At 48.9% G+C, this 240,953-nt stretch overlaps 3 protein-coding genes and 2 long non-coding RNA genes across 5 annotated transcripts; all 5 read left to right on the forward strand.

The window, feature by feature from the left end:
* Positions 1-11,752: 11,752 nt before the first annotated feature.
* FRAS1 (Fraser extracellular matrix complex subunit 1) lies at positions 11,753-174,102 on the forward strand (the record flags this gene model as incomplete). The annotated part of the gene is made up of 74 exons (XM_082482436.1): positions 11,753-11,761; positions 12,622-12,724; positions 16,462-16,493; positions 69,965-70,072; positions 73,184-73,276; positions 75,141-75,300; positions 75,879-76,012; positions 78,988-79,071; positions 79,701-79,802; positions 79,896-80,087; positions 83,991-84,080; positions 85,660-85,807; positions 88,118-88,261; positions 88,564-88,698; positions 96,414-96,557; positions 98,296-98,436; positions 99,308-99,448; positions 100,336-100,509; positions 103,815-103,955; positions 105,996-106,139; positions 113,477-113,629; positions 116,482-116,628; positions 120,161-120,307; positions 121,837-121,977; positions 122,196-122,336; positions 122,955-123,098; positions 123,722-123,992; positions 125,505-125,589; positions 128,510-128,836; positions 133,543-133,696; positions 137,342-137,520; positions 139,826-139,942; positions 143,063-143,183; positions 143,644-143,781; positions 144,596-144,628; positions 145,361-145,492; positions 145,938-146,063; positions 146,455-146,702; positions 148,149-148,297; positions 148,736-148,898; positions 149,654-149,789; positions 149,959-150,155; positions 150,562-150,715; positions 151,299-151,562; positions 151,678-151,866; positions 152,282-152,401; positions 152,843-153,022; positions 155,060-155,184; positions 155,894-156,034; positions 156,979-157,206; positions 157,490-157,603; positions 158,620-158,770; positions 159,259-159,418; positions 159,880-160,042; positions 160,381-160,627; positions 161,142-161,486; positions 161,808-161,968; positions 162,355-162,502; positions 162,819-163,024; positions 163,497-163,653; positions 164,100-164,300; positions 165,312-165,499; positions 165,686-165,961; positions 166,257-166,489; positions 166,594-166,754; positions 167,543-167,757; positions 168,704-168,854; positions 169,534-169,641; positions 169,819-169,978; positions 170,378-170,494; positions 170,829-170,995; positions 171,326-171,531; positions 173,182-173,328; positions 173,524-174,102. 74 exons carry the CDS (start codon positions 11,753-11,755, stop codon positions 174,100-174,102), a joined length of 12,030 nt encoding a protein of 4,009 aa, XP_082338562.1.
* Positions 174,103-175,244: 1,142 nt separating this feature from the next.
* LOC309671855 lies at positions 175,245-176,742 on the forward strand. The gene is made up of 4 exons (XR_014269198.1): positions 175,245-175,321; positions 175,670-175,747; positions 176,102-176,208; positions 176,619-176,742. It is a non-coding gene; the product is annotated as an uncharacterized lncRNA (long non-coding RNA).
* A 5,462-nt stretch (positions 176,743-182,204) lies between these two features.
* On the forward strand, positions 182,205-186,846 carry LOC309671233 (uncharacterized protein). The gene is made up of 8 exons (XM_082482438.1): positions 182,205-182,238; positions 183,181-183,327; positions 183,523-184,097; positions 184,604-184,980; positions 185,156-185,321; positions 185,675-185,752; positions 186,118-186,224; positions 186,623-186,846. The coding sequence occupies exons 2-8, from the start codon at positions 183,280-183,282 to the stop codon at positions 186,736-186,738; spliced, it is 1,467 nt and encodes a 488-aa protein (XP_082338564.1). The 5' UTR covers positions 182,205-182,238; positions 183,181-183,279; the 3' UTR covers positions 186,739-186,846.
* A 6,154-nt stretch (positions 186,847-193,000) lies between these two features.
* On the forward strand, positions 193,001-193,956 carry LOC309671234 (extracellular matrix organizing protein FRAS1-like; the record flags this gene model as incomplete). The annotated part of the gene is made up of 2 exons (XM_082482439.1): positions 193,001-193,183; positions 193,378-193,956. Exons 1-2 carry the CDS (start codon positions 193,136-193,138, stop codon positions 193,954-193,956), a joined length of 627 nt encoding a protein of 208 aa, XP_082338565.1. The 5' UTR covers positions 193,001-193,135.
* Positions 193,957-226,624: 32,668 nt separating this feature from the next.
* On the forward strand, positions 226,625-227,793 carry LOC309671442. The gene is made up of 3 exons (XR_014269140.1): positions 226,625-226,847; positions 227,135-227,308; positions 227,761-227,793. It is a non-coding gene; the product is annotated as an uncharacterized lncRNA (long non-coding RNA).
* Positions 227,794-240,953: the final 13,160 nt, after the last annotated feature.

Genomic DNA, 240,953 nt, shown 5'->3' on the forward strand with positions numbered 1-240,953 from the left:
TGAACTCTTGTTGGGGTTTGAGCTCCTATAAACATGTCAAAGTTCAACTTGGCAATGGTTGCATTTTTTGCACAGTTAGCTTTTTGTTCTTTGGGGGTGGTTGGTGTGGGTCAAACATACAAACCAAAACACCTACACTTTCTCTCAGTGGCCAGTCTTGAGTGTGCTTGTACTGTGATATTAGCATTCTGTCTGATTTAATTCAGTCTCTGGCAATTGCTATGACTTCTGATTTTGCTTACCTTGTTTTCCTTCAGCATACTGCTTAAATATAAACTGGAGACCAGCATAAATATCCATGCATCTTTTAACTGACTGGTTAAAAATAGGTGGATTTGCTTTGCTGCAGAATTGCTTTCCCAGTTTTTTCCACGTTGTTTCCAGCAGGTGGCATTCTTGTTCCCTTCTGTAGAGGTGTTGGGAAAGGAGTTTCTCTGCGGGGTTGGTTTTTTTTTTTTTTAGACTTTGTTGCTAAACATATGTAAGTAAAACTGCACCCTAAAATGTAAGCTGTTTCCAAAAAAGACTGGCTATTTACAAAAGGGATCAGCTTCTCCAAATCTGGAAGGGTGGTTTGTGTTTCTGGCTTTAAGTTATTCCTATTATTGGAGGTAGGTCTCATTTTCCAAGACATCACCCGTATCTGATTGCATAGAAATTCTTGTACCTCCCATGTGAAGCATTTGGCAGCTGTCAGTCAGGGTGCTTGACAGATGACTGTCAGGCCACGCTGCTGGTTTTTTGATTGTGAGGTGCTCTGCTCAGAGTTTCATCAGAAAATTCTCTTTGGGGTAAAGGAAGGCTTCACGCTGACTTTAGTAGACTTACTGGGTAGTATGTGGAAAAAGCAATGCCAGTGCCCTTGAATAGCCATCTAAAGGCGCTTTTTTTTTTTTTTTTTTTTTTACACTAAGGGCTGTGCTCATATGCCTAGTCGAAAGAAGAAAATTAAATCTGTTGCTTTTCAAAGTGAAGAGTTGATGTGACTGGCAAAAATAGTCAAATGTGTTCACTGATGTTAACTGCCCTAAACATCCCTTTTGGTCCAAATCTTGCATCAGGAATTGGTGATGAGGAGGCTGGTAGTGGTAGTCATCTGCAAGTATGTTTAGAATGGAAAAAGTCTTCTCTCCCCCCCCTTCCTCTGTTCTGTAGAAGTTAAAGTTGTAAAGTTTTTTCAGCTCCCTAATACTGATGTCTTTTAATTTCTAGTCTGGAGCACCAGGCAAATTTCAGAAGATAGGTGAGAGTAGGGTTTTTTTTAATGTGTTATAAATTTGTGTTTTTTTTCCCATCCATCCTGTGTCTTAAGTAATTGATTTTACTGATTACAGATGTTTATGTACGGGCAAGTCTAGTCTATGCCAAAATGGAGTGGGATAGCAACTCAATCAAGTCTGCAGCAGAAGGCTTGATTACTTATGACAAGTTTTACCTAGATGTTTTTTTTTTCTAATGGGGGGAAAAAAAAATAATCATGTTGCATAAGCTCCTTATCTGCATGCAATGTGTCTAGCTTCATTAGCCCAAGCACAGCCTCCTCTGCAAGTACATCACTTAGGCTGTAACCTTTTTCTACTTGGAGTTTGTGCTGAGGATGCATGCTTGCGTGAATGGAAAAGATCAAGCCATGGGGGTGTGCTTTGTTTTGAGGACCTGGCTCTTAACTTACGTGACTCTCAAATGGATCATGAGCAGTTGATTAACACTCCGAGTTTTAGCAAAAGGTAGGATATTGTTTAACAGGAACATTGCTTCACCCTGCAAATAACGTTTTGTACCTGTGTGTAAGCAAAAAGTGATTTATTACTAATGAATTACATATACAAGGAATATTATGAGATATTAAAGTAGTTTTGTGTTGCGACTCAAAAGGAACAATGTAAAGGTAAGTTACCTGTTGGTTTAGAAAAGCAGGCTTGTGATTTCGTTTGCACAGCTTTCTTGGTCTCTCCTCCATTTTTTTTTCTTGGCTTATTTCAAAGACTTTAGTATCCATTATGGAAAAAAGTAGACCTGCCCTTTTGAAGATGAGTGGCTTTTAAAAAAAGTGATGCTTAAGCATAAAGGTACAGCTGAACTTAAATCATAAGCTCTCAGATGGCTGAGTGTACTTCCAGAGGAAAAAAGTGTGGAATAATAAACATTCCTGCAGAAGTCTATACTTTGAAAATTTGAACACTATGGCAATACTGTGAATCTGAGCCTCTAGAAGCCAGGTGAGAAAGCAGCTCGTGAACTTAGCAAATTTTCAGCTACGTTTTTTCAGGTGTAATCCTGTGGTTCTGAGTACGTGTTGTTATGCTACTAACAGGTAAAGTAATATTGCCCCTGGTCTGTGTAATACTGAAATAACGTTATACAAGTTGTTGAGTATATTGTGAGTTTTATCCTGAAATGCTTGATTGACACGCAGGAGAGATGAAAGAGAGGAAGACAACACGAGATTGTTCCCCTTTAATAAGCTTAGTCCCAAAACATGCGCAATAGGAATTATACATGTGGTTCCTGTGCCAATGTGCCTTAGAAACCAGTTTAAATGTTACAGTAGGCATAAGTAAAATGGCATCACTGGCTTCTAGAAATTAATCCTAGTGTACTCGTTGCAAAGCGTAGCATTGTAATGCTTTAGTGGTTTCTGATTAGTTAGAGCAGTATATAAATAGGTTATCTGTCCTGAACTTAAAGTTCTTCTAAGTCCTGTATAATAAGAGGCGCACCCACCCTTTTTACCAGGATTTCTGTTAATGAGTACTTACTACTCCTTTGGTAGGTAATTAGAGCACAGATCTTCTATCAAAAGCAAAATGGCAGTAACTCAGGACCTGGTTACCCAAATATGCGGTGACGTGAGAAAGGACGTGTTAGAAGGCATTAACCAGACTATGTTACCTGCAGTAAGTAGAAACTTATTTCAAGTAAGTTACTCCATAGTGAAAGGTACTGTAGGCAAACACGTTGCGCATACTTGGGCATGACAGCACATTCTCTTGGTTCCTGCAGAGCAGCTGACAAGTTACTAAATGCGATCTCCTCTTAACAAGCCATACCTTGCTGTGCCCGCTTGGCCCTCAGAAAGAAGGGGGAGATGCCTGGGAGAGTGGCTGGAAGGATGAGACCATCTTCCCATATACCACAAAAGTGACAGAAGGCTGATCGCTGTGCCCTACTTCTCTCCCAGAGGGCTTTGTGTTTTTCAGCACGTTTACCCTTCTTTTTCTCCTGTCTAATTCTTAGCAGCACAATCCAAGCTATGCCGAATTTGCTTGGCAGCTTAATTTCAACTAAAAATATTTAGTGGGGAAATATCGGGTTACACCATTTGAGGTCACAGCCATTATGCCTCTCAGAGTGTGTTCTTAGTGATGGTAAGAAAGGAGGAGTTGATGTATGGGGCTTGGAATCTCCACTATTTATGAATATTGAAAAACTTCACCGAGGTTCCTTGTGGAAAAAAGGGAGTGCTGCAATACATTTAGTAACGCAGATGATGTATGATTGCTTTTAAAATTGTCTTGTATGAAACTGCTGTTAGTTTAACTAAGGAGAAGCAGGCGATGAACTCGAATTCACAGTTAGTGCCTACAGAAACGTTTGCCCAAACAAGGAAGAAATTGCCATAGAGGCATGCATGCAGTTGTGGGGAATGAAGGGTTTAGGCTGACGCTCAACCTAAACCTAGACTTGTATGGGAATTACTTGCACTCAAAAAAAACCTTTGAATCTGTATAGGTCAAACTGAGTTCACAGCACTTTTGCTGTAAATTATGGCGTGGAGGTAAAGTTAGGAGAGCAGGACAGGGATGTTACCAATGCCACATTGAAAACTGACGCGGGAAAGATTGGCCTCTCCATACTCCCTGGGGGTTTTCCAGGGTGCTATCGGTTAGAATTAGCACTAACCCCGCGGTTGCTGTTCTGCTGTGCTGTAGCTGAGCATATTCTTGGAAAGGTCAAGTAAAGGCAGCCTTGTACACCTGAATTTAACTTGCTGGGTATAGACATGGATTTTAATTTTCCCAGGGACAGAGCTGCCAAGTTGTGCTGTGTTTCTGTCGCTGCTCTGCAAGTTAGGCTGGTCTAAGATGTCGAACTGAGTGCTTCATTCAAAGTATACAAAAATGCTTGGCTAAGCACAAAGCCCATCCAGAGGACGTCACTGGTGAAGTTTGTTTAAAAATCTAATTGTGCCTACAAAGGGTAAGATGTTTCTAAACGTTGAGGCAGGCGTTATGAATGATTACATTCGTATTCTACAGTACCGTTGGTATTGTCAGCCTCCCAACTTTGGGTGAAGCTAATACCGTAACCTAAATCCTGTCCGTATGGTAGAACTTGCATTGACTTGAATAGGACAGAGGAAAAAAGTGGTCGTTCCTATCTGTACCTCAGCTTGCAGGTGACAAAAGGCTTCATCCCACAACTACATGAAGGGGGAGTTGTTAGAGTGAATTCTGGACATTGTACCCTGTAAGGCTGATGATCAGTGCATGTGCAAGTGGTTTTAATGTTGGAGGGAAGTGCTATGACATTCAGGTGGAAAGCTGGTTTGGGAGGAGAGCAGTGTCCTTACTTCCTAGCACTGTTCTTAGGAAATAGGATTTTTATGCCATGAGGATAAGCATCGTAGGAATCAGTCCATAAGGGATTAGCATCCTACTGAGAGGGAGAATTGATTTGGGTCTGCTTGTTGACTTTTAAGGTTTAGTACTGTCTTACATCAGTGGCCTTCAATATAAGCTGTTTGGTTTTAGGGTTACCTTTACCCCTAGTGGGTAGTGTTCTACCCCTTAGTGAAGGCAAGCGCTCTTTTGTGAAGGTTTTGAGAACAAAGATCAGGCTTTCTGCTAGAACTGCCTGTGAAAAATGTGAAAGTCATGGGAAGAGTACTGAATTTCTTAGAGTCAAATCCTGTTAAGTTAAACATGAAGTTCTTTAGCTCCAAGAGTACTTGGAAAACAAAGGGGAAAACCCAGTTACTGCACATGGCGACTGTGCATTACCACGTTGTTTTGGTCACTGGCGGAGCTAGACGAGTTTATGTCAGGGGCTGTGGCACTTGGAAGCTTTGGTGTGATCCTCAGTGGGGTTGCAGGTCTTTTCGTGAGCCTGTATGTTCTAGTGGGCATTTTCATATTAGAAACCTGTCCTGATGGTGTTTATTTGCAACTGGAATTGGAAAGGTCTGTACATTGTTGAAGTGGAGAAACACTTGGGTGACGGTTCTCTCAGCTTAGAGAAAGTATTAAAAAAACCGCAAACCCTAAAGTGTAAATGTTTTCAGTAAAAAGGGTGGTGATTAAAAGCACTTTGTTCTTTCCTGAAAGCTTCGTCTTGCCAGCAGGAGGAGTCCTGCGATTATGTTGCTAGCAGCAGCACTGACCCACTGGGCGGACCTGAAAGAGAAGTAAGGCAAAACTTTTTTTTTTTTTTTTTTTTTTTTTTTTTTTAAGATGCCCCCTGTACAGAGTCCGGTAAACTTCATTTCCCATCATTAGTAAAATTCATTACAAGAAGACAAATCTGGAAGTGACCTGTGTGCAGGCTAGCTACTATCTTTAGCTTTTTTTTTTTATAGCTTTTAGAAAAGATGGCATGCTAAAAAGGTAGAGGGTGACCTTATGCTAGAGGTGCCCTGTGAAAAATAAAGCTTTATTTGAGGGACTCGGAACCACTGTACGCGTTTCTTGTATCAGGGCTTTACCAAGCACACTTGCTTTTGGCTCCCAAGGTTTGATTGGGATGGGGATGGATTTTGGGGACTTGGACAGTGAGATCTAAGAACATCATAAGACGTTTACTATTTCTGAGGTTTCTGGAAACGCCAGCTAGATTTACTACCAGCGTGCTGCCTGGTAGCCTTAGTATTTTGATTGCAGTTCTGCTGGAAAGCTGCGCTGATTGAGTGTGGTCAATCTTATGCTTCCCCAAAACTGAAGACCCGGTCTGTGTGTGCTGCGTAGCACGCGTAAGTGCACATCTGCATTGGCTACACCAAGCTGCAGTGCAGGCACCCCTGCATAAAGAAAAGTGAAGTAATTTCGTGCTGGGCGCTCAGTTTGCAGAAGAGTCACTTTTCTGCTTCACAAGGGCTTTCCAACAGGATTGCAAGTAGAGGAGAAGGTAGCAAAAGTGCAAGTTGTTCATATTTCAAGAAAACTAGTTTTAATATGTTGTGGGTTCTTGGTTTTTTCTTGTTTTTGTTTTTGTTTTTTTTTTCAAAATCCTTATAAGCATCCGTTGTTAATAGATAGTGGCATGAAAAAGATAAATTTTTTTAATGGGTTAATCTCATTGTGTTTTAAAAACGCTTATTAAACGCTTATTATGGTCATTTCCTTTCCAAAGCCTTTGTAAAAAAAAAAAAAAAAAAAAAAAAAAAAAAAAAAGGTGTTGTAAGGGCTACCTAGCAAGTTGGAGACCTTGGAACTCAAATAAAAGACAGGCGTTGTATCCTAGTGTGTGCCTATTGAGCTACAGTCACTTAGGTATTTTAAAAGTATATTTTAATGTTTCTGAGGGAGATTGACCAAGTGGGGAGAAGGTCAAATTAATAATCTTGGAAGAGGCATCGTGTTAAAAAAAAAAAAAAAATCTGTCCTCTCCAAAGACATGTATTGGTTAATAAAGCCATTTTGCTTACCTCTGTCAAAAGACTGACCGAAATACAATTCATAGTAGTCAAAGATGGCTAGGCTGTATCAGGCTTCACGCTGCATGAGAAAGAATTTAATCTCCTAGCCTTATCACAGCATCAGAATATTACGAAAGGAAGTTGTTTTCTCTTTAGCCAGATAAAACCCCTTCAGTTCTTGATCTCACGCTTGGATTAGAAAAAATCCTTTCTTTTTAAAATTAAAGAAATAAATCCTTCATCCTTCCGGGTAATACAATACCATCTGTAAACAACCACGAACACATTAAAGTCACGCCAAGCTTCTAGTCAATGACAGTGTCTTGACACGTTAGGGAATGAGTGTTAAGTCCTCTCCCGAAAAGCTTGTGCCACTTCATATGGCGTTTGTTTACTTTTCATATAAGAACTGTGAATTACTTATTGCACAGTTGCAGCCTCTGGCACGCTATTGTTCTGTGCCAAGCAAAACATCCACCGGTAGAGATTTTCATTCAACTTTGACAGGGTTTGCTGCTTGAAATTCAGCAGAGCACTGTTATCAAAGATGAATTTGTTTTGCTCTTTAATATTGATAAGGAGACTTGCACCTGGTGTGCACTTTTTAACTCTGGGGAAGGGAAGAAGGTACAGCGTAATTTTATTGTTTGTGGATTGTTTGTACCTGTAGCTATTTCTTCCTTTATTCTCAATTTTATCTATGGAGAAAGCCACCGACTTTTTTTTTCCTCCCAGAGTTGCTAAAAGCTCTGGTTAGTGTCACCGCAGCACTGATACTCACTGAAGAAAGTCAGTTTGTTATACCACTCTCTGGACTTCACCAGATAAGCTTATTCTTAAAGAAGATGGAGCAGAAATAGACCAAGATGCCAAAAAAAAATCAGCTATGGTGAAATTGGGCTCACAGGACAGGCTGGAAATCTTAACGATAGAAGAAGGAAGAGCTGTGCTGTGCAGAAGGTAGATTCTGGCCTTTTCTTTACATTTTTCAAGAAGAGCAATGACCAGAAGTTAGAAGTCAAAGTGATTAAATGTAGTTAATATGTATAAAAATGATTTACATAACTCATTTCTGTAATGTAGCAGCCTTAAAGAAAGGAATGTGTATTTAGATCAGGTAAAATTTGGGAGAATTTTAAACTGTGAGAACTGAAGCGCGAGAGATTCTGGAAGTGAGGAATTCACAGAAGAATCTATTTCATAATTGTCTACTTGTCACGTTTTTTTTATTTGTCCCAGAAAACAGCTGGCTTGATACAAGTAGAAGACTACATCTGAGTCTTCTTCTATCTAACAAGTTCCTATGTGAAAATCACAATCTTTGGAAAGCTTAACCCACAAATTTTCAAGTATGGACCACGTGGGCTAAATTCCAAGAAATTCACAAGATCCTGAGAGGAGACCTCAGCCAGCAGAGCTGGAATGAGACAGATCCTTTTCAGAGACGTGTTTCTTCAGCTATTCTGTGTAAGTCTGTGCCAGCACATGTCCGGGTTTCAACGAACATAAGTTATGTCTGGCTCAAATCACTCGAACCAGTGATTTGCATGCCAAGCTGAGAAAGAGATCCTTAACACCAATGTGCAGGAAATTGACCTCTGCCTGGAGATTTGATAAAAGGATGATTAAAAGCAGTTTATTCCTGCAACCTCAGTGACTTTTTGTGCCGCTAGTTCCAAGATCTGTGGCTGCAGTTGACAGTTGGGTCGTTGCTTTGCAAGATCCACCCTTCAAGCTTTCAACCTTAGAAAAATTTCATATTTCTTTACAATCTGAAGCTTATTCTCTAATCTTGTCTGTGGTTAACTTGTAAATAGACTCAAAACAGAAATTCTGATTTTTGTATTGAATTAGGCGTTTTAAACACAAAAAGCACGTGAAGGACACAACTTTACGAAACTCTGAATTTCTGAAACAGTGTGGGAGGCCTTGGTGCAAAACTGGAAGAGTGGGGTTTTTTTAGTACGTATTTTCTTTTCCAGAGGGGAAAGCTCTTCATTCATATTGTGGAATGGGTAAATTTCCAGAACTATGTAAATTGTGGATCTTCAGTTCTTCTGACTTTAACAGCTCCTTTGGAAAAGTGTTAACATTAATGTAAGTCACTTCTAGGGTCATCTCAAATGATTTAAAGCCTGTAACACTATCTGCCCTGACAGATAGTGGCGAAATACCCGTTCTCTCCATGTGATAGTGGCGAAATACCCGTTCTCTCCATGTGATAGAAAAATCTTCTTTTTCAGCCCTGGTGAGACCAGAATGGTGTGAATTCTGACAAAAAAAAAAACGTGTTTTGCTGCTCTGTGTGGGTACATTGCTGAGGCAGGAAGGTATTGACTTCAACCTTTGCTGTTCTCTTGTGTTATACCAGGACTTGTGTTATGGTCTAAAATAACTTTATGTAGGAATGGATTTCCTCATGGATTGCATACCTTCTGTTGCTCCGCTTGGACCTTTCTTTTCTTCCCTGCTGGCTATTAACACACGCCTTAAGGAGCTGTCTTGGTTGGCTTTGAGGTCTCCTGAACTTCCTTCTTAAATCCCTCAGTTTCTTAAAGGGCTTTAGGGTTAGTAGTGTGTAGTAGTAGGGCCCAGCAGGACATAGCACGGAGGGAAATGCATCACAGCAGAAGGGCTGGAGCTGGTGGGCGTAGGCAAGAGCTGGAATATAGAGTATTAATGAGGGGGTGACTCTGGTAGCAGATAGACCTTGCTGAATGGGTATGAATGTTGATATGATTAGTAAAAAAACCACACGGAGCGTGAGGAAGCATAGCAGGTCTGAACTTCCTCAACCTGATTTCATTTGTTCAGACGGTTTGAGGGTGGAAAACAGCATTCTTACCAAAGGAGTTGGATGCTGGCAGTATGTCTGCTCTCTGCTCCCAGAAAGCAAAACTTTGTTGCTTTATGGCTGTGTTGGGTGTCAGCAGTCATGAACTATGCAGCAGGACCTGTTGGAAGAAAGCTGGAGAAATGATGAAGGCAAACTGGTGGCATGGGAATGAGGCAGGCTGGCACTCCAGAGATGGGGAGAAAAGGAAGAGGGAAGGAGAATCAAGTGCAGAACAGCAGAAAGGAAGGCAGGAGAAATAGAGAGGCGGAAGCTGCAGCTGAACAAGGGAAACAAACTGTAAAAGCATAGAGAATAGTAGCAGACAGATGGACAGCAGCATAAATTAGTCAAAAAACGTGCAGGTAAGCAATTTGCTTTGTGACTTCCTTCTGTATGTGCATCTTCGTCCTGAAGAAAAGGGTGGAGGGAAAATGAAACAGACTGGCATGCAACTGAGCACAGCAAGGAAAAGGCTAAGGAAACTGACCTCCCAAGTACCCTTTCCATTTGGTAATAATTGCTTATTTCTGTCTCTTTCTATCTTATGTAGTAGGGGAGGACCTATCTTGCTTCTGTTAATGCATTGGTAAGAATCAAAATCTCACCGAGAGCATGAGAGAGTGATGAATTTTTGTTTCAGCTGTTATGTGGAGTGGTGTCAATCAAAAATACCTTATCTTACTGGATTATGCTGCCTCTTGGAGCTTTTCTTCTGCACTGCCTGAAACGCTCAGATGTCAGAGGCTGTGTTTCTGCATCTCTTCAGATGATCCAAAGCTAAAAGCCAGGCTGCTCTGCAGCAGTAATTTGAAAGGAGCTGTGTGTTTTGGCAAGGTGGTTACATGGCAAGAAAATATTGGCAGCGTTGTCTTGGGTTTACCGGTAGTTAACGGAAAGTGAGGACAGGAGGCAACCAGAGCTGTTCCACTGAGGTGCTGCTTTGTTGAACGTGTACTTGGTGTAAGAGTGTCTCTACATGGCTGGCATCTCTTGGACTTTCTGGTGAGATCCCACCTGGAGTACTGCGTCCAGCTCTGGAGCCCCCAACATAGGAAAGACGTGGACCTGTTGGAGCAGGTCCAGAGGAGGGCCACGAAGATGCTCCGAGGGCTGGAGCACCTCTGCTGCGAGGACAGGCTGAGAGAGTTGGGGTGCTTCAGCCTGGAGAAGTTGCGGCCTTCCACTACTTGAAGGGGCTACAGGAGAGCTGGGGAGGGACTTTTACAAGGGCTTGTAGTGTTAGGACGAGGGAGAGTGGCTTTAAACTGGAAGAGGGCAGGTTTTTCACTATAAGGGTGGTGAGGCACTGGAACAGGTTGCCCAGAGAAGCTGTGGCTGCTCCATCCCTGGAGGCGTCCAAGGCCAGGTTGGACAGGGCTTTGAGCAACCTGGGCTGGGGGGAGGTGTCCCTGCCCAGGGCAGGGGGTAGAACTGAATGATCTTCAAAGTCCCTTCCAACCTAAACCATTCTATGATTCAGTGACTTCATACATCTGTTAAGTTAATGAACCCTCTATGTGCTTGGCTCTTCTTACTATGAAATATTTGAATTACATGAAATATTTAGTTTGGTTAGTGTTTTGTGTTTGCAGTGATAGTTATTATGTCTCTCTCCTCCTATTTTTATAAAAAGTACCTCCTGCTAATAGCTCAGTAGAGCACTGAGGAACTCATCATGCAAATTGCTGTTTGAGTCTTGGATCGGCGCCACGCTGTACATTTCGCTTCTCACATTTGTTGCTGGAACTGCAGTACTGTAATTAATGGCATACAAGCCTGGAGAAAAAAAAAAATGACCTCCAACTCAGGAGTTCAAGATGGTAGTGTTCATTAGAAAGTGAATCAAAATTGAACAGATTGAATTACTATGAGGAATTACTATTAAATTTAGCTGGCATTGCTGCATTTAATCAGATAGGCTTTGTTTAAAACAGGCGGGGGGAAAAAGGCTGCAGCAGTCCAGTCTTGTACAACTGACTGGCTGCTCCATGATAACTGGGATGCTGCTACGAAGCAGGTACATGGAAATGAGCTGAAAAAGATGATTACGTTCATAGACTGGTAAAACTAGAATCGCTTTTCTGGTTCATTTCAGCTTTGGGCTTTTGCGCGTAGCAGTGGCTGTGACTTCAAAACTTGTGGTTGGTTTTCTTTATCCTGTGATTTAAGAGGAACCCAACTTTCGTACCGCAGGTGATGGTGGAGAAGTTGGCTCCACTATCTCGAGCTGGAATATAATGGGTGAAATAGCACGTTTTTAACCACTGGCCCGCAGCTGGCAAATGCCTGAGGTACTGGGGAAGTGCCTCAAGGAAGAAAATGTTAAAACGGGAAGAGTCAAGCTTGGGCTTTGGTTGTTTTTTTCTTAGTTTGAGTGCTCGATTAGTGACTGCTGATGTTTGGGTCTTCCTTGAGAGGGCCAATGGCTGAAAAACGGAGGGACTGAAATTGAAGGGAGAAATTGAAAGATTCTTTCAAGGTGGACCAACATGAGGAGAAAACAGTCTTTTTTATAAACACACCGTCCCCCTTTGTTTGTGTTTTTTTTTCTTTAATCCAGCAAACGAAAGTGAGATCCAAACACGACTAATGAAAAGCTTTGCAACCCTGAAAGATGCTGACTTCTCCGTTCCAGCCCCTCCATTTGTGACCGGGATCGAGCCCCTCCACAGCTCCCTCTCCTTCCAAACGCTCTCGGCCTCCATCCCCGCGACCCTTTATAACGCCTTTGCTTTCCCAAACCCCCTCCCGCCGCCGGGACGGGTTGCGCGTTTACCGGGGGCTGCTGCTTCACCGGGGGGAGGAGTAGAAGGAGGGGGAGAGGATCGACTCCCCGCGCAGCCACACGAGGGGCGCAGCCGGGGCCGGGCACCGCCGCTCGGCTTCGCCCCCCGCCGCGAAAGGTGCCGGAGGAGGAGGAGAAAGAAGGGGGGGGAAAGTGCTGCCCGAGGCGGGGCCGGGCGGGGCGGAGGGGAAGAGAGGGGAAGGGCCGGGCGGGTTACGGCGCATTTCTTGTGGGAGCCGCTGCCTCCACCGCCGCCCGCTTTGTCTGCGGGGAAAGTTTGGCGGCGGGGCGAGGCGCTGCCCCGGCACCTGCCGAAGGGGCCGGCGGGGCCATCCCTTCCTTCTCTTTCCCTCTCGTTCCCCGCAGCCGGCGGAGGGGCAGCGCGGCGGGGCCATGGGCGCCCCGGCCGCCGCCTGGGCGACGTTGTGCCTCCTCAGCGCGGCGCTGGCCACCGCTGCCGCCGCCTCAGGTGAGTCGTCGCGCCGGGCCCCCTCGCTCCGTCCCGGTTGGTGCCCTGAGCTCCCCACGCTGAGGAGAAGTCCCCCTTTCCCGGGGGTTTTGGGGGTATCTTTCCCTCCCTTCTCCCCGGCCCGGGCGGGGGTCCGCCTCCCGTTCCCCCCCCCCCGCCATTTTGGCGGCCTCTCCACAGGCGGGGCGGGGGGCTGGGGCGAAGCCGTGCCCGGTCCCTTCCCGGTTCTTCCCGCTCGGTGGTGGTGGGGTTGCCCACAAGGCGGCTGGGGATGGAGGAGCGTGTCCCGCTTCGAGCATACGGGGGGCGGGAGGGTGGCCCGGTCGGGTTGGGGCTGCGGGGCTTCCCCTCAGGCTCGGCGGGTTTTCCTCAGGGCGAGGAGGCAGCCCAGGACTCTGCTGACTTGAGGGTGGGGTTACCTAAAAACAACAAAAAATGTGGGGTTTTTTTGGGGGGGGGTTTAGTTATGCAAACCCAGAGAAACCTCCCGGTTGCCCGCCTGTGAGGTGGGCTGAGGTGGGTCAGTCAGCGGCAGAGCTCAGGGCAGAACCAGCCCTCGCACTGTCCCGGCCACGCTCCACCGGTGTCTGTGGCGGTGGTGAGGGCTCAGCTGCTTGCCCACGGGGCTCGGAAATGCTGTGGTCTTTGCTGGTCATCTGCCCGCCTGGGCAGCGGTGACAGGAGCTGCGGGGAGTGGGCAGCAGTCGCCCACCGCTCATGTTTTAGGAGAAGAGGGGCCGAGTTCCACTTGGTGTGTGCGGATGTGCCACTCTAAGAGTGCCCTAGCGGGTGTCGAGCGTTGGTTTCTTCTATCATTAAAAAAGCCATCAGGACAGGCTGATAAAAAGTGCAAGGTTATAATCTGGCAGTAAAGTTACTGATGCTTTAAGTCTGGGAGTGCAGTGTGGCTGTATTTGTGCTTTTAGGTTGTTGTCCAGGCCATGCCTTTTGGCCATGCAGGTGTAGGTTGTTGGTTTCCAAAGCGGCGGATTCCCCAGATGCGGCTCCCACTAACACTGTGATTCCCATTTGATAGAGTTGTCTTGGTGAATAACAGTAGTTAAAAATAGCTATGTGTGTGTGTGAGCTGAGGAGGCGTTAGATTTGAATTTGGAATATTAACTTTTGAGGCAGTACTCTGAGAGACAACTTCCACAAAAAAAACAAAACAAACAAAAAAAAAAAAACAAACCAAAAAAAAGAACCGCAAAAGCCCCCAAACCAGGAAACTACCCTACTTATCTCCGGCATCCAAGATGCCCAATGCAAAAACACCAAGGCAAAAAGTTTGGAGATTTCTTCCCAAGCTTCTTCACTATGTGAAAGGCAATACCATGGCTTGAGGAAACCCTTTCAGGTGAGCTTTGCAAACAGTCGTTAATTACACTGGTGACTTGGAGCTGCATGCAAAGCCAGGGCGCTATAACAAAGAGCCATGTTGCTTAACCTGCGTGTGATGTCTTGGGCTCACTCAGAATTGGGAATAAAAAAATAGCTAAAAGGTATTTGTAACTAAGGATTTTCGAAGTCCTGTAAAGATGGGTTCTATCCTGGTATCCCACTTGGTAACTTGTGAGGGAGTGAAATACATCTTGGCTTTAACTGAGAGGAAGAATCGGACTTTCTGTGTTTGTTTTCTAGTCCCACGTGGGCTGGGGTGAGCTTGTCTCTCCAGAGTGCGACGGAGGGAGTAGGCTGCGGAGCCGAGAGAGAAATTTTTGAAGGTCTGTCTCATTCCTGCCATTGCCTGCCTGGGCTATTTGAGGCAGCTGCTCTTGCCCAGCTGCCTTGGTCCTTAGTCTGTGCTCTGGCCCCATAGGTGATGAGCTCTTTGGCACATGACTACACTTTCACGATACGCGTTTATAGTGCCTGGCACAAAGGACCCTAGATGTAATTACAGCCTCTTGAAGCAAAAGTAGGAAGTGATGATTTTTTTTTTTTTTTTTTTTTTATATTTTCCCTCTGTCTCTTTACGGTTTTCAAATCTTCAGTGGGGATTCTGAGACCACGTTTCCTGTTTTAGGGTGTCAAACCATTGTTACTTTTACTTTGATACTTTTAAGGAACTATAGCTGTTAGTGAGGAAAAAAAAAAAAGGGCAGTGAGCCCTTCTTTAAGGGTAAAACGGTCAGTTGTGCTGGTCTTAACTAACTGGTATTAAATTTATTTATTTTTTTTCCCACATGCCTTCCACAGTATGTGACCTTGTGTTTTGCACTGAGTTTTGAGGTGCAGCTGGATGATGAACATTGAAATCATCCTTTCTTGACAAAAGAAGATTTTGGGAGAGAGATGTGGGGGGCAGGAAGATAATTGCTATTTGAAAATCAGTGCAGTAACATGAAGTCAAGGTGTGGTCAAGTGTTTGGTTTTTTTGTGGTTTTTTATTTTTCTGTAAATGCAAATTGCCATGAAAGTCAAGTAAATAAATGAACAGTTAATTGCTGAGACTCTGAGTCTTAGTTGCATTCCAGTAACTTGGCACCCCCATGAGCGTGCAGAGCTCACTTGTCCAATGCAAAGCGGCTAACCCCATGGGGTTTGTGGGGTGGTGTGTGGGGGACTAGGCAGATGTGGGAGCGAAACCGGGTGTTTCAGCATGTTAGTCTGCTTTGGCGCTCAGTCTGTGCGTGTGATGGGTAGGGCTCGATTTGTTTACTGTCAATATGAGTAGAAAGGTGTCTGCTGAATTTCAGAGAAACACGATTGGGCTCTTGTGGCGCATCTTGGCAAGGGAAAATAATTCCTGATGGTGCCTCTGCAGCCTCTTGTAGATGAGCTGAAAACTGCCTTGAAGGAGGAGCTTTTGATTCGAAGCAGTGTAGCTCCAAGGTTTTCTGTACAAATTTGTCTAATCTGCATGTATGGGAAATACCACTCTTCGAGGAGGAAATTCTTAGTTCCCTGGGTGGTCCCTTGAGGCAGCTTTTCCCGCGTTCTCTTTTCTTTTAATCTTTGAGTTTCTTGGGTTGCTTTTGATCTCACATTCTTGTCACGTTTTCAGTAGACAGATATGTGTAGTTGTCCGAGAATGGCTGTTTCCCAGAAAAATCAATGGAAGAACTGCCTTTCAACTTAGTCATGGTTTTATTTTCTAACTTCTTATTTGCTTTATTGAAGTAGAATATATAAAATATGCTTGAATGGGTGTATATCACTTGCTTGGAGAACCTTCCTCTCAGCTGGCAGTGTCAGTGGTGAGAACTAGGAAGGCTGAAGCAGGAGGAATGCCGTGAGCCGGTCATTAGGTGAAATGTGACCCATTGTCCATGGAGGAGTGATTTAGGAGAGGGAATTCACGCCCGCTCTTCTCGCCATGATTGTGTTTTTATGTGTACATTCATGTGCTTATTTGTTTCTCCTATAGATGGTAAAAGGATTTGTAGGAGCACAGAGAAGAGACTGCTCTTCAGCATGCAGTTTAAATGCTGTGTTACCTTGCACTTTTAAGGGCCATATTTTGCCTTTGAATAGCTGTGGCCTGCCTTTATTTCAGTGAGAGCTCAAGCAATTATTCGAAGTTGAAATGTAGTTCTGAGCTTCATCTTACATGTATATTGTGAGGATTACCATCTTATCACAAATTATGTGTTTATTTTGTTGCTGACAAGTGCATGGCTAGAGCTGGCAGCTCAGTGCTGCTCGTACCTTTATATAGCAGGTCCACTGGAGAGTGCGCTGATGTGTTACTTGCTTCTAATCTATTTTAATTTTTTTTTTTTTTTGTCTTGCAGGTGCCTGTATCTACCAAGGCTTGTTGTTTGAGGTAGGTAAGCTTGAGTGTGTTATTCTGGGGAAGCGTTTGAGAAGGTGCTGTTGAACTTGACCCTAGTTCTTGATTTTTGTCACCCCTGCAAGTGGGGTAGCTGATCTTGCAGCAGATCACAGAACTGTGAGCCTTCAGCCTGTTGGAAAACAGCAGCAAAATAAATATTGTCCTTGGAGAGGTTAGAAATTCTTCCTGGGCCTTTGAACCCAAACACTCTTCTCCTCAGCACAACTCTACCTTCTTCCTTTGTCCAGTGTGAGGTGAAACTTCAGGTGTGAGAAATTTTGGTTCTTGGAAGCCATGTGAGTCACAAATTTGCGGTCCCAGACAGGATAGAGGTTATGTTTTGTAAAATGTGTTAATTTTGTAAAATGTGTTAATTTCCCTGAATTAATAAGGTATTAATGACAACAATGTAACACCTTTTCCTCTCAGCTGATTAAAGTGAGTACAGTGTACGCTGACTCTTCTTTATAAACCCAAAATATTTTCTTTTATAGTCGTCTTCTTTGCATGTACATTATCCATGAAAAACTCTGAACAAGAATCACAGTTTTTAACAATTTACAAACAGTGTTTTGCTCTGTAACGCTTGTCTGCCTTGGTTCACTACTCTGGGCTTAAAGGAAATGCCTGAGCAACTTCGTGTTTCTAGAGTGCTTCTGTACCCGCCTCCAGTCCCACAGCAGATTTGCTCAGGGATTTGTTACTGTAGGCTGGGAGGCAGCATGCAGCAGCTGTTGGGGAAAGCCTGGGGTTTTATTTCCCTTAGAGCTCTCTAGCAAAGCTGGATAAGTCTCTGTGTGTGTGAAACGTGACCACTGGCTATCTTGGAAATAACTGGTGGCAGCTGGTTGCTTTGGACTTCCAATATGGACTTGAGATATTAGAATTTTTTCTGCTCCAAGAAGGGAATGTAGGGGGAATTGCTAGAGGCACGTGTTTTAGGTGGGTGGCTCGGGAGGAAGCTGAAGCAGGCTAAATGGGTTTGTTCCTCTTAATAATGCACTGTGGAGCGTCAGTGTGTTAACAGCAGTTGGAAAGTTTGTCTAGGTTCCAGCTGCCGTGAACTGCATGGCAGGTCGCTTTCTGCTGAACGCTGCAGCTTGGTCAGGGCAGTATCAGAGCTGAAGGGTTAGCAAGTGAGGGGTTTCATCTGTCGCTGGTTACTACTGGCATGTCAGTTACAGATTCTATTTTTAATTTTTTTTTTTTTGCCTTTTGTGGTTTCTTGGTGTTCTGATGTTGGTTTGTTTGGGTTTTTTTCTCTGCTTTTTCTTTCACTGCTGCTGTGTGTTTGAAATGCTAGCGCGAGTCTCGATAATCTCTTGCCCATAGCATTTGTACATAAAGCCTACAAGATACTTAAGGTTAGATGCTTCCTGTTTAAAGCGCTTGCTCACAGTATCCTTCATTTTGTCTTTATCTCGGTATTTAGTAAGATGGTTGGATTTTTATCAATAAATTACTTCTGTCACTGTAGTAGTTTTCATTAGCTGTACAGGAGGGTTGCTCTGTGGTAAAACTCGAAGCAGACACAAAACTGATGCAAGTATACAGCTGGCATTTATGATCAACTTGAACGACTCAAGCTTGTCATTCTTGGAACAAGGACCTGTCCTGTCTTTTGTTCATTGCCATGTCTGAAGATGTGCCCGCTTTCCTGTCTGAGTGATGTTTGCTGTGCAAACAGGCCTTCACTTGCTTTTCGACAAGTATTTCGGTGGTACTTCCATTTTGTATGCACGAAGGCAACAACTTTTGATGACTCTTTGGAATTGAGTATAGATCAAAGGACAGCTTTCTGTGGCTTCAGCTGGCAGTCTCAGAACAGGTACTACATCTTCTTCATTTCTCACTCAGAGGGGGAAAATGTCACATGCAATACACCAAACGCGGTCTAGATGAGTCTTCCTCTGTGATGCTGCTTCACGGGTTTCTTTGGGTGACTGTTTTCCCTGAAAAAGTAGGAACTGCACAGATAACCATAGAAATTACAGATGGAAAAGAACCCTTTAATAGGACTTGTTTCATGCTCTGGTTTGTGCCCCTCCCAACAGCAGTATTGGAGGTGGCTTGGTTAAGCGTGGTAGAAATCCAACACTAAAAGTAGAATATGAGTGATTTCAAGGCAGTTGGTACCTGCGGATTGGTGGCACATAGCTGTGATAGGGCTGCAGAGCTTGTGTTATCTTTGCAGGAAGCCACTGTCTCGGAAAGGTCAGTTTTGAAGTGGAAGATGAAAAGAAAAGCAATCCTGCCACTGCCATCATCTCGGTTCCTGCGGTTTTCCTGGCTTCAGAATGAACATTGTTTTCAAAAAATATGACATCTGAACTCCCATATGTGAGACACTTGCTCTGTTTGTTAAACTTAGCGCTTGTTAAAGCATTGATGCAGCTGTCTGATGGATGAAGATTGGAAGCTATTGCCTCATGGCTTTGCTGGTACAATTGTGTTTATTGGAGCTGGGGAGGAGGGGCTTTCTGAATCACCAGTTTGGGATTCTGCAGGTGCAAGTTGAAATGTCATATCTGTTATACTGTGTCTTAATGAACGCTTTTTTTTTTTCTACTTTATCCCAGATCATGAGAAAAGTAAAAAGCATATTCTCCCTGTAATCTGTGTCTGTGTGTTGCTGTTTAATCTCTCTGGTAAGACTGGTGGGAGCTGTGTTCACTGGCATTTTTGTCAGGGCTGGTGAGTGTTGTGTGGAGTTGGTGATGTGCTTGGGATGGTGGTACAAGGCAGTTCTGCTGGCGCTTGCAGCTTTGGAAAGTTGCACGTAAAAGAGCATGTTCAGTGAAGAAATCTCAGTGACAGGACAAACGTGCAAGCTTAGGATGTCATCTCTTTTTGAATCTGTTCCGGGGAAGGAATGTGCCTTCTGGGCGTGTTTGCTTGCAAACCATTTACATCACTGAAAAGATGGCTTTTCTGAATGACAAGAAGGCATGGGGCCAAACACTGCAACCTCGCCTGATAGCTGTCACCTGGAGTGGCAGCTTCACAGCATACCTGTGGCACTAATAGAGCTGTTGACAACCTCCAACAGAAATCCCTATAAATGTTTTTGTGTTTTAAACTATAATTAGAAACACTGTTTCCTTTCAGTGTCTCCTGTTATTCAGGGTTTTTCTCAGTGTTTCATGTGCCTGTAGTTGTAGGTGAGCTGTTACTGGGTTATTGTAGGAATGCTATTTGCTGCAAGTCTCGCTTTACGGCATTTGGCTGTCTCGCTCGCTTCTGCTGCAAACCCAAACTCTGAAGTCACTTGATAAAGACACAGACCTGTTGGAGAGGGGCCAGAGGAGGCCACGAAGATGCTCTGAGGGCTACAGCCCCGCTGCTGTGAGGACAGGCTGAAAGAGTTGGGGTGGTTCGGCCTGGAGAAGAGAAGGCTCTGGGGAGACCTTAGAGACTCTTCCAGTCCATAAAGGGGAAAGCTGGGGAGGGACTCTTGATCAGGGATTGGAGCCATAGCACGAGGGGAAATGGTTTTAAACTAAAAGAGGTAAAATTTAGAATAGATATAGGGAAGACATTTTTTTACAGTGATGGTGGTGAGACACTGGCCCAGGTTTCCCAGAGAGGTGGTCCATCCCCCATCCCTGGAAACATTCCAGGTCAGTTTGGACAGGGCTCTGAGCAATCTGCTGTAGTTGAAGATGTCCCTTCTCGTGGCAGGGGGATTGGACTAGATGACCTTTAAAGGTCCCTTCCAACCCAAACTATTCTACGGTTATATGAGAAATCCTTGATGCATAAATCAAACATTTAAGTGTAGTGAATGCAAGCTCTGCAGAGCTGCTTGAATTGTTAATGCCGCAAAAGTTCTGCATCTTGCTTGACTGACTTAGCTGCTTGTATATCAAGGGTCAGCTTGTGTTCATGTGTTTCCTCTGTGGAAAAGCACATCTCTGTGTTTGATTTCCAGCTGTGCTGAGGAGGTTTGCATTCTTCCCTCTGTCTTCAACTTTGAGGGAGCTTTCAGGTCCACACAATCAGTGCAGCCATTTCATTTTCTTAGCAAGGAAGTAAATACACATTACTATTTTTTTCTTAGCTGGAGGTAGCGTAGGTGGGGATGAGGAGGCATGTGTGTGGGAGGTATTGATCAAGTCCATGTCTGCATCTTTCTGCCAGCTGGCTTGTGCCAAGAAGAGTTTTCAGCCCTGGGAGAAGGAGAGGGGAAGCACGGGGCTGTGAATTAAGGTGGGAGTTAGTTTAAATGGAAAGTGTGACTTGATAAATGATGCTTCATGTCTGGTTGACACTGCAATAAGGAAGCCCAAGTCCAGCTCAGCAATCTCCAGTAAATTTTTATTTTGTCTGTGTTAAAACATGGATGTTGCCTGTTGCAACAGCTCCTGGTAATGCATGTAAGGATGAATTTCTGGACTGGCAGACTCCTTGGAAGTTTCAGGAGACACATACAGGGCTTCTTTAACACTATAAAGCACCAAACAAGACCAGCAGCTTTTCTTGAGAGGAAATATGGAGTTTGAATGAAAATGATGAACATAATAAAAAGCCCTAACTTCATCCACATTAAATGGTACTGTACTTGTGCTTCTACCAAAAATTTTGCTTCCCTTTTTCCTCTTGAAACTGCCTGAACAAAGATTCAAGTTAATTGAAATGCTTAGTTGACTTGAACATCTTAAAAGTAGAGACTTTGCGTTTAGCAGTCAGTCAAAAGAGCAACATGCCTTTTCCAGAAAAAGAAAAAAAATAATTGTTGTAGTTCTTCAGATATTTCAGCTTTTCATCTTCTTAATGCTGCTATGCAATCAGTCATGGTAGAGGTCAAAAAATAATAATTAAAAAAATTGCATGTTGACAGATACCTGTTGTATAAATACAACTTCTATCAGCTCTGTTATAAATCAGATCATCAACTTTATGCATTAACTGTAACTTTTTATAAACACTTGCAAGGAGCTGGACTGATGGGGCAAACACTGGCAAAAGATAAGGAGATAAAATGGTGGAGGCTGCGTTACACTGGAGGTAGCTGCTTGCTCAGCTCGAGAGATGTTTTTTACATAATTACATTGAGCTCATTTCTGTGGCAAGTGTAATCAGCGGAGAAACAAAGTGCTAGTTTCAAGTTCCGTGTCTGAAGAAAAAAGTGCATGAAAATGTTGATGCTAAAAGTTTGAAGATTGTGACAATAAAACAATTTCAAGTATCTGATGTGACTGACTGCCTATAACGTGTTCTTGCTCAATAAAAAAGTATTCCTTTAAATCTTCTGGTTAACTTCATAACGTCTTGCCATTACCTCTGTACATTTTGTTGTCGGAAGTTGAGAAAAGCCTGATTTTACGCTTTTTAAATCAGATTTCTGGTTTCATCTGTAGTTTGCCCAGAAATGGAAGGGGAAATAAAATAAATAGAAAATGCTTGGGGGTTTTTTGGTTTCTTTTTGTTTTTTTCAAAACTTTAAATCTCACTGTAGACAGCTTCTATTCTGAATAAATTTAGTGACTATGTAGAATAAATTGTAGCAGGTGCAGAGCACTTCTCTTTAGGGAATGCTTCAAATTAGCAATGGAAAATTAGCTTCACTAAATTCTTTAGAAGGATAACAAGTAACTACTGAAAAATGTGATCAGAATTGAAGATTTCAGTTGAAAGCTTTGCTTGATAACTTTTACAGTGGTCAAAATGTTTTTGTTTCTGTTTGGTTGTTGGTTTTGGGGGGTTTTTTGTTTGTTTGGGTTTTTTTTTGTTTTTTTAATAATGTGATTTAAATACCACTCCTTACTCCGGGGGTATATCCTTGGCTTCACCAGGGAACAAAGCTATAAATTTCTCTTTATAACACGTGTAACACTTGGTAGCTATAAACTCTCATTTACAGTGGCATGAATCTCCCTTCTGTATAACGTTCATTTGAGCATTTTACAGAACACTGCGATATTATCCATTTTGCAGTGGGGGTTCCTCTTCGTCAGCCTGCAGTCTGCACTCTTGATTTGCTCTTCTGCAGTCTCCCATGTTGAGAAGAGTAGTAGGAAGGTAATGAGTTATTTGTGTTGGAGGCTCACAAGATCAAGGTCGCTTTTTCCTGCTATTGCAGGGTGGATGTATTCTTGTAGATATGAGTTGACTAATATCCTATATATGATGATTTTTTATTTATTGAACAGATACAATTAGATGCTGTGATTCTCCCAGGACTTCAAAGAGTAGTGATGGAAAGACTGGGGGCTTGGTGCAGCAGGGGCCTGATTCTGCAGTGCTGTTGTGCAGTCTTCTAAGCCTGTTTAGAGCAAGTGCATAACACTAAATAATTGTTTTATGCCATGTGCAGGGCTTAATATCCAACTTATCCTTTCTTAGTGTGGCTATGAGTGGAAGTGCAAGGTGATGGGAAATAGACCTCTCAATTTACATGAATGGTATGCAGTTAAGGCTTATTAGTATAATAATGAGATGCTTTTTATGTAGGAAATTCCTTCCGCTTGTGGGTTTTGGAAAGCTAAGATCAACTGAAGATGAAAAATAAAGACAAAAGTGTGTTTCAAATAAAGCCTGTGCTGCTTGTGTGTTCCCTGTTTGTGTTCTGTGGAAATAACAGTGTAATACAGAGGAATGGGGATAGGCTCTTTATTTCATGATACCAGGTAGAAGAAGCTTAGATGCAAAATGAAGATTCTCCTGAGGCTGGAATGAATTCTTTTTTCTTAATCAGTAGACTTTTTTTTGGTGGACCATGGCACACATTTTTAATACGTAAAAATTCTTCTTTTATATGTTGGTGGTTTTCATACAGAAGATTTATAAATGTCATTTTTTTTGGTCTGAGAAAATGAATTCTCATTTTATAAGGAAACACAACACTCTTATCAGAGATTTGGTATGTTTTAGAATCATCAAATTTATTTTGTTTTGTAGCAACTTGAAACTTGTTGTGAATACCAAATAACACATAGCAAGAACTGGAGAACTTATTCATGTGAGTTGTATATCTCAGTATAAGGGGTTTGACATAGTACATACAGTCAGTACAGTTTGCATATCAGTGGGGGTTTTTTAGTTCCTTTTTCATTTTTACCTCTGAAAATAAGTCCTGTGGAGCTCTAACATCTTTTCACAATTATTGGCTGTATTAAAAACTTCTGTAATGAGAAAGTACTGAGAGTTGGGTGTTAACATTTCTTAAAAAGCCAGATGGCTCTGCTTAAAATATACTCCTACCTTACCGTAATCAGAGGGGAATTCTGCTTTAGTTGGAAAACTATGGCCCTGATCCAGAGCACTTTTAAAGCTCTCTGAGCTGTTGTCTTTCCTGGGTTTTCACATTTCAGGAGTGCTGTGAGGGTATTCACACACCAGAAATGAACTGTGGCGTCGCCTGTGGATGGGTAAATGCTGCCCTTCTTACCTGCTGCATCAGTGTTTCAGTGAAGAAAGCAGCAACTGTGACAAGTTGCAACTGACTGGCTGTTCATAATATGAAAGATAAATTCTTACAACACAAACTGTATTCAACAGCTGCCTGTACACTGACCTGTAACGGATGCAGGAGAAGATAAACACAGGGGAAGGGGTGGAGGGTGGCTGGTTGGCCCTGTCTCTGGAGCCAGGCACTTTTCTCCTACAGCGTGGCCTTGGTGGTCTCACTGAAGCCGCATCTTTCAGTTTTCCCTGTGCTCAGAGCTGCACAGGAGTTTAATCCCCACCACCCATGTGTCTGGGAGCAGCAAGTTGCATCTACAGAACACCCTCTTGGTTTCTCCAGATGCTGCTCTCCGAGAGTAGCCATCTCCCTTTTCATGAAATATCTAAGCAGTGGTGAGACAGACTTTTCTACATTGAGCACTGTGCCTTAGCATTTAACCTGATGCAGTTGAAGCACAAAGCTGGTGTCTTTGCTTATCCTGAGAGGATTTATCTGCTGTACTTACCTGAGATAGGTGTTTCACAGCTCTCTCCACAGTGGCCTGCAAATACACTAAATTTGTCATCCAGTTCCCTCCTCTTCAAGTCCTCTGTGTGTGTGTACACGTCTGTCTTTTTTTCCTGGTGCGCTTGCTGGTCAGAAATTGTTCTTTTTCCCTCTGTGTAAACAGGATCTCATATTTTAGCAGTCCTGGACTCAGCAGTGAAGTCACGGTCCTCCTCAGTTGTCTTTCCATGTTTAAGAACAGCCTTTGGCCCTGGGTTTGAACCTGTGGGGTGCTCTTTCTACACATTCAGGCACATGCAGTGTTGGTGGCAAAAAGATATTTTGAAACCACTCTACTTTAGATAGCAGAAAAGCAAGGTGGACGAATTAATAAACTAAAAGAGGCGATTCTACAGGTCGTGGGGCTTTTGAGCTTTAATCAGAGACTCTGGGCTGTCCACAGTGACTTTCTGCAGCCTGTGTTGTTTTTTTTTTCCTTGAAGGTGTGAGTGTCTGCTGTAATATTTTGCTTCGGGGGTCTTTCCTCTCTGTCCTGGCATGTGCTTTAATCTCCGCTGTGTTGTGGGAGGTGATCTGGCATCAGTCTTATTTAGAGATCAGAGTCTTTACAGGAGCTGCCCTGTTCCACATTTTCCATTTCAGTGGTCTTCCTGGATGGTAACTGTTCATCTGCAAACACCAACTTAAGTAGATGATTAACATTTAATAACACAGTTACAGGAGCTATATGCCAGAGCCTTGACAGGAGATGTTGGATTTCTCATGGATTCATTCATCGGGACAACAATTTAACAATTACCCAGCATTTATAAATTTCACAAGTCATTGTGCCTTCTATCTTTCTAGATACATTTGAAAGAGCCTTGTTTAGGAAACACTGTCTTGTAAGTTGTCATTTACATTTCCTTTTCAAATGCCCAGCAAGAAAAATTCCTTTTCCTTTTGCTAGCTCACTTCCTCATTCCTTCCCTCTCCTCACCCCTATCAAAACCTTCACCAGGTTTCCTATTTGCATTTTCTCTTTAGAGCAGGGGTTGCGATGTCGAGTTAATTGGTAAGAGAAATAGTAAAAATCAGGTTGGGCCAGTGGAAAAAGCCTATAATGCATTAAAAGTTAAGACTCGTGGAGAGTGCAAAGTAACGTAGCTGTAGAAAGTTGACAACTTACATCACCTGGGGACCTGCCTCAAATGTAGTTTCTCACTGGGCTGAAATTGGCAAAAAAACATTGCCATACTGGTGTGTGTGCCTAACCTGGGCCTTGCATTGAAAACTTTCCTGTTCTTGGTCTGGGAGTGCAAGTGCCAGCTTTGGAGTTGAAAGCAGTCTCCCACAGCTGATGAAAACATTGGGAGAAAATAAAATAGCTGTCTTCATAGTGGGTTGTATGATAAAAGCGGTAAAGGAAAATGGTACTCATCAAATCTGTAGATTTATTCTGTTCCAGTGGTGCTTATGAAAGCATAAGCCAATGCTGTTCTCTGGGGAGCAGGGAAGTGTGTCTGCAGTTTAGGTGAGGAGCAGTTTTGCTCAATAGGGTTAGCAGGGGTAGGTTTATGTGCACCCACACATATATGAGACTTGGCCCGTTTATGTCTGAGAGGCTTTTTGTTGTGCCGGGCAGCGGCAGATCTGTGTGCCGCAAGCAGAAGAGGCAGGAGGGTGTTTGGGTTGGAAGTCATAGCCTGCTTTTCCAGAAGGGATTTCATCATATCTTTCTGTGTCAAACATGACTTTGGTTTAGCACTATCAGCCCTTGCTTTTCTTTTCCTCTTTCTTGTGTGAGTCGTCAATGACAGCTCACTTGAAAAGTGATTTTCTCTCTCTTCAGCACAATAATTCAGAGCTGCAGGAGTTACTTGGTGGGGTACAATTGTGGAGACGGTCATCTTACCATTTTTATGGGCTCCTCAAAAATCTGTAATCATATTCTGGGGACTCTTAATGTTAATCAGATGACTTTTAATGGTCTTGAACTGATCAAGAAAGTCAATATAGTTTTAATTATCCCCAGACAGCGTTTTACAGAAGTGTTGTTTACACTCTGAATATACCTGTACATCAGTAGCTTTAGGAGAGAGAAAATGAAGACAGAAGGCTGGAGCAGAAAAGCTAGGTGAATTCATAGTTTCTTTTTTGTGTTAGAAAAGAAACAAAAAGATCTTGTATTGGAAAGAAATTTGAAAGCACGCTGTCATGAAAGGAGCCCACTGAAGGTGATTTAAGCTCATGTGCTTGTAGCTGAAAGAGGGAGAGGGATATAACCTCCGGCTAGAGGTATAAGAGCAAGTCTGTTTTCAGTCTCACTTTCTGCTGGCACCCACCGACACATACACACTTGCCAGTCCCCTTGAGGCAGCAGTTTCTTTGCATATGTCTTTCTCCTTGGCATATGGGGTGCAGGATTGTGGCGTTACTGGGACTGCAGCATACACTGCGATGACACGTAGTATGTCCTGCATCCAGCAGATGGTAGGGAGAGGTTTAGTGCTCCCTGAAGGGAGAAAGGAGTTTTGTCTGACATTTTTTGTGCTCTGAGAACAGATCACTAGCAAAAGAACTTGAGCTGTTTGCTTTCTTTATTTGCTGTGGCTCACTGGAGCAAGCAATTGCCCTAACGTGTGTGTCTGAGATGTTCATTCAACTTCCTAAATACACATAGATTCTCTCTAGGTATCACTTTGTACAGGTGTGAGCAAGTCCCGTTGAAGGCTCTTGTGATCTGGGAACTTGGGCTGCATGCTTCTAATGTTGGTTTTCTCCTGGAGGGGGGTTGCCAGATGGCGCATCTGAAAAACATACTGTAAACACCAATGAGGTTTTCAGGGAGGTTTTGCCACCTGGTGTCTTCTAGTGGAGAAGCAAACTTGGTTTAGACTGTTTCATTTGGTCTAAAAGGTAAAACCAGAAATAATGCAAAAAGGAAAATAACCCTAATGCCCTTTCTGTGGGAGACAAGGCTGTCTTCTAATGCGATGACAGTAATGTCACATCTGCTGCTGCTGTCACCTGAGTGCTTAGCAAGCGTGTTACTTAACTTCTGCTGGACACTGAAATTCCACTCTAACGTTGCTTGCTGCAGGGCACCTTAGAAGATAAATGTGGAATTTCTCTGCATCCTAAGAATGCCTCTTTTCCTGGCAGCTCTGGATTCTGTCAGTGCTCTAGTGAGGGCATAGGAAAATCCTAGTCTTAATTTTTAGATAGAAACGTTGAAGCTACTAGTGTGTATCAGCAAGAGCCTTTTTCCCTCTGTTGAGAAAAATACACGTAAACCAAGCTGGTTTTGTTTAGAAATGGAAGATAAACTGTTAGTAGAGACTCAATTTCTTCTGTCCTTCCCGTATAAACATCTTTCTGTCTTGTGGCAGTACAGTATCAGTTGACACGAAAATGAGTCAGGACAGATGAAACAGCCTGGTTTAGGTGGATGTGTATAACACAAAATGACACCAAATATATAAAAGGTAGTTTGGATGTGATCTTTTCAACTGACTCTCAAAATACTGCACAAGTCTATTAAAGTTGAGCTTTGCATCTGGGTAGCTGAATAGTCCTGTAGGCAGCAAAAAAGGGCCTTTAGTATCGAAAAGCAGGACTTGGCGCTCTCTGTTTCAGGGGTCAAAGCAGAACTACTTGGACTGGCAAAACCTAGAAATGTTTGTCCTATGCCCTGTTCCTTTAGGTGCACTTTCAGGGAGACAGCGGGGACAAATAGCAAAAGCTATGGAGGAAGGCTCCCAGTAGGGGAATTTGTGGGAGTTCTGTCTGCTCCTATGTGCCAGAGAGCTCATTCGAGAAGCAGCTTTGCTCTATACCAGTACCAGGCTACACTTGCATGTTTGCCAGCCCAGGATGTGTTTGAGACCTTGTTCTTCATCCTCAAAACATCTTGGGCGAAGAAGTTACGAGGAACTGGTGAATGTCTGCTCAGTCTTTTGCAGTAGATTACTAGTGCTTTAATCATTCATAAACCTTAGGCAAAATTGTACTACTTTGTCTGTATAATAGTCCCATATGGAATTTCTTATCTTCCAGGTTGTTTTCATGTATTTCTTTTTCTTTTTTTTTTTTTTCCCCCCTTTAATAACTCGTGTCCCCATCAGAAATGCCAGTATGAACCCCCCTCACCCTTACAGTTGTTGCACAGGCTTGTTAAATTAATTGATTCAAAGTTGTCCAGGATAAATAATTCATTCTCTGAGCCTTTTCAGTAAACATTAGCTCTCCAGTTGTTGCTATTGTAACGCTGAATTTCACAAGGAGCCTGAGATATTCCTTGGTGTTTTCAGGAAGATGGAAATAGACAGAAAAAATCCCAAATATGAAGCTCTTCCAGATGTGTGCATTGATTTTGTATCACTGCTCAGATCTGTCAGCCTTGAAAGTGGCCATAAAGAGAGCCACGTGATGCTGTGATGCTCTGAAGTTTATGATGCTAGGATGTCTGTATTTCTGCCATGCATATTAAATAGCTTCTAGTGGGAATACATACGACAGACTTCCACTCAAAGACCACTGTAATTCTACTGCCGTGATTTATTGTTGAGACGTAGATTAAGGAGACCAGTTAGGATAAAATACTCGGTGCTTACTCAATTTTGTAATCATTATAGCTACTTCAGAATCATTCAGTAATGAATCTTCTAAATAACTCCATGTGCTCGGCATCAGAAATATCTTTGTATTACCAGATGGAGTACTATGGCTAAGGGAAAGTCCTCGGCATTTTCAGACACCCTTAACTCTGTTTCTAAGGATCAGTGAGGGGAAAAAAGCTCTCCCTCCTCCCCCAAATGATAAATCCTGAACATGATTTCTTCCTGTAATAATTTGAAGGATTTTAAGCCAGATGTTTCATGACTCAAAAAAATTAAGTTTCAAACACTGCTTCCTGTGTGTTTTATGGAGATCAAAATTAAACTTTTTGCAGGCTCAGAATCGGGAAATTTTAATTTACGTTTCCTAGTGAGCATAAATTTTCAGTGACATCCGCAGAAGCTGAAAGTTAGGGTCTTGCAGCGAAATGACAAAGATGAGAAATTTTTGACCTTGCAGCTATATACATACCCTTTTATTTATCTCAGTTATCAAACTAGAAATCTTATTTCTAATGGGAACGTAGTCTCCCTGAAAATTTTAACCTTTTCATTTCCCAGGAATTCATCTGTTGTCCTACATTAATGGATTTGGTCATAGTCATATGGGAATAAATTACTTTTGGGTGCTTAGCCAGCACAAGACCAATATGCTGTAAGTCAAGTCTGCCTTTGTGATTCATGCATATTCTTATTTTCAGAGGAAGTACGGGGCCGCTTGTTTAGTTATGACCTTGAAAACCTGTGGTAATTTAGACAAAGTTGTCATTACTGACGCACTAATAGCCAGTTCTGAGTTAGTGGATGCAGTAAATCCTTTTGTGCATTAAGCCTGGTAGAGTGGTTTCAGGTGAAAACATGAGCAAACTTGTTAGCAATTTCTTTCCCACATTTTTTTGTAGTTTTATAGATTCTTCTATATATGTAAAAAGCCTGATTTTCTTGAGTATTGAAGGATTTAATTTATAGTTAAGTTTTCAATATTACAGAGTACAGGTAACTTGCTACATTTTTATTCCAGTGGAGGGTTTTTTTTTAGTTTTAAAGAATCAGAATTTTACAAGTGTTCCATTTTGAAAACCTAGGTTCACTTTTAATTGGAGGCACTTAAAAATTGCATCTACTCTTTTCTGTCTTAATTTCTCAGTGAAACTGGGGGATCATCATGCTTATGGAAAGGGAACCTAAAAGTACCTCAATCTACTGCTGTGGGGAAACCTTCCAAAACAAAAGTGAATTATGTGCTTCTATTGAGTGACCGAAGGAGTAATTCTTAAGTCTCTCTTCTGTGTTTTATTTAAAACAAAAATTCCCAGAATGAAACAATAAACTTAATAAAAATCTGTTTAAAATTTCATTAAATCCTTAGGATGAACCAAAGTCTAATCTGTTGCTTTCAAAGACAGCTGGAGACATATTAGATAAAATGGAACTAATTGAGATACAGTCAACTATAAATTGAACAGAATTTGTCCCAGAATTTAACTTTGCGTTTCCTTGACAAATAAAGTGAAATCTCTTTAGGTGTTTATTACAAAGCTTGGCAACAGACCAGAGAAAAACTGAGCTGCAGTGTTACAGGGCAGGAGAGACTTCAGTAGTCCATCCTGTTCTCCCTCTGCCCATGAGCACTTTGTATGGGTGTTCACCGCGTGTGACTCGTCTGTCATCACAAACAGGACCATGTTTGCGTTAGGGAAACTCTGGTGCTGTCAGACTGATTTAGTGAGGAATCTTGCATTACAGACTTACTTTTGAGAGCGTAAACATTATCAGGAACGTCTTGGCTTTTCTGCTAGAAATTACAGGCAAAGCATTGAAAGGAATAGTAAGGCGTTGTGCTGGAAGGGCGGTTAAAGCGTGCTGTAGCACAAGGAGCTGTGTTTTGCCTCGGCAGGTTTTTAAATGGGAAGGCAATGCCGCTTCCTATAAGAGGGAAAATGCAAGCGTGGTATGTTGGAGAGCTGCAGACCTTTGTCTCTTCTATGTTCATGCTACACTTCATCAATGGCGTGTTCCATGCTTGTGTGCCATGTCCCGGGACAGGTCTGTACCTTTCCTGGTTCGAGCAGAATGCTGTCAATCGTAGTCCCGTTAATATTGGGCAAGTTGAAGGTGTCACTGTGATATAATGTGGAGGTTTCCTGTCAAGACCCTGTTCTAGCCAAAAATGAACGTAGCCGTAAGCCCTGTTACCTAACAGTAGTACATCTTGCAACTGCAGAAGTTTGGGCATGACTGCAGTGTAGTGTTTTTCCGTCTCTTTTTTTAAATGTTGTAATTTTACTTTCTAAGAGGTTTTTGTATGCTTGAGTGTAGTCCAGTGAGAGATCCTATGTATGTGATGTGTGATTGACAAGGTAAAATGAGGGCATATCGATGATGACACAGGATAGCTGAGACACATTGGCATGGTAAAAAATAGAACTCAGTTTAAAATTATTTACCTCTGGTCCATTAATACTTTGACTCTTCCGAGCAGACTTAATTAAGACAACACTGATCCTGCTGTTTCTTTTGGAAGATGATATAGCTTAACAACCCTGTGTCTGTCCTGCTTTGGTAATGTGCAGCTAAGGGTTTCTCTTAGTCCTTTTAGCAACAGCCTGGCCCCCTAAGGTCACGGGATCCTTTCCAGTGAGTTTCAGAAGGATTTGCTGGATGTACAAGAGTGGTGAGACCTCTGGATCTGCTCATGCTTTCGAGAGGAGTGTGCTGCAGTTGCCACAGATACTTCCATCACCTCTGACCAGCCCTTATTGCAATGCATAAATATCTTTTTGTGGGGGAAGATCTAAGTTCATGAGATGTAAGAGTGTCAGTTCTCCTTCTTGCCTCAGGCAGATCACTGTGAGATCAGAGGCAAGCCTCTCGAAATGCCTATCATTTCAAGATATCGATGATATTTTGCATCCTAGGAGTGGGTTGTGCGGTTAAGCTCCTTTTCTTGCAATGATGAGCATCCTGCGTGTTGTCCAGTTATCCACTTGGCATGGCGTTGCTGTCTAGTAATAGTTGGATGTGTCATGATGTATGTACCTGTCCATGCTGTCAGAAGCATTGATTTGTAATATGAAGCCCTCTCATCAACATATTTTCATTGTTATTGTGATGTTGATTTCACTAATAAAAAAGGGAAGTATTAGTATCAAAAATTTGGGAATGATACTTTCTGAGCAGAATATGTTTGCTGGGCTTCCACTGCTTATCAGCAAGGTATCAGCAAGGAGCGCTTGGTGCTTTTGAGTGTCTGGCTTTGTTAAGAATATGCAAGGTGCAGGCAGCTCTGATTTAGAACGTGGACTCAGCCTATCTGTTGTTAGGCTTGTTTCAATTTAGAAGTTTAACAATACTTTGCTAGGTGAAGTGTGGTTTATTAGATCCTTCTCTGATATTAAAGTCTACCACAATGGACCACAGCAGTTTAATATATGATCATTTTCCTTTTCGTCTTGCATGCGGATACATATTTTATTTTGCAGGTACCAGCAAGGGGGCTGATCTGATCTTCAAGGTCATATCTTTTACTCAGTGTTGTGTTTACACAGATGCCTTCTTTGGCCTCTACAAATAGCTGATAAATCCACATGTTCAGAATGAGGAGATGAGTATTTCTCATATGGCAGCTTCAATAAGTAACCTCCTTGTTAAAATCAGCAGTAGCGCTGTCTACGTAAGAGCTGCAATGAGGTCTCTGTACTTAATATTTTCAGTGCATTCTGTATGATGCCAGCATGTTTTTAACCTTACTGAAGTCATTTCATGCTTCTGTAATTCATTGGCTTTTTAGTGTATTTATAGAAGCTATTTTTTCAAGCACTGCAGTAGAAATGATGAGAGCATCTGGTTAAATCCATCACATCTTGTAGAACAACCTCTTAATAGTTATTCTCGGTGAGATGAAATAGGAAAAAAAAAACCTTGGTAATTGAGCCTTTCCCCCTTTAGATGGTTACACCAATATTTGAAAGGCTTTAGATATTTAATATAATTAGAGTGCCATAAGTGTCACCACTGTGCTTTTCTGCAATGGAAACAGCATAAGTTAGCTATGAGAGCTGTGAAAACAGAGACGCGTTTCAGCTTACACTTAGTTCCAGGAGGCTCTGCTTATAACCTCTTCTTTTACTGTAACATAATATAGAACGCATCTGGGAGCTTTAATTTTTCTAAAGGAAGTTTTCTTTCTCTTCTGGAGTCGTCTAGTTTCTGTGGCGTTCGGGACCAGTCTGTGCAAGCAACTCCACAAGTGGACTGAATTCAGCACCTCAGTCCAAATACATGACAGGATATAGAGGAAAGGAAAGCAGGTTTGTATAGGAAGGCAGTGACCTACCTGGGTTTAGGTTAAAGCCACATAAGGGCCCTATACTAAGCTGAGAGTTGGGTAAGGATTTCGTTCCCTCCTGGCTACAGCCTGTCCTTTCCCTCTCCTGCTGCAGCTAAGAACATGTTGATGCAGATGTTGTTTTCACATTGCAGAACTTGCTTTCTCCCAGGGAAATCCCTGAGTTGAGTGGTGGCTGATTCACTGGGAATGTGGCCATCCGTGTTATCCCCGATCGGGAGTTCCCAAATACTCACGTTGTAGCTCGGCTGTTTTTTTACGGCCATTGGAGTGACCGATGCTGGCACTGCATCGCAGACCAGAGAGAGGAGGACATCTGAGGGAGCACGGTCCTTTCCTAATGTTGCTGCACCTGCAACAGGAAGCCTGTGGTGGGGCAGTGCTACCTTGTAAGGGTGCAATTTGTAAGGGTCTAATTTGTGTAATATCTGTAAAGATATAACTCGTCTGGTGCAGATTTGAGTGCCAAACAACTTTGTAGTGTTGTGTGGAGGGGATGCTTTCCGGTATTCACTCTCCCAGCAGTACGGAAGTGGTCTATTTTACAGGCTTACCTTGGCCCTTGGCTGGAAGATGATGTGGAAGCGAGAAAGCTATGATTTTTTGACATACATATTTGGAAATCTCCCTGAGATGGTGTTGACAGTGGCATCTGTCTGGAGTGACAGAGTGGGGTTGTGTGAGGATTGCTGGGCAGGTCAGAAAGCTGAGAAATACCCGCCCCATGCTGGCATGGAGAGTTGATCTGTTTCTAATCTTTCAGTCTCTGGAAAGTGATGCCGGAGCGATTTAGAAGGTGACTGTAGACTTGCCAGTTTGCAGTGTTGCCGAGAGACTGGAGGTGAGGCAGGAGTCACTTATGGAAATGTGATCAGCATATTTCTATTTGGGGAGGCCACATTCCCGTACTCTTCAGCTTTAGAAGGCTAGGTCCTTAGCTACTGTAAATGGCTGTAGCTGCTTTGATGTCAGCGGAGCTGGGCATTTTACCAGCTGAGCGTTTGACCCTAACACCGGCAGTTAGCCTTCAAGCCAGTGAGCTTATTTAATACACGAAGCAAGGCTGCAAAATGGCAAGTGGTTTACCAGTTGGTGTTTTCCAAAGAGAGCATGGGTTTACCTTTTAAAGTTACTTGCAAGAGATTTTCAGTAAGCCCAACTCTGTAGCCCAGGCTGGAGTAGGGGAGCTCTTGAAGCAAAGGTGTTGGGTGGTTTCACAGGTCCTCCCTTCACCCACTCCTGTGTCCCCAGCATGGATACAGTCTATGTCCTGCTGGGGTTCTTGTGACTGTGTAAATTTGACAGAAAGGGCTATATTTTGTGCTCTGCGCATATTTCTGCAGTAGTTTCTGTGAGGTTACTCTTACTCTAATCAAACATGATTATCCTCGCCTTCCCAGGCACTTCAAGTGTTGGAAATCCATCCGCGCTTTGCCTCGGGCTTCCCTGGGAACAGCTCCTGGCTCTGCTTTGTGTTCGTGTCTGTTTCCTGGCAAGGCAGTTGCTGTGACTGCTGAGAAGTCAAATGAGGTCTTTTATTGTGGTTTATTTTTTCTTGGCACACTCAGTTTGGTTGCTAGGAAGGTGATGATCCCCATGTATCTGAAAGAATTGAAAGACGGTGTTTTAGGAATCCAAAGAAAACTGCATTTCTCTCTCCCCTCCCTTTCTTTTCCCCTTTCTCTTAACCATCATTTTATATAGACTTCCAGAGGATTTTCTAATGAGCTTTTGGCCTCCATGTGGTCCAATTGATAGTTTATTGACTACATTGTCCATATGGCGACCTTGAATTGAAAGCAACGCAGCGTAACTGGTGTGCTGGAGTCTTTTGCTATCCTTAACACAGAAAAGAAAGTAAAAATTTATCAGTGACAAGGCTTTTTCATGGGGTAGTTCCTGGGATCCTTCCCTTGTCCCATGCTTTTTCTCCTACTGTTTTCCCTGGCTTTTTAATATGAACATGTATATGAATAAATAAAAGTTCCTGCAGGCATCGTACTTTTTTGCACAATACTTTTAAAGAGCTACACTTAGGGGAGCCTGTTCGCAATTTTACCAGATTTTGTTATAGACTTGGGGAAGGAAGGAGCATCTCCACTGTTACCTGCGGACTTTACGCACTCAGTGGAGGCCAGAGTTTAGATCCTGTAGAAGACAGATCAACAAAAGGGCATTGTAGTAGTACTTGTTCTGAATTCCTCTAAGAAGGGTACCCGTGTCAGGAGGAGTTCATTTGCAGAGTCACGGGTATTTTCTGTGCATCGATGCTGAAATGCCATCTCAGTGAGCTGACTGGCAATTGTTTTTCAAACTTCCATTACACGATTGAAAAAAACACCATCAAGCTGAATTGCCCACCAACCAGAACTGTGCAATGTGGTTGTTGTTGGGAGGTGCTGGCACACCTGGGAGTTCAAAAGTACAAAAGCTGATTTTTATTCCCAGAGCCCTTCGTTGCTGTGCAGAATTAATTCTGAGATAAGCCCCATCGGAGGGACGGAGACGTGATACTCAGCTTTGCGTAAGCTTTTTGACAGGACATCATTTGCAAAAACTACTGCCGTGTCTGGAATCCATCAAACTGTTAGCAGGGGACCCTGAACATCCTGAAGACCAACTGTCTAGGTACTGGATCTAATCCAGCTTTTATTCGGTGGTTCTGGGGAGTATTTTGACTACATAAAGCTGTTCTGCAGCACTTCATTGAGGCCTGCCTGTCACTTAGGTCCTGAACCCCATTCTGCAGATGTGAAGGAGACCGCAAGGTTTCTCATGCTCAGGGCTCCTGGCGTGGCTCCCAACTGGGTGGGTGTGCTATGAACAAAAGTCAGGGCTCAGGGATATCCACAACAGGTGGCTTGCTTAGGGGAAAGCATGTACCCCGAACCTTTGAAGTGTTAAAAGCCAGTATGCGCATCACGTGCCAGGGTTTTGAGAAAGGTGTATGTACCCTTTAAAAAAAAAAAAAAAACAACAAGTTGGAAGCTGATCAAAAAGGTGGTTGATTATATTTTTGCGCCCTTAGGTTTAATGGAGATTTGTTTTCTGCCAGATGTTTTGCTGAGCTTATTTTCTGTGCACAAAATCTGAAACGTGTTTGTTGGTAAAAGCAGTATTTTGGGTAGTTCCTTGGCATAACATTAAAACAAAAAAACAAAAACAAACCCTACAGAATTTTTTAGTCCAAACAAAAGAGATTGTGCCTAAAGGTTTTTTGTTTGTTTTCAAAATGTTTTTTATTTGAAATTTTTTGGTTCCGTTTTTAGACCAGCTCTGCTAAACATGTCACCTTTGCTGGGGCTGTAGATGAAGGTACTCCGGAGATAAGCAAACACTTCTGCTCTCGCCTTGGCTCTGTCATTGACACCCCCCCAGCAGCTGAGCAAAGTCCCTGCTCCTCTCCCAGCTGAAGTGGCCTTCTTTCTCTCAGCTTTAGGTTATCTCTGCCGCAGTCATGTGAACTGGCGCTTGCTGTTTGTGCAGAGCACTTAGGCTGAGGGGACCCTGAGCTTGCTTGGGTCTCCTAAACTCTGTAACACTCATGAGAGTTCGTAGTAAAAGTTGCTGAGGGCATGGTTGTGAGCAGAGATGCCTAATTTTGTTATTCTCACTGTGAAAGTTTTATCAGAGCTGCGGTCGTCTTGCACATTTCTTTTTACCTCTGTCTTAGTTTCTTCAGACTGGGAAACATGGGTTTTTTTTCCCCCTTTGCATCTTTTTTCTTCTCCTGTCCCTCTGTGACAGGAAAGACCAAGGTACTGATCTGGCAAAGCCCCTTACTCAGATGTTTGTCAGTGTTTAAGCATCTTGCAGTGCGTTCGAAGGTCAGGAATTGTCCCTCTCAAATGGGTGTGGAGGGAGGTCTTCTCCTCTGTTTAGAAATGACTGTGTAAATGAAAGCAGCTTGTCTCTGAACCTCCACGTGTCATTCGCATTAAGCATTTATCCAGCGTGGGATCATTTGCCAGCCCCAAGGAGAGGAAATGTAATTTGTTCAAGCCGACAAACTACAGAGAGGTTCAAAAGCTTAGGGCTTGCTCCTCATTGTTCGTCTCAACCAAATTTGTGAACTAGAAATGCAAAGCTGGATTTGCTTTGGAAAGCAGTGATTTATTGTGCGGAGGCAATAAACATGTTTGCACAACTCCTTTGAGCATGCGTAATAGTTTATCTTGGAAACCTACCACAAAAGCATTCATTTCTTCTTATCTTGCACCAGAGGCCAGGGCCAGTTGCACATTTTTGATTCTGTTGCCAAAGAACTGGCTGCAGGCAGAGATGAATTAGAGGAGAACTTTTAGGGGTCTTCAGGTATTCAGCGTTTGACCTGTTTCCTACCTGGTCACGCTTCCCTTTTCTCAAAGAACAAACTCCTCCGGCTTTTTTCCTTTATTTATTCCCTGGTGAAAGAAAGTAACACACTTCAGGGACACTTTCATTTTCACTTTTTTTAATGTTTAAGGAGTTCAAGTGTGCTGCTAAAGAAAAGTGTCTGTGAACATGATGGCCTTGATAAATTTGGCCGTAAGACATGGGAGAAGGCAGATTTGAGAAATCCAGTTTTTGCCTGCTTTCTTGTTTAAGGTGGCTTTGGATGACCTGTTTAAGAAACCAGGCTGACATAAAATTAGCATGGTTTTTGATGGACAGATCAAAATCTAGTGGGATGGTCTAAAAGAACGGTTCCTTTGCCTGAACGGTTCATTTCATCTGCCTAGTGAGTCCCACAGAGCTTAGTGGGGGGGATGTTCGGGGTGCACAAGGATGGAGGGGATCTGGAGGAGAGGCACGATTCCTCGTAACAAAAGGCTTGACCTCAGTCTGAATCGTTTCTTAAAGGGAAGGTTAAGGGGTAATTTGTGGAAGGCTACAAAGGGAACAGAAATTCTTACAAATAAAACTCCTTTGTCCATAAGAAAATGGAGCAGCCAGAAAATGAAAGCGAGATAAATTCAGCTTAGGAATTAGGTAGATTTTTACTGCGAAGACAGGGAATTATTGAAACCATTTCCTGAGATGTGCTATGAATTATTCTGTATCAGTAGGAATCTTTAAATCATGGTTGGCTTTTTTTCCCTTAATGTTATGCTATGTTTAAATTGCAGCTTTTGGACCAGGATCAGGAGTTTGTTTATTTGGTCAACTAGCACAAGTCTCCTCGTGTTAAAAACCGGGCAAGTTCCTTTTCAGTATGAAATCTGTGAAAGTACAGTAGCAGACAGACAGTGTCATGGAAAAGGTGTAGTATTCATCTCACCTACTTTTTACTGTCACACCGGAGGGGAGGCTGAAGTCTTGACTGCACATAACTCTCTTTGAAGAAGCTGTGTGAAAAAATATACAGAAATGGTCTGCAAACATGGATGGTCACATCATTTGTGTGCTTCTTAATTTCTTGCTCTGGAAAAAGGACAGGAAAGAGGGAAAGGACTCCTTCCTGTCTGCCATTACTGGTAACATCCAGCTTGTTTACAGCCTTTTCCTGTGCGTTATGTTCTCCACTGGCTGGTGTGACTGGACAAATGAATGCAGAAGAAGATGGCATAAAAATGATGCAAGATCAGAATTATGGAGGTTATAAGCTTGTACCACATTAGAAACACAGCTTGCGGTAACAAGCTGTGCAGCGTTCTAGCTCCTGAGAGGATTAATTACAGATGGTAACTGTGACAGCTAAATCAAGTACCTATAACGTTGTGTAAACTTCATTAAACAAACTCGGTAGCAGTGCTGTAATCTATGAGAAATGGGATAGGATGATGCGGGTAAAAAAGGAAAATACTCTGCAGGAAGTTTAAAAAAAAATCTTCAGTGTCTAAATCCAGTGAAGCAATTTCTCCTAGCTCTTACGCTGTAATCGTAGAATTTTAAACCACAAGCTTTTAAACTTCTTATCTGGTACAGCCTTGGTAGCCTGAATTAAAAACAACTTTCTGCTAATGTCTGCTGAGTTCCTCTTAGTCAGCAAGTCCTGTTTTATCTGATATGCTAAATCCTTTCTGATATTCTGCAACCACCTGTATTTGATCAATTCTTTCTCAGCTTGAGGAAATTTGAGAGGAAAAAGCACGAGATCAACTTCATCATTGCTGCTATGGTTGATTATGGTACAGGGTTTGTGGGAGGCTTTGATTCTAACTTTGGCTGCAAGTTTATGTTTTGATATAAATTTAAGCATTTCTGAGTTTTGATATCATCAGCGATATTTTCTAATTCAAAGAAAAGTCCAACAAATGCAAGTTCACCGTGTGCCAGCTGTCACCAGTAACATGAGGGTGTCATTTAATATTGCACCGAATCGTAGGTAACCATGTGCCGCTGCAGAAAGGGCTGGTCACGTTTTCCTCTGCCTCCCCCAGAGGAAGAAGCCTGAATCAGGGAAAAGTGAGTAATTCTCTGCTGATTTAGCAAGTTCAGGTCCCATGAACGGCAGCGCTGGGGCTGGGAAGCGGGGCACGAAGGAGGACGGGTCGGGGAGGGAATTCAAGATAGAGGCCACAGTTGGATTAGTCCGTCTGTAACTCATAATTTCACCCTTAGCAACTCAGTTATTGCAGCAGTGAGGAACTGAAAGGCAAATTAACTTAACTGAGCTTTTACTTTCCAGACAGGGAGAATTAACCGAGGAGGAAAAGCCAAGCTTCTACTTTAAAGCACTTCTGCTTTTAATATGCTGTGTCTTGGTGGCCAGCACAAAAAGTTTGTGTGCTTGTTTACTTCAGTTGTTTGGCATTGAAAAGTTGAGATTGTATTAGACATTTGTGACTATATACACTCGCAGCTGTGCCCCTTTGCCTGGTTGAAAAATAAAGCAGATAGTAGTTTGTACTTAAAGAAATTACAGTATATCTAATACCCAAGGGAGTATTTCTTTTAATTTTCCCTCAAAATAACCCTACCATCTCTCCCATCAATCCTTTTCTATGGACAGTTCCTGTAATGGTGATTCCTGTAGCTCTTTCAAGATCAGGAGGCTAGAGCTAGGCTGTGGATTTTGGGATCGTGATTTTGTTTTGATTCTTTTCTCTGCTATTTTAGCTGTACAGTGGCTCCCCTTGACTTGCGAAGGGTCAGCTGAATACAGTATTTTTGGAGAATAACACTGAACACTTTGATGCATAAATTTAGGCTTGAGAGCTTGACTTTACTCACCTATTTTGGAAAATGTTGACTTCTAAAAATGTATCTTTCTCTTGGAATTTGGGAGGGCTTAAAAGAGAAACCAGTCTTGCCTAGTGTTTCTTCTCAATGTAGGAAGCAAGTAAAAAAGTTGTATCTTTTAAATAAAAATAAATTTCAGGCAATGAAATTATTTCAGCTTTCATATCGGCATTAAATCAGTTTATTTTAAATGCATTTTTGTCTCTAAAGTCTTCTTTAAGGAACCTGGGAGTGGAAGGTTGACCCTGTACTACCCTGTAGGTAAGTGCTCATAGGAATTGCTTATAGTTCCCCACAGTTAAGACGCAGCTGAATAGACATTTTGGCCTTTGGGCCTCATCAGATAACATGATATAGTCTCTGTCTCAGGCTGGTGAAACACAGGTTTTTAGGGGAAGTGTTGGAATTTTTATAATTTGTCATAAAATGCTGCAAAATTCCTTTTTTGTTTCCTCTCAAAGCTATTCCGCTGAAGGGAATCCTCAGTCCTCCGCTAAAAATGCTTTGTATCTGGTTATGCAGGCTTCTTTCAGTAGCCAACAGAACACAACCGCCAAATGCTGCCTGTTCCTTCCCTCCCTTGCTCTTTTCTCCTCGGGCACGGCCCAGGAAGCCCGCGTGTGTTCTGTGCCCTGTGTATGATTAAACTTGAGTAGTTTTACAAAGCTGATGAGTGGAGTATCAATGGGATCTCTGTTAGCTCGTTTTTCAGCAGGAAAGGACATGGCTTTCCTAAGACCGTGAGTTAGGCAAGCGGCCAATCAAACCGAGTACCAAAAATAATAAAATCATGCAAGTCCAAAGCAAGCTGAATTGTGAACGACTTTGAGTGATCAACTGATTTTTGAGTGATCGAGCTGAATTGTGAACGACTTTGAGCTTTAGCCAAAGTGAAGATGGATTATTATTTTTTCCAGGTTTTTATCACTTTTTCCCACCATGGCCTACTGCTGTGACACACATTATTGTCTGCAGACCCTTTTTCAGGACAGGTTTTGTGTATTCAAACTTTACAGTAAGAATTGTCTGTTGGATTAGTCAGGCAGACACATAATGCGTTTTTGCAGATGGGAAGGTAGTGCACACTTGCCCTTCCTATAGGATCACGTATCCCTGTGGTCTGTATTCAGTTTGCCGCCATGGTAGAGGTGGCATTCATCCTGTTTTACAGATGACGTGCCGAGATGCTAAACCGTTTGTCCAAAGCCACTTTGCAGTCCGTGGCGGAGCTGAGAACCTCTCTTTTCTAACTTCTGCACCGTTCTGCGGCCTTCACACCTGTTTCCTTGAACTATTCCGCTCAGATTTTTTATGGCCGTGTCATTTCTGTGCATGCGTGCATGAAATGATAAACTGTTATGTGGCTCTTTTCCCAAAGGGATGAGGGATTTTACCTTTCTCCTGGCTCTCTTGCGGTTTCGTAGGTTTACAAAGCCTTCTATTTGTTTTTATAGCACATGGCAGTGTGGTGTTCTGCAGTATTAGCGCGTGCTCTCCAGGCACGACCGTAGGACAGACTGCCCTTAAACAAGGCTCTTGCCTAGCGGAGATTGTCCATTTGTAATCATTACTTCTTCTAAAGCTGACATAAAATGATACATTTCTGAGGTTAACAAACAATAAAATCGTTTTTGCAAGTGCAAGAGGTAATAATGGTTTGAACTACTGTCTTTTCCCTTATAAACACTTGAAGTACTTGACTTCAATAAGCATCAAGGGCAGAGGCTGTTTTATGTGAGAAAAATAATTTTGAATGGCCCTAAAATCGCAAATTACAGGAGTTTGATAGTTTTCAGAGCAAGACTCCTGCTGCAGTAAATACCTTTTAAACTCTGGGTCTTGTTTCTGCATGGTCTGAGTGTTGGGTGGCTTAATCAACAACATTGCTTTCAAATTCTAATCTGTTTCTACAGAGGCAATAAGAATGGAAAGGTCTTTATTCCATTTTTTAAAAAAGAAATATGACTTTCTGTTCACGACAGGTATGGTATGTCGTTTGATGAAGTTTCAGCAAAGAAATCACCCTTTGTATTGCAGTAGCACGAGACATAATTGCCCAAGAAAGACGGGTCCCCAGGCAGGGCTCTATTGGCATGTTAAAAATGGCTTTGCTAATTCTTTTCTGTTACAGTCTGCAGTTCACGTTGCATCTTGTTGCTGCTGCCTTCTGCTCCGAGTCCAACGCGTAGCTGAATCATGTGAGTGGGCAGTGGGATGGACAAGTGCTACATGGGTGCTCTCTGTAGGTCACCTCAGAACGGTTTTTGAACAGGGAGAAATTCTTGTACAAAGTAGGGACGTCAATCGATAGGAAAAAGACGAGAAATCCGACTTTTCACATGTTATTTACAAATTTGGGGATTATAAAATGCATGTGTTCTCGGCTGCTTTTCCCTTGAGCGTATTGGCAGATCCCAGCGATGTAATTGCAAAGCTGAAGTCAATTAAAACATATTTAAAGCCATTATGAGGAAAAAAACATTGCATTTTATATCCATGGAGGCAACTAAATAGCTCTCCAGACTTGATCAAGTTATTTGTAGTTTTAAGTTGAGTTTTAGGAGTTTGGGGAAACCTCCATGTAAAAAACTGAGCTGATGAAAGGTGGAGAGATAAAACAACAGGAAGGATCCGATTCTGATGGTTGAAAGTCCACAAGGACAGAAAGGAAAGACTGATAGATTAGTACATGCAAACATTTAGTCTCCTGCATTTCTTTTTTTGAGTGTTTTATACCTAAAATGAGAAAAGGACTATAAGGATTAGGGGGAAATAGGAATTAAAAGCTAGTTTAGACAATGCTAGGAAGTCTGGTGGGAATGGATGGCTAATACCAGAATCTTTTTTGGCAAATGTTAGCAGTTGGGCCACAGGGGACCTAAACTGAAAGCCAGCTTCTTACATATCCAGCATGGCTGAATAACCCCCATCGGATGAAGGTGTGGTATCGCAGGGAGCATTGACGCGTGGTACATGAGGCTTTGTGACTGACCTGCTCACTGAACACCATCACTAAGAGTACCATCCCTATTCATGATTGTTGTATAGCTGATAAGTGATTTTCAGCGAGCCTGGAAGTGTTCCATTTGCCTCCCGTCTGGTGTCAGCTCAGCGAATTTTACATCCAGCATGCATTTTCTGAAAACATGCTTGCATCTTAGATCTGTTACATCATTTATTTTGTGACTTGAGAAATTTCTGTCCGTATCTGTGGCTTATGGAGAAAAAGGCTTTTCGCTTTCGTGGCTGAAAATACTTCAACGCCTGGTAGCTGTAACAATTAGCAAAAACAGTACAACATCAAACTGAAATCAAAAGACATGACCTCTGACGGGCTAATGTGATATTCAGGACTTCATAGCACCTTGCCTCCTACCAGATCCAGAAACTAGCTGTGCATTTGGCCTTTTTTCCTGTTTTTAAACTTCCTGCTGTTAGGAATTGTGAACATATTCCAAGAGGTTTTTATATTAACTATACGTGCATAAATGGGCACAATGCAAACTTTTTTACGATACGCAAAGGAATAATTGTACCTACAGCATTATTGTGTACAGTTACATTTTCTTGTGCTAAATGCTGCAAAGATCTAACTTGTATCACTATCCCTATATATCTTATCATACCTTATTCATTAAGGTAAGGAATGTGTAAGTCTGCAGGATCAAAAACTTCTTGTGACCAGAGCTGTTCATGCTTAGGGCTGTCCGTCTCAGGGTGCATCGTGTCATAACACCAGTGCATTCCCATTTGCCAAGGTATTTATTTTGCATGTGAAGTCTCTGTCAAGCCCAGTAAATACATTTCTGCAGATGCCCTGAAAAGGAACATTCCTGGAGAAATCTGAGGTTTGTCATCATCTAGTTAACACCTTTTCCTTCCTGTTACTTGGAGTTACCTGTATCATTGCAAATAGTGCTTGCTCAGGAAATGTATTTTCCAAGAAGAGCATTTTCTTGTACTGAAGTTAATTATTCACAAGAATTGCAGAGCTCATTCTGTCTTTTTGTTCTCATACTAACTGCCTCATCTCAAGGGTATTCATGGTAATAGAAAAATCTTGCATAGACCTCGCTTAGTTTTTGCCCGTTGCTAAATACGGTCTTTTTCCTCGAAGTGGGAAATAGCTGCGTCTTGTGAAATACGAGCGGACCATTTGTTGTGTGTTGAGAACTGATTCTTTGATTAGGAAACAGGAACGGCACCAAGTGATTTTTTGGAGACTCCTCTTTGTGCAGAGCCATTGTGCCTAATAAATTCTGCTTGTTGCTTGCACTTTGTGAAGGTACTTTGTGTGTAAAATGTCTAGCGCAATTAACAGATGACAGAATAAAATGAAGTGTGTAGGGTCAGCTTACAAATATTGGCATCTCTTCAGTGGAAATATGAGACATAAATCACCACCTGGGTCAGACTGCAGCCTGCTCTAATTAAGAGCCGTGAATGGGATCACAGGTAAAGCTCTCGCATCCGGGCAAACATACCAAAAAGGGCAGACTGCCATGCTGAGCTGATTTTGGTGAGGCATATAGGGAGAGCTTGCCTTATCTTTTTCAATCATGGCTTACCACATTTCTGTGCGAAAGATAACCCTGTTAGAATTAAAAGAAAACCTAGCTAAAAGCATGGATTTTCCTGATTGTGAAGTGCAGAATCTAATATTCTTCTTTTTATCATAAAGGAAACATTTATTTTAGGTGACTGAGTAGTCAGACTTACTGAAACTGATATAATCCTTTTGCATTGAATCAAATTATGCTGTCTTGTGTTTTGAGACTGCTCCTGGGTAGGGGTAAGATTTGGAAACCTTTGCCTCCTTTTTAGCTATTACTGGGCATAAAGCAAGAAAGCGTCTGAGAGAGCTTCTGTATTTCGTGACCATCATTTTTAAGGATAAGCTGTATAAACTCTAGGAGACCTTGATTCATTCTGCCCATTGGGCATGCTTTTTCTTTATTTGGGTCCTACTGTAGACCTTTTTCTTTGGCAAATCTCAGTCTGAAAGGTCATCTAGGTATTAGCAGTTGGTAATAATGAGCTCTACCTTTGTTGTCATTCATCTTTGTTCCCCAGCTTGTTGTTTTGTTAGTAGATCCAACCTATGCTTCTCGTGAGGCACCTTTTAAATTGGAATTTTAAAAATGTATTTTAAATTTGTTTCTTCCTGAAGTTCTGTTAAATATCTTCTGGGGGGGTTGTTATTTTTATTTATTTTTTGAGTCTTTTTAGAGCAGACAGTCTTCCTGTTGTGCATTGCTGGGAACTGTGTTTCTCCCTGGAATTCCTTTGGATTCTCAATGGAGGAGTGAGACTGTGCACATCCAGACTGCCAACCCAAATACCCAATTCAGCTTCTATTGTAGAAGCAGTGCTGCTAAAGGGGTGGTATAAGATGAGAACAGGCTGTTAGGAGTGGGATGGGAGGTGATGCAGGCTGGAATGTGCAGGGTTAGATTTCAGCAGGAGAAGAGGTTTCCCCCCTTGCTTCTTTTTGGCTCCTCTTTGTCTGGAAAAGGAATTTGTGTGAGGGGAGAGGGTTCTGTAGCAAGAGATAGATGTTAGCAGAGGTTATGTTTGACAACCAGCTGTGACTTGAATGTCTCTGTATCTGTGTCTAGGGTTTCCACTTCATATTTTCCTGCAGATATTCTTGTTTTGGGACAGTTTCTTCCACAGAATAGCTGTTGGTACCACGCACAGGCAGATACTGCATAGTACTGAAATCTCCTAGATGTAAAAGCGTCCTATACTTGCATGGTGCTTTTCAAATGGATGAGTGCCAAAGAACCTTCAGGTCTATAATCCTACCAGGAACAGGTCTGTGAAGACCATACCTCTGACTTCAGCAATGTTCAGTGGTTCTGTCTGTTAAAAACATCCTGGGAGTCCTTGCCAGAGGGAAGCCTGCTGTCAGACTGAAGGTCTTGCCTTATATTTTGATCGCAGAGAATATAGATCGAATGGGACCTGGTGTTGCATGTGTTATCTGTGAGCACCAGTTTTTGTTTTCTTCTCCGTCTGAGCAATCCTGCTGAACTTTGAAGAGAGGACAGCAGTGAATGTAGATCATCGTTTCATAGACACAGAGAAGGGCAGCGTGCAACTGGGCACACTTCTATATTTTGGTTAGGGAGGCAGGTGCTGGGAAAATTCACGCCTGAAATTGAGATCCCAGCCAGGACAAAATGCTCCCCACCTCACTGTCCCTGGAAAACTTTAAAACATGGATTCCTTGGGAGGGTTTCCAAAAAAGTCTCTTGTCAGGACAGTTTGGTACTTTGGAGTCAGTTCTTTTTTTCTTACTTTAAGAAGTCTAAACTAACTAGGTTTTCTGGCCTTCTGGGTAAACCTTGTCTTAATTTGCATCCCTCTTACCTGCCTTTGACTATGGGAAGCTTCAAAATGTCTCTAATTAGGGGAAACATTTAAATGAAAAGCAATTAAAAAAGGGTTGTTTCTGATGAGGTTTTGACACTAGTGCTCGTGCTGGGAGTGCGAACGTAAAGGAGGAGGGTACTGTGTGTGTGCTCTATGGGCTGAATAACTGGAGGGGTTTGATGGATCTGGTTAGCCACTGGAACACATTTTGCGTCTTTGGGCAACGGTGAAATTACTGTTGGTGCTGTCTTATTTTTTCACAGCACTGCGTGGCGGGAGGTAACAAGTCATATCTGCTGCACACGAACAGAGAGAAAAGCAGCCTCAGAGTCCCGGGAGCTGCTTTTTGGCTTAGAATAAAGCACTGGCTGCAGAGCAAGCCACTTGTCTGGAGGCCTGCTTTAGATAACTCCTTATCAATAAGCACAGGATTTGTCGGGACAAGGGGAACCGGGTTATTCTGGAGACTTTGCAGGCAGCATAGAAAGCTGTTGTGGGGAGAAGTTGGGTGTAACTGTTCAGTAGTCTTCAATCAATAGGAGATGGTGTTGCAAAGAGTCTAATTGATTTCTTTGACCAGCCTCAAATCAAATTGACCTGTGCCTTTCTTTAGAATAAATTGCTGAGCACTTACTCAAATGAAATTATGAGTGCCTGTTCCAGCTTTGACAAACAAGTATGATAATGAATGTTACAACTCATACAACTGTGGTTGATGTGATGCATTTAATTGCAAGCTCCTGCAAGTAAATGACTTTTAGATATCATGTAAAGGAATTAAATCCTAATGGCCTGACCATATGATACAAAGCCCTGTGACAATTGGATGGTTGATAATGGTTCCCTATAGTCCTGGAGATGTAAACGGCCACTTTGCAGAACATTTTCCTTGCAACTGTGCTTTAACTCCGCTTGCAATTAAAGGATTAGTTATCCTGAATTTAACTAGATATGAAGAGGGAACGAGAGAAAAAGAAGAGAGGAAGCCTATACTTGCTCATGTGTCTGTAAAATGCTGAACACACAAAGATCAAGTAATTGAGACAAGCCAAATGTTTATACAAGGGCATTTCTAGTGCCCCCATCCTTAGCAGGACTGAAGTTCAGTTTGCCTGGGGGATAGGATGAAATGAGGTGATTGTAGACCAGAGACTTCTTTTATTTTGTTTATCTGCGGGAGAATCAAAGCAGGGCAAGGTACAGCTTTGATGGAGGGTCAGACGTGGGTTTTGTTAAGTGCAGCTTTTGTTTTTGATTCATTATCTGGAAGTAGAGGTAGGAGAGTTTGCCTGGATGAACACTAGCAGGAATAATTGTTTTGCTTGGAGAAGAAAATCTAACAGTGCAGTAAAGGGTGCATGTCTACTTTGTTGGACTCTGGTATTTAAGAAGTGAGGAACTACAGCTTTATTTCTGGATTGCTCATTGACAGATGCTAAAATGGCTGTCAGAAGGGCAGCCGCCTGCCATGAGCTGGTCCCTTTTAAAGAATTTCTTGTGGAGCATCTTTTCTTGTCCCTCTCAAAGTTTTTTTTCTGAACGGGCAGAATGGAGATCCCCTTATGAGGAAGGTGGTTTTGCTCACTATTATAAATTACCTTCTGTCTGTTAGCACTGATGTGTTTCAGAGTGGCACCCTGTTTGTGATTAGGTGTACTGAACAGCCAGTGTTCTCCTTGAGTGCCAGCAAAGATACCTGCCTCCTAGAGAGAGAGTTTAGAGGTTATGAGAGATCAAGCAAGTTGTGTAACAGTACACTAGTAAATTATCGATGCCTACTGCTTTTGTTTTAAAAAATACTAATAAGGGGCATATTGCGGCCAAAACTTCCATAGATAGCTTAGTTTTGGCTGCTCCTGTCTGTTCTGATGGAAGTGATTAAAGATCAGTTCATCCTCTTAAGATTTCATTTGGTTTTATCTATTTTGCTGACATTGTCATTTAAGGGGACACTTATTTCCAAATGTGATTTAGACATGTGGTCGTGTAGGAATAAAGCTGACGCTACCAGCTCATTTTATGAAGGCCACCAAACAGGAATGACCATCATTCGTTACCAGCTCACTGAAACAAAAGTGGAAAGCTCTTCTCTTCTGCCAGTTTCCTAAGAGGAATGGTTCCCTGCTGTCTCCTTCCTTTGAATTTGTGCAATTTGCTATTACATTGCAGCAATGGACTAAGTACGAGTATTGTATGTGACAGGCTGCTCCTCCTAGGACTTCCATCTTGCATAAATCACTTTTCTTATGCCTCTCTATAAAATTTAAATGACATCTGGAAGGAAGGGATTTGCCAGACCCATCCATCTGAAATATTAAAGTTGTTTTACATTACATTGGCATTGCTCAAATCAAAATCCCAGCTCTTGGGATGGGACATGTGACCAGCTAAAAATTAGGGTACAGCATCCATGGGAGACATTTTGGATAGAAAAGGTAATATTATTTTTTACCTTAAGCATCTTTTGAGCTTTAGATTTTCTTGTAGCGTTACACTGGCTGCTGTGACTCTTCACTGAGAGCAATGACTGCTTGCAGTCCTTGGGTTTTGGGTCGGCAAAACTGACAGGCTTGGGTCCGCCTTAACTTTCTGGTCCATTAAGAAAGAGTCCCTGGCTGCCAGCTTTGACAGATAGCGTAGTAGTAATGATTACCTTCAGGCTGCTTGCATTTTTTTCTTGTGCTGTTTGAATGAATAATTGGCTGCACCAAAATTATGGAATGATTTCAGTCTGGGAACTGAGGGTTTTACCACTGCGTTATTGTTAGGTATTAACGAAATTGCATACAACACTGTCCAAAATGATTTTCCTTTGAACAGTTAGTTTTTGGAAACAAATGTTTTGATGAGACAAGATGGTTCACTGGAATACTGCACTGAGTTTTTCCTCAGAGGTATTTCAAAACATCACTAAAATGTCAACTCCTTTCAGACTGTTTTTACATTCTGGGAATGTTTAAAAACTTAAAAGATTCAGAGATTTTGTAACCTGAAAATTTTGAAGACATTTGAATAATGAGATGGCACCAAGATGGCAAAATTTGGATTTCCCTTTTGTCGCTATGTGACTTTCCATAGCCAGTAAAGTTTTGAGAAGTTACTGAAAGTAGCAGAGCTGACCAACAAAACAAAGCGAGTGGAGGGGCAAGTGGGAAAGGGTAGATAAAGTAAAATAGCCTGAATATTAAGAATATAAGACCTGATGGCAATAAGAGATGGAAAAATAGCAGGGAGATGCAAAATGATGAAAAATAGCAGCATCATGCAAAATGATGGGAAAGAAGGACATTATAGGAAGATGTGGAAAATGCTTCCCTCCCCCAGCGTCAAAGCATTTGAAATAACATTTGACATTATGGATTTTCTGAAGATACTCTGCCTTCTTCCAAACCAGCACCTTGCCAGCCATCTGAGTTTCAGTTCAGTTCCTCGAGTGTGCGTAGCAGGGCTTATTGGGGTCACAGCGTAAGGCTGGATTAACATTCTTAACAGTCTCACATTTTTGGATAGTCTGTGTGATCTTTTCTTATCCCCTGCTGTGTGGTGGGAACCGTGTGCTGATGATTCCTAGCTGGTGATGTAGCTGGAGGGGATTATCGGAAGTGCCAGTCCTTTTTCTTTACCCTGGCCATGTCTTGGAGAGCGAGCAGGGAGCCTGGGGGCCTGTCTGCTGTCCTTCTGCCCCGGATTTTCTTTCTTTTTGCTCTTGGAGCCAGATATGTTCACTTTAGCATGGCAACATGAGTAAAACCCCATGCTTTCCTGGCATCCTGGACGAGATATTTTCATTGTGCTTGCAGGTGCAATGTGTAAATGCAGTAAATTTAATGATGTATGGATGACTCTGCTATAATAGTTATACTGGGGTTGCTAATCCTCTTCCTAGAGAAGAAACTCTCTTATTTTATAAAACTCTATTTTCACAGTGCAGATTGTGGGGTGGGATGGACGCGATATGACTTGTGCACATAGCTCATGGGCACTTTACTCTTGGTATACTGTGTCTTAAGACATGGGAATGGTACCCAGATTATTCATACAGGTAAGAGTAGTAAAAAAAATCAGCATGTTGGCTTGCTTCCAAGCCAAGTATGCTCTGCGCTCTGAAATCCTATATTTCTCTGTTCCTCTTCAGGGGATGGGAAAACTCTGCGGATTAATAATGGGATAAGAAGTAATATTTTATCCCTCAGTAGATCCCTGTTACCAAGCACAGTGTGGTTTGGCTGTCTTAACGTCTCAGCCCCGTGGGGGTTGGTATGGGATGGGGAATTTGGGATTTCCCTTGAGCAATCTGCTTTTGCAGGGAGAGCCGAGGCTTTCATCAAGCATCTTTCATCAGCCAAAAGAAGTGGTGCTGCATGCAGGCGTCCTCCCTCAGCTACACACCAGGCTTCAAAAAGACGGACGTTCCTTTGAAGGTGGGGGGAAGCTGAAGAATTGTTAGTGTGCTGTGTTGAGAAGAGTTGCGGGTTTGCTTTCGGTAACCCTCTGTGGTTTTAGAAATCTGTTCTCTATTTGGAGCTGCCGTGTGCGTGTTTTCAAGGGAAGGATGCTAGATGGCTGCGTTCAGGCTTCACAGGTGCAATTCCCGCTTGGTTTGGCTGCTATTTTAACACGTTTGTCCTGGAAGGTGATAATGTAACCGCTTCCCACTCATCTGTCACTGCACTACCTCTGTTTAACATTTCAGTGCTTGTGCAAGGATGGTTATTTATTCCTACAGATATGAGACAACCATAAAATGAATCTGGTGAGTCAACACTGCCAGATGTGCGTGTTACAGCCTTTTGTCCTACTAATGCCAAACTGTGCTGTGTCATCACAGGGGATTCTAAACTTGTGTGGAGGCACAGAAACTTAATATTAAGTCCAACTCTAGGATATTACATGGTGATCTTTAGGTTTTTTGGCTGGAGAGAGGGGATTGCTTGAACTCTCTGGCAAAGGAATGACACTGCCCTGCACAAAAATATTCTTGTTTAGGCAGTTGAGGGCTACGTTTACGATAGCTTCTTTCAGGCTTCCTCAGCTTGCAGAATAAACCCATAAACCTGTACTTCAGGTCCTAGAACTTGAAGGTAAGATTAATAGCAGGAATTAAACACCTCTTGGATGGATTTAAAGTGCAATATTTACTGCAATATAGAAGAGAGTGCTGAAATACTTAATGTTCCCAAACCACTGAAAAACAGGGTGTCTCACCACAACTGTACATTATGGCAGTTTCTTTCCAGAGCCTTAAATAACATTTCTCATGCTGCTGTGTAGGAAGCATTAGGCCTAAGTTCAAGGCTGTGATTTGGGCTGTGCCTCCCACTGTTACTTCATTTACTCTGGGCAGCTCGTTGAGAAGCAAAGTTTCTTGGATTCAGGCAAAATATGGCCATCTGGAGAATGGCACTTGGAGATGACAACAGCCCACTGTTCCTGAGGACAGCTAATACCGCCATAGCTGTCTCCTCCTCCAACTGAACGGTGGGGTGGACCAGCTCTGATGTTATGGTAAGGTGGGAGGCATCTGATTTGTGTTGGTGCAGTCCAAGAGCTGTGCCGCATCCAGGCAGTATTGAACCAGAGAGTCACAGTTGTTCCCTACAGGCAGGAAAAGGGTAAGCCTGACTGCGAGCTTCTCTCCGCTGACCCACATTGCTTTCCTTTTTTCATTTTAAGATAAAACTAAAGTTGCAGGGAAGAACGTGGCCTCTGGAGATCAAAATCAAATGATGGATGCAGGCGTTTGGAAAATCCGTCACGCTGTTGTGCAAAGACCTCTTGAAAGTGTGGCAGTGCAGAGGAGTGAAAGAGCAGTGCTGGAGATGGTAGTTTGCCTGCTTGCTTGTCTCTGGTGGTGGCCTTAAAATAGAGTTATTTCTCTTGAGCTAACCCTATCATCATTAATATAGTATGGATTCCTCCCTGGAGTCATATCATCTATTCCTTTCACAGTACTTGAACAACGTTGCATTTGCACATGCCCTGCATCGTCTCTGCAGCGTGTCACCTGTTTTAATTACAGTCCGTGGCAGATTCTTCCAGGTGTCTCATGATAGTGGAGATGGTTGATTATAAGTTTCTTTCCTTCTCAAATTCCTTGCATTCTCAACTGTAATTGGTTACGCTGTCTTTACAATGCACTTTGGTGAAACTTGGAGTATGTTTTGTTTTAACAGCATTCAGGCTAACAGGCTTGTGAATCTGTGATGTCTTTGAGTTCAAATCAACATTTGTGTGTTGAGGTTTTATTTCTCTCTTTCCAGATTATCAGGTGGCCATAGGTAAATATCCTACAGAAAAGAAAGCGAATTCAGTAGTCTCGTGTCTCCCAGTTCAGTTTTATTTCTTTGCCGGGGGAGAAAAGAGGGAAGAAGAGGAAGGAAAAATATAATAGAATATTTTTCTAAATCCCTTACCCTTTTTTATTGTCAGATTGGGCTTTATTTAAATGCTGCTGATTTGAAAAGTATGGGAAGTAACATGTAGACAGACACGTGAAAGTATTAGAAGCACCAAGGCCTTAGCGGTGGGAATTCCCATCACCAAGGTCTTCGGGAGAGATGTTTGCACTGAAACAAGACTTGTGATTCAAGTTGCTGAAAGTACTTGACAGGTCTTGTAGTTCTGGGATTGTTCCTTTGTGCTTCGCTGCGGTGTTCTTAGAAATAGGTCTTGTGCAGCAAAGGATCAACTTTCTTTTCTTTTGGAGGTCTTCTTCCTGATAACTAAGTTCATCCATGCAATCAGATAGGTCACATTCATACCTTCTGTGGAATTCCTGTAGCTCTAGGAAGTCTCCGGGCTGCCAACTACATCAGCTGCGTTTACGGCACTGTGTGAATCGGGCACGATGAAGGTGAGGAAATGAGAGTATTTTTGAAGCTGACCATGTGGTGGGATTCAGATCAGAAAGGAGTCAGATATTTTATGTGGCTCATGAGCTGTTGCAGCTAGTGCTGATTAAACTTCTGAAAAGCTGTGAAATCTCGTACCTGTGGTCTTAATGCCACCTTGGGCTACTGGACACCCAAGTGGGCTTTCGTGATTATGTTGGAGGACTAAGGCTTCTTAAAAACTTGCTGTTTTCCAGACCACGTTGCACACATCAGCCAGCCAAGCTCCTTCGCCTGTTTGGTGAGGAGAGTATTTTTTCCCTCCTGACAGTTGCTTGACAGTGTGCAGAGGAATAGATGATGCATGCCCTGTCGTAGTGTTACTGCTTGGCTGCTCTGCACTAATCAGAGTTAGCATAAACTTGGATCAGGAAGAAACTGGCCTATACTTAAAAAGAGAGAGACAAAAAAAATGCAAATAGATATTTTTTTTTCTTTAATGTGTATTGAGGTGATGTTTCCGGGTTTCTTATTCTGAGTATCTGAGTCACGGCAAGGTGAACAAAATGCTGGGGCAGTCATCTGTGTAGCAAGCAGGTAAGCCTCGTATTATCCTGACTCTTGAAATGGAGCTATCCATCCGTGCACTTGGAAAAGATGACCATGAAGTATCCACCCACCATAACCTTTTTTCAGCAAATTGTCATGTTTGGCAGTGTGTGTGTGTTTACCTGCAGGATCGTACCTTTCCCCACACCGAGAAGAGGATGAGTGTGATAGCTCTTCTGCTTTGTGACCCTCGCACAGCCTGTGGTTGGCTGTGATAAAGGTACAAGGTGGATTTAGTGCCCTGCGCTCCCTAGGGCTCTCCTCATTGTGACTCCGGACTGTACTCCTCCCTGTGAGCAGGTGGACAGGTGAGAGAGGAATGGGAAATGCACTCTCCATGGTGTGATTTTCATTCTTAACCCATTCGGTAGAGAGGACAGTTTCCTAAAGAGGGTTTCTTGTGTTACTTTTCCTAAATCTCTTCATTCTTCATGGAATCTGTGCATCATTCAGGGTATAGGCAGACATCAGGCGTGGGGATTCTTCCCAGACTTTCTCAAAGAAGACACAGATGAAGGAAAACTAAAAAACTTATCAGGATCCTGCAGGACCTGAAGTTAAAAGCATTGTGGAGGTGTTTCCTAAGCTCTGTAAAAACTACCTGAGCAAAATCTTGAAAAATGGTATTTCCTTCTTTAAGGGAAAAAAATGAATTAAAAATGTCTGGGCTCTGTAGCAGTTAATCTGTTTCATATCTTCTTTAAGAAGGAAAAACCAAACCAAACAAAAAAGAAACCAACAAAAAAACCTACCAAAACAAAAAAAAACCCCAACCAACGCCCCCCCCCCCCCCAAAAAAAAAACTAAAGAGAAGAAAATTGCAGAGAGTTAGACCATATCACAGTGTCATTATTACATTTGTAATGAGGCAGCAATTATTTCTAGCCAGGCGTGAAGTAGCACGACAAGAATTATCTCACACCATGTCAGTGAGCAATCTTCAGGCTGGCAAATATCCATGGCAGCACCGAGAGTGATGTGATGAAAGCTCTCTGTTAGTCTCATGTCTCTGAATATGTATGGACATCGATGCCTGAGGCTTTATATATCCAGGAGATGCGCTTTGAAAAACACATTAGGAAGCATTCATTTAAGCTTATTAAGGAAACAGAATTAAAATGGTTAATAAAAGCAAATTCTCAGGTATTACTTTCAATAATATTCAGCCCATTCTTGCGTGCCTGAGGATGGAGGGAAAATGCATTTTGTTCTTCAGCCTCAACTTAAGGGATGCATATGTTTTGCCTCTGCTAAATATTTCATAGAGCAGCTTCTGTAGATTAAGACAGCACTACAGCGAAGGAATAAAGTGCTTTGATATAAAACTGTCTCTTTTATAAACGAGGAGTGTTGGAGAGATTTAAGGACCACCTGGTCTGTTTTCAAGAGTCCAAATAAGTGCTTATGCATGTGCTCTTTCTTACCCTTACTGCTCTGGTCACCATTATGGGTTTGCCATATAAATTGTTCCCAAGCTTTTACCACAGATTTATTCTGAGCAAGACGTTAAGTACTGAGAAGGGGTGAGAGGAAAATTCATGTGCATGAGCCATAGACGTTATGGCAATCCCTTAGCTTGCTTCTATTCTGGACATTCAAGTTTTGTAAAATTGGTTTTTCTGTAGAGAAAAACTGTAGTAAAGGGAGCAAATTGGAGATGTGCAAAGTAAGGATTGTATTTATTTTCAGAGCAACTCCTGACATCTCCCTGGCGTTACATAGGGCGAGCAATTCATAGAATCATGGTGTTACACGTTCTTATGCATCGAAAAAATAAGTATGCTTTAGATAGGATTATTAGGGCTTTAATTTTAAATAAATATTTTTTTTTTTGCCATGACCTTTTATGCAGTGCTTCTGAATAATGAAAGCAAAATGAGCTGTTCCAGCACGAGCCCAAAGACATCTGCAATTTATTTCCTGTCGAATACTGCCACTTACCAATGGATAATATGATTTATTCCTGGCTGATAGCCAGTCGTGCTAATTAACACAACAGTACTTCTGCTGAGACCGACCGTGCCCTGCTTTTTGCTGTTCTCTTATCTGTCTCACCAGAGGGGAGTTTAAATGCCTTACGCAACTGTTTCTTATCCCTGCCTCCCCAAAAAGCAATGGCTCATGATTCATCTGACCACCCTTTCCAGCCCTGTAATTGTTTCTTGCCTCCGCTTTGCTCCTGCTCCCTCAGCCTGCTCACTCCTCTTGAACCTTTGTCGCGTTTTCTGATGGTGCCAACCTGCAGTTGAGGGTGTAGACCAGATCTGGCCGATCTTGTCAGCATTTTCAGTACTGTGAGTCAGTCTCTCTTGATTTATTTTAGGGAAAATACTGATGGATGGCAATTTGGGCATTGCATAGCTTACAGGTTTGTTAAAAAAAGGATTCTTGGCACTGGATGTGGATGGGTTCATAACCTTAAAAAAGAACAACACTGGGCTTGCTGTCAGTAGCCTGGCGGACTGGAGTACAGCAGTGCTGAGTGCCCAGATGAGGTACGGAAAGGTGGTTCTTGTCCTGTATCGTCATTTTGGGGTGAAAATGCGGCAAAGTGGACATATTCTGTACTTCCCTGCATCACAGCAAATTTGCATGTTTCTCTCTAAGAATCCCTGCCACAGTTGGTGACCAGTAGCTTACAGAAGCAATTGCCCTTGGTTCTTCAAGGGTGTATTTGTCCCCATCCCCCTTTTTCTGCCTTCACTGTTGCCCATTTGCAGATGTTTCTCATGGACTTCTGAGCCTCTCATGTACTGTTGTAGAGCGATGCCATTGTGCACTCTGCTGCTGAATATGCCCTTCATCAAAAAGAGGTATTTGACTTTCGATTTAGTATTACCTTGAATGAAAGATTTCGTTGCAGATGCTTGGCAGAGGCTTTTCTCAGGGCAAGTGACATCTTGCTCGTTAGTGGGGATGTCACTGAGTAAGGCAGTGTACCAGCTGGTGTTCACCGTTCTCTCTAGCTCCAGCTAGCCGTGTCTGCAGGCCTGTGCTCTTGGTATTTAATGGTGCAATAAAGAAAGAAGCAGAGCAAGAGATAATTAGCTGTAATTCTCCTCAGCTTGTTTTGTATGGGGTACACTTTGTTGTCACTGAAAAAAAATCATCATTTTTAGAGCATGTGTGACCCAGTGAATAGTTGTTTAACTCAACTGCTTCTTCTCTCCGTCCTCCCATGCTGTCACTCTTGATCTGTCCTGATAATCAATCGCCATCCCAGTGCACGTCTTGGAAACAGTTTGAACTACAATTATAGGCATATGTCACTTTTTCTTTAGGTAGTGAGTGTGCCAGAGGAGATTATTGCTCGCACTGTGGTGTACATGGATGGAGGGATGAACACTGGAAAGTCTTCCCTTGTGTCTTCCCTACTTATCCAGCAGTAATCTTGCTGGGAGTTACAATCTGACATTACAGTGGGAGGTTTTGGTTTTTTGAAAATATTTGTCATTACCTGGGTTTTTTGTTGCTGGTGGTTTTGTTTGTTTGTTTTTTAAGTCAGCCAGGAAAGAAAGCCAGTTGTGGCATATTTCAAGGTGAAATGATTGTGGTTAATGTTTTTCTGCATACCATCCAGACAGTCAAATGTGCTGATAATACAGATAATGACTGGACAGATGTAATCCCTAAATCAAACGGTAATAAGAAAAAAAGTACTGCTGGAGGAGTTGCTGTTTTTCGGGTGTGATACGAGCCTGTCACACGGTAGTACCCCCATTCACCCTGATATTTCCTTCCAGTACCTCGTCCTTTTCCCTCCTAATCACTTAATAGAGGAACTTCTTTCATTGTAGGACGCTTAGACTGACCATTTGGGAAAACCATGTCTCCATTGCCAGCACCCTGAGATCTGTTCTGCTGCTATACCTGCTGCTGCAGCCTCCTGCTGATGCTACCCTTCAGTGCAAATACTGTTGAGCTGACTGTGTGATTGAAATTTCCCCGTTCTTGCCAGATACTCTCATTGTGTTGAAGCATCCGTCCTGATCACTTCTGCAAATTAACTTTTTCCACCCATCGTTTAGGAGCTGGGCAGTTGTATTAAATAGCTCGGTGTGTGTGTTCTTTGCACGCACTATCTCTTGCTATTGTGAATCCAGTTATTACTGTGTTTTGGTTCGTCAAAGGTGAGTTCGTCAAGATAGTCCCTCCCTCTGTGGGGCAGAGAGGAAGAAATGCTTTTTCGTGTTACCTGATTAACACATGGGGAGGAGGAATGCTATACACTGCTATAAAATAAAGAAGAAATAAGGCAAAAGATGGATGGTATGACGCATTTTAAAAACACTGTCTTTTATTACATCTTACCTATCAAAAGCGGTCAGACACCTCTTTCCCTAAAGGAAGCACACAGATACATATATCATCTTTGCCCTTTTCAGGATATTTTAAGCCTAATTTTGTTTTCAAGCCTGTAGTTTCTGTGTGCCACATTCAATTAATTTAATCATTTGTAACAGAAGGCAACACGGAGCCTCTGTGTTGGAGTAAAATACTAAGCTCTTACATACCTTTTGCTGCCATTAATTTCAATTTGTTTGGTCATAAAATTACCACCTTGTTAAATCTTGACAGCTACCAGTGAATCAGAGGCTCTTGAAACAATACTAGAGGACATGAGGACAGCCTGCGAAATCCCTTTTCCTACAGGCCTTTCCTAATCATTTTTCTTCAGTAATGAAGTCTTTGTTCGCAAAGATTAATGACTCTGCAGGACTTTTGCAGGGGTCCCTTTCCCCCTTTGAAGGAAAGAGAGAACCAGTTTATTAATCTGCTGCACAGGGAGCCGAGATTGAAGATAAGGACATAAAGGGTTGTATTTTCTGGGAGCGGTATGAGACATTACTGTGCTTGGATCCACAGTAACAATAGTAGGATTCGAGGTGTGTAATTCCTTGCTTTGCACTTTGAAAGGATACCTCCTAAATACCCAGCTAGGAATTGCAGCTACCTATATATTTGCTGAAGTGGCTTGCAAAATTGCTCTAGAGTGTATTGTTGCCTTCAAGAAGTAGAAATAGAGTTATGTTTCACCCGGTACAGTACTTCCGAAGGGCCTGCTGCAAATGACTTTTACTGAAGGATATTTTCGTTCTTTGCTGAATCAGCTGGCTGAGTGGCAATGATTTTCACGCCCTGATGTGGGTTTTTTTGTTAGAAATGGGATAAAAGGCTTAGCTTGTCTTGTTCATTCTGCCCTGGCTAAATACAGTTAACATTGAAGCATTTGGCCCGACATAGCCTGCATTTCAGCAGCACGACAAGATGAATTTGAAATTATACATCCTGCTGGCAGTATTACTTCATCATTTGACATATCTGTGTTGGGACTGCAGAGGATATTCCCTCCTCCTTTTGAAAATGTAAAAAAAAAAAAGCTCAAAAGGCCAGCAGTGTTTCCTAGAGGGTATAGTCAGGCTGTGCTCTGCAGGGAATCCCTTGTAATATATGCACTTGATTACGTTGGTTTAATGGCCAATTTCGAATCTGTGATTATTTTTTGTCAGGCTGTGGTTCTGTGCAGGCTAGTTGACAGTGGTTGCCTGCAGTTCTACAGCCTTCAGTGTTGGATGTTGACTGCTGAAGTCCTGGCAGCTTTCACGGGTTCAATTCTCAAACAAGCAGCATCGTTTCGAGGAGGCAGAACATAACCTCCTTGGTGCTCTTGGACAGGTAAAGAGCTGCGCTTTGCCTTAGGTACACCTGCATGCTTTGCACATACGCCAGAGCATCCCACAGTGCAGGCTGCGACTCTTGCTGCTCCAGAGATAGCTGTTATATGGTAATAAATGCTATAATTAAAGCCGTGATCAAATTTAGGTTAAATTAATCCCTTACCTCCCTTCTTTTCAACAGCTGTTCAATCAAACACTTTGGGTTTGATATCCATTCAGAAGTCATTTTTGGGGAGTATGTTTGAAATTTGCCAGTTGGCAGGTTAGGAACTGTTTGAGTAAAGAGGAAAAAAACCAGCAGGAGAACCCCAAATGTCTTTCTGGATGCTATGGAGAATTGCTGGTGTGTGCGGTTCATCAAACTTAAAACACAATTTGGCAGAGAAAAAATTCACAGCAAAAGAAAATGAAAGAAAAAAACCACCCTTTCTCATTTAATGACTATCTCCCCCGTGTGCCCTTTCCAAGCTTATTGCAGCAAAGTCATGTGTGCGAGGGGGTTTGTTCACGGCCCGGTGGCATCAGCGGGGTCAGGCATGGATCAGCAGCACTGCCGTTTCTTGGCTGGCTCAGTTGAGCCACCGCGGACGGCATTGTCTCCTTTGCGGGCCTTAAGATCAGAGCACATGACGCCAAATGCTGGAGAAGGGTGTAAGAAAGACTGGTCCCAATGCCAGGAAATTTGCAGTCCGGACAGACACAGGATGGGAAGGGCAGTGCAAGCACAGAGAAGAGAAACATCGTGCCTGAGATCTCAGTAATCATCTGCAGAAACAAGAACTGAGCGTAGTAGGTTTTTCTCTTCCTTGTCTTTTTTTGCTCCCCTCCTACCCTAAGCTGCCAACCGGGTAAAATCCGTGTTCTCTGCAAGGATCCAGTGTGTGTCATCATACCATTTAGTTGCCTAACCCACCAGTTTTGTCCCTTTTTCATAACAGTATGGCGCAGGCTTTAGTTCTCCACAAGGGAGATGCTTTTTTTTGCTCCATGTATGATAAAGGGCTAAAAGCTCGCTGTAACATGTCAATGCTTAAAGTTTACATGAGTTCAAGGGGAGACTGGAGAAATTCACAGAGGAGAAAGCCCTGAGAATTATTAAATGCAGAAACGTGACTTCTGACGTGGGAAGTCACCAAACTGTAAACTGCATGGGGGATGTTTTTTGGAAGAAGTATCATTTTCTGTATTTGTATTCTCAGCTGTCTGATTTTGGCTGGTGTCAAAAGCAAGCTCCCGGGCGAGATGGATCTTTGCTCACACTGTGTGCAGGGGTGTTAAAATTGCAACCCCTTCCCTTCTAGCGATTGTTTCCGCTATTAGTTGGTCGCCACATCCTTTTATAGATACACCTAACACATAAAGAAGGTTTGCAAAGAAGCTGCAAGCTGGTTTGGGCGAGGTTTTCCAGCTCCTGCCATATTGTTGCCTCTTAAGAAAATGTCTTTAAAACAAGCCGAGTTGAGGAAGAACAGAGCTGTGCGAAAACGCCTCACCGTAAGCGTTCACACCTTTCATTTCTTAGTCCGTGTAATGCTGTTTTAAGAGCAGGCTGTGTTGTCCATGGTTAGGTGGGCAGAGCCTGGGTGTACTTTCCTCCAGCGGTGCTGGGTTTGGGTGTGGGCTTTCTTACCTGGGCTTCATGGTATCAAAGTGTGAAACAACTGGGTATTGCCAGATACCGATATTTTCTGGAAGGCCTCTTGTGTTTGATTAGGTAAGAGGTGCTTTATTGTTAATGTCCTGAAAAGAGGAAATTATTATTTCAGTTCAAAAGAAAAGAAGAAGAAATGGAAACCAAGTTCCTGCTTTTGGTGACTGTAAAAGCTTAAAAATGGAATCAACTTTGTACCCTTCAGGCTTCAGGAGAAAGCCAATCTTGTAGTTTGGAGGACGTACATAAAATTGTGGGATTTAATTCTTTTTTTTTTTTTTTTTCTTTCAAAATTCTCTATTGGTTTACAGAGGCATGTTGAATACAAGTTATACTTTCATTCAAGAGGGAAAGAGGGCTCATGGCAGGAAGTATAGTCTTTAGGCTCTGTCTGTTTTCAAGTTGTGTATGTTCCCAGATAATAAAACTGAACGTGGCGCTGAGAGAGAAACTCAGAACTTTTTTTCCTCCCCACTCCTTTCTCCTCCACTTCTTCTGGTGCTGATTTTCCTGAGTTCCTGGCTTTTACAAAATAACCATAAACATAATTTCAAATTAATGCTCCCACGGAAGAGATGAAATACAAAATATGATAGCTGGAAAAGTTAAGTCCTTGGATGTTGCTTAGGTTTTGGACAGAAATGCAGAAGAGGGGAATGTGTGTGTGAGAGGGAGAGAGAGCAAGTGTTAGTGTGATCTTCCAAGTATCCATTATTTATTGGTGCTAGTATGGAATACATGCTTAACATACTGCCTGACGTTTTGAAGCTTGTGACATGTATCTGCATATATAACTGTAAAAGGAATTTAAAACAGAATTGGAGCAGAAAACTCATAAATTAAAAGATGCGACATTGGAATAGTTTTCTTTATTTAAATCCAATTTGTTTTGGAAAAAAATGCATTTGAATTTTTGACAACCGATAGGAAGCCTTAAGCGTATTGTAATTTTTAAAAAATCATGTACGTTAATGAGGAAACCCAAGCAGGATGTATTTGCAATCGTTTTTTAAAAGTCAATCTGTTGAGCTTCTGGATTTTTTCAATAAACGTATGGGATGACTGCAGCACTAAATCTATCTCTGGCAATTACAGCCCGCTATGCAGGGACCAAGGAGATAATTATTAATTTCAATGTATTCAAGCAGTTTATCCTTGTTCCTTTAAAGCTTTTTAAAAAAAAAAAAAAAAAGAAAAAGTTTTTTTATAAAGCTTTTCCAAGCTTTAAAAAGCATGGGGAAAATCCCTTTCTTTCAATGATAAAAACTGGGCTGTGATCTACTAGGTCTAAAAACTTGGTGGGATGCAACTATGTTACCTTTAATTATTACTGCTAAATGCAAAATGTTGTCCTAAAATACTCATCAGAGAGGAAGTTATTTAACTAATAAAGAACACTTTAGAGATAGTACTGCTGTTAATTTTTCATTAAAGAAGTGCTGATATGAATTGATTAGAAAGGGGGAGGAATGTGTAAGAATCGGAATAGAAATGTGGTAAACTACAGTCCCTTAAGTGATTGTAGGTAGCAGTGTTTCTTCCAGTCAGGGAAAAAACAAAGTGCAGTGTTTAATATAAAGGATGTATTTGACTACAAATGATTCTACTTTAACACTGACCAACCAAAAGGCATTAACCTCTATAGAGGAGCACTGCTGCAGAAAGGCAATTAGCCTGTTGGTCTAAATAAAGATTTCTGTATGCTGATTTAAATCGTGATTAGAACTAATGATTTTTAAAAGTGGTTTTAATGCATCTACCCTGTTTGCTCTGTGCATCTGGTGCATTTGAGCCCTTTCCTAGTGACTGCTTTTGTGTCTAAATGAAAAGTAGGACAAAGTTTACAACAGCATCTGAGTAATATAAGCATATCTTAGAGTTTCGTAGTCTTCCCATCCCTGAAATAGCTCAGGACCACTGGGAGATTTTATTTGTAGACTCTTGATTTTTACAAGGCTGATACAACTGGTGAAAGACTGCGCAGTTAGAAAGTATAGAAAAGCATCAGACTAATGAACCATGAAAACAGTACCTTGTTTTAATTTGCGTAACTTCTTAATTCCCTAGTTGGAAGAAGGAGGAAAGTAGTTCCCCATTCCTGAAACGGTGTGTTCATCTTAATGTGTTGTTAATCAAGCTGTACGCTTTGCCTTAATGGCTCTGTTCTCTCCTAGAAGCGTAGGGCTAAAACTGTTTCCACTGAGATGAGCTGAATTTTGATTTGGTTTTGGAGACTGAGCCGTTCCGATGTTGTTCTGCTTGTGGGCGTGCTGGAATAAGCCCATTAAAAGCCCATTTTCAAGGGGGTTTTATTATATGTGAGCACATACCAGATTTGAAAACATACTCCACAGCGGCAACTGCTCCCTCTCGCAAAAGATAAAACATAAAGTCTAAACCCAAATGGACACTAGGAATCCTTTATGTGTCTCTGAATTACTTTCATCTCTTCATCGCTCCATTAATGGATATCCCCGCAGACCACGTAGCGCTCTCTCAGCTTCCCTTACTTTTGGGTTTATTCAGCCAATTGCCTGGTATTGTCAACTAATTGGAGTGGAAATGATAAATGCAAGCAATGTTAGTGAGCTGCCAAGTCTCCTCGCTTGGCAGCCGGTGGGTGATGCTGGTAATTGTTACCAAAAGTGTAATTGCTCTGGATTTCAACAAAGCAGCCTGGTATTCCTCCTCCGAGACAACTGATACCTGCCTTTCCTCAGTTGTCTCCGGCAGAGGACGACTTGTGAAGTAAATCCAAGCCAGTGCCCGTCGGGGAGCTCTCGGGCTGGGGGCCCGTTGGCGCATCGCTCCCAGTGGAGCGGCAGCCCCTCTCCCCGGGCTCCCCAAAGCAAGAGTGGCACCCTCGCATGCGTCTGGTGGCCTGAGGGCAGAGGAGCCCCTTGGAAAGCTAATTGCATGAGTTTTGCTCATTTCTCATAAAAGCAGGAAAGGTAATTAGTAGGGTACATGATAAGCAATAACCACCACCTTGTTTTCATCACGACAGTAAAAATTTCTGGCTTAATTACTGGCTAGCATTAAGGCTTCAGCTGTAGATTGCTGTTTTTACCCTGCTTAGTAATTGCAGCAATACCACCAACCAGATGACCGGCTTTACAAGTCTGGCGTGCTACAGAGGACAATCCAGCATCCAGTGACATTTTATGGATTGACTGAATATTTTCATGAAGCCATAAGAAATGGGAAGAGGGCTGGGGGGAGGACACAAACCAGCTGTTGTATGCTTCTGATTTCCACAGTCACTGCACAAGAATAGAGCAGGGATTGTTATCTAGTGTGATGATATGCCATGTTAAGCGGCATCTGATCAAATTACTGAGGCTTTTTACGTGTTAATAGTGGACTCAGATTATTTTTGATTTGTTGGGCAATTTTTTTTTCTGAGGTATAAGAGGAACAGGTGCAGCCATATGAAGTTATGGTATCCAGTCGAAAAAGCCATGGTCGAAGAGGTTGAGGTCTTTCTGTGCTGCGGTTAATGTGACAGTATGGCAACAGCAAACCATGAGAGCTCACAGCTGCTCTGGGATCCCGCTTCCGTGCCATGTCTGCTCTTTGTCTCTTTTGCTTATTCTTTGCTTCAAATCTCCTTTGCTCTTACTGCTCGTTGCTTTCTTGCCTCCTTCTCTTGTTATCTTTTTCTTAATGTGCAGCTCTTCCACTCTCTCTCCTGCCTTTTCCTAAATCCTCATCAGTATTCTCCAAACCCACTACGTGCTTGCACTGTGCTCCTGTGTCTTATTTTATTTCATCTTGTGTCTGAGTGCCTGCAAGCTCTAAAGCTTTGTGAGCATATCTTGCCTTTTTTGGCCCCTCTTCCTCAAACCGACCAAGTAATATAGATATCTCTTCTTGCAGCGTGGCATTTTAAAATTCAGTTGAATTAAGTATCATTTCTTCTTTTGATGTAGGGAAATCCAAAGAATTAATAAATCATAGTGGCACTGCTTGGCGCTTAAGGAGTGCTTTCCGTCTTCAAAGTGCTCTGTGCACAGTATTTCATTATTTATACTGTTAATTATATTAGTACTTGTAAGGAAAAAGCCTCTTAAATTGCCGTTGATAAAAGTACACTCTTAACAGGATAGGAATTCACTGCTTAAATTGTAGCAGATAATTTGTCCACTGAGGTACGGTGCCTTGGAGAAGACATAAGGTGGATTTACAGGAGTTCTTTAAGTGTCTACCAAAAAGTCTTGCTTTATGTTTAAAGCAGTAATACCTGGGAGCTCTAAAGTGTCCTTTTAAGTGCTGGATGAATGCTAACAAAGCCTTAAAGCATGCAGGACAAGTAGGTGGGATCCTCATTTTGCAGCTAAGTGATTAGTATCTCAGTTCCCATCTGCAGAGTGACTTTTGAGCCTTTCGTATAATACTGGGGCTCTGTGTCACTTGAACGTTACCCTAACTTGAGTGGAACTGGGATTTCACAATTAGCTAGGGGCAAAACTGGGAAGAACATTCTTAAACTGTTGGCCCATATTTGGTTGCACATTTGAAATGAAAGAAACAAAAAGAATAATTAAAATACTAGTAGTCTGCATTCTCCAGGTCATAAGAGCTCTAAATATGCACCAGTAAATCTTTTTATTAGCAGCCAACAGCTACACACTTCCATGTAAACGGGGAACAAATTAAAATTAGTTTGAAATGTGATCCTAAAATAGTCAGCACCCAGGAATACCACCAGAGTAATCGTTGCAATAACCTCCCCGTTCTTTTATGTATTTCCACTATGTGCATGAAGTAGACGTACTGCTTTTCTCTCCCATCTCAAAGGAATTAAATGGCCTTGCACTTCAAATGGCTCATAGCCAGAGCATTGCGTTTTGTTCAATTTACTGTGACTGTAACGTTCAGATGTTTGGTAGCATTACAGAGAATAAAACCCCCACTTTCCTGTAGAGAAATCAGTAAACTTAACTGTTGCCGGACTTCTCAAATTTGAGGTTAGGTCTGTTGCTCCGTAGCCAGGAATCTTAAGCTAAATGTTGAACTGTCAAAAGAGCTGAACACCGAGACCCGTGAGCTGTCTGGTAGACGCTCATATCTGAAAAACCAGGTAGTAGTTTCCTGACTATTAACTAGATTCTGAATTCTTAAAACCTCTGCAGAGATGTGCCAGTTTTGATCTGATACCTGGGAAATGGAAATCACTGATGCGTGTGGATGCTTCCAGGTGTCTACCGGGTGGACTTAGAAGAAGCTGATTTGAGATAGATAGAAGCCAGCCTGCTTAGCCTATAACAGAAAACAGGGGAGGGAGAAGACCAAAGAGGGTTTTCTTATCAGAAACTTGAGCATTTAAGTCTCAAAATGTAAGTATGGCTCTGTGCTGACATCATGCCATGTCCTTTGGTCATTATTCCACTATGCAAATATTTTATTTTATTTTATTTTTGATAAAGGAGAGAGGCCACGGGGTGAAGTTTTAGGAGAGCCAAGTGATGAGGCACTACATCTGTTCTCTCCCTTTCCTCTCCCAGTGCTCACCCCGCGGCTGGCTTCTGAGACAGCACTGAGACACCCTGCGGGGAGCTGCCAGTTTTGAAGTGCAGGCTGCTTTGCGCTGTTGACATCGTTCTCGCACAGAGTTTCTCCTTTGCCACCCACTCCTTCGGGATTCTCCTTCTGGCTGGAAACAAACAAGGGAAGGAATGAATCAATACATATATCAAATGGTTTTGTCAAACAGATTAAATGACACTTTTTGGCAATGGAAAGATATTAGGTGTTTTGGGTATTACCGTGGTTTTAGGACTCTTAGGATGGATCTGAGTAGGATAAAGCTTTGTTAAAGAGAGCAGAATGAGTTAACTCCAAAGTGTGTGTTAGCCAAAGCTTGGCACCCATGTAGGTTAACCTGAATTTATTTTGTAACTGCACCATAAACCTGCTGGCAGAGATGAAGTCAAGGTTTCTGTTGTACAGCCACAGCCGTGTGTATGCCAGAGGAGAACCAGCTGTGTTACCAGAGCAGAAATTACCACCTCTCTGTGTCCTGTTGATATCTTGCTCCACGGGGTGGTACACTTATCGCCACCTCTTGCTGTTACTAAGGTTAGTGTTGCCACCGTGAGCACATTGACAGAGAATCTCCCTAAATTTCTGATGCTGCCGGAGTGGACATTACCTGTGCGTGAACCTTGCCACAAGAGAAGAGCACAGTTTGATGTGAATGAAGTGCTTTAGTAAAGCAGCGAAGAGACACCAGGATTTGTTAGCAGTATTTCTGGTTATCCCGCTGTTTGCAGGTTTGAGCTCCTGATCCAGCGTCATAGCGTAAGCTGTTCTGTTTTGACCAAAAGAGGTCATCCTCAGAGAGGAGGCAACCGGCCTTTTCTACTCGGCAGTCAGCCCTGGCTGCAGGATGGATCAAAGAGGAGAGAACCTCTACCAGTGCCCTCCTCCAGTCACGCAGGTGTGGCAAAACCTTGTCAGGCACCTATGAATCGCCTGTCCCCGTGGCTTGCGCAGGCTGCTTTGTAGCACATCACATTTATGTTTTCAGAAGAGCGCAGCAGCAGGCAGCTTCTGCGTAAATGCCTGAGCAAGTGGCCAGATTTTTCAAGATTTTTTTGCTGTTATTAAGCAGTCTAATGGGCCTTTAAGGCACATTTCAGCGTTTTGTAATGATGCTTAACAGTTTTAGTAGTTAGCCCTAAACGTGTTCTTAGTAGTAAACTGTTAATCATCTTTTCATATCTTAATTTGCCTAAGTCGTACTTTACACTGTGAGTAAATTCACTTATTGGAGTAAATCACTATATCATGTAAATGAGTAGCAAAGTGTGGTCTCCTTTCAAGTCAATTAAAAATGAGGCTTAATGGCTTGGATAATGGCACGGCTGTCTGTATGACACAGGAAAATTTCCTGTATGGCGTAAATTTAGACTGGTGTACACACAGCAGTCGTCTGATGGAAAAGAATTGTTAACATGAGAAACTGACTTCCGTCTTTCCATTTTCTTTTGGTGGATTTAACTGAAGGCTTATAAAAACAGATAATTAAATGCAAGCGTAGCAATCGTATCATTCAGATTACCTCCGTACAGTTACTGGTTGTTTTTTTTAAACAGCCGGAGAAAGGATCCTTGGCATGGCGGAAGGGACACTGCAGAGGAGCTGAGTGCAGGCGAGACATTTTCATAGGAATGGGGGTGGCAGTCAGACTTGGCTGCTTCTCCAGGGTCCTGCTGATGCTGTTTGGTATCAGGATGGCTGGAAGTCAGTGTTCAGGAGTAAAGAGAAAGAAGGCTTTGTTTTCCAAGCATCCTACCGAAAGTAATAAGTCCCAAGTGGCTGCTCAGACCTTGGAGAAACTGGCGGGAGAGAAGGAGAAGTCTGGCAAGTGTCCAAGCAACGGGCTGAGGGCCTGAGCTGCCTTAGGAAAGCATGGTGGCGGCGTGGGATCATGACCTCGGCGCGGAGGGAATGGGAAAGGGGTCAAGCAGGGGTGGTGAAAACCCTTGCGAATTAGCTGTGGGTGTTCCAGTTGGGTGCACTGATTGAGTGGTGGCGACAGCTATTTCCAAATCTGTTGGACTGTATGCTTGGTCAGAGTCGTGATGTTTTGGAATAAATGTGACCAGGTAGAGCCTGTTCATACCTGACCATGCATTCAGCATTTTTTACTAGATCAGTTTAATTGTATCTTAGGCTCTTTAGACCTTTCCTTCCGTGTTACAGCCTAACGTAATAAGCACAGTTTACATCATGGTTTTGACACGAGAATTTTTATTTCCGTGATCCTGCAGACTGAAAAATTTGAATGTTCTGTTCAACAGCTCATTGGGATTCGGGCACGTCACTATTTACCTGCATTCCCTATCAACTCATGGGGTGCTGTATGGTGCCGCAGCTGTCTGTCCAGGAGTGGGTCAGCCTCAAGGCTGGCTCAGGTGCCTCCGCACAAGCCGCGATCGGAGCAGTAGCTGCAGTTTGGACAGTCTAAACTTCATTAGAGAGAAGTTTCCCAGAGAGGCCATAATCGCCTTGAGGTTATTGGAGGTTAAATCCTATTGATTGTCTTGCCATTGGAGTGGATTATTTGCCATGCATGGCCTTGTCTTTCAACTGTGTGTTTGAAGTTATGGAATGAGTAGTACCAAAGTTGCGCCTGATAAGTGTGTGGGAGGGAGGGGCGGTCTGTTCCAGAGATTACTCTTCCACTCTGTCTGTATTGAGCTATTTGAACCACTTGCTGTTGCGTAAAATAGCACACCCCTCGGACTGTATGGGTCTTACTTAAAACTTATGTTTATTTGCAGAATAACACAATTTGGAAGCCAGATTCTTGCCAAGACTGCCGTTGCCATAGCAGTATTGTCACCTGTGAACCTACTGTCTGCAAACACCCTCAGTGTGACTTTCAGAAGGTAAGGGGCTGCAACTGTCCAAATGCCAGCTGACCTGTCCTGCGTGGCGGGAGAAATGTCAGGTCACTCTGGAGTTCCCAGCCTTCCCCTGCTTTAAACCCCTGGAATAGTTATATCTCAAAATGCTTGTTTGGGTCCGCCGCACTGTGTTACGTGTAAAGGAATGGTGGGAGCAGTTGGGGTAATTGTTCCTGCAGTCCCTGTGGAAGCAAGCTGCTTTTGTATTAAGGGGGACACAAAAAGGATGCAGCGTGAGGTGTTTCCCAGGAGAGGTGAGCTGGTTGCTTATCTTTGTACACCATGCTGACAGCTGCATATCAACCTTCTGGGCTCAGCTCTCTTTGAACCCGAGTGTCTGATTCACAACAGGATTTGAGGGAAACAAGAGGGAGCAGTGAAATCCCGTTTCGCCTCCCAGGGTGCGCGTGACTGCCCAGGATCAGGCAGAGTCTCTGTGCCCTTTCACTTCTCATTGATGCAAACCTGTGCAAAGAAACACATAGGCAAAACCCAGCGTGTGAAGCCTTTGTCTCCTTCGCCATACTACAGCCACAGGGTTGGTGTTGGAAGAGCTTGCGGGCCGCCTGTGCTCCAAGGGCGGGTCTGGTCCCCAAAGAAAGCCCCTGAGCTGGGTTTGGACCTCCCAGCATGAGCCCAGCTTCCAGTCACCCTTCATTTGAAGGTTGACCTGGGTCCCCCTCAAACATGCAGATGGACGCTTTCCACTCTGATGAATAACAACAGAACTGAGATTGTCTGTCTTTCGGTTTCCTCTGCCTTGTGATGGTTGTTGAGCTTTCATTGTCTCCTGTTTACCTTTCTCTGTCTGCACCTTCATTAATGGTTACAGCTAATTGGCCATGGAATTGGTCTTGCATTAGCATCTGGATGACTGGGGTACTACGCGTGAATGACAATGAAAATTAGTGTTTTAAAGAGGCACTGCCAATATAATTATAGGGCTTTATGAAGCAGGTTAAAATGTTTTCCAAAGTGACAGCATTAACAAGGAAATAATTTTGATTCTTACTGGTTTTCCCTGATATTATCACCGTGTATTGATTAAAGCAAGACTGAAATACGTGGAATTTTTTATACTAAAGAGGAGAGAAATAAAAAGAGTGCTGTTGTGGCACACCTAACAATGAGTGGGCTAGATAAGATGTTGTTGTTCATTTTAAAAAATTGGATGAATGAAAAGGTGGCAACTCTAAAGCTTATAAAGGGAAATAGATTTATAGCGTGAAATGAATCTGTGTGACTCCTGGACATGGGTAATACTCAAGACAAAGAGTTTAAGTGTTCCATAAAGGTCTGGCCATTTAAATGTTGAAAAGGATCCTCAAGGATCCCAGGAGAAAAAAATCTGATCATCCTTCAAGTATAAACATGCCACTGATGAACAAGGTCAGAAATCGCCATTCGTCTCCATGGTTTATTTCTTGTTTGCTTATTATGAGTTTTATGCTAATATTGCTGATCTTGTTTACAGCGACAAGGCGTAAACAAAACCAGGCAGTCTTTGCAAAAAGCATACCCAGTGGTGTGCTAAACATTTGTATGTAAAGCCTACTGCTGTGCATACGGAATGCTTTGAGTAGGTGGAAAATCAGCAAACATTATTTCTTTTGTGTGAACCAAACCAAACCAACAACCAAGAACAGTTTCTCCACAGCAGGATCACAGTTGAATAGAGTTTAATGGTTTAAGCTAAATGAAATACTTAATTTTGTTTCCCACCTCCTAAAAAACACGGCATTGAAGGAAACCTTGAAGTGAGAAACTTTTTTTGGTTTGAAAAATCAAAATGTTTCTTTTAGAAAACAGAGAAAGGAAATTGTGACATTTCAAATTATTCTAGTTGCTTTTATCATACAAATAGAGAAGTGAAAGGTAAGACAATTTTTTGCCATCGCAGTGTCTTCATGAGTCCCTTCTGAGCAGGAATCCCTTACACGTTGGCTGGGCCCTTTCAAAGTGGAAAGGATGGAGTATGTCTCCTGAGAAACACCTTTGCAGTATTTTGAAGAAGGTGGCCTCATGGATAAAACTCCTCTACACTTCACTTCCCGAACCTGACATGTTCTTGTCTGGTTTTGGTTTTCTGTTTTCTCCCTCTCCAGCTCCCATGCTCACATCAGTAAAATTGTTTGGTCCTTTTTTTTTTTGTTATTAGCTGTGGGAGGAAAATGCTGAGATCTGTGGTACCTCAGGTGGTGCCAGAGGCCCTCATGTGCAGTTGCCATCAGTGACAGACACACTTGCAAAATAAGAACCTCCAGCTGTCCTGTCTGTGGGACGCTGTGCCAGGCCTGGGGTGTTCAACATGCAGCGAGGAGGAACATGAAAGCATTGCTTTGGAGGGTCCATGGAGACGTTTTCAATGACAGTAGTCCAGGTTCCTTCCCAGCATTGGTCTATGTCTTTACTGATGCGTTTTGCCCTTTGTCTGATGAGCTGCTTCCATCAGCGTCATCTTTTCCCTGCTGCCGAAGAGGACGTAGCAAGTGGTCAGCTTGCTAAGCCCCTGGAATGTGCAAGGCAAAGTAGTAGTAGCATCACCAGACTATGCTGTGGTTGGACGTGGTCAGTAGTTTTCAGTTAATTTTAAAGTAGCGTTACTAAAAAAAAGGTGGTGATCATTAAGCCAAAGAAGTACAGTTAATGGATGCACATTCATTCTGCCTGCCAGCTGCGCTGACGGTGTGGTGAAACGTTAGACTGAGATCCATCCTGTACATGTAGAAAACTGTCTATTGAAAAAGTTACATCTATACCACATTTCTCAGGGGTCCTTCAGTGAATAATCTTGGGTTTTGTCTTGAATAAGTGCTTTCTATTCTTCATTCTGGTATGAGAACTAATTCAGCTGGGGGCTTCCTAATTGTACTGTTAGGGGTGTAAATTCTTCTGCTGTTGTTTTGATGGTAAAACGTCAAATACAGCAGACTGATGTGCCACCTCTCACAAAGGGACCCGGTGTAGCAGCATTGTATATTTCACTTAATAGGTTTCCTCGCTAAACTGAGAGCACTGGGTCCAGCAGGGCACCATGTCTTTACCTTCATGTATTTCATGTGAACGGCTTATTGGATTCTTCTGTCTTTTTAGGGAGAAGTTCTTCAAATAGCCCCCAACAAGTGCTGCCCTGAGTGTGCCTCCCGACCTGAAGGATTTTGCCAGCATGAAGGACAGATCCACAGGGTGAGTGCTGTCATGTTCCTTGGCAGGGGCAAACCTTTCCAGTTTTTAGGTCTCTTGTCTGGTTCACATCAATGAAGGATGCTTAGCTGACATGCAAGAGAAGGATAGTTAATTTGGCTTATATTCTGTCACTGTCAGGTAATGTAATATAATGGGAATTTGGTCGGCAGCGTTTGCAAAAAGGGAATGTCGCTGAGCAATAGGGTGTCCTGCTTGGCTAAAGGGGAGAAAGTTTCCCACTCATTTATTCACTCTGCTGTTTCTGTGGATGATTGAGGCAATATAGTAATGTTAGGAGGGGAGCAAAACGCATTGAACTTGACATATTAGCTGTCCTGAAAGAAGGCTTTTTTCTCAGCAGCCATCTAATGCTGGGTAGAGATTGATTGCTGTTGTGCATTTTGTAATCCTGAATTATTCAAGAAGCAGGTTCCAGGATGTGGTTTCACCTAGGGGGGCTGAAAGGCCAAAACAATAAGAATAAGTGTCTACAGATAAGAAAAAATTAAAGATTCATGGGTAGTAGTTAATGAATCATGTCAAACAATAGGCGAATGTAGAAAAATGGTTTAACAGTCAACCCAAGTCCTATGTCTGGTCTCTTAAAGACTTTTCTGTTTGACAAGAGGCAAGTCAGGTCCAAATCTTAAGAAATGTGCTAAAATGCCCAGATACATTTGAATATCTGGACCTTACACTCTACACCTGAGATGGATGTTGTAACCCTCTGTTTCAGCGTGAGGCATGACCAGCATGAATCTGCTACGAACGAGACAAAGACTGGAACAGGAGGGATAGCACATCCATCCTCTTCTCCTATTTCTTTGTGCCTGTGATTTGAGCGATACTATATTATAGCATATGACATTATATTTCTTCTTGTCGTTGCTGCATTTTGCTGTGTTGTAGTCTTCGTGCAGCTTTTGGCTCTCTGTAAGCCTGTTCTTTGGGATGCAAGTCAGGTGTATGAGTAGGCATCCCCACAGGGATTATAGGCATATTTGTACCTGTAGTCATATGTCACACCCCAATTCCACCGTGAGGTAGTCATTAAACAATTTTTTTGTCAGTGCAAAGTCTCATCCTGATGGCTGGCACAGATTTCCTAGAGGAAGAAGTTTTCTGTTTTGTCAGTAAGCCACTGTAATGCTTGACATTCGTTCTACAGGTATCTAGCTCGCAACGCTGGCCCTAGTGGTAGTTCCATCAAAGAAAATCTGTATCTGCTATCTGGCAAGAGCCTTTTTACTCCCTGCCTAATTCAATATTGCATGTTTTATACAAATTAACATTCTGTATTTGTTGGAGAATGTTGCAATACACCAACATGTTTCTTCTTGGGGCCAGTTTTTCCTCACCGTGCCACAGAGTAGAGATATTTGTTTCTGCATTAATGAATAACTAAATCTAATGAGTTTTTACTCATAGTGAAGCATGTTAAGTATGTGGGGTGGGCGGTGTTCACCTGACCACTTTGTGGTCTGGTGTATGTTGGGGTCCATGTTAAATATTTCTCTAAAGAAAACATGTCTCTCAATTTAGAGTTTGCCCTGCAGAAACTGTAGTGGAGAGGGGGTGTATCCAATAGCCTGGGTCTTTTGCAGTGGGTTGTTGTTGGATGCCACTCTGCAACAGGAAGGAAAATCAGGATGATCTCCAGGTTTGCTACTTTACCAGTATTAAATTACTTTTTGCCCCAACAGTGCAGCCAGGAGTAAGGGCAAAGATTGTCTGGGCCTGCAAAAGAGTAAAGTTAACACAAGCAGAGGGGGGCTTAAAAGGGAGAATATATATTTATAGGTCTCATTGGCAGCTGGGTTCATCCTTGTGGTTTCTGTGCCTTTGGTTGTGTCGTGCACTGCAGCATGGCACGCAGTGGACCAGCTCTGGATGTGTGCGGTGCTCCTGTGCCCACGGGAAGGTGAACTGCAGCCCCACGGCCTGCCCAGCCCTCACGTGTGGACGAGGGGAGCTGCAATACGCTGCTCAGGGATCCTGCTGTCCCAAATGTGTGGGCCTTGGCGGTGAGTATTGCATGTGAATGGGGGCACTGTCTGGCTTCAGTGATCCAAGCAGTAGGTCAGTGGAAATCTCCTTTTGGTCCCAAATCTGGAAAGCTTTTCTTTCCTTGTTCAGTTCTTTTGGGAAGACACTGACGTTCTCCTTCTGTCCTGCTACCATATTTACATTTTTAACAGCTTCACCCGTAAGCGAAGAGGAATTAATCAGCTTTAAGCAGTGAGCAGAAGTGCGTAATATGAGCTTATTTTGCAGACTAAAATCTGGAAAAAAAAGATGCACGTATTTCCTATGTACTGAGGGCAGCTTTGGCACTTGCAGAGTAGGACTGCAAGTTCCAAAAATGCCTGAGCTATGGTATACCATTTCTCATAGAAGTCTAGTGGGAGAAGTGCATTCAGAGCTCTTAATTCACAAGTCTAAAGCCCATGAAAACTGGTAGAATTGTTAGCGTCATACCTGCTTTGACAGACCAGAATTTTGAATTTTGAGATGCACAACATCTGCGTTTTGATTATGGGTGACAGAAAGGGATTAAAGGGCATTGGAAAAGAAAATTACCCATTGATTTCATATCTTTTAGAGCCTTGCTCCTTTGACGGACGCATGTTCCAGGATGGGGAGGACTGGCGCCTTGGTCGGTGCTCCAAATGCGTCTGCAGGGACGGCGCGACTCAGTGCTTCACAGCTTCCTGCCAGCCGCTGCTGTGCAACCAGGTCAGGACCCATCGGCCTTCTGGGGACGTTAGTCATGACTGTTGTCCTTCCCTTGGCAAGGGCCATTTCTCATGCAGATGTAGAAATTAGCAGGCAAACCTTCTGTGTGACAAGTGGGCGATTTGGAAAAGGGAGTTTTGATGTGTGGAAATGATGTGGAGTGCCGGTTAAGTCTGTCAGTATACACGTGCTGTCTGTCTCTTCCCTGATACCTCCTTTCCCCACCATTTTACTCTTATCATGTCTTTGCTGGCTAATTAAGCATAAATACTGTCTAAAGAAACTGCTTTTTGTTTTATACTAAAAAAATTACATAGGGTTGATCAGGAAATGTTTTTATTTCTGTGAGGGAAGGAATGAAAACACAATATTTTTAATGGGGGGTTATCTTCACAAATCATAGAATCATAGAATGGTTTAGGTTGGAAAGGACCTTGAAGATCGTCACGTTCCTGCCCTCCTGCCACCTCCCACTAGACCAGGTTGCCCAAGGCCACGTCCAGCCTGGCCTTGAACACCTCCAGGGATGGGGCCTCAACAACCTCTCTGGGGAACCTGTTCCAGTGCCTTACCACCCTCAAAGTGAAAAACTTCTTCCTAATGTTCAAGAAATTTCAGTGTTTGGTTTGCAGCTAAAAACTTTGGGTTTGCAGGTCTTGTTTACTTGTGTTTTTTTTCTCACAAGAACTCTAGAAATACAGTTGAAATTGTTCAAACAGGGATGAAATTCCCCTTTTGACTTAGAGTTTAGAAATGCAGGACAAATTCAGCTGAAAGAAAAGTCTCAGAGCACTATTTCTTACGTGTGCTTGTGTTTAGAAATAACAAAACCAGTAAGATAAGTTAGGCAAGCTCAAGTAGTGACTCACGGTTTTAGTCCAGTTGACGGAACGGGGACATTTTTGTCTCCAAGGTCTTTGCTGTGGACTAATTATGAGTTCTTGGCACTTACTCAGTGTGTGTAAACCAAACCAAAACACCACAAGATTATACACAGTCTTAACACAGGGGTTAGTAAAGGCAGCGAACCACACATAGTACTCCACAGTCTGTACAAGTGACTCAATTTTTTTGAATTCTTGTTTTTATATTGGAAGTGCTTAAGAGTGTGACTCTGCTCTTTGGATTTCTTTTCATTGGTCCCACTGTACCGGTGTTCTTGGGCACTTTGCTGTGCTCCTTTGCAACAGCATGCCAAGCTAAGGAAATGCAGGAACTAGCTCCTAGAAACCGCTCTTTCTGACCTTGACTTTATGTTTTAGGGGCTGCCGTTTCCCAGGTATTTCTTAATCTATTACCATGTTCTAACGATGAATCCAGAAGCTCCCTTGAAATGGGTGTTCTGGCTGAGCACACTTCCCTGTAGCACTGAGAAAAACAAAAGCAGTAGTCATAAACTTTTTTTTCCTGTTGATGCTTACCCAGCTTTCTATTACTGGACCAGATGTTTGTGCAATTAACACATTTTTTTTAATAGAGGGAAAACCCACCTGTTTCTATGCGTACTAATTGTGTTTTGCTTTGTCCTGAGATACTCAATTAGTATTCCTTGACTAAGTACTGTGCATTAAAACAAATTTATGCCTGCTTTAGATTCCTCCTTTCACACTCCAAATGGACTGATGGTCCCTGCTGCCTGATTGCACTAATGTTTAATCAACTAATCATTAGGATTTAATTTGTGGAAACAGAAGCGACTGTGTTGTTGCTTGATGTATCTGAGAATAATTGGCTGAGAGCATCCAAGTTAATGCAGCAGAAAGCCAATTCTGATGGTGTTCCAGATATTTCCTACCAAGGTGCCTGGTGGAAGGGACATTAGCGGGATGTGCAAGGACCCTGTTCTGCTCTCAGTCATGCCCAATATTTTCTGGCATGTGCCTTTATCTCTGTCACTTTTTTCATTCTCCACTCCCTGTCAATAGCAAATACATACATTCTCCCAGTATTAAACTCTTGACTTCCATCTTTCAGATAACTGTGCCCTTCTCTGGGTGCTGAGGGAGAGGAACTTAAAAAATGCTTGCTGCATGCACCAAAAAAAAAATGCTTGCTGCATCCACCAAAATCCAGGAAAGAGTTCTTTTAACTCTGCTGGGAAATCTAGCATTGATCACTTTTATACAAAGTCTTCCACTCTTTCTTTGAAAGCTAGTGATTTGACTAACAAAGCCAATGAGATAATGGTGCTTGGCATTTCTACACTACTTTCAGTCCACAAGTCTTCCGGTCATCCTGAGGTGGCTGGAGGGAGATGCTGGTGAACAATACTATTCCAAACCATTGGATGTATGTGAAATTGTAGCAGAGGAATTACAAAGATGTTTTAGATGGATGGAGTTGAGGCATGCGGGAACCGTTACGTTGATGTGAAGTGCCAACCTATTCCAGTGTGATTTAAATCAGTCATGAAAAAAGTTTAAATTAGGGTAATCCGACTTTAAGCATAATTTAACACCTGTACAGACAGTTATGCTGTATGGATTTAACTAAAGCAGTGCAAATGCCTGAGAGATGGCAAGTGTAAATCACACGTTCAAAGCCTCAAAATGTGCCAGTACCAGGAAAAAAAACTCCTCTCTTCCATCTCATGCTTCACTCTGTAAAGCTATGCTCTACATAGCTTTATATATACTTTTTCTTTCTCTGTATATCTGTGTACCTGAATATATGTACTTTATCTCGTTTGTGTGTGGGACCTTATCAGCATCTATATACCTGTCCATTTATTTGGACGTCAGTTGCCATCCAAAGAAGCCCAAAAAATGAGACAAAGGAAATATCTTTCTGTCTAGCTTTCTGCACTGATCTCACGCTGTGAAGTCTGTGCCCAGATATTGGAGCCAAAATGAAGCCTTGAGTGACTGTGGGTTATCACACAGATACTAAATGCCTGGAATTCCAGGCGCTGATGCTGAGCCCCATGTTAACTGTTCATGCTCTCATTTTACTTGTCTCTCCTGCTTTCTGTTTAGGATGAAGTTATGGTTACGCGTCCTGGAAAGTGCTGCCCAGAATGCGTGCCAAAGCCCTGCTCGGTGTCAGGAAGAGTGTACCAGGTAGCCTTTGATGAACCACACCAAAAAGCAGTTGTTCACAAGTTCTGGCACAGCGCTCTCTCCCTTCTCCGTGACATCTGACTTTCTGCCAGCGCTGATAGCTTAGCACACCCGTTGCTTTTTTTCTTCCTAGAAAGCCTGAAGAGTTGAAAGAAATTAGGACTAGATAAGAATTTGCTGGCAAGCAGAAAGGAAGTTTGCAGAGTGAAGCAGATTAGGCACTTTCTTTTCACACTTTTTTGAAGGAGGAAAGCAGAAAGCACTGGTGAAAGTCAAAGTGTTTATAACGTTGTATCGTCTGGAATTAATTTAATGTGGTATTTAATGAGTGTATATATATGGGATTTTCTGTTAATGATTATTTTTCACTAATAACAGTAGTTAAGGCCTCACCAATGTCACTAGCTTGCAATTAATGAGAAACACACGCCACAGTGTCATCTATACCTCATACCTCTTCTTCCTGTTTGCTGATTGTGTAGAGATAAGCATTTTTTAAGAAAAGTTTATTGTCAGATACAGACATGCAGAAGGAGCCATCCTATGCCATAAGCAGCACAGATTTCTGGAAAAACTGTGGTTATTTACGAAGAGTGCTGAGCAGTTGCATACATGTTCTTTTTGAACAGCATGGCGAACAGTGGGAAAAAAATGCCTGCACCACATGTGCTTGTAACGGAGGGGAAGTCAGATGTCTGAGAGAGGCCTGTCACTCTATTAACTGTGAGAAGGTAATTAAAAATCATCCACCTGGCTGCACATATCACTGTGCCCGTGCCAACGGGTTCAGACAGTCCTGCTCAATGGTTGCTGATGTTTTGTAGGGGGAGAACAAAGTGCAGCGTCCTGGGAAGTGCTGTGAGGAGTGTGTGTCTTCCAAGGGAAGCTGCTTGTATGATGGTGCTATCAGGTACCACAGTGAGATGTGGAATAGTACTCACTGTGAATTCTGCCTGTGTGATGAAGGGCGAGTCACTTGCCAGAAAGCAGAGTGTGCCAGAGTGGAGTGTGCCAAGGTAAGAAAGATTTTCTTCTTTCAAGACGTATCTGTCAAGTCTTATGATTTTTCTTTCCCCTCTTCTTTCTTTTTCTTCGACTGACATCTTGAGACACTGAAACAACCTGCCCTTCTCTTGGGGCTTGTTTTGTGCAATTACCTTGAAAACCCTTCGTAGGAAAGGAGGGTAAAGTTTGAATTTTCCATGCAAGGTTGACTGCTCAGTAGGCTTGTATTGTGAAGCAAGCCAATGTGAATCGGTGACTAATTTAACTTGGATTCCCTCCCACGCTGTTGTCTGCCTGCTATAATGGAGGTTCCGACACCCAGAGGTTTTGGTGACCACTGGCTTTACCAGGAGCTGAACGTGGGGAGAGATGTCAGAGATGGTTAAAAGCTTAAGGAATGTTCCTTTTATTTTCATTCTGTATGCTACAGGGGACTTCAGTAGGGTGCTTTAATATGGAAGTCAGTGTTCCACCTTTCTTCTCTTTTTCATGCCATTCTTGGCATGGAAGTGAAGCTGGTAAGGTATTTTATTCCTGGTGCTGTTTACTCCAAAACTAAATCTCTCTCCCTCCCCCCTCCCCCCCCCCAGATTATGTTATATTTGCTCTATAGTGGATGTGCAAAATGCATTAGATAAGGTTGAGTACTACACACAGATACGTTTTGAATTGCCGTTTTGCAGTGGGATAAGACATCTATGGTGTTTGTCACTGCATCTGTTTTAATTGGGGGGCTAATACCTGCTTTATAGCTGCTACTCCACAGTGGCAGTGAAGAACAGGGAAGGAATTGTAGCCTTCTGAGTTTTCTCTCTCTGTGGCAATGCTTTTCTGGTGACTGCCTGCGTGCTAAATCTTGAGTAACAGCACCCTTGTGTTGTGTCTGAAATCCAGCCAAAATCTGGACAGAATGGATTCACTGAATTAGATTGTTTTAATGAGTGTTCAAAAAAAGTGAGAATCCACGCGCAGCGTCCCACATGATGATCGTGCAGAGAGGATGTATCTAGGAATAAAAGCATTTGCTTGTTCATCTGAGATTGTGCCTTGTAAATAGCAAAAACCCATTAAGCATGGGACCCAAACTCTTGTCACTGGTGGAGTACTGCTGACGATCATCTGCATGGAGGGATTTTGCTGGGTAGAAGGTCGTGGTTATCATAAAATCTTGCTCACTTGCATCTGTTTCAGTCAGCTTCCTGCGTGCTTATGGCTGTAAATTGGATCATTTACACTAATGATGATGGCATGCTGTCATGGCTCAGTAGGGAGAATTATTTAATATTCATGCTCATATCTTGGGTACTGACAAAGAATCCATTATTCAGAAAAGCCAGGGATATTTTACAGAACAATAGCTGAAGATGTTAATGTGTAGGGTTCAAAACCGGGGAGTTCAAAAGTGTGGAGCATTATCGTTCCCGCAGCAATTTTTCAAACTCAGGCTCTCACAGGTAACCACCCATCTAAAAGCAATATTATTTGTCAGAGTATGAACCGCTGCAATTTTGAATTGAATGAAATGTGATTGCTAGGAGAAAAGAAGGAGGAAGACAGTGTCCTTTGTTGTAGACAAGAGTTATGGTCCCACTTGATAAAAGGTATTTGCCCAAGGATTTATTATTCTGCATGGCTTCCCTTAAGATAAACTAGCTTCCTCAAGTCATGTTCAGTCATAGTTTGCCTCAATAGTACAAGGTGTGCATTAATTAACGACAATAATATATTTACTCAAAAAGAAAAATATTTCCTTTTTCCTTTGCTTTCTCCTTTTTGAGTTGCAGGTCTGTATTTTAGGCACCTGCATCAATAAATCAGAGCTGATGTGAAGCTAGGAGCATTTGGCTTCATCTCTTCATTAAGACATTATTAATTTTCTGGTCACATCGTCCTATTTAAAGTCTAATGAGGCCACAGATACGAACTGCAAATCCTAGATAGCTCAACATAGTATAGCAGCATTACGTGAGGGTAGGGTAGAGGTTTAGCTCATAAACCCTTTCAAGTAAACCTCTCCAGCAACTGTCAAATGAAAGCGCCTGTGGTGATTCTGACCTAATCTTCAAAAAGCCATTTTCAGCAGGTTGCTGATGAGCGAGGAATACAAGTTATGTGGCAGGCTGGGATAGCTATGGATGTGGATACGCTCAGCCAAAACCACTCAGACTGTCAAAGCATCAAATAATCCTGCTGGAGCACTTGCCAGCACCCCAGCTAAGTAAGCACACTCGTGGTGGCGTTCAGAGGATGGGTGACGGGTGCTATCAGGGAACGCTGCAGCCTAGCAGAGTAGGCTGGCGATGGAGTATTTGTGCTAGCAGCCCTGCCAGCCCTCGAAACTCCAGCATTGGTAAGAGAGAGCTTGCAGGGCGCTGCGGCATGATTACTGTATGGTCAGCAAACAGAGAGAGATTGCATAAAACGTTTTTTTTCTCTTTTCTGCCTCCCAGCCCATCACTGCCTTTCAGTGCTGTCAACCTGGAATATGATGAATCTCTTCAGCAAAGCCACAACTCATCTCGCATAGCCTCTCTCTTTTCTGAGCCTTGACAGAGCAACATGGATGCATTTTTTTTTTTGGCTAGGCAAGCCATGTTCCATGCCTAGCTGTTCTCAGTTTTCCCGTAGCGTGTGTTTATGTGTGTGGCTGGGGATGTGGGCACGGAGAGTTTACAGTACATAGTAGTGACATGAGATCCAAACACTGCATTTGGAAGTAATGATTTAAGAGCAAAGATGTATAGAAACAGCAGAGAGAAGTTTAGGCTGTGTGTGGTCATCGATGACTAAGAACCGTACCATTTCTCCTCTCTTGCGCATTCTGTATGAGGGTTGCCAGAGCGTGGCCTGGCTTAGTTGTTTTACCTCCGTGCTCTTATTGCCCTATCTATGTCTAAAGTAATTCACATACACAAATCGGTGAGCGTGCCAGTGTGGCACAGTGAAAAATATCCTGGAGTGACTGCTGGCACAGATGCCCGGTTGGTGTAAATCAGCAAAGTTATTTGGTAAACTTGGTGCTCAGCTGAATTTCGTGAGCCACTGAGATTTTGGATGGGCATCAACACTGACATTTATGGGTTAAACAAGTGCTCAAGTACAGATCAGCACCAAATCTAATTTAGTCATTCATTTGTAACTTTTTAATTGTAGTGGTTTTGTAGATGTATGTCTGTTTTCTGACTAGTATGTATTACTTTGTCTATGTTTACAGTGCATGAGAATTAGGTCCAGAAAAGCTACTCAGGTCAGGAAATCAAAGCTGTTTCTTTTAAGCTGTGTCCTGGTTCCCTAGGACAGAGCCTCCCTCTTTTCTTAATATTCAACTTCCACTTGGGCACAAAAAGTTGTGATGAATTAGGACACTTTATTCCCTTCTCCTGCTGTGAAATTCTTATCTTCAAACTGAAGTTATTTAAGTGGATTCTGTGGAGTTGTACAGTTGTAACAAAGAACAGGCTTTTTCCATCTGGGATAAATAGAGCATGTGCTTTGAAATTCTCTTGGGGAAAAAAAGTAGAACATTCAAAATGAAGGTAAGCTTCTATGCATTGAAATCTTGACAGCGGTCCAGTAAAATCCTAGTGATCCACAGTAAAAATATGGCATTCCTATTCTTTGTATTTGCAGTGGATTATATTGGGGGAGTCTTTCTCTGCGGGGTTTAGGGATGAAGTAATGGCCTTTATCGCTGAATTCTGTTGCCTTTTCTAAGGTTTGTTCTGCACCTGCAGTATTCACTGAGCATGTTTTTCAAACTGTAACTACATAGATAAAGTAGGATAGAGAGAAGATAAGGTGAAATTAGATATTGAAGATTGCATTCCAGGGCAAGAGCTGTTCTGCCTCTGCATTCCACAGTATTTTTGGTGATGATGTTTCCATTTGAATTGCTGCAACCTTTCTCTTCACAGGGTGAAGAATTAATTCACTTAGATGGGAAGTGCTGTCCTGAATGTATTTCGAGTAATAGTCACTGTGTTTACAAAGAACATACCAAAGCTGTGAGTATCCTGGTACTTTGGAGCACGTAATCGTGAGTTCTGCTCGTAAAGGTTTGGAGGAATTGGCTCTCCCACTTGAGTTCTGAGAAGGATATTATTTGCAAGTGTAGCAGAAAAATAATCCATTAATATTGTCTGCAGATTGCTTTTACAATTTACAGAACGCGCTTGTTTATAATGTGTGCGTCTGCTGCAGTTTTAAGTATGCCTTGCTTTCCTTTGTGCCATATAACCAATCATTTTCTTTTAATATTTAATCTACATACTCAGGTTTCCTGCACATCTCATGGAGTTAAAGATGCCTGACTTTAATCCTACGAAGTAGAGGCTACAGAGCTGGGGCGACGTATAGCGCTCTGCTTATGGATCCCACTGATTAGAATTTTTACTGCAACAGGAGTCCATGATTTTATAAATATTTTCAAGGAACTTTCCTTCTGCAGTTAAATAGAAAGGAAATGTTAAGTGTCTTGATTTAAATACACCGATATAATGGACTTTTCATTGCTCTAATAAACAAGGACTGGAGCTCATCGCTGCTGTTTGCCAGCAGATGTGAGAAATGGGAAGTTTCATGCTGTTTTGTGGGGGTTTTTTAACGCCAGTACTTCCCTTTCCTTCCTCGGATCTCTCTCGCTGACCTAAGTGAGGCAAAACATATTAAGGTGTTAGGTTTATTCCTGTTTGTGCTTTATCCCTTTTAAGAGAGGAACTGGCACAAAAGCTTCCTGGGCATTTAAAATCCTTGCTCCTGCTTTTCTGCCTCTTGACTTCCTCACGTGGTGCCAGCAGAGCCCCAGCCGCTGCGGGCAGCTTCGGTGGCCTTCTGAGCAGACCCAGGGATGCAGATCACAGGAGGGGAGCAGTGGGGACAAGATCTCTCCCCTCTATTGAGCAGTAAAAGTAGACAGTGTCAGGTGCGACGGGTAGTTTTGAAGAAAGCCAGTGATACCTCTTCATCTCTGTGGTGTTTCGGCCAGTCCTCAGCGTTGGAAAACAAGGCAATAGAAGAGCAGAGGAGAGGAAATAAAATGCTGTAAAGGTTAGAAAGAGATTTAAAGTGTAACAAAAAGGTCATTATGCAAAGACATAGATTGAGACAGAGGACAGGTTACGGGTATCCATCTGTTCAGATAGAGAGCAGATTCAAGCACTTATTACTGGGCTGTGAAAAAGAGCTTGACAAGTGAGGCAGCAAAATTGGGAGACAGGAGAAAATGCTTTGAGTCAGAGGAAAAGAAGGGAGGTGAGGAAGTAAAAAGGACTTACTGCTAACTGAAAAAACCCTGCTTTGGAGGGAGTGCTGAGAGGGAATGTGTTCAGGTGTTCATGGGCCATGGACTCTTCTTGGTAGGCACTTTGAAGGCTGCCTTGTTCTGGAAAGGACAAGAGGGCAAGAAGGTTAATGGTACAGAGGCACGCAGCCCTCCGTGCTGAAACAATCCCAGAAATATTTCATCTACCACTAGCACCGATGTAGCCTTGCAATTTACCCAGATATTTCCATGCATGGCAAAATCACTTTGCGCAAAGGCTCTCCTTTGCTACTGATGCTGGCTGTTTGCTGTTTCTTGTGCAGAATGGAGAGAAATGGGAAGAAGGACCGTGTGGAGAATGCGAATGCCGGGATGCGGAGGTCACCTGCTTCCAGCGTTCCTGCCCGCCCTGTCCGCTGGGCAGCCTGGCTGTCGAGGCACAGGGTGACTGCTGCCCGCGCTGCGAGCCAGGTACGGACCTGGGGTCAGTCGTTTCATACTATCTCTCGTGTGGGGTGGGAGCATGTGCGTCACTTGCACCTCTGGCACAGGGGTTGTTCTAGCATCCATGCAGCCCTCGATCCCCAGTACCTGTTTGATACCTGCGTTGAGTTTTATTTTGTCTTTCTTTTGTAGTTGCTAATTAACTGGTTTCCATATAATTTAATTAAGGTTCTTAGAGAGGTTTAGGGCTCCATCCAAAGGCTCCCACTGACTTTCCCTGGTTTAAACGATAGCTTTTCTTTTGTCAAAAAAGCTTTTCCTTGAGGTTGGTGTTTTGGAAATGTTGTGGTTTTTTCTTTTTTCTTCAACATGAGTTTTATAAGGCAGGGGACTGCTGCTTTCTGAATCCTCACAGGGGTTTTGGAGTTTATGGGCTCCTGATTATTTCTTGGGAGTGAAAAGAAGAAAGAAACTGCTTACACTGTTACACCACAAGCTCACCTGGGGCTGAATGGCTGCCGGTTAATAATTGTTTGGAAAGATTAGGATAGCCTTAGCTTATATGTTAATTTTGCGTATAAATTAATTTTTCTCCAGGATATTGTAATTCTCCTTGATTTACATTTCATACTCGGTAGGCTTTAGCTGTGTTTTGCTAATTTTTCATATTGGTAGCTCTTCTTGTTGCGTTCATAGAACTTTGGGTTTATCAGAGTGCTTCAGTTAATGTTTTATCTCAGTAAAAAGAAAATAACTTCACAGTTTAATTATGCTGTCATTTGCAAGAGTGCCTTGGCACATTTGCCATATTAATGTTTTAAAGCTTGTTATTTACTGCATGCTAATAAAAATGCAAAGCACTCCAAATTGAAAAGTGAGGAAAATAGGTTTTGGACAGTTCGGATAAAATCGTCCTGGATTTTCAAAAGGGAACATCATCCTAATGAGGGGATAAATAATAAAGTGCTCTCAGCCCTTTTCTTCTTATTGAGATATGCCACTGTGTGTTGGTTACCCTTGAAAATCTGACCTCTTCCGTAATGGTAGCATTTGGGAAAATAGAGGCTTTGAAGTCATGGTAGTGGACTTACAGGATAAAACTTGCATTTTTGTGTCTAAAAGGTAAATGGAAATTTCATTTACTGAAGCCTGCAGTTTTCCTTCTGACCTTTTCTGTGTTGCCTTGGATGGAGTGAGAAACAAATGCACAGTCCAGCCTGCAGTAGTTCAATCTGTGAGCCCGGAGCATCAGTCCCTAACACATCTGCTTCGTTAAAGCCAGTAAAAATTTATTGCTGCTTCTCGCAGATGTGCTGGGGGAAACAGGCAGAGAGAACCTATTCATTCTCAGCCAGTGTAAAGCATATAGCCCTAAGCATAGCTCTGTTTATGTGAAAACCAGCAAATACGATCTCTGACTGAGAACATTTGGGTTAGAGCAGAGGGAATTTTTTTGTACCTAGAGAAAAATTGTCCATTCTGTACCTTTCCGCATAGTCAGTTCATTGTCAGACTGGAAGGATGTGGTTGCATATACCTTTGGAAAGTTATTGCAAAGAAATGAATAGAGACAGAGCCTCCTGGTCATTCCTCCTGTTTATCACTGTGGATTCATTTTTATCTTCAACTGTATGTCTTCTGTAGCTTTTGATTCCTGATTCTTTCCTTAGATACATCTCTCTGGAAACTTGCAGGTTATTTAGTGTAAATGAAGGAGAGTTTTCAGCATTTGGATCCTTTTTGCTGACTTGTCAGGAAGGAACCAACAGCTTTTCTTCCAGCAAGCAGAAGTAGCTCAGTAGTAATGCGAAAGTAGTCCTTCTCTTGGCCTCAGCAGGCAGAGAGAGCAACCGTGCCATTTCAGATAATACCTGCGGTCAGAAAACGCTCACTACGGTGCTGTGACACAAAGCTTTTGACTGGAGGGGGAGTGGTCTGCCACCGGTCCTCTGACGTGGCATGGAAACAGCGTTGACTTATTGCAGGGTTTGACTGAAGGAAACGCAAACTCAGGTTGTTTCAGACCATTAATTCCTGATGACTTAAATTTTTTATTGCTGGGAAACCATGTGGACAGTGAATATCCTTTTTACCAATAGTGTAGAAAATCTGAGACTGTGCAATAACTTCTCACGTACTAGAACACAGCAATGCAATATTTAGCCCCTTTCATGTAGTCTTGGGGAAAAAAACCCACTCCAAACCTAACACACCTTGAACCACCAACAGAAATAAGTCATGAATTTCACTTTCGTTTTGGCGTATGCATTGTTTTGTGCCTTCCTGATTGAAAACACTGCTGATGGGTTTTACCTTCGTATCTTTTCTGTGTGCCAGTTGAGTGTCACCCAGACTGTTTGACCTGCTCCCAGTCCTTTGACCACTGTACCGCCTGCCGCGACACAAGGAGGCAGCTGCAGAATGGGCGCTGCGTGGAGATGTGTGAATTGGGTTTCTACCAGGATGGGGGTACTTGCTTAGGTAATTTCTGCAAGGGGTTATATACCCTGTCAGATGACTGTCTTCTCTGTTGCATGCTGTGTTTTTGTTTGTAGGATCCCGCAGGCTTATTATAAAGACATTGCCAGGCTTTGTCTGGAAAATAGTACTGAATAGCAACCAGACTTCAGACTTCAGGAGGTCTGCCCCTGAAAAATGCAGATTCTTAAACTCTTGTGCCAAAATGAGGCAAAAATGTCTCCTTTTATCAGAGCAGGGGAATCTTGCTGCATCAAGGCATTTGGGATTAATACGTCTTTCTTCTCTGTTCTTTCTCTCGGAAGCCTGCAATGAAACATGCTCTACCTGTACCAACGGGTTTGAGTGCTCCTCATGCCAGCCATCCCTGCTAATGAAGAACGGGCAGTGTGTGGCTTCATGTGGGAAGGGATACTTTCAGGATCAGCTCCTCTGCACAGGTAACTCAAAGCACAAAATAGACTGCAATACTTTGTGATAGCAAAAGAGCAGACAAAAGCTGTACCTGCGCTATTAGATGTACTCTCTGTTGAGGGATCTGCTGTTGACATAGGTGTTAATGTTCACCCTAGAGTAAAGGAAGGAGTGAACACAGGAACTAAGTCATACAGTGTAAAATTGATTACTGGTTGGGGAAATATGCATTACGGTTCCTCAGCGGATCAGTTCTGTTGGTCTAAAACTCTCTGCTTTTGAACACCGCGGTTTTTTACCACTGTCTCCTTTCAATTCAGAATTCTCTTTTGGAAATGTGACTGCGTTTTTTGTGGCGTTAATGGTACAGAACAGGATGCATGCACTAATTTTACTAAGGATATAACACCCTGAGCCGTGACTGGCAATCTGATCCGTGGGGATTTTCTTTGAGTTCAGTGCAGACTAGCTGCAGCTGCCAATGCCAAACCTTTCAGGAGAAGGTACTTTGAGGAGTGTAGAAAATCGCTTGGAGGGACGGGGGATTCGGAAAAGCTCCCAGAAAATACTTTCTGGAAAAGTTTTTTGTTTTGTTTTGTCATTTGTTTCATACGGTGCAGTTTTCTTCCTGAAAGTTGATTGGACTAACTGTTCTCAGGAACCATATCTACAAAGTAAATTAGTAATTCTCTCAAACGCTGAGATATGTCTAAATCCTATATCATTGCAATTGGAAAGACTGAGAATAAGATTGGGAAGTTATCGTTTTCTCTTTGATGGAACTTTGATAGTGCTTTTATGAGCTTCCCCTGCTCCTTTGAAATACTTGTACTTTTCCCAAACTGTAAGGCAGCTGCTTTTTCATCGTGACAGTTTAATTGTTTTCTCTAAAGTTAACACATTTCTTCTCTTGATGTTGGCCTTTTTAGAAGGCTTCTAATTATTTCTGCAGTTCTAATTCAGCAAAGGGGTGGAGCGCGTGCTTAACTTCTTGAGCCATCGCTTCAATTTCTTCAGAACTAGCCCTCCTGCTTCAAGTTAAATACAGGTTTAAAGCTTTTGGCCGATTTCAGAGGAAAGCACTTCAGATTTTAAAGTCCGGCTTCCTTTTCTGAAGTGGTTTTCCTCGAAGAGCTGACGATTCATTTCAGGTTTTGAAAGTCTGAAAAACCTCTGTCCTCCAGCAGTGACTAGACACTAGGGCCCCATTGTGCAAGTATAAATAGAAAAAAGAGACCCAGTCCAAAAGAATTTATAACTTAAGTATCAAATGATCTTCTACTTCGTTTGGTTTTATTTTACCTTTTCCTTTCCACCTGCTCCTAGTGTTTTAATTGGCAGTGCCCAAGTACTGCTGAAGCGGTAGGGAAAAGCTAATGTTTCATTTTATTGCTGGTCTGTAGGTTACTGATTGTACGTTCCATCCAAATTTGCAGTCACGCATGCCTGTAGCTGAAAGTTGCTGGGAAAATTTGTTCCTATTTCCTCAAGGGAATTAAACCAATTTGCTTTAGTTCTGCCTGGCTGCATTTTCTGCATAAAGTCAAACCAGTGGAGAAAGTCTTAAATTTCAGATACGGTCTATAATTCATTGCCATTCACTCTTTCTTTGTATCCTCTTTATTTTTACAAATCTCTAATCTGATTGTCCAGACAGCCTTAGACTGTTCAGAAATATTTTTTCTCATAATAGTTTTAACATCTACAATAAGCGTGTTCCAAAATCACAAAAAGGATGAAGTAGACTGTGTTAATTGCTATAGTCCCAGTAAACTCCCTCTTGAGGAATTAGTTCTGGAGATGAAAAAGACCTCTAAGACCAGGTTTCTTCCTCCATCCTATTGTTGAAACACTGTTGTCTGCGTTGTAACAAAATACAATGAATTAGTCTTTCCTTTTGTTCATGTTTTCTAACATCTGGTCTAATTGAATCTATTTTGAATTTTGGAATACAGTTGTTTGATCTCTTCCCTGTTTTAATCTTACACCAGGGTTGTTTCCTGTCCCCATCTCTCCACCTGCTTCTGTACAGTATTAATACCATTAAGAGAAAGTAAAGTTAAGACTAAAAGGTAATAGGCTCAGTTATGTTGCAGTGTATTTAAAGATCGTGGGTGAGTTTGTATCAGGCTTAGAGCAGAGTGGTAAATGAAGCTTTCCTTGTCAGAAATAGGCTGTGGAAACAGTTAAGAAACCCACCACCAAAGGCAAAGCAAAGGGAAGCAAAAATAAAAGATGTCTGCCTGGTAGAACAGAAGGGCTCAAAGGACTGACAGTGTTCAGTGCTCTCACTGCATTTTTCTAACTTAATTATTTATGTTTTCAAGGTTATGCAAAAGCCTAGGCAGAACTCAAGTGTTCCTGCTTTGATCTCCCAAAATGTGAACGATGAGATGTGTAACTTGACGCTAACAGACCCAGCTCACTCTGTAGCAAAGCACTTCCATTTTTATTCACGACCTGTTGTTTTTCTCTGCCATATCTGGCTGCGGAGGCTCACCTTGAGGGTAAATGACTGAACACAAGTAAGCTGAGCTTGCCCAGCTCACGGTGAGGGCAGGTTAGAGGTGGGTAACGGTACTGTGCGGCACAGAGCAGTTCGACCCCATCTGTGCTTTCCCAAAACCAAGCAGTGACTTCTTACTGCGTTCTTGCTGGGATGCCGTTTGCGTTAGCCCTCCTGCTGGCGTCAAACCTGGGAATGTTATACCTGCACTGATGCAGATGAGAGACAGTTTGGTGAGTGGATCTTTAATTGATTCTGTGGCTTCCGGTCAATCATGAAAGAACAGAAACATCACTTTACAGGACCTCTCGTCTTCTAAAAGCCTGGGCTTGTGTCACTTCTTTGTGACTCCTACATTACACCCCTGCAGCTCCTGAGTAACAGCAGAGAAAAAGACCCATTGGCTCAGGAGCCACTGGGGTGCTTTTACTTTAACCAAGAAGGGAGACCCTGGAAGTTTCGTCTGTTTAACATTGATTTCCTGGAAAGACATGTTACTGCAGCTTAATGAATACCATCGTGTCAGCTGAGGCGGAGTAATTGCACACCCTATTGCAACTGGAAGGTCAACTATACTCTTTTGAACATCTTCCCTTCAGCAGCAGTGTCTGGTTAAGCTGCAGGGTCTTGCATTTAAGTCCAGTATCCGCACTGAAGGGAGGAGGCAATGCAAAACGGCCCCTACAAATCTGAACTGAAAATAGCCAGGAAGGGTGAAAACAGTTTCCCGGCGATGCAGTCACTTCTGTTGATTTATTTTCACACAGCCGCTTAGTTGCTGTAGGCAAAGATGTTTTAGCTGACAGTGGCTCATTGAATGCTTCCATTTTTTTCCCCTGCTTTTTCAGTGGAGTTGGTGACTTGGCTGTTTGGGCAAGGAGCAGCTGCTGAGTCTGGCAGTTATCCAGCGTGGAAAGAGCCAAAGCTTCTGCAGGCAGGGTGTGCGTGAGTGTGTAAAAACACAGGGCAGGAATGGGTTGGGGCCGCTGTTCCAACTGCGTGAACCCAAGTCTGACAGGTTGGGGGTCCGCTGCTTACAACTCCAGCTGCAGTTGTACCATCTGATGGCAAACAGAGTGGAGATATTGGCCGGGATTTAGTAACCACTGGACTTGTGACAAAAATGTCCTCAAGACGTGAAAATAAATTTCCTGGTGCCTGTCGCTGCAAGCAGGAGAACTGAAGAATTGTATCTGTAGGAGCATGAATCAGGCTGTGCGTGTTTGTCATCTGGAGACTGGCAGCTGATAACTCCTGGAGGCGCTTGCCACCTCGCATACAGAAACAGCTGTGTCGGAGGAGTCCGTGCAGCCTGTTCCCGGGGAGGGCTTGCAGAGCAGAAGTAGTGATGGGAGCAGCGCATCAGAGCTGAGTCCCTTGCTGCAAGCATTTGGGGTTTTTTGTTGGCCCACCCGTTGTTACCAGTCCTGTACTTTGAGTCATTTGCACTGCTTCCACATGCTAAATATGGCTGTCCTGCTAAAAATCAGGTTGCATTTTTTCTCCTTTCCTTCCTTTCTTCCAAACTCTGCCACTTAAATCCTCTCCCTTTCTGTCCCTTTCTGTCTCAGAGAAGCCATTTGGGCCCGCTCTCTAGTACCTTGGGGTCCAGAGGATCTGTTTCATAGCAGTTTGCCAAATTCACCTCAGCTTCTCAGAAGGTCTGATGACCTCTAGGAGCTTGTACATCATCTTTACGTCTCTCACTGTAGCATTCCCATAGCTGAGATACCACAGGAGTCATCCCCCATCTAGAAAGACATGCAATTTTATCACAACAGCTGCTTCACTAGAAGACTTGAAAGCTGCTGTGATACCCAGGAGTTCATTTGCAGGTTCTTTGCCAAGGGCCGGTGAGAGCCTACTGAGAACTGGAGAGAGGGAGTGAAGATCTTAAACTCTTCCAGCCTGCAGACTGTGCTGGTTTGTATCGTTACCAGGCTTGAGTCTAGACATTACAGGTTTCCCCACTAGAAGTACAGCACTGGGAGTGCTCTTAGCCCATCTTGTCTAAAACACCCTTCCTTCTTGTCTCACTCCCTTTCTTGGTGGCTGTGTTTAAAGTAACATTTGTGAGTTTTCTTTTGGCATGGGAGAATGGTGGAGCAGACTGGGCTGCCCTGACTTCTGCTCTATTAGCCCTATGGCCATGTGTCCATAGACAGGCTTAAGAGAGCCAGAGCCAGAAGGGAAGGCGAGCTGGGAGGGAGGGTTGTTTGCACTGCAAATAGCTGTGGGCAAGGACAGCCGTGGTGGTGACAAAAGCCCAGCAGAATGGCCCCGTGCAGACGATGGCAGAGAGGCAATACTGCTGGGCACCACCTCCAGAGAAGAGCCTGAGACCTTTCCAGTCTGTCTATTGTTTATGGTAGATTTACATCCGGCAAAATGTGTGGCACTGGTGGGAGGTGAAGACATTGTTTTGACCTACACAGAGGGACAGATTGAGGCAGCTGCTTGAGAGAAGAGACTGAGGTGAGGATGTGCTCGGGAGCACTTGGTCTAGTGCAGGCAGCAAATGGTGCACGGTGGGAGCCAAAGCACATTTGCCCAGCTGACCTGGCTTTCATCAAAAGTGCATTTTTAATACACCTGTATGCAAGGCAGCCTGTTTAAAAACGAGAGTCTGGAGGCCAGGCTGCCAGGAGAGAAAATCATCTCTTGGAAAAGAGCAGCATCTCCGGAGAGGACTTGAGAACTTTGCAAATAACTTGGTATGTTCAGATGTGTCAACATATTGAGGCAGGTTAACAGCGAGGGGGTCAAGCTGTGCAGTGGGAAGTCTGTAATTAGAGGATCTGAGTTCTGGTGCCCGCTTTTTCCGAAAGATATTGAAAGTTAGAGCGAGTTCAGAGAGGAGCAAAACACTCACGTCTGGAAGGTGAAGTGAGGACATTTCAGTACTTAGGAATTTACAGGATGAACTCATACTCTGCAGTTAGCTTTCGAGCGTAGACGTGCCCTGAGAATCATCCAAGCTGCAATGAGATGCAGCTTTTTATCAGCAGGGGAAATTATAGACTGGAGCAGAAAAGTGTGCACAATCTTTACCTCGGGATGGGATGTTTGGTATTCCTTGTGCTGTGATTCAGCCACAACTAGATGCACTTGATAGTGGTGGCGGCACTTGCTGTAGGAGTCGGGGGGAAGATCCTTTCGGGTACAGGATGCCCAGCGTCCTTATGAGACACTCCTCACATAGGAGTGAACTAGAAGAGCCACAGCATTCAGGAGAGATGAGGAATAAAGGAGGGGGAAGATGCAGGAAGGTGAGAAGGGGAAAAACAAACAGCTAGTTATAAGGCAATAGAAGAAGATGAGAAAAGGGAAAATAAACAAAGGTGGAAGTGTGGAGAAGGAACATCCAGAATGTTAAAGGACCATGTGCTGGCCATGAACTCAAACATCCCGGGTTTTGGCCCCATAAACACTCCCTGTTCTAACCCCAGGCATGTCACATCACATCTCTGAGTTTCAGTTCCCTGCGTATGAGATGGAGATGATAACAATTCCCTGCCTTGAGGAGCGGTGAGATCCACCAAGATGGGATGTTTATCTTATGCTGTGCAGTGTGACTCATATATAAGCACAAACATAGTTTCTCTATCTCATTAATTAACAAACCCAAGAGCAGCTATGGCCTCAAGCAGACAGAAGGAGCATAGAAACCATGCAGAACAGGAGTGAGATGGGAGCCGTGGTGATGACTGGTTTGCTGTGAACTCACGTCTGTCTGGATTGCGAACACTTCCACTCTCGCCTATTACTGGGGAGAGGATGAATTCTCTCTCACTTCGGGGATTTATTTTGGCAGGAAGTGTTTTCTTTTGTCACTGTTCCGTATGTAAATGTGCTCTTAGCTATGTGGATGAGCTGCTGCTGTGTCTGCTGGTTCCTGCGTTACACTGAGAGCACTCACAGATGAGTTTTTCTTGGGTGGCTGCAACTTCAGACGTGTTTGCGGATACAGGGCAAATGTCAAAAAGTTCTGTTTTCTCCCAGCTGCTGTGGTCTGGGAGCACAAGCATGTACCTGCCTTATTGTGAAATAATAATTTTAGAGAACATCTTTGGAACATATCTGGGTGTAATCGAGAAAAAAAATCTGATAGCTAAAAGTACTGTAATTTGCACAGTTCCTGCAAGCACTGGTAGCACAGGATTTAACATGAGTCTACATCACAGATTCCATAAACGGTAACTACTGTGGGCTGAATTTCCCTCTCAGCTGAACTTGTACAGTTTCAAATAAGGTGGCTCATTCAACAGCTATTTTGAGAGGCCAAATTCAGCCCCATACAGTTCTTAGTTTAATTTTAAGATGTCATCATGCTCGAGGATCGCTCTGTTTTGCCTATGTGTTCCTGTTCCCAGATGCCACGGAGAAGGCATTTATACTGCCAGCATTGCAGGAATGTGATATACTTCAGGAATATCTGAAACATTACTGTGTCCCAGCCATGATACGTGGCTCACCCACAGAGCAAAGTAGCTGGTATCTTAACTCGGGGAAGGAATGCCCGTCCCTTTTGCTGGCAATGACAAGGAAATGACACACAGCACCTGCTGTACTGGACCTGGGACCCACTTCCCACCTTTCCCCAGGAATTACTCAGTCTGAGCACGTGAGGATTTCTGACCTGCTCGACCAGATCACCCCACAGCCAGAAGTCAGTTCCTTCTGCACCAGTTCAGAGTGCTGGAAGGGCAGAAGGAGTTGTTTCTAGAAGCAGGCTGTCTTGTTTTTAATTTTGCAGGATGTTGATTGCAGCCCTGCAGCCTAATTCTGTGTTTGTAGATGAGGCTGGGTTAATGTCAGTAGTCACTGCAAGGACCTCATTGCGGGTCTGGTTTTTAAGTAACGTGTGATGGGATCTCTTCCCGTTTCCCTTTGTGTTTGTACAGCCCCTAGCACCAGGATGAACAGGATTTAACAGCATTACCAACTCTCCTACTAGTCTGATTACAGCTACGGAAACTGCTCTAATGTATACTGCATGTCGTATTGCAACTACAAAACGAAGCTGTAAATTGTACCCCTGAGATGGCTTGGATGAAAAATACGAACATAACAAGAGCAGTGGTTTTTTATTTTCTTCTCCTTTTCTGAATGCCTGTGAATTTAAGGAACAAAACTGAAAAAAAAAAAAAAAAGTGAATTACTGCAAACTCTTCATTTTAAAGAGATGATTGGAAGTTGAATGTTTGTTAATCCTGCACCTTTCTTTTCCTGCAGCTTGTCACGAGTCCTGTTCCTCCTGCTGGGGTGCTGCTGAGAACAATTGCTTGTCCTGCAAAGACACATCACGCGTGCTGAAAGCAGGGCTCTGCGTGGCCAGCTGTGGACAGGGATTTTATACAAAGGATGGAATCTGCAGCGGTAAATACCTGGGTTTTTTTCTCCAATTGCAAAAAGTTTGAGAAATGCTCTGCAAAAAAAGAATCAATATTTCATTTAGCCGTGCAGCAGCTGTGATTTTATTCATGTCTAAGCTGCCAGATGCACCTTGTGCGTAAATATCGGATGGGGAAAGCTGCTGTTTGTTTGCAAGATTATTAATTCATTTAAGCTAATCAGATGCTGAAAGGTTTAAGGTTTTTTCCCTCGCTGAACAGCTTGAAAGCCTAACTGAGTTGTTTCTGAGGGCTTGACAAATCCATTTGTCTGCGGAAATAAAAATGGCCTTTGCCAGCAGGTTTCTGTACATTTGATTATAATTCAGCATCACAGTAACTAATACCCGCACAACAGATGAGACTTGGGAGCTGGGAAGGTTTGCTGAGAAAAGGGGAGAAGATGGCTGGAGGGAATTAAAAGACCTGAGTCGAACAGATTATGAAGGGGAAAAAAATATCAAATAAGGAATCTAAGATTTGCCACAACCATTCAGGTCAAGTCTGGGTTTCTGCTGGCAGCCACCTCCAGCTGCTTTGAAGGACTGTCCAGCATAGCCAGGAGAAATGACACAGGCATTGTCTGTCTTCATGCAGGTCTGTCTGAGCCACAGCTAGCTAGAGGAGGCTTAAACCCTGGAGCGTGTTGACAAAATTGTCGCTATTCTGGCCACATCTGGATGAATTTCACTTTGACCCCATTCCCCTTCAGTTCGGTTGATGTCTATGCCAGTAATTGTTACTCACCTGTGTTTTGAAGTGTGCAGGCTTGAAATCTTACATCTGTAGCCGAAAATCCTTTAAGTTCAAAAGGAAATTTAACTTAGATGCAGCTTGGCCGTAATTTTGATTTTTATTGCCAGTGATTTCTCAAAACTGCATAGCTGTTCCTCACAACCTCCAATATTCAGGCCTTTGATCTTCTACCAAAACCATGCATTTTGATACCCAACTGGAGAGCTGTAAGCTGTCTTAAAGGGACACTTTCTGTTTGAAAAGAAAGAAAAATTGGTTAAGTGAAGTGCTTGGCCCTCCTGCGTATACAGCAGCAGCAGTGCTACTGACTTAGGGAGGCCGGAGTTTCATAGTGCTCTTAGGCAACAGGTCAGTCAACTTCAGAACTGGCTGCCTGGGAGAATATAGACCACAGGAATTGGTAAGAAAAGTTAATCATGCTTGATTTTAGATGCATTTTCACACTTAAAACTTTGACTTGAAGAAAAGGGTGCGGATTACAATTTTTTTTTTATGAACTTTTCCCTCGTCTCTTACTTCCTGAACAGTCTGATAGCTGATTCTTGTTGTACAAAGGTATGTAAAGATTTATGAGATGGCTTTCATACGTGAAATTGTGCAGAATGGTGCTCCCTGTTCACAGACTGTTGGTGAACAGGGAAAACATACTACATTAGCTGGAGGAGGTTGCGTCAGCAGTGGAAGGAGTGCTGGTGTAGACCCATTTCTGGTATTTGTACTTACGGGATACAGGTCAGTAAATACCTGTCTGCACTCACACGTCTACCTCCGTGAATGTCACTACTTGTTCCAGGGAAGTGTGAAAGGTTACTTGTGCTGGAGAGGAATGTTTAAAGATGCCTTTCTGGCAAAGAAAGGACAAGGCACGGTTTGGTTTATTATTTTTTTTATCTATGTGGCCAGGTCAATGGCTCTGTTGTTCTTTGCTTATTGAGTGCATTTCATTAATGAGCTGTCCTTTTTGGCAGCTTGTGACCAGTTCTGTGAAACATGCTATTCAGACCAACCCAGGTGTTTGACCTGTGCTTCAGAGAAGTTGTTACATGATGGGAAGTGCATTTCAGAGTGCCCGGGCGGCTATTTCCCAGGTGTCAATGGAAGATGCAGAGGTAAGAGGCATATTTGCATGACCTTTTCTAAGGCTCTCAAGACACCCTCCACATATTGTTGTCTTTTCCCCAGTTGTTTACCTGGCGGGAGGGAATGTTAAGAGTACAGAAGGGCCACCAAGACGATCAAAGGACTGGGAAGCCTGCCGTATGAGGAAAGTCTGAGAGAACTGGGTTTGTTCAGCCTTGAGAAGAAAAGGCTTAGGGGAGACCTTGTTACCATGTCCCAATATTTAAAGGGTGGCTACAAAGAAGATGGAGACTCCCTTTTACAAGGAGTCACACAGAAAAGGTGAAGGGCAATGTGTACAAGTTACTCCTGGGGAGATTCCAGTTGCACACAAGAGGAAAATTTTTCCCAATGAGAACAATCAGCCATTGGAATAATCTCCGCAGGGAAGTGGCGGATTTCCCAACATTGGACACTTTTAAGATTCGGCTGGACAGGGTGCTGGGCCATCTTGTCTAGACTGTGCTTTTGGCAAGAAAGGTTGGACCAGATGATCCTTGAGGTCCCTTCCAACCTGGTGTTCTATCATTCTCTGATTCTATGAAGTGCGAGTGGGGACAGGGAGTTCGACCTCTTGTTTTCTTTGGTTCACTTGTGATAGATTGTTTTAAATCACCTCTTTGCCTTGCAAAGCATATTAAGACATGCTGAGATATATATTCAAAACAGTGTCTGAGTGAGGGTTATTACTGTTAGTACTTATCAGTACATGTGCGCTTCCGCTCTCATTAGTTCACAGAGCTGAGTATCATGCCAGCTGGGGGTTTTCATTGTTGGCTAAAGGAGGCCGTAGTCAGCAATACCACTCTCAAGGAGAAAAGAAGCAATATTTCAGTTCTGTGTGCTCTGTTTCTTTATCAGCTTGTCATGATTCATGCTCCACGTGTGAGGGACCTCTGGCCACTCACTGCACCTCCTGCTCCTTTCCTCTGGCATTGCACCGGGGCCAGTGCCTGCAGGGCTGTGGAGAGGGTTTTTACCAGGATCACAACGTCTGCAAGGGTAAGCTGCGTACTTAGATAAGTTTTCCAACTGCTGTAAAGCAGTGTATCTGTATTGGCTTTTGTCGGGCTGCGGTCAGAGTACACAGCTACGATGCCGGTCCTTTATCCTGTGCTGAACTGGTCAATGAGTAATTCCTGTGTTTGCCTCCTGATTGTTTTCTACTTTGAAAAAAAGCAAATTTTCTCAAACACTTTCTTCTTTCACGCCGTTTAGTGATCTTGGGGACATATTTTTTTTTTTCTCTATGCTGTTGAAATAAATGTGCATTGCTTCCAAGCTTTTCTTAAGACGTGGATGAAATTCTACACACCTAGTAGATTTGCTAACTCTGAGGTCATTTTCGCAGCAATGGTAAACCTGAAAATTTGGAAGATGAATTTGTGCTTCCCATGAGCGCTTCAGACTGTCATTTCTTGCTATCTCTTCTCATGGGATTGTGTTCACCGTTGCGGTTCCAGAAATTAAAGGAAAATTGACTGCCTGTGGCATAGTACCGCAGTTTTTCCCCAACGTTATTTGTTCATCAGGAAAAGAGCTGTTATTTGGGGGTGGGAGGGAAAGATGTCAAAGTATTTTTCCAAAATCTCTGTTCCATTATAGAAAATACAGCACCCCATCTGTTTATGGAACATATTTCTTAGCTTGTGAGTTGCTGCAAAGTGTATGCTCTTTGCTAGCTCTTTGAGCATCAGACTGTCTACAGCGATACAAAACTGGAAAGAGAGATGAACTAGAGGGACCCAAACCAGTTGTGTTCTCCCCTTTCTGTCTCACGTTCACGTCCAGATGCCCAGTTTTGCTGGGTTCTTGGGCCTTGTCCGTCTCTTTGAGACAGCTGTCCCCAGAGCCGTGGCTCTGACTTCTCTCTCGACCTCTGTGCACAGGTTGCCACCCATCCTGCCGCACTTGTGTCGGCCCGGAGGCCACTCATTGCCTGCAGTGCCGGACACCAGAGGACGTACTGCAGCCTCACCAGCCCGTGGAAGGAGCTGTACGTGGCCTTTGCCTCTCTCACTGCCAAGCCCGGTTTTACGTGGATAGCACAGGAGTCTGCAAACGTGAGTAGAGGATGGGAACAGCTCTTCAAAGCCTTCAGCATAGGGCCGGAATGGATTTTTAGGTATTCAGGGTGGTCTTGTACGATGTTTGATTCTTATGTGCTTTGAGCTCCTGTGTTTGCCTTGTGACAGTCATGAATGTTTAAACTCAGTAACTTTCAGAATGGCGTATACTAGTACTTTTGAGGGAAAATATACGTATAATTTGTAACTAAAGAATTCAGGTACTTTTTTTAAAAATGACTGTGTTTAAGTCTGCAGAGCTTAGCCTAGCTTTCTTTTCATTGAAGTTGAGAATGTGATTTTTACCACTGACTTATTTTGAAGGAGGATCAATCCTTAAATCCTTTTCAGAAAAGACTGAGCTGTCTCCTTATTAGCCTTTGGAGCAGGTCAAGACATCCCACAGCAGTCTTTTCTTTTGAGGAGGCTCTTCTGATAGATGCCCTGCAGCGCACGTGCCATCACTGCTCCTGAAATACCAAGTGGGAAGCATTTCCATGAAGACTAGAGTTTGGAAAAGAGACTAACGTGGTGTACGTTTGGGATATGTGTGGTTTTGTACCACTTTGAGAGAAAACTGTTGTGGACTTCAGTGAAGTATGTTTACTGAGTGGATTAGCAACCCAGTCTGTCTGGCTATACAGAGCTTGTGGCAGCTGGTGTGAATGGATGTCTGTACAACAAACCTCTTGCAATATCTGGCAAATAACGCAGACAGAAGCAGGCTGAGAGATTAGACGGAACGTCTTGTGCCAACACAGCCCACCCTAAGCCTAAGAGGAAATGATGCTTTCGGAAATGGCAGTGATTTCCCTGTGTGGAAAGACCAGTCGTAGAAACAGTGACTCTACAGCACTTAAGGAAAGTAATAGTAATAACAGTAGCAACAGTGCTACTGGTGGCTCTTTCTTCCTGTTGAAAAAAACTTTTTTTACAAGTGAATGTAATTGAAAATCCATTTATTTTGATTTTATCTCTTCATCTCAACTTGATGGAAAGAATCTGTCCAACTCATTTTTTGGCCTTAGGGGATCTTAAAAAAGGAAGAAGTGGCATTTCTTTTGGTGGAATGTTTCTGTCGTTAACTGTGACCTGCACAGACCAGAAGGTATCTAGTGCTTTGGATTGGTTCCTGAAGGCAGTAGTGTAGAGCCTCCAATCCACGCAGTGGCCATTCCTTGGCAGGTAATGGGTTTTCTCGGCTTGAGTCCAGGTTATGGTATAGAAACTGAGTGAAGAAATCCATATACCACTGCCTCAGATGGGTGAACAGACCTGTACAAACAGGCCCGAGCAGAGTTCGGTGACAGTGCTGAATTATGTCACTGGGCAAGAATGCCGGCACAGCCCCACATGTTATTAGCTCTGCCCTATTAGTAGTGGCATTAGAATAGTGATTTGATTTATTGCAGAAGGGTGTGAGGATTCAAGATGTCAAGCTTTGAGCTACCCCTGTAAAATACTCACACAAAGTTTGTAGATGCACCTTTTGGAAAAAAGTGAACCCACAACAGATGTGTACCATGCCTACGTTATCTGTGCAGAACGGAAGCCCATTCATACTTAGGCTAAAATGTTGGTTTTGAAGGTTTTACCTGTGTGGTTGTGAATTTCTCACCAAACCGCAGAAACATCTCTATATTTTTCTAATGCTTGAGATTTCCTTGATGAAACTGTAAGAAATTTCTCTCTGATATGATGTGAGTCCCTTGAGCCAAAGATAGTCCTGGACACACTGCATTTGTGATGAGGATCCCTGACTTCTCTCCCTGACTCTCTGGCAGACAGCTAAGTGTACTTGTAGAAATCATTTGATTTCATTTCTTCTCTCCAGCCCTGTGTCCCTCTTGTCTCCTGTCGTGGTTTAGGCTAAATCCACCACTGGGGACCCGAGGGACCCCAGATGGGACCGACAGATGCTCCCCTCTACACCTCTTCAAAGAGAGAGACAGAGGAGGAAAAAGAGACTTATGAGTTTAGAAGGAACTAAACTACTTTAATGAAATATTAATAATAAAATAAAAAGAAATAATGAAATATATACAAAACCGTATCAAGCTCCCAAGATGGCAATCACGTCACCGGCTGGCACTGGGGCAGTCCCAGGCTGGGCTCAGTGATGGACGGGAACTGGATTCCGGATCTGCATTCAGGATCGGGATCACAGGCAGACGAACAGAGTCCTCCTCAGACGTCGGCCATTGAAGGAAGAGCCCGTGACCCTTTGATCCCTCAGCTTTTATACTGAGCATGAGGCAGATGGGATGGAATACCCTGTTGGTCAGTTTTGGGTCACCTGTCCTGTCCACTCCTCCCTGCAGGTGGGACCCCACTATGCTTTTCCGCTTCCGACCCTCCAACGTGGGAAGTAACAAAGTTGGTTGGCCTTGGGGGTTATGGCAATAAGTATAAGCAAGAGCCTCTCTGCATACCATGCCCGGGCATCAGCTATAAACTCTGCAAGAGTGAACATTGTCTGCAAAATATGCAGTTAATTCCAGTAGTTAGAAGAGGCCCAGCTAAGAGCGAAGTTGCTGAACAGAATTGGTTCTGTTTCACCTCAAACCAGGACATCTCCCTAGAGGGCAGGAAGTCTCTCTTTGTGCTCAACCATGACTCTCACAGCGGAATCTGTGGCCTCGAGTCACTGCTCTGATAAGTACTAGGTTTTTAACTGATGAGTTTATATATTTATTTAATCAGATTACTTAGTTTAAGATGGCTTGGTTTAGGGTCAATACCAGTAAAGGTGAAGTCTGACTTTTTGACTGCACTCTTTTCCTTCTTGCTGAATGATCCTTCTAATGAGCGTTCACTTCACTAGCTGTAAAGTCAGGTGGGCAGCCCACCTCTATGTATATTTACTTTTACTGCTCCAGAATGGCTGATGATAACCATGCAGTGATGCTGGATAAAAAATCCTTCCCGGAGTAACTGTAGGGTGATAGTGAAAGATGATTTCACAATCTGGTAAGACTGCAGAAGCCCAAAGCTCTTATAGGGAGGAGAATAGTATTACATGGCATTGTGCCTCTTAGTTTTCTGTTTCAGTAATGAATTGTGTGGGTGCAAAAGAAGATTAAATATGCAGCTGTCTGTGGCTGCTCCTTATCTTCAAGAAATGTGCTATACAGCCTGCTCTTTCGACCTTTCACAAGCAGAGAATCCTGTAAAGGAAATACTTTCCTGTTGTCATTGAGGAGCTTTATCCCAATCCAGGTGGACTCTAGGGCAGTAACAAGTCAGATAAGCTAAAACTAATTTGGCGTGGTCTGTCTTCTTGTTTTTTCCCTTCCTTGCAGGGTGCCACTCCTCCTGCGCAGGCTGCGTGGGGAACACTTCTCAGAACTGTACGGCTTGTCTGTCTTCCCACGTCCTGCTTGAAGGCAGGTGCCTCTCCGAATGCCCAGAGGGGCTGTTCAGCCACGAAGATCACTGCTACCGTGAGTGCATAGTGCAGGCACCTGCAGCTCATACTGCTGAATTTCATTGCATACCCGTTTTGTAATGCATTTCTCAATATAATTAGAGATGCTGTCAGATTTATAGGAGGCTATTTAAGTATTTTCAGGGGAGAATAGGATAGTCCAATTTCAGGAAATGGAATCTCCTCCTAATGGGAGAGAGGCGTACACATTGAATTGTAAATTATAATCAGTTTTGCTTCTCTGGACCGTTTCCCTGAAGATATTTTGCGTTTCATTTCAGTAGGCTTGGATGATGTTCTTAGCCAGCGCGCTGTGGCAAAAGAGGTCTTTACTGGACCACACTGAAAAATGATCTGCTTTTATTAGGCTAGATAAGCATATTGTCCATTGAATTAGCTTTATTTTTAATCTGCTTCTAGCTGTAGGGCTGGGTTTAGAAGGAAGGAATTCTGCAGATACAGGAGCAAAGCCATTACACTTGTGAACATCCCTGATCAGTAGTGGGGACAGTGTTTTTTATTTGTGTCTCAGCCTTGCCCACCAGTCAGCAAGTGGCCTTCATTCAGCTTGTTTGATCTCATCTAAGCAGATGACTGTGACTCCTGACCTTCTAAGTGACTGCAACGATTAAATCCTGTTTGCCACTTGCAGAAAACGGTGGCCTTTGGGGTATGCCGTTCATTACAAGCTGCTAAGTACAGTGGGTGAGGAAACGCGGGCGTTTGAAACCTGATTAGTCCCTTCAAGGTCATCTGAAAGTTTTCTGCAGTTTTATAATAGATTCACTGGGTCAGGTGTCCATATATCTGTTCTGGCAGTAGGAGAAATTTACTGGTCGCTTCCCCGGGAGGCCTCAAGTTTAGAGAGAAAAACCTCTCCTGAAGTCCATTGCTCTATTTATTCAATTTATTCACCCAAGGAACAACTCTATAAATACATTTATTTGGCAGGCCGTTGTAAAGATTCATCACTTTTGAGGTTGTGCGCTGTCACCTTAGAGCTGAGGTAACTGCTGAACGCTGCATTATGCAGTTTCAGGCTTATGTAAATGTCTTAGAAACAAAATTTCAGTGTCAGGAAAGTGGCATCTTTCTGTATGCTGCCAGCTTAGATCTCCTGCTGTTTTTGAAACAGCGAAGCTCAATTAATGTAGGTGTGTCTCGAAAAGGGATTCTTCCTTTTGAACACTGAATTCATGATTGCTGAGAGGTGGTGGGACGGGACGTGTTAGGTCTTAAAACACTGGAGCCTTGTGCTGTGGCAGCTGCGAAATGCTGGGCTTCCATGTGGGGAGCGAGCAATTGTATGTAGCCTGGGGGAGTCCGGAGGTGGGAGATTTTTGAAGCTGTGTGCTTTTATTCATAGAAGAGCTTTAAAAGTAGTTTTTAAGGGTTTTTTATAGATCATTAGCCGCAGTATTCCTGTCTCCCTCAGATGTGTAGCGTGGAAATCCTGGAAATGAGGCATCTGTCTTTAAAGGTAGAAGGATACAAAAGCAGCCTGGGTGAAATATTTTTGAGCAATCTTAACCACTTTCTCTGCAATCTTTTTGTTGAGCTTTTAGCAGACAGAATAGCTAATGAGCTGGCACGGCATTCAGGTCTTATAGGTTTCAGTTTGGGAGGGCTTTGTGCAGAAATCATTCCTGGATTTTCCACTTGTTAATATCAAACTCATGCCACTATGAGTTCATACAATCCCAAGATGTTTAGTTTATCTCCCCTGTGCATCCCACCCTCTTATGTGCACAAACATGTGCTGGAGGGAGGAATCAAAGGGCCAATCTCTTTATATTTTATATAGATCTATACCTTGATTAATGCAGAGAGCAAATAATTTTTAAATTGACAACTCATTTCTCATCTTTTTTATTCAAAATGACAATGTAAGAGCCTTCTAAACCACAACTCTGCAGTCACCGGTGCTATTAGATCATTTTATGTCTATGTTTTATGGGAGTAAATGATTATTATAGGGGCTGGATTTCTGGGGAGGGGAAAGTGTAAGGTGGATTATAGCAAGAGCATAACAACAAGTGTTGATTTTCTTCTCTAGCCTGTCATCCATCCTGCAAGACATGCCGTGGCCCTTCTGATTTGGAGTGCTTAACCTGCCATCCCCATGCGACTCTAGCTAGTGGGAAGTGCAGGACTAGCTGCAAGGAAGAGCAGTATCTCAACCTGGTGGGATATTGTGTGGGTAAGTAAGAGGAGATGGCGTGGGTCATGCAGTGTGATGATCTTTCTGTGGCATTAACCGGGTACTTGAGCACACACCATGAAGAAATCAAAATGCCTGTTATGAGCAGAGTGTCACACAGATGAAAATAACCATGAGGAAACTCTCCAGTGACCGCAGCGTATCGCGAAGCCACTTGCCACTGCTGCTATACATATCTTCACTAGAGCTGCGTGAAGTCAATTGCAAATTGTGTAAGGCAGGTGGTAGTGAGAGGGAGACAAGGCTGTCCTTTGCGAGGCTTACTGCTGCACCTTTCGGTGTGAAGTCTTGAGATCGTACGTATGGACCAGTATGTCTGGGAACCATCAGAGCATTCATATACTTATTAACATCATAATGAGCATACTCTTAACAATACAGTGGGCTGCAGTTCCACTCTTTTGAGTGGCAATGTGCTTGCCTTTGCCAGGCCAAGCGCTTATCTGTGTCTCACTCCAGTCTGAGCTTTACCTGTCACCGTAGAGCCAAGCTTGGGGGACCCAGAGCCAGGAAAGCTGCTTAGGTCCTGCACACAGCTTCAGTCAAGTGAGTTAAGGATCACCTGTGATTCAGAGAAGCAGTTTATGGGGTCCTAAAGAAAAATTGGCACAGCTAGCATTACTGTGTGCATTTTGGGGAGGTAACAGGATTTCTATATAGGGGTTGTACTTTGTGGGTGCTCGGTGCCTGCACTTAAGCCTATCATCAGAAGCCACTGATTATATTTATCTGTTTAAAAAGAAAAATCACTTTTAATCCATCACACTTTTAATCCATCATCCGTGCATAAGCATATCCTGGGAACTGCTCCCACAGTCTCTGAGCTTTATCAAGTCATTTTTTTTCTTTATCAAAAAAAGATGCGATGTGTGAGGCTTAATGTAGGCTGAATAGTTCTAAATAAGATAAGGGATCCTAAGAAGAGGATACATTAGATGTAATAAACGTATCCATTGAGATGCCATTGTTCTAAATTTAATATAGATGATTTGCCTTCACAGAGAGTTCTTTTTGTTTACATATGTGTGTTGGATTTTTTTTAATCAAAGACTTGTTTCTTTGCTCCCCACAGACTAATTTTATGAACCATTTTTTCATCTTCCTTTTAAATAACAGTTATTTTTATATCTGCAGAGACAGAGAGACGGGAAACAAAGTATCTGAGGAGTAGGAAAATGTCCTATAAGTATTGTACAGCTCCTTAGGTATACAAGAAATCAGTTTGAGGAATCAAGATGTTTCATACAGTCAAGTAATTACAATGTGGAAATAATTCAGCATTTCAGTGTAAAGAGCTGTCTCTACCCTGTAAAATTTCTGGGGCTCCAACAATACTTATCAATGTCCTGTCACATCATAGCTGTATGCACTTTATTTCTTCCACCTTATTTTCCCATTACTTTGCTTTATGCTTCCTATGAAAAAAGGCCTGTGGAAATGTGGTTTTCCAGCTGTAAATTTCTTTGGAAAAACTTAGTAACATTTATTATAAACCAGGATTCTTTCTGAGGAGGGTTTACTGTGCTGCTTGCTGCATGCTATGTGCTTTAATTATCCCTTTTAGACTGCTGTTAACTGTTAAGTTTGGCGAGGTGTCATGGAGCAGTAAGTATGCTCTCCAAATCCCGGGTGATTAGGTGGACATCACAGTGCCCAGCAATAATGAGGAGCAGAAATTGGAAACAATGGGCTCACTCAGGCAATGTGGAGGGCAAGGTTTGACCTCCAGACGCGCTACACTGACAGTGATGAATCATCGGCGAAGAACCTTCTCTGACTTTCTGGGCTCCAAAGCGATTGCAGTCTGGTGATGCATCCTTCCCTTGCAAACGAACAAGCTTCATTTCGAAGCCCTGTAGGTCACGAACATGGTCCACTGTTTGGAGACTTGTCTTCTCAAAGGAGAAACATGTTTTCAAGGCTTGGTTCACAACGCCTGGCATCGTTGAGTGTCAGTAGTGTTTGGATCTGTGCCCCCAAAACAGGAGAGAAGGCTTTCCAGGTGCAATATAGTAAGAGCGTAAGGAGACTCCTTTCCTCCTCCCAGCTCTGACCTTAGTTTTGCTGCATGACTCCCTTGTGCCAGTCCTGCCTTCCAGAAGCCACTACAGATAGTCCTTATAGCATAGGAAACCTTAACATTCAGGTGGTCTTGCACATAGATGCATCGATGTTTCTTTGTCTATCTGAAGTTTTGAACATTCTGGTGGAGGAACAAGGTTACTTGTTGCCTTTAAAAAAAAAAAGTTGTGCTTTGGTCTGGGATCTGCAGCCTGTGCCAAATTTATGTCTGATGTTTAAGCAAGGGATGCTTGTTGCCAGTTCTGCTAGAGATAAAGAGCTCCACATCCAGGTTGTTAAATTTCACTCGTTCTTCTCGTTCAGCACTGATTGAAATGCTAAATTTGCCCTTGCAGTTATTAATTACCAGTTAAAGAGCAGCTGTCCCATAAAAGAGACCATTAAAATCCCTGACACTTGCATAATGTATGATTTTCATCAGAATCTAACAAAGCTTTTTCCTTTGCTTCCCAAAGCAATATTTTTTTCCAATTATCTTCACATTTATCTCTAATTCCCGACCCTCCAGGCAGAACTGTCTTACAGCTTATGGGGACTGCTGTGCATTATAGCCGCCTGTCATACTTTATGGACCTGCAGGGAAAGATCTTTCATACAGAATGGAGAAAACCAGCTGTCACTTGAAACCATTGCCTGTGAATTAATGTTGGTTTTGTACATGTTACCTGAATGAAGATTGAAACATTTGCCTTGTTAATAGAAAAAAAGATCTTGTTTTCAGCAGTTTATCAAATAAGCATTTCAAATGTAAGCAGAAGAAAGACAAAATGGCCTCAAGTTTCAAAAGATTAATGAGTTTCTAAGGTCTGGTTTGGGCACGCTGAATCTGTGCCAGTCTTCTTTGAGAGTACTCAATTGATTAATTTTATTTTATAGCTAAAGTGTATGTACAGGAATGTGTTTGTGGCTTTAGCAATCGCCTGTTGAGTCTCAGCACTTTTGTGGTTTTTGTTTTCCCAGTTTGAAAACACTCTTTGTTTTCCCTCTCCCTCTTATCCAAGACAACTTCAACGTTGCAATCGCCAATCTAAAAAAATAGCACCGTCACTAAAACCGTTGTCCTGCTCATAAAACCCTGCCCTTTTCTGATTTGGATAAATCATATGCCTGCCTTGAGGTTTCCTCGTTGATCTTGAGGCTTCCTCATTGATCTTTTCCTGACTTTTCCTTCCTGGTGGCAGGGCGATTAGAAAAATGCAGAGGGACTGTTCAGTGGCCGAAGCAAGGAGTTGGCAGTCTGAGCTCTACTGGGTGCTCAGCTAAGGTGTCAAAGGATGCGAAGGACATCCTACCAGAATTAGTAGCGAGGGCAGCTGGCGTGAAATGAAACTCAAAACACTCGCTGATACAGTATCCCCCGAGGTCCTGTCTAAACTTCCAGCTGCATCTTCCTTGAAGGGGAACTCCCAATCCCCGTGTTCAGCTGCTCTGGCCCTTGCTTTCTGTGAAAGTTGTGCCGTTGTGAAAATGTTCAAAGATAAACCCGACGAGCTCGCTCAGGAGGATGCCTCTAACAAGCCTTTCTGCCTCGCTCTTAAAAATCCAGAAGGGACACTCTGACAACAAGAAATACATTCAGCTCCTTGTAAAATTAATGAGCTGTTGCCGTACTCTTAGAGAGACATTGATATCATCACACAGAGCTGGAGTTTCGCTGAGCAGAGCAAGAGGGAAATTGGCGGCTTAGCTCCACTTAGTCACTGGCGTGCAACCTCCTGCGGACATTAACAGCTGAGCTGCCAGAGGAGGAAAATGGAAGATCATTTCTCTACTTTGGTCTGGGCTCGTTGGTGCCAGGCACCATCCCCCTGGATTTCCCACCTTACGCTGCCCCGAGAAGCTCCCACCCTTTGCAGAGAAGATGCAGGCAGGTCCGCACAAACGTGGTTGCACTTTGCCAGAAGTTCACCTTGCTTGTTTGTGTGACAAATTGCCTTTCAGGTCTTTTAAAGGAAAGGCAAAAAACCTCTTCCAACAACCAGATCAATCAAAAAATCCTGGTCAGTGCTAGGCATCCTTCTGAATCAACCATACGGATTTTCTTTCTGGATTTACTTTTAAGGTGCTAGAGAATATTTGTGTGCTGACATGCCTGTAAGTTGCATGGTGCTGTAAGTACTGATTTAAAGGAGCGCTCTGTTGTAAACCTCATACTTTACCTTAGAGTATAGTACAAAACGTGCATCAGGAAATTTTTTTCTAAGGAACCTTTAAGTGAGGAGGTGTATTTAAACAATACAAGTGGTTGATTGCTTAGCAAATGGTGGAACTGAGGGGTAGAAATGCCTCTGGTTTCCTTTATGAGCATTCACAAGCACTTTAGAGATAATTTTGTCTCCCCAAACAGCCTTCTCTGTCTTGACAGGCAAGGGAACAGTGTATAATAGATACTTTCCATAGAGGAAGGGCACTATTTTCTTTGTTTTCTCTGCTTGCTAAGAGAAAGCTAAAGAGGGTGTGGAAGTAAAGTAACTCTGGAAATGGAAATCTGTGTAAGCAATTATGTTATACTTTACAATGAAAGTTGCTTTATAGGAAGATCAGTGATAGGTAAGGTGAGGGTTTCGGGGTTTTTTTTGCATAGAGGTGAATTGTCAAGGAGGAAATTAGAGCCAGCTGAAAGGGTAGGAGGAAAAAGCTTTGTTTGGACAGTGGGAGGCAAGTCAGTAGTCTCAAAAAGATGAGTAGGGAGGCACTGGTGGCACTACGAACAAGGTGGTGACATGCCGCCCTGAATAATCCAGTTTGGATACTGGAAGAAGTCTAAGTTATGTGTTGTACTGACCTGCAACAAACACAGGATGTGAAGCCTCCAAAAACCCAAAGCCCGCAGGCAGTAACTTGCCTGCTGGCTGAGCTGGAGTGAGGATTGACAGGGAGAAAGCAGAAGGAGGAAACAAATACGGCTGTGCAGTATTTTAGAGAAGCATAAAGCAAACGCTCCACTTCTTTTAGTCCTCGCTTCAAAGGGAGCCTGCTGTGAAAAATTTAAATAATCTTTCCCAAAACAAAGCACTTCAGTTCTTCCTTTACTCTCTCACTAGTTCCCCAATGTCCCTCAAATTCACCATGAGCGTCAGTTCTGTTTTTTTATTTGGTGTTGTGTGCTCTTTGATCACCAGGCTTGCAAAGGAACAAGAGAGCGATGGGGCTGATTTATCCTAAAACAGTAGCTGAGAAAAAGAACTCTTTCAATACACAGGAGCAAACATAGAGGCTATAAAGAGAAAACTACTGCAAGAGCACCTAGTTTTTTAGATACTTAGCTTTTTAAATGTTAGTTTGGGAGAGTCTAGTTATTTACAGCAGATATTGGCTATTTGAACACCCTAAGTTTTCTCTGTCTCCTTTTTATGCTCTGTTTATGGAATTTATTGGCCGTACACAGTGAGTTTGGTTACTTATTATATGTAGCCAAAGCTGTTTATTAGAGACCAGTGGCTCCGGCAAGAGAATAAACGGGAGGAGTATTATTTTAACAGTAAGGGGAGTAGACATACTACCAGGTAAATGTGGAAGCATGAGAAACTAATTGGATTTGTGTTAATTTTATTGAATATAAGTGCATAAAACTCTTCACCCCACCTCCAGCCTTATGCATACAAATTCCATACGGTGCTCAGGGTCTTTTGGATGATATCTTAGTCCTTGCTGTCTACGGTGATCCTTCAGTGAGGCTACAGATAGATGGCAGGTCTTTCCACTCTGATGTCAGTGCAGGGTTGGGATCTTTGGCTGTGAAGATTTATGGAGTGATGCCTTGGGTATTGAGTTCTCCTCCTGTGCAGTCAGAAGCTGCAGTACAATAACCCCGTTAAGCTGTAACCTTTCTAAGAAGGTTTGAGTTTTGTCACTGAGTTTGGAAGCATGACCCCATGTGCAGCTTTGCTTTTCTTACCACTGTCCTGACAGTGAGGGATTGAAAATCTAAGCATAATGTTTCTTCTCGCATGCCTTTACCTCCCCTCTGGCTGTTAATTTCCCATCTGCAAGGTTGAGAGTGTGAGGCAGAAACTAGATAGATTGTATACCCTGTAAAGTCAGGAGGTGGAGGAGGCAGCTGCTTTAAGGACCTTGAGTCCCTGCACGCAGTCAGAATTGCAGTCAGTTCTGAGCTGCATCTGTACTTTTCCACCAGTGTTTGGTAATAATCATCTATGTGTAATGCACAGAAGTCAGACTAGGGATAGACTCCAGTCACTATTACGTTCTTGCAGGTATGGATGCAGAATTCCTGCGGACTCCAATGTGAGCCTGTCTTCAGCTTGTAAAATTAGATTGCCTGACAATCTGTAGTAATGCTGTCACGAGAGACAAAAGACAGAAAGTTGAACCTTCAGTAGAGATCTGACAAGAGGCCAGGTACTCACATCAAGCCTCATTATTACATTTCTTTCAAGACAGTCGTCATTTCCTTTATAATTTTCTGAATTACCATAATGAGGATTAATTTGGCTTCCAGGTTGCCTTACACTGTACTGTTGTGCATACAAAAGGCTTGTTGTAAAAGCTTTTGAAGCACCTAAGTTCAGGCAGAGGTCAGGAGACACAAGCTTGTATGCTGCTGGGGAAAAAAGGAAAAGATTTGGAGGCACTCTCCTGCAACTCTAAATGCCTCTCTTGGCTTGGCTTTGAGGTCTGCAGTGGCCTTTTCAGGGTATGGATGTCTCGTTTGTGTGGGAAAATCTGAACAGTAAGAACTATGGGAGAACAGGTTGTGCTCTTTATTTTTCAACAGTGGGAGCAGAGGGAGGTGAATGCCTACAGCTGCCAGTGTAGTTTGTTAAAGATAAACCTGTAGGCAAAAGCACCTAAAATCAGAGAAAGGTTTGGGGAAAGCGAAGAGCTTTGAACTGGCGTCGTACAAAGTTTTCCCAAGCTCACTTAAGGATGGGAAAGAGGATGCTTGAATGGGGCAGGAGGGATGCGGAGAATGTGGTTGCGGAGGAAAAGTGAAAACGTTGTGATGGTCAGGAAGAGCTCAAGATGGGGTTGAGGGCAACAGGAAAGGAATGCACCTTGAATGCAGTAATTTCTGGTCATCTCTCTTACAGGCATCTGGAAGTGCAGTGCGTAGCACCTGATCCCAGCCCTTGTGCCCCAGATAGCACAAAGGGGCTCTGAAAGTTTACGTCCCTAATATCTTCCTTAAGTTCTCAGCAATGTGTTTCCCATTGGCAGTTCTGGTTGGTCCCTCTGTGATCACAGTGTCCCTTGTTCCCTGCTTCCTTTAGACTGCCACCCTTTGTGCCGTCAGTGTGTGGCCAACCTGCGGGACACCGGCAGCATCTGTCTGAAGTGCCAGAACGCCCGTCACTTGCTCCTGGGGGATCACTGCATTCCTGACTGTCCGATGGGATACTATGCGGAGAATGGTGCCTGCAAAAGTGAGTAGTCCCTACAAATGCCTCAAGGAGCTGCAAGGGACCGCCTGGATCCTTGCGAGATGTTCGGTGAAATGGTTCCTATTTAGTGAAGAAGCTTTGTCTAGCTGGCAGGACACTGCACTGGGAGCTAGAGGTATAATTTCTGGCTAATAACTCTGCCAGGTGGCTCAGAGCACTTTCTCCTTGCTCCCTGTAACCTGTGAGTTCTTTGAGGCAGACAGTGCTGAATTGTCCTGAGCACATGCTGAGGCTACTGGGACCTAAACCGCTGTGACAATACAATCAATAAGTGTAATGAGTACCAGACAGCAGTATACTTGAGAGGAGGAGGTGAAGGTGAGCTTTTCTCTTTCTCTCTGGTAAATCCCATCTCTCAAAGGCGGTGGCACAGAGAATAGGATGACGGTACACTATGTTCTGTGTAGGGTAGCTGCCCTCAGATCACTCCTGGAAAGAGCTGGGCTGTTAAAGGACAAGAAAGGATACCTTCAAACAGAGGCTTTTCGTGTGTGCCCATCACCAAGTCTTCCATCTGTGTGGTACCAGTACAGCGCTGGGATACTAACACTTGAAAATACTTTCCAGCTATTTGCTTTAAAGGGCTGTGCAACTTCTGCTCACAGAAGGCAGAACTCCAGCTGGTAGCAAGTTCTCAGGAAGTTTGCAACCTGAGATGGAACATCATCCTAGCTAAGGTCTCTCATGGAGACGTGTCTTGCTACAGTAATGGTCTGAAAGGTGATCCTTCGTAGCAGCTTCTAAAACAAAAAAGCCAATTTCATTCAGCATTTTAGGCTGGCATGAGAGATGCAGTGTTCCAGCTGCATGGGTGAAGCTGCACTGATAGCACATTTTATCCTCTAGCCTTCTGTACCTTCACCTTTCCCTGGATCTCCTCCAGGTTTTGTTGTTGATGTGGTTTCATACTGTGATCAATGTCTGAGCTGCTTTATATTTCTCTGACTTTTAAAAGAATAGGTTGCATTTCTTCTTACGTGGCCAATAGAGACACGTTAAAGCCCAGTGTTTTAACCCCACTGAGCAAAGGGTAGTGCAGTTTATTTTAAGAGAAAGAAAGCAAGACAGAAATTACACATATTAGAATCAAGATGTAGATGCTCCTTTTGCAGGAAGTGGCATTTCCTAATCCAGTCTGACAACTGACGGTTCATGTTTCAGAGCTTCTCTCCAGCACTCCAGGAGCGGTGTGTTTATTTACCTGTTTTTGACAAATGAAATCTCAGTCATGCATGAAATACACTCTGTGTCATTTAATTGGAAAGACCCCTGAAAGAGATATTTTGCCTTCCTGGAAATTTAAGCCTAGGGATAACATTTCTTTCCTTTGGTATAAAAGTTTCATTTAAAAGAAGTTTTGCATTATTCAAACTGTGTCAAAGCTCGCATTACGTTTTGTGCTGGCTTTGAAGATCTCCAGCACAGCGTAATGCAGTCGCTTCTCTGATTTCTTTGCACACTTTCACTCATGATTAATTTGGCCTGATAGGTGTAGTGATGGCATCAATCTTTAGGTAAAGGCCTATCAAGAAATAAAACAGACAAATAATTTTGTGAGTATGTACCCCCTTTGGAGAAATTAATAGGATACATTTGCCTCATCCACTGTGGTATTTTAAATCTCTTCAGTCAGACTAAGAAGAGCAAGACGTGGGAGACAAAGGGATGGAAAGTAAAGAGGGAAAGAAGACAAGAGAGGTGGCATAAAAATATCTTTTCAAAAATGCAGGGAAAGAAAAAGATAGTAATGTGCTTCCTTACTCGAGGCAGTCGATGGAATTGCTGGCGATGAAGAATTGCAGAAGGATGTTGTACGACTGAGTGTCTGGGCAGTAAAGCAAGAGGTGTTAAGTTTGGTATAGGCAGATGTAATGATGCACACGGGGATTCCCGCTTCTAACCTCACACACAGAACGTTGGCATCCTTGCCGTGATCTCGAAGTCATGGTCAATCACCCCGTGAAAATGGCATCCCAGTGTTCAGCAGCATTGAAAAGGTAAGTCAAATGTTAGGTCCGAGTACAAAAGGAAAGAGGAAGAAGAGTTTGTTCTGCCTGCCCTTGTCTAAAGGAGCCGCGTGCTCTGAGCAGTTCTGCTTATCCGAGAAGGGAAGGGCAGCAGGACTGAACGTGGGGGATGAAGGGCTTCCGTACAGCGAACAACTGAGTCGACCACAGCGCTTCAACCTGAAAACCAGGAGACCTTAGGAGGGGAGAAATATGACAGAGACCTACAAAGTAATGAGTGAAATGAAGAGAGGGCACACAGAGATTCACTGTTCTCTCTGTGTTGCTTTTTCCAATAGTTAGCAGCTGCACAACTCCGGCCGAAGTAGTGGATGTAATTCTTCCGGGAAGTGTGGAGCTGTCAGAAAAGCACTAGATGGTTCCTAAATAGGCAAAGCATATCATGCTTAGGAGGATCTGACCTGAAACTAGTTGAGAGAAAGCATGAGAGGGAGGTACTGATACACTCTTGCCCTTTTTTTACTCTTTTCTGATAGACAGGTCTTGGCCAGATCCTGTAGGGTTGTTCTAAAGGAGAAGGGAAGGTTGAAGAGAAGAGGAATGGGTAAAAACAGAGAGAAAGGAGAAGAGGGAAGAGAGCTAGTGTGCATGTCACACAGAGCACAAATAAACCCATTTAATCCATCTGTCACAAGCTGGGTTGGCTGTGCTTCTGCTCCTGTGCACTGGGCTTAGACTTAGTGGAAACTTTTGGTGCTCAATGTCATCATGCTCAGTCTCTGAGAGCGCTTCCACTGAACCTTGAGAAACTTGCTCGAAGATCTACTTTCCCTTGAACAGAAACACTTGCTTTTGCTGTCCCCGCAGGGTGTCACCCCTCATGTAAAACCTGCACCGGCAAGGGTCCTCTTTCCTGCTCTTCCTGCAACACCAGCCTGGTTCTCTCCCACACCAGCACCTGTGTGCCAGTCTGTTCCCCAGGATACTACAGGGATGACAGGCAGACCTGCAAACGTGAGTCTCTCTCTCCAAGCCGTCTCTCCTTTCCACAATGTATTCACCGACATGTCTTTTCTTGTTCCTTCACTTACTCTTCCTCTTGCCAGGAGAAGAAAGATTTCAAGTGCCTAAAAATTCGATGTGAGTTGACAGAGGTGATTAGCTGCCTTAGAAACAGAGCCTGCAGCATGGTTTAAATTTGAACACAGTTGCAGTTTTGTTATCGACTTCAAAGGCGAGAGGCTTTGGGTCCCCTAGTTAAAATCTGCAGGAGAGTTTGCATAGGCTTCCTTGTTGTCTAAGGTGGTACATAGAGAAGAGGCTAAAAGTACCAGTGGATTCTAGGCTTCGTGAAAACTTGACAAGTTTAGACCAGTTTGAATCAATTCTTACTAAGGCAAACCCCCTCCCCCTGTACAACCTGCCGGTACCTGCCACAGAAACTGTTTTAAGACTGTAGCATTTCTGCTACATTTCTTCCACGTGTGAAACCTCAGTAGAAACAAGGTACAGCTTGGTAGGCACAGTCCAGACTGACTTGAGCTGCGATATTTTTACCTCCTAATGAACCGATGCAATTGATCTGGTGTTAAGTCCAGTAATGTTTTATCCTACTCCTGCTGTCCCTTGTGAACCTCTCAGGGCTCCTCTTTTCCTTTATGTTCACTCTGGCCCTGATATCAGTTGGATTATTCCTCACATAATTATTGGGCTCGATGTTCCAAAATGCAAAATCATATGGCCCAGAGACATAAAAAATATTTTTAAAACCCTGCTTGAATTGACCCACTGTAATACACACACCTAAAAACGAGTGCTTAAGAGGTTTGGTTGCTGTGAACCTGAACGCTCAGATTTGTTAAGTCCTGCTTTACCCTGATTTAAATTATCCTGATTTATGATAAAACAGCTCTGTTGCACTGCACGAAGTATAGGTATCATTGTCATCCTATCTTGACCCAATTTCTTTATTGATGAGGTCCTATAGGAGGAAGCTGATATGGTTGTCAGCTTTACCTGCCTTTTGTTGAAATATATGGTTCTCCTGAAACTATTATTTCCATCTTTTCAGCAGAAATTGAGACACCTTGCATAAGTTCAAGGAAATAGGTGGAAGACTTTGTACCATTCTTCCGTTGACAGAAAAAAAAAAAAAGGGCTATTCAATAATAATGGGAAAAGGAAGGTAATAAAAAACATTAATAAATAAAAAAAAAAGAATCATGGGATTCTCACTGTCGTGGCTAGTTTTGTACAAGCTGTACGAGATATTCACTGTTCTCTCCTGCAGTATGGATTCTCTTATTGCTCACTACACCAGAATACCTCCCTTCCTAATGAAAAAGCCTTTTTCTAATGAAAATGTTCCTATTGATAACTTCTCCCTTAGGACGTCATGGTAGAAGTGGAATGTTCCTGAGGACTGTACCCTTCCTGAATTTGGTTCAGTAGCTCAAATGCAAATAGATTTTTGCAAGCAAATTCAACTACTTTAATCTCCCTATTGCAAATGGCTTTTTAAGAAGTGTATGTAATCCTTGTGGCAGGAGGCTTAAGGCAAAGTGTGTTGGTGCATTGGATTTTTGTCATTCCAAGTGTCACTTATGCCTTTTCAAGTGAAGTACTGCTGATAAGCCGTGTAGGTATAAACTGTCCCGGGCTGCTGGAAAACTACCACTTAGAGGTAATGAAAATTGTTTAAACGGAGGTTGGCTGTTAGGCTGAGAAAATTTGGTCTCTCTTCAATATTTTATTTTAGTCGCATTGCACTTTTGAGGAACTCAGGTTTGGAATGAAGTTCAGAGAGATGCTGAGTGCGTGTATGGACTCTTGGAGATGTTTTTAAACTCAATGACATACTGGCCGAGGAACAGTGCAAAGCTTCACAAGTTCTTCATGAGTTTAAAAATGCAGATATGGATTCATGTTGATAAAACAAGCAGACAGGATTGCTTTCAAATACAGTTTTTGCTTGCTGGAGTGCCTCCGCGGGTAACCCAATTTCTATAGATTTAGACCACATGTGGAGTGTTTTATCATACTTTTAATAGTTGGCTTTTCACAGTGCTTGCAAATAGTACTTTTTCCGTGTAGTATTCTTAAGTTAATTGAAATCAGACTTGCACCAGAGCACGTAAAACCAGCTACTAGGTTCTTTAGGTAAACATTTTGTTAAAAATCATTTGTAACTCAGTAAAATACAGACCTTCTGTGACATTTTTTAGATAAGCTAAAACAAGTAACTATTTTGAAGGACACTGGGCTCAGGCTTCAATGAGAGCAATGTGGGTGTTCTCGTATTTACTTCAGTATTTTGAGGCTTTGTGGATATAAAATTCTATCTTGAATTAAAAGCAAATTGAAGTGGATTTCCACAATTGGCATAACACCAAATTAGCGTTCCACAATTAGCGTGTCACCAACATACTACATCAAATAATGTCAGTATTTAGCACCTGAACTGTAGTTGCGCTAAATCCTATGAGATTTTTTGTTTGTTTTTACCATTAAAAATGGCCAGCTATGCTTTATTCTTTAGTTTAATCACTTGGGCCTGTGTTTTCAGAGCTTTTTCTGATTTGTCATAAGTAGGGAATTGAGCTTGGCCAAAGATTCTGACTCTGTATGGATTTAGCGACGCTCAGGGGTAGTTGGCCAGGAATTTAGAAGTCCCTTTTGCATACACCATCATTGTGCTTGCTTGCAGGGCAGTTACCGTTATTTGCATCAATTAGACATGTGGACCTCCGTGAGTTTCCTGCATATTATTTTTATAAAATTTCATCTCACCAGAATCAGAGCGAGCTTTTCAGTGCATAAGCAAAGGGAAATCTTTTTTGGTCTTTCATAGCACATTGCTATTAAATCTTCTGCTGTGAATTAGCTAAGAGCTCTGACATCAGCACTGAGTACGCTTGGCTGTTAGTACAGCCTCCTGAGCAGTTCAGACCCCGGACACCAAAGAGGTGAGTTGAAATATTCTGAACCTCTGGACTTTGATCCCTAGATTCAGTAAATCCCTGAATTATTTTTCCCTGGCGTCTTTATTTGCTCCCTGCAGCTCCAAAATCTCACACTGTGTGCAAATGAGAAGGTGCAAACATTATGTGAAGTTAAACGGGCCTTTGGTCCCACCAAGGTTTGCTCACTGATTGCAGCAGTCTACAATGGTCTCCAAATTTGTGCATTTATAAGTCTGGAATCACATGAAATGCAGGTTACTTAAAGAAAGTTAGCAAAACAGAGGCAGAGAAAGCTCTTAGTTGGGGATTTGAATTCAAGGTCAGTGCTTTACCCCAACCTGTCCGGAGGAGTGTAAGAAGCAGTGTGAGGAGACATAACAGTCTATTCCAAATGGAAGGAGGCTTTTTACATTTTGGAGGCTGCCAAAAGGAGCGTAAGAAGCAAAAACTCTGAAGTCTCCACAGGTGTCTCTCAAAGAGGACAAGAGGAGTAGCGAGGCTACGGGATAACACCATTTTTACTTGTGGGGTTGGCTGGTGCATCGGTTATTACAGTCATTTTCTTTGTCTTTGTCTTTCCGCAGCTTGCAACAGGCAGTGCCTGAGCTGTGAATCAGCTGCCGGCTGTACGTCTTGCAGAGATCCAGCTAAGGTCCTGTTGTTTGGAGAATGCCAGTACGAGAGCTGCGCTCAGCAATATTATCTGGATTTTTCCAGCAAGACTTGCAGAGGTGAAAAATACATTGTTGGCTTAGGGAGAAAAGGAAGGAAAAAAAAAAAATTGCAAGTGCCTTGGCTAAGAATCCGTTACGTTGTAGCATGATCCATGCAGATGGCCTGTTTTAAAAAGTGGGTGTGAAGGAGGGAGTTGTTGGGTGACAGACTACTTGCGAGGCTTTTACAGTTTTTTCTCGTTTTCGGCAGTTTGCTGTCACATACTTCAGCCTTCCAGTGAAACAAGATTATTGCAAATCCTTCTCTTGTAAATGATTTAGTAAGTGAGGCAGCAAACTTTTCAAGGGTCAGGTCCAGCAATTCATTTAGTCATGGGTCAGCTGAATAACGAGCGAGCTTACCAGGCTAAATCTTTTTTAGCGTGCTTATAGGGCCTTGTGTACTTACCTGCTTCTCTCTGTCTTATTAAATACTGCATCACTGGATGGCTGCAGAAACAACAGTTAGGAGTGATTTAAAAGACACATGGCTTGAAAGATATCCAGAACTCCCAAGGAGAGTGTTCCATAATGGAAATAAGTGAGGATAACTTGGCTTTATTGCAGCTAACACCACTAAGACCAGGATATAATACAAATTACTTGTTGTTGTTGTTGTTGTTCAGTGTTCATTTCTAGCTGGCTCTCTTAGTGAACCTAACTTCACTGAGTAGCGTCTGTCCTCTTAACATTGCGGTTCTTCAGAGAGGTGACGTTGTCTGGCGTTTAGGGTGTTGCAGTGAGGCAGGACTCTTGTCTCGGCTTCGTCTGGGACGTGCTGCATGGACTGGAGTAGTTCAGCTGACTTCATTGAGTCTTTGTTTTCCCCCCTTCTTGCTCTTGCCTGTTTGTCTGTCTCATCAACCAAACGTGTCTGTCATTAATTGCTGATACAGACCCTTTAAGTGCCACCAAGGAACAAACAGTAGTGTTGGCAGCCTGAATAGTCCTTGGGCACATGTGCGTGGTTGAGACTCTGCTGAAGACTGGAGAGGAGACAGTACATGGGCATGTGAAGGCAGATCTGGTCCCAGCTGGATCCAGTGTGTTTCTGGCCAGTGGACTTTCCAGAGGGGCATTTGGACTGTGAGGAACAAGGATTTCATTTTCTTTTGGTCAGAGTCGTTTGAAAGCATGAGATTGATGAAGCAGGGTGGATAATTGCTAACGAGCAACAAACTCGGTGTTGGCAGAAAAGGAGCATTGCTACTTATGGGATAAAGTCAGGCTTTATGGGCAACAAAACTGTGGCAGTGTTAGCAGGTCTGAATGCCGAACAAGATCCAAGCCTGCTCAAATTTGACATAGTTAGAACATGTTAAGTCCAAGAGGGGAAAAAAAAAAACACCCGTATCTTGAGTTGTAATAAGACACTCGGTACAAATCATGCTTTCTTCTTTTTTTTAGTCTGTCTTTTAACATTTTTTTACTGTTCTCTATGCTCGTAGGGCTTATAGTCCCATAGCTTGTAGACCCCAAGTGCTCAGCACTTTTATAGGGTGAGCACCCCACAAAGGGCTGCCCTGCATTGACTTTTTGTCTTCCAGAGTGTGACTGGAGCTGTAACGCTTGTAAAGGTCCCCAGAGGACCGACTGCCTGCAGTGTATGGAGGGCTACGTTCTCCATGAAGGAGCTTGTGTGGAACAGTGCCCTGCAGCTTTCTACAAGGAATCAGACACTTGCCAGCGTGAGTTCTTCTTGAGCGTTACTTCTAATGACTGCTGCCAACATGCTCCTCCAGTTTGTGCACGTCTTGCATTCAGAAGGCATGCTCTAGCTTCAGATCTCTCGCTGCCCTCCAGCACGCACACGCAGTAGAGCTGCGGTTCCTGCGGGGCGTTAGAGCAGGGGGCAGGAAGGAGCTGAAAGCGGTATTGAGCTGAACTCTTTATGCATGACTTTTAGGATGTGATCAACACTGCCTTCAATGTCGCCAACCAGATGAGTGCAGCCTTTGCGAAGCCCCGTTTTTCCTCTTGGAGGCTTATTGTGTTCACAAATGTGGGAAGCGATATTATGCAGACCATGCACAGCGAAAGTGCTCAGGTAAGCAAAGTGAGCGTGATGTGGTGGAGAGGGACCAGGGTTGTGGTCTGTGTTCTCTATACAACTGCTTTTTCTCTGCAAGGCTGAGGTGAAGAGGAAGCGCTGGGATGCTGTGCTAAACTTGCTGTTGAGGCGATGCAGTCACCTGAGAATTAGATAAGAGGCTGTATCTGCATTTAGACGTGCCTAATTCAGGAGGAATGAGATTCAGTGTAGATGGCGCTGGTGTGTGTGTGTGTGTGTACACGCTGTATATAGAAAAACAGGTATTAAAACCACATTTTTAGAAAGGTTCCAGTTGTATTTGTGGGTTAGCAAGCTGTGTAGTACTTGAATGTGTTTGGAGTATTTTCAAATTGGTGTAACAGTTACTTCCATTTGGAAGATCATCTGAGGTTCTCTGTAGTCAATGGGAAACAGTGGTCAAATGAGGAAGGAACTTCTGAACAACTCCTTTATCTCAACTCATTGCCCCTTCTTTTTGATTGTTTTTGTCAGATAGGTAAGACACAAATAGCAGTGGTGTTTCTGTTCCGACCGCGGGGCACAGCCCTGTGCACCAGCGGCTGCTTTGTTTTTGCAGTGTCTCAATGGGGTTGTGCTTTCCATCCGATTCAGCTTGTCCTCCTGGATGCCTGGAGTGTGACAGTGACAGCCTGTGCCACCTCTGTGACAGCACCACGTTTCTGAAGGATAAGATTTGTGTTTCTGCCTGTGGCCAGGGTTTCTATGGCAATACGTGGACGAGGGAGTGTGAAGAAGGTGAGTGTCTCTCATGATAAAGCAACAGAGCTGGCAGACTTGCAGCAGATTTTATGGCCAGAAGTAGTGATCGTTCAGTGGCATTTTTGGAATTCGGTTTTGTGGAGTTTTGTGTTGACTGTTAAAAGTTGCCAGCTGTTTTTCTCCAACTTTTTTTTTCGTAAAATGTGCATGTACATGGTTTTCTAAGTGAAGTTACCTAGTTAGGTATAGAGGCACGGTTTTCCAATCACAGCATCATTTGTCATCAGTGTAAAACAAATGAAAAAATATGTTGAGGGAAATCCCTTACTGAACCAATGGTAGTACTTACTTATCTTTTCTTTGTTCTAAATGAAGATTTACTAGTCCATCTGCAGGGCAGGCCAGTGTATATTGGCTTTGAGTTTTGTGATGTGGAACTCAAGATGGGAAGTGACTTTCCCAAGCCTCTCAAAATCATAGTGGGGATTGGGATGGATTGCATTTCTTCTTGAGATGGTGGTTGTCCACCTAGGTCAGTAACGAACAGGGCATTATAAGGGTCTGGTCTGTTAACCAAAAGATGGTAGTGATGGGCAGGATGCTAACACAGCCCACGGCTGTAATTCATTCAGTAATGGTTTTCGCTTCTTTCCTTTTAGCCAGCAGGCATACCTCGAGCTTCCATGTGAACAGTACATTCACAGTAGGAATTGGTGGGGTAAAGCCCCTAGACCTCTCTTTACTGGGTGTGCGTGATCTGGATGGTGACACAGGACAGCTCTTGTTCCGTATCGACAGCACTCCCTCCAACGGTAGGCTAGTGATGGTGGTGAAGGGGAAAGAGGAGCTGCTGAGCAAAGGCGACCACTTCAGCTGCAGGGATGTGAAGGAGAAGAGAGTCCGCTTTGTGCACAGCAAAGAGAAATCCAGGTGACTGTGTTGAAACTTTTCTCAGAGCTCTGGCCTTAAAAAAATCCATAGAATTGTTTAGATTGGAAAAGACCTTTAAGATCATCAGATCTAACCACTGACCTAACGCTGCCAAGCCCACCACTAAACTATGTCCCTCAGCACGTCTAGAAGGCTTTTAAATACCTCCAGGGATGGTGACTCAAGCACTTCCCTGGGCAGCCCATTCTAATGCTTGACAACCCTTTCAGTGAAGAAATTTTTCCTAATAGCCAATCTAAACCTCCCCTGGCATAACTTGAGGCCATTTCCTCTTGTCCTATCACTTTTTACTTGTGAGGAGAGACGCCCACCTCGACACCCACCTCGCTACAACCTCCTTTCAGGTTCCTGTAGAGAACACGTATTTCCTTGTTCCTTGGAAAGAGAGTGAAGCACACTCCTCGCTGCTGTTAAATAAATTACCAATGTACTTATACTGTGCCGTAGTATAAATGATGGTGCAGAACTTCTCTGTTTGTGGTATAAGAGGTCACTGTGATCCGGCTACCAAATGTGTTGTGCTTTGGGGATGCAGGAGTCTGTCTCATCTTTAGGATCTTTAGGATACTCTGCTGCGAATTTAAAACTGGCATATTACTCTGGTTCTTACAGCAATTTCTTGATACTGTCAGGAAGATGCTTTGCGGCATAATCTGCATCCAGCCATTACTTCTGTGTCTGCAATATGAGCTCTGTTAGTGTCCTGGGATAATTAGCAGTGATTAGTAGCTGGCAATGCTCACGCTGCAAGCGTGTCACAAGAAAGCAGATTTTTTCTGCTGCCAGGCAATAAGCCAGTCATCCTGCCAAATTCCACACTCGATTTACATCACCATGAAGCCTTGGGACTCGAATGATATCAGTGGAATTGTTCTAAATTTCTGCCTGTGTATATTAGGGTGTTCTTTGATCCGTTGTTCTCAGTGAGACTTTCAGGGTATCCTTCTGATACCAAGGGTTAGCTCATGTTCACTAGGCTTAAGGAATGCATTTCTGGATCATGCTCTTTTTTTTTGCCTGCCTGGTAGTCACAGAGAAATGTCAGGATCTTGTCTTGAGGAAACACAGCTACTTTATGTTCAAGGTTATTGTGTGGCATTACTGAAAAGTAAATGGGAAGCAAAAAAGCTGAAAAGTGAGAGCTGCTGTTCCAAAGCCAGATAGGTGACATTTTTCTTTAGCAGGAAATAGCTGACATTTAGAATCGCTGCTTTATGTTGGAGGTGCCATCCTATGTGGGTAACATTAGTTAAAGGGAAATGAGGGTATAGTATTACATAGTTAAAGGTATTTTATTACGTGTTGTGGCTGTTGTGAATCTTCAGAAAAAATACTATAAAAAACATAATTGAAAAAACTTGAGCTAAAGCTTCTGTCACTAAGCTAGTCATTTTTACTGAATGTATAATATTGTTATCATTATCGAATCCTGCAAGAGCACTTTATTAATTTATATTATCCTATATTTTGGCTTGTTGGGGACTTGTTTAGGAAAGGACAATTTTCCTTGAAGGTCAGCGATCAACAGTTCTTCTCCCATCCTGAGGTGGTCAACATACAAGCGTTTTCAACACAGGTAATGTAACCAACCTTGGAAACAACCACAAATTTTGTACCGTTTGGAGCCCTGGTTTCTTACAGTGATAACAAAGGAGCTGGGCAGAACTTGAGCTGGAGTTTAGGTCAGGCAAATTAGACTCAACTCTCACTTGTTGAAAGACAGCCAAGAATCGTATGGAAGAACTGGACTTGGAGTAAGTGACTGAAGAAGCTGGCCCATGTAATTTTACTTGTGTGGAGAGTGGTAGCTGTGCAATCATAGAGCAATTATCAGCGAGGGCTAAGGAGTCCCTGCTGTTTAGAATATTCTTGGGCTCCACGAATGGTCTAGTTCAGTCTCTTACTGCCGGGCAATTGAACAATGATTGATCCCTATGGTAGGGATGCTTTGACAGTCAAGAGCATTTACTTAAATGCTCTGTTCCAGGGCAGTTGGGAATTAAATCAGCATGAGCTATTTAAAGTGTGTCTCTTAAAGCGCTCACCGCTTCTAGGCAAGTTGACAGTACTGTCAAGTGTCCGTGTCTCTTGTATTATTGTTATTTAAAGACTGTAGCGTGATATCGTGGAGGGGCCTCACCCAAGGGATGGTGTACAGGCAGTAGGTCTGTGCCTCCTTTTCTGAGGGCAGGCTCTCTAAACGGCAGGGTATGAAGATGTACATTAAGGGAGAGGGCACAGCATTACAGAAAAGAGTCGTTCAAGCCCAGCCTGGCTGCGTGTGCCAAGCTCAGCCTCTCAGCAGGTCATATCGTCACATCCGTCCGAACAGGCAGTGATTCCCACTCGAGCTTCAGGTGTTACTCTGATGCTGATGCGAGGGTGCTGGATGCGCTGGAGCTGCCCGGACCAGCTTCCCGCTTGCTGCTGGTCCTGCTGGCAGCAAGTTCACTATGGGCTCACTTGAATGGGGTCCAGGTTTCCAAGGAGGCTTTGCAGCTTGCACTGAGCTTTTTCCGTAGTCAAACTGTCTAGTTGAAAGCTCGATCAGACAGCTTTGCTTGAAGGGAAGTTGTTGTGGCTACTTGGTATATTCTAGCAATGTAAAGAGACTTTAAAGTGCAAATGAGAGTCTGCTGCTCTTAAGGCCCATTTACATCCTCCAAGGGGCATTATATGGCTTGATAAAACTGTAACTGGAAATCTGGCTATCATCCTTTCTCTTTTAGTGCTGACTCCTTCCCGCCTACAAGCCTGACTCCGCGCCCATCCTCACAATGAGTAATTTAAGAAATGAATTTCTTTTAATCATTGCGGTTGTGGACGGGTTTGTGTCTGAAAGTGCTGGTGCTATTCTGTGCTTCATGCTGAGTCTAGTAGGAGTGTAGTCAGCAGCTCAAAAACATGGTGAGCTGCTGACTTGCTCACTGCAATACCATACTGGGGGCCTGCGGGGGGGGGCCCAATTTAATATATCTAGTGTTCCTTGTAGGAAACAACTCCCCCTGAGGTGCATAATTTCTGTGGTTCTCTCACAATCTTGAGACTGCACTGCTTGGGTTTTTTCCGGTTCGGGGTCCTAGAGATGTGGAAGCTTCAGGGGTAGGAATTATAATTTTTCTTAATTGCGCTTTGTTGCTTTTAATGATTGCATTCCGTATTAGTCATGCCATAACTTCTGGGAATTAGAAGTGTTCTAGTTTGTCCTTCAGTGTAAGCAAAACTGTGGATTTTGATCCTGTTGTGTGTCTATTGATTCTGGCTGGTGCTGAAATCTTTGCTTAGTGTAATCTCTTGTTTACCTCGGTAGGACGTTCACCTAAGTAAGAGCTGCAGTCACTGCTGCAGAATACATAAGTGAGGTTTAATAATAGGAATTTTGCCTGCCAATGCTTAATAACCCTGATAAGTTGTACACAGGTGAGATGGCAGCAGTTCGTGCCTGCTGAATGTTCCCAGGGCTTTGACTTCGTCTCTGTGGGATCACCCCCCTCCCGAGGCAGGGTATTACTGATGCCAAATGATGTTTATTGGGATCGATAGAGACTGCAGCTTTAAACTTTCGTGACGACGATGAACTAGGGAACTAATTTAAACCAGCAGAAATGTGGACTCTAGCTGATCTTCGTTCTAGGATGAACAGGGCTGTGTGGAGTCTTTGAAAATATGCTGATGGCACCCAGTTTTGCTGTCTTTGAGGTGGACTTTATCAGTTCCAGACAAACAAAGGCACATCTTTCAGTGTTAGTTGAAGGACTCATTTCTACTTAGAAGCATTAATTCAAGCTTCTGCCTCTCAGTTTGGCTCACTACTATTAGTATCCTGTGCAGTTTATTCTCCCTCTCCTGGTGTTCTTCCTTGCTTCCTTTTTTTTCCCCTCTCTGCAACTCATTTTAAACAGATAACCTGGGCACGCAGGTTGTCTGGGGTCTTATTCTCAAGTGTCATCACTCTGAGAGATGTCTTAAGTTATCAAAGCTGTAGGTTATACACAGGGAGAATGTGGTGCGTCTCTGTCCCCAACCCACCCTGCACTGATTATTCACAGACATAAATTTTCAGCATCTGAGGTGCCTGCGGACATGCCTGTAACGTGTAGACCTCCCAAAATAGTTTGGGTCTGTGTTTCCATTTGAATTTCCATGGCTGGTAAGAAGGCAAAGTTGTATCCCTTGTCTCTTATCCATGAAGACAGCAAAGGGAATACAGGCTCCTTTCCTAAGCTTGGTGTGGTATGAGAATCTTATTTTGATGTAACTAAATCGGTCTAAATTGCTAGATAGTCTTAGATCTGCCTGCTGGGGGGGGAAATGGGGAGAGTGATTCTCTGCTGCTTAGAAATAGGAGGTTTCCAGGGATGAAGTGAGCTAATTTCCTTGGTTTCCAGGGATGAAGTGAGCTAATTTCCTTAACCCCACATTTTTCATTCCAGACTGTGATCATGATCAAATTGCTAAGGTTTAGCAAACACCTGAGGGCTGCTTTTGTGTTTCAGGCGCCATACGTGTTCAGAAATGAGGCCCTCCTTGTCCACAAAGGGAAAATTGGAACTATAACAGAACTGTTGCTTGGTGTGAGAGACAGTGACAATCCTCAGGATGTTGTGCTGATGGTTTTAGAGCCTCCACGTCACGGGCGGCTGATCAAAACTCCTGGGAACTCAGCTTCTGCAGTCCACATATTCCAGCTGGATGACCTTGCCAACGGACTGCTGCGTTATGCTCACGATGGCTCTGACACTCTGGATGATGCAGTTCTTCTGCAAGTGAACGATGGGTACCACTTCCAGAACATCCTGTTCCACATTAAGATTGCTCCCAAGGTACGTGCTGTGGCATAAACCCTCGCAGGCAAATTAGAAGTCTGGGAAAGTATCACTGTGTCCCTGAGGTGTCACTAATCCTGTATTACCAACAGGCTGTGGTGAGAGACAGGAGAAAACAGTGGGTTGATTGAGTTTTGGAGGTCACCTGAATATTTAGTTTGCAACAGGAATGGCTCAGCTCAAATTGTGCAGCTTTGACAATTCTAAGTCCATCGTTATTTGATAAAAAGTTATTCTGAAGTTGCAGGTGAGAGTTTTGCACTGGCAAGGGCGATAAATTAGAGGAGCAGATGGTGGAGAGAGGGCTGATGAGATAGGCAAAGCAGTCACTGGGCTGATGGGAGACACAAAAGGACCACACACGAACCAAACAACTTGCCCAATAAGGTGTATCACTGGTACTGCGGTGGTGGTGGTGTCTCCTGCTGTTTACTCAGCGTTGCTCCACTGAAGTCTTTCACTTGATACATCTTTCTCTTTGACAGCTTCCCAAATGACAGGCTGCAGATACCCAAATTCAGAAATTATTAAGAGGTGTTTTCATTTTTGTTTCTTGCTTTTATTGTAGTTCATAATTAAGTAATGGTCATTTGTTCCTTCTGCATTTGGACATGAAGTGGCACTTCATATTAAATTTTATAGAGATTACAGCAGTAAAATTAGAAACAGTGGTGCTTTTCCATTTGTTTATGAAATAAACCCCGGGCAAACAAGGCCCGAAATACGTACGGTATGTGTTGTGGAACCTTGAAAAAAATTGAGTTGCTGAAGTGCTTGCAAGCATTTCAGTTATGGTATTGTGGTATTGTAATAAAACAGAAGGAAAAAAAAAAAAGCTGAATATTCCTCATCCCTTAGTTAATGCGAAAGAGGAATGAAAAATAGAGCTGTCAGAGAAGTAGTCCACTGTTTGCAGTCTTTTTGTGTACGGATCTGAGAATTACACAATCTCTGAGTGCTTCCACTCTGTGAAATGGAGTTAGGAGCAGATGATATTATCCCTCTTTTGTCCTCGTCTCTGCTGTATTAGATGCCTTTCACAGCAAGTTGGGCATGAAAATTTTAAGTAAGGTTTACAAGCGCTACGTGCGTCTGTGTAGTTAGCACAAGGAGGGACTGATCCCATCGGGACCCTGCGGGTGCTCCTAAAGCTGCGGTAGTAATTAATGATAATTAGCAGCATGACTCACATCAGTCTGGGAATGAAAAAAGGGGTTGCTTTCAAGGCTGGTGCTGAGTTATTAGACTCCTGGAATAAAAGCAGCCCTGCCTGTGGTTTCTTTACCCAGATCACTTACGTGGCCCTAAGGAGCCTGTATAACATCAGAAGGACTGTAGAAATGCTTGGACACCACTCTGAGTTGTTTGTAACACTTTTTTTTTTTTTTTTTTTTTGCTATTGATTAAGCAGGTTCTTGTAAATGCCACTGAGGGTGAATTGCTGAGAACAGTTTCCTTTATTGGCCAATTTTGCGCTCCCTGGTCTCTCGTTATCTTTCCAAGTGTCTCTGTGCAGCACTTGGCTACAGAGAAGAATGAAGGTGGTGACAGAGGTGAGAGCGGAGTGGCTTTTAGTGTGAGGGTAAAGCTGGCAGATACCCAGCTCCTGCCTCATCCTAATTACTGTCTTTGTGGAGTAGCCTTGGGAGCTGAAATGCGTGCAGGGTTTGCCTCTGAAAGGGTGCTGTTGAGACACACGCCCAAAGACACTTGGGTTTTTTGCCTTGGTGTGCATCCAAAGATGGCTAAAGAGCCTGGTAGGAGCCTGGCTGGAGGTGTGGGAGTTCAAGGTGTGTTTTTGTAACCACGTTACTTATCTGAGTACACAGAGCTTATTATAACGTGCTGCTGGATGGTTTTATATAGAAAGTCCTGGTGTGAAAGGCCGTTTCTAGGTTTGCTGTTCAATGGGCTCAGACAGAATAATTCTCAGACATTAATCCGTAGGAGCGCTGGGTGAAAACATAAATGAAGGACAACATAACCTTCCAAATATTATGAATTAGAGGGTTTTATTTCTTCACAACAGGTATGCCTCCTTTGCTGCCACGTGCTTTTTTTAGTCCCTTTGGTTGCTAACAGCCTGCTTTTCCCTCTTTGCCTCCATCCAAACACTTTGGTTGACCTACTGCAGTCTGAACAGCTGGCCTCTATTTTGAGAGCTCTTAATAACGATTTGGGCTGCTGAATATTTTTGTTGACGTTCTCTAACAATTATAGCTTCTGAGAAGTTAATTGGAGACCTGCCGTTGCTTCATCTTTGGCAGAGCACCACCACTGGTGCTCCAATGGGGAATAAGGAGCCCATGCCCTAGAAAACAGGATCGCAGGCTATGTACTGTAAGTCAGAGGAGGTCAGACCTACCCACATGTGATGTGCCCATCGCTGACGGGATATGGAGGCCTTTCTTACCTGAGAGGCATGGGGGAAATGTAGGAAAAAGACAAAAGATGTTTATTTTAAGGGTGCGTTGGAGCTCTAGAGGAGATCCAGCTAAGGGAGGTCTCCAAGATATTTGCAAGGCAGTGCCCTACCTGGGAGCAGGTAGCTGAAGCATGGACCAGGGAGCATGTTAGCCTCCCCGGGCCCTCTGAAAACACTTTTCCTGTGCTGTGAGTTCATTCCCACAGTTTGCTAACTGTGTGCTCAGCTATCAGTAACAAAAAAGAAAAAAACGACTGTGATTCTAGCTGGTTTGCTGAACACAGGGTGAGCACTCAGCTCAGACGATAGCTTGTCGCTAAATATATTTTTTTAAAGATGACCAAGCAAAATGGGTGTTCTTATTAACAAGCAGGATGGCAGCATCAAAGCCAGGTGGAAATGATATTACAAAATGCCGGACTGGTTTAATGTGGCCAGTGAAGGAACATTCAATCATTTAGTTACCAAAAAACCGAAGGGTTCCATGTTTATAGCAGAACCGCAACCTTGTGTTTCATTAGCATTCACTTAGAAAGATTTTATTTTCAAATACTGCATTTTGCCTGTTATTCTTTGAAGTGTGGCTGGTCTCTCTTTTCTCTCCTTACACAATAAATCCAGGGACCTTTTTGACCTTTTGAGTTTGTTTCCTGGTCGAGAGTTATACTTTGCTAGGCCTATATGTGTCATGATGCGGTCAAATCAGTAAGGTCAGAGGTGAGTTACCATATATATTGGCAGGGTTCTCTTGGCTGGCACAGGGTCTGCTTTTCTTCTTTACTGTTCTTCAAAAAAATGAAGCAACCATTGTGCTGGGAAACTCTTGACCTGACACGGTCTAAAATCATGCGGCATTTAAAAATTAACACTGTGCAAAATAAGTGCTGTACAAATTAAAGGAGTGAAAGTTGCTCAGCAGACGTGTCAAAATGGAGGTGGGAAATCGTCCTTTAATGTGATTCTTTTTCATAAACATCTTTTTAGCTCTCTCTACTGTCTCTGTTCAGAAGAACACAAGTCATTTATCAGTTTTGGGGGGACACATGATAATGTGGAGTAGTAAATGAGAAGGAAGATGACCACTTATATGGAGCAGTCAGGATTCTGACTGATAACGCAGTTCACCACAGCCAGTTTCAAAGTGAATCTGCAGAAATCAAGGAGAGAAGTCACATTTACAGCAACTGAGTTTATAAGAAAAAACATGGCACAGAAGAGGTCACAGATATTTTAGTGGCCTGTCCAGTAGAGCATGAGCTAACAAGTAATTTAGAGCCCAAAAGGGCTAATATAATCCTTGAATGCCAGAGTAGGGTTACTGAAGTATATGAAAATAGTAGTGAAACCATTACTGCATCCAGTCCTGAAATCCACATTTCAAGAAGCTTGAATGACTATTGGATAAATATTCATTTGGGAAAAAAGCCACAGGAATAATTTGAAGGTCTGGAGACCCACCAAAGTAGCAAAAGACTTTGGATGCTCAAGCAGACTTCAGTTTTACAAAAGTGGTTAAGAGATGACTTGACGATGGGTGTAAGTCCCGTGGATGTTAAACTGCTTCTGTTCAAGCAAAGGATGGAAAACTGCCATAGTTTATGTTTCTGCCAAAATTCATCATTAGTATTTGCGAATCCTTATGTTCAATTTTCCCCCAACTTGTAGGAAAGCATGAGGTTGGTCTTGAACCTGGGTTTGCTCATGAAGAGGTGAGAACAGTTACAGGTCTGTGTAAAGATAGCGCAGGTGCCGCGTAGTTTTGAATGGGTAAGAAGCTGTTGTTCTGCAAGTACCCTTGAATAGTGTGTATTTTTAGAATGAAAATTAAGAGACGTGAGAGAAAATGTGGATCCGATCAAACTAGTGTAGTAGACTGGATACTTTTTTTCAGATGTTGATAGCAGTGAATTTTCCACTGTGCCGTGGAGATCAATTCTATCAAGACATGTCAAAAGTCAAATGGAGAGAGAATGAGTATGGTGGTAAAAGACAAAATTATGGAGGGAGAATGAGGTCAAGAAGGTTTCGGGTCAGCAATAGGAAATTAGAAACATTGGAGGACAAGGTCAGTTCTACAGGGTGAGAAGTGCGTCCGAGGGATATAGGATCACAAGGATCAAGGATGCACAACCATTTCTTGAAGCAGACGACCAGCGTTGAATGCATAAGAAATTCCAAAATACTCTGCGTGATCCGTTTCACTTGAAAATCTTGTTTTCATCAGTGCAGCGTTGCTGATATTCAGTTAAGCCTTTTTCTGCTGTCCCCCTGCATGCAGAATGACCTAAGCCCTCAGCTGGTGACAAATTCCCTGGTCTGGGTGCCCCAGGGAGGCATGCTACAGATCTCCAAGACAATTTTGCACGCTGAGCTGCCCGATGTCCGTGACTCTGAGATAACCTACACCATCATCAAGGACCAGCCAAGACACGGTAAATATCTTTGGATATTTTGTTGTCAAAAAACAGCAGTAAGGCATTGCTTTTCACCCCACATGCCCCATGGTGTCCATCCGTTAAATAAAAGTGCGAGGTTCTGATAACTTCTCGTGAAAAGGGTGTTGTTCACAGACCTTCTGGGTATATGATTCTTCCATGGTATTTCGCCCACAACAAACAGCATTTGAAGGAATATTTTCCTTATAATACTGTGCGGAGTAAGTGCTGCTCACCTCGTCTTTTTCCAGTTCGAATGGGCATGCAAAGTAATGAAGCACTGTTGTCCTGCCTAGTAATCTGAACTTCTGCAACTGTGTTTCCTTAGTAGTAGCTAAATTCTGGTGCCAAAAGATAATATTCTACAATGAATGTCTGGTTTAAGAGCGGCATAGAGTAATATCTACCTCTAGAAACTGCTGAGCAACAGTTTACCATGCGGAATTGGAGAACTCCCTAAATTCCATGACATTTGATTTAATTTCTACTAATGGAAGGCGTTATTGACTCTAACAGGAATTGGTGACATTTGCATCCATATGTAATTCTTGTCTCCAAATTCCTTTTGAGAGGCTCTGATCTCATCTCTCAGAGTAACGGCTTTCACAAGCAACCCATGCGTAGGACTGCAGGACCCAGGCCAAGGAAGAGTGTGGAAGGTACTGGGATTTGTGGCTGAGGTACAAACAGAGAAGCTGGATGGAAAAGAGAGGATGTCGTATGGGGATGGAAAGGAAAGATGGACAGAAAAGACATAGGTTATTTTCCCGCATCACCTTTTTTTTCACTAGAACCATGTCTTTAAATAATTTTGCACTTCTGTGAAATTATATCATTCCTTTCAATTGTCTGAGCCGGAGCAAATTAGAGGATCCCTTTAGCAACATCAGTGCTGGTTTTTTGCCTTTTGCTGTAAGGATAGGCTGGTTTCCATAACAGCTGCCAAAACCTGATGGAAACATAGATTATGTTATTTTTGCAATTTAGAAGAGAAGTAATTAATTTGTATTCCCCCTTTAGTTTTCTGCAAATGAAGGAGTGTCTTCTCATTTTTAATAAGCATTTACATGAAAACAAGAATTTTTCCCTGAAGAGCTTGTCTCCTGCTGCCTAACCCTAACTGAAATTTATAATCCTGTATTTGTATCCCCGTAATTATCTCTACTGTAATTAATTGCAGTAACACAAATGGCTTTGTAGCTGCAGGTGAGGAATAAGCAGTAGAAATCAATGAACTTCCAACATTTTATCTAAAATACTATTTCACAGAAAGGGAGGAGAAGAATAAGACAGAGAAATGTAGAAAATGTGTCTTAAATCAAAGCGGGCTTATCTGCCTATCTTAGTATTTGAGTAATGGAAAAGCTATTCATACCTGTAGAAAATAGATCATTTGATTTTTAGAAAGTAAAGAAAACCACTTTAGAATTATCTACTGCATTTCTGTAGCATAAGTGCATGAACCAAGAAGGCTTCTTGCTCGTGTTTCATGACTCTGAAACCAAACAAAAGGGATGTAATTCGGGAAGGAGGATCTCTGTCCAGATCCCCTCCTTTTGCAGGGCTTGATTTGGTTCTGTGCGATTGGGCACTGGAGTGCAGTTCATCTTTCTAAGGACCTCTTTATGCTGGACCTCCTGTTTTGTCTCTAGAAATAGGACCGATCTTTTACCTGACTCTCCTCCCGGCCTCAACTCAGCTCTGTTATGTGGCGAAAATACTCGCTTCTAAACAAGTAGGGTATTTTTATGCCCTAAGCTGCTCCATGGGACATAGATTCTTAGAGGATGAAATTTCTAAAGGCAATGAAAAGCAATGCAAGTGTCCACTCTTCTTAAAATGAATCCTTTGGACAGCTCTGGAAATTGCAGCTGTATAGCCTCCATATATTTCACTAAATTGCCTGAGCATGAACAAGTTGTACATTCATGTGTGTAACTGATCAACAGGTGCTTTTCTGTTTTTAAAAAATATGTTTCAAGTGAAGGGGTAATCATAAACTATGTAAGTAAACATCACAGAGTTCTTCCTTCTGATCATGTTAAATATTAATTTATAAGAAGACACATAGACATGCATCTTGCTTAAAGCAGCTGTACATTCTAATTGTTTCTTCGCTTACTTTGGGAGGGATAAGCAACTTGCAGGTCCTAACTCCTTTGGGTATGTGATTAGCATCTTTAGAAATCACACGGAAGATTAAGGTGGGGAACTGCCATGAGCAAAAGCATAAGATTAGGAATGTAATTAGGGCACTGATAAGAGAATATTAGCACAGAGTTCGATGATAAAATGGAAGTGTGATATTTCAGCTTGCTGAATTATTTTTTTATTACTCCAACTGTTTGAGGGTGGTTTTGGGAAATGAACTGGGAGAGCTTCTGATGGGTATTTTGCATAACAGAATGATTAATGCTGTAAGGAGAGCTGAAGTGATTTATAAAATCTGTGGCTTCTGAATTGGTAGCCATGAGGGATACTTACAAAGACTAATAGAGAAGCACAATGTACAATGAACAAGTTCTTTAAAGAGCAGCTGAATTATATATAGTCAAGAATAGTAAAGATAGGGGAAAGGTATAATTTTTTCACAGATTATGTGTTAACTCCAAAACATTGTAAAATAGAAAAATATGCTATGTATTTCAATACTATAGTTCTTTGTCAGGTTTTAATTTCGTTTATGTGTGTGGTTAGGAAAAATGTTCACATCAATGAAATTGCTGACCAACGTTTTGATACCCTTCTCTTGGTGGGTAGCACTTGGCTCTGAGTAATTTCGTTAGAATGATTAAAGTGGGTTGAACGTGAGTAGTGACATCAAAATCCAACCCTTGCAGGCGTCTGTGGGGAAAGCTGATCACCAGTGGGACGTGTCCCCATCCTGCTCATCTCTCTCATATCTGCAATGAAGGCTGAGAATGTATTTCTAACACAAAAATCAGAAATAAGCTGTATGTTAGAGATAGAAAAGCTACAAACCAGACCTTCTATACAGCCTATGATACAGAGGTCCTTTACTGTATCAGTTCAAGAGCTCTTTTTCAGTTGAAGATTTTTGTTCAGAGAAGTCGGCTGAGTATACTTTTTGGCATAATAAGTACCCAAAAGAGCTAGAAAAGAGTTGACCTTGAAAAAATTAGCATGCTGTATTCTGATACTTAAGTTGTACCCTTGAGGGGAAGATGGATAGTCTGCTGCAATGCTTTTTAACCCTGATTGTGTCGCTTCTCTCTTGTCCTTCGCAGGAGCTCTAGAAAGTGAGACATGTCCTTTACATCTTTTTTTCTGCTCACTTTATAAAACGGGCACTTTTCAAGGTTGCAACGGGCTGGTCAGCAGGCAGAACGACCTTTTGGGAGTTTAAAGTTGCAGATCCTGTTCTTTGCTTGACCGTGTATTTCTTCTGTGTACTTGCACCAGTTAGTTGATCTGCCGTTTGCCAAAACAGGAGATAAAAATGTTGTGAGGTCCATTAGTGGTTTTTAGGAGCTCTACTGCTATTTCTGTCACACTAGATGGAAAAAAACCTAAGACTGGATGGACATCTGTCTTGGATGTTTATTAGTTGGTGAAAAGGCATCTATTCCTCCTTGTTTTCTCACAAGTTGTGCCCTGGCTGTTCATCTTTGCTTTTCCCAGGTGAAGTGGTGCTTCTGGTCCCAATGCCGGCAGATGGCCCAGCAGACTCATGGCAGCTTTTGCCTGATGGAAGAGCAGCCTCACCTACAACCTCTTTTACGCAGCAGGACATCAACGAAGGCATTGTGTGGTACAGGCACTCTGGATCTGAAGTAGAGAGCGACTCCTTCCAATTCCAGGTAGTCCTCGTCATATTCATGAGGATCACACAGCAGTTCTGCTGGCATTTTTATCTGAGATTACTCAATCTGCTGCTCCCTGTATCTTATGACCCAAAGTTTTAATAGATACATATACATGAATACATGCATGCATACAGAAATATGTGTGTAAATATATATTTGTATTTACATACAGACTTATGTGTATATAGGCGCGTGTTGCATGCCTGTAGATGGATATGCACGTGCTTATGTGTCAGGGCGGATGCAACCCACCGTTGTATTCGTGGGAGACTCGTACTCATGCACAAGAGAGCTTCTGCTGCATGTGGATCCCCAGGTTTTAATCTGTGGCGGTGGAGCCAGCCAGCTACCCACAGAGTTGAGCCGCATGCGATGACATTAACCTTCTGGATGTCAAATCACAGGCCATATTGCAAATCTGGAGAAAATTGTCTTTCAAACAGCATCTAACATTTAAGCTATTAAACTAAGAGCTTGCCTGATTTTCTGCAGAACGATTCCATCTCAGGGAGGAAGGGCTTTTCTAGAAAAGCAATGATTGTCGTAGTCCCTGCTAGCTTGTCTAAGCAGGAAAGCTCTCTGAGATTGAGTCCCCAGAGTGAATGGGCAGACAGATCTTCACTTATAACTCCACGGGATGAAACTAGCAGGCTTGTAACATCCCATCGGCGTGACACAGTGTGTCCAGAGACTGATTCTTGCTCTGACAGTGATCCCTTCTCCACTGGCCTCTTGCCTGTGGGTTAAGATTGTCCACCGGGGACACCCTACTGATGTGCTTGGGGTTGCTTTTGGGGAAGAAATAGGAACAGGAAATGGGGTTTTTTGCCTGGCAGTCCTTAGAAGACATAACAGATCAGGTAAGAGAGAGAGTAACTCACACCCTTCTTGTAATCTGCTGCCTCCTTTCCCCCACCCTTCTTTGAGATGGGGCTGGTCCCAGGGGCCGAGGGAAAAGTGGGGCGGTGGGTGCAGATAGCCACGCGTTTGGCTGCGCTGGAGATCCTCCGGCTGAATCTGCATGAGGAGACCCGTACAGAGATCCTCTGGCCCACACTTCCCTAAGGCATCCCTGCGATCCAGACCTCTGTGAAAGGACTTCCCTGTGCCAGGTGTGGCACTGCAGCTCATAGCCTGGCCATTTTGGTGCCCTGTTTGCAGTTCAGACAGCAGGTTTGACCCCGTGCATGTTTTGCATGGCAAACACATTGCCCTTTCCTAAAACCTGTAATATTTACTCCAAGTGCAAAGTGTTCTGAGTGCTTTTTTTTTAAATTGTTTGTTTTGCAAGTCCCCAAAGCAAGCGACCCTCCTACTTTCTGCAGTCCTGAAGCTAATAATTTAATTTTGTGCTGTAGAGTACTTCTCGCAAACGGGCAAAAAGGTACAAATACTCCCCAGCAGATGCAATACTCAAATAAATCCCACCTCCCCACAGGTTTAACGGCCATAAAATCCCTCAGACAGGTCCTTGCTGTTTGCTTGGAAGGTTTAACAGCCTCCCATAATAGTAAGCCTACGTGAACACTTGCAGGCAGTATTTGTTACATCTGGTTTACAAGTCAGAAGCTATTACTGTAGCACTGGAGAGGCAATTAAGGTAATTTCTAAAGTAATTAACAGAAGCGATAATGAGGAATTTGTGAGCATCAATGTTGAACAAGCTAATCTTTAGCTTAATTGCTACATTCCTCTTATAGAGTATGCATTTTGCATGAGTTAAATGTGTGGTTTTAGTGTCTTGGAGTGGTAGCGATAATTGTATGGAGAGCCCTATTGAGAAAGGAAGCCGTGATTGCCTGGGTCACATCAGGAGACCGTGACACATCTGTCTGAGTCTGGAACTGTGGACTGGGGCATCTCAGAAAGGGCCAACATGTTGTTTTCATCAGTATTTGGGCAGTCGCTACTCAGATGATAGCTACTCAGAACAGGTCCAGCAAATGGCTAAAATAATTTCATTCATTTCAGCAGACCATGCGTTTTTATGCCTTTTCCTGAAATGAAGCTTCTGCTGAAGTTCGTTCTTGCTCAAAGTGCTCTATTGAGTTCAAGTGCAGACTCCCATCCTTACTGACAGATAAAGCCGTAACTGAGTCTAACAAGGACGGGGACTGTGTTTCTTTGGGTGCTTGCCATATCTCAGGACTGCTGTGAACATTTGCAGGCTTATCTTGAGGGCATGGGTTTGGTCCTTTGAATTTTTACAATTTTTGCATCCAGGGAAACGATGACACTGGTCTAGAGATGCAGTGATGTCCTCTGTCAGGTATCCATTCCTATGGTCTTTCCTTCCCAGGTGTCCAGCTCTGCCAGTCCACAAACCAGCTTGGAAACCCACGTGTTCAACGTTGCTGTTCTCCCACAGGCGCCCGGAGCACCTCAGCTTTCCCTCGGCTCCTCTTTGCACATGGCTGTAAGTGTGAACTGATGCAGCCAACTGATGATTTCTGTATTCCCACTCTCCTTGCAGCACTGCACAGCGACCGGAGCCTCGCACGGAGCAGTAACCACTGAGTGTTGATTCCTGTACTTGCTATTGTCCGTGCTGGTGTGCTTGATTCAAAGATTGAACTAAATCTGCAGAACAGGGTGTATCCACCAGATAGATAACGAGTAGAAATGGGGAAAAAAGGATACCCAGGTTAGAAGAGTGAGTTTTGGGAGGGGAGAAAAAAAACATTAAGAGTTGAAAAACTCAGTATTAAAAGCGATGACTGCATAGACTGGAACACAGAGGGAGAGAGAAAAGAAAAAAACCCAAACGTTTAACATCTTTTTACCATTAAAATTCTTAGCGTTTTGAAAACACCTTTTCCTGGGAAGCCATTGGGAATGGCAAGAGTGAAAAGCGGCAGGTTAGAGAGACTCTAATGAATAGATCTTGCCAGTGATTCCACTGTAAACTTTATTTATCAGAACTGCAGCCCACCCACCTGAGAAAGTTTTCATCCATCATTCTGACATCAGGAACACAGACTAATGCATGTAGAAAACATTCAGACAAGCCGATTATATCTGCATCCGTGGAACTGAGTCACCTTTTCTTGCAGCATCAATGCTGGGAGTGACCATTTTGATAGAGCGGTCTCTCTAACGTAGTTATTTCCCTGCCTGTTAATTGAAAAGATGACCTGGAAGTGTAAAGCTGGTTTTGGGAGCTCTCCGACTTTGGTACATGCCTTCTCCATGTGTCCCCATCGCATATGTGGGTGAAGTCCAGTTTTCCCCTCTACTTCTCCTGCTGTGTCCTGCTCTTTGGTTCTGTGGGGAGGGATCCTGAGTGCATGAGCTAGAGGAGACCTTCAGGACTTGGCACCCAGGTCACCCGTTGGGACGCACGGGGAGCCAGGACCCTAGAGGCAGGGAGTTTGATTTAGACATCACCTTGGCCTCATAGCTTTGTTGCGGTGTGTGGGGCTTTTAGAGGAGAGGATCAGGATCATCGTCCGGTGAGCAGCAGTCCTGAGCTGAGTGAGACAGGTCAGGCTGTGATGAGAAAGCAGAGCTGAGGCCAATCCTTCAGGCAGGAGCTGCCCACAGGGAAGGGGAGAGCTGGGTCCACCAACTTGAATGGAGTGTGCGGTCATCTTTGGCGTTATTCATTCCTGATGATTTATTTAGTCAGTGTGAGGTGCCAGCAGTATGCTGAGCCTTATCAAACAGCAACCCTGTGCCCTTGGGCGCTCTCTGACAGACAAAAGCACACTGAGAGGCCTGTGCGGTGCAGGAGAGCAGATGTGCCAGAGCTCCCAGGGACAGTGGGTCCCCAGGAGGAGCATCCTCAGGGAAGGCGAAGGACTTCTATGCCAGCACAGCCTGCCAGGTGTGGGACCAGAAAAGGCCGAAGGAAGCCGTGGGAGAGGGATTAGTGAAAAGCCCATGACACAACAGCCTTGCCAGGGTTTAAAATAGTGGTGACCTTTCATGGGGAATAATAAACCACGCTCAGACTGCTACTTGGAGCAATAGCCAGTGATGTATCTTTCTGCTCTTGACTTTTTGTTGTTGTCATTATTGACAAAATTGATGGGATAGATGTCTGGCTGAGCCATGCAGTGCTGGATTTTATAGCTAATTACACACTGCAAAATTCAATAGTGCCATCAAATCCATTTTACTGAGGGCCGCCTTGCAACCTGCAAGTCCTCCCTTTGGGAGAGACAAATAGGCCTTGGAGGCAACTGTGAAGCAACCATAACTTTAAATCTTTTCATCATGAAATTGCACTTCCATGCATCAACGTGATTGAGTTCTGTTCATCCGTCTTCAAACTCCTTCAGAATTAGACTGGCTTCTGGACTGAAGAGCAAGCACAAAATCTGAAGTCTTCCCATACCTCTAGCCTTGTCTTTGAGTGTCCTACTGAGAAAGGTCAGAGAAAGTTTGGCGTCAATTTGGCGGTTAAACTGGACATAACATCTGTACTGTTTTTTCTTCAATCACGTTACCCGTTTCCCCCATATTGGTAAAAGGAGCCTGAGCTTCGCTCCAGGTGAATGCAAACTGTGGTTGGGTTTGTGAAGGAGAGAGAATTTTGCAAGCATATAGAGGTGCTCCTCCCTTCCCTTCCCTTCCCTTTCCTTCCCTTCCCTTTCCTTCCCTTTCCTTCCCTTCCCTTCCCTTCCCTTCCCTTCCCTTCCCTTCCCTTCCCTTCCCTTCCCTTCCCTTCCCTTCCCTTCCCTTCCCTTCCCTTCCCTTCCCTTCCCTTCCCTTCCCTTCCCTTCCCTTCCCTTCCCTTCCCTTCCCTTCCCTTCCCTTCCCTTCCCTTCCCGGCTGTATGAGAGGGACACCAACTGTTAATTTTAAGCCTGCCCTTTTCATACAGACCTGTATATAGCAGTGCTGATAACACAAACTATGTGGCTTTTGGTTCCAGTTCGATATGTGACCCCTTCACATCTAAGAAGCACTGACAAGGTTTTATGTACTGCTTCGCAACAGTCAGTCATAGGCGGTGGTTTTTCCTTGGATGTGTTTGGGTGAAAAGCAACTGGAGAGAGGTGAACTGGGGGTTCGGTGGCATTTGTGGTGTACTGAGCTGTTGTCGGGAAACCTCGCCTTGCCAGTGTCCAGGCCAACGTCCAGTCTGTGACCCAAGGGCAGCAGAATGAGACACAGGTTTGACACGGTGGCCTTACAGATGTGTAACCAGCGTGATTCAGTGGGCTGCACTTGGTGTGGCCGGTGGAAACCTGTAACGTGTTCCTTAACCTGATTGTTTCAGGTTTGGTTCACAGATGAGCTGAAAGTGAGCTTAAGTGGGCCGTAAGACTGTAGCAGTTTTGACTCATGATCAGGCTTCAGCGTCCTCTGTAATCTCCTCCCAAACAGTCCCCATTCTGTACAAGTTTGAGAGTTGGTAAAGGTTCAGCCCCTTCATCCCTTGTCAGTTTTAGGTCTAAGAACTAGGCCTTTAAATGCAAAGTCTTTCTTCTATTTACCTATAGCAAAACAAATTATCTTTCAGTGTGTTTTGGGGTGAATCTGGCCATGTCTCTGGCCTTGATGCTCATGGTCTAATGTGTTCCTTGAGGTGCCGGAGGACCGTGTGACAGTGATTGAGCCCCATCACCTCTCCTTTGTAGACCCGGAGATTCCCAGTGAGAAAATCCTGTTCAACGTGACTGTCCCTCTCCTTCCTGGCCAAGGCAAGTGTACCTATTCAGAATACGGCAGCTTGCTGCTGAATTGTTTGCCATGCTTTCTAAGCACGTCTAATTTTTCACTCAGAGTATCATTCTGTGGAGGCATCTGTTAATCTGTTGGGTCTCCTTCATTAGCCTTCAAACACCTTGTTTCTTAACCTGATTTCTTTGCTTTGTTTGGGAGTAAGCCACAGAGCTCAGACAGTTTTCTTACTATTGTCTGGAATGTATTGAACGTTGTACCCCATGGCTTTCTGTTTTCCACCTCTCTAGTGAGAGGTATTTGAAGAAAGGACTAAGTGCAGAAGATCTGCTTAATTTCTCATGTCCCAAGAACCCATCCTTGATGCAGTTACAGCCACCTGACTCCTACAGGAACCCCTGAAGATGTAAAAAGAAGTACCTGAGGAGAGAATAAGAAGCAGTGGCCTTTGGTATCTTGTTAATACCGAGCTCTCTCCCTTTGTAGGTATGGTGGAACACAGAGACAGGCCTCTCTCCCCAGTCAGGTATTTCACCCAAGCAGATATAAACCATGGCAAGATTGCTTATCGTCCGCCGACTGCAGCTCCTCACTTGAGAGAAATCATCGCCTTCTCCTTTGCGGGTAAGGAACTGAATGTTCTTTGTAGTGCCGTGTCAGACTGGTAGAGGTAGCTGGACTGCTGGTCTTCCTTCAGTCCTGGAATGCCTTCATGGTTATGTCCGTACTCGCAAGGGCACGAGGCTTGAATGAGACAAAGGAAGTAGGAATCTGCCTTGGAGGAGCGTACCAAGAGTTCGCCCATTTCTTAGGATTTCGACAAGATTTTCCCCTGTGGTTTGGTATAACAACATTTGGTGAGTTATGGGGATGTGGCAGTGTTCGCTGCAGCATTGAGCGTTGCCAATGCTGGATGCTGTGCTGGCCAAACCTCTACTGAGCTGCTGTGTGGTTGGAAGCCGTTGTCCCTCCTGTGCTTGAGATCTTGGATGCACTGGGGGTTTAGTCCTTGAGGTTGAGACTAGAATTGATGAACGAAATCACTTTAGCCAGGGTATTAGAAGATTGCTACCATCAGAGAAGAAACAGTCTGGAGCGAGAGGTGGAGGGACAGAAATAGGACAAACTTGAAGGGTGTTTGGCCAGTTGATGCGCAGGATTGTGTGATGAAGTGACAGTACATGGTAGATGCTGTTCTATGCATCACCATGCCCTCCACTGACATCAAGAGGGGTTTCAGAATTCAGAGGAGGGGGTAGTATGTTATCTCTCATTAGCTGAAGCGAAGGCAAGGAAAGAGTGCTTTCCTTGCTGAGGAAAGACTCCAGTCTGGTTGAATGTCAGTGCTTGCTTTCTCCAAAAGTCGTTCAAATCTATATCAGCGTGTGCTTTCCTGTCTGGACCACAGTTAACTCTGTGCTTGTGTTTGTCCCGTCAGGTCTCCCCGAGTCAGTGAACTTCCGATTCACAGGTATGTGAACCATTTGCTCTTTCCTGGCCAAAGCAGTTTTTACCCTTGGGCCCTTCACGTTGCCTGTAACTCCTTGGTCTGTCTTCTGCTACAGGCACACCTATGGGCGCTCAGTAGAATTTCTGGAAGTGCATGTGCCCGGAGAATAATAATTCATCCATGTTGCAACTGTGTTTTATAGAAGCTAAGCTGCGGCTAAGTAGAGACACCTTTTTCCAGTAGCTGCCTGGAATCTGTCCTAAAAGATTGATTCATTCCTGTTTTTCCCCAATGTGAACAAGGACATCAGAGTTTTCCGCTGTTTTTTTTTTTTTTTTTTTAATATAGCATGGAAACATTTCCATAATTAAATTGCTACTGATAAGCTGCTGGCTTGTTTAACTCACCTTTGCCTTTCCATGTACTTTCTAGCACAGGTATGCCAAGTGACCCACCAGTAAGGAGAAGTTCACGTCCTGATAGATAGATGCATGGAAGACAGTATGTACGCACGCACACAGAGAGACTTTTAGAAGTTACATTTGTCTTGCTAGGAGTTGAGTCAGGGGCAAAGATAAATACTCTTGGCAGGTGTCAATTGTGTGTGTATGTCCACAGACAAAGGTGTAGATTGACAAGGTTGGAGAGGAGTCAGTGATGTGAGGTGGTGATTTTGTACAGAAAGGCGAATTTCCCAGGTGAGTCCCTGAAAACACATCCCTACATTCAGGTGTGGTTTTTGTCTGTGTCTAGTGTCTGATGGAGAACACACAACCCCGGAGATGGTGTTTGTCATTCATTTGCTCTCTGCGGATCAGCAGCCTCCAGTCTTCCAGATCACAGCTCCGCTCCTGGAGGTCAGCCAGGGGGGCAAAGCCACCATTGGTGAGTAGGGTGCAGGGGATGGGGTGCAGAGCTCAACCTGCAGCACGGTGTTGATTGCCAGGAAGCCACATGGATGGAGCAGCACAGAGTTTGGTCTCACTCACCTCCATCCATTTAGCTGAGGAGCTGTGCTTGTGCGGGTGTAGCAGCGACCACTGAGCAAACTGTGCAGCGGTGCCCCAGAAAAGTGCTGGGGGTGAGGGCAGTACTCCTCCAGTGTATGGCAGGTCCATTCGTTGGCTGAGGCAGGGGAGAGCAGGGTCAATTATTGCCATAAAACCAGCAAGCCCTTGGGCAGGGCAGCTCAAGAATTATTTTATTTTTCACGTACTGACTGAATTACCATTTTTTGACTCTATTCACAAGAGCGCATGACAGAACCTAAAGGATATTTGCAGTGTAGTGTCTGAGGATGATGAAGCCGTGCTCTCCTTCCCCGGCACAGGGATCCAGTTAGCTGTGAGCGACACAGACACAGCTCCCGAGGGACTTTTCTTTGAGCTGGTGAAACCTCCTCGTCATGGCATTGTGCTCAAGTACAGCGCAGGCGTGCAGGAGCGCCTAAGAGCAGGTGAGTTGAGCAGAAGTCTTCCTCAGCACAGAAGAGGGGTCAGTGGGTGCTTTAGTTGACCAGGAGGAGACCGATGCCTCTGGCAGATAGGGCTGCATCCACAAGCGTGTGAATTTTCTCCCTGGAAGTATGTGTTACTACAGGAGAGAGCGCATGAAAGACATTTTCCCACTTGTTGTTTAGTTCAGCTAAGTTACAGCTTTTCCTCTGCCCTGCATATACACTAGCTCCTTAGTAAATGTCTTCATAGCTCACATCCCTGTCACGATGCTATTAACCGCCGGTTTAGTACCTGATGAAGTCTTTTGCTAAATTGGGGCCTTAGGTCGTTTGAATTGAATTGGTGCCCTGAACAGAGTCTTTCTGACTTGTGCGTTTTCTTTTTGGGAAGGTGACACCTTCACCTACGAGGACGTCACTCGAAATGCTCTGCAGTACGTGCACGGCGGTTCAGCAGCAGCAGAGGACAGCATGGAAATCTCTGTCACCGACGGTGTCACCACAGTGCCCACAGTGCTGAGGGTGGAAGTGTCCCTGCTGGATGACAAGGGTCCGCAGCTGGCCCCGGGCTGCTTGTTGGCAATCAGCGTGGCTAGTAAAAGCTCTGTGACTCTCTCTCGATTGCACCTCGCTTATATTGTAAGCTTTCATCTCTTTCTAAACTCGGGGAACGCCGCCAGCCTCCCTTTCCCGATCCCCCCCCAGACCCTTCACCATACCCCCCTCTCTGAGGTCAGTGTGGGTTCTTGATAGAGAGCTCGAGTTTTGACTGTGTCCTGACTCCTGCTGCCAACAAGGGGATAACAGACTCTTTCATCCAGCAGGGTTTTAAGGCTCTCCCTGTTTGACTCTAACAGAGGCGAACTGCCACGCTAAACATGAGAACCGAGTTAATCCTCGATTTTAGTATCAAACAGACTTGCTAATAAAGCACATGGGTTTGCTAAGTGATAATCCCTTGAAAATTTCAGCCCCCTCCCCCCCCTTCCAAAATTGCCTGGTTCTTTTTTCTGGCCATATTTGAAGGAGGGAGGTTTAAGCAACCCAAGATGCGGCACTCCTTGGTAGCTGGGAGTCAGTCCCAGGGATTGCATGTTATCCTGCTGGTGAGATTCAGTAGAGGGGTGTTATACTCCCTGCAGATGATTTAGCAGCAAATGCACTGGCAGTGGATTTCAGGTACGCAGATACCCTCCCTTTAGGGAGGGGGGAGGAGAGATGGCGGTGCACGTGTGAGGCTGGAGAGACCTCAGGTAGTAGCTGAGAGAGATGTTTAGGGAACTGCAGGGGGTGAGGTAGGATACGAAGGCAGACTCATTTATTTTCCTAGGGTCAGGCTGGACACAAGTCCGGGGTCTGTCCTGTTCTCCTTTTAAGGAGGAGGGCTGACAAGGGAGCTGTTCGGGTTTCCTCTGAGTCAGAGAACAGTTAGGATTTCATTCCTGACCCATGTGCTGAGGGTATGAAGATTTCTGCTCTGGGTCTGACCTTTCAGGCAACCAACAAAAACTTTTAGAAGAAAGATGACATCTGAGCTGTGATGTTATAGAGCTGATTGTACTTGGTGTAGTTCAAAAGAGCCCAAATCGGCTTTTAGTTTAATTTGAATCTGGATTTTGCAGCATTGCTCCCCATTAACCTTTGTTTTACTAAGAACTAACCATAGCTCTGTGTCTCTCTGAAGCGCTGGTGGGCAGCAGTTACTCCCTGTGCCACCTATCAGATAAATTTTGGCTTGCTTTTATCTGGAGTCAGGAAAAGCATATTACATAAATGGTTCCATCCATTAGGAGTGTAAAGGAATTCGAAAACAAAAATACCAGGTTTACGTCTGGGAGATTGTGCTGGTGTGATACAAGGACACAAAGAAAAAACTCTGAGCTGAGAGAAAACGAAAATGTATTTTGTGGTAGATTCTGAGAATGTCAACTCAACTGACTCTCATTTAATATTCATCAGCTGAGGGTCTGACCCAGCTAGCTTGATACATTTCCCTATAAAACATTTTATTCCTCTTCCCATTTTTAGAGAGGAACAAAAGCTAATTTTGTCTTGTTTTGATTTGGTTTGTTTCTTCACGTTTAGGACAACAATTCTCCTGACTCAGAGATAAGAATCCAGTTATTATCTCTGCCTGCATATGGCACCCTCTTACGGATGTCTGGCTCTCACGATGAAGAGCTTTCCAAGGTTTATAATTTCACCATGGAAGACATCAACAATCAGAGGATCAGGTATCAAAGAGCTCTTCTCCTTCCAGCCGTGCCAGTGAAAAGCTCAGTGGGCTTTCCGCTGGGCTACGTTATGTTAGTACAGTGTATCAAAGATCATTTTTCCTTTCTTGGCTCTTGTATCCTATGGGATTATGAATGAGAGCGTTTCCTGTGTGCGGAATTAGGTGTTTATGCATGTCTGAAATGGCAGTAGTTGGCGCAGCTTCAAATGATGGGATTTTTTTTCTGTGTCCGCAATCTCCTGGTGATACTGTAGGTAGGCAACACCTAAAATGGTGATTAGAAAGAACTCAGGAAATGAAGGTAAAGGAGGGCTGGGAACTGAAATACTGCCGCTCTTCAAAGAGGTGTGTGGTCACCTCTAAATGCAGGGATGAAACGTATTTGCCTGACTGTTGGGGAGACTCCCTGACCCAGAATGTGTTCTGACTTTCACAGCTACTCCACCATGTTTGAGACCAGCAGTCAGCCAGTTACGGACATCTTCCACTTCGCTGTTTTTGATGCTGATAACAACCGGCTTGACAGACAGATGTTCACCATCACTATCACACCTGCCCAGACAATGCCGTCGCTCATTGCTTTTGCTGACCATATCGCTGTAAGTGGCTGCCCAGGACGCTGGGAACAGTGACGAGAATGTCTTAGATGTGAGGAACTGATCAGCTTTCCTGAACTGAGGGGAAATCACTGAAGAAAAGTGGTGGTGTACGTGCAATCCTGTGAGTGCAAAGGGTTAACAAATTACTTGGAGACCAGAGCAGGCTGACACTGAGGCTGCATCCCAGAACCTTGTCTGCTTCCATCTGTTCTAGTCAGGAGCTGGGTTCTCCCTGGGGTGTCCCGTTGATATCAGCGGAACAAGCCTGACTTACCCCTGTTTAATATTTCCCCCGTTATTTCACCAGCTTGTGTGTCAAAGGAGCAGAAGGACAAGTCTGAAAACATCTGGTGCTTTGAACTGATACACAGCATTTCAGACTTGTTATCAAAACCTTTGGAAGTCCTCTCTCTCCTTTCCAGCTTTGCATTCCCCCTCCCTTCCCTTCAAAAGGCTCTCCTCAACAAGAACTGCAGACCTCGCCTTCTAAGAGGTCAGCGTGACTCTGCCAGTTCTCTTCGTGCCCTGATAAAGCACTCCCAGGCTCCTCTCAGGGGCCGGGATGGCTTTGTTCTTCCCATCCCACCTGCCCTTCCAGCGAATTTCATGCTTAACAGATGTAGGGGAGGATGGGGCAGGACTTCAGAGACCGGGCAAGCCTTTTCCGTAGAGTCAGCCTTGTTCAGGAAGAATTTGCGTGTTGCTGTGTGTTGTGTGTATGGGCAGTAGTTTTGCCATACGCTTTTGCTTTCCAGGTGGCTGAGGGGGGCAGGGTGCCACTGCTGGCTCATCACCTCTTAGCTGCTGATTATGATACTGCTGCCAAGGAAGACCTGAGGGTCACAGTTATCACTCTGCCTGTGTATGGCTACATTGCAAACACTAAGACAGGTAAACCGCTCAGCTCTCCTTTCCTCCTCCCGGCTGACGAAAGGGACCATAGGAATTGCCATACTGGAGCCCATTCTAGTCCGTCTCACTGCAGTTCCTCAGTGCAGTGCTGGTTGGCATCAGTTGATCGTAAAGAACATCCTTTCACTAGTGGTATTCTGGTTTGCAGGTGAGAGTTTTGGCCCGCAGAGGGAGTCTGCTGTGACCGCAGATGCGTCTTTTTCCCTTCAAGATGTTCTAGAGAACAGCATCTACTACTTCCAGAGCGTCCATGAAAGCATCGAGCCAACAAGTGATGTTTTCAGCTTTTATGTGAGCGACGGCTTCAGCCGGTCTGAGCTGCAGAGCGTTACCATCAGGATTCAGGTACGCCTGTGCTCACTGCCTGCCAGAGCCCTCTCCCTTCACAGAGATACATGGCTTGTACAGCGCCAGCTTTGCCCACTCCTTTGTCATATGTGGGAGGGGGATTAAAGGGAGTTTCCTTCCTCCTGTTTGCTTCCACTGGTACAGGAGCGTAGTTCCCCTGGAACAGCAGAACAACAGTTGTGCGTTGCAGTGTCTTCCCAACGGCTTATTTCTCAGACATCTCCTCCCTTTTAGAAGCAGCCATGACGCTGGATAGATGTGGAGAGGCTGATGTAGCCCAGTAATGGGTCTCAGCTCCAGTACTGTGGTTTGGGAGCTTGTATTTCATTCGGGTGGGCAGCAGTCGGTTTTTTCCCCTTGGCCACTTCCCTTTTTTAACCATGTGCCTTTGGGACCTGTGCAGCGGCAGAACGATGAGCCCCCAAAGATGGTGCTGGAGCCTGTCAGGGTGCACGAGGGCTCAGGTGTGGTCGTTACCAACGCCTCCCTCAACCTGCAGGACTTGGACACCCAGAACAGTGAGCTTGTCATCACGGTTACCAAAAGTCCTGAACACGGTAAGTCCTGACAAACAGGGACTTTTTGAGAGAGAGAGAGCGCGTCTTTGTGCGTCAGTGCCTCTGTGTCTTTATCGGTGTGTGCGTGTAACAGCCCCTGATGGGAGAGAGGAGCCTGGTGTGTTTGTATAAAGCACATAGAGTCTATGTTTGGAGCAGCAGCCACAGAGGGATTGTGCTTCAGAAGAGACATGTTCTTGGAGAGTTGTCCATCGCTATTTGTGGGAGAGGAGAAAGGGGGACTGCATGCATTTCTCTGGCCAGTTCCCTTTCGTTTGACCCCATTTCCTAATCTGGGCTTCAGGCCCAAAGAGCCGAGCAGCTCGCATCCATCTGCGGGGATAAAGCAGGGCAGGGTGTCAAGTGAAGTCTAGTGTCATGTTAAAGTGCTGAGGGCTGGGCACCCTTTTTCAGATCTCCTGTCTGTAGCCCAATTCTTACCAGTTTTGGTAAGAAGTAGATAACTTCAGTTTTGCTACTAAGGCTGTGTCCACCTCTGTGCATCCCCCTGAGAGCTGGCATGGAAAGAGTCCCCAGAAGGCTGTCTTCTCCCTGTAATTTTCATCCATCTGTTGTTTGTCAGGTCATCTCCGCAGGAGGCAGACTGCTGCGGAGCCACCGGAGCATGGAGACGTGCTGTCCGTGGGCTCGTCCTTCACCTACCAGGACATTTTGGATGAGCTGATGGTTTATACTCAGAGTGGTGCAGCAGCACAAACAGATGAGTTTGGCTTCTCCATCACGGATGGTCTCTACAGGCAGGCAGGGAGGCTGGAGTTCTCCATGGAGCTGCCAAAGAAGCAGCCACCCATATTAGCTGTCAACAGGGACCTGCAGCTCCCAGCAGGTATGGGGAGAGGGAGGAGAGTAGTATTGCTTGGTAGTGTTATATGGTCCAGTCTAAACCAGTGGCTTAGCTGGATTGGCTGAAGCTGTTGGTGGACTTTCTTCCTCTGGTCCAGGCTCTGCAGCACACCTCACAGATCAGCACTTGAGAGCAGCAGCTGTTGATTCAGATGACACAGCGATCAGATTTGTCATGAAGAGGGATCCCAGCATGGGGCATCTGCAGTTGACCCAAACTGATAATCCAGTCCACATTTCTGCCAAAGGCCCTGTCAAAAGTTTCACCCAGGCTGATATAAATAAAGGTGAGAGTGCTTGATTTTAGATCATCATGGCAAGTAATATGTGCCGGTTTAGGTAGTCCTGCAAGGCAAAGGGAATTGGACTCGATGATCCTTATACGTCCCTTCCAACTTGAGATATTCCATGATTCTGTGATGTTTTTGAGAGGGGGAGGATGACTTGAAGCAGGGAAGGGAGAGGGATAGAAATAAGATCAGGTTGTTACGTTAGAGCAGAAACACATATCGTTAAGCAAGTGTTAAAAAAGTCTCTCTCAGCGGGAGATAAAGAATAAAGAGAAAAAGTAATGAAATCCAATTCCAGGAGCTCTGTCAAGCCCCAAGTCCTTCGGTTTATGTTGCCAGCCTGATTCCAAACTAAGAATTAAACGCCTCAGCCTGTAATAAACCACCTGTTTTCTCCTGTTCCTCTCTCCAGGACAAGTGGTGTACAGTCACAGGAAAGGGGATCCTGGCGGAGATTTCGCCTTCACCTTCGATGTGATCGATGCAGACGGCAACAAACTGTCGGACCAGGTTTTTTATATTAGTGTATTAGGTAAAAGATAGTGCTGAAGTTATGTTTTCTTTGCTGCAGAGCTGTGGCCTTCATAGATTCCCATCCCACATGGACTGCCAGTTAAGATGTAATTCTTGAGATGCGGCTTTTATTCACTGTTAGTTCAAAGGTCTTTGAAGTTTGGGGCATGGGGAGAGTTCACGGATGTAAGGATCAGTTCTTTGGCTTCTGACAAACTCACTGAAATAGGTAGAAAAGTTGCCCTTAATATCTTCATACTGTCCAGATTGTCTGTAAGATGTTAGAATGTTACCATCCCCTCAATGAATGCCGAGGCCCACAGTACCTCTTTTGGAATGACCAGTCTGGGAGGTGTTTGTGTCTGTTGTCTTTTGCTTGAGCGCAAGTACCCGGTTTGAATAACACCAAGGAAAGGAGGGTGGCTGTCTCCTAACTCAGCTTTGTACTTAACCCTTTCAGAGACCAGATTTCCCCCCTCCGTCGTCACTAACAAAGGGCTGGTCTTGGACGAGAACTCAGCGAAGACGCTCACAACCCTCCAGCTCTCTGCCACTGACCAGGACAGTGAGCCAACCCAGCTCCAGTACAAGCTCACCAAGCAGCCCCAGCTGGGGCACCTGGAGCACGTTGCGTCCCCAGGTTAGCAGGACGGGATTGGACTGAGTTGGGTACTCCTAGCAGCAAAGCGCAGGAGGGCTTTTGAGCCCTGAAGCTTCACGGCAGCAAAAAATGCGCTCAAAGGCAGCAGCACGGAATTATGTTTCCCAATAGAAATGTAACAGTCATTAGCCCAGAGAGTTGGAGAATAGGGTGAGTGGAGGCGAGGCAGCCCAGTTATCACAGATGATGATTTATTCAGCCTCTGAGTGAGTTTATGCCCCACGGTAACCTTGCCCGGTGGATGTTGTGTGTCAGTCCAGCTTGCCGCTGTGTGAATCTCCTCTTTCAGGACCTGTTGCTGCATCTGCGTGACATTTTTGTGACAACATATAGCACCACATCCAAAAGAATCTATCCCCTATGTCCATGGCAATAGAGCCCACCTTGGTGAACAGACAACTTGCTTTCAGTCCCCCTCTTGGCCAGTATGTCCCTTGATCCCCAAACACCGGCCTCTTTTCCCAGCTGTGCTTTGGAGAGAGGAAGGGAACTAACCGCTGAGTTAGTTTGAAAGGAAGGTGTGTTGTGGAGAGGTGGATATGCTGCATAATGAATTCCGGTAGTTGGGAGAGGGGATATTGCTCAATCCTGTGAAACTCAGAAAAGAATTACCTGCAAATGTGATTGGAATTTCAGAGTTGCCTTCCATGCCCACGGACAGTATGTGTCCTACCCCTCTCTGATGAATGTGTCTAAATCTGTGCTGTCATATAGTATGCTCCTCTGATTTAGATGATACTCATCTATGGTTATATTTCTTCTTCCAATTAGATTTCTCATTAACGTGAGATTGAAGTGGAAATACCTGCTGTGTGTTTTCAAGATGCGGACGGTCACTGTACAGCTGTTTTAGTGTGTGGTTTGCCTCATCTTCTCACAGTGTAAGATGTCCTCTGGCAAACATGTTGAAAGGGTAGGAATAGGGAATGGAAGTTATAATCAGCAAAGCCCTTGCTGTGAGAAAATTAAAAACTCGCAATATTTTTGTCTAAATTGCAAACTAAGCAGTGAATCTTGTACTTCGGAGACCTGAAAGAGCTTGATTAAGGATTTTATTCCTCCTGTTATGTGATGATTCTGATTTCTGTGCTTTTTCATGTCTGTGATGGACTAAGATAGATACAGAGTCACACCCTGTGAGTTGTTCTCGTGATTTAAATGACCTAAACCTAAGGGAGGAGTACTGGAGTGTTCTGAGGAGAACACAAACCTTTAAAGCTAATGAGCTCTGAGGAAACCTTGGCCAATCATCCAGTTTTGGCTCATTTATTTATCTCAGATCCTGGTATCTTCTGTAGTGTGGCCAATACTTGTCAGTAGCTGTTTAGCATGATAAAGTGGTGAAAAACTTTTTGTCAGGCGTTTTGTTGTGAAGAGCAGTCAAACTGTCAAAGCAGCAGTGAGACTTAAAGGCTCAAGTGCTTTTCAAAATGTGTGTCGGGTACCTTTCTGTGTCTGTGTCACACCTACTGACCTGTAAAGATGTCACTATAAGTCAGTGTTGAAAATGGGGCTTAGTCTGTCTGAACGCAGTGGTACGAGGAGGGGAAAAGAGAGCAGCGACTTTGAAGGCATCTTTGAAAACTGCCGTGAGGCCGGGAAACCTTTTGCCCGTACTCAGTGATGCCCGGGTTAGATCAGTCCTGCACAGGAGTGACAATTGAAGTGTTCAATCTCCTGTTTTTCTCACAGCTTCTCTCTCGCTCTCTGCCTGTACATCCCCAACAGGGTGTCGTGGCGTGAGAGGTGCCATTGTAAAATTGTCAGTCTGGGAAGAAGTCTGTACTACTTTTTGCAGAAGGGGCGGCACTACCTTAATTTAAAAGTTGTTGAGCGAAGTGTTTAGGAGACGCCGTGCCAGCTAAATCCCTGACTCAGCTGAGCTTCACGGTACAGCCTGAACTGGAGCAGAACAAGTCCAGCGTGAATGCTTATGGCTAGATACGTCCAGCTCCCTGCATTTTCCCCTGCCTCACTCTTTCGATCACACGTTTCCCCCTCCTGTTCATTTTCTAGGGACAAGAATTAGTTCTTTCAGCCAGGCAGACTTGGCCTCTCGCAGCATCCAGTACGTCCACAGCAGTGACATTGAAAAGCATACGGATGCGTTCACCTTTTCTGTTTCTGATGGAACGAATGAGGTAAGTCTCAGCGTGGTTTTTTGCCTGAATCAGAGCAGGCTACTGATTCTGTAGGGTGCGGTGGGACTCAGTTTTCCTCTTGCGTGCTTGCGAGAGACAGTTAACAGGTAGCAAAGGAAGTGAAACAAGCCACACACGGGCTTGTCATTTGGCAACGGTGGGTGCTCTTACATCCCTTGCTGCGAGAGATTTTACGTGCCGCAGGGAAGGGAGCGAGCCCCGTGAAGGGGAGGGGGAGCCCCCTGAGATGTAGCCTCATGAGACTGGTTTACCAAGATTTCAGTGTCTGGTTTTAATCTGCTTAGCGATCACTCCTGGAGCTCAGCTTTGGTCCGGTGCACTGACAACAGCCCCAGCAGCACAGTTAGACCCTTGAGAAAGGTCTCCTTCCTGCTGTCTGAAAGGGAAAAATCATAGCTGCAAATAGAGGGAGAGGGACCAAGTAGAATGAGGGAAGGAGGGAGGGAGGGGAAAGTGGGTGTCCGTAAATATCCCAGAAAGAGGAAGAATAAATTAGTGGGGAGGGATAGAAGAGGTCATGTTTACAAGATCTGCACTTAGCAGCTCTTGTTTACTCACTAAACAAGGCCAAAATGAAGCAACCCGAACTCAGTGGATCACTGTGGTCTCCTTAAAGCATTACTGTTTCAGTAGAGTTGTACTCTTGATAGACCGAATTCATCAAGAGAGGCTTTCCCTCCTGTCCCAGGTGAGCCAGACGTTTGACATCACCATAAACCCTGTGGATGACTCCTTACCCGTAGTGCAAAGCCTCGGGATGACAGTTCAGGAAGGTGTGAGAAAAACCATCACAGAGTTTGAGCTAAAAGCCACAGATGCTGACACAGAGGTAAGGCAGGACTCCCCCCACCTTCTCCCTCCCCTGTTCTGCGGCACATCTGGGCTATCGGCAAAATGGGCTTGTGTTCAGAGAGAGAGATTATAGTGAGTGTCATCTCTCCCTGGGATCATACCCTGTCTGATCACAACATCAAACGAACAGCTTGTGGGAGGCTCAGTTTGTATATAAAGAGATGAATGAGTGTTTGAGCAAAGCAAAGCCCTGGCTTGAGAAATGGCTTCATCCGAGATGTCTCTCCAACACATATGCAACAAACCTGTGTGGGAAACATTTAGAAGTTGTGATAAGCGCTAATGCTTGCCCTGTCCCACCTCCAGAACATTGTGGATTTGAACGGAGCTTATGCCCAGCCTTGAGATTGAATTTATGCCTGGCAGGGCTGAAAATGACATTTCCTCTTCCTGCTGCTGGGTCTGGCCAGAGGCTGAGCAGTGTCGTGTTGGCTCTGCCTCACTGCGCTGCAATTTCTCTGCAGTAAGAGAGCTCGTGGCTGCCTCTTACTGCCTTGAGCCAAAGATCCTGCCCTGAAGGGTATCACTGCTTCCAGCCCGACAGAAGTGACAAGGGGCGTGTTGCCTAGAATGGCTGCAGAATGGGGGGCTGCTCTTGTGTTGGAGGGGTTGTCACGAAGGCGGGAGCCATCTCAGACCAGCCGAACCAATAGTTAGGTGAGATGTGTCTAGCCCAGCTCTCCCTGATTGGGGTTGTTTTGTAGATGGCCACCTTTGGAGAGGGATAAAGGCAGGGCAGGGCTGTGGGCGAAGAATCAGTTCAGCATGCGGTGCTGCTTTTCAGCCCCTGGTTGGAAACACTGTGCTAGGAAAGCTGTCTGGGCGTAGAGTCCCTCTCCAGGTGTCTTGAGCTGGAAGGACCTGCCCACCCTGGTCCTGGGGTCACATCATCGGCTTTGCCACTCTGTCTCCTCGGTGCAGGCTGAATCAATTACGTTCACAGTCATGCAGCCCCCTCGGCACGGCCTGATTGAACGCACCAGCAATGGGCAGCATTACCACCAAGCCACCACCTTCACGATGGACGACATCTACCAGAACCGCATCAGCTACAGTCACGATGGTAGCAACTCGCTGAAGGATCGCTTCACTTTCACTGTGTCTGATGGGACCAATCCCTTCTTCATTGTGGAGGATGCAGGGAGGAAGGTAAGGGGAAGAGAAGGGCTGTGAGGGAGACCTTCTATAGCTAATCGAAAGCTACCTTCTCTCAGAGAAGGGGAGACCAAGCTGCTGTGGTTCCACTGAAGGTAAGGGCAGAGCATTCTCAGTTATGTGATGCCATATGCTTCTTCCCTGGTGTACCAGCCCTTGTGTGTGCAAAGTCACCCCAGGACTTGATCCCGACAGAGCTGAAGGGATCAAAGATGGTAATATGGTGGATGAGGCTCCAACTCCCAAAGTAACATCCGTCTCCCTGAACTTTTGTCAGGTTGTGACAACAGCACCGCAGCGCTTCAAAGTGGACGTTCTCTCTGTGGATGACGGGACACCCAGGGTGGTCACCAACCTGGGTTTGCAGTGGCTGGAGTACGTGGATGGCAAGGTAACTGCCTGCTTAGTTTGTTCCTCAGGCTGTTCCAGGAGAAGGAGCTTCACAGGAGAACCTCCTGATCCTTCCGCGTTTTTATTTTTGTGATAGAGAAGAGGTGTCCCTCTGTGCACATGAAATGTCTTGGAAGAGGCAGAGGTGTGCAGGGATGCCTCCACTGCAGCTCCGTTAGGCAAACGTGGCTCCATGGCACTAAATTGCTTCCTGAAACACCCCCTTCCCTTCCATCAGCAGGACCACCAACCCTGACTCTTCATGTTTTCAGCTTTGCTGATGGCAGAGAAGTCTTGATGATGTGCCACAACAACCATGGTAGACATAGGTGGCTCACAAAGAAACGCGGCATAGGGGGTTCTTGCTGTGACATGCCTTGGTTTTGCTGACATCCAGACAAGACCCCGGGAAACTCTCATGCTTGTTTTTGAGGACCCAGATAGAAAACGCTTTGGTTCTTCCCAGGAAAAGGGGGTGGAAGACACTGTAATGAGGAATTGTATTGAGAAGTGGCACTCTCAGCTCCAATTCCTGACTTCAGGAAAAGCGCTCCTGCAGCCTCAGGCAGCTCAAGTCTCTCTTTTTCTCCTGCTGTTAAAGGTTTTTTCTTTTTTATTTTGTTTGCAAAGGATTTGGGCAGAGCCGGGCCTTACCTGAGCATCAGCACAGCTCATGGAGCAGTGGTTTTCAGGGGAAACCAAAAGATTGGTCATAGCTTTGAGCCCCAGCTAGATAGGGCTGGGCAGCTTGTTCTGAATGTGCTTTTCTTTGAGCCGCAATGTGGGGTTTTTATTAACCAAAGCAGATGTGAGGCAGAACGTGAATGCTTCCTGTGCTGTCCAACACCTTGTCTGTCCAAGGCCGCTCTGTGTGCTCTGTGCTTTCACATCCCCGGGCTTTTCCCTCACGGAGCACTCTCTGGCAAAGGGGTGGTTGGGCTTTTGGGATGAACGGTCCATCAGACCCGCGCTGCTGCATCTCCAGCATGTCACTCCCTCGGTTTGGCTTTAATCCAGGCAACCAATCGAATCACCAAGAAGGAATTACTGACGACAGACCCTGACACAGATGACAAACAGCTGATCTATGAGATAACAACTGGTCCCAGGAATGGTTATGTGGAGAACAAGCTGAAGCCAGGGACAGCCGTGACCACCTTTACACAGGGTATGGAAGTTGGGCTGTATGCTGGTGCTTTTTCCTTCAGCTGCTTCAGTTTCTCCAGATAGCTTTGGGGGAGGGGGGGGGGAAGGCAAGGGGCAAATCTCAGAGGTGTGTCCAAAATAAGACTTGAACTTTGCTCCCAATTGCAGAAATCCTGTAATTTCTTATAGACGCCAGTATGTGCTGAGATGGAATACGTGCTGCCCAGGCCAATTCATATTTCTTGCATTTCATCAAAGCTGCTTTAAATTACCTTATTTTTAAGTATGAGCCATTGTGGATAAAGACGAGGCAAGGGAACGTCTTGTCACAGCTTGTAGGCTGGCTTCTACCACAGCTAAGGCCAAGGAAGTTAGAAAAGCCACTGCAGCGTGAAGGGTGTGTGGAGAGCCTGACCCCTGTGGCCGTGCGGATGCACATCTGCACACTGCTCGTCTATAGCACTGCCATTGAATTTCTTGGTTGGCTCATTGGATGTCTCCTCCCGACAGAGGATGTGAACCAGGGCCTTATTGGGTACGTGGTGCACGAGGAGAAGGTTCAGGAGACCACGGACAGCTTTCAGTTCCTTGTGAAGGACAGCAAACCCAACGTGGTCAGCGGCAACATCTTTCACGTGCAGTGGTCCCTCCTCAGCTTTACGTACAGCAGGTAAATGGCAGTGGGGTTTACAGCATTCTTCTGACAGATGGGGTCTTACCTGGAGTGAGGCAGGTTGAGCTCTGTCATATGTCATTGGAGCGCGGAAGTGCAATTCTGGGGCAGTTACCATCATTTCTGCCTGTATGTTACTGGCACCCCGTCAGGACTGAGGTCTCACTGCTGTCCACTGCAGCATCACACGTGGCATTCCTGTTGAATTAACGCTGTTGATTTTGGGGAGGGGGCAGGAGCAGCCAGTGTGGAAGTGGGAACTGGTGTGCATGTCATTGAGGAGAAGCACCGGCTGGGTTAAACCATGGAGTAGCGTTGCCCAAGTCCCTGATTATTGGTGTCCTTCAGATTTCCCGTGGAGGTGACAGCCGGCCTGAGTCTGCGGTGCTCCATATCTGCGTAAACACACAGGGTTTGCTCCCCAACCTGTTATTTGTATCTGCTTGATACGTTTCCAGCTACAGCGTGAGAGAGAGCGCAGGGTCTGTGAGCATCACCGTGAGGCGGATCGGTAACCTCAACCAGTACGCAATTGTCTTGTGCCGCACCGAGCAGGGAACAGCCACCTCCAGCTCCGGTTCCCAGCCGGGAGAGCAGGACTACGTGGAGTACGCAGGGCAGGTAGGTTGGGGGCACCAGGAGGGGGAAGGTCTGACCATAGAATCATAGAATCGTCTGGGTTGGAAGGGACCTTTAAGATCATTGAGCCTAACCATTAACCTCACACCGCCAAGTCTACCACCGAATCGTGTCCCGAGGCCCCACATCTGCCCGTCTACATCAGAAGGGGTTTGCTGCTGCCTTTGACCTCCACCAGCCATTTGTCCGTGGTGATGGGTCTGATGGTGGGTCCGATGCCACCCATGCACAGGATCTGTGGCTCAGGCAAGGGTCAGGCAGGAAGGAGGGAAAGTTTCAGAGCCCAGTCCAAAGAGAGCAGGCCACTCGCTGCCTTGCAGGTACAGTTTGAGGAGCGGGAGGACAGCAAGGCCTGCACCATCGTCATTAACGATGACACCGTCTTTGAGAGCACAGAGAGCTTCGCCGTGGAGCTCAGCATGCCAGCCTACGCTCTGCTGGGGAACGTCACCCGGGCCACGGTCACCATCACGGACACCGAGGATGAGCCCACCCTGCAGTTCGACAGGCAGACGTACCACGTCAGCGAGAGCGCTGGTCTTTTCTCTGCTCCTGTGGAAAGGAAAGGTGGGTGGAGCCGGGCAGAAGGCCTTTCTGTGCTCCCCTGGGGCTCTGCGGCACGGGAGGGCAGCGAGCGGCTCCACAGGCATTGCTGTGGGTGAGACGTGCCGAGTCTGAACCCGCGTAGCAGAGAGAGCGGATGGGAAGCCCTGGAGACTGCGGCCAACACTGCGCTGGGGACAGAGAGAAGCAAAGCACCTGTGGACAGGCTGTGACCTGTGTGTGGCTGCCCAGAGCTTGGAGTTTGAGCCTGTGCTTCATAGAACACTGTACGGGACACCCTTTAATAGGCAAGTGCCGCCCGTGTCCCCCTCACAGTAACCAGGAGTGCGGATTCAGAGCGTGCCTGCAAGGCAGAGCTGAGCCAGCTTTTATGCCAGTTTAGGAGCAGGGATGGTGGTCTTTGTCACTCCTCACCCTCTTTTCTGAGTGCTGCTTTGTTTCTGAAGGGAGTGGTGTCTCCACCCAGGAGAGTAAAAAGATTTGCATAGCGTTAGGTTTTTTTTCTGTTGCGTCTTAGGGGATGCCAGCAGCACTGTCTCTGCCATCTGCTACACTGTCCCCAGATCGGCCAAGGGAAGCAGCCTTTCTATGCTGGAATCCGGCTCTGACTTCAAGTCCCGGGGGATGGCAGACGACAGCCGCATTGTGTTTGGTGCGGGTGTCACCGTGATGACGTGTGACGTCCCGCTGATCGATGACAGTGAATACGAAGAAGAAGAGGAATTTGAGATCGTGTTGGCCGATGCCTCAGATAATGCACGCATCGGCAGCCGGGCTTCAGCCAACGTCTTCATCGGTGGTCCCAATGATGCCTCTACAGTGTTCCTGGGGAATGCGACTTTTACCGTCAGTGAGGCTGCAGGTGAGGACTAGCAGGGGGCTCCCCCGGGGCTGATACACGCTGCGGCGGGGCGCTTCCTGTGAAAGCACGCTTTCGCCGGGAGGAGGTGGTAGAAGGAGGGATTGAGGGCACGGCAGCAAAACTGTAAAAAGATCTGCAGACGGTTTGTCTCTTCCCTCTGCCCCTATGGGGAAGGCTGGGCGTTGTTCTCTGCTGCAGCCTGTGCGGGGTGCAGGAGCCGTGGGGAAGGGAGAAGGCTGTGCTGAAGGGAAAGGAGTGGTTGCTGCGGTGTGTGGCTGCTTTCTCAGCTTGCTTCTCTTCTGTGTACGACTGACCATGCAGGACACATTGCGATTCCAGTCCTCCGACAGGGACCTGACCTCTCCACCCCCGTCTCGGTGTGGTGTGCCACTCGGACGTCAGACCCTCCGTCTGCCAGCCCGGGAATCGATTATGTCCCCAGTTCCAGAAAAATAGAGTTCAGGCCGGGCAAGACAGAAGAGGTGAGAAGCTGCTTGGGCTCCTGATGGGTCTGCTCTGTCCAGGGACACTTCTCTCGTGTTCCTGTGCATCTTCTGTATTTGCCATTTGCCTGTTTTGAAAATCCTCTCGGGGCCACTTGGGAATTGTTGATGACTCTGCTAGGCACAGGCTCACATCTGATCAGCACTGCAGCCGGAGAAGATTGGGTCAGGCCACCTCTCCTAGCATATAGATGGATGCCTGTTCTCTGACAGGACATTCTGGGTCTATCTAGAGCGGTGTTTCCATTGATGAGTGAATTGAGAAAAGGCCTGACATAATCACTTCACATTAGACACCCAAACGCGAGTGCCAGAAAGGTGAAAGCTTTGCATCTCTAAAAGAAAGACTTCTGCTTTCCTTCTAGTTCTGCACACTGAGGATCCTGGATGATGCGCAGTACCCGGTGATAGAAGGGCTGGAGACTTTCGTTGTTTATCTCAGCTCACCCCACGGAGCTGAGCTGACAAAGCCATTCCAAGCGGTGGTGGCCATTAATGACATCTTCCAAGATGGTGAGTTACCCGTGGCAGCTCTGTCCGGTCCATCCTAGCCTCTTCCTTGACACTTTCCCTCTTTGCTGCAAGCCATTTGCTGTGTGTCTGCGTAGACAGTCGGATAACGCTTTGAGACACAGCATCCATTTCAGTCCCAAGTCTTGATATAGCCCCTTCCGGACATGCCTCGCAAGCACACTGTCCCTGTACCACCAGCCCTGTCTTGTTCTCCGGCGCATTGCAGCAGCACCAAAATGATGAGGAAGGAAGAAGTTGCATCAGCTCTCTCTGTGGAGCTTCGGTGCTGCCTGACTCTTTTTCTTACCTCCTGCAGTACCAAGCATGCAGTTCACCAAGGACACGTACACAGTGAAGGAGAAGGAGGGTACTCTGCACATCCCCATCTTCCGCACCGGGGACCTGAGCTACGAGTCCTCTGTCAGGTGCTACACCCAGAGCCAGACAGCAGAGGTCATGGAGGACTTTGCCGAGAGGAGAAATGCAGAGGAGTCTCGCATCACTTTCTCGAAAGGGGAGAAGGTGAGCTGCACCTGGCTTATGGGGAGAATGAAGAACCACTGATGTTCAGATCTCCCCCTTGACTCTGCATGTTCAGAGGGAGCTGACAGAGGCTGTCCAAAGGGGTTTCACAGACGCTGAAAGTCACAAATTCTTCTGGTCCTGGAAATAGGACGTGACTCGGAAGGGGTTGTTTGTTTCATGCTAAAACTGGTTAAAACGTGAAACGCAAATCCTTTGTGTCAGTAGGACTCAGGATTATCGTAGCAGAGAGCTGTGGGTTTGTGGAAGCAGATGTCCTCACTGCTGCGTCTCATCACGTAACCGTGTGGTTTGTGCACACTGAAGTAGCAGCCTTAAAAATAGCAGTGTTTCTTCCAGGATTGACAGCACTGGGCCATGAAACCCTAGAGAGTGAAGTGCAGGGTGGCCTTCAAGTGGCTTCATGGGATTTGTGACTGTTTGCTGTTCTCCCCTGCTTACTTGGCTGCAGGTGAAGAACTGCAGTGTGTCTATCAGTGATGACTCTGCCTTTGAAGCGGAAGAGCAGTTCCAGGTCTATCTTGGTAGCCCGCTTGGAAGCCACTGGAGCGGAGCTAGGATTGGGAAGATGAACGTGGCAACCATAACTGTCACCAATGATGAAGACGGTAAGCGAGGACACTCAACCGGGATGTAGCTGTAGTGTCGGATGCAGTTCCGAGGGCGTCAGCACAGTCTCGTCAACAGTCTGCGGTTTAATTTAGTAGAGGTGAAGGCCTTCAGTCCCACGGTCACGGCTCTGCGTGCCGGTCACTGATGGGATGTTTTTGTGCACTGCGCTGGTTTTAAGGGAGGGATTGAGTAACAGTGGTTGGAACCCACCATTTGTGCCATTTCCCATACATGTTTTGGGTTTTGCCCCTCCCCTGGCCCTAATTCCCATCCCGCCCTTCGAGCTGCCGTTTTGGCCCCTGCTGTGAGGAGCCCACTGCGGGTGTGGAGATGGTCTCAAAGGAGCTGAGCTCAGCTCAACCCAGTTGCTGAGTGCCCTTCATCTGTAAGCAGTTAGCCGGTGTGCAGCCCTGGGGCTTTTTCCTCACTGCTGTTTCTTTAGCACCCACCATTGAGTTTGAAGAAGCTGTGTACCAAGTGCGGGAGCCGCCTGGCCCGGAGGGTGTTGCTGTTATAAATATCAAGGTGGTGCGGAGAGGGGATCAGAACAGGACCTCCAAAGTCCGCTGTAGCACCCGCGATGGCTCAGCTCAGGCCGGAGTGGATTACTACCCCAAGAGCCGAATGCTGAAATTCAGCCCAGGTAAAGGGTCCTTGGAGGGAAGGGTAGAGGTGGTGGCGTGCCCCGTGACATTTTGGGGGTGTCAGAAAGGAGCGCTGAAGGGAAGGACTCAGGAGATTTAGAAAAAGCCGCTTTTTGCATGAGGTTTGCAAGACAAGAGAGGTGTCCCTGCTGCCGGTGAAGTGAACTGCACTAGCTGTAAGAAGGCGTAACGCACCCTTAGATTTGGGGGTTTAGATTGGATTTGGGGTTTGATCTCGGGCTTATTATCGTCTTTGTGGGAGGGAACTCCTCTCCAGCTCTGCAGTGTGTCACAGAGGGGGTGCAAGACTTTTCCCCTTTCCTTGCATTAGACTTGTCCTTTCCCCTCTGCCCTTCTGGTCGCCATCTCATTCTTAGTTCAAACACACCGGTCTTCTTTAAAGTGTGACTCTTCTGGGCTGCAGCCTTGCCCTCTTCTATGGCTATAATTTTTTTCCTGCAAAAAGGCTGAAGTGTTAAATGATGGGTGATGGGAACGGAGGAAGAAGCAGTAGCATCTGGCAGTGAGGGGAAAGTGGTCTTCAGAAGGTGTGAGGCTCAGCAGAGGTCTCTCAGGCTCCAGTGCAACAGTTCGGCCCGTGTTGCTGGACCAAGAAGCCCTCCCCAGAAAGTTCTGCATTGTGGTGTGCAAGAGAGCAGAGATGCTCACAGCAGGGCTGGGGATGTGCTTTGGATCATGGCTTTTTCCTAGAGACAGCTCGTACAAGACAGGCGCGATTAACCCTCAGACGGCATCTGCTAGTAAATCTGTCACCCGATCAATTGGATCAGTTGTCATCGCTGGAGTTTTATGTATAGAGTAGACTCCTCTGTGGATAGGGCTAAATTATTAGTAGCAATGAGCAGAAATAAAATTTGTAATGGGTATTTTATCATAATGATTCGGTGGTCATAGCCCAGACCTGCTCTGCAGTGTTTTTATGAGACCTTCAGAGCAATATCTGATGATGCGTTGCGTTCTCTCTGTTTCTCTTGCATTTCCTCTGGCAGGTGTGAACCACACCGTGTTTAAGGTGGAGATCATGTCCAACGAAGACCGGGAGTGGCACGAGTCCTTTTCTCTGGTGCTGGGTCCAGACGAGCCGGTGGAAGCTGTTCTTGGAGACACCAGCACCGCCACAGTGACTATTTTGGATCAGGAGGCAGCAGGGAGCCTGATTCTCCCCGCACCTCCCGTGGTAAGCTGCCCGTTGCAAGGGATGTGATTTCGTACCCTTCAGGTCCAGCCTGAAGACCCCCGCAGGGTTTCTGGAATGAAGCGAAGAGCTGCGGTGCTGTAGCAGGCTTGGAGCGTGTGGGAAGGATTCCCTTTCCTGCCCCTCCCCTCGAGCCCCAGCAAACGCTGCCGTCTTGCATCCCTCCAGGTCGTCACCCTGGCTGATTACGACCGGGTGGAAGAAGTGACCAAGGCTGGTGCTGAGAAATGCCCTTCACCAGGCTATCCACTTGTCTGCGTCACTCCCTGTGACCCTCACTTCCCCAAGTACGCGGTCATGAAGGAGCGCTGCCGCGAGGCAGGGATCAACCAGTCTTCCATCCAGTTCAGCTGGGAAGTAGCGACCCCCACGGACGGGAGTGGAGCCAGGTCGCCTTTTGAAACCATCACAGACAACACACCGTTCACCAGCGTCAACCAGAAGGTGCGTGGCGAGGCGAGCGCGTGGCGTAAGTCAGCGAGGGCTTGGGGCGGCTCTGACCGTCTGTGTCCGGCGTGACGGTGGGGGCTGCTTTGGGGATCGTGTGTTGCTTTGGGCTCCAGGAAACTTAGCCCCGCTCTTCCCTGAGCCTGCGAAAGGTGCCGCTCGTGTTGCTGCGGGCAGTAGCTGTGAGCGCTCCGACGCTTCGGTAAATCCCCGGCGGCAGGAGGCAGATGGAGCCCGGCAGATCATAGCGGCTCAGGCCACAGGCATGTTTCTCCCTTCTGGCTCCCTGCAGGTGCTGGACAGCATTTACTTTAGCCGGCGGTTCCACGTGCGCTGTGTGGCCAAGGCTGTGGCCAAGGCTGGCCAAGTGGGGACCCCCCTGAGAAGCAAGGTGGTCACCATCGGCACAGACAGTGCCATTTGTCACACTCCTGTGGTGGCGGGGACAGCCCGAGGTTTCCAGGCGCAGTCCTTCGTCGCCACTCTCAAGTACTTGGATGTCAAGCACAAGGAGCATCCCAACAGGTGTGAGGCTGGAGAAGGGGAGGGCGCAGTCCTGGGGTTACCGAGTGGGCTTGGGCCAAGAGGAGGCTGCTTGTTTCTGCCCTCTCCTGCGCTGTTGGTTCCAGGATGCACATCTCGGTGCAGATCCCCCATCAGGATGGTATGCTGCCCCTCATCTCCACCCTGCCGCTGCACAACCTGCATTTCCTTCTCTCCGAGTCCATCTACAGGCACCAGCATGTCTGCTCCAACCTGGTCACCATCAGAGACCTCAGAGGCATCGCAGGTAACCGTTAGAGCCAACCTCTGCTGTCTGCGCCCGGGGGCGGGGAGAAGGCAGTAACGAAGCGCAGAGAAGAAGCTCCGTCTTCCTCTGGGCTCTCTTGACGGGACATCGATAAGAATTAGTCTTCCCGTACTGACAGCGGTGAGCAGAGCTGCGCCGTTGACGCTGAGCTGAGCTGCGATGTGTGAGAATGTTTCAAAGATAACGGGGTTGAGCAGCACTGCTGTGTCTGAGGAGGCTGTAGGTTCACACCGTGCTGGTGGTCCTCTGCTCTTCGCGTCTGTCCTGCCATGTCCCTGCGGTTAGAGAGGGATCCACAGGGAGTGGGTCACTGTGTCTGTGTCGCTGAGCTCTCCCGCCTGGCAACAAGAAGCAGCAAAAGCCAATTCACCGCTGAAGCGAATGCCAGAGCAGAATTAAAAAGGCAGTTTGTGTCTCTGTCGCTCAGGGTAGAGCGGTCCGTGCTTGTTCCGCGGTGGGCAGGGGGTTGCTGTATTCATTCTGGTCATTTCCTACTCGAGCTGTTCTGCATTTGGTAAAGTTTACCCTCAAGCTTTCATGAGTAGGTTCATAGGTTTGGTTTTTAGGATTCTTGCCCCGTTCCTACAATAGTTTCCCCTGCGTATATTCCGTTTGACCTCCGGATAGTGAAGGGAGAGGAGCCCGTGGAGTCCCGAATATAATAAAAGTCGCCGCCGTGATCCGAGAGCGCAAATGGGAGCTCAGTACTTGGCTTCAGGCTCTCGACAGTGCGGATGGACAAGTGTCCTGGTGTCTCTTAATCCCAGAGGCAGGGTTTCTGGACGAAGTGACCTACGACAGCATCGTTCTGGGTCCTGGCTATGACCGCCCTTACCAGTTTGACCCCAGCGTGAGAGAGGCGAAGACGATCCAGCTCTATAAGCACCTCAACCTGAAGAGCTGCATTTGGACTTTTGATGCTTATTATGACATGACTGAACTAATTGATGTCTGCGGAGGGTCTGTCACCGCTGACTTCCAGGTGAGATGCCATATCCAAAACTCTGCCACGTAACCCAGACCATTCTCAGGTCTCGGGCAAAGCTCCACTTTGTGTCCGTGTCTGTTTGCTGCTCTGCTCTGTACGACTGCAGCATGGCTTTTCCCCCCTTTTCCCCAGAAAAGAGTGGTGCTTTGTGAGATGCACTTGATTCATGTATTGTCATGGGGGTAACATCAGATTTGTTCTTTTAACCTTCAGAGCGGCAGGAAAATATTTTTTTTTAAATGTAAGGCTGTACTGGGAATACAAAACATCCTCGGCTGTGCTCTATTCTTTCACAGCTTTGACTGTATTCTGAGCCAATATAAATGAGCAAAGACCAGAGCAGAGGCACATCGGTTCGTGCTCTGCAGTGGAGCGAGGTCCTGGGAATTTTTAACGACTTTCTTAATTAACCGACTGGCAGGCCAAAAGCCAGAAATGTTCTTCTGTAAAACAGCAGCTTTCGCTCCTAGATGTGTCTCACTGCCCTCTCATGGATGGATCATACACGTACATCTCACTCCAGTGAATGCAGTTCCATTCTTGTATTCAGTTCCCAGTCAGATTGTTACGGCCAACATCATCTCTTTCAATTGTTCCCCGTCTGGAAGACTTTGTTAACTTTTCTTTTATAGCTCCGATTCTTTGCACAAATCCAGAGAAGCTCCTTAAAGGGAACAACGGCGTAATTTAGTAGGTGGAGGGTGGCACCAACCAGTCTGGGCTGTCTCTCTGAGCTCTCTCAGGGGCTGCAGAGTACAGCTGCGCTCTGCAGATAGTGAATGGTGGATGTACAGCCGGAGAGCTGTGATGTTTCAGGTACTCTTTGGGCCGGTCCTGAGCGTGCAGAATTGCTCAGTCTTTACGGAGCAATGACTGTGAGCCTGGGCCAGCGTCTCTCCTTGGGAAGGTGCATAACCACGTTTTGGGGGTTTCTTGACAGGTCCGCGACTCTGCTCAGTCCTTCTTAACAGTCCACGTCCCGCTCTATGTGTCCTACATTTACGTGACGGCGCCGAGAGGTTGGGCTTCTCTGGAGCATCACACAGAGATGGAGTTCTCCTTTTTCTACGACACTGTTCTCTGGAGGACGGGTAGGTGCGAGGCGTTTGATGGGGTGCGGGTCAAGGGGTTTGTAATATCCCTGGGGGATATTCGGGGCGATTTCTCCGACACTTTGCAGCGATTCTCGTGGGGGAGCTGCAGCCGCGTTCCTCTGCCTCCTGGCTCTCAGAGACGGGCTTTTTCCCATAGCGTTCCCTTGTTGGGGAAAACAGCGGTACCGTTACCAGCTTGTTAATGTTCGTGTCCCGCGATATTTGGAGCCTGTGTGTGCTGTGAACCCGTGTTCAGAATTGCTGCTCAAAGGGCTGCGAGGAACAGGCAGTGCCTCCCCTTGGATTTTACTCTGCCAGCAGTGACACTAAGGATTGTAGAGGAGGGACGTGCAGAGCTCTGCTCACGGCCGCTCGGGAATCAAGGCCGGGAGTACCCAGAAATAATGATGATGTAAAATGAGTTCCATCCACGGGCTGATGACAGGGGGGAACCCGGTGTGTTCCCTTCCGTTATGCTGGAGCGAGACTCAGTGGGCAGATGTGCATGATGGGGGAAGCACATAGCTGACTCCCTGGAGGGTGATCCCAATGAAACGGTGCCTTTGTGGAGGGCTCTGTGATGCTTCTGGAGGTACATGGGGCTGACGGAGCCCGGCAGAGCGCCACCTGTGCCCTGTGGCCTCCCTGGTGACTCTTTGGGTGCCGCCCCGTGCAGGGATTCAGACGGACGGCGTTCTCTCGGCGCGGCTGCAGATAATCCGCATCTACATCCGCGAGGACGGCCGGCTGGTTATTGAGTTCAAGACACAGGCCAAGTTCCGAGGTGAGAGCGTCAGTGCTGACAGAGGGAGAAATGCCCGTGCAAAGAGGGATGTGTTGTGCAGAGGCGGGCGGCAGAAGGAGCCCCTCTCCCCACGAGGAGTCCCTCTGTGCTGAGGTGTGCGGCGTGGGGTCTCCCCGTCCTCTGCCTCCTCTCGTCCCCTCCTTGTCCTCCCCCCAGGGCTTTTTGTGATGGAGCACCACAGCCTGCCAGATGCAGAGTCTTTTCTAAGGGCTCCGGAGCACCTGGGAGGGATGGAATTGGACCTGCGGCTGCTGTGGAGCGCTCAGACGTTCGACTCCCCCTCCCAGCTCTGGAGAGCAACCAGCGCCTATAACAGGTGAGGACAGCGGGTTCAGCCGCCTTCAGCCACTTCCCACCGCACAGCGTTCTCCTGAAGCCGCGGACGTGCGCGCAGGGAGCAGCAGCGGCGGAGCAGTTTCCAGCGCGGGCGGAGAGAGCGATCCCTGCTGCCTTTCCAGCAGCCGCAGCGATGGTGTGCGGCGGTCGGGACCGGCCCTGCTGGAGGGCTCAGGGCTGGAGCCCACGGGGAGCCGCTGCTGGGGCGGAAAACGCTCCTCTGCCGGCGGTGGGAGTGGAGGGAAAGTCACTTCGTCTCCTTGTAAAGGCCGTTTGCTGGCGCTTAAGGCAGTGGGTGGGGAGATGGCAGAGGTGGCGCCGTATTCGAGGCGCTTGTGCACTCCGAAAGTCGACAGCAGCGTCTCCTGTCTGTTCCCAGGAAGGACTACTCTGGAGAGTACACCGTCTTCTTGATCCCCTGCACGGTGCAGCCCACGCAGCCGTGGGTCGAGCCTGGAGACAAGCCCCTGCCCTGCACAGCTCACGCTCCGGAGCGGTAAGGAGTCCCCATCCTCACAGCAGCAGGAGAGTTTCAGCCCGTGGGGGCTGTTGGTGTGGTCCCAGCAGGCCTGGGACATGCGACGACAGCAGCAGGAAGGGAGAAGGGGAGGGGGGAACCTCCCCTCTGGCTCAGGACGTCCTCTGATACCGAGACCGTCCCCCCTTGGGTCGGGGGGCTCCAGTCTGTCACACGGCAGGGTCTGGTGCTGCTGAGCATGAGGTGGTGCCTTCGCTTGCTGTAGGAAGAAAACCCTTTCCAGAACCAATTGCCTTCAACTCGAAACGCCCCACCTCAACCTCTCCTTTGTCCTCTCCTGTCCCCATGTCAGGTTTCTCATCCCCATCGCCTTCCAGCAAACAAACCGCCCGGTTCCTGTCGTCTACTCCCTAAACACGGAGTTTCAGCTCTGTAACAACGAGAAGGTGTTTCTGATGGACCCCACCAAATCCCAAATGTCTCTGGCAGAAATGGATTACAAAGGGGCTTTTTCAAAGGGTAGGATTTCTTGTCCTTTTCTTTCCTCTTCTGCCTGTCCCTCATGTTTCTCTGGCCACACAACTCGCCTTCCTCTGGAAGAGAAGGGTCAGCCCCAGGTTTGGCTTTGCCTCCTTTCCAGCCAGAAATGGCGCTTGGAGCCCGTGACAGCCCTGTGACAGCGTGACCAGAGCAGACTGTGCTCTGGCGCAGCAGTTTGTCACCCGCACACACCAATCAAAGCCCTTCCAAACCTGGAGCCACGTGCGGTTTGGTGCCCTTGGCTGTCACGGTGGTTCTCTCGTGGAACCGCAGACTTTCACCTGACCGTTTCCCTCCCGACCTCCTCAGGGCAAATCCTGTACGGTCGCGTGCTCTGGAACCCCGACCAAAACCTGAACGCCGCTTACAAACTGCAGCTGGAGAAGGTCTACCTGTGCACAGGCAAGGATGGCTACGTGCCTTTCTTCGACCCGACGGGCACCGTCTATAACGAGGGACCCCAGTACGGCTGCATTCAGCCCAACAAGCGCCTGAAACACCGATTCCTCCTCTTGGTACGTTCTCTTTTCTGCCGGGGATGGACCCGCCGTGTCCAGCACTGTGTGTGACGGTGTCTGGAGCAGTCTGGTCTCTCGGCCTCGTGCCGACCCAACACATCTGGGAAGCGAGCGGCCTTCCTGCTCGCAGGGAGGGGTGGCACATACCGGTATGGCGCTGGTGACCCACGATTTCACTCCGCCCGTTCCCACTTACCCGGCTGTCCCACATGACGTAGCGCTGTTGTTTTTCCGCGTGACTTCCCCGGGCACCCCGAAACCCCGCAGCATCCTGCGGAGTCCCCAGGCAGACCCTGCCACCGTCCCGGCTGCCCGCACCTCTGTGCCGCCGCCGCAAACAAGAGCCAGAATAAAGCTTGGTGCCTGTGCTAAACGCTTCCCTCCTCTGCGAGGGCTCCGAAATGCTGCCAGGTGCTCTGCTTCCCCTTTCTGTTTGGGTTTTTCCCCACCTATGAACAGACTCTGACTGCAGAGGGACGAGAAGTGGAATGTGGTGGATTTTTTGAAGCATTGAGCAGACGGGTGCAAACCACAAAGACACAATTAGTTTTACTCCAGCCTTTATGAATAAATATTTCTTAGGCTGAAAAAAAAAAAAAACCAAACCCCAAATTAGGAAGAAAAAGTAGTGATGTACCAAACTCTTCAAATGTCCTGTGATCTCTCTTTATACCGTGGCTTGGAATTGTCAGGACTGGCGTCCTGTAAAGGGAGATTTATTTACCAGTCACACAGATATTCTTCTTGTATATCTCCAAGAAGCTCCCAAGATTCTGTCGCGTAAAGTTGGCAAAGTAGTTTTGGCAGAAAATAACCCCCCTCACGTTCTAACACCATTCAGCGGGGTGGGAGGCGAGGTGCAGCTGGCTCAGGGTAACAAGTGGGCAGTTTATCAGTCCTATAAGACCTTTGAGGGCTCCATTGGGTCCCCAAGCTCCCAGTTTATCAGAGTTTTAGCCCGCAGTGTTTCCACTCCGCTCCATCCTTTGCACTGTTTTCCTTCCGTGGCGCCATCTCGTTCCCGTGTTTGCTGGATTATCACAGGGTTTGGGCTCGGAGTCTCCACCCCACTCCGCTCCCCGTGTTCCTCTGCAGGAAATGTTGTACAGGGAATCGCAGGTGTAGCGGATTCTTCGCGTACCAGCTGCGGCTGTGTTCCACCCTAGGAGCCTTTTCATTTTGTGCCTTTCCTTAATGTGTGACTGATGCTGTATTAGTGATCGTTTTTAGTAATCGTTCCACAGATGCGTTGGGCTCTTCCCACGCGCTTTGTAGTCGCCGTTCGCCAGCGTCCTCGCTGGCAGCCCCGGTCACGGGACGAGGGCCATGTTAATGGCAGGGGTTAGTTTGGCACGCGTATTCGAGCAGGCTGCATCGGCCCTTCTCTGAGCTTCAGCCCTGTGAACCTCATCTTGACGCAGTCGGTGCCGAAAGAGTAGGAAGTGTCTCCGCACCGTCCAGGTCAGGACTGTTCTGTGTGCAGTAAGCCGTGCGTTTAGAGAAATGCCCCGGGTGGGGGTGCAGAGGGGGCGTTGGGGTTCCATTTGCGCAGCGGTACATGGGGGTTATTTTATGACCCGGCTTCTGGCTCCCCTTGGGAAAGGGGACGGCGCGCACTCCTCTCGGTAACGCCTCTCTGACTTGCAGGACCGAAACCAACCCGAAGTGACGGATAAGTATTTCCACGACGTGCCTTTCGATGCCCACTTTGCTTCCGAACTGTCCGAGCTCCACTCGGTGAGCAGCATGCCCGGCGTCGATGGCTTTACGCTCAAGGTGGACGCTCTCTACAAGGTACGAGCGCCTCACTCGGAGATCGATAGACATATTGCGGGTGCTCACAGACACAGCCTGGGCCTTTTTGTCAATGTTTGCACCAGTCAAGAAGTGGGAGAAAAAGTGCAACCGGCTCTGGCTTTACTGGAGAAAGCGCTTTATGCAAAAGTGTTGGTTGTAATTTGCCGTGCGGCCGTCTTCCCTCTCTCCCAGGTGGCAGCCGGACACCAGTGGTACCTTCAAGTCATGTACGTCATCGGCCCGGAGAGCATGGCGGGGCCGCGCGTTCAGCGCTCCCTCGGGGGCCGCCGGAGCCGCGGGCGCAGGGACGTGGTGGATAGCGCCGGGCGGCTGATGGCGGCCGAGTCCTTCATCTCCGCCGGCGCCCAGCTGCAGAACGGCACCAACATGAAGTGGCTGAGCCTGGCGAGGGAGGACGGCGCCGTGGCGGCCTCCTTCTCTCCGCCGGGGGCTTCCCTGGGCAGCGCCTCGGCCGCCGTGGCCCTGCTGCTGCTGGTGCTGTCGGGAGTTTGCCTCCTCAGCAGGAGGTGCGGGAAGCGGCGGAGGCAGCGGGAGGCTGCCGGAGCCGCCGCGCAGGAGCATCCCCTGAAGAGCGGGGTGGAGGTGCCGCGGGGCGCGGGGAGGGCCCCGGAGAGCCGGTACTGCCCCGCGCGGACCGGGAAGGGGTGGCGGGAAACGGGGGGCGCCTGCGGGGGGAGAGGCGGGAAGGGGAAGCGGGGGAAGCGGGAAGTGGAAGCCCGCAGCGATGTGCAGGACGGGACGGAAGTGTGAGGGCGCGCGCGCGCTTGGGGCTGGGAACCGCTTTTTTATACACTGTACAATAAAGAAGGAAAAATGAAAAAAGCTGAAGAAAGAGAAGCGATGGTGGTGTGTTTGCGGTGGGTGGCGTGGCGGGGCTGGGTGTCCGGCGGGCTCGGGGCTCTGCACCCCCGCCCGGGGCAGCCGCCGCGGGCGCCGGTCCCGGGGGCGGGGGGCGGCGGTGCCGCCGTTGGGCCACCAGATGGCGGTGCGCGGGGCAGTGCTGCGCTGCGTCCGCCAGAGGGCGCCATCGGCAGAGCGGGGGCGGTGCGGGGGGCGGTGTGGTGGGAGGGTTCAGGGCGCCGGGCCCCGCCCCGCGCAGGCGCAGTGCGTCCCCACCGCCCATCCAGGCGGGGCTTCCCGGCCACGCCCCTCCTGGGGCCACGCCCCCGCGTGCGCACCTGCGGTCACGTGCCGCATTAGCAACAGGTGCGCGGCGGCCCCCGAGGGGTCAAAAGCCCCTCCCGGCCGCCAGGGGGCGCCGTCGGCGCGGGGAGAGAGGGCGGAAACATGGCGGCGGCGGCGGCGGTGGCGGGAGCGGAGTGGTGGTCCCGGTGGCGGTGTCCCTGCCGGGCTCCGGCTGCTTCCCGGGGCCGAGCGCACAGCGGCGCCTCCGGGCAGCTCCCGGCTTCCCCGCCGGGCTGAGCCCCCGCTGGACCCGTGAGCCGGCGAGCGGCCGCGGGGGCTCCGGTCGCGGGGGGCTCCGGGGCCCGGCGGGGCTGGGGGTGTTCTGGGGCGGGCGGTGCCCCCTCCCGCCGCCGGGCTCCCTCCTCCCGCCGCGGGCACCGGCCGGTTCCTTCTGGCCGGAGCTGTCCCGGGGCGGCCGCCGGCGGGACGGAGCCCTCCGGAGCGGTGAGTGCGGGAGCTGCTGCCGGGGGAGCCGGTCGGCACCGGGCCGAACTGGTCGGCGCTGGGGTTCAGCCCCTCGGCCCTGCCCGGCGTTCCCTCGGGCCGGCGGCGGCGGCACCGGGCGCTGGGGCGGCTCCGCCCGAAGCCGCGGATTTTCCTCCAGCCCTTCTTTTTCAGCCCAAAAGGTGCTGCGGAGGGAGCTGAGGCCGCCGCGGGGCCCCGCACGGGCTCCGGCAGCGCCGCCGGCGGGCCGGGGAAGGCGGGCCCGGGCAGCGGGGGCCGTGCCGGTGCCGCCGAGAAGGTCGGTGGCGGCGCCGAGGCGGGGGAGGCGGTGCCCGGTGAGGTGAGTGCCCCGGGGCGGCGGGGAGCGGGGCTGGAGCTGGAGCTGCGCGGGGGGAGCGGGGCGCGGGGCCGGCGGGGGACGGGGAGGGCGGGTGCCGACCCCGGCGGGGCTCCCCGCGGTCCCCGTCCCCGCAGCCCCGCCGGGGCCGGGGCCGGGCAGGTCGGGGCCGCGCGTTTCGGGGGCGTTTGCGGAGCTCAGTGCGGCTCCGGGGCGGCTGTTTGGGGCCCCGTTTGCTTTCGTTTGGGGGTTCGGGTTCCCCTTTGCTTCGGGTCCCGCTCCTGGATGGCTCCGCTTCAGCTGTGGCTCCGGTTCATTCGCGGCTCCCGTTTGTTTCTGCTCCAGTTTCAGTCCGGCTGATGGACGGCTCCAGCTCACGGATGGCTCCGGCTCCTTTCAGCTCCTGTTCCAGCTCATTTACAGCCTCAGGTTAGTCGTTTCTGCCCCGGCTTTGTTTCTGCTCCAGCGCATGGAGGGTTTCAGCTCCAGGTCATTGTTTCTCTCCTGGTTTCAGTTGGGGTACAGTTCATTTGGTTCACAGTGATTTGTACGGGGGGGTGGTTTGGGTTTGTGCTGGAACCAGTGTTGGTAACACACGGGGATGATTTAGTTCTTGCTGAGCAGCGCTTGCCCAGCTGGGGGTGAGCAATTGCACTGTGCATCACTGGTTTTGTATATTGTAGTGTTATTATTTTCTGTCCCACTGGGGTGGGCGAAGGGCTGTGCGGGGCTCAGCTGCTGCCGGGCTGAACCACAGCACTTTCTGCACTCATTATTTTCCAGGTCCAGCTCCTGTTCGGCTCCGGTTCAGTTTTGGGTCCGGCTCATTTGTGGTTCCCGTTTGTTTCTGCTCCGGCTGATGGACGGCTCCAGCTCATTTACCGCCTCAGGTTAGTTGTTTCTGCCTTATTTTGTTTGTGGTCCAATTTGTGGATGGTTCCAGCTCGTTTGCAGCTCCGGGTCATTGTTTCTGTCCTGGTTTCAGTTGGGGTACAGTTAATTTTGTTCACAGTAGTTTGTACGGGGCTGTGGTTTGGGTTTGTGCTGGATCCAGTGTTGGTGACACACAGGGATGGTTTAGTTTTTGCGGCACAGCGCTTGCCCAGCTGGGGATGGGTGAGCAATGGCATTGTGTATCACGTGTTTTCGTATATTCTATTATTATTATTATTTGTCCTATTTATGTCCTGTCTTTATTTCAGCGCATGACTTTTGGGTGTTTTTTTCCCTGTCCCACTGGGGTGAGCAAAGGGCTGTTCAGGGCTGAACCACAGCACTTTCTGCACTCATTTATTTCCAGGTCCAGCTCGGTTCGATGCTTCAGCGCATCTTCGGTTCCAGTTTGGCTGCAGCTCCAGCCTCAGTCCAGCTGAAGGATGGCTCCTGTTCAGTTTTGGCTGCAGCTCCAGTTCCTGAATGTTTCCAGCGTGGTTGTTCCTGCCTATTACAGCTCGTGCTTGTTCAAGGCTCTCGGCTTTAGCCGAGATCGTAAATCAATCACTGTCATAACTTGTATATGAATATGAACTGTCATAATTGTACACTAACTAGTCCGGAGGTTGTACCCCCCTTGAATAAAGAGTTGGACACACGAACAGTGGGAAAAGTGCTTTTTCGCCCAGAGACTATCTCATGCGTTGATTTTTGCCTGGTGCATGCCGGCGTCCCTAAATTCAGGGACCAACGCGACCGGACCCCCACCTCTGGTGGGGGTCCACGCACCCTGCCTCCCCTCCCCTCCCACCCAGCACCCAAACACCCTCCCACCACCCCCCACCCGCATCCCAACACCCTCCCACCCACCCCCATCTCCCACCCACCCAAAGGCCCCCCCAGTCACTGCTTTGGGGTCTGAAAACGGCCGACACAGCCTCCGTTTCCAAGTCCCAAAAACGCAGCACTTAGTGGGTTTTCTGAGCCCCAGAACCACAGCGCTCCGCCGGCATTTTCAAGCACTGAAAATACACAACTGAGCCTTTGTCTGAGCTTCAGAGTCCCCGGGCTCTGCCCCTGCGCCCCAGAGCTGCTTCCCAACCCCCATGTGAGCCCCGAACCTGCCCCGGTGTGTGGTCCGCAGCCCCAAACCCGGGCCTGAGCCCCGAACCTGTCCCAGTGCCCCGTTCTATGCCCCGAACCCCCTCCGGCGCCCGATGCTGAGCCCCGAACCTGCTCCTGAGCCTAAACCTGACGCTCCTCAGCCCCGAACCCCCCCGCTGCCGCTCCGAGCCCCAGAACCGGCCCGGCCCAGGGCTCACGGCCCCCGCACCCACCGCTCGGCCCCAGCACCGGCCCCGGCCCTCCACTCCCCGCAGCCCCGCACCAGCCCCGAACCCCCCCTGCCCCGCGCGGGCTCCCGCGGGACCGGACGCCACTGGGCAACGGAACGGGGGGACCCGCGGGGCGGGCCCGGCCCCGGGGGGCCGCGGGCGAGGGCTGGGGGCGCCGGGCTCCGGCCCTCCGGGCTTTATTGGCCGCCGCCCCGAGCCCCGCCGCCTCCTCCGCGGAGCCACCGGCACTCACCGGCCCCGACGCCGCCCGCTCCGGGCCGCGCTCCCCGCGCCTCTCCCGGCCCCGCCGGGGGAGCCCCGACCGGGCGCTGCCGCCCCGGGGCCGCGGGCGGCGGAACCGGGAGAGAACGAGCAAAGGGGGAGAACGGCGGACGACGCGGCTCAAATGCCCTCGGCCCCGCCCCGCGCACGCGCCCTGGGGCACCGCGCCCCGCCCCGCCCCGCGCACCTGCGCCGGGAAACAAACTGCGCATGCGCGACGACGCCCCACCCTGCGCACCTGTGCAGGGCCCCATCCCGCGCATGCGCCGCTCTCCGCCCCGCCCCTTCCGCCCCGCCCCGCGCACGCGCCGCTTCTTGTGCCGCCAGAGCGGTGCGGAGTGCTGTGTCGGCGGAGTGCGGTACTGTGGCGGGAGGGAGCGGTGTGTTGGGGCGCGGCGTTCCGTTACGTGGGGACGGGGTGTTTTCCCGGGGTCTTCTCGTGGGGCTTCGTGGAGCCGGGGGCGGTGCGATGGTGTCGGGGTCGGGTTTGGGTTTGGGCCGGGGTCGAGGCCGGGCCTGGGTCTGGCTATGGGTCTCGCGGGCGCGGGGAGCTGCGGCCCTGTCGGTGCCGGCGGGGGGTACCCAGTCGGTGTCTGCTTTTTCTCGGGCGGGCGGGGAGCGGGTCCTGGGCTGGAGAAGCGCGGCGGTGCCCGGTCTGGTCGTCTTTGTCCCGGTGCCGCGGGCAGGAGGAGCCGCGCTGCGGGTCCGGGCCTGGGTCAGCGAGCGGGGACCGGCGGCGGGGCCCAATCCCCCCCCCGTTTCGGTGAATAAAGGCTGTAAATGGTGTCGAGGCTCCGGCTGTACTATCGGACCCGGGAGCGGTGAGGGGCTGCGGGCGCTGCCTTTGCTGGGGAGGACCGGGCAGAGCCGCGGGTCCCGGTCTGAGCCCGGACCGGGACTGTCGGGGGGAATGCCGCGGTGGCCACGGGAGCCCCGGCTGCAGCCCCAAACGCGGGGCCGGGGCTGTGCTCCTAAGCACCTCGGGTGGCCAAATGAGCCCGGGTTCTACCCGCAAAACACAGCACTGCCCCGGTCTCTGTGCCTGAGCCCAAACACACAGGGCTCGGTCTCTGCTTCGAGCCCCCAAGACACAGCACTTAGTGTCTAGTCCCGAGCCCTACACTTGGCCAAATGAGCCCTGTTTCAAGCCCCAACACGCAGCACTTAGTCTCTTTTTCTGAGCCCTAACACTGGCCACATGAGCCTGGATTCAAACAACCCAAACGCAGAACTTAGCTGCTTTTTCTCAGCCCAAACACTGGCTTAGCGACCTTGCTTGCAAGACCCCAAAACGCAGGACTTAGTTTCTGAGGCCCCACATGAGCCCGGTTTCAACACTCCACAACGCAGCACTTAGTCTCTCTTTCTGGGCTCTACACTTGGCCAAATGAGCCTGGTTGGTAGCCCCCAAAATGCAGCTCTTAGTCTCTCTCTGTGAACCCAAACAAACAAGACTTGGTCTCTGCCTCAGTCCCCCAAAACGCAGGACTTAGTCTCTTTTCCTGAGCCCTAACACTGGCCACATGAGCCTGGATTCAAGCAACCCAAATGCAGCACTTAGCTGCTTTTTCTCAGCCCAAACACTGGCTTAGCCACCCTGCTTGCAAGACCCCAAAACGCAGGACTTAGTTTCTGAGCCCCTGGTTTCAACACTCCACAACGCAGCACTTAGTCTCTCTTTCTGGGCTCTACACCTGGCCAAATGAGCCTGGTTGGTAGCCCCCAAAATGCAGCTCTTAGTCTCTCTCTGTGAACCCAAACAAACAAGACTTGGTCTCTGCCTCAGTCCCCCAAAACGCAGGACTTAGTCTCCGCTTCTGAGCCCGAAATGTGGCCACATGAGCCTTGTTTCGAGCTCCCCAAACCGCACGGCTTTTAGTCTCTGTGAGCCCCAAAGTGGCCAAATGAGCCTGGTTACAAGCCCCCCCTTCCCCCAAACAGGATTTTCTGGTTTTGAGCTGCAGAACACAGGACTTGGTGTCTTTCTAAAGCTGCCCAAACGGGCCTCATTCCCACCCCTCCCCCTCAAACGCAGCACTTAGTCTCTCTTTCTGAGCTAAACGCGCCTGGTTTCAAGCCCACGAAATACAGGACCTCAGCTCTGAGCCGAGCCCGGTTTCGAGCTCTAAACATGCAGGACGTGGTCTGTGTTTCTCAGCTCCAACACTGGCCCCGTGAGCCTGGTTCCGAGCCCCCCAAACGCAGCACTGACCCTCCCTTTGTGAGCCCCAAAACTGACCAAGTGGGCCTGGTTTCAAGTCCCCACACAGGCAGGACTCGGTCGCTCTTTCTGAGCCCCCAAACACAGGACTTGGTCTCTGTTTCTCAGCTCTGAGCCTGCCCAAAGGAGCCCGGTTTCAAGCCCTGAACACGCAGCACGTTGTTTCTGAGCCCCAAAACGCAGGAGGTGGTCTCTGGTCTCAGACTTGACCACGGGTCCCGGCTCCCTGTGCCGCAGCCCCAAACCCGCCGGATTCAGGGGCTGTTTCGGAGCCCCAAAGCAGCGGCTGCCCCCGGCTCGGGCTCTGCCCGGCGCAGGACCGGGGCTCTGGTCTGGGTTTAGGCTCAGTCACAGCCACTCATTCACTTCTCCCCACCACACACCGGTGGGGCGGGGAGAAAAAAGGGAAAAAACTCGCGGGTTGAGATAACGACAGTTTAATAGCACAGTAGCGGAAAACAAAACAATAACAACGTTACAAAAATATACACGGTACAGTGACGCGGCACACGTGGCTCTCGCCACCCGCTGACCGGTTGCCCGCCCCGTCCCTGCCCCGCCACCCCCGTGTCTGTCCCGGCCCCGGGCTGGGACGTTCCCGCGCCCGGCGGGGCCCGTCTGCGCCCCCCGGGCCGGCGCCAACCTCCCCCCGGTCCCGGAAGGCGGCGCGTTCCCGGCGCCGTTCCCGAACTGACCCCGGGCCCGGCCGCTGCCGGGCGGAAGGACGCTCCGTCCCACCGGACCCCGCACCGCGCGGCTCGGCAGCCCCGCGCCGCCCCGCCGAGCCGCTCCAGGCCCCCCTCGGCGGCGCTCGGGCTGTTCCGGAGCCCCCGCAGCCGCTGTCCCGGCCGGGAACGCGGCACTCGCTCTCGGCTGCGCGCCCCGAGCCCCGCCCGGAGCCCCACACCCGCTTCCCGGGACCCACCGAACGCCACTCCGCGCCGCCAGAGCCCCGCCCACCCCTTTTCTGGACACCGCCCCGCCCACCTGCCGCCAATAGAGTCGCGCCCCGCCCCTCTGGCTGCCCCTCCTTTTATAGACGTTGCCCCGCCCACCGGTGATCTCCTTTTTAAATCCTCCCCGCCCCTTACCTCCTTTTATAGAAGTCGCCCCGCCCACCGGGGTCGCCCCGGGTCCTTCCGCCCGCCCGCCCGCCCGCTTCCCTTTCCCCGCCTCCCGCTCGTCCCCCGGCCCGGGGCGTCCCCGCAGCGCCATCGCTCACCGCCCCCCCGGGGAGAAGCGGCGCCGGAGGGTCGCGAGCAGCCGCGGGGGCTGACGGAGCCCACCGGAGCACCGCCTGTGCCCTGTGGCCTCCCCGGTGCCTCTGTCGGTGCCGCCCCGTGCGGGGATTCAGACGGACGGCGCTCTCTCGGCGCGGCTGCGGATAGCGCGGATCTCCCCCCGCGAGGACGGCCGCGGGTTATCGAGGGCGGGACACGGCCGAGGGCGGAGGTGAGAGCGCCGGTGCTGATGGCCCCGAACCGGGGAACCGACTCCGTAACGCCGCTGCAGCACGAAGCAGCGGCGCTCTCTGGGCGGCAGCGCGGGATGCGCGGGGGATGGCCGCGCCCGGTGCGCACCGCAGCTTCGGGCTACACCCCGGTGACTGCGGGGTCGGCTTTACCGGCGGCCGTGTCATTTCCCCCCTTGGCGACTTCCCCGACTTCTTTCGGGAGTCTCACTTCCAAGTGCTTTTCGCCATCACCCTTTTCATCCGTCCAAGACCGACTGCAATTACTGTCGCCGCAATTAGGAAGAGAATAATCCCTTCCCATAACGAGGCTGACCGTCCTGTTCAAGACCCTCCTCCCATCCCTTGAAGAATCTCGTTGAACCAATTCCGTTCAGCCGCGTCTCGAATAGCACCGCTCTCCTTTGCTGTTCCTCTCCTTTTCTCTGACTGTTCCCGCAAATCCCCTCTTCCATTGGGTGTATGTGTGCAGCGCTGTTCCTTATCTCCTTGTGAAAATCCACCAACTCCTTGTTCTCTTAGCAAGAGTAAATCTGGGGCCAATCTATTTTGCAGGGTCGTTCTGGTGTTCGCTTGTACCTGTCTGTTGATTCCCTGAAATCCTTTCTCTGCGGCTTTGGAGAGTACTTCTACTTGCCGTGCCAAATCGGTGTAAAATTTTCTCGCCTCGCATTTAAAGGTATAGTTTACGGAAAATTCAGGGGCAGACTCAAGGAGGAGTGGTCGCACCTTGGAGGCGGGTAGCCTTTGGGGTGGAGGTGTGTTTTGGTATAATAATGACACTATAATGAGCAAAGTTCACTAAAGGACAGCATTTCATAACAAAAATGACAGATCGTTGGCTCAGGGTAACAAGTGGGCAGTTTATCAGTCCTATAAGACCTTCGAGGGCTCCATTGGGTCCCCAAGTTTCCAGTTTATCAGAGTGTTAGCCGCGGTGTCTCCACTCCGCTCCATCCTTTGCACTGTTTTCCTTCCGTGGCGCCATCTCGTTCCCGTGTTTGCTGGATTATCACAGGGTTTGGGCTCGGAGTCCCCACCCCACTCCACTCCCCGTGTTCCTCTGCAGGAAATGTTGTACAGGGAATCGCAGGTGTAGCGGATTCTTCGCGTACCAGCTGCGGCTGTATTCCACCCTAGGAGCCTTTTCATTTTGTGCCTTTCCTTAATGTGTGACCAATGCTGTATTAGTGATCATTTTTAGTAATCGTTCCACAGATTCGTTGGGCTCTTCCCACGCGCTTTGTAGTCGCCGTTCGCCAGCGTCCTCGCTGGCAGCCCCGGTCACGGGACGAGGGCCATGTTAATGGCAGGGGTTAGTTTGGCACACGTATTCGAGCAGGCTGCATCAGCCCTTCTGTGAGCTTCAGCCCTGTGAACCTCATCTTGACGCAGTCGGTGCCGAAAGAGTAGGAAGTGTCTCCGCACCGTCCAGGTCAGGACTGTTCTGTGTGCAGTAAGCCGTGCGTTTAGAGAAATGCCCCGGGTGGGGGTGCAGAGGGGGCGTTGGGGTTCCATTTGTGCAGCGGTACATGGGGGTTATTTTATGACCCGACTTCTGGCTTCCCTTGGGAAAGGGGACGGCGCGCACTCCTCTCGGTAACGCCTCTCTGACTTGCAGGACCGAAACCAACCCAAAGTGACGGATAAGTATTTCCACGACGTGCCTTTCGATGCCCACTTTGCTTCCGAACTGTCCGAGCTCCATTCGGTGAGCAGCATGCCCGGCGTCGATGGCTTTACGCTCAAGGTGGACGCTCTCTACAAGGTACGAGCGCCTCACTCGGTGATCGATAGACATATTGCGGGTGCTCACAGACACAGCCTGGGCCTTTTTGTCAATGTTTGCACCAGTCAAGAAGTGGGAGAAAAGGTGCAACCGGCTCTGGCTTTACTGGAGAAAGCGCTTTATGCAAAAGTGTTGGTTGTAATTTGCCATGCGGCCGTCTTCCCTCTCTCCCAGGTGGCAGCCGGACACCAGTGGTACCTTCAAGTCATGTACGTCATTGGCCCGGAGAGCATGGCGGGGCCGCGCGTTCAGCGCTCCCTCGGGGGCCGCCGGAGCCGCGGGCGCAGGGACGTGGTGGATAGCGCCGGGCGGCTGATGGCGGCCGAGTCCTTCATCTCCGCCGGCGCCCAGCTGCAGAACGGCACCAACATGAAGTGGCTGAGCCTGGCGAGGGAGGACGGCGCCGTGGCGGCCTCCTTCTCTCCGCCGGGGGCTTCCCTGGGCAGCGCCTCGGCCGCCGTGGCCCTGCTGCTGCTGGTGCTGTCGGGAGTTTGCCTCCTCAGCAGGAGGTGCGGGAAGCGGCGGAGGCAGCGGGAGGCTGCCGGAGCCGCCGCGCAGGAGCATCCCCTGAAGAGCGGGGTGGAGGTGCCGCGGGGCGCGGGGAGGGCCCCGGAGAGCCGGTACTGCCCCGCGCGGACCGGGAAGGGGTGGCGGGAAACGGGGGGCGCCTGCGGGGGGAGAGGCGGGAAGGGGAAGCGGGGGAAGCGGGAAGTGGAAGCCCGCAGCGATGTGCAGGACGGGACGGAAGTGTGAGGGCGCGCGCGCGCTTGGGGCTGGGAAGCGCTTTTTTATACACTGTACAATAAAGAAGGAAAAATGAAAAAAGCTGAAGAAAGAGAAGCGATGGTGGTGTGTTTGCGGTGGGTGGCGTGGCGGGGCTGGGTGTCCGGCGGGCTCGGGGCTCTGCACCCCCGCCCGGGGCAGCCGCCGCGGGCGCCGGTCCCGGGAGCGGGGGGCGGCGGTGCCGCCGTTGGGCCACCAGATGGCGGTGCGCGGGGCAGTGCTGCGCTGCGTCCGCCAGAGGGCGCCATCGGCAGAGCGGGGGCGGTGCGGGGGGCGGGTCGTCGGGAGGGGTCGAGGCGCCGGGCCCCGCCCCGCGCAGGCGCAGTGCGTCCCCACCGCCCATCCAGGCGGGGCTTCCCGGCCACGCCCCTCCTGGGGCCACGCCCCCGCGTGCGCACCTGCGGTCACGTGCCGCATTAGCAACAGGTGCGCGGCGGCCCCCGAGGGGTCAAAAGCCCCTCCCGGCCGCCAGGGGGCGCCGTCGGCGCGGGGAGAGAGGGCGGAAACATGGCGGCGGCGGCGGCGGTGGCGGGAGCGGAGTGGTGGTCCCGGTGGCGGTGTCCCTGCCGGGCTCCGGCTGCTTCCCGGGGCCGAGCGCACAGCGGCGCCTCCGGGCAGCTCCCGGCTTCCCCGCCGGGCTGAGCCCCCGCTGGAGCCGTGAGCCGGCGAGCGGCCGTGGGGGCTCCGGTCGCGGGGGGCTCCGGGGCCCGGCGGGGCTGGGGGTGTTCTGGGGCGGGCGGTGCCCCCTCCCGCCGCCGGGCTCCCTCCTCCCGCCGCGGGCACCGGCCGGTTCCTTCTGGCCGGAGCTGTCCCGGGGCGGCCGCCGGCGGGACGGAGCCCTCCGGAGCGGTGAGTGCGGGAGCTGCTGCCGGGGGAGCCAGTCGGCACCGGGGCCGAACTGGTCGGCGCTGGGGTTCAGCCCCTCGGCCCTGCCCGGCGTTCCCTCGGGCCGGCGGCGGCGGCACCGGGCGCTGGGGCGGCTCCGCCCGAAGCCGCGGATTTCCCTCCAGCCCTTCTTTTTCAGCCCAAAAGGTGCTGCGGAGGGAGCTGAGGCCGCCGCGGGGCCCCGCACGGGCTCCGGCAGCGCCGCCGGCGGGCCGGGGAAGGCGGGCCCTGGCAGCGGGGGCCGTCCCGGTGCCGCCGAGAAGGTCGGTGGCGGCGCCGAGGCGGGGGAGGCGGTGCCCGGTGAGGTGAGTGCCCCGGGGCGGCGGGGAGCGGGGCTGGAGCTGGAGCTGCGCGGGGGGAGCGGGGCGCGGGGCCGGCGGGGGACGGGGAGGGCGGGTGCCGACCCCGGCGGGGCTCCCCGCGGTCCCCGTCCCCGCAGCCCCCCCGGGGGGGGGCCGGGGCCGGGCAGGTCGGGGCCGCGCGTTTCGGGGGCGTTTGGGGAGCTCAGTGCGGCTCCGGGGCGGCTGTTTGTGGCCCCGTTTGCTTTCGTTTGGGGGTTCGGGTTCCCCTTTGCTTCGGGTCCCGCTCCTGGACGGCTCCGCTTCAGCTGTGGCTCCGGTTCATTCGCGGCTCCCGTTTGTTTCTGCTCCGGTTTCAGTCCGGCTGATGGACGGCTCCAGCTCACGGATGGCTCCGGCTCCTTTCAGCTCCTGTTCCAGCTCATTTACAGCCTCAGGTTAGTCGTTTCTGCCCCGGTTTTGTTTCTGCTCCAGCGCATGGAGGGTTTCAGCTCGTTTGCAGCTCCAGGTCATTGTTTCTGTCCCGGTTTCGGTTGGGGTACAGTTGATTTGGTTCACAGTGATTTGTACGGGGGGGTGGTTTGGGTTTGTGCTGGAACCAGTGTTGGTGACACACGGGGATGGTTTAGTTCTTGCTTAGCAGCGCGTGCCCAGCTGGGGGTGAGCAATTGCACTGTGCATCACTGGTTTTGTATATTGTAGTGTTATTATTTTCTGTCCCACTGGGGTGAGGGAAGGGCTGTGCGGGGCTCAGCTGCTGCCGGGCTGAACCACAGCACTTTCTGCACTCATCATTTTCCAGGTCCAGCTCCTGTTCAGTTTTGGGTCCGGCTCATTTGTGGTTCCCGTTTGTTTCTGCTCCAGTTTCACTCCGGCTGATGGACGGCTCCAGCTCATTTACCGCCTCAGGTTAGTTGTTTCTGCCTTATTTTGTTTGTGGTCCAACTTGTGGATGGTTCCAGCTCGTTTGCAGATCCGGGTCATTGTTTCTGTCGGGGTACAGTTAATTTTGTTCACAGTAGTTTGTACGGGGCTGTGGTTTGGGTTTGTGCTGGATCCAGTGTTGGTGACACACAGGGATGGTTTAGTTTTTGCGGCACAGCGCTTGCCCAGCTGGGGATGGGTGAGCAATGGCATTGTGTATCACGTGTTTTCGTATATTCTATTATTATTATTATTTGTCCTATTTATGTCCTGTCTTTATTTCAGCGCATGACTTTTGGGTGTTTTTTTCCCTGTCCCCCTGGGGTGAGCAAAGGGCTGTTCAGGGCTGAACCACAGCACTTTCTGCACTCATTTATTTCCAGGTCCAGCTCGGTTCGATGCTTCAGCGCATCTTCGGTTCCAGTTTGGCTGCAGCTCCAGCCTCAGTCCAGCTGAAGGATGGCTCCTGTTCAGTTTTGGCTGCAGCTCCAGCTCCTGAATGTTTCCAGCGTGGTTGTTCCTGCCTATTACAGCTCGTGCTTGTTCAAGGCTCTCGGCTTTAGCCGAGGTCGTAAATCAATCACTGTCATAACTTGTATATGAATATGAACTGTCATAATTGTACACTAACTAGTCCGGAGGTTGTACCCCCCTTGAATAAAGAGTTGGACACACGAACAGTGGGAAAAGTGCTTTTTCGCCCAGAGACTATCTCATGCGTTGATTTTTGCCTGGTGCATGCCGGCGTCCCTAAATTCAGGGACCAACGCGACCGGACCCCCACCTCTGGTGGGGGTCCACGCACCCTGCCTCCCCTCCCCTCCCACCCAGCACCCAAACACCCTCCCACCACCCCCCACCCGCATCCCAACACCCTCCCACCCACCCCCATCTCCCACCCACCCACTGCTTTGGGGTCTGAAAACGGCCGACACAGCCTCCGTTTCCAAGTCCCAAAAACGCAGCACTTAGTGGGTTTTCTGAGCCCCAGAACCACAGCGCTCCGCCGGCATTTTCAAGCACTGAAAATACACAACTGAGCCTTTGTCTGAGCTTCAGAGTCCCCGGGCTCTGCCCCTGCGTCCCAGAGCTGCTTCCTAACCCCTGGCTGGGCCCGGTGTGAGCCCCGAACCTGCCCCGGTGTGTGGTCCTGAGCCCCAAATCTGCCCCAGTGTCCCATTCTGAGCCCCGAACCCGCTCCTGAGCCTAAACCTGACCCCGGGACCGCTCCTCAGCCCCGAACCCCCCCGCTGCCGCTCCGAGCCCCAGAACCGGCCCGGCCCAGGGCTCACGGCCCCCGAACCCACCGCTCGGCCCCAGCACCGGCCACGGCTCTCCACTCCCCGCAGCCCCGCACCAGCCCCGAACCCCCCCTGCCCCGCGCGGGCTCCCGCGGGACCGGACGCCACTGGGCAACGGAACGGGGGGACCCGCGGGGCGGGCCCGGCCCCGGGGGGCCGCGGGCGAGGGCTGGGGGCGCCGGGCTCCGGCCCTCCGGGCTTTATTGGCCGCCGCCCCGAGCCCCGCCGCCTCCTCCGCGGAGCCACCGGCACTCACCGGCCCCGACGCCGCCCGCTCCCGGCCACGGGCCGAGCTCCCCGCGCCTCTCCCGGCCCCGCCGGGGGAGCCCCGACCGGGCGCTGCCGCCCCGGGGCCGCGGGCGGCGGAACCGGGAGAGAACGAGCAAAGGGGGAGAACGGCGGACGACGCGGCTCAAATGCCCTCGGCCCCGCCCCGCGCACGCGCCCTGGGGCACCGCGCCCCGCCCCGCCCCGCGCACCTGCGCCGGGAAACAAACTGCGCATGCGCGACGACGCCCCACCCTGCGCACCTGTGCAGGGCCCCATCCCGCGCATGCGCCGCTCTCCGCCCCGCCCCTTCCGCCCCGCCCCGCGCACGCGCCGCTTCTTGTGCCGCCAGAGCGGTGCGGAGTGCTGTGTCGGCGGAGTGCGGTACTGTGGCGGGAGGGAACGGTGTGTTGGGGCGCGGCGTTCCGTTACGCGGGGAGGGGGTGTCGTCCCGGGGTCTTCTCGTGGGGCTTCGTGGAGCCGGGGGCGGTGCGATGGTGTCGGGGTCGGGTTTGGGTTTGGGCCGGGGTCGAGGCCGGGCCTGGGTCTGGCTATGGGTCTCGCGGGCGCGGGGAGCTGCGGCCCTGTCGGTGCCGGCGGGGGGTACCCGGTCGGTGTCTGCTTTTTCTCGGGCGGGCGGGGAGCGGGTCCTGGGCTGGAGAAGCGCGGCGGTGCCCAGTCTGGTCGTCTTTGTCCCGGTGCCGCGGGCAGGAGGAGCCGCGCTGCGGGTCCGGGCCTGGGTCGGCGAGCGGGGACCGGCGGCGGGGCCCAATCCCCCGCCCCGCTGCGGGGGCGCTCCGTTTCGGTGAATAAAGGCTGTAAATGGTGTCGAGGCTCCGGCTGTACTATCGGACCCGGGAGCGGTGAGAGGCTGCGGGCGCTGCCTTTGCTGGGGAGGACCGGGCAGAGCCGCGGGTCCCGGTCTGAGCCCGGACCGGGGCTGTCGGGGGGAATGCCGCGGTGGCCACGGGAGCCCCGGCTGCAGCCCCAAACGCGGGGCCGGGGCTGTGGTCCTAAGCACCTCGGGTGGCCAAATGAGCCCGGGTTCTACCCGCAAAACACAGCACTGCCCCGGTCTCTGTGCCTGAGCCCAAACACACGGGGCTCGGTCTCTGCTTCGAGCCCCCAAGACACAGCACTTGGTGTCTAGTTCTGAGCCCTACACTTGGCCAAATGAGCCCTGTTTCAAGCCCCAAAACACAGCACTTGGTCTCTGTTTCTCAGCTCTAACACTGGCCAAAAGAGGCTGGTTTCAAGCCCCCCCCCGGCACAGCCCTTAATCTCTCTTGGCCCCAAAACTGGCTTAGTGGCCGTAGTTTCAGAACTCCAATACATAGCACTTAGTCTCTGTTTCTGAGCCCAAACGGAAGGGACTTTGTCTCTGCTTCAGTCCCCCAACACGCAGCACTTAGTCTCTTTTTCTGAGCCCTAACACTGGCCACATGAGCCTGGATTCAAACAACCCAAACGCAGCACTTAGCTGCTTTTTCTCAGCCCAAACACCGGCTTAGCGACCTTGCTTGCAAGACCCCAAAACACAGGACTTAGTTTCTGAGGCCCCACATGAGCCCGGTTTCAACACTCCACAACGCAGCACTTAGTCTCTCTTTCTGGGCTCTACACCTGGCCCAATGAGCCTGGTTGGTAGCCCCCAAAATGCAGCTCTTAGTCTCTCTCTGTGAACCCAAACAAACAAGACTTGGTCTCTGCCTCAGTCCCCCAAAACGCAGGACTTAGTCTCCGCTTCTGAGCCCGAAATGTGGCCACATGAGCCTTGTTTCGAGCTCCCCAAACCGCACGGCTTTTAGTCTCTGTGAGCCCCAAAGTGGCCAAATGAGCCTGGTTACAAGCCCCCCCTTCCCCCAAACAGGATTTTCTGGTTTTGAGCTGCAGAACACAGGACTTGGTGTCTTTCTAAAGCTGCCCAAACGGGCCTCATTCCCACCCCTCCCCCTCAAACGCAGCACTTAGTCTCTCTTTCTGAGCTAAACGCGCCTGGTTTCAAGCCCACGAAATACAGGACCTCAGCTCTGAGCCGAGCCCGGTTTCGAGCTCTAAACATGCAGGACGTGGTCTGTGTTTCTCAGCTCCAACACTGGCCCCGTGAGCCTGGTTCCGAGCCCCCCAAATGCAGCACTGACCCTCCCTTTGTGAGCCCCAAAACTGACCAAGTGGGCCTGGTTTCAAGTCCCCACACAGGCAGGACTCGGTCGCTCTTTCTGAGCCCCCAAACACAGGACTTGGTCTCTGTTTCTCAGCTCTGAGCCTGCCCAAAGGAGCCCAGTTTCAAGCCCTGAACACGCAGCACGTTGTTTCTGAGCCCCAAAACGCAGGAGGTGGTCTCTGGTCTCAGACTTGACCACGGGTCCCGGCTCCCTGTGCCGCAGCCCCAAACCCGCCGGATTCAGGGGCTGTTTCGGAGCCCCAAAGCAGCGGCTGCCCCCGGCTCGGGCTCTGCCCGGCGCAGGACCGGGGCTCTGGTCTGGGTTTAGGCTCAGTCACAGCCACTCATTCACTTCTCCCCACCACACACCGGTGGGGTGGGGAGAAAAAAGGGAAAAAACTCGCGGGTTGAGATAACGACAGTTTAATAGCACAGTAGCGGAAAACAAAACAATAACAACGTTACAAAAATATACACGGTACAGTGACGCGGCACACGTGGCTCTCGCCACCCGCTGACCGGTTGCCCGCCCCGTCCCTGCCCCGCCACCCCCGTGTCTGTCCCGGCCCCGGGCTGGGACGTTCCCGCGCCCGGCGGGGCCCGTCTGCGCCCCCCGGGCCGGCGCCAACCTCCCCCCGGTCCCGGAGGGCGGCGCGTTCCCGGCGCCGTTCCCGAACTGACCCCGGGCCCGGCCGTTGCCGGGCAGGAGGGCGCTCCGTCCCGCCGGACCCCGCACCGCGCGGCTCGGCAGCCCCGCGCCGCCCCGCCGAGCCGCTCCCGGACCCCCCCGGCGGCGCTCGGGCTGTTCCGGAGCCCCCGCAGCCGCTGTCCCGGCCGGGAACGCGGCACTCGCTCTCGGCTGCGCGCCCCGAGCCCCGCCCGGAGCCCCACACCCGCTTCCCGGAACCCACCGAACTCCACTCCGCGCCGCCAAAGCCCCGCCCACCCCTTTTCTGGACACCGCCCCGCCCACCTGCCGCCAATAGAGTCGCGCCCCGCCCCTCTGGCTGCCCCTCCTTTTATAGACGTTTCCCCGCCCACCGGTGATCTCCTTTTTAACTCCTCCCCGCCCCTTACCTCCTTTTATAGAAGTCGCCCCGCCCACCGGGGCCGCCCCGGGTCCCGCCGCCCGCCCGCCCGCTCCCCTTTCCCCGCCTCCCGCTCGTCCCCCGGCCCGGGGCGTCCCCGCAGCGCCATCGCTCACCGCCCCCCCGGGGAGAAGCGGCGCCGGAGGGTCGCCAGCAGCCGCGGGGGCTGACGGAGCCCACCGGAGCACCTCCTGTGCCCTGTGGCCTCCCCGGTGCCTCTGTCGGTGCCGCCCCGTGCGGGGATTCAGGCGGACGGCGCTCTCTCGGCGCGGCTGCGGATAGCGCGGATCTCCCCCCGCGAGGACGGCCGCGGGTTATCGAGGGCGGGACACGGCCGAGGGCGGAGGTGAGAGCGCCGGTGCTGAACCGGGGAACCGACTCCGTAACGCCGCTGCAGCACGAAGCAGCGGCGCTCGCTGGGCGGCAGCGCGGGATGCGCGGGGGATCGCCGCGCCCGGTGCGCACCGCAGCTTCGGGCTACACCCCGGTGACTGCGGGGTCGGCTTTACCGGCGGCCGTGTCATTTCCCCCCTTGGCGACTTCTCCGACTTCTTTCGGGAGTCTCACTTCCAAGTGCTTTTCTCCATCGCCCTTTTCATCCGTCCAAGACCGATTGCAATTACTGTCGCCGCAATTAGGAAGAGAATAATCCCTCCCCATAACGAGGCTGACCGTCCTGTTCAAGACCGTCCTCCCATCCCTTGAAGAATCTCGTTGAACCAATTCCGTTCAGCCGCATCTCGAATAGCACCGCTCTCCTTTGCTGTTCCTCTCCTTTTCTCTGACTGTTCCTGCAAATCCCCTCTTCCATTGGGTGTATGTGTGCAGCGCTGTTCCTTATCTCCTTGTGAAAATCCACCAACTCCTTGTTCTCTTAGCAAGAGTAAATCTGGGGCCAATCTATTTTGCAGGGTCGTTCTGGTGTTCGCTTGTACCTGTCTGTTGATTCCCTGAAATCCTTTCTCTGCGGCTTTGGAGAGTACTTCTACTTGCCGTGCCAAATCGGTGTAAAATTTTCTCGCCTCGCATTTAAAGGTATAGTTTACGGAAAATTCAGGGGCAGACTCAAGGAGGAGTGGTCGCACCTTGGAGGCGGGTAGCCTTTGGGGTGGAGGTGTGTTTTGGTATTACAATGACACTATAATGAGCAAAGTTCACTAAAGGACAGCATTTCATAACAAAAATGACAGATTGTTGGCTCAGGGTAACAAGTGGGCAGTTTATCAGTCCTATAAGACCTTCGATGGCTACGTTGGGTCCCCAAGTTCCCAGTTTATCAGAGTTTTAGCCGCGGTGTTTCCACTCCGCTCCATCCTTTGCACTGTTTTCCTTCCGTGGCGCCATCTCGTTCCCGTGTTTGCTGGATTATCACAGGGTTTGGGCTCGGAGTCCCCACCCCACTCCGCTCCCCGTGTTCCTCTGCAGGAAATGTTGTACAGGGAATCGCAGGTGTAGCGGATTCTTCGCGTACCAGCTGCGTCTGTGTTCCACCCTAGGAGCCTTTTCATTTTGTGCCTTTCCTTAATGTGTGACCGATGCTGTATTAGTGATCATTTTTAGTAATCATTCCACAGATTCGTTGGGCTCTTCCCACGCGCTTTGTAGTCGCCGTTCGCCAGCGTCCTCGCTGGCAGCCCCGGTCACGGGACGAGGGCCATGTTAATGGCAGGGGTTAGTTTGGCACGCGTATTCGAGCAGGGTGCATCGGCCCTTCTCTGAGCTTCAGCCCTGTGAACCTCATCTTGACGCAGTCGGTGCCGAAAGAGTAGGAAGTGTCTCCGCACCGTCCAGGTCAGGACTGTTCTGTGTGCAGTAAGCCGTGCGTTTAGAGAAATGCCCCGGGTGGGGGTGCAGAGGGGGCGTTGGGGTTCCATTTGCGCAGCGGTACATGGGGGTTATTTTATGACCCGGCTTCTGGCTTCCCTTGGGAAAGGGGACGGCGCGCACTCCTCTCGGTAACGCCTCTCTGACTTGCAGGACCGAAACCAACCCGAAGTGACGGATAAGTATTTCCACGACGTGCCTTTCGATGCCCACTTTGCTTCCGAACTGTCCGAGCTCCATTCGGTGAGCAGCATGCCCGGCGTCGATGGCTTTACGCTCAAGGTGGACGCTCTCTACAAGGTACGAGCGCCTCACTCGGAGATCGATAGACATGTTGCGGTGTTCTCAGACACAGCCTGGGCTTTTTTGTCAATGTTTGCACCAGTCAAGAAGTGGGAGAAAAAGTGCAACCGGCTCTGGCTTTACTGGAGAAAGCGCTTTATGCAAAAGTGTTGGTTGTAATTTGCCGTGCGGCCGTCTTCCCTCTCTCCCAGGTGGCAGCCGGACACCAGTGGTACCTTCAAGTCATGTACGTCATCGGCCCGGAGAGCATGGCGGGGCCGCGCGTTCAGCGCTCCCTCGGGGGCCGCCGGAGCCGCGGGCGCAGGGACGTGGTGGATAGCGCCGGGCGGCTGATGGCGGCCGAGTCCTTCATCTCCGCCGGCGCCCAGCTGCAGAACGGCACCAACATGAAGTGGCTGAGCCTGGCGAGGGAGGACGGCGCCGTGGCGGCCTCCTTCTCTCCGCCGGGGGCTTCCCTGGGCAGCGCCTCGGCCGCCGTGGCCCTGCTGCTGCTGGTGCTGTCGGGAGTTTGCCTCCTCAGCAGGAGGTGCGGGAAGCGGCGGAGGCAGCGGGAGGCTGCCGGAGCCGCCGCGCAGGAGCATCCCCTGAAGAGCGGGGTGGAGGTGCCGCGGGGCGCGGGGAGGGCCCCGGAGAGCCGGTACTGCCCCGCGCGGACCGGGAAGGGGTGGCGGGAAACGGGGGGCGCCTGCGGGGGGAGAGGCGGGAAGGGGAAGCGGGGGAAGCGGGAAGTGGAAGCCCGCAGCGATGTGCAGGACGGGACGGAAGTGTGAGGGCGCGCGCGCGCTTGGGGCTGGGAAGCGCTTTTTTATACACTGTACAATAAAGAAGGAAAAATGAAAAAAGCTGAAGAAAGAGAAGCGATGGTGGTGTGTTTGCGGTGGGTGGCGTGGCGGGGCTGGGTGTCCGGCGGGCTCGGGGCTCTGCACCCCCGCCCGGGGCAGCCGCCGCGGGCGCCGGTCCCGGGGGCGGGGGGCGGCGGTGCCGCCGTTGGGCCACCAGATGGCGGTGCGCGGGGCAGTGCTGCGCTGCGTCCGCCAGAGGGCGCCATCGGCAGAGCGGGGGCGGTGCGGGGGGCGGTGTGGTGGGAGGGTTCAGGGCGCCGGGCCCCGCCCCGCGCAGGCGCAGTGCGTCCCCACCGCCCATCCAGGCGGGGCTTCCCGGCCACGCCCCTACTCGGGCCACGCCCCCGCGTGCGCACCTGCGGTCACGTGCCGCATTAGCAACAGGTGCGCGGCGGCCCCCGAGGGGTCAAAAGCCCCTCCCGGCCGCCAGGGGGCGCCGTCGGCGCGGGGAGAGAGGGTGGAAACATGGCGGCGGCGGCGGCGGCGGCGGCGGGAGCGGAGTGGCGGTCCCGGTGGCGGTGTCCCTGCCGGGCTCCGGCTGCTTCCCGGGGCCGAGCGCACAGCGGCGCCTCCGGGCAGCTCCCGGCTTCCCCGCCGGGCTGAGCCCCCGCTGGACCCGTGAGCCGGCGAGCGGCCGCGGGGGCTCCGGTCGCGGGGGGCTCCGGGGCCCGGCGGGGCTGGGGGTGTCCCGGGGCGGGCGGTGTCCCCTCCCGCCGCCGGGCTCCCTCCTCCCGCCGCGGGCACCGGCCGGTTCCTTCTGGCCGGAGCTTTCCCGGGACGGAGCCCTCCGGAGCGGTGAGTGCGGGAGCTGCTGCCGGGGGAGCCGGTCGGCACCGGGGCCGAACTGGTCGGCGCTGGGGTTCAGCCCCTCGGCCCTGCCCGGCGTTCCCTCGGGCCGGCGGCGGCAGCACCGGGCGCTGGGGCGGCTCCGCCCGAAGCCGCGGATTTCCCTCCAGCCCTTCTTTTTCAGCCCAAAAGGCGCTGCGGAGGGAGCAGAGGCCGCCGCGGGGCCCCGCACGGGCTCCGGCAGCGCCGCCGGCGGGCCGGGGAAGGCGGGCCCGGGCAGCGGGGGCCGTGCCGGTGCCGCCGAGAAGGTCGGTGGCGGCGCCGAGGCGGGGGAGGCGGTGCCCGGTGAGGTGAGTGCCCCGGGGCGGCGGGGAGCGGGGCTGGAGCTGGAGCTGCGCGGGGGGAGCGGGGCGCGGGGCCGGCGGGGGACGGGGAGGGCGGGTGCCGACCCCGGCGGGGCTCCCCGCGGTCCCCGTAGCCCCCCCGGGGCCGGGGCCGGGGCCGGGCAGGTCGGGGCCGCGCGTTTCGGGGGCGTTTGGGGAGCTCAGTGCGGCTCCGGGGCGGCTGTTTGTGGCCCCGTTTGCTTTCGTTTGGGGGTTCGGGTTCCCCTTTGCTTCGGGTCCCGCTCCTGGACGGCTCCGCTTCAGCTGTGGCTCCGGTTCATTCGCGGCTCCCGTTTGTTTCTGCTCCGGTTTCAGTCCGGCTGATGGACGGCTCCAGCTCACGGATGGCTCCGGCTCCTTTCAGCTCCTGTTCCAGCTCATTTACAGCCTCAGGTTAGTCGTTTCTGCCCCGGTTTTGTTACTGCTCCAGCGCATGGAGGGTTTCAGCTCGTTTGCAGCTCCAGGTCATTGTTTCTGTCCTGGTTTCGGTTGGGGTACAGTTGATTTGGTTCACAGTGATTTGTACGGGGGGGTGGTTTGGGTTTGTGCTGGAACCAGTGTTGGTGACACACGGGGATGGTTTAGTTCTTGCTGAGCAGCGCTTGCCCAGCTGGGGGTGAGCAATTGCACTGTGCATCACTGGTTTTGTGTATTGTAGTATTATTATTTTCTGTCCCACTGGGGTGAGGGAAGGGCTGTGCGGGGCTCAGCTGCTGCCGGGCTGAACCACAGCACTTTCTGCACTCGTTATTTTCCAGGTCCAGCTCCTGTTTGACTCTGGTTCAGTTTTGGGTCCGGCTCATTTGTGGTTCCCGTTTGTTTCTGCTCCAGTTTCACTCCGGCTGATGGACGGCTCCAGCTCATTTACCGCCTCAGGTTAGTTGTTTCTGCCTTATTTTGTTTGTGGTCCAACTTGTGGATGGTTCCAGCTCGTTTGCAGCTCCGGGTCTTTGTTTCTGTCCTGGTTTCAGTTGGGGTACAGTTAATTTTGTTCACAGTAGTTTGTACGGGGCTGTGGTTTGGGTTTGTGCTGGAACCGGTGTTGGTGACGCACAGGGATGGTTTAGTTTTTGCGGCACAGCGCTTGCCCAGCTGGGGATGGGTGAGCAATGGCATTGTGTATCATGTGTTTTCGTATATTCTATTATTATTGTTATTTGTCCTATTTATGTCCTGTCTTTATTTCAGCGCATGACTTTTGGGTGTTTTTTTCCCTGTCCCCCTGGGGTGAGCAAAGGGCTGTTCAGGGCTGAACCACAGCACTTTCTGCACTCATTTATTTCCAGGTCCAGCTCGGTTCGCTGCTTCAGCGCACCTTCGGTTCCAGTTTGGCTGCAGCTCCAGCCTCAGTCCAGCTGAAGGATGGCTCCTGTTCAGTTTTGGCTGCAGCTCCTTTCCGGCTCCAGTTCTAGTTTGGCTGTGGCTCCAGCTCCTGAATGTTTCCAGCGTGGTTGTTCCTGCCTATTACAGCTCGTGCTTGTTCAAGGCTCTCGGCTTTAGCCGAGGTCGTAAATCAATCACTGTCATAACTTGTATATGAATATGAACTGTCATAATTGTACACTAACTATTCCGGGGGTTGTACCCCCCTTGAATAAAGAGTTGGACACACGAACAGTGGGAAAAGTGCTTTTTCGCCCAGAGACTATCTCATGCGTTGATTTTTGCCTGGTGCATGCCGGCGTCCCTAAATTCGGGGACCAACGCGACCGGACCCCCACCTCTGGTGGGGGTCCACGCACCCTGCCTCCCCTCCCCTCCCACCCAGCACCCAAACACCCTCCCACCACCCCCCACCCGCATCCCAAAGCCCTCCCACCCACCGCCATCTCCCACCCACCCAAAGGCCCCCCCAGTCACTGCTTTGGGGTCTGAAAACAGCCGACACAGCCTCCGTTTCCAAGTCCCAAAAACGCAGCACTTAGTGGGTTTTCTGAGCCCCAGAACCACAGCGCTCTGCCGGCATTTTCAAGCACTGAAAATACACAACTGAGCCTTTGTCTGAGCTTCAGAGTCCCCGGGCTCTGCCCCTGCGCCCCAGAGCTGCTTCCCAACCCCCATGTGAGCCCCGAACCTGCCCCGGTGTGTGGTCCGCAGCCCCAAACCCGGGCCTGAGCCCCGAACCTGTCCCAGTGCCCCGTTCTATGCCCCGAACCCCCTCCGGCGCCCGATGCTGAGCCCCGAACCTGCTCCTGAGCCTAAACCTGACGCTCCTCAGCCCCGAACCCCCCCGCTGCCGCTCCGAGCCCCAGAACCGGCCCGGCCCGGCCCGGGGCTCCCGGTCCCCGCACCCACCGCTCGGCCCCAGCACCGGCCCCGGCTCTCCACTCCCCGCAGCCCCGCACCAGCCCCGAACCCCCCCTGCCCCGCGCGGGCTCCCGCGGGCCCGGACGCCACTGGGCAACGGAACGGAGGGACCCGCGGGGCGGGCCCAGCCCCGGGGGGCCGCGGGCGAGGGCTGGGGGCGCCGGGCTCCGGCCCTCCGGGCTTTATTGGCCGCCGCCCCGAGCCCCGCCGCCTCCTCCGCGGAGCCACCGGCACTCACCGGCCCCGACGCCGCCCGCTCCGGGCCGCGCTCCCCGCGCCTTACCCGGCCCCACCAGGGGAGCCCCGACCGGGCGCTGCCGCCCCAGGGCCGCGGGCGGCGGAACCGGGAGAGAAGGAGCAAAGGGGGAGAACGGCGGACGACGCGGCTCAAATGCCCTCGGCCCCGCCCCGCGCACGCGCCCTGGGGCTCCGCGCCCCGCCCCGCCCCGCGCACCTGCGCCTGGAACCAAACTGCGCATGCGCGACGACGCCCCGCCCTGCGCACCTGTGCAGGGCCCCACCCGGCGCATGCGCCGCTCTCCGCCACGCCCCTTCCGCCCCGCCCCGCGCACGCGCCGCTTCTTGTGCCGCCAGAGCGGTGCGGAGTGCCGTGTCGGCGGAGTGCGGTATCGGGGTGGGAGGGAGCGGTGTGGTGGGGTGCGGCGTGTTGGGGCGCGGGGACGGGGTGTTGTTCCGGGGTCTTCTCGTGGGGCTTCGTAGAGCCGGGGGCGGTGAGAGGGGCTCTGGTTTGCGCCGGGGCCCGGGCCGGGTCTGGGCCTGGCTATGGGTCTCGCGGGCGCGGGGAGCTGCGGCCCTGTCGGTGCCGGCGGGGGGTACCCGGTCGGTGTCCGCTTTTTCTCGGGCGGGCGGGGAGCGGGTCCTGGGCTGGAGAAGCGCGGCGGTGCCCGGTCTGGTCGTCTCTGTCCCGGTGCCGCGGGCAGGAGGAGCCGCGCTGCGGGTCCGGGCCTGGGTCGGCGAGCGGGGACCGGCGGCCGGGGCCCAGTCCCCCGCCCCGCTGCGGGCGCGCTCCGTTTCGGTGAATAAAGGCTGTAAATGGTGTCGAGGCTCCGGCTGTACTATCCGACCCGGGAGCGGTGAGGGGCTGCGGTCGCTGCCTTTGCTGGGGAGGACCGGGCAGAGCCGCGGGTCCCGGTCTGAGCCCGGACCGGGGCTGTCGGGAGGAATGCCGCGGTGGCCACGGGAGCCCCGGCTGCAGCCCCAAACGCGGGGCCGGGGCTGTGGTCCTAAGCACCTCGGGTGGCCAAATGAGCCCGGGTTCTCCCCGCAAAACACAGCACTGCCCCGGTCTCTGTGCCTGAGCCCAAACACACGGGGCTCGGTCTCTACTTCGAGCCCCCAAGACACAGCACTTGGTGTCTAGTTCTGAGCCCTACACTTGGCCAAATGAGCCCTGTTTCAAGCCCCAAAACACAGCACTTGGTCTCTGTTTCTCAGCTCTAACACTGGCCAAATGAGGCTGGTTTCAAGCCCCCCCCCGGCACAGCCCTTAATCTCTCTTAGCCCCAAAACTAGCTTAGTGGCCGTAGTTTCAGAACTCTACTACACAGCACTTAGTCTCTGTTTCTGAGCCCAAACGGAAGGGACTTGGTCTCTGCTTCAGTCCCCCAAAACGCAGCACTTAGTCTCTTTTCCTGAGCCCTACCACTGGCCACATGAGCTGTGATACAAGCAACCCAAATGCAGCACTTAGCTGCTTTTTCTGAGCCCCCGGTTTCAACACTCCACAACGCAGCACTTAGTCTCTCTTTCTGGGCTCTACACCTGGCCAAATGAGCCTGGTTGGTAGCCCCCAAAATGCAGCTCTTAGTCTCTCTCTGTGAACCCAAACAAACAAGACTTGGTCTCTGCCTCAGTCCCCCAAAACGCAGGACTTAGTCTCCGCTTCTGAGCCCGAAATGTGGCCACATGAGCCTTGTTTCGAGCTCCCCAAACTGCACGGCTTTTAGTCTCTGTGAGCCCCAAAGTGGCCAAATGTGCCTGGTTACAAGCCCCCCCTTCCCCCAAACAGGATTTTCTGGTTCTGAGCTGCAGAACACAGGACTTGGTGTCTTTCTAAAGCTGCCCAAACGGGCCTCATTCCCACCCCTCCCCCTCAAACGCAGCACTTAGTCTCTCTTTCTGAGCTAAACGCGCCTGGTTTCAAGCCCACGAAATACAGGACCTCAGCTCTGAGCCGAGCCCGGTTTCGAGCTCTAAACATGCAGGACGTGGTCTGTGTTTCTCAGCTCCAACACTGGCCCCGTGAGCCTGGTTCCGAGCCCCCCAAACGCAGCACTGACCCTCCCTTTGTGAGCCCCAAAACTGACCAAGTAGGTCTGGCTTCAAGTCCCCACACAGGCAGGACTCGGTCGCTCTTTCTGAGCCCCCAAACACAGGACTTGGTCTCTGTTTCTCAGCTCTGAGCCTGCCCAAAGGAGCCCGGTTTCAAGCCCTGAACACGCAGCACGTTGTTTCTGAGCCCCAAAACGCAGGAGGTGGTCTCTGGGTCCCAGACTTGACCACGGGTCCCGGCTCCCTGTGCCGCAGCCCCAAACCCGCCGGATTCAGGGGCTGTTTCGGAGCCCCAAAGCAGCGGCTGCCCCCGGCTCGGGCTCTGCCCAGCGCAGGACCGGGGCTCTGGTCGGGGTTTAGGCTCAGTCACAGCCACTCATTCACTTCTCCCCACCACACACCGGTGGGGCGGGGAGAAAAAAGGGAAAAAACTCGCGGGTTGAGATAACGACAGTTTAATAGCACAGTAACGGCAGAGAAAACAATAACAACGTTACAAAAATATACACACTACAGTGACACGACACATGTGGCTCTCGCCACGCGGTGACCGGTTGCCCGCCCCGTCCGTGCCCCGTCCACCCCCGTGTCTGTCCCGGCCCCGGGCTGCGACGTTCCCGTGCCCGGCGGGGCTCGTCCGTGCCCGCCCGTCCGGTGCCAACCTCCCCCCGGCCCCGGAAGGCGGCGCGTTCCCGGCCCTGTTCCCGCACTGACCCCAGGCCCGGCCGCTGCCGGGCAGAAGGGCGCTCCGTCCCGCCGGACCCCGCACCGCGCGGCTCGGCAGCCCCGCGCCGCCCCGCCGAGCCGCTCCCGGACCCCCCCGGCGGCGCTCGGGCTGTTCCGGAGCCCCCGCAGCCGCTGTCCCGGCCGGGAACGCGGCACTCGCTCTCGGCTGCGCGCCCCGAGCCCCGCCCGGAGCCCCACACCCGCTTCCCGTAACCCACCGAACTCCACTCCGCGCCGGCAAAGCCCCGCCCACCCCTTTTCTGGACACCGCCCCGCCCACCTGCCGCCAATAGAGTCGCGCCCCGCCCCTCTGGCTGCCCCTCCTTTTATAGACGTTGCCCCGCCCACCGCTGATCTCCTTTTTAACTCCTCCCCGCCCCTTACCTCCTTTTATAGATGTCACCCCGCCCACCGGGGCCGCCCCGGGTCCCGCCGCCCGCCCGCCCGCTTCCCTTTCCCCGCCTCCCGCTCGTCCCCCGGCCCAGGGCGTCCCCGCAGCGCCATCACTCACCGCCCCCCCGGGGAGAAGCGGCGCCGGAGGATCGCGAGCAGCCGCGGGGGCTGACGGAGCCCACCGGAGCACCGCCTGTGCCCTGTGGCCTCCCCGGTGCCTCTGTCGGTGCCGCCCCGTGCGGGGATTCAGACGGACGGCGCTCTCTCGGCGCGGCTGCGGATAGCGCGGATCTCCCCCCGCGAGGACGGCCGCGGGTTATCGAGGGCGGGACACGGCCGAGGGCGGAGGTGAGAGCGCCGGTGCTGATGGCCCCGAACCGGGGAACCGACTCCGTAACGCCGCTGCAGCACGAAGCAGCGGCGCTCTCTGGGCGGCAGCGCGGGATGCGCGGGGGATCGCCGCGCCCGGTGCGCACCGCAGCTTCGGGCTACACCCCGGTGACTGCGGGGTCGGCTTTACCGGCGGCCGTGTCATTTCCCCCCTTGGCGACTTCCCCGACTTCTTTCGGGAGTCTCACTTCCAAGTGCTTTTCTCCATCACCCTTTTCATCCGTCCAAGACCGACTGCAATTACTGTCGCCGCAATTAGGAAGAGAATAATCCCTCCCCATAACGAGGCTGACCGTCCTGTTCAAGACCGTCCTCCCATCCCTTGAAGAATCTCGTTGAACCAATTCCGTTCAGCCGCGTCTCGAATAGCACCGCTCTCCTTTGCTGTTCCTCTCCTTTTCTCTGACTGTTCCCGCAAATCCCCTCTTCCATTGGGTGTATGTGTGCAGCGCTGTTCCTTATCTCCTTGTGAAAATCCACCAACTCCTTGTTCTCTTAGCAAGAGTAAATCTGGGGCCAATCTATTTTGCAGGGTCGTTCTGGTGTTCGCTTGTACCTGTCTGTTGATTCCCTGAAATCCTTTCTCTGCGGCTTTGGAGAGTACTTCTACTTGCCGTGCCAAATCGGTGTAAAATTTTCTCGCCTCGCATTTAAAGGTATAGTTTACGGAAAATTCAGGGGCAGACTCAAGGAGGAGTGGTCGCACCTTGGAGGCGGGTAGCCTTTGGGGTGGAGGTGTGTTTTGGTATAATAATGACACTATAATGAGCAAAGTTCACTAAAGGACAGCATTTCATAACAAAAATGACAGATCGTTGGCTCAGGGTAACAAGTGGGCAGTTTATCAGTCCTATAAGACCTTCGAGGGCTCCATTGGGTCCCCAAGTTCCCAGTTTATCAGAGTGTTAGCCGCGGTGTTTCCACTCCGCTCCATCCTTTGCACTGTTTTCCTTCCGTGGCGCCATCTCGTTCCCGTGTTTGCTGGATTATCACAGGGTTTGGGCTCGGAGTCTCCACCCCACTCCGCTCCCCGTGTTCCTCTGCAGGAAATGTTGTACAGGGAATCGCAGGTGTAGCGGATTCTTCGCGTACCAGCTGCGGCTGTATTCCACCCTAGGAGCCTTTTCATTTTGTGCCTTTCCTTAATGTGTGACCAATGCTGTATTAGTGATCATTTTTAGTAATCGTTCCACAGATGCGTTGGGCTCTTCCCACGTGCTTTGTAGTCGCCGTTCGCCAGCGTCCTCGCTGGCAGCCCCGGTCACGGGACGAGGGCCATGTTAATGGCAGGGGTTAGTTTGGCACGCGTATTCGAGCAGGCTGCATCAGCCCTTCTCTGAGCTTCAGCCCTGTGAACCTCATCTTGACGCAGTCGGTGCCGAAAGAGTAGGAAGTGTCTCCGCACCGTCCAGGTCAGGACTGTTCTGTGTGCAGTAAGCCGTGCGTTTAGAGAAATGCCCCGGGTGGGGGTGCAGAGGGGGCGTTGGGGTTCCATTTGCGCAGCGGTACATGGGGGTTATTTTATGACCCGGCTTCTGGCTTCCCTTGGGAAAGGGGACGCCGCGCACTCCTCTCGGTAACGCCTCTCTGACTTGCAGGACCGAAACCAACCCGAAGTGACGGATAAGTATTTCCACGACGTGCCTTTCGATGCCCACTTTGCTTCCGAACTGTCCGAGCTCCATTCGGTGAGCAGCATGCCCGGCGTCGATGGCTTTACGCTCAAGGTGGACGCTCTCTACAAGGTACGAGCGCCTCACTCGGAGATCTATAGACATGTTGCGGTGTTCTCAGACACAGCCTGGGCTTTTTTGTCAATGTTTGCACCAGTCAAGAAGTGGGAGAAAAAGTGCAACCGGCTCTGGCTTTACTGGAGAAAGCGCTTTATGCAAAAGTGTTGGTTGTAATTTGCCGTGCGGCCGTCTTCCCTCTCTCCCAGGTGGCAGCCGGACACCAGTGGTACCTTCAAGTCATGTACGTCATCGGCCCGGAGAGCATGGCGGGGCCACGCGTTCAGCGCTCCCTCGGGGGCCGCCGGAGCCGCGGGCGCAGGGACGTGGTGGATAGCGCCGGGCGGCTGATGGCGGCCGAGTCCTTCATCTCCGCCGGCGCCCAGCTGCAGAACGGCACCAACATGAAGTGGCTGAGCCTGGCGAGGGAGGACGGCGCCGTGGCGGCCTCCTTCTCTCCGCCGGGGGCTTCCCTGGGCAGCGCCTCGGCCGCCATGGCCCTGCTGCTGCTGGTGCTGTCGGGAGTTTGCCTCCTCAGCAGGAGGTGCGGGAAGCGGCGGAGGCAGCGGGAGGCTGCCGGAGCCGCCGCGCAGGAGCATCCCCTGAAGAGCGGGGTGGAGGTGCCGCGGGGCGCGGGGAGGGCCCCGGAGAGCCGGTACTGCCCCGCGCGGACCGGGAAGGGGTGGCGGGAAACGGGGGGCGCCTGCGGGGGGAGAGGCGGGAAGGGGAAGCGGGGGAAGTGGGAAGTGGAAGCCCGCAGCGATGTGCAGGACGGGACGGAAGTGTGAGGGCGCGCGCGCGCTTGGGGCTGGGAAGCGCTTTTTTATACACTGTACAATAAATAAGGAAAAATGAAAAAAGCTGAAGAAAGAGAAGCGATGGTGGTGTGTTTGCGGTGGGTGGCGTGGCGGGGCTGGGTGTCCGGCGGGCTCGGGGCTCTGCACCCCCGCCCGGGGCAGCCGCCGCGGGCGCCGGTCCCGGGGGCGGGGGGCGGCGGTGCCGCCGTTGGGCCACCAGATGGCGGTGCGCGGGGCAGTGCTGCGCTGCGTCCGCCAGAGGGCGCCATCGGCAGAGCGGGGGCGGGGCGGGGGGCGGGTCGTCGGGAGGGGTCGAGGCGCCGGGCCCCGCCCCGCGCAGGCGCAGTGCGTCCCGACCGCCCATCCAGGCGGGGCTTCCCGGCCACGCCCCTCCTGGGGCCACGCCCCCGCGAGCGCACCTGCGGTCACGTGCCGCATTAGCAACAGGTGCGCGGCGGCCCCCGAGGGGTCAAAAGCCCCTCCCGGCCGCCAGGGGGCGCCGTCGGCGCGGGGAGAGAGGGCGGAAACATGGCGGCGGCGGCGGCGGGAGCGGAGTGGTGGTCCCGGTGGCGGTGTCCCTGCCGGGCTCCGGCTGCTTCCCGGGGCCGAGCGCACAGCGGCGCCTCCGGGCAGCTCCCGGCTTCCCCGCCGGGCTGAGCCCCCGCTGGACCCGTGAGCCGGCGAGCGGCCGCGGGGGCTCCGGTCGCGGGGGGCTCCGGGGCCCGGCGGGGCTGGGGGTGTCCCGGGGCGGGCCGTGCCCCCTCCCGCCGCCGGGCTCCCTCCTCCCGCCGCGGGCACCGGCTGGTTCTTTCTGACCGGAGCTTTCCCGCGGCGGCCGCCGGCGGGACGGAGCCCTCCGGAGCGGTGAGTGCGGGAGCTGGTGCCGGGGGAGCCGGTCGGCACCGGGGCCGAACTGGTCGGCGCTGGGGTTCAGCCGCTCGGCCCTGCCCGGCGTTCCCTCGGGCCGGCGGCGGCAGCACCGGGCGCTGGGGCGGCTCCGCCCGAAGCCGCGGATTTCCCTCCAGCCCTTCTTTTTCAGCCCAAAAGGCGCTGCGGAGGGAGCAGAGGCCGCCGCGGGGCCCCGCACGGGCTCCGGCAGCGCCGCCGGCGGGCCGGGGAAGGCGGTCCCGGGCAGCGGGGGCCGTGCCGGTGCCGCCGAGAAGGTCGGTGGCGGCGCCGAGGCGGGGGAGGCGGTGCCCGGTGAGGTGAGTGCCCCGGGGCGGCGGGGAGCGGGGCTGGAGCTGCGCGGGGGGAGCGGGGCGCGGGGCCGGCGGGGGACGGGGAGGGCGGGTGCCGACCCCGGCGGGGCTCCCCGCGGTCCCCGTCCCCGCAGCCCCCCCGGGGCCGGGGCCGGGCAGGTCGGGGCCGCGCGTTTCGGGGGCGTTTGCGGAGCTCAGTGCGGCTCCGGGGCGGCTGTTTGGGGCCCCGTTTGCTTTCGTTTGGGGGTTCGGGTTCCCCTTTGCTTCGGGTCCCGCTCCTGGACGGCTCCGCTTCATTCGCGGCTCCCGTTTGTTTCTGCTCCAGTTTCAGTCCGGCTGATGGACGGCTCCAGCTCACGGATGGCTCCGGCTCATTTCAGCTCCTGTTCCAGCTCATTTACAGCCTCAGGTTAGTCGTTTCTGCCCCGGTTTTGTTTCTGCTCCAGCGCGTGGAGGGTTTCAGCTCCACGTCATTGTTTCTGTCCTGGTTTCGGTTGGGGTACATTTGATTTGGTTCACAGTGATTTGTACGGGGGGGTGGTTTGGGTTTGTGCTGGAACCAGTGTTGGTGACACACGGGGATGGTTTACTTCTTGCTGAGCAGCACTTGCCCAGCTGGGGGTGAGCAATTGCGTTGTGCATCACTGGTTTTGTATATTGTAGTGTTATTATTTTCTGTCCCACTGGGGTGAGGGAAGGGCTGTGTGGGGCTCAGCTGCTGCCGGGCTGAACCACAGCACTTTCTGCACTTATTTATTTCCAGGTCCAGCTCGGTTTGCTGCTTCAGCGCATCTTCGGTTCCAGTTTGGCTGCAGCTCCAGCCTCAGTCCAGCTGAAGGATGGCTCCTGTTCAGTTTTGGCTGCAGCTCCTTTCCAGCTCCAGTGCTGCTTCAGTTCTAGTTTGGCTGTGGCTCCAGCTCCTGAATGTTTCCAGCGTGGTTGTTCCTGCCTATTACAGCTCGTGCTTGTTAAAGGCTCTCGGCTTTAGCCGAGGTCGTAAATCAATCACTGTCATAACTTGTATATGAATATGAACTGTCATAACTGTACACTAACTAGTCCGGGGGTTGTACCCCCCTTGAATAAAGAGTTGGACACACGAACAGTGGGAAAAGTGCTTTTTCGCCCAGAGACTATCTCATGCGTTGATTTTTGCCTGGTGCATGCCGGCGTCCCTAAATTCGGGGACCAACGCGACCGGACCCCCACCTCCGGTGGGGGTCCACGCACCCTGCCTCCCCTCCCCTCCCACCCAGCACCCAAACACCCTCCCACCACCCCCCACCCGCATCCCAACACCCTCCCATCTCCCACCCACCCAAAGGCCCCCCCAGTCACTGTTTTGGGGGCTGAAAACGGCTGACACAGCCTCCGTTTCCAAGTCCCAAAAACGCAGCACTTCATGGGTTTTCTGAGCCCCAGAACCACAGCGCTCCGCCGGCATTTTCAAGCACTGAAAATACACAACTGAGCCTTTGTCTGAGCTTCAGAGTCCCCGGGCTCTGCCCCTGTGCCCCAAACCGCCCCAGAGCTGCTTCCCAATCTCCAGCTGGGCCCAGTACGAGCCCCGAACCTGCCCCGGTGTGTGGTCCTGAGCCCCAAATTTGCCCCAGTGCCCCGTTCTGAGCCCCGAACCCGCTCCTGAGCCTAAACCTGACCCCGGGACCGCTCCTCAGCCCCGAACCCCCCCGCTGCCGCTCCGAGCCCCAGAACCGGCCCGGCCCGGGGCTCACGGCCCCCGCACCCACCGCTCGGCCCCAGCACCGGCCCCGGCCCTCCACTCCCCGCAGCCCCGAACCCCCCCTGCCCCGCGCGGGCTCCCGCGGGACCGGACGCCACTGGGCAACGGAACGGGGGGACCCGCGGGGCGGGCCCGGCCCCGGGGGGCCGCGGGCGAGGGCTGGGGGCGCCGGGCTCCGGCCCTCCGGGCTTTATTGGCCGCCGCCCCGAGCCCCGCCGCCTCCTCCGCGGAGCCACCGGCACTCACCGGCCCCGACGCCGCCCGCTCCGGGCCGCGGGCCGAGCTCCCCGCGCCTCACCCGGCCCCGCCAGGGGAGCCCCGACCGGGCGCTGCCGCCCCAGGGCCGCGGGCGGCGGAACCGGGAGAGAACGAGCAAAGGGGGAGAACGGTGGACAACGCGGCTCAAATGCCCTCGGCCCCGCCCCGCGCACGCGCCCTGGGGCACCGCGCCCCGCCCCGCCCCGCGCACCTGCGCCGGGAAACAAACCGCGCATGCGCGACGACGCCCCACCCCGCGCACCTGTGCAGGGCCCCACCCCGCGCATGCGCCGCTCTCCGCCCCGCCCCTTCCGCCCCGCCCCGCGCACGCGCCGCTTCTTGTGCCGCCAGAGCGGTGCGGAGTGCGGTATCGGGGTGGGAGGGAGCGGTGTGGTGGGGTGCGGCGTGTTGGGGCGCGGGGACGGGGTGTTCTTCCGGGGTCTTCTCGTGGGGTTTCGTGGAGCCGGGGGCGGTGAGAGGGGCTCTGGTTTGCGCCGGGGCCCGGGCCGGGTCTGGGACTGGCTATGGGTCTCGCGGGCGCGGGGAGCTGCGGCCCTGTCGGTGCCGGCGGGGGGTACCCGGTCGGTGTCCGCTTTTTCTCGGGCGGGCGGGGAGCGGGTCCTGGGCTGGAGAAGCGCGGCGGTGCCCGGTCTGGTCGTCTCTGTCCCGGTGCCGCGGGCAGGAGGAGCCGCGCTGCGGGTCCGGGCCTGGGTCGGCGAGCGGGGACTGGCGGCCGGGGCCCAGTCCCCCGCCCCGCTGCGGGCGCGCTCCGCTTCGGTGAATAAAGGCTGTAAATGGTGTCGAGTCTCCGGCTGTACTATCCGACCCGGGAGCGGTGAGGGGCTGCGGGCGCTGCCTTTGCTGGGGAGGACCGGGCAGAGCCGCGGGTCCCGGTCTGAGCCCGGACCGGGGCTGTCGGGGGGAATGCCGCGGTGGCCACGGGAGCCCCGGCTGCAGCCCCAAACGCGGGGCCGGGGCTGTGGTCCTAAGCACCTCGGGTGGCCAAATGAGCCCGGGTTCTCCCCGCAAAACACAGCACTGCCCCGGTCTCTGTGCCTGAGCCCAAACACACGGGGCTCGGTCTCTGCTTCGAGCCCCCAAGACACAGCACTTGGTGTCTAGTTCTGAGTCCTACACTTGGCCAAATGAGCCCTGTTTCAAGCCCCAAAACACAGCACTTGGTCTCTGTTTCTCAGCTCTAACACTGGCCAAATGAGCCTGGTTTCAAGCCCCCCAGGCACAGCCCTTAATCTCTCTTAGCCCCAAAACTGGCTTAGTGGCCGTAGTTTCAGAACTCCAATACATAGCACTTAGTCTCTGTTTCTGAGCCCAAACGGAAGGGACTTGGTCTCTGCTTCAGTCCCCCAAAACGCAGCACTTAGTCTCTTTTCCTGAGCCCTAACACTGGCCACATGAGCCTGGATTCAAGCAACCCAAATGCAGCACTTAGCTGATTTTTCTCAGCCCAAACACTGGCTTAGCCACCCTGCTTGCAAGACCCCAAAACGCAGGACTTAGTTTCTGAGCCCCCGGGTTTCAACACTCCACAACGCAGCACTTAGTCTCTCTTTCTGGGCTCTACACCTGGCCAAATGAGCCTGGTTGGTAGCCCCCAAAATGCAGCTCTTAGTCTCTCTCTGTGAACCCAAACAAACAAGACTTGGTCTCTGCCTCAGTCCCCCAAAACGCAGGACTTAGTCTCCGCTTCTGAGCCCGAAATGTGGCCACATGAGCCTTGTTTCGAGCTCCCCAAACTGCACGGCTTTTAGTCTCTGTGAGCCCCAAAGTGGCCAAATGAGCCTGGTTACAAGCCCCCCCTTCCCCCAAACAGGATTTTCTGGTTTTGAGCTGCAGAACACAGGACTTGGTGTCTTTCTAAAGCTGCCCAAACGGGCCTCATTCCCACCCCTCCCCCTCAAACGCAGCACTTAATCTCTCTTTCTGAGCTAAACGCGCCTGGTTTCAAGCCCACGAAATACAGGACCTCAGCTCTGAGCCGAGCCCGGTTTCGAGCTCTAAACATGCAGGACGTGGTCTGTGTTTCTCAGCTCCAACACTGGCCCCATGAGCCTGGTTCCGAGCCCCCCAAACGCAGCACTGACCCTCCCTCCCTTTGTGAGCCCCAAAACTGACCAAGTGGGCCTGGTTTCAAGTCCCCACACAGGCAGGACGCGGTCGCTCTTTCTGAGCCCCCAAACACAGGACTTGGTCTCTGTTTCTCAGATCTGAGCCTGCCCAAAGGAGCCCGGTTTCAAGCCCTGAACACGCAGCACGTTGTTTCTGAGCCCCAAAACGCAGGAGGTGGTCTCTGGGTCCCAGACTTGACCACGGGTCCCGGCTCCCTGTGCCGCAGCCCCAAACCCGCCGGATTCAGGGGCTGTTTCGGAGCCCCAAAGCAGCGGCTGCCCCCGGCTCGGGCTCTGCCCAGCGCAGGACCGGGGCTCTGGTCGGGGTTTAGGCTCAGTCACAGACACTCATTCACTTCTCCCCACCGCACACCGGTGGGGTGGGGAGAAAAAAGGGAAAAAACTCGCGGGTTGAGATAGCGACAGTTTAATAGCACAGTAACGGCAGAGAAAACAATAACAACGTTACAAAAATATACACAGTACAGTGACACGACACGCGGTGACCGGTTGCCCGCCCCGTCCCTGCCCCGCCACCCCCGTGTCTGTCCCGGCCCCGGGCTGCGACGTTCCCGTGCCCGGCGGGGCTCGTCCGTGCCCGCCCGTCCGGTGCCAACCTCCCCCCGGCCCCGGAAGGCGGCGCGTTCCCGGCGCCGTTCCCGCACTGACCCCGGGCCCGGCCGCTGCCGGGCAGGAGGGCGCTCCGTCCCGCCGGACCCCGCACCGCGCGGCTCGGCAGCCCCGCGCCGCCCCGCCGAGCCGCTCCAGGCCCCCCCCGGCGGCGCTCGGGCTGTTCCGGAGCCCCCGCAGCCGCTGTCCCGGCCGGGAACGCGGCACTCGCTCTCGGCTGCGCGCCCCGAGCCCCGCCCGGAGCCCCACACCCGCTTCCCGGGACCCGCCGGGCTCCGCTCCGCGCCGGCTGCGCCGCCAGAGCCCCGCCCACTCCTTTTATGGATACTGCCTCGCCCACCTGCCGCCACTGGAGCCGTGCCCCGCCCCTCTGGCTGCACCCCCTTTTATAGACGTAGCCCCGCCCACCGCCGAACGGCTACTTAAGTCAGCCCCGCCCCTTCCCCCTCCTTTTATAGAAGTCGCCCCGCCCACCCGGGTCGCCCCGGGTCCTGCCGCCCGCCCGCCCGCTCCCCTTTCCCCGACGCCCGCTCGCCCCCGGCCCGGGGCGTCCCCGAGCGCCATCGCTCACCGCCCCCCCGGGGAGAAGCGTTGTTGGATGGTCAGGAACAGCCGAGGTGGCAAAAATCGGAACATATAACTCCCCGTCAGATTCATGGCATCATTTTTGACACTGATAACTCGGGAGGTCTGGAATAGAAACACCAATAGAAGAAAATAGAAAGCTATAGAAAAAAAGAAAAACAAAAATATAAAGAAAAGGAAAAAGAAAAAGAAAAGTTGTGGTGCTGTCCTTTACCCAGTACTCACAGTGCATCCCAGGAAACAAAAGGAGGTTCCCAAGCGCCCATAAGACTCCAACCATTCCAGGTTGGTCAGGAAATAAGTATTTTTCCCGATTAACACTAACGAACCCTGCCCTTTCGGTTTAAGAAATCAGCCTTTCGCATATGCCCATCCTTCCAAAACCCCCCCTGAGAGGCCAACCCAGGGGACAGAGGCCACCTCAGCCGCTGGAGTCATTGCGGGTCACTGCCGTGCCATCGCCTGCAGGCCAACCCAGCAGGGGGGACTCTCCTTCGCCTTTGGGTGCTTTTAATCACCTTATTTCGGCCCCTGGGTGATTCCCCGCTGCTCCCGGGCACTTGCGGAGCCCTGCGGGGAGGTGGGTGCTGCTGTCCGAGGCGGCTCCGCTGGCCTGGAAACCCGTCCCAACTTCCCGGCAGCAGCTCCGCTCCGTCCCTCAGATAGAGCATCGTCACCACACCCGGGAACACCACACGTGCATTATTCAACACAACATTGTTACGGAGAGCCCAAAGCACTCGCTCAGACAGCCGGCGGTGAGCCGGGAGGGACTGTTGCTTTGTTTCGCTGGTGGGTTTTTTATACATACCGTGTTTATACAGCTGATGAATATACCCATTTTGGCATTTCAAGCCCGAAAATACATTCCTACTCGCTCAGGAAGGAGACACGGGTGTGCTCCATCTTCCCAGAGCAGGTTTCATTCCCCAGCAAATCATCCTATAGCCATACAGATAGATATGCATATATATCTATATATTACCCTCAGTTACCTTTGGGCAATACCAATACCAACTCCATCCCGGCTGCTTGCCCAGATCTGACTTTTGCTCATCCCCACCCGTTCCTTACCAAGCTAGGTGTAATTTTGTTAATTACTCAGCTGGGACAGCACGTCCCCAGGGCAGTGCCGTCCCTGCCCTGGCAGGAATTGGGTTATGGCACAGGGGAAGGACCCCCCGTGTCCTGCAGTGGGGGCCCAGGGCAGCCCCCCACCATCCCATAATGTCCCCTTACCGTGCTGTGGAGGAGCGCTGCGGTGGGAGCGATGGAGCCGCCTCTCTCTGCCGGGGGCCTGCGGCAGTGCTGGGGGGGCCGGGGAGCAGGAGGCACCCCAAAAATCCCAGCCCACCCCCCCGGCAGCCCAGGATGAGCCCTGAGCAGGCTCAGAAGAGCCACACAACATGATGCTCTCCACAGCGAACGTGGCCAGCGAGGCACTGGGCTCCCCCTGGGGCTGGTCCCACAGCCCCAACACGCAGCTCAGGGGCTCGGTGGTGGCCCGGGGCAAGCCCCCGTAGCGAGACACAAGCTCCCTGAGCCGGCCCCAGGGATGCTCACAGAGACGTCAGGGCAGCCAGAGCCACCTCGGGGCACCCAGAGCCACGTCAGACACCGACACACACACCAGGACTGGTCTCCTGCCCCGGGGATGGCTGCAGGCTCCGGCCACCCCTGCCACCGAGAGATGCCGGGGCTGCAGGCGGCCCAGGGCCGGGGGGGCAGCAGCAAAACCCAAACCCTGGAGGGACTCCGCAGCACCCGACCCCCTCCCTGCACCCCCCCTGCCCAAAAGCACCCACCACCACATCCCCTTCTCCCTCTCTGCCCCCAGCCAAGCCCACCCCAGGTGCAGGTCCTTTCTCATCGGTCGGGGAGGGCCATCAAAGTACTCATGCAAATAAATCCCTTCTAAACAGCAGTAATATTTTTTGTTATTTTTAATTCTGCCCTAACTACTTAGCCCAACCCGCCTGCACGGGAGCATTGGGAGGTTTTCATCCCCACGAGAGGGGAGATGTATCTATCCTGAGGACTCTCTGTGCCATGCGTGGAAGGAATCCCACGGAGAGCACCCGAGAAACCTTTTCTCTCCTCCCTCTCTCGCACAGATCCCCGGGGCTGAGCAGAACGAGTGGCAGGATCCGCTCCCCAGGCAGCGTGCTCGTAAAATGGGGAGAAGGCAGCGATTCCGCGTGCTCCTGTGCTGCAGAGTTTGGGGAAGAGGAGAACTTTTAATCGCGGAGCGCGAGGGGAGGGGAATCAACGCAAAGACGACGGGCTGATAGAAAACAGGGCGTGCAAGGTGAAGAGGCAAGGAAGCAGTATTTCTGTATTTACAAAAATGTTGTATTCTTTCTTTAAGGGTGTTGCCAGAACCCGGCTGTGGGGCTGGACCATCTTACGCACTACCCGGGAATTAGGCCCATATAACCGTTTTCATCCTAACGGCCTCTAATTAGCTAACAAAGTTAGATAGTCGAATGCGGCCAGCGGTTGTGGTTGGGCCGAGGCCGCTTCCCTTAAACTCGCACGGGCTGAGCCTGCGCAGCCGCAGAATATCCTCTGAAAAGCCGCGTTAAACGGCGGTGTAGGATTTATCAGGAATCGGGCGCACCTCGTGATGGCGAAGGATGAGGGCTGCTAATTCCCTGCTCCTGCTATTCCCTGAGCTCAGCCCGTCGTGCCAGGGGCGGGAGGAACAGCAGCGCGTGTCACCACATTCCCCGCTCGCTGCCGGGTATTTTCTGGTGCCCTGGAGAGCTGTGAGAGGAGGAGAGGGTTGACGGCCATCAGAAAATCTCCGTCTTGGACTCACTTTTCACCCTCTCCCTGTACGTTTCCCCGTGCCCCCGTGTTTGTCCTCTGCGGCTCGTAGGCGATGCCGCCGCTTCTCGGTGTCCTGAGGCAGGGACGGGTGAGCGTCAGGAGTTCGGCGTGTTCTTGGCGCGCTCATTGGGGTAATTCCTCCGGCCGAATGGGCGCCTGAAGACGAAGTGCCAAAACGCTGAATTCCCACTTTGTGCCAAAGGTCTGGTCTCCTGAGTCTCGGGCGGACTCTACTGGTGGTGCTCACGGCGCAGGCTTACGTTTTTCTCATTTTTTTTCTTCAGGACAACGCTATTTCCAAAGGTGCCTCCTCTCTCCACCCCAAATACTTATTCCCGCTTGTGATTGCAATTAAAAACCAGGTGTTTTTTTAAGAGATTTTTTCTTTTAACACAGGTCGCTTTACTGGTCTGGTTTCACAAGGTTATCCGACAGGAGGTTGCATCAGCATCACAAAGGAGTTATACAGAATAAGCTTTGGGTGGGAAAGGACAGGATTTCAAACCAGTTTGACAACTGGAGGAGATTATATGCAATTATTTCTTAAGTAATTGAATGCGGCGTATCTACCAACATCCTAGTTTGGGGTCCAGAGCAGGTGAACAGCTTAAAAAATTAACTGTGTGCAGTTATATGTCTTCATGTGAAGGTGATGAAAATAGTGATTCCTGCCCTCGGTTATTGACTCCCATAAAAATCCAACTATTGTTTCCTGCCAGTACGTTAATTCTTGTTGCAGGTTAACAATCGGGAACACAAAGCCCTACGTTGCTTCCCACGCCTGTTTTTTCTCGCCGTCCCCACAGCGCACATTAACTGGACTCTCCCTTACCGTCCGTCAGTCTGTGACTATGACTCGTACCAGAACATCGCGCCCTTTCTCAGGTGCTTGATTTTTGGCTGGCGAGGGAGAAGGATCGGTAGCCCTAACGGAGGTTTCTTAAAACTCAGACTGTGTTACAGTAAAAAGCTGTGACAATTTGGATAATAATAATAAAAATATGTGAAAAATCAGCTTTCTCTTAGGGATAAACTATGTACCCATACTTTCTAACATAGGGACACGAGTTCTTGCACTGGCTCCAAAAAACAGCCTCAAAACCCCGTAGCTGGACATTTCCAGGAGGGTGGAAGGAGTTTGGTCTCAGCTGGTGGTTGAGCGCTTGGCGTGGCCCGACTCAACGGCCACAAGAAAAGATGAGGACGAGGAGGGCTCATTAAATTCAGCAGTGTCGATGGTTTTCTCCAGATAACTTCTCTAAAACCGAGGAAAAACACCTTTGCAGACATCGCTCTCTGGGTTTCTCTCTCCTGCTCCGGCACGCGCACAGGAAATTAAAGAATGACGCTTCATATCAGCAGCTCTGAGACCAGTAATGGTGGTTTCTGGGGTATTTTTTGAACAAAACTCACTAAGAGACTGAAGTGCGGAGTCCAGGCCATGCCCAAACGCGCCCGACGAGTTCCCTGGGGCAAATACAGCCATGGAAAACGTGCCACTTCCACTTCCACGTGTCGTCGTTGGGACGGACACGACACTGAACATCAAGTTGCAGCAATCCACCTTCTTTATTTAACAAGCAGTGCTTTCTTATATTCTTTTACCCAGGTGCTTATCTATGCATATATTCAGCATTCTACTTTTGCCCGATACGCGCTCACATCACACACTGTTCATACTCTGGTCAGAGCCAGGATGTTTGCCAACCCTTATCTTTTTACTTAGCTCTTCTCAGGACTCCCCAGTCTCTTCAAGGGTACACGGATATCTGCTCAAGGTCAATGTTAAACTCGCATTCTGATCCCTCGGACCAGCCGAGGTTTCCCACAATTCCCCCTTTTTGTATTTGTGCTACAAATGCCGCCCCCATCACCCGCTGCAGCGCCCTTTGCAGTAGGGAGATGAGACGTGGCACCATCATTAGCACAACTACAACTATCAACAATATTATTAATCCTGCTTCGACCACTGAAACCAGCCATCCCGAGAGTCCCCAGTTTTGCAAAAGGTGATCAAAAGAGAAGAACCCACCCTCTTCCTTTAACTTTTTCATTCATTCCATTAACTCTTGTATGCGTGCGTGAATAGATTGAGAATGGTCTGATAAGTTCATGCAGCACATCCCATCAAAATCTTGACAACCATGACCTTGAGCCAGCAACAGGAAATCTCTTGCAGCTCGATTCTGCAGTGTGGCATGTCTGAGTCTACATCTAGTAGTAAACTACTTAAAGCTGAAGATAGAGCATCAGATTGCTTGGCCAGCCAACACCCAAGCTTGTTAAGCGTAGCGAGCGCTTTAGCTGACGCCACTCCAGGGGCTAAAAAGGATGCCGCGATTATTAGGTCTCGCAGCAGCACTTTTGCTCCAGGACCCACCCGTTCCTGGGTCACAAGCAACCAAAGTGCCGAAGAAGGGGTGGCATCGCAGCAGGAGTATCATCAGCAAGCTGCAAAAAGTTTAATACACATACAGCTTTAGTTAATCGTGCTTCAGGGGTTTCCCCTATCATTCCCCCTTTTTGTTTTTGTAAAAGGCGTTTTAGAGTCCCGTGTGCACGCTCAACAATCCTCTGACCCGTGGGTGAGTGGGGGATGCCTGTGACATGTGTCACGCCCCAGAGTTGTAAAAAACAAGCTACCTTTTGCCATACATAAGCAGGACCGTTATCAGTTTTCATCTGTTGTGGGACACCTAAACCAGAAAATGCACGCTGCCAATGGCGTAAGACATCTCGAGCTGATTCTCCAGTGTGAGCAGTGGCTACCAGGGCAGAAGAAAAGGTATTGATTGATACATGTATATACTTCAAACAGCCGAATTCAGTAATATGTGTGACATCAGTTTGCCAAAGCTGTAAAGCGCGTAATCCTCGTGGATTGGTGCCATAATATACAGGTACGTGTTCATCTTGTCAATTGGGGCAGGCCGCAATAATATTGCGGGCCTCAGTATTACTAAGATTAAACTGACGTTTCAAAGCACGATATCCCTGATGATAAAAACTATGCGATGCTATCGCTTGCTGTTTAACATTGGGCACAGGTCCCAGGGCCACTGCAGACACTAAAGCATCAGCTTGTGCATTGCCTTCTACAATAAATCCTGGTAACTGGGTATGACTTTTAATGTGCATCACATAATATTCCCGCTGTCGCCTCTGCATTGTTATCCATAACAGTTTCAATACACCAAACAGTAATTCATTAGTTACATTACCTAAAACAGCTTTATCTAAATGTTGTACCAGAGCGGCCACATAAGCTGAATCTGTCACAATGTTGACTGGGCCGGGGAAACTCTGAAACACCATGGTCATCGCTCGTAGTTCTACGACTTGGGGCGAACCTTCCTGATGTTCGATCTTATGTCGCCATTGTGTTCCGTGTCTCCAGACAATGGCAGCTTTTCCAGATTTTCCTGACCCATCTGTGAACACTGTGGGGCCCTCCACTGGATTTCTACGACTGAGATTTTTTTTTTTTTTTTTTTTTGTCCAAAGGTTATTTGTGTGCCCAATTTAATCAGTGGGTGTGAAGGTAAATGGTCAACGCTTTTGCTACAGACCATTGACAAATTGTATGTGAGTTTTTCATACCTTGTGGCAACACTTTCCACTGATACCTTTTGGTAGGCTCCATGTTATTCACAGACGGAACAGTAAATGCAAATTTTTCTTTGTCTTGTTCTGCCAGAGGGGTGGTAAAAAAAAAATAATTTAAATCTATTACAACAATTTCCCACCCCATAGGTATCATAGTAGGCGAAGGTAATCCCGGTTGTAGTGCTCCCATTGTTGCCATGACATCATTAATCTTTCTCAAATCACGCAACAGTCTCCATTTCCCCGATTTCTTTTTGATAACAAATACTGGGGTATTCCAAGGGCTATGTGAGGCCTCTATGTGTCCTGCAACAAGTTGTTCCGTTACCAGAGACTGCAGGGCCGTTAATTTCTCTTGGCCAAGGGGCCACTGATCAACCCACACCGGTTTTTCTGTTAGCCATTTCAGAGCTAAAGTGGGTTGACAAACACCCTGCAATACAGTGGCCCCGACTAAAAATCCGTAGTTATGCGAACTCCCCATTGGCCTAAGCAGTCCCTTCCCCATAGGTTTAAAGGAGTTGAGGTCACATATGGCCGCACTGTAGCCCTTTGCCCTTCTGAGTTTACAATCACAATAGGGTTAGTGGACATAGAACTGTTGGCAACTCCTCCGAGTCCTGCCACTCCCAAGGCATTGGAGGTTAATGGCCAAGCAACAGGCCACTTCCGTAAAGAGATGACCGTCACATCTGCTCCAGTGTCTAATAATCCAGTCAGTCGGATCTTCTTGGGGGTGGCATCATTAAGTTCAAGAACACAATGCATTTGTGGGCGTTGATTAGATACTCTTTGCACCCAATAGACTTGTGGCTTTCCTGTAGAGCCAAAACCACTATTACCACGTGTAACGTTGTTTGTTCGTGGAACACAATTTTGAAATGGGATTAACTGAGCAAGTCGAGTTCCCTTCTCAATAGTCACAGGTGGTGTAGCTGTTGATACTGTGGCACATATTTGTCCTGTGTAATCAGCATCGATCACTCCAACATGTACCATGAGGCCTTGTAAGGTGGTACGAGATCTTCCTATCAGTAAGGCACTTAAACCTTTGCCAATTGGTCCCCAAGCGTCCAGGGGCACCTCAGGTACCTCTTTCGTACTTATTGTCACTGCGTCGGCAGTGGATACATCCATCCCGGCTGCCCCTCTTGTCTCTCCTGATAGCCTGTCACAGAGGGTTGCTCTCGCACTACTCCCAGGAGTGGATTGTTGAGGCGGGGTATTTGTGTCTGCGCACGCCCTTTCGTGCTCTTCTTGCCGTTTCCCGATGGTATAGGTTGCCCATTAAAGTGATATTTTGAGTGACGTTGCTTAGCAACATGTCCCATTCTTCCACATCGACGACACATCATGCTTGCAGCACCTCCTGTACTCTGTTTTTGAGGGCCAGTTCTCTGTGGCTTCTTTTTAGGGCACTCTGCTTTTACATGGCCCGACTGACCACACCCATAACATTTTAGGCTTTGCACACTCACTGCTGCCATTGCTGTTGCAAGCACAGTCATTTTATGTTCCACAGACCCAACTTTCGCACATGCGGTTATCATGGCCTCTAAGGTGGGATCACCTGGCAAAGCTTCAATTATTTTTTGGCAGTCCGCGTTACCTCGGGCTAGCTGTTTCAGTAGCATCTCACGGAAGTGAGTGCCAAACACCTGTCGCTCAATGGCTGCCTGCAGTTTCTCAACAAACGGAAGAAATGCTTCACGAGTACCTTGCTTAATAGTGGTATATTTCTGTTTTGGCTCTGCCGACTCGGCAGTAGGGATTAATGATTCAATTCCTACTTGCTTCACTTGTTCTAACACAAGGGGGGGCCATTGCGCCTGGTGCTGTGGATTATTAAATTGACCCGTCCCTGTTAATACTTCAGCGCCGTTACCATAGCGAGGGTCCCCTTGCGGAAACTGTAAGTTAGCCACAGCTTGTGCCTCAGCTCTTTGTTGCCAAATGCTTCTAAAAACTGTTAACTGCACCGGCTGAAAAATAATCTGAGCGAGGTGTTGAATATCATAAGGAGTCATCGCTGCTAAGGACAGCGATCTTATGAGTTGCATTACTGCGGGAGAGTTCGGGCCGTACTGAGCAACAGCTTTCGGCAAATCCTGCATCACTTTCCAGGAATAGGGCAGATGTTCATGGGGCTGCCCTGATGCAGGGTCATTGTATACTACAGGAAAAGCAGCAGGCTCGGCAATTTCAGTGCTAGGAGACTCGGCATGAGAAAGTGAAACAGGTATTTTCTCCGACAAGTCCCCTTCACCCAATTCCATCGCTTTTTGCTTCACCTCCCTCCAAAATCGGACAGGGTTTCGGGGTTTAACCATCACTTGAACTGGTGGTAAGTCCCAAGTTCGGGGATACTTTGAACAACAGAGAGGACCCCCTTGTTCTATTTGCGATTTTACATCAGTTGGAGAAGGACAAGGGGGAGGTGGGGCAGAAGGGACAGAAACTGGAGGAGAATTGCCCAAGTCGATCAAATTGCTTTCCTCCTCATCGTCCGATTCAGGGGGCAAAGGTGGATAAGGGAACGGTGGATTAGGAGGTTCACAAGGGATGAGCACCTCCTCCGGAGGGGTCTTTTGGACCTCTTCACTGCTTTTGATTTGGTCTCTAGGCAATACAAATCCCGATCGGTTAGCACCTTCACTTGCAGCTTGGTCGCGAGGTAATACATATTTATATTGTTTATCTTTTGTGTTCATCGGGAGCAGTCCTTTATTTTCCTGAGCGGCAATCTCCTGCCCCTTTAAATCAACAACACGAGGTTTAGAGACAAACGGCGCAGGGGCTGCGGACGGCTGTTCACTCCCTCCTGCTAAACCTCTCTGCTCCTTAAAGTTCTTTAATGTCTCTAATAAAAGTCGCCACGTAGTTAACAACAGCCGTTTTTGAGCCGCGCGTACCTTCCTCAAAGTCTGCCCTAGCTTTGTCCATTGCGTTATACTAAATGCTGTAACCGATGTTACTTTTACTCCCCGTTCTTTTCCCCACAATAGCATTTTTCGCAAAGTCACTTCAGGGAGGATTACACCTTGCCGTTTCAACCACAGCGTCCATGTGGAGAGTATAGTCTGCTCCTCCTTAGTTAACTTCCCTCCCATGTCCCCAGTGGCTCACCTACTACAGGGGTCTTCTTAAATATGATCCGGATCCATCAACAGCTCTGCCCGCTGTCCTCAGCTTCACTGGGCTCCGTCCCCACGACTATTTCCAGTCGTCTTCTTCCTTAAAATCACGTCAGGGTCACCAGTTGTCGTTGTTGGGATGTTTGCCAACCCTTATCTTTTTACTCAGCTCTTCTCAGGACTCCCCAGTCTCTTCAAGGGTGCACGGATATCTGCTCAAGGTCAATGTTAAACTCGCATTCTGATCCCTCGGACCAGCCGAGGTTTCCCACATCCACGCATTCATTTTATTTCTCATGTGGATACTTGAGCTCCAGGTAAGTCTTTACAACAGAAAAGAACCCTAAAATAAAACCAAAACAGTGTGTATGTGTGAAAAGTCTTGTTTATATCCCACTATGTTATCAACATTTTCACTCCTCAACCCCCTGTATGACCAAAGCAGGATGAAGATACCATCAGAAGTCATAAAGGCGCTTATTTCTTTTTCTGGTCATTCCAATCAACACTGCACCAAGGGAATGGTGAGGCTGAGGGGGCTGAACTTTCCTTTACAGCGACATACAGATATTCTTTTGGCTTTGAGCAAAAATGCGTATTGTAAAATAATACATTTTAGGGAAATCCCCCCTTTCCATGCCTTCACTGCCACTCTCTGTATCGATAATCTTCCGACTGTCTCTCCAGACCGTGGGAACGCGGGGATTAAAGGGTTCTGTGAAAGCTGAACAAAATTCCCCTGTAGTTACAGACTCAAATACACTCCGTGTATGTATTTTTAAGAACGCGAGGGTATTAGCTAGTTTCCAGCACCCGAGAGACACCCAGCTCAGGTCTGCTGCGGCGGGTCTGCCCAGGTCACAGCATCTTCGCGGCATGATTGAGGCAGTTTCCGAATACCGCTTGAGGCATCTGAAATCATCGGTGACACGGATACCGCAGCACAAAACCGCACTTTTGTGGCTCGTCAGAACTGTGGAGTTCCTGCTGTGGGCTGGCGGTCAAAAAAGAATTTTTATTCGGCTTTTTTCAAAATGCGTGCAGCGAGCACTCACGCAAAGAAATCCCTTCGACAGAGCAGGAATGTTTGTTATTTAAATTCTGCCCTAACTCCTTGGCGTGTAAACAGCTGAACACCCTGTGAGGGAGGCGGCGGCAGCAGCAGCGCGCCGCTTTCCGGGCCTGGATGCAGAGCGCTCGGACAGGGAGCTGCGACCCACAAGGAGGAGTTTTTTTGCCCTTTTTCACGCACGCCAGCAACCCGAGCGCAAGCGTCCCTGGCGCGGCCTCAGCGCCGTAACCGTGGGGTGGCTATTGGAGACAGCCTTTCTCGGTCTTTTCTCTGAAAAATAAGTAGGGAAGGATCTCACCGGTGTCTCGGTGCAGCTCAAAGAAGTTGTCACAGTTGACAGGAGCAGAAAGGATCCCTTCCCCTGGGCGCCCCGCAGCTGAAGGTGCCAGAAAGGCTGAAAAAGGCGACGCCGCTTAATTAACACAGAGCTGAGGGCAGGAAACATTACAAGCCTCTCTAATTAAATAAATGGGTGCCTTTGATGATTTCAGTATGCGGACAGCTACAGACACCGAAGGCTTCCAAGCCCTCAGCTGGTGCTCTGCTGCTCTCCCCTCTCCAGGGGGTTTCTCAGGATGAGGACCCGAGTCCGGCCGCATCCGCACCTTTCCATGGGCACCGGTGCCCAGTTCAGCCCAGCATCTCGCACGCGACGTGGCAGAGTGACTTTCCATCCCACACGCTTTACGCCGTCTGCCCAAAGGTTGTACGGGGAGATCCTGGAGAGAGCGGGAGAAGGAGGAGGAGGACACTGCTGCCATTAAAAACAGCTCGGGGTGTTAAAGAGTTTATCGCTACGTGCTCCCCGGTACCACAAACACCATCAGTAGTGTACGCTTGGTAGAAAGAGACGTCTCCTCAGTATTTCATTGACCGTCCCGCTCGTTGTCTTGTCTGGAGCCAGGACCAAACTGGTCCCGTGGCCTTCCGGCCGTGTCTCCTCGTCAGGCTGGAACATGGGCTGGAAGCCAGTTCTCACCCCAAACCAATGGAGCTTTCCTGGCCAAGGGATGTCTCAGCAGACATCTGGGCTGGGTTCCTTGCACCGGTTCCATCGTAGAGCCTCCCCCTTCTGCTCCTTTTGAGGCAGCCCTTACCTGCTTCTGCCTCCCCAAAATCCAACTCCCACCCACATCCCGTAGCCAAAGCTGGTGATGTTCATCCCACTGCGAGCACTAAGGGCTTTCTCCCTCCTCACACAGCTGAAGGGGGGAGGACGGGAACCTCAGGAAGGCCAATGGGTGCTCCAGGCCCAACTCACATCTCCACTGATGCTCTGCCTGACGCTGGGGAAAGCCTCCCTGCTCTCAGGGAGTTCCCCACAGCACCACTCCATGGGTACCGGTTTACCAAAACAGCCTTTTTTAAGGTTAAAGTTGGACCAGAAACCTTATCAGATCCCAGGAGGACAATCTGCCCCAACGCTCCAACCAGAAGGAGCACTGACATGGCTGCGCACCCAGGGTACGCCAGGGGTCTTCTGCCTCTTCAGAGCCACCAGCAGCACCGTGGCTGTAACAGGTCCAGGTTTTTACACACTCGTTGGAACACCCGCACAGTGAGGGAGGTGGGCAACAACTGGAAATCTCCCACAGCCTTTGACACAATAAGTTTTTCTCCTGCTTTGTTCCCAGTTTCTCTGCAACCCACGCTCTCCAGCGGTGAAAGCAGCACCTCTGCTTTCAAAAATCCACTTAAATATTTAATTCGAGTGCACTTTATTCAAGGCAAGTAAAGGCGACGCCTGGGATGTAAAGGGCCCTTCATTTTGCAAAAGGCAAAACTTAAAAATGAGACCAGAACCAGAACCCCCACACGTGAATCAAACCTGCCTGTGCAGGGCGTGCTGTAACAAGGACATGCTCCAGCCGTAGTTTATCAGCAATAGAAGTAAGAACAAACAACAGTAAGTCACGTAATGCCAAACTCAGGTAATGCAGACAGATGACAATAAAAGTGAAAACCACACAAACTTAAACCTCATGACAGCAGGAACCCCGAGCCCCCCCTCCACACGCAGAGCCCCACAGTACCTACGCGGGAGTCAAAGGGAATCCAATAACCCTACCCCAAAAAAGCAGAACATAAAGACAGCAACACCAAGAAAAAAAGAGGACTGATAACGCAGCCACCCCTGAAATGAGAAATAACCCCCCCAACCGGAGCTTAAATGCAGAGCTGGGGCCAACAGGGAGGGAGGGTGGGTGGGTGGTGGGGGCTCCAGGTGAGGCCGTCGGGGTGATGGGACCTGGGGGCCACTGGGAGGGTTCCCTCAGCACCTGGAACCAAGCAGCTTCCCGGCAGGGCTGTCGGCATCCTTCGGAGTGAAGGCTGAGGCAGAAACACCGTCTCCATTTCGGACGTGTCAAAGCGGGCATAGACTATGGACTGCGCCGTTACTCCTGGATTTGCCCACTGTCCTCCAAATCAATCAGCAGCGGTGGGAACTAGAAAGACCCACTTAAAATCATAAGTGTGCATACACGGCACTGTGCGGCTGCCCCAGGTTGCTTCTCCAACATGCGGTTCTCACCTGCTTTTCACGGGTTCGCGCAGGCGCAGTTTTCCACTGTGCTTTGACCTTCTTCACCAACACGGCAGTGATCTCACGGACGCTCCATAGGTGTCCCTGAGTCCGCCCCGGGCTCACGTCACCTCAGTGCGGATGTTCTACGTGTGAGCACATAAGGCTGAACAGCAATTAGCGTGACACACGTGTTGTCCAGCACCCCGGGTGCGCGTCACTTGAGCGGGTTTGCAGTCCTCCTCGCCCATCTTCCGCTATTTTCCCACGTTCCACCCCCTCGCTCAAGAGACCGCTTCTGCCGGCGTTGACAAAGGTGGAAATGTTCACTTCAACTTGTGGGGTGTAACACAAGAGTAACCTACAGAGGCACGAAATAAACACACGTAGAAAAGGGAATAAACACATCTCTACAGTAGCGCTTTGAATCAGGTGTCCCGTTCCTCCTGTCAGGAAATGGAACCCCTCGGCCAGCCGGGTGGTTCACTTGATGCGTTAAGTCCTGGAGAATTTTGGATGCCTCATTCCGTGCTGGCTGCTTCATCAGCGATGTTGGAACAACACATGTTTTCAAAGTCGAAGCGGCCTTTCTGATGTCGAGGGAGGAAATAGTCCACCATCAGTCGGGTTTGTAACGTTCGTTGGCAGACGGCTCAGAAACAGCAGCGAGAGACATTAATGCCAAAATCACTCAGCACAGCATAGTTCGATAACAGAGCTGCTGGGGTTGCAATGCCGCTGAAGCGCGTTACTAAAAGATCTGCAGCTGCTGATCTGCCCTTAATATAAAAGGCGGATGAGTTTGTTACAGTAGAGGCTGACCAAATCTAAGCACTTGCATGTTGGTTTTTCAGAGCCGTATCCAGGGCATGTGCTCGTGGTACGAGACTGCAAAGCACAACCTGTGACATCTCCACCTTTTATTAGGTGAGGATTTAGATGGAAACTCTTTTTGGCTACGGAAGTTTTCTGCGGGCTGTGTGTTACGGTATGAAGGACCCATAACAATTTATTGTCGTTTGGACAATCATTCTATCACCCGATGACCCCTCCCCACCCGGGAAAGGGAATCGGGAAAAACAAGGAAACCCGAGAGCTGAAGTACAGACAGATTTAATAGAGTAAGATTAGATAATTAACATTAACAGCACTAAAGAACCAATATCGATCCCGATACCAATACAGAATATGCGCAGGTTATACTCAGCCCACTCTATCCGTAGGAAGCCGTGCGCTCCCAGCAGCGGACAGCCCTTGTGGGACACTGCGAGCGCTGCGGCTTCGGGAGGAAGGGAAGGGCTCAGGGCTCCGGCACCAGGGCACGAAGTTCTCAGGATGGCATCCATCAAGGGAGAGAGAGAACTTCACAGCAAACTTTCTAATTTAGAGTGAATGTGACGTTGATGGTATGAAATAATCCTGTTGGCCGTCCTGGGTCATGTTCTCAGAGCTCTCTCCTCCTCGTCCCCGCACCTGGCGAGCTCGGAAACACTGCGACCGTGAAACCCACACGCCATAGCTCTCTATAAAGTAAATATTTTCACAAATCCAGACACCGGAGTCTTCTAAAAGTGCACTCTGCCCAAGTGTTAGAAGAGAGATTAGTCCTCTGTCGCTCAAACCAGGACACTGCGGCCCAGCACGGCCCGCTCCCGCCCCGCCTCGCCATTGGCTGTTGCCCGCCGGCGCCGGCGCCACTGATTGGTCGGTGGCGGGTGGGACCGCCCCCGCCCGGCAGGTGCGGTGCCGCCCCCGCCCCCGCCGAGGCTACAAGAAGCCCCGGGGCGCGGTTCCGCCCGCCACCGCCAGGGGGCGCCGCCGCCACGGGAGCAGCGCGCGGGACCGAGCAGCGCGAGGAGGTACCGGCGGGGCGGGAGGGTCCGGGGCAGGGGGTGTCTCTTTTGAGGGAGGGCTCCCCCCGACTGGAGGGGGGGTCCTGCCGGCGGGGAGGGGGTCTCTGCCGGGCCCAGGCCCTCGGGGCCCGTCTCCGGACGACCTGGAGGCCCCGCCGCGGCCCTGGCGAGCCCCGGGCCCGGTGAGCGCCGGGGGGAAGTTGGGCCCGGCCGCGGCTTCTGGGGGGTGCCCGGGGCGGGCGGCGTTTGTCCGCCCCCGTGTTGGGGGTGGCGGGGCCTGGGCGGGCGGTGGGGCGCGGGCGGGGGGTGTTTGGGCCCCCCCGGGTTGGGGCGGTGCGGGGGGGGGGGGCAGCTCTGTGGCGGGGCAGCCCCGGGGGGCTCCGGGGTGGGGGCCGCGGCTGCGGGTACTGCCGTGGCGGGAGGGCGCTCGGGGGCTGGCGGACGCGGGTGGGCAGTGCTGGGAGCCCCGTCTGAGGTGTCCTTTGGGGGAGTTAATGCGTTTTTGGTGCAGGTTTTGTGGTCCCCGTGTAATGCAGGTACTGCCGGAGTCGCCAGGATCCCAAAAGGAGACGTTTTATTGGGATTGCTCTGGGCTGCGCAGGCGGAGTGTTCCCCGGACACCAGGGCATGGTCTCGGCACCCAGACCCACGGACCGGATGGCTGATGGACTGTCCGAATTTCCCGGGCTTCTCCACAGAGGGGAAGCGGAGACACTCATTACTGCCCTTATGGTGGTGAGTACCGGGGGCAGGAGGAGAGCCACCGAGAGCTGGAGGCACCTGAGTTGGCTCTCCCTGTCTGCTGCTGCCTGGGTTTGTCCACAGTTTCTTCTGGTTCTCATCTTCAGGTGTCAGCAGTTACTTTGAAGAATGGATTTTGTTTCTTCCTTCAAAACCCCAAGAGCTGCAGGAGGGCTGGGACCAGAAATGCTGCAGAGGTTCTTCAGGTCACCCGAACAAGAAGAGCCTTTCTGTAGGAGTTTCTGGTGAGATCAAGGGTGTAATTAACCGCATTTTTGTTTCCTTTTGATTAACACAGTTTATTAGGTGATGTGTTTAAGTCTTCTCTGTGTGTTTGCTAGCCACGAGTTATGATTAAAGTTAAAACTTAAGATTGAAGTTTCTACTTGGCACAGCAGCAGTTGTATTTGTGCGTTGATTTTTACCACACTTTTCTTTCCCCTCAGAAAATGGAGTGTTTTATTGTCCCATCCTTCTCCAAGCCCTTCCCATCAATGTGCCTGACACCACAGTCTCTCAGCCGCTGGGTTTTTGCGAGGACCCCGTGAGTGACCATGGGCAGACGTGGCACTGGTGGTTTCCTGGCTGTGGGAGCTGCAGTTGCTGCACTGCCTGCGCTCTGGCAGCTCTGCGGGACTCTGCCGCATGCTGGGCGCAATGGCCGCTCACTCGCAGGGCTGCCGGCGTCGGGGGAACTGGCTGCTCCTACTGCTGGTGAGTGGGGACTTTGGTGACAGCTGTGGTGACTTTGCTCGGGGCATGGGAGAGAGGAGTGGGGTTCCTGGGGCTCTGGGGCCACCACGGATTCCTTGGCATAGTCCTAGGGGCTGATGCCTCCCTGCAGGACTCGCTCCGAGTGGCCTCAGGGGCGGCTCCGGGCAGCAGTGTGTGCTGCATCTGCTCCCTTGCCTGCGGTGTGTTAAGAAAACAGCCTTCCTTAATGGTGACATCAGTTGGTCTTTATTGTATGAAAGTGTATTAACTTTGCCAATCTGATCTAGTTCCTGTTCTACCCCACAGCGTGATGAGGTGGTGGAGTTTTACTGGAGATGTGGGTGGTGTTCATGCTGAAGTAAACCAACCTAAAGGATGGCTCGGCCATGGACATGAGGACTTTGCTGTGTGGAAGCTGAGAGCTGTCCCTGAAGGATAAAGGACACTGCGGGACATCTGAGGTAACGCCGGCATCCCAGCCCCTCCGATGCGGCTTTGCAACCCTCCCCGTGTCAGCTGGTGTCACAGAGGCCAGCTGTTTCCCTCTCCCCCGTGTGGGATCCCCTGTGGGTGTCCGGCTGGGGCCTGGTGACTTTCCCGGTGGGTTTGGGCACCGTCCCTCTGGGGTCCCCTCTCGGGGGCAGTAGCTCCCTGTAAAAGTGGGGTTTGTCTGCGGTGATGGTTGTGCTGCTTTGGAGGAGGCGGCGCAGGAGGAGGCCCTGCGGCTGCACAGACAGGGCTGGGGACAGCCGGGGCTGCTCCGATGGCACGGTTGCATGGGGAGACATGTTTGCACCAGGGGTCCCTGGGCCTGGGGAGCTCCCCAGTCACCCCACCGCAGGACATTTGGGGGTGGCTCTGGGCTCTGTGGGAAGCTGTTGTTTTACTTAAAAACTTACTTTTTATTTTTTAGCTCAAAACGTGCTGCAATGGGAGCAGAGGCAGCTTCAGGGATCTGCACCAGCCCCATGGGTGAGACAGTGAAGCCAACTTGGCCGCACATGTGGAATGATGGCCATCCTGGTGCTGCTGGGAGCTCTCAGTGTTCCACCTTCCTCCCTGCGCAGGGACAGACGGACAGAGGACCCCCAGGAAGGAGCCGGGCTGCCTGCGCCGAGGCCAACTCTGCCACCTGCCCTGGGACATAGCACAGCCCAGCCTGCGCCAGCAGAGCTCCTGTGACAAACTGCACAGCTCCAGGTCAGTTTTTTGGGCCCCCACTTTTTTTTAATTTGTTGGTTTGGGCTTCTGATTGTTTCAGGTCCAGCTCCTGGACGGCTCCAGTCCAGCTAATGGATGGCTCGTGCTCTGTTCTGGACAGCTCCAGCTCAGTTGTTTTTGCCCCTGTTTTATTTTCAGGTCCGGCTCCAGCTTGTTTGCAGCTCCAGGATTTTATTTCTGCCCCTCTTTTTTTTTTTTTTTTTCAGGTCCAGCTCGTTTATGGCTCTGGCTCATTTGCAGCTTCAGGTCATTGTTTCTGGCCCAGCTTGGCTACGGCTCTAGTTTCAGTCCAGCTCCTGGATGGTTCCAGCTTGGATGTTCCTGCCTCAACTCCTCTTGCGTTCCAGCTCCAGCCGATTACAGCTCGTGCTTGTTAAAGGCTCTCGGCTTTAGCCGAGGTCGTAAATCAATCACTGTCATAACTTGTATATGAATATGAACTGTCATAATTGTACACTAACTATTCCGGGGGTTGTACCCCCCTTGAATAAAGAGTTGGACACACGAACAGTGGGAAAAGTGCTTTTTCGCCCAGAGACTATCTCATGCGTTGATTTTTGCCTGGTGCATGCCGGCGTCCCTAAATTTGGGGACCAACGCGACCAGACCCCCACCTCCGGTGGGGGTCCACACACCCTGCCTCCCCTCCCCTCCCACCCAGCACCCAAACACCCTCCCACCACCCCCCACCCGCATCCCAACGCCCTCCCTCCCACCCACCGCCATCTCCCACCCACCCAAAGGCCCCCCCCAGTCACTGCTTTGGGGTCTGAAAACGGCCGACACAGCCTCCGTTTCCAAGTCCCAAAAACGCAGCACTTAGTGGGTTTTCTGAGCCCCAGAACCACAGCGCTCCGCCGGCATTTTCAAGCACTGAAAATACACAACTGAGCCTTTGTCTGAGCTTCAGAGTCCCCGGGCTCTGCCCCTGCACCCCAGAGCTGCTTCCTAACCCCTGGCTGGGCCCAGTGTGAGCCCCGAACCTGCCCCGGTGTGTGGTCCTGAGCCCCAAATCTGCCCCAGTGTCCCATTCTGAGCCCCGAACCCGGTCCTGAGCCTAAACCTGCCCCAGTGCCCGCTTCTCAGCCCTGAACCCCCCCCAGCACTGAACCCCAAACCCGCTCCTGAGCCTAAACCTGCCCCCGGGACCGCTCCTCAGCCCCGAACCCCCGCGCTGCCGCTCCGAGCCCCAGAACCGGCCCGGCCCGGGGCTCACGGCCCCCGCACCCACCGCTCGGCCCCAGCACCGGCCCCGGCCCTCCACTCCCCGCAGCCCCGCACCAGCCCCGAACCCCCCCTGCCCCGCGCGGGCTCCCGCGGGCCCGGACGCCACTGGGCAACGGAACGGGGGGACCCGCGGGGCGGGCCCGGCCGCGGGCGAGGGCTGGGGGCGCCGGGCTCCGGCCCTCCGGGCTTTATTGGCCGCCGCCCCGAGCCCCGCCGCCTCCTCCGCGGAGCCACCGGCACTCACCGGCCCCGACGCCGCCCGCTCCCGGCCGCGGGCCGAGCTCCCCGCGCCTCACCCGGCCCGGACGCTGCCGCCCCGGGGCCGCGGGCGGCGGAACCGGGAGAGAACGAGCAAAGGGGGAGAATGGCGGACGACGCGGCTCAAATGCCCTCGGCCCCGCCCCGCGCACGCGCCCTGGGGCACCGCGCCCCGCCCCGCCCCGCGCACCTGCGCCTGGAACCAAACTGCGCATGCGCGACGACGCCCCGCCCTGCGCACCTGTGCAGGGCCCCACCCGGCGCATGCGCCGCTCTCCGCCCCGCCCCTTCCGCCCCGCCCCGCGCACGCACCGCCTCTTCTGCCGCCAGAGCGGCGCCGACTTCAAACGCCGTGGACGCGGTACACGGGTGGGAGGGCATGGTGGGTTGTGTTCTGGGGATGGGGCATTTTCCCGGGATTTTCTGCCGGGATTGCGGGGGGCCGGAGGCGGTGAGGCGGGGCCGGGTTTGGGTTTAAGCTGGGTATGGTTCTGAGCGTGGTCCTCGCGGGCGCGGGGGGCCGCGGCCTTGTTGGTCTTGCCGCTGCCGGTGGGGTGTTCTCGGCTGGGGCCCGTCTCTTCCCGACTGGGGCGGGGGACCAGTGATGGGGCCGCGGGCAGGAGGAGCCGCGCTGCGGGTCTGGGCCTCTGGTGGGGAGGGGAGAGCTGGGATCGGCGGCCAGGCCCTGGGGCCCGAGTCCCGCGCTCCGCCGCGGGGTCGCGGGTGCTGGTGCCGGTCACCGCGTAATGGTGGCGTCGGAGGTTTCGTGCGGTCGGTGAATAAAGGCTATAAACGGCGGCGGGGCGACGGCTGCCGTTGTCCGCTTCCAGTGCGGCGCTCTGGCTACTCCGTCCTACCCGGGACCGGAGAGAGAGAGGGGCTGCGGGCACTGCCCTTCCGCGGAGGGGGAAGGAATGTTCGCGGGTCCCGATCTGAACCCGGACCAGTCGGGCCGCTGCTGTTGGGGGGAGTCCCGAGATGGCCGCTGTAGCCCGGGCTGCAGCCCCAAACACGCGGCGGGGGCTGCAGTTCTGAGCCCAGCAAGTGGCCAAATGAGCCCGGGTTCTACCCGCAAAACACAGCACTAACCCGGTCTCTCTGCCTGAGCCCGAACACACGGGGCTCGGTCTCTCCTTCGAGCCTCTGAAAGCGCAGCACTTGGTCTCTAGTTCTGAGCCCTACACTTGGCCAAATGAGCCCTGTTTCAAGCCCCAAAACACAGCACTTGGTCTCTGTTTCTCAGCTCTAACACTGGCCAAATGAGCCCTTAATCTCTCTTAGCCCCAAAACTGGCTTAGTGGTGATAGTTTCAAAACTCCAATACACAGCACTTAGTTTCTGTTTCTGAGCCCAAACAGAAGGGACTTGGTCTCTGCTTCGGTCCCCCAAAATGCAGCACTTAGTCTCTTTTCCTGAGCCCTAACACTGGCCACATGAGCCTGGATTCAAGCAACCCAAACGCAGCACTTAGCTGCTTTTTCTCAGCCCAAGCACTGGCTTAGCCACCCTGATTGCAAGACCCCAAAACGCAGGACTTTTAGTTTCTGAGGCCCCACATGAGCCCGGTTTCAACACTCCACAACGCAGCACTTAGTCTCTCTTTCTGGGCTCTACACCTCACCAAATGAGCCTGGTTGGTAGCCCCCAAAATGCAGCTCTTAGTCTCTCGCTTTGTGAACCCAAACACACAAGACTTGGTCTCTGCCACAGTCCCCCAAAACGCAGGACTTAGTCTCCGCTTCTGAGCCCTAAATGTGGCCACGTGGGCCTTGTTTCAAGCTCCCCAAACTGCACAGCTTTTAGTCTCTCTGAGCCCCAAATGAGCCTGGCTACAAGCCACCCCCCAAACCCAGGATTTTCTAGTTTTGAGCTGCAAAATGCAGGACTTACAATCTCTGGCTCTGAAGCTGCCCAAATAGGCCTCATTTCGCCCTCCCTCAAACGCAGTACTTTGTCTGTCTTTATGAGCTAAATGCACCTGGTTTCATTTCCCCAAAACACAGGACTTGTTCTCTGTTTCTCAGCTCTGACCTAAGCTCAGTTTCGAGCTCTGAACATGCAGGACGTGGTCTGTGTTTCTCAGCTCCAACACTGGCCCCATGAGCCTGGTTCCAAGCACCCCAAATGCAGCACTGACTTGCCCTTTGTGAGCCCCAAAATTGACCAAGTGGGTCTGGCTTCAAGTCCCCACACAGGCAGGACTCGGTCGCTCTTTCTGAGCCCCCAAACACAGGACTTGGTCTCTGTGTCCCAGACTTGACCACGGGTCCCGGCTCCTTTTTCCGGAGCCCCAAACTCGCCAGGTTGAGGGGCTGTTTCTGAGCTCCAAAGCAGTGGCTGAGCCCAGCTCAGGACCAGGGCTCTGGTCGGGGTTTGGCCGCAGCCGCTCGCTCACTCCCCGCCCCCCCTCCCCCGGTAGGATGGGGAGAAGAGGGCGAAAAAAGGGCAAAAACTCGTGGGTTGAGATAAAGACAGTTTAATAGCACACTAACGGAAAACAGTAACAACAGCAGGAGACCATAGACAATACAGTGACACGACACACGTGGCTCTCGCCACGCGGCGACCGGTTGCCCGTCCCGTCCCTGCCCCGGCCACCCCCATGTCTGTCCCGAGCTGGGACGTTCCCGTACCCGGCGGGGCTCGGACGGGCGCCGCCGGCCGGTGCCAATCTCCCCCCGTCCCCGGAAGGCGGTACGGTCCCGTACTGACCCCGGGCCCGGCCGCTGCCGGGCAGAAGGGCGCTCCGTCCCGCCGGACCCCGCACCGCACTGCTCGGCAGCCCCGCGCCGCCCCGCCGAGCCGCTCCCGGCCCCCCCCCGGCGGCGCTCGGGCTGTTCCGGAGCCCCCGCAGCCGCTGTCCCGGCCGGGAACGCGGCACTCGCTCTCGGCTGCGCGCCCCGAGCCCGGCCCGGAGCCCCACACCCGGTTCTCGAGCCGCGCGGGGAAGCCGGGACGGGGGACAGGAGCCGGGACCGAGCGGCGCCGGCGGCTCCGTCCCACCGGTCTCCGTTCTCCGCCGAAAGAGACGGGCCCCCCCTCCCCCCGCCCACTCCTTTCATAGGCATCGCCCCGCTCACCTGCCGTCCCTTGTGGCTTTACCCCGCCCCCTTTTCTGTCCCCTCCTTTTATAGGCATCGCCCCGCCCACCGCGGCTGCCCCGGGTCCCGTTGCCCGCCCGCCCGCTCGTCCCCCGGCCCGGGGCGTCCCCAGCGTCACCGCAGCGCCATCAGTCACACCCCCCCCCCCCCCACGCCACCGGGAGGAGCGGCGTCGGAGGGTCGGGAACACCCGAGGGGGGGGGGGAAATCAGGGGAAATAACTCCCCGTCACGTTTATGACATCAATTGTGACACTGGTAACTGAGGAGGTCTGGAATAGGAATAGGAATAGGAATAGGAATAGGAATAGGAATAGGAATAGGAATAGGAATAGGAATAGGAATAGGAATAGGAATAGGAATAGGAATGTTGTGGCGCTTTCCTTTACGTTGTACCCACAGTGCAACCCGTGCAACAAAAGAATTCCCCAGCCCAGGAGCGAGCGCTCTGCCCAGATTCACTCCCCGATGAAGGAATCGCTTCTCTCACGTCGTTTGGGTGACACAAAACGATGCTCTCCCCATGGCGAACGCTCCCGGCGAGGTGCTGGGCTCCCCCCGAGACTGGTCTCACGGCCCCAACCCGCAGCCCAGGGGCAAGTCCCCGCAGCGAGGCACAAGCCCAGCCAGCCCCGAGGATGCTCGGGGAGAGGTCGGGGCACCCAGAGCCACGTCTGACACCGACACGCACCCCAGGGCTGGTCTCCCCGGCACGGCCGGGCTCCTCACAACCCCTCTGCGGGGCCGCACGCCAGCGGCACGGCCGGGTCGGCAGCTCCAGCCCCACGGCGGGGCGAGGGGGGCTCCCCACGGCCGGCACGGAGACCCACAAAGCCGGGGAGGGGGGACGGACCCGCTGCCCCGGGGATGGCCGCAGGCTCCAGCCACCCCTGCCTCCGAGAGATGCCGGAGCTGCAGGCAAAACCCGGGGGGACTCAGCAACACCCAACCCACGCTCTGCACCCCCCCTCCCCCGCCCAAAAGCACCCGCCATCACATCGCCTTCCCCGCCCCCCCCCCTCCGCCCCCAGCCAAGCCCACCCCAGGTGCGGGTCTTTTCGCATCAGCCGGGGAGGGCACACACCTGTGGGGCTGCCCCTACTGCTGCTGCTACAGCGCCAGAATGATTGGAACAGTGCAGGAAAAGAGAAGGAATTTAAAAAAAAAAAAAAAAAAGGAAATAAAGAGAGAGAGAAAAAAGAAAAAACACCGAGAAAAACAGATAAAAAAAGAAAAACAGAGAAAAAAAGATTAAAAAAAAAACAGGGGAAAAAAAGAAGTAATGAAAATAATAATAATAAAAAAAATAGAAACAAGAGAAAAAAATAAGATAAAAAAAGAAAAAGAGAAAAAATAAAAATAATAAAATAAAGAAGTGGAGGTGCCAAAGAAGCGAAATGAACAGTGGACCCACCTGCCCCAGCCTGTGGGCAGCCAGTGGTGGGGAAAAAGCCAACGAAGCAGCAAAACTGACCCTGGAAAGCCCCTGCTTAAGGAAAAAAAAAACAAACCAACAACCCAACCCCCAAGACCCCAAACCCCACAAACAAAGCATGCCAAAAAAATAAAAGAAAAAGAGAAAAACAGCAGCAAAGCCCACTGAGCTGCTGATAGGTAACAGAAGCTAAAAGCAGGGCTGAACTTGCCCCCCCCCCTCCCTGTACCCGCAGCCCCTGCACCCTGGGCAGACCCTGCCCCGGGACAGGGAGTGCTGAGGGACCCCTCGGCAGAGCGAGGGGCCATCGGGTCTGCCAGGGGCTGGGGGGAGGTAGCAGCCGCCCCCCCCCAGCACCGACCCTGGGGGTGCTGTGTGTAACCTCTATCCACAGCTCTTCCCATCACCCCAACACCGAGGCAGAAACATGGGAGGGGGGGCAAGGGCTATATATACACGTATAAATGTACATATATATACAGCTGCCACCTGTATGACCCGGTGTCCCTTCGCTCCCACAACGGGTCCGATGCAGCAAACCCAGATTTGTAACCCCCCAGCACCAGCCCACATAGATTTGCTGCCCCGGCGCCCATCCATCGCCCGTGGAGCGATACGCTTTGCTTGTGGAGAGAAGCAGCGATACGTTTATTGATAGAAAACAGGGATTTAACAGAGGTTGATGGTTAATATGAGTGTTTTACCAAGATCTGATGGTGAGGCACACTTGGTTATTTACTTCATGGAGGTCTGGCCAGGGAGACCCTCCCGTTGAGTCGAGGTCATGCTGGACCCCCCCGGCTTTCAAACCTCCTTCTCAGGGAGGCATCTGGGTGCAGCTGGATCCAACGCTCATCCCAGACTCGGTCAATGCTTTATGTCTAAAGAATTACATACGCGCAATCAATCCTTCATATCCCTTAGCTAAGATTTCAAAGTTTACCATGCTATTAGTTACTTACTGAGGATCTGCTGTGTCCAGGAATCTCTGAACCTTGAGGCATAACCTCGAGCCGCGTCCCTGCCCAGAGATCCCCCTGGCATGCGTCCCGCTGCCCTGCAGCAGAGCGCCAAGGGCTTTTGGGCCGGTCACTATTTATGGGGGGCGAGATGATTGACTTTTAATCACATTTGCATATTGACCACGGAACCAGAATTGTGGTGAGGTGGGCGCCTTGCTCAAGCCAGCCTTTAGCTATTGCCTCTTCTCTGTTTTTATTCAAGCTAAACTCAAATATCTAACCTTGGTTTATTTTTTCTCCCCTAGGTGACCACCCAGAGACCATATTGTTTTGAAAGGCTGAGAGAGTCTCTCCGTTGTCAGTGGAATGTTATTTGAATCCTGACGACGCTGTTGGGCAGACTGCATTTTACCCCCTTGGGAAGGATCCTGCTCGGCAAGGGTGATGCTGGCTCTTCTTCAAACCATTTACCCAAAGAAAGGCAAACTGCGATGCTTTGCTCAGTGTCCTCACAGCATCAGGAACACTTTCAGGCCAGGTGCTTTTAACTGTGATTTTTTAACTGAGTGCTTTATAAAAGTAAATGTTACTGGATAGTTTTATAAATATTTTTGTGGAAACTAACAAGTTAGTGAGGAAATACGCACATAATGCAGAGTCATTGCATTTTACTGTTCCAATATGGACGGGAGATTTCTTCCAGCAGCATAAAGTATTCCAATCACATGCCAATTTTCTCTTTACTTATTTTCACCTGTGTGTGTCATGCCTTTCCCGTGTAAAAAAAGAGAGAATGCCACATCGGCAGGCAAGATCTGTTTACCAAGACACTATTATCTCTGCTTCCACACGTGTTTTTTGCAGCATCTAAAAAGCAAAAGCTGAGGCCCCCGAAAAGATGCTTTCGGCCTTTCATGCATGCTTTTTATTTCAGGTGAGAGAAGGTTTGGCATTTGCCAGCAGAGGGTGGAGTGAGCGGCCGATGTGTTTCTCATAAGGGAGTTTGCTTTGAATAACTTCGCGTTTAGCCCCTCTACTAATGACCAATCATTCCTCGTGATAATCACATCGGGACACTTTGGAAACATCTGGGTGATTCCAGTCCACTGCAAAAGGGAGATTACGAAAGCCACTGAGGACTTTCAAAATGGATTTACTTGGGCTCAGAAAGCACTTGTCGGTGTTTAACAGATTTCCTGTGCTGTTGTCAGTGGTTTAGAGTTGTACCTTGTTCCCTAGTCACGGGAACCTGGAAACCTGTTAAATGTAACCGGTTGCCAGAGAAAGGCACGTCAAAAGAAATTGCTTTTCCTCGGGAGCAGAAACTTCCTCTGCTGGCACTGAAATCACTCGAGCCGCCTGCGCTGGGGTCAGATCTGAGGAGTCCGTGATGTGAAAGCACTGGAGAAAGAGAATCTGGCCCTGCATTTTCAGATTTCTTCAGTCTAACTAACCAGAGTTTTGCCATGGACTGTGAATACAGCGCCGACGGAGGGAGATGGCTACCAGGGAAGAGACGTCTGTCCTCCGCCTCCCCGGCTCCTGTGTTCTTTCTTTAAGTGGCCGTTATTGACCACAGCCAGAAAGGAGATCCCGGGCTGCATGGTCCGTCTGTTCCCGTGTGCCTGTCCCCGTGGCACTACGTTTCCCAGGAAATAAAAGGAGGACAACTTTGTGTTGCTACTTTAGGCTTTTAATGTTGTTTTCTTTTTTTTTGTTAATTCTGTTATTAAAACGTGTTTGAATTTCTATGGGAAGAGTGTTGTCTCATAGAGAAGCTCTCGCATGGAAAGCGACGCGTGCTCTAGACTCTTACAGCTTTGTAGCAATGGTTTGGGAGAAATCGAGTGTCAGAAAGTGTATGGCTTTCCTTAGGTTCTGTAGAGATGATTTAAGTAATTTGGGATTGGTACTAGAATGTAGGAGCTGCTCTTGCACCCTTTTGAGGGTGACCGTAGTGTAGAAGTCTTGATATTTGGGTCCAGGACCTCTGTGCCATGAAACACATAAAATACATTTCTTTAAATACGCTATTATAATTTTGATTTCATGAATACGCATGCATTCTTAATGTTAAATGCAAAGCAGTCCTCCTAAAAGGAGAGAAAGGAGTAGCTGTGACTTTTCCCTACAGAGTAAATCACTGTTCTTTTACAGGTGTGTACATTTGGATCAATCACCTGTCAGATTCCAAAGGGGTTTTGCACTTTCCGTAAAACATGTAACAGGGGTCCAAGTAACAGGCTAAAAGATTGCGCGTTGTACCCAAAAGAAATGCCATAAACCCCTGTAAAATTAACACCAATACAGGCTTTTACTCGTCCTGAACTACCACATCTCCTTCAGCAGTGTCCCAGGCGTCTGGTCTCCAGTTCTGCCCCAGGTGTCCTGGTCTGTCACACCCAGTGACCCCTCTCATCAACCATTCCCCCCCCACCCCCACAGGTTTGAAGTTTGCTCAGTGTGAGGCAAATTCTTTTGAAACTGTGGTGGGGTCCAAGTGCTGTGAGTATCCCTGGCGTGCGGGTTTTGGCTTGACTCCAAAGGGAACCAGGGATGCTAAAACTATCCTGGTCCTGGGAGAGGACAACTGTACTCGACAGGTTAGAGCAACAGAGACCCCCTCAGGGCTGTACCACCTTTCTTCCTATCTATTTCTCATTCTACGTGACTTTGTGAAGATAACGTTTGTGGAGAACTTGGTTCCTGATGGAGAAAGCCATAGAAAAAATCAACAACAGAAAGCGGTCTTTGCGATAGTCGAGTCTTGCTCTAAACTCCTGGTTGAAAGTAGGGTTATGGAATTATGTATGTCTGGTCACTGCCCGGTTTCTGAAGGAAACAAGGCTGAAAAGAATAATTGTTTATTGAGCACTGTCCATGTTCTGCCTTGACTTCATCAGTGGTCCTCAGCGACTTTATTAATTTGTTATGACTTCTGTGTTGGGAGAAGAGGGTAATTAATAGAATATGCAGGCAATCGGATTTTTAAACCCGAACCCCGGCTGAGCGCCCGCACTGCTGTGATATGCAGCCATGACACTGATGTAATTTAGAGCAGGTCAGGAATCCTCCGTCACCAAAAATCACTCCGGGTAAAGAACCACGGTGAGACGGCGGGAGAAGAGATGCTCTTAGAGAGGGTACCTGGGTGGGAACGCGGAGTTTCGCAGCACTTGCATAGCAGAGGTGTTGTTTTAAAAGCTGGCATAAAGAATGTCTGTTCCTAAGCCTACAGCGATGTAGTAGGACTCTCAAAATGTGTTTTCAGTTGCCTCGTTTATTGTTGGCTGCCCGCGTGCTTGGCGCAGGCACCGCTTTCCCCGGCCCCCCCCGCCGCAGGACTGGCTGAAGCGGGAGGGTAGCGTCAACGAGGGCAAATCTGCACGCTCGGAGGGAGGAATAAACACGTCAAATGTAGCGATAAAAAAGTCACAGGTTTCTTCTGGAGCTGGATAGCAGTTCTGGTAACATTGTCAGCTGTTTCAACTTCAGAACCACTGAAAGGCTTTGAATAGGGAGACATTAGGAAGTGACCGTTAACTTCCATTTCCCAATGAGGTTTCACTAATTTGGCCTGATCCCAAACCTTCTGAAGTGTAGGGCTGGATTCAGTGGGCTTGGGCTAAGACCCAGGTGGGGTACAGCCGTGGCTCTTCCCTTTAAAACCTTCTCTGGGCTTAATCATCTAAGGTGTAAATACTAGGGCAGGTACATTTGACCTTTTGGGATTGTGGTTTTTTTTTTTTTTTCCCTTTCTTTCTTTTAAATGGTCTTGGTTGACCAGAAAAAAAAAAAAAAAATTTCCTGGCTATAAATGAATTAAACCTGAGAACAATTTTTGTGCTTTACAGCTCAGGAAGAAAGTATTTGAAATTTAAAAAGAAAAAGAAAAAAAAAGAAGAAGAGCAGAACCCCCACCCGTTTTGCTCTGGCCTGTCTGGAAGCTGTGGCTGCACAGCGTGTTTATGCCCTGCGGCTTATTCCTATGCCCTGTGGTTATTCTTAGAATCTTAGAATGATGGGAAGAGTTGCATGAGCAAGTACAAAACTTGCTTTAACCCTCCCTTGTGAAATGCGTGTGCTCTGGGTGCTGCCATGGAGCCGTCTGCTTCTGTACCCACGGAACAAAAACAATGAAGGGATGTAAATGCTGTTTAAGCAAATACATTTTGGTATTTCCCAAGTATTCCCATCTCCTCATTGAAACCTTGTTTTGCCTGGCTTTCCCCCTGCTATCGCAGGGGAGAACTCTGTGTGTATATGTGAACAGAATACACAGGTAAGTTCTAAAATTTGGGATGAGGGGCGGGGAGTTTCTTGCCAATACTGGAGAATTTGACTTAAAAAGCTCATGGGGATTTCCCGGTGTTTTTTTTCTGTTAAACACTGATGAGTTGCTGCGCTCTCGTGGCTATTTAATAAAGGTCTTGTGCAATGCCAGCTACTGCTCGGAGAAAGCTGAGCGGAGGTTAATTCCATCTGGCCTCAGAAAGGTTCAACCAGCTTTTTCGTCTTAATTGCGCCCATTTTGTGCAGGTAGCACTGGAGGTAGTAAATCCTTCTCTGCTGCTAATAACAGCCACGAAGACAAGTGTGTAAAGAAGCCTGCAGAGATGTGGCTGGTATCTCCAGCCCCTTTGGGACCTGCTGCGTTGATGTGGCTGGAGGAGGGTCCTGCCGGGCTGTGGCTGAGGACAGACCCCCTCCTGCGGTGACCGCGACCTGCTGGGCAGGGTTAGGGAGAAGATATGTTCCTCCAGATGCTCCTCACGTTCTCCTCTGTGTGTTTGGTTTGACTGGGGGTGGAGGGGTTGGGGTTTTGGTGTTTATTTTTATTATTATTTTTTATTGCAAGACATAGGACTGTTGGGGAATGAGAAAAATGCTGAGACTGACTCCCCTTCTTTGCATTATTTCAAGGAAGAGTCCTTTATGCGCTTTGGACTCATATATTCCCCTAGATCTCTTTTCCTTCACCTCGATAGTCTCCAACTCAGCTTTCTCAGTAGGTCAATGACTTCCAGACCTTAAAATCCGTTCAGCAAACATTTTCTCTAATGAAACAACCTCCCAGACTCGTCTGAGCATCTTCACTGCCTACTCGCTACAACTACAATTGCAAATAGCATCCTGTAGAGCCGGGAGAACTGGGCGCAGACTGTGTCTTTTCGTATGCCCGGTATGAACGACTGAAAAGTCATTTTACTGCCTTGTCAACAAATAACTGCGTTGACTAAAGCTCGGAGGGGCTCTGCAGCTATCGCATTTGTTTCTATAGTGTTTTAAAATACACCTTGAAAACGAACAGGCTGTCTCTCGTCTGACTGTTGGGGGAATATGCGCTTTGGACACAACAGATGAGAAAAGGATGCGCCAACACAAGCACTGTAGTGGTATGTTCCTCCACTAAACACCGGCTCCTGTTCTCTTCATTGCTCAGGTGATCACTTCCATGCTCTCTCCTCCCTTCCTCTGTCAGTCGGTTGTCTCCAGGATAATGCTTTTCCCATGTCCTCTCCAAAACTTCTGCTACTGTTGAAGCCAGCGACGTAATTCTGATATTTTCTGTTTGGCTTTCTGAAAACTGGGAGGGGGAAAGATAACTTCTCCCTTGTGCTCAGTGTCTTGTCTGGAGCCAGGACCAAACCCGTCCCTTGGCCATCCAGCTGTGTCTCCTTGTCAGGCTGAAACATGGGCCAGAAGCCAGTTCCCACCTCAGATCAACGGAGCTTTCCTGGCCAAGGGATGTCTCAGCTCTGTGAAGGAAGCAACTGGAGGTAAAAATACACCAGGAGTCCATTCTGTATTGAGAAAGAGGGAGATGCTGGCTTGGACCTGCATCCGCTGATGCGAACCATCATTCCTGATCTCTCAGGATGGAGAGGACATGGGAAAAGCGT

This window comes from Vanellus vanellus (assembly GCF_965231255.1).
Source record: "Vanellus vanellus genome assembly, chromosome: 4".
Lineage (NCBI taxonomy): Eukaryota > Metazoa > Chordata > Aves > Charadriiformes > Charadriidae > Vanellus > Vanellus vanellus.

Excerpts from the sequence above, each read along its gene's own strand:
- LOC309671233 (XM_082482438.1), top strand. The coding sequence starts at position 183,280 with ATGCCCGGCGTCGATGGCTTTACGCTCAAGGTGGACGCTCTCTACAAG. Across the intron at positions 183,328-183,522 it reads AGGTGGACGCTCTCTACAAG|GTGGCAGCCGGACACCAGTG; the intron begins GTACGAGCGCCT and ends CCTCTCTCCCAG. Across the intron at positions 185,322-185,674 it reads GGGAGGCGGTGCCCGGTGAG|TCCGGCTGATGGACGGCTCC; the intron begins GTGAGTGCCCCG and ends CTCCGGTTTCAG.